Source organism: Ceratotherium simum, chromosome 2 (assembly GCF_057802395.1).
Source record: "Ceratotherium simum simum isolate JZ-2026a chromosome 2, ASM5780239v1, whole genome shotgun sequence".
NCBI lineage: Eukaryota > Metazoa > Chordata > Mammalia > Perissodactyla > Rhinocerotidae > Ceratotherium > Ceratotherium simum.
In genome coordinates this window covers 22,562,215-22,850,572 of record NC_141901.1, presented here as the reverse complement: position 1 = coordinate 22,850,572, position 288,358 = coordinate 22,562,215, and the positions used below count along the sequence as shown (strand labels likewise).

General features: G+C 41.7%; 2 protein-coding genes across 3 annotated transcripts; one reads left to right on the top strand and one right to left on the bottom strand.

The window, feature by feature from the left end:
* Positions 1 to 45,162: 45,162 nt before the first annotated feature.
* SMYD2 (SET and MYND domain containing 2) lies at positions 45,163 to 94,570 on the top strand. The gene is made up of 12 exons (XM_087439126.1): positions 45,163 to 45,489; positions 64,241 to 64,304; positions 73,304 to 73,414; positions 75,824 to 75,884; positions 76,559 to 76,683; positions 82,310 to 82,377; positions 84,974 to 85,076; positions 87,507 to 87,617; positions 88,322 to 88,442; positions 89,438 to 89,612; positions 91,538 to 91,646; positions 94,148 to 94,570. Exons 1-12 carry the CDS (start codon positions 45,317 to 45,319, stop codon positions 94,226 to 94,228), a joined length of 1,302 nt encoding a protein of 433 aa, XP_087295252.1. The 5' UTR covers positions 45,163 to 45,316; the 3' UTR covers positions 94,229 to 94,570.
* A 3,928-nt stretch (positions 94,571 to 98,498) lies between these two features.
* On the bottom strand, positions 98,499 to 274,852 carry PTPN14 (protein tyrosine phosphatase non-receptor type 14). 2 transcript variants are annotated; one of them, XM_004424908.3, is made up of 19 exons: positions 274,302 to 274,850; positions 209,630 to 209,954; positions 198,040 to 198,209; positions 156,098 to 156,195; positions 153,149 to 153,216; positions 147,159 to 147,229; positions 146,111 to 146,198; positions 142,480 to 142,568; positions 139,518 to 139,605; positions 138,448 to 138,530; positions 136,473 to 136,530; positions 132,854 to 132,932; positions 127,639 to 129,116; positions 122,992 to 123,135; positions 121,626 to 121,844; positions 118,407 to 118,535; positions 115,474 to 115,708; positions 111,609 to 111,772; positions 98,499 to 106,325 (listed from the first exon to the last, which is right to left on the bottom strand). In XM_004424908.3, the coding sequence occupies exons 2-19, from the start codon at positions 209,801 to 209,803 to the stop codon at positions 106,197 to 106,199; spliced, it is 3,564 nt and encodes a 1,187-aa protein (XP_004424965.1). In that variant the 5' UTR covers positions 209,804 to 209,954; positions 274,302 to 274,850; the 3' UTR covers positions 98,499 to 106,196. The 2 variants fall into 2 exon arrangements, with proteins under 2 accessions (XP_004424965.1, XP_087295242.1); XM_087439116.1 differs by lacking the exon at positions 98,499 to 106,325 and adding an exon at positions 110,460 to 110,756 and having other exon boundaries at positions 274,302 to 274,852.
* Positions 274,853 to 288,358: the final 13,506 nt, after the last annotated feature.

The following is a 288,358-nucleotide window of genomic DNA, read 5'->3' as shown; positions in this document are numbered from 1 at the left end:
TTTTAGTCCACAAATCACAGATTTTAGTTGGAAAGTCTTTTTTGAGCTATCCATGAATTCCCTTAAGTGATCTTATTTTCTTAATTAAAGTCAGCAAATATCTCCCAGGCTGCTCTACTGTATTCGCGTTGTTCTGTTTGATCTTTATCTATTTGGCTGAGGCGTGCCCTTGTATGTTATCATTTTTCTTTGTCTGCTCTTTGGGGCCTCTCCCAGTTGTTGGACTTCCCATGGAGCCTAAGGCCTTAATTGCTCTGAGCCGCCTGCCAGCCCTGGAAGCTGCTTGGGTCAGGACTGACAAGTAGGTTTAGCGTTGGGAATGGTGGGGAAGAGGGATGATGTCAGGTTGCCATCGGCCCCAAATCCCCTAGAAAGCTCTGGGAAGTCATTATTGAAATCACACTTCTCTGTATTTTCAAGAATCCCAAACTTAGAGTCAATGATGCAGATTCAAGTCCAGCGTTTGCTTCGCCATCTGAGTGATGTTGAGCACACCTTTAGAGCACAGAGTTCCCCTTCCTCGTGTATAAATTGAGGATTAGCCATCACACCCCACTTGCCTCCCAGGGTTTGTCATGAGGATCAAGTAAAACAGTAACTCTCCATTGTGAACAATGATATGTCTTTGTGATTGCTATTATTCCCACTCCCAGCTCTTTTTCTTTCTTTGACTAAAATAATAGGGAGGAAAGAGGCAAGAACTTGAAAAAATTATGAAATACGTACAGCTCCTAGAACCCTACAGAGAAATGCCTACAAACAGAACAAGCATAGCATGTTTTTCAGAAAACTACTAATTTATCTATTCAAAGTGTAGACAGGGAAAAGGCAGAATAAGAGTGACCGCCAAAACAGACCAATGCCTGCCCCCGCCCCCAACACACACATAAAACAGGAGCGGGGGAACGGGAGAGAGAAGGGGAGGTGGGGGAGAGGAGAGGACAGTGATTAGCATAGCAGCTTGGGGATCAGAGAGATGACCTCGCCCACCGGTTACCACCTATGTGACCTCGGGCAAGCTGTTTTATCTCTCTGAACCTATTCTCTCATCTGTAAAATGGGCAAATAATACACTAGCATTGCATGGGGGTTTTGTGAAGATAAAGTCGGATAACACATCATACACAAAATTCCTGACAAACAATAATTTCTTGATAAATGGGATTAAATTGCCCATGCATTTTCCTTTTCCGACTACTCAGACTACATTTCTTTGACTTTACAAACAGACTGACCTTTCTTTCAATTTCTAATTTATACCCCCAACCCATTACTTGCAGTTTAAGAAGGAAAAAAATCCCTTTCTTGAGTTATAAAATGATAGCCCGTCTGCAATGGGCTTAATGGGCTTGATTGATGAGTTTTTCCTCTGTCAAGAACAAAAATAAAGTGAAATTAACATTCCCATCAGCTGAACACAGGCCCAAAGAGAGACTGGCAACTGTCACTACGTCATCGTGGGAACACGTTGACAAGCAGGGACACAAAGTGCCTGATGCAACACTGTGTGTCTAATTATAGACCTTTAATTCACTGGCCTATTTTGGCAGGGGTGGCCCCCAACACAGATTTGTGCAGACAAATAAAGCTTCTGCATCTTAGCACTTGACTTGACAGCCAACAAGGCTTATTGAACACCTGCTCAGTGCTAAGCACCAAGCATTAGGGGGAATCAGAAGAAATTAAAAAGGTGGGCCCTGCCCTTGAAGAGCTTATGGTCTGCATGATCAAGTTGCTTCTACATTCTTGCCTTAAAATATGTACATAATTATTCACACAATTTGGATTTTGCAGACATTTATTTTAAAAACCTTAAATTTTATGTTATTCAACCCTCTTCATTTCATAGTTTAGGTAATTGTGAGGCCAGAAGAGTTTGTATGACTTGTTCACGGAAAAACGATATTATTTAAGGGAATAAAATAACTAAATGATAGTTTCCAAGTACAAATCTAATGGAGCTCTTAAAAATCATATTAACTTCCTTTGAGTGCTCAGGCATGCTGAACGGGGTGTATGACCCAGTTTTTATCACATCTTTTTCTTCCTTTGCACCCACACACAAATACAGAAGAAAACTGCTTCAAGGAAAACAAGGGAAGCCTCCAAGGAAAAAGGACGGAGGGACAGTGTGTGAGCTGGCAGCCAGCGCCCGTGGCGGGGGAAGTGTATGGACCACTGGGGTCTCAATTAGCAGCAGCCTGGTAGCCCCACCCTTCCCCTCTGGGGGAGGAGCCTCGTGGAGTTGCTGCATCTTCGACCCTTTGAAGGATCATCCCTAAAAGAGCAGGTGGAGGACAAGCCCCCTAAAGTGGGGTCTTATCTTAGGAACATTTTTGGCCTAAGAATTAGAAAAAGATAGTAACAATTTTCTTGCAGAAACTCATCCAAAGCCTTCAAAAGGCTTTATTTTATTTAATCCAAATGCCCATACCCACACTAACTCCCAGTCCTCAGATCTCTCCACACCGCCTCTCACTCAGGCTGTAATTAGGTATGCAAAGGAATGAACGATCCCTGCAGTCGGGCAGACGTGGGTTCCATCCCCGATTCCACACTAATTGGTCCTGTGCATTTAGACACGTTACGGAACCACCCTCAGCCAAAGTCAGGATCACGATTCCTCCTCGGGGGACATTGCCATGCAGGAGTAAAGGGCCTGGCAGGAGGAGACATTCAGGGAACGGCAGCTCTTATCTGTTCCCCCCCTGAGGCTGGTTTTTCCAGGTGATCTTCTCTGTTGTGACCTCTCTTGAGACAGATCAGTTCAGTTCTGGCTCCCTAATAGAAGCATGCAGAGAAGCTCCAGGAAACCTCTAGAGACAACGGCTGCAGAAGACACTTGAGTTCAACCTTCCACTCAGAATCATAGGCCTGGATGGGACTTAGCGATCACCTGGACTTTTCCAATTGTGAAACCTTGGGCGAGCGCTAGAGACTGAATGTTTGTGTCCCCCCAAATTCATATGTTGAAACATAACCCCCCAAAGTGATGGCATTTAGAGGTGGGGACTTTGGCAGGTGCTTAGGTCATGAGGGCAGAGCCCTCATAATGGGATTAGTGTCCTTATAAAAGAGACCCCAGAGAGCTCCTTCATCCCTTACACCAAGTGAGGACACAGCGAGAAGACGACTGTCTATGAACCAGGAAACAGGCCCTCACCACACATCGAACCTGCTGGCGACTTGATCTTGTACTTCTAGCCTCCAGAACTGTGCAAAGTAAATGTTTGTTGTGTAAGCCACTCAATTTATGATATTTTTGTTATAGCAGCCTGAAAAGACTAATTAGTTTTCAAATGAGGATAATACTAGTGAGCCTACGAACATGCTTGGAGCAGGGTACCTGCCAGGCAGGCGTTTGCTCTTGGTGCCGTGTCTCCAGGCTCACAAAGGGAGCTGGTGGCAGAGCTGCAGCCAGACACAGCTCTCCTGACGCCTCCCCAGTGCTCATCACCAGACCCACGACTCAACTGCACATTCCTAGCTCTTTTAACTTGGAGAGGAATTAGATCTATATTTACTGTTTCATGTAGCAGGGTAAAATTCCAGGTATAAATTTCCCATTGCTCACAAAACTATGGTGAGATATTAGCCTAGATTAATCTGAATTAGGATTTAATCCAATTATACATATAATTTTTTTCAAGACATAGTCTTGAAAATATTTGGATGATAACAAGAACTTAAGCAGTCTACTGTAGAAGAAAGAGTGTTGGAATAAACCTGGATTGTCTTTCAGTGTTTTTTAATTTAACATTAATTCCTAATTTTTGCTTCTTTTCTGCCATCTCAGCGGAAAAGGTGTTTTATCTCCCCTCAAAGACAATCCCATAATTCCTGCTTAAAATCTCTCAGCTGTTTCCCATTGCTTTCTGGTTAAAATCTAAACTCTTTAGCTGGGCACACCAGGTCCAGAAAGGCCTGGTCCGACGTCAGCCGGCATCTCCAGCTTTTCCCTTTCCACACTCCCATAACCACCCAGGGGTCCTGCCATCTTGAAATACTCATGGTTCCCCAGACACGCTGTGTCTAGTCAAGGCTCTGTAGTTTTGCACGTGCTGTTTCTTTGGCCAGACATGGTGTTTGCCCTTCTTCTAATTAATGTACTCAGGTAACAAAACTCAGATCAAGCACCACTTCCTCCAGGAAGCCTTCCCGTACCACTCCTGTCAATCATTCCCTCCAGCCTCCTATGTGCTCTCGTTGCATCTTGAGCCCATCTTCGTCTCATCTCACAGTAATGCATCCTCATGGTCTGTACTTGCCCAGCTCCTCTCCCACCCCAAGAGCAAGCTCAATACCCAGCAGAGTAGGAGTTCTGTAACTCAATGCCAGCACAGAGTAGGAGTTCTGTAACTATTTGACAAATAAACCAAGTTCCACAACTTACTATGTGACCTTGAGCAATCCCTTTGACCTTTCTAGGTCTCAGCTTCCTGATTTAAAACAAGAGGAGTCAGACTAGCGCATCTCTACAAATCTTGTTAGGGCTAACATTTTATGACAAGGTACAGTGGTTTTCTCATTTGTAAAAAGTGATAATAGTTTTTCCCACCTCAGTTATTGATAAAATGAGACCATGAATTTGAAAGTACTTTAAAATGAAATTTTTAAAGTGTCATATCAATTCACGTTATTTTTATGTAATTGTACAAATGAAAAATAAAAATTATTTTTTGGTAGTACCTAGCACATATTAATAGATAATATGCATTTATTAAGTGGTCTTTGAGAGTTAGATATATTCTGTCATTTAGTTAAAACTATTGCAAGAAGTAGAGATTGTCATTAATTTTTCAGCAAAGGTGGTTAAGCAAGTTGTCCACATAACTCAGTAAGTGACTAGCTGAGATATGATTCCGGCGTTCATGTTCCTTGCACTGCTTTCATTTTAAGTGAGCTTTAAAAAATTATTCTATATCACATTTTTTCCAATAACAAACTATGAGATAATAGAAAAAATATATATCATCCTCTGCCCCTAGTTCCTGGCACAGAGTTCCTAAAACCCTTGTAATTTCCTGTGATAAGAGCACTAGGGGCATCTTTTGTTCTAATATTTGGTCTTTGACCCAGATTCCTGGCATAGAGCTCCAAAATCCCTGGAATTTCCTGGGTGATAGCAGTGTCTTTTGTTCTAATAAGGTGACTCCTGGATGGCTCCTGGGTGGAGACTGGTCAGCAGAAAGACCAAGCCATGACGAGAAGTTTGGAATTTTCAGCCCCACCCCCCATTCTCTAGAGAGAAAGGAGAGACGGGCTGGAATTGGAGTGGATCAATCATACCTACATGATAAATCCTCCATAAAAATCCAAAAAGTACAGGGATCAGAGAGCTTCCAGGTTCGTGAACACGTGGAGATGCTGGGAGAGTAGTGCACCTGGAGAGGGCGTGGAAACTCTGTGCCCCTTCCCACATACCTTGCCCTATGTATCTCTTCCATCTGGATGTTCATCTGCATCCTTTATCATATCCTTTTATAATAAACTGGTAAACATTAAGTAAGTGTTTCTCTGAGTTCTGTGAGCCATTCTAGCAAATTATCAAACCCAAGGAGGGGTCACGGGAACCTCTGATTTATAGCCAGTGCGTTAGAAGTACAGATGACAACCTGGATTTGTGATTGGCATCTGAAGTGGGGGGTGAAGGGGGGACAATCTCGTAGGACTGAGCCCTTAACTTGTGGGATCTGACGCTATCTCCAGGTTGATAGTTTCAGAACTGAGTTAAATTGTAGGACACCCAGCTGGTGTCACAGAATTGCTTGGTGTGGGAAAACAAATCGCCACACACAACTGGTATCAAAAGTGTTGTGAGTGTGGTAGTGGTGTGAGAGTAAAGAAGTAACACACAGGAGGAAGACTGAGTCTTTCCCTACTCACATATATAAACTTCCTTTATTCTACCCCATCAAATTGATCACAAATTATGAAACAATGAATTTTTATTTAAAATAAATCTTTGACATAACTCAGGTTTTATGCAGGTAGCCAGAAAGGAATAATAACATCTAAAAAATATGATCATGGGGCTGGCCCCATGGTGTAGTGGTTGAGTTCAGCGTGCTCCACTTGGGCAGCCCAGGTTCACAGGACTGGATCCTGGGCACAGACCTAACACCACTCGTCAGCCATGCTGTGGCAGCAACCCACATACAAAATAGGGGAAGAATACACAGATGTTAGCTCAGGGCTAATCTTCCTCAAGGAAAAAAAAAGAAGAGGATTGGCAACAGATGTTAGCTCAGGGCGAATCTTCCTCAGCAAAAAAACAAACAAACAATCAAGTCAGTGCGCTGAAGCCTTAAGAGAGTGGTTAACCACCATGTGCACCAAACTCTCTAAGTCTCACAAAAGAGATCATTGGGTTCAGCCCAAGATCTCACACCTCAAGCGATGGGCATAACTGCCTTTGCCTCAGCTTTGGCTTGCAAGGACTTTACCTTGCTGCCTGGCCCTAGAGGCCCCCATTTCACTGCATGAAGGTACTGGTGCTCTGTGCCACTTGTCTGTTGCCAACCCCCTACCTCTGGCAACTACCAACCTGTTCACTGTATTTATGAGTTTGGTATTTTTAGATTCTACACATACTGAGATTGTACATTGTAGCTTTGAAAGTTGCAAAGAGAGAGTAAATCTTAAAAGTCCTCAGCCCAAGAAAAAAAAAATGTAACTATGTGAGGTGATGGATGTTAGCTAAACTTATTGTAATTATCTTGCAATATATACATATATCAAATCATTATACTGTACACCTTTAACTTATAAAATATTATATGTCAATTATATCTCAATAAAACTGGGAAAAAAAGATCTTGTTTTGCACTGAATTGTGTCTCCCAAAATCCATATGTTGAAGCCTTAACCCCCAATGTAACTGTATTTGGAGAGAGGGGCTTTAAAGAGGTAAAGAAGGTTAAATGAAGTTATAAATGTGGGGCCCTAATCCAATTGAACTGGTGTTCTTATAAGAAAAGGAAAAGACAGTGGGTATGCTTGTGCACAGAGGAAAGGCCATGAGGACACAGCGAGAAGGTGGACGCCTACAAGCCAAGGAGAGAGGCCTCAGGAGAGACTAACCCTGAGGGCACCTTGATCTTGGACTTTCAGCCTCCAGAACTGTGAGGAAATAGATTTCTGTTCTTTAAGCCCCCAGTCTGTGGTACTTTGTTACGGCAGTTTGAGTTGACCGATACGGACCCCAACAGTGCCCTGAACTCCCTCCCTTCTCTGATGACAGAGTAAAAACACTAACATACATACTTATGTAGCAGGGAGGGGCAAGCCATGAAAATATTCACTATTTCCAGCGACATAGTGTTTAAAATCGTTTACATTAGCAAAAAGGGGGGGGGGGAATGGTACTGCAAGGTCTTGCCATTTTTGTGTAAAGAAGAAAAAAGTACAACTGAGTTATCATCTATTTTTTAAATTAATTTAAATGACAAATAAAAAGTCCATTTTGACGTCCAGAGGTGAAAATAAATTGTTTTTTTGCACTATATTCCCTGTTTTATTTCCAGTTAGGATGTAAAATCTTGGGAATAACATTTTGGTTTTCCCAAGTGTTCGTTTCATTCAAAGCAAATTAGTCAGAGAATCACAACCTGTATAAATCCATCATCGTGGGAGCCCTGGATCTCAGAACACTACTGTGCTGAATCCTGAGATAAATCTTTATGCCAGAAATCCTATTCTTTAGAAGTACAACAAAAATAACAATCGGAGATGACATCAGGATGGTGAGAACATTGCACTCTCCTTCCTCGCATATCAGAAGAAACTAACATCCGCTCATCACTGGCTAAAGCGACAATACCGGAGCCTGTGAACTATCTCGTTGGCTCCAATATAAATAATCTTCTGTTCTCCGGAAAAATTCTTTTTTCACTCCATGGCTTCAGAAAGACCATTGGCATGGGTACACAAACGCCTTCTGGAGATGGCGTGGAAATATCATTCAGTGAGTTGAGAATAGATAAGGATGTGTTTTTACACTTGTAGATAAGTAGATATTGCTTGGAGTCTAGTGGACACTTTTGTCAACACATCCCTTCTCAATTCTTAGCCTCTGGCTGATTTAAAGACCTTACAGAGAATATTGGTCGGGGGTGGGGGTGGGGGTGGGAAGAGTGCAATTAGGTAGAAGAAATTGGCAAGAGTGCAATACAGATAAAATTGAAGAGAGGAGGCAAGGCGAGAGGAAACATCTGCGGCACCTGGCAGGGGTCGTTTTAGGCTCCTCGCCTGAAGTAGCTCACTAGTGACTCTTCTTCATTGTTGGCCTACAATCTGGTTTTTCCTGCCCTTGCAGATTTCTCTAAAAACAAGTAGGATAAGAGCAAACCACCATTTGCTTTTAAGGTTCAAGAGATCCTCTCAAATCTCACACGCAGATCCTACTTCAATAATTCACAGCTAGTTGCAGTTTTTACTTGAGCTGCTCCTCAAAACACCACTGAACTTGGAGAACACGTAGCAGGGAAACTAGTCAGGATCTTTCTGGGTCACTCAGACCTGATCCCAAATCTAAGAGAAAGCCCTGCTACTGTGTTCCTCAGGTCTGACTCGGTTGAGTACCTTTTATTTTCAAGTGACAGTACATTTATCTGGAATGTTCAGAGAAAGGAGTACTTAAAATTTTTTTTAATTTTATTTTATTACGATAAGAACACTTTACCCTCTTAACAAATTTTTTAAGTGCACCATACACTATTGTTAACTAGAGGTAGAATGTTGTAGAGCAGGTCTCTACAATTTATTCATCCTGCTTAACTGAAACTTTATGCCCATTGACTGGCAACACCCCAGTTTCCCCTCCAGCCCCTGGCAACCATCACTCCTCTCTCTGATGCTACTAATTTAACAATTTTAGATACTTCATACAAGTGAAATCATGTAGGATTTATCCATCTGTGTCTGGCTTATTTCACTTAGCATAATGTCCTCAAGGTCCGTCCGTGTGACTTGGAATATGGATGTTTAAATCAGTAGAATCAAGTAAGATCCATTCGATACTGAAGCCCTGTGAACACAGGCAGACTTCTCTTTGCTCATCTAGTAGATGTTCCTGTGTCTTGCAGAGCCTCAAGCTTTGATGCGAGCCCTCAGTTACCGGGGAGCAATTCTGTAAGAGCAGGAAGTTTAGTTGACACACCACAGACATTGCTTTGGGGAACAAGGTTCAGATGTCTTTTAACTCGTCTTTTTTTTGTTTTATTTTCTCAAAAATGAAAATTCTATATACTTTTGTCACCCTTATCTCTTCCCTCCAATTCAGTTACAGATTTCTGTGGACGTTTCTTTATTTTATTTTATTTATTTTTTTCCCCCAAAGCCCCAGTAGATAGTTGCGTGTCATACATGCACATCCCTCCAGTCGCTGTAGGTGGGACGCGGCCTCAGCACGGCCGGAGAAGCAGTGCATCGGTGCGCACCCGGGATCCGAACCCGGGCCGCCAGCAGCAGAACACGTGCACTTAACTGCTAAGCCACGGGGCCGGCCCTCTGTGGACATTTCAATCTTAGTATGTCCCAGATGTAGCTCTTTGGTGACTAAATTAATTAAGTGGACATCTTATTAATAGCAAGAAATAAGAAAAAGGAATTCACAGAGACCTCGATTTCAAAGGTAGAGCCAAGATGAAATTTATACCTACACATTTTTGTCCATTATGTTTTCAAAACATTTTCTTACAAAATATACCTTACCCCACAAACAATTTCGATTCATAAATTATCGAATCAAATCAGGTCTCAGCTAATTTCCAACTTTCTATTTCACTGGAATCTCAGTCAGATACACAACCCATACCAATAATGGCGACCAGTTATTGAGTGCTTACATGGAACTAAGGATGGTATTTATATACATTATTTCATTGAATACTAACACCAAACCTACAAGATAGATGCTATTCTATTATACACGTTTTAAGATGAGGAAACTGAATACTAGTGAGACTACATGACATGGCCGTTAGTAGTGACAGAGCCAGAATTTGAACAATTATAGCAGTGATTCTCATTAGGCAGTGAGCATATCCGAGGCCAAAACTATTTTCATAATACTGAAATTTATTATTTTTTTACCTTCATTCTCTCATGAGTATACAGTCCAGTTTTCCAGAAGCTACATGATGTGTGTTGACAGCAGCCCTCTGACAGCTGATAGAATGTGCACTTGTGTATTCTTGTACTTACAAATTTATGTTTTAATTTCTAACATGGTAAATATTCATAGAAATAACCTACATAAACAAAAGCTCTTTGGAGTCCTCAATAATTTTTAAGAGCGGGCAAAGCAGTTCTGAGACCAGGGAGTTTGAGAACCACAGCATTACATTATACCACCTTCCACAGATCAAAGATTCTCCAACCTCAGATTTCAAGCAGCCCAGTAAAAAGCAGTTTTCAAACAAAGGAAACCTTGTCAAAAAAGTATCACCAAACAGACAAAAAAACAGGATTTTTGTTGTATTTTATGGGGTGGGACGTCTTCATTTCAAGGTTGAAGAGAAATAGTGGGTTTGCTCCCAGACATAGTTTTAATGTAGATTTTCACTGAATCCTAGAGGTGTCTACATGAACTTTTTCATCATCGCTTCTACCTGGGACTTCCCCTTGATGCCAAACAGCAAATTTCCCTCCTTCATGGGACAGTATAAAACTTAAAAGCCTGGTTAAGGATCCATGGTTAGGCTGCCTGGTTTTCAACCCTGGCTTACCAGCTACGAAATCACAGGTAACTTACACTTACCCTGTCTGAATCCATTTCCTCATCTACAATATACAACATATTAATATAACAATAATTATTTTCTAAGGTTATTGGGAGGATTAAATGAGATAATGCTTCTCAAAAGTGAATGAAATAAAAATCATTTAAAATACTTAGCCTTAGCACATAGTAAACAGTCAATACGTCTTAGTTACCATCACTATTATTTTTGAGTCATTTGGTAGCTTAAAATAAGACCACCCTCGATGTGGTCTTATTTTTTTTCCCTCTAAATTCCGCTCAGGTTCCAATGAACAGTTGGTTCTTTCTACAGCAAGGAATTAATTCTTCCTCTTCTATCACACTTTTAGCAACAAAGTGACTTAAAATAATCAGGAAAATTTTCAAGAGGCATCCCAGTTGGTTGCTTCTCCCTTTTGAAGGACCATCTGTCAAAGATGGTGATTCTGGAGAAGATATAAATCATGGATCTTGCTCTTAGACTGTCTCTGCTGAGACTGTGGGTGTGACTTAGAGTAGATCTCATCCCCTCTGAGCCTCGCTTTCCCCTAATGAGAAGGGAAGGGGTTTCACTATGAAGGTTATAAAGATCCTTGCAACTGTGTCATTCCGTGATTATATATTTTCAGATGTAAGCTTTATTTCCCCCCTGAAAAAGCAACAGAATATCCAATGTGTTCATGGCATTATTCATAATATTATATTTACATAAAATTGAGTCAATTTTGCAAACAGTAATTACATATATTACAAAATATCAACATAAATGTGTTGTTCTTTATATTTTCCAGATAAAACACAGATTTTAATATGTGCATGGTGTTTTATCCATTTTCTTGAGAATTTCTGATTTGTCATAGGAACATAATCTAATCCCAGACTGATTTCCCTAAGGGATTAGTCAACATTTACTTTAATGCCTTTTAAATCTTTGGGTTCATAACATCTTACATCTCTCAATTTGAATCAAATCTTGATTTCCTGGAAATCCTGGTTAATGTCAACAATCCCTTGAGTCCTAAAAGAGTAGCTGATAACTTGTGGAAATATTTGAAGCAGATTAATTTTTACTGATCACGGCTTTCCAATATAGAGAACAATATTTTTTTAGTTTTGTTTATTCACACATTTTAATGAGGAAAATGAAAATAAACCTTTCAGTTAGTTGGTCATCAAATAGTTATTGAGCATTTTGTTATATGATGCTACAATATTAATAGGCTAATTTATTTAATTAAGCTAATCCCTTGAATGTAAATGGCATAAATCATTCCTTTATTTTTTCTTCCACACCATTGTTATTTACAGAGATGGCATTTATATGTTTTCACTCATAAATGTTCTTCAGTGCATTTCTATTCCAGTTTTCTATCAAGCTGTGTAAAAATGCAAAGGTGAATAAGATATTAATATATATAGTATTCATATATATAGTACATATATATTAAAAATATAGTAAATGTATTTTATATATTAGTATATATGTAAATATATAATATATATTCATATGTATACATTTGCCTACAAGTTGTATTATAAGCTTAAAATCAGCAAGGACTATATTGTCTTACATTTATTGTATCACTTCCTCCCTCCCGTCTCCAAGAAAATAATGTCCTGCACATTGGGAGAGGAATAATCAACACTGACTCCTTGCTGCCATTTTGAACAGTAGACTACCAGTGCTAGAGAACTGAACTCAAGCTATGACACTTAAAGAGAGGTCTTGTGGCATTAGTCAGGCACGAAGGGGTAATAAACGTTTACCATCATCACCATCATTATCATCATTATGATCCATCAAGCATAACGATCTGGGAACTCCCTAGGTGGACTAGTCTATGGTGACATGTGAGTCTGTTTCTCTCATTTGTGTTCCTCTATTTAGGGAGGAGGTAGAGAGAGAAGATCACGGAAAAGAAGACAGCTCCACAGTCGGGCCTCTTCTCCGTGGCTTTGAGAGATATTCTCTAAAGCTCCTCCTTTGAGAATCAGTAAAAGCATGGATGATGAGGAGAAAGTGAGAAAACATATAAAGACATAGGAAAGAAAAGATTTGCGAATTAGAATGCAGATCATCTGAACAAGAGGATCGTAAGAAAGGACAACAAGAGGGGGAAAGAGCAGAGGAGAGGTGCTGAGGGGACCCTGTAAAGGCTCCTGTCCTGGCTGCTGCGCAGTGGCTTCTTGGGAGTGGATGAATGGATGGCATCTGTCACAAAAGGCAAGCTTGCAGGCATTCCTCCCGTGTCTGAATGCCAGTGTTGATTGGCTTATTCAAAATGAGAATTCTGTGGAGGAATTATAACACCATACCTTTAGGAATGTTATTTTAGACCTGTAACGCTCTCTTATGTAGACCTTTAAATCATTTAAAATTGAAACTGGGTTTAAAATTATAGAAGAAAATGTTTGGAGATTTTGACTTGCTGCTCAAAAAAGAGAAAAGCCCATTTAGTTAGGAATTGTCTACATGGTCAACAAGCCCAATCAGGAAAATGACCCTCCCAGCCTCAGGCAGACAGCTCCACAGAGCAGGACAGAGAAACCACCAATGCAGACTTTCTCCAGGGTAACATTAGTCTAAGCTCTTAATCACTCTAAAATGTGTAGGATCCCTTTGACCTTGAGAAAGTACTAAGCCTTCCCACACCACCACCTCACAAACCAAGTTAACTAAGATTGTCCAATGAACAGCAGCTTTGATGTCAACGGCCAGCCTCAAAGGCAGCATCAGAAGACGCAATGGTTCTTGGCTGATTATAAACTATGCTTGGTCCTGCCTTTCAATTGGAAATAGAAGTATCAGAGCATTCTTGTTCTGTGCCCTAAAGCACTAGATCATAAAATGTAGTTCGCATCAGAATTTCCCAGGCTGCTTGTTGAAACTGAAGAATGCTTGGAACTCCCTGCCCTCTTCTAACCGACCCCCCAGCTATTGATTCCTCAGGTCTGGAGTGGGTCTGGGAATCTGCACCTTAATCAACACTTCCAAGTGATTTTGATGCAGATGGCTTAAACATTTGGAGAAATATTGCAGACATAGCTCCAGCACATTTTTTTAATGTCATGCTATGTCTTGGTGTTTGGCTTTCTAAAGCTATAAAACTTAACCCTAGGAAATCAAAATCTTTACTGTAGGCATTAAAGCCTCATGTCAATTTCAAGGAAAGTGTGTGTGTGTGTGTGTGTGTGTGTGTGTGTGTGTGTAGAGATTGATGCAGAAGATAAACTATTCCAAGTCCCTTCAACTTGGGTCCCTGTGACTTTGTGTTTGGATGGATCTCTGTCTGCCCCTAGCGTTATGGGAGGAGAAATACACTTCTCAAAGTGATCGCTCCATGTGAGGGAAATTCAAGCATTAATGCCCAGGCTCGGAACCATGTTAGTAATTCAAAGTGAATTGAATTGGAGGATTCAAATTGAAAGGGGAGGATGATGACTTTTTCTACTTCCTGAAGGTAAACAAGCAAATTTGCATTCGAAAGGACGAGTTTTTCTGAGGACAGCCTGAAAAAAAATAAATGTATCTATGAAGACAACTTGTTGGTATTCCTTAAATTCATTCAGACCCAACTCCTATACCCTGCGAGGCAGAGTGCAGGAAGTAGGCTGCGGGTGGTTATTTGGGCTTCAGTTCTGCAGCAGCAAGTGCCTCGAGGCTCTCTGTGGTCAAGGCTGAGGATCAACGGGAGAAGAAGCTGGTGTTACTGCCAAGATGGAGGAGTGCAAGGGACCTCTTCCACTGCTGTCTGCCCAGAGGCTAGAAAAACACCCGGTATATAACCGGTTCTCAATCACTATTTGTTGAATGAATTGACTCCCTGAGTCGTTGGTTGTTACTGTTCTTTTTGAAAGAATTTAAATTTTTTAAACCTTTGCACACCAAAAAAAAAAAGGAAATTTAAAATGTATTATATTGTTCTAAATTTCTCCCTTTTTTTGTTATTATAGGCATAGATATTTTCATAGGGTTGTAACGGAGTGTGTGCTAATTACAACTCAAAACTTGTTTCATGAATCTGAGTTTCTTCTCCAAAAATGTTCTGAATGGGCTCCAGGAGGCCTTTCATTTCTCTCACCCACCGGTGGCTGCCTCTCCGACCTCCAGGACCCAATGCTGCTCTCCTTCAGACATTCCAAGAGGCTCATGTCTACCTGCCCAAAGCCTGTGGCTTTGAGAAGGCTTCTCAATTCAAACCATGTCTACAGAGAATGAAGAGACAAGAGCTTATTTCAGTTGCCTTAAGGCAGCCTGATGGAGGATTTTCTTGGGTAAATTTAGCCAAAATGATTTTGTAGCCCTTTCCTCCCCCTTTGAAGCTATACGGGTTTTAAGAAAGGCTGATCACCCCCTCTCCTTATCTCATCTCCTGCCCCCCAAACACACACTCACACCATCATTGTCTAAGACAAGGTCCAATTAATTGCCTCTGGGAGTATCCCTCCAAATCTTCATCTCTTCCTCAGAAACATTCTCACCTGGCTCTGCCATCAGTGTCACGAAAACTAAGTTTCCAGTATTCTTGGGTGAGATTTCTTTCTCGTCTGTATTTTTTATTTAATATGGTCTTAAATTCAAAATGGTCCACACTATATTGATTAAAAAAGAAAACAAAAACTAGCAGAGAAAGCTTTCCATTTTAGATTGTATTTTTTTAATCCTCAATAATAGTTCTTTCCATCCCATGTGGCTTTATCAGGGCCTATCTTGAATCTTGCCCCATAGATGGCACAAGTGCCCAGAAGGCCCAGCAGTGTCCCTGTGGTGGAAACAATCTAACATGACTTCAAATTTGCCTATTTTAGAAGGACAGAGTCACCATCTAATTATCAGCCATGGCGAGAAAGCAGCTGGGCGAATGCAGCTCATCCAGGTGAGACAGACACCTCCAGCTCTCTAAATTGCAATTAGCTAGCTGACTAACAATGCAAAAATCCCATAATGACACAAAGGGTCAAATGTGCTATCTCCTATTGTTCTTTGCTCTCTGTGTTTTTTCTCCCTGGGTTCTGTCCTTTCTGACCTGTCAGTGTGGGTCTCAGAAGACAGATGTAATGGAGGTAGGGGGAATTATTGTGAAAAACCACACAAGAGAATGAGACGAAGGCATTGACAACACACTACACAAATACAAGGCATTATGACAATAGTCATAGCTGCTTCTGGAAAGTGTATGAAACAGTATTATGAATCAAGCATACTTTTTTTTCCTTTTTTTTCTTTTTGCCTTACATGATCATTTCAAAGATGCATTATCTTTGCTTCTAATAGGCAACATCTTGAAAAACCACCTGTCCGTGCTTAGGGATTTGTCAGAAAGTTAATGATGAATAAACACTTAGAAGTACTAAAGGAGCTTTTTTACTTCAGAGATTCTTAAAGATTGAAGGGTCTTCAGGGCTCATCTAGTTCATTCGTTGTCAAACTTGCTTTTTCTGGACCCACAACTAGAGATTCTGATTATGGTGACTGGGCAGGAGCCTGGGAACGTGGTCATTTAAAAAGCCCAAGAATGGTTCTGATATCCAGCCAACGTGGATAAATCTAGTCCAAACATCTTATTTCGTACACAAGACACAGAGAGACTAAATGAATTGTTAATGAGGCACTTAACTCTCCCTTGAAACAAAATAAATATTTTTCATTATTCAACCAACATTTATCACGTGCCTTCCACGTGTTCTGATCTATATTAGGCAATGATAGTCTGAAGCCAAACAGGATGTGACCCTTGTCCTCAATCATCTTACCCAGTCAAAGCAAATAACCATCCCCTAATTATTAAATGTGTCATTAAACACACAGTAAAAGCATAAGCAAACCATGAATGTCGGAGATATAATGCATGATTCTGGCTTCTCTACATTTGGACCCTGGAATTCTATGTGAAGCAAATACTCCTCCACTTGTTTTTCTTTTCAGGAAATTGTGGCAACTTTTTTAACAAGTGATGGAGCAACCTAAGGCTTCCATGTCACTGATTTGGAAAGATTATAAATAACCTCCGTATATCAGCTAACTAACCAGCCAGAAACCACCGTGGTTTTATCTCAGTTGACCTCTGTAAATATACTTGCTCACCATGTGAGAGGAGGGCAAATAAGGAGACTGTGGGCTTCAACTCTTCCAGAACTGTTCTGCTGCCCCCTCTGCAGAAGATATAAGGTAACAACAACCTTTGTGTGTATTGAGATTCTGAACACGCATTTCCTTTCCAATAAGTCAATGCTTCTGCTGAGTGCCGGCCTTGGCGCTGTCGTCTCAACTGCCCCATTGGTACGGACCCTTACATCTGCCGGCGAGCCAAGCTCCACGGTGGAAACTATGCTGCTTTAGGAATTGAGCTGGACGGCACCCGAGTTCCTTTTCCATTCCCATGGCCAGTGCGGGTGCATTTACTCCCTGAAATAGTGCTCGGAAGATTAGGAAGGGCATTCATTTTCCACTAACTGCACACAAACACCGTGAGCCGAATCAGGTGCTCATTGACACCTCACATAATTCTGTTTCCCAAGTTGCTTCTCGCTCTTCTACGTCTTTTCTTGTGCCGTTTGGCACAGTGTCTCAACTCCACAGGAAACTAACTTTTGGATTTTTTCATTTATATTTAGACTCTCCTGTTTCCCATTGGGAGAATTTTACTAATAATTGCTTAAACAGCAACTCCACAGTTATGAGTGATTTTTTTCTTTGCTGGAATAAACACTGACCAATTAGTTATATAAGTAGATCTTTGACTGGCTTAGGAAAAATTCATTTTATTGTTAAGAACTAAGGATAGAAGGAAAATTCCATGCTGACAGAGCCATAATGCTCAACAAAGGAACATTAGGGATATTATATTTTTGGATATACCACTAATATTTTGAGAACAGCATCTTAAAGGATGCTGATCATCCTCTTCTACAAATTATCCTTTTGTCCTATTTTCTGGGAAAAATCCTGAGATGGATGGACCATAAGTCTCCCTTAAAACTGAATCTGATGCGCTTCTTTTTATGAAAGAACATAGATACAAATAGATACTTGAGGCCCCCAAAGGAGAATTACTTATGAGTTTATAAGGTTCACTTATCCTACAGTTGACCTTGCTCACTCCTTTACTCTTCTCTGTATCCAGGATGAATTAAATAGAAATAAAATTACCCCAGACTAGGATGTGGCGGAAACTTTAGTCTCATGACAAGGAATCCTTTTTATAGCATTTTAATCATGCATTTCCTCCTAGAGTCTGATTGTGGAGAAAGATGATCCTCCTTGGTGACAATGCCTCCATTCCATCACTCTCTCAGAGCCAATGTCTTATCTCAGGTTTGCTCTCAAACACGATGCACCAAGCATCCGTGGCCATCTTTCAAGCTCTTTTCCTGTTTATTGCCTTAAAACTGGGAAATGGCTCACTGAACAAAGGCAGTTCCCCAAGGCCAAGCAGTGTGCAACACGCTAATAAATATTCAAGCCAATGTCTTTCAAATGTTATTGTGAATCATCTTTCCCTCCTTCCTTCCCATGGTTCAGTCATCTTGCTGGCTCTGAATTTTCACCTTTTGTGTCAGGCCTCAGCTGCCTTCGGTTTACTGCATATGACTGCAATTGTCTTTGTCTCCTTTATCCGCTTCACTGTGTCTCATTTTCCTAAAGTATCTGGCACCCACTTTTCCACAGCATTGTTCCTTTGTTCCAGGAAAAAAATAACTTTGGGAGGCAGCAGAAACACAGTTCCAAAGGCCACGGGGTGACATCCTCTCTCACCTGATCTTTATTCATATCTGGTTTTTAATTGCATTTTTTTTTTTCCATTTCTCAAGCACCATACACCTCCCTTCCTCCCTGACAGGAAGGAGCATTTTATTTCTCATTCAAAACGCTTTCCTACTGATCTCTATTCTTCAGAAGCGCCAGACGCCCTTGTTACCTGTTGGTTTTTCTCCTGTTGGTTGATCTGTTGGCCTTGCTGTAGTTTATTACCTTTTCAATCTTTTTTTTCCCTCTTTCCAAACTTAGGCCAGAACTTACAACCTGCTGGCTTTTCTCATCTTCACTATCATTATCTTCAGGCCGAGTCTTCCAAAAATGGATTTTTTTACCAACCCCGTGCTCTTTAAAGAAACAAAGAGGAGAATTATGTGATGGTTTCCACCGTCGGAGCGTCTGTGGCTTTGTTTGAGCGAGAGCTTCAAATCCGAAGCTAAACCTTGACTTAACACACGAACTCAATTGACAAGAGGGGTACCCGTGTTCAAGCCCACCAATTGGCCGAGGACACAATCAGAGGGTTATTGGCAGGTATCTTCTTATCTCCCTGGTGCACTGAAAAAACTCAATTCATTAAAATAATAAAAAAAGATCTTGGTCCCTCATGTGAGCGGCATGTGATTTTCCACGAACGTTCGGCTCAGAAGGCATCGTGCCTATTATACATTCCATTTATAAATCAAACACCCCTCGGCCTGCGGCCGCACGCTGACATGTCAGCGAGGTTTGGGTCAGCCGCACACACCTCCACGTGAACAGCAGATTAAGGCAAAGAGACAGGGAAGCGGCTCTTTTTTGCCCCCCTTTTCCACCAGTAATAGGCAGCTTGAACGTTAAAATTGGGCTGAGACTCCAAAACCAAAGTCCCATGAACCAAAGAAGCAAAGAGACTTGAGATGAAAGACAGGATCTGTCTGTTCTCTTCGATCCTTCACCTTTCTTTCTCTCCCCTTCATCATGTTCATCGGAAAGCAAAGGATGTGCATGTGTGTGTGAATTAAAGACTATATCTAGGAAAAGATGGGATAAAATCTAGCCCAAGAAAGACTTTGGTTTCTAAAGCCTGTGAAGGTGGTCTGGGGCCTGGGAGCCCGGGGCTCTGTCCATGCCCAGAAGTGAAAACAGAAAGAGGACTTTTGGGTTGCCAATCAGAAGGCCGTGGAGGGCCCTGCTGAGTAGCTCCACCATGAAGGCAGCATGTTCCAAGTCAGCCCAGCCATGTTTTAAAGTCGCTCTGCTGTCCCTCGCTGCATGTAGAATTAGTTTTTTCTTGTAGCCTCCTAGCCATGTCAAAAACATGCAATTCACCAAGACTCGCTGGGGAGAAGGTTTTGTTAAGAAAATTTCCTACGGAACGAGGTATGTCAAAACTTTCCAATCTTTGCTCCCTTGCCCCCACTCCCATCACTCATACTCCTACTATCTTTTGTCATGAATAACAGAAAACAGAATTAGAGGGGAGGCAAAGGAGAAGAAATCTACTTGTAACTTGCATTTCCTTTGGACTTTTTTTACCCACTGGACTAGATAAGAACCAGGGAGGAAATGAGTTGAGGGGATCTAGAAAGATAAAAATCTACAGAAATGTGAGATTCTGAAATTGTACTTATCTTTGGAAAATGGTCACATATCATGGGTATTGATCCTATGTACAAATGAGGGAAAGTCAAAAGGGGAAATGAGATATTGAAAAGTGGTGGTAACATAATTTAATACCTATTTTTTTCATATGTCACGTCCTAAGACTTACAGATCTCCCTGCTCCCCACACTTTGAGGAATATAGAATAAATAATTCAGTAAAACTTCCTAAAAAAGAATAAGAATGAAGATGATTAAAGTAGACCATAACTAGTTATTTTCCTGGAAACAATGAAGTATTGTCAGAACGTAGGGCATGCTTGGCGTGGTAAGCTAACAGGGCAAATCACTAACCTCTCCCTCCGAAAGACCAGAAAGGAATGGTCCAGAATTCAGGTAGATGTTAAGATACACTAGTCTGTCAGAAATGTTTCATTAAAGGGTTTAATTGTCATATTAACAGCCTTTTACAATCTTTGGTTGATAGTAGAATCAGCATTTAGTGTAGTTTTCAAAAAACATAGATTGTAGACAGATTGAGGAAAGTATCAAGGGGTGGGGTCCAGCTAAGTGAATTTGAAAAAAAATCCCAGATATTTCTAATGTATATCAAAAGTTGAAAACCGTTGATGTAGTGACTTGGCCCATGTACAATTTAAGGGCTTTCAATAATAAATAATGTGCGATTGCTTGAACACAGAGTTGACATCCCATGTTACTTTTCCCAGTAACAGGAATGAATCTGTGTTGTTCACTTGCTTCCCCCTGACGGCACGGCATTTGCTAGAGGTGGTAGAATTGAAAAAGGAAAAGCTAGCTGTCCTCTAGCCGTAGGTTGACTCCCCCTAGTAGCACAAAGATCAGATCGCCTGGACTTACCAAATAGAACGAGCACAGTGTAGCCTGCCTTGTCTTTTAAGGCCTCCTGGATCTGGCATAACTCTTACTATTAGAGGCAATGTTTATGACTGTTTTCATTAAACACAGCAACTGAACTGAGGATATTTTTCTTAGATGGTATATAATGTATATCCACTGAGCATTTTTATACTATAGTCTGATATTGCTTTTAGGATAATTTCTAATTCTTTAATTAACTGAGTATAAATGACATGTTTTCAAGGTAGTTATTCATCTGATTTTGCAAAGTCAGCTTCTGCTTTGGGTGGCGACATCACAGGGTGCATAAAACAAGCAGTGATAGTTGTAGTAGGATAAAATCCAATGGATTAATAGTTAAAGTGGTTAATTTGCTTAGAAGCAATAATTAGAAATATAGACTATATATGCCCTATTCACTCACAAATGTGCTGCAACTAGCTAAGAAGCATTTATTCCTGGAACATCATCTATACACACATTACCAGTATAGAATGCAACGTTAATATGGTTTCTTACTTTAGAGAATTGTGTGTGCTCTTTACCCAGATATTTTCTTTGCCCATTAGCTTAAGTCTATCTAGCTCTTTCAAGTTCTTATTCGTCAACCTACTGCACACACTGGTATTCAGAGCTTTACCAAAAAGTCACAATTAGTTCATACTATGATTTAATCTGGTAATAAAGCATTTATAGATAAATGCATATGTCCAGAATCATACAATATTATAACTGTAAGATGCCTTAGAAATATTCTGTTCTAAACCTTTCCATTAACAAGTGTAAAAACTAAGGTACAAGAAGTAAGACACTTAGATTGCCCAGCTTGGATAAAGATCAAATCTCCTGACTCCTGGTCCAGTGCTTGTCCCATTAAATCATGCTGCCCTGATAGTTACTAGTGAACAGATTCATATTAATGAAGAAATGGGAGATACTAACTCTTGACTAAGAAATCTGATCCACCAGCATACAACCAACCTAAGATGTGCACAGAGGAAAGAGAACCCACAAAGAGGTAATAAGTCCCAAGGGACAAAGGGCGATGTGCAAACTGTATGAAGCAGGAAACTTTGAGGATGGCTAAAAGCCCAGCCAGTCATGATTACTAACATGCAGAGAGATGGAAATCATGTCTACAAGACATTTATATGTCTTCATTAATAAAATATTTAGAGAGACAAAGTTCTTCATCGCTACATATTTTGGATAAGATTATATCTGAACCAAAATACAAAAATTCACTTTCAGTAACAACACAGATCTCTTTCTTAGTTCACTATGACTCCATAAGAGTAAGGCCTACAGTGTACTTTACATCACATCTGGTGTACTGTGTCTGCCACTAGAAAATTATTGCTGAGATTTTTTTAAAATGTCAAATAAGATTTGTAAACTTCAATATAGTTTACTAAGAATGGAAAATTATGTTAGCAATCCTTGTGTTGTCACTGATTTATTTCAAATTTAAATTTTCTATTTATCAAAGTTGTATTCAAATAATTCAAAGCCCTATGTAAAAAAAAAAAAGAAGAAGAATCCCCTAACCCCAGAACTGCTGTCCAGAGGCAACCTCTCTCAATTCTTTTAGCCATTTAATATACGTTAATATTATCTTTCAATACATGTTTACTTGTACACCATGAATTTTTAAGATTAGGCATTAACAGTTACCTCTCACCATAAAAGTTAAGGATTTAGCTTTTGTTCAACACTGCTGCACCCATCACCATCATACATAGATAGATAGATAGATAGATAGATAGATAGATAGATAGATAGATAGACTTTCCCTCCCCCTGTTCCTCCAATATGATTACATCTTAACTTTTGATTTATTCATATTCAGTGTTTATAATATCATTAGTATGTTTATCTTATCATAAATGAGCTACTTTTTTAAATGATTCTTTTCTTTCTCACATGTTAATATCTCTGAAATCTGGATGTGTCTTTCAATTGTGGTTAGCCAGACAGCTGGTGCAATAGAGTTGTCATTGCATATGCACAAGTTTGGTCAAAGCCATTAGTAACACATCACTTCAGTTGAGTTTGTGTATTAAAGGCACTACTCATGTTGAAATTAACTGCCATACAAAATGTTTTGAAAATGATTACACTATGAATTGGCATTAAAAAAAAAAAGAGCAGTGGAGCATAAGTTTATTATTAGTAAAGCAAATATTTGTCATTAGAGGAAGGACAGCAATTCAATATTTTCTTGCAAAGCATAACCAAGTGCTTTGTGAGATCTAAGAAAAAAGATACCCATGAGTGGATGAAACTGTGTTATGTTGGTTAATGAGAATATGGAAAGGATTCACTATCACAGCAATGCACCTGAAGACAGGAAAATATACCAAATCCCTCAGTATAGAAGAAAGAAATTTCAAAGCAGCAAGAGACTGCTGTGACTGATTCATGCATCACACAGAACTAACATTAAGTCATTATGTCATCATTGATTGCAGAGATTTTTCTTTCTTAGTGGTACATAAAATATTGGTGCATCTTATAGTTGATAGCATTTTAGAGTTAAGAAAATATAGAATGTAATATAGTATGATTATGTTTACTTTTTTGAACAGCATTTTGTTTTCCTAGAGTTATTTTTTTCATTTGTGTTGTTTTCTAAATGCTTATCATAAATTCATCCACAAATTTGTTCTCTGAAAGTGTAAATCTCTGAAAGAAGGCAAGATCAGGAATATTCCCTGTTTCATCTGATTAGTTCCAATCTGAGCTGAGTGTTCTGTAGGTCTATTGCACGGCTGGTGTCCTATGACCTTCCTTCACTAGCATCCTAGGAAATTTCTTTCACTCTGGGTATGTGTCCTAGATACAATGTCATTCCCCTTCATTTATTTCCTTGTTTTGGTATATCACGTCCCCTAGTTATTTCAGGGAAAAGGATTCATAGAGGTCATCTTTTTTGAGACCTTGCATGTGAGAAAATGATCTTTACTCTGAATGATAGTTTGGCAGGATATAAAATCCCAGGTTGGAAATCATTTACTCTCAGAATTTTTACCACATTATTCCATTCTCTTCTAACTTCCAGTGTTGTTATTGTTAACTCAAATGCCATTCTGACATAGTCTATGTCTGTAACTTGGTCCCCACCCTCCACTCCTTCTGGAAGCTTTATGATTTTCTCTTCATCTCCGGTATACTAAAATTTTATGGTGATCTCTCATAATGTAGATCTATTTTCATTCACTATGCTAGGCTCTTGATGGGTTCATTCAATTAGTAACTGGAAATTTTCATGAATTGTTCCTGTGGTGATTTCTATCCCTTCTGTTCATTTATTTTCCCTTTCCAGGAAAAAATACGGGAATTCTTAGACTGACCTTCTAAATTTTTTACATCTTTTCTATGTCCTGTCTTTGTCAAATTCTTCCGCTTTTTTAGAAATTTCCACTATTTTATCTTTCTCTTTTATTTTTTAATTTCTGCAATCATATTTTTAATTTCAAGAAGTCTTTTGTAGTCTCTGAATGTTCTTTTTTTATAGCATCATGTTCTTTTTTCATAGATGTAATGACTTCTTTTTCTGAGGCTAGTTTTTTTCCTCACATCTTTCTTTTCTACACGTGGTCTCTATTTCCTCCATATTTCTTTTTCAGTTATTTGGTCTATCTTTCCTGTTAGAGGTCTTCCTCAAATGTATGGTAATCTGCTCATATTTTTAAATAGAGAATTAAAAATCTGATTGGGAGTTATGAGGGGGTGAGGCTTCACGAGTGATGGACTTCACTGTAAGGTGATTTTGCCTCACCTTTTCATTACTGGATCCTTGGTTGTCAATACTTTTAGTCTATGTTCTTGAGCAAGTCAGATTCCTCAGAGAAGGGGCTTCCACTCTCTTGCCTAGCTTCTGGCACTTTGGAAGTCTGGTGAGGGAATAACATTGAGGTTCTCTCCTTTTAATATGATCATCTTGATCATCCTGTTTTTAGGAAGTCACTCCTACCCTCAGCTGTGTTGGTGTCCTCTAGTCCAGAGATCCTCTGGTTCATCTCCCCAGAAAATAAATAGCCTCTCTTTATGTTAGGGTGTGGAGAAATGGAGAAAGGGGGCCATTGCCCACCCACACAGCATGAGAATTCTAATCTGGGGTATAACTGACTCTCTAACAGCCTTGCAAACAATTCTCTTTTCAGCCCCATCCATGTTTTCACTTTCAAAGACACTTTGTACTGCCAGTTCTTGAGCCTTCTGTGGTTTAGAGGTTCAAATCAGGTTGCCTCTGTGCTTTTTCAACTGCAGGCTTTCAGTTTTCATGGTCTGGTACTTGTCCATTGCCTTTCCAACTGCCAACCTTTTGTTGTTGTTATCTCCTCTCATGTCTCTTTGTCCTTGAGAATTTATGCCTTTAAAAACACCCTTACTGGGGCCGGCCCCATGGCTTAGCGGTTAGGTGCACACACTCCGCTACTGGTGGCCCGGGTTCGGATCCTGGGCATGCACCGATGCACCACTTCTCCGGCCATGCTGAGGCCACGTCCCACATACAGGAACTAGAAGGATGTGCAACTATGAAATACAACTATCTACTGGGGCTTTGGGGAAAAAAAGGAGGAGGATTGGCAATAGATGTTAGCTCAGAGCTGGTCTTCCTCAGCAAAAAGAGGAGGATTAGCATGGATGTTAGCTCAGGGCTGATCTTCCTCACAAAAAAAACACCCTTACTTTCATTTTAGTATGATTTTAGGAGGAAGATGTGGTAATCACATAGGTTCTACACATCAACTAGTTGAAACTCTCCCCCATTAAACTACAACATTAATGTCTTTCTTGGAATCACCCATATAATGGAATTTGAAAGCATTAGAAATAAGCCTCTATCATAAAAATTTGTTCAAACAACATCAGTGACAGAGAAGTGCCCATATAAAAATGATGTTTATGTATAGGTTGTTCTATATTTGCTCTGGTGAAAAAAGACATTCTCTATAGATGCAACAAGGCATTAACTGTTTACATTGGCTAGTAGCTGAGGAAAAAGTAAAAGTTTTCCTCCTGTCCATATCTCCTGAGTTTGAGTTAAAATTTTTTCATTACTAGATATAGTTGGTTTTCTGTCACTACCAAATGGAGAAAGGCCCTACAAGAGAAAAATATAGTCAAAGTTAGGAAGCTGAGTCTCAACAATAAATCAAAGTGGAGTGTCAATTGAGTTTGGATCATGTGGATGATTCAGGCCCATGGATTCCCCGTGATGACCATCCGTCCAACAACCACGCCACTCTACCCCAGCTGTGTCGCAGCCATGTGCTTCAAATGGCATTGACCCCACGGACATCTCCAAAGATGTAAGCAAGTCAAGGGAATCTCATCCCCTGTGTCACAGAGATCAAGTGACTGAGGCCTTAAGACTATTAGCACATGGCATTCCACAGGCCACAAGGATTGGCACTAAGCTCAGATCACTTGCCCGATAATTGAAGAAGGCATTCCTTCTCTTTGGTCATTTTCAAGAAAGCAAATAGCCCAGCTACTTTTGGCAGCCTCTCTAGGCCTGCCAAGAAAGCCAGCTTTGGGTTGAAGACAACACATTGGATGGCAGAGCAGAGAGGCAGAAATAAGACAACACTAGATTCTTGATCAACAAACCCAGAAGCCTGGTCTACCTCTACATTTTCCAGTATATGAGTCAATAAACTCCCTTAGTTTTGTAGTTGGGTTAAATTGGGTTTTTCTTTACTGACAAAACTCTTCACATGCCTATGTTGTCTAGATTGTCTACCACCACTATACAGTTCATTATGAAAAAACAAATGCTTCTCAGCTTGCCCACATTTACCCAGTTAACTATAAATGAGTGACAAAATGGTTCTAACATTAAAATTCAAATCTTATTGATAAAATGCATTTATTATATGGGTTTATTTGCAGTTACGTGAACTCATCTTCACCAATTGTCTTCACTAGCTAAAACAATAAATATATTAATATATCTTTGCCTAGAAATAGCATTTACTCCTCTCTCTGTCCTTGATTAGTAGTAGTTCTGCTTGGGCATAACTTTTAAAAGCCATTTACTGTATCACCAAAATGAGAACTGTCAAGTCATAAGCATTAGAAAAAGAGGAAAGAATAATCATATTCCAACAGCACATTTTATTTAAACTCAGAAAATAAATACAGATGAGGGTTACTCCACCTAGAAAATCACTTGAAAGCACTTTTGAACTTTACTTACTGTCCTAAAGATTAATATATTATTGATTAAATAACACTAGGATAAAGCAGCTAAAATTGTAGCTATCCTAGTGTCTGAATAATGCAGGCATTTGTAGAAAATCAAACCAGATAATTGAGTAAAATTAATATACTTCGAAAATTTAATTATTTGATAGACTATCTTCCATAATTTAGGTAATTGTCAATATTCCCTTTTATTTTGTGAGGTGCAATAATTTTCTAAACAAAATGAGAAACATAACAAGCATAATAAACATATAAAACAGAATAATTCCAAAGGCACAGTCCTTAATATTCTTTTCTTCTCTCTCCACACTCACTGTCTTGGTGATCCAATCCAGACTCATGGCTTTAAATACCACCTGTACATCAATTATGACCAGCTTTAAATCTCCTGCCCTGACCTCTCTCCAATCTCAACTTCTATATCCAACTACCTTTATGACATCTCCATCTGGATGTCTAATAGGCAGTTCAAACTCAGCATGTCCAAAACTCAACTCTTGGTCATCCCCCTCAAAGTCTGCTCTATCTAATCTTCCCTATCTCAGTGGAAGACAACTTCAGTTTTCCACTTGCTCAGGACAAAAAAAATCGAATCACCATTGACTCATCTCTTTCTCTGAAGCACCGCATCTAATCTAGCGGTAAATCTTTCCTGTTGACTCTACCATCAATCATATCCAGAATCTAATCACATCTCTCCACCACCAATTCTACTAGCCTGTGCTGAGTCACTGTCATCTCTTGCTTGGATTATTGCAGTAGCCTTCTAACTGGGGACTCTGCACCCTCCTTTATCTACCTAAAAGATTGATCCTTTTAAATATTGCCAGATCGTGTCACTCCTCTACTCGAAATTATCCAATGGTTTCCTAGTTTTACTCAACAGGAAAACCAACGCCTTGATAACGACCTCCATGAACCGGTTCTCTATTTCCCCTCTGACTTCATATCCTTCTACTCTTTCCCCCTTGATCTCTCCGCTCCAGCCACACTGGGCATGCCCTCACCTTAGGGCCATTCTTCACTGTCCTCTTCCTCTTTCCTTCCAGATCATCATGAGGTCATATTTGAATGAAACCTATCCTGGGGATCCTATTTAAAATCACAAACCCTCTTCTCTGCCACCACCTGTCCCACTTTCCTGCCATGCTGCTCTATTTTTCTACTTTTCCTTGGCAATGATCACTTTCTAACATTCTCTGCGCTTTACTTAGTTATCATGCTTATTGTCTCTCTCTCTCACTGGAAGATAAGCATCATGTGTTCAGGGATCTTGTTCACTTGTGTATCTCAAACACCTTGATCAGTGCCTGGAACAGAGTGAACATAATACATATCTCCTGAATAAATAAATAGGAAAGGTAGACTACTGTGTATGCCATATTTGTTGGTGACAAAAAATGGAATAATTCTAAGACTGAAATTAGACCATTTTTAGTTGTATAAAGGCCTTTATAATTTGCTTCATTTATTTTCCACTGGATGGAAACATGAATATTTTTTGAAAAAACATACTGATGTATGTAGTACCTAGTACTAACAAAAATATTAATAAATAAGCTTTAACATCTCATACAACCACACATAACACGTCTACAGGTTTCAAAGTTTGCCAATGGATTCCAACCCCAACACATTTCTCTCATTTGTCCTTACTTGGGGCAGTCTGGGCAGATACATTGGCTATATCCTTGGCTGGCTCTTATTTTGAAATGAAGTTTATTTCTCCTTTAATTTTTACTCTAAAAATTCCAAACCTACAAAAAAAGTTTAAAAAATTGTACATATACCTTTACATAGTGTTGCCAATTTTTGACATTTTGCCCCATTTGCTTTCTCTTTCTTGTTTTCTCATATATATTTTAAATTTTTTCTTGCACTGTTTGATAGTAATTTGCTGATATCATGACATTTTACCCCTGAATACTTCATCAAGTATCACTTAAGAACAAGGACATTCTCCTTTGTCACCACAATAAAAGGATCATAGTCAAGAAACTTAACATTAATATAGTATTATTATCCAATTAGTCCATACCGAAATTTACTCAATTTCCCAGTAATGTTGTTTATAGTTCTGTTTTTCGTATTTAGGACATAACCATGGACCATGCATTATATTTAGTTGCCATATCTCTAGAATTGTTTCTCTTCCCTCTCTCCTTCCCCCTCCTACTCCTCCTCTTCCTCCTTCTTTTTCTCCTCTTCCTCCCCTTCTGTCCATCATGTCATTGACATTTTTAAAGTGTCCAGGCCAATCATTTCCTCATTGCTAGATTCAGGTTAAAGATTTTTAGCAAAACCTCCACTTTAAAATTGGACTTTGGATGCATGCTTGAACAGCTGTAAAGAGGCAGTACAGTGAAGGGGTTACACGCCCCGTCCATGCAGCAAGACATACCTGGGTTCAAAACCAGCTCTACCACTCAGGTACTGTGAGAAATGTTTTGGCCTCAGCTCCACTGCTTATAAGATGGAGACGATCGTACTACCCCATCTTACAGGACTATTATGTGGATTAAATAGGTTAGTCTATGGGAAGCACTCAGAATAGTACTTGGCATGTGGCAAACTCTTTGTGTTTGCTCTACTTATAGTTTTAAAACAACCCTGATTAATTTCTATCTCGTGGCTGAGACAGGGGTGTGGGCACACAAAACGGAAGCTTTATTTCTTCGCTGAGTACAGAGTAACTATCAAAGGCCTAACTTGGAATTTTAATTAAGTCCCATAACTGTTTTAGTAAGTTCAGAGTGTTTTCACCTCATCCTCTTTTGACAAATGGTGTTTATCAGAGATTCAAAAGGGAGAGTCAGGGCTGCGTCTCGGTGCAATCCGCAGGCAAGCTTCAGAGAGGAGCTGTCTTGATCTGACACGCCTCTAGAGGGCAGCAGAGGCACTAGCGGCTCCCGGCTCCTTTGCAGTGAACCCCCTGAGTTCGTCCTGTCCGTAAACCATAAACCGGGTAGGAGGTCGGCTTTACTCAATACAATAAATAGGTGTGCGATTGTTTACTTGGGGAGATGAAGCAAATAACCACAAGTATGCCGGCATAAATTATCTTTCTGGTAAGAAAGCTAATCTTAAATTCAACTATTTCTGAAGACTAAATATATCACACTAATGTGCACGCCTGATCCAAACCACGGTAACATGAAGCTCTCTAGATCTGGTTCCAGCAATTTAATTCTTAGCAAGCAGCTGAGTGTTGAGAGTGACTTTGTGATATAATTGCTGCCAGTGCCAGCTCCCCATGGGCGGGGAATAATACCATCTTCTCCATGCAGAACGGAGAGTTCATCTGCCTGCGGGCCACTTCTTTAAAGTTTCCAAACACGTATAGGGGTTTTCTACTTCATATCAACTTTAAGACCTTTTGGTAAATATTTCTCACTATCAGAACTCAAGTTTTCTCCTATAGCTTAGCTATTACCAAGTGTCAAAAGAAAGATCTCTTAAAATCGCAGAGCATTCAGAAATAGATTAAACTACAAATAAATAATTATTGGCAACGTTACTAGCACATTCTCTACATTTCAGATGAGCAGTACAGGGTAGTGGGAAGGAGCAAAGAATCTGAAAGCAGATAACCTGGGCTCGAATCCCAGCTCCACAACTAACTAGCCTCCACAGGTATCGGCAAAAGAGGAGCATTTCCTCCTTCAGTCAAAACACACAGGAAGAAAACTATGCCACTTCTGCATCCCCTAAGCTCTCCCCTTCAAGAGCCCTCGCTCTGTCTAGTCTCCTTCTCTACCTTTGAATCATCCTCTCTAAACCAGCAGGGCTCTAGCTGATTTTCTTGATTCAGGTTGGGTTACCTCTTGTTTCTCTCTTGGTCACCTGCTCTAGCATAGCCGTTCTCCAACTCTTGAGATTACGTAGTTGGTAATCTACCGCTATACACAAACTTTTCCTCTTTTTACCAAGTGGAAAGAGATAGACAAGTATTATACATACTGTCCATTTTAAAACAGAAAAATAAAGAGAATTTCTTTGGTAAAAATAAAGTGTCCTTCTTTAACGTTTAAAAAAAAGAATTAATAAATGTTTTAGAAAACAGTGTTACACCAAAACCAAAGAAAAAATCACATTAGTGACTTGGAGAGGAAAATAAATTCTGTTCAAAAAATAGGAGATTAAGAGATGATGAGTATACACGGAAAATCAGCTCAGCATTTTAAACGGACATCACCTTAATGTAAAAGCAGGACCCGTGTGAATACATCTTGTTAAGAAAGACTTGTCAAATCATTTTTTACATAATTCTGTGAGGACTGGCGGGTTCCTGGTTAGAGTGCTTTGGGAGCAGTATACCAGCTGTCTAATTTTTAGTCTGTTCTCTGAGCTTACCTTAGGCTTTGGGGCTTGGGTACCTGAAACTTAGTTCAAATAAGTATTAATGGATTGTTCCTCAGACTACTTTCAGCATTTTTAGAAACTCAATCAAATCAAAATAGTTTCTCCTACATGATCCATTGTGAAAACTGTAGTAAATTTAATGATAATACCATAGCACACTATAAAGATATGATATTTCCAATATAGCATAGCGGTTAAGCACTTGGCTTTTGGACAGACTGCAGGGTTTCAAATCCCAGCTGTTCCACCTATAAGCTCTGAGATCTTGGGCAAGACTCAGTGGCTTCCACCGTCACATGGAGATAATCGTACAGACAATGTAGCAGACAATGTAGGTGTTTCTGTGCCACCCCCTTCGGTAAGCACCTGACGCTCTTCCTTCATAGATTCCCCCCACCCCCGATCCCTACACATACCTTGCCGCCCTGTTGGATGTTAACAATGACTGTGCAGCAGGATGGAAGCCAAGCTCCCTTTCCTAGCCTGCACCCCAGAGCTGCCCTGCAGGACCGACCGAAGGACTTTGGCCTAAGATAGCACCCTTGCCTGGCTCAACTCCCTTTCCCTGGCCTGCCCCCTCACAACTCCATATTGGTCTCTCCTGGGACCACCTCAGGGATAAACCCCTTGTATTTGAACCTCATCTCCGTATCTTCTTCTAGGCACCTAGGACTTCACATTTAACCCCCACAGTTCTAAAAGGATGGACGAAGATAATATATCTAAAGTACCTAAAACAGTGTCTGGCATGTAGTAGTGCTGTCTAAGTATTAGCTATTTTTCTTTTCTGAGTTTGGACCTACAGTACCAAGGAGAACCGAGGGAGCTATACAGGGGCTTCAAACCAACATAAAGCCATAAACATACAAACTCTTGAGAAATGTTGAGGGAACTGAATAATCCACATAATTGCTTCCATTCGCATCACAGGCTACAACCTTGGCCTTAATTACAAGGGAATAAATGCTTCTGGCTGAGTTGTAATATAAAGAGCCTGCTACTGTGTGCTCCCATGAGACCCACCACAGGCATTCAATTTAGTTAATAAGTAGGAGACTGGAAGACTGGAACCTTCGCTCTCCCATGTGCTATTTTTTTTAATAAGTGAAAACTCTTTGGTTCGTCCTTTAACCGGGTTTCATGGAGTAGTTTCAAGGTTGCTTGTTTGAAGGTAAGCAGCAGGAGTCTTAAGAACTTAATTTTAAGAAATTCAAAGAGCAAAGAATGCACTTTGTTCTTTGACTTTCTTAAACCTATATTTCATATCCTTTCATAATAATTTGTCTTTTATGAATAAAATATACACAAATCACTTAGGAAAAAAGGCATCTGAAATGACCTTGGGCGACCAAGTTCTTCTGTTTTTAAATGGCATGCACAGAGTATATTATTAAGATTTCTATATGGTAACATTCCTAGCACAGCTCAGAAAGAGAATTTACCATTTCTTTATTATTCAGTTCAAATATAAGGGCAAAAGAAACTTACTCATAGGATTTCTTTTTTTAAGGTTTTCATTTATCACCTCCTGGAAAAAAACTGATATAGGCAAATCTCAACATGATAAAACCAGAACTAAAGTCGCAGTGGCCAGGGGGTACCTCTAAGTGAATTATTATGATCCTAGGTCCTAAAAAAAATTATTCTTCTCTGGTTCTCTCATCTGACCCCACTACAGACTGGCTTTTGTCCACTTCACAGCACTTGAGCCATTAATGATCTCCTCCAGGACAAATGGAATGTTCTCTCTCCCACCCTTACTCACTTTAATCTATTTGTTGCCTTTGTTCGACTCAACCACTATCTTCCTCCTCCTCCATAAGCCTCTCGTCTCCTAATTTTGTCTGATCCTTTAGTATTTCTTTTCTTTTCAATTTTCGTATATATTTTAAAAATAAAAATGAAAATGGCAGTTAGAGATAAAGGCGAAAAGCACCAGAACCCAGACACTACTATTTTATTGTTTTCCCTCACCCCAGTTTTTTTCTTATTGGTTTTTACATATTACATATTATGGTCTTTACATATTATTTTGTATTCTTCTTTTTCTACCAAATATTTTAATTATTTCACATGTTGCTATATAACCTTCACAATCTCCATCCTTAATTCCTTTTAATAATCTCATTTCTGGGCCGGCCCTGTGGCTTGGCGGTTAAGTGTGCGCGCTCCACTGCTGGCGGCCCGGGTTCGGACCCCGGGCCCGCACCGACGCACCGCTTCTCTGGCCATGCTGGGGCCGCGTCCCACATACAGCAACTAGAAGGGTGTGCAACTATGACATACAACTATCTACTGGGGTTTTGGGGGGAAAATAAATAAATAAATAAATAAAATTAAAAAAAAAAATCTCATTTCTCTCTTTGATTCTCTCCACCTCCGTCCGTTCTATCTCCCCATGCAAATTCACTCCTCTCCCCCAACACATCCACTGATGAGCCAAAAAATACTCTATAGCCCACATTCTCCTTTTACGTTCAAGTATCCCTTTTTTTATAATGATATGAACACTATTTAAAAAAATAAAATAAAACTCCAGTGTCCCACCAAAATATTCATACCAAAATATTACTTACTCTGGAAGTTAATTCGGCACTTTAGATCAAAGATGCATTCTTTTGAAATGCCTAAAACATATCTTTCCTCTAAATAACTTCCCAAGATTTTTTCCGAGTTCCTAGAAAAGTAGCAGGTAGGAACAGGCACTTAATTAGTAGTTTTCAACAATACTGATACTAGGCTAGCATTTTCCAAATTTTGCTCCAGATAAGACTAGTGAAATACTAGTATATGTTCTATTTAAAAAAGAGGGATGGGGGGGTCCAAAAAAAAGGCTGGGGAACCTTAAATTAAAAAAATTTAAAAGATTTATTTCCTGTAAGAATTTTCAGAGGCTTTAATATGTTAATCTCAGCACATAGCACAGTTGGTAGGTGTTCAAGCATCAATGTCTAGGACCAAGAACTAAAGGAAATCAAGGGGTCATGATTCTGAACATTTAGCGTAAGGTTATTTGAAGACTCAACAATCTGCAGTGAGGAATAACTCCATGTAGTCTCTGTAATGACACCATAATGCCATTTTTAACATTCATGTCTCTAAATTTCAGAAAATACTACCATTTATTTAAAAGATGGTGAGATCCACAGAGGATAGACAATTTTTATTTTGCCTAGAACATTAAAAAGAATACCATCTACGCCTGCATCATTTAAAAAGAAAAGATATTCTAACCTTGAAAAGGTCCTAATCTCAGATTTTTACAAAATTCCCTTTAAGATGAGTCAGTTTAGCTTTATAAATATAAGTATTCTATTGTTCGTGTTTGTCTCATTTTGCTGCAGACTGGTGAAATCCGTAGCAGGCACTAGCACGACTAGAGTCACAGTTACCTAGTAAAGAGGTCCCTGTAGGAAGACGCCCCAAGACAAACAGACACTATGTATATTTAGTCAACTATTCAGAAGGTTGTTGAGAAACGATTCAGAGGATTTAAGAACGTGAGCTAGGGGGCCGGCCGGTGGCACAAGCGGTTAAGTGCGTGAGCTCCGCTGGCGGCCCAGGGTTCGCTGGTTCGTATCCTGGGCGCGCACTGACTCACCACTTGTCAAGCCATGCTGTGGCGGCGTCCCATATAAAGTAGAGGAATGGATGTCAGCCCAGGGGTGGTCTTCCTCAGCAAAAAGAGGAGGATTGGCAGATGTTAGCTCAGGGCTGATCTTCCTCACAAAAAAAAAAACGTGAGCTAGGTTTAGCATTATTTAGGTTGGGCAAAGGCAATGTTTTCGGTTGAAGTTAATTTAAATAATAAAACAGTAAAACTAAAATGACCTTGATGATCTTTCTTCCCGTTTCCCAAACCTCAGTCATTAATGTCTTAACAAGTTTTATCATATTTGCACAACACCTCTACTATTATTTATTTAATATCTTTCCCTTAGGTCTCCCTCCTAGGCAATATTCTCTATGAAATCAGAGATTTGATAGGCTATCAGTGGTTTGATGATTTAATCACACATTTAATCATTCTGCCATCTAGAAGGATCTTGCATATTTGTCCCCACAAACACTCATTTAGTCTAACTTCCTCATTTCACCGAGGCCCAGCGTGTGAAGTTATGTGTTCGTTACTTAATGTGTTCATGATCTTACTTGAAGAGGACAGCAGAGCGGTTGATGGATTTGAAAGCCAATAGCCATGCACAGGAGATTCTGTTCATGGCATGATTGTCAGCTTAATCATCTGTAAATTACATCTATAATTTCAAAGATGCTGGAAGTTACTTGTCCCTCCTATTACCGATTTCCCTTTTTTTACAATTCTTATATGGCTCTGAGACAGGAACCAGCCTAACCAGACAGAGCCATCTGCAAGGCCCCTGGCCTAACAAGATAAGGCCCCTAACCAATCTGCAAGCTAAGAGAATCAGAGAGAGACCAACAAGAGCCACATTCCACAGTTTCGGGACTTTCTCGGGCTTACACATGCACCCTAGCACCCAGGAGTCCACTGAAGGTGACCCTAGCCTCATTACCATAGTAAAAATCACACCCAGGGGTGGAGAGCTAGCATGCTAATGATGCATGTGTTGCACGTAGTAGCATGCTACACAACAGCGCAGGCGCAAGCACAACCCCTCCTCTACATGCCATGACAAGGCTCTCCTCCCCAGCCTTTGCCTAATAAAAGCCCCACAATCCCGCTCCCTAACGAGCCAGTCACCTACCCCTTTCCTTTCTGCACCCGCTGCCTTGTGCCTCTCCTGTGCACAAGCTCATAAACTTTTACTTTTCTACTCCCATTTGTTGTCTTGCTTGATTTCCATCCTGGGAGACAACAAGAACCCAAGGCGCCCGTAACAGCTCAACACTCTCTGCCTTGTGTTACCCATTCATTCCACAAATATTTACCCAGCATGCAGCCTGTGTCAGGCGTTGCCTGGAGCAAAACAGACCAATCTCCTTGCCTTCACGGGGCTTACATTCTAGTAGATTTTTATAGCTTTCTAAGTGTAAATCATGTCTCCTCTTCTAGATTCTAAATTCCTGGAGGACAAGAGCTGGCTCTAACTGAACTGTGACTGTACCACAGCTTTGACCCGGCTGTACTTTCCAGAGCAGTTCAAACAATTGTTTGGGTCTTAAATTAGCTGTATTTAAAGACAAAATTGTATAAATTCATTTGTTATCAAGCACGGTAACAAATTCTTTTTCCCAGTTAAGAAAATACATGGTATCTACCTTAAATTTTAATGATTTCCCAAATAACCCTTAACGTTACTAATTTTTAACCCTTACTAGGAAAGAAAACTAAACCAAAGATTTTTGGTTCACGTGTTGTGACAGCTCGCAGTTAGGATGATGGCAGTGGGCCATTCTCAATTTTTGCCTGGATTCTTCTTCAGTTCACAGCTATTGAGCTTTTTCCTCCTCTATTTTTCTTCCCTTATAAAAGAAATAAACTATAGTGATATATTCAAATTTTATGTAAAGACTAAATCTATAAAACAGGTAGACTAAAGCTTTACAGCTTTAAGTATCATGCATCACCCCTTCTTTTTGTGGAACTCTTCTGCCATCACTTGAAATCGGTGGGGTTTTAGAGGGGGCACAAAGCACTGAAAATCTGGCTCCAGGTGACTGGCTTAAGGTCACGAGCTTTTGGTAACAAAATCAAATTCTGTACCCGGCCCCCCTCCTCCAACCACTAGATGACACTGCCTCCCCCCAAATAAGAAAGTTGTTAACAGTTCTCAACAAAATAGAAATATGCAAGACTTCTAAACTTTGTTATATTTAGTACTCTTTTTTTTAATAGGGAAAAAAGTAGAGAGACTTTCCAGAGATAAAGAAAAAAGCTTATAAGTCTAGATAAGAACCAAATATATCAGTGATAGGGTCTTTTCTTGGGTCTTTGTTACCTTTTTATTCAATTTTTAGTTACCTAGTTAGAATTACATTTCCTGAATCATGAGGACAAACTGGGTTAAGCTTTTGTTTTTTTCCTTTTTTCTTTCTTTTTTCCTCCAAATAAAGGAAAATATGGCTGGTAGTTTATGAACTGATCAATCTGACCCTCAAATAGTTATTTCTGTACTTTTCTCTGGCTTTCTTACTCCTCCCACTGATATAAATAGTTTCTTCTTCTGTGGTAACTCGGCCTCCAGTTAAAACGCTGCAATGCAGCTGAGATGCTCGTGTTAGGACTGCAAATTATGCCTTAGGGATGCTTTTGCTGCACTTCAGCTGGAAAGCAGAGGTTTATTTCTGTGTGAGTCCACACCTTTGCTTGCCAGCGAGACAACAGAACATGACATATGTGTCTTTGCCCATCCGGATTCGTAAGCATTCCAAGCCAACATGTGTGATTCCATGACCAGGAAAATAACAACAAGATACCCCCCTCTCAACAACAACAAAAACACTCACCCCTTTTATAATTGTTTTTAACTATTTCAGAATAAAGATTTTAAACTCTTCAGAGATTCACTACCTAGCATTGCTTATTCAATCCTTGGGATATGGTGTAATAAAGACTTAGGAGCTGGGTCAAAAACATTACCAGTATAACATACCCTTAAAATCAAAGTATCATCACCCATCAAAACTTGATCAGTCCTTTCAGCACTTAAGTCACTCAGAATATACTGAGAATCCAACACATATCAAGTATTGATCTATCCAGAGAGAAGAGTACCAAATAAATATAATATACAGTGTCTTCCTTTAAAGATCTTTTAACTTACATGGGGATATACATATGTAAAGCTGATGATTATATGCCATGAAGGTACAGATAGATAAGACTTACAGTAGGAAACAGACATCATTACGGGCAGAAACATTTGTAGAAGGCTTCTCAGAATAGATAGAACTCAAGCTGAGTCAGACAGGTAGAGGTAGAGTTTTTCAAGCCAGAAAGAAGAGTTTATCCTTGATGAGATATATATTAAAGAGCAACAGAAAGTTCTTCACCATAAAATCTCATTATTAAAGCAGTTATTTTAAGACAATGAGTTTGACAGCAGTAACTAAGGCACACAGAATAGGGAGAGACCAGACAGATGCAGCTATAAATGCAGGTGTTTATGAAGCTCTAACAATTTTCATCATGGCCTTCATTTTCCCCTGGGTGGTAGAAATGTCATGTCAGCGAGTTTCCTGGGGTTGCCTCTCATGTGTGGGTGGCACCGTGATGCTAAGGCGCTGAGTGTTTGGCAGGGCAGAACATTTGGTCCTTGGTCATCAGTCCACACCTGTCCCTGCTGGGCTGTCCCTTGTTCTCATCCACAGTGGCTCTCTGGATGGCTCCCTTGTCTACTTGAGGGTCGCTCTTGGGTAGATGGGAACTCACTCTCCTGCCTCCCATGGGAGACCTCTGAGAGGTCTCAGTCGTTTCTCACACACACCCATTTCTAGTACGCAGGGAATTCTGGGGTCTACATGAGACTAGGACACAGGTTATTTCTGTTCTGAATCCCCTCAAACCTATGGGGTTTTGTGTTATGTTACCCCACTCCTCCAGGGTTCAGCCTGGAAGGAAACTAAGGCACATGCCCCTTTCTCAGATAAGTACCTCTACTTCCCTCTGCCTTTCCTTCCAATTCTCCCTCTTACCCTGGTCCTGGAGAATCTTTCCTGGGCAGAGAGAGTCCTTGCTCCTACATCATCCTGAATTTGCTATGATTGGAGCCCTGCGTCTCCTGAGACCTGAGGCTCCTGAAGCCCAAGAGCCTTTCACTTCTATTCTGCAATATCAATTCTTCTCTGAGTCAATGCCCCTGACTGAATGGGAGGTGATGGTTAGGGGTATAAAAGGAAATGCAGAGCTGGATGTATGATCTTTAGCTACCTCAATACATTACTGCTATCGCAGTAATCCAGAAGTGAAGCCATAAGGGCCGAGTGGCATAAGAAAGGAAATGAAGAGAGAGGAAGTATAGAGAAGGAAGAAATAACAAGATCCTGTTTGGGAAAAACTCACAGGACATAAGGTGGGAGGAAATGAACTTCAGGGATTGGATGGAGGTGATATCAGCTGTCATTGGACGTATTTTCTGCGGCTCATAGTCCCCTTTCTCCTTTCCCTTCACATACTCTAATCACCAGGGCTTGTTAATTAAAAGTTCTTCAAATCCATATCCCTCCCCCCTCACCACGGCCACTGCCCTTGCTCATGCCAGCAACATCTCTCCTCTGAACTACGTACTGCATTAGACTCCTTACTTCTCTCTCTCTGCCCTCACCCTCCTGTAATTTATTCCACATTCAGCCACAAAGATGATCTTTCTAAAGCAATAACTGCATCACATCAGCCAAATTTCTCCTCTGGCTCCGCAGGGCCCATACAGTGCATCTAACTCCTATGCACACGGCCTTACAGAACGCTTCATCACTGGGCCACTGGGCCAGAGCGTGGACTCCTTGCCACAGCCTGCGCTGGGTCCTCACCCCACTGTTCACTTGGACAAGTTAATTAACTATAGTGATTCAGGGTCTTCATCTATAAAATGTGGTTGGGAGGATTAAGTGAGAATATATTTAAAAAGTGTATCTGGTACATAGTAAGAGCTATGGAAGTATTTGTCAAATAAAACAAAAATACTTCCCTGGACTGTCAAGTTCTCTCCCACCCCAGTGAATTTGCACTTTCAGGTTCTTAAACCCATTTTGAGGGCCCCTCTTTCCCTTGGTCAATCTCGAGTCTTCCTTCTAGAAGAAGCTGAAATGTCAGGCCCACTGTGAAGCCTTTCTACTACACTTTGTTCATCCGCCTATTAAAACCTTATTGTATTACAATTTGTATTAGTTCCCTATGGCTGCTGTGACAAATTACCACAAACTGGGTGACTTAAAACAACAGAAATTTCTCCTCTCATGGTTCTGGAGGGTAGAAGGCTGAAATCAGTATCACTGGGCTGAAATCAAGGTGTTAGCACGGCCACCCTCCTTCCTGAGGCTCTGGGGGAAAATCTGCTCCTTGCCTCTTCCCGCTGCCGGTGGCTGTCCCCACTCCTGGGTTTGTGGCCACACCACTCCAATCTCTGCCTCTGAGATAACACTGCCTCTGTCTGTGTCAAATCTTCTCCCTCTCTCTTTTAAGGTCACTTGTGACTGCACTGAGGTCCACCCAGATAATCCAGGATAATCGGGCCATCTCAAGATCCTAAATTAACACATCTTCGAGACCTTTTTAAACCATAGAGGGTAACATTTACGGGTTCCAGGGATTACGGATAACAAACCCCGGGACTGTATCTTTGGATAACTTTATTCAGCTACTGCATAACTGTTTGCATGTATGTTGGTCTTTTCACCTTTGTGTGACAAGGATGGCTCACAGAATAAGCACACAGCGTGTAAGCAATAGATGAAGTACAGGTAGAGGTCCAGTGGCATGGGGTATAGGGCCACTGTCCCTGCTCATTGGTATTCCTCCTTGGGTAAGGCTTGATTTCCCTAGGCCAGAGCTATTTCTTTCATGTGCTAATCTCTGGTTGGAAGGATATTTTACTCATAAATCAGATTGATTTCCAGGTTAGAGAAATTAGGCAAAGGGGGCCTTCGTCCTTGTATCGCTTCTTCTGAGCTACAGTGAGGTGAAGTAATCAAAAATCTCCATTCAAACTCCATCCCTTCCAAGCCATGGGGCGGAAGGGAGGGGAAAAGGTGGAGGGGCCCAGACAGCTGGAAGGCGACTTTCACGGAATGTGAGAATGTGGAGTGGCAGAGTGACAAGCATGAGCTGCATTAAGAGTGCTGTCATCGGTCTGCTCGGGCTGGTTTGTTGCCATTCCTTGGCCGTTTATTTTAAACACAGTTTTCTCCGTAATTTAAGCTTCTAAATTCATGGCTGTTGCTTAACTGACCATTTCCCCATCTTGAGTCACTTGAGTTCACACAGGCATTTTTCTGAAATGAGGCTGTTTCTTTTCCAGTGTTCTTAAATCACAGTCACCTTTACCCACAAGAATAAGTCTGTTTTAGCCACCGTTCACCTGGAAAGACAACTCAGCAGTTAGGCGATTATTTTTCTCAGCTGTTGGAAATCTTTCTCAAGGAAAGAGGAAAAATTGCAATAAAAAAAGTAAATGAGTAGATTATTTTGCACAATTAATCCTTGAAACAGTAAATTGTTTACTGTATTATAATTGTTTGTTTACTTCTATGTCAGTCTTTTCATCTTTGTGCTGGTTAGGTCCCCCAGAAATCAGAACATTAAAACAACTATAGAGCCCCCAAATTTATCCAAGATCTGCCTAGGTAGGTACGTATTCAGAAACTTCTAAGGTTTGAGAAAATTCTTTCACTAACATATCATATCCATCTATAACAGAACATAATTGTCAGAATCTATTTAGGTAGCATGACTGGCATAAAGCTCATCTAACATAGTAGTCTGGCACTGGTCAGAGGCTTTTTTGAACAGAGGAGACCCTGAAGCCTGTCCAACAAGATCTACTTACCTCCTAAAATCATCTCGAACAACACTCTCCCTCTAGGTCTGCTCCAGTCACTGTATCTTGCATACATGTCATACTTCTTCCTACCAATGGAACTTTGCACATGCTGTTCCCTCTGCTTAGAATGCTTGTCCCTCCTTCTCTTCTCTTCGTTAAATTCTGTTCATCCTTTAGATCTTAGTTCAGGCATTACTCTCTCTGAAAAGCTTTCCCAGACTAGGTCAAACCCCCAAGCACTGCCTCAGTGCTTGAGACCACTGATGGTTTGTATTTGTTTGTGTGATTATCTGAGTAACGTCCACTTCCTCCACCAGACTGTACAGAGCTCTGTCAGGGCAGGGAATAAGTCAGTTTTTGTTACCATTGTATCAGCAGCCCTTATCACTGTTGCTGGAACACAGTCAGCATGTAACAAATATTTAAATGTTGAATATGTCGTGGAATCTCCTGCTAGCTCTGCCACTGGGTTATTAGGCAGGTTACTCAACTTCACAGGGCCTCGGTCTCTGCATTAATAAGAAAATGCCTCTTTCATTCCCAAATTCTAGGATATTTATGCTTCCTGTCTTGAGCCTACAAAATTGATCAGGCTAAAGCTAGAAAGCCAACTCTATCTGTTATCTACCTGCTGTGTATCTCTCCACGTGGAGAAACCATATGTCAAGCAAGAAATTGGAGATACCTTCCATACCTTTGCCTCCTTCCCTCATGCCACTGCCTTGATTCCAGCTTTCTTCACCTCTCATTGAAAATATTGCAAATGCTCCCTTAACTGGTGGTCCTGTGTTCAGTCCTCTCCCCTTCCAGTCCATCTGCAAAGATGCCAGGAGAACTCAGTCTGAAACACTGGACTGGGGGCCAGCCCCATGGTTTAGCGGTTAAGTTCGCGCGCTCCGCTGCTGGCGGCCCGGGTTCGGATCCCAGGCGTGCACAGACGCACCGCTTGGCCGCACTGCTTCTCCGGCCATGCTGAGGCCCCGTCCCACATACAGCAACTAGAAGGATGTGCAGCTATGATATACAACCATCTACTGGGGCTTTGGGGAAAAAGGAGGAGGAGGATTGGCAATAGATGTTAGCTCAGAGCGGGTCTTCCTCAGCAAAAAGAGGAGGATTAGCATGGATGTTAGCTCAGGGCTGATCTTCCTCACAAAAAATAAATAAATAAATAAATAAATAAATAAAACACTGGACCAATCGATCGTGACCTGCCTCTGCTCAAACACTGTCAGTGACTCCCACACCACCTCTGGAACAAAACTCACCTCCTGAGAAGATGCCCTTCCACTGTTCCTGCCTCACCTCCTGCCCTCTCCTTGAGAACTCACCCTCCAATCAGAACGGCTCAGGGGGCCCCAACTACACTTGGTTCTTTCAAGTCCCTCTGTCTTTGCATGCAGTTCTCTCTGCTGGAAAACTGTTCCCTCTCCTGCACTTGCAAAGTCCCGTCCATCCTTAGCCTCAGCTCAAACATTAGTTAAATGTGCCATCTGCCTTGAGCAACCCACATTCCCCAGGCTGAGTCTGTCACACACTGCCTGTATTCCCACAGAACACTTTGTACAAGCCACCATAATAACACTTATCTCAGGGAGCCGTATTCCTATGCAGAGGGACATGTGGGTTAAGAACATGGGCCTCACATTCAGATTGAGTTGAGGCTGAAACCAAATTCTGCAACTCACTGTGTGGCCTTGGAAACTATTCTTTCTGAGTCTTAGTTTCCTGATTTTGGAAATGAGAGACAAACACTTGACTCATCGGGCTGTCATAATCACAGATTAAATGAGATAATGTATTTAATGCACTTAGCACAATGCCTGGCCCGTAATACTCTATACCTAACGGTAATGACTACTGGATTGTGAATGTGTCAAATGCAAAGACCCAGGCTCACATTTTGTCCATCTTTCTATCCCAGTGACTGGCACACAGTGGGTGCTCAGTGAATGATTCTTAAAATGCAGAAATGAAATAGTATCCATAAGGTATTTTTCTTTACAGGAAGGCTGGAGGCTTATTCATTTCAGGAACTTTATTCAAGTGTCAAAAAATCTGCTCTTACGGCATATTCCAAATCATATTCATCTTCCCCTTTGCTAAACTAGTCCTGAACTTACACATGGAACAGCTTGAGATCAAACTTAGTTTTAAGTATTAGTGTTTTTTGCTAAAGTCTCTCTTCACACTTTGAATCTTTACTGCATGCACATCAGTTTCAGCCTTTACACCATCCTCTGTGGAACACAGATTACACCCTTCTTTCTCATATGAATAACACCCACAGCATGCATGTCTGGAGGACTTGCGTGCCAAGCACTGTTCTATAAGCTTTACGTGCTTCAAATCCTCTATATGACTCATCATAACCTAATTGACTTTTCCAAGATGACAGTGAGTAGTCAAACTGATTAAAACCACGGCAAATTCTAGCCTAGTGTGCTGGCCACAACATGGCACTGCCCCCAAGAAGAATCTAAGTTCCTTGAAGGCAGTTATCTCCAGTTTCCTCTGCATGGTTCAGAGCACGCAGACTCTCGGGGAGCTCGGCTGACCAGTGCACTTCCTCTTCCGTCCACGTAATTAACTCCTTCTAGAGGGCAGAGGGAAGACTGTCCACGCTGAATACTCGAGAGCCTCCCTAGAAGGCTTAACGCCTCAGAAAGTTTAAAAACCTTTAACCTCGGGAAAGCACCCTCTAACCGTCAGCACGTCCAACTTTTGCACCGTGGTTTCTCTTCCGTGTTCCCGGGAGCCTCCTTCTAGGGTCTCTGACAAGGACGTAAGAACAGAAGGTTGAGAAACATCTCTGCTCCCTTCCATTTACCACGGGCGGGTCTACCTACGGGCCACGCCGACGGTCCAGGGGAGACCTCGGATACCTGCCCCCCCCCCCCCAGGCGACCCCATCCCGCCCACCGGAGAGGGGACAGCGGCCGGCTCTCCGTGGAGACGCCGCGGAGGCGCAGCCGCCTCCGCCCTCCTTGCAGGAGCCGCAAGGGCCGCAGCTCTTTGTCGCGGCCACGCGGGACACGGCCCCGAGCGCGTGCGGGGCGGCCGCCGAGGGTCCCGCGCGCCGGGCGGCGCGGCCGGGGCGTCCCCTCCCCGCGGGGGCGCGCGAGGGCCGGGCGGGGCCGCCGTCCCTTCCGGGGAGCGCTGGCGGCCGCCGCGTCTGCCGGGCGGCTCCCACCCCGCCCCCCGCAGCTCCGGGTGACGCTGCTCCAATAACAGCTCGCGGGGAGCCGCCGCTCGGGCACAGCCGGCGCCCCTCCGTGCCAGCCCAGCCCGCGCGCCCGCCCGCCTCGCCGCCACCATGAGGGCCGAGGGCGACGGCGCCCTGGAGCGCTTCTGCAGCCCGGGCAAGGGCCGGGGGCTGCGGGCCCTGCAGCCCTTCCAGGTGGGGGACTTGCTCTTCTCGTGCCCGGCCTACGCCTGCGTGCTCACGGTCAGCGAGCGCGGCAACCACTGCGAGCACTGCTTCGCCAGGTAGGGCGGCGGCGCGGGCGGCGGGCCGGGGGCGCGCGCCGGGGCGCGGACCGCGGACCGCGGCGGGGGGAAGTGCGCGCGGCGCGCCGGGTCCTAGCGCCCGCGTCCGGGGCAGTGGCCGCGGGGGCGGGCGTGGGTGGGCGGCGCTTTTGAACCCCACGCGGGGCTGTGCCACGTGCGTTAGGAAAGAGGAGCCAAGTTCCCGCTGCACGCCTTGCACGGCACGGTTTCAGAATTGCTCACGCGGGATGTGCAAACCTGGGAGTGCGGGGTCCTGCCCTCCAGCGTGGGCTCGGAGCCAGGCTCGGTCCAAGCGTGGGCACGGGCTGCCCTCTCGATGCAATGCCAGTGGGCCCCAGGTTCGGGCAGCCATAGTCTGTCACCTTTAACTTGTGCTTCCTGCGGTGTGTTGTGTTCCCCACAGCTCAGCCCTGCCGCAGACTTGCCGTTTCCCAGGGAACTTAATGACAGTTAATATTTCATGTCAAGTACGTGGCCTCTCTTCCTTCTTCTCTGCACTTGGCGTCTGGAGAGAAGCCAGAGGGATACTGACCACACACCCGGGATTCTGGGGGATTGCGCTGATGGGACGTATCTAGCGCTGGCGTGGGACTGGGAAAACATGGTCCCTGGGGAAATTAGGCAAAATGTGTGGCGGGAAATGGTATTTAATTGTAGCATATCATATACATATATGTCTGTGTTCGTATATATGCGTATATATTCACATACACCAACACATAATTACATGCTCAAGCCTTACGACAGTTTCAGACCCGAAAGGTGCATTAGAAATCACCGGTGCAACACTTTGTCCATTTTACAGGCAAGAAAACTAATGCCCTCATAGGAAGTGTGACTCAGTTCTGCCCATTTCCCCCCTGGTTAGGTGCTCACGAAAATGACCAAGACAGGAAGCATGGCGTTGGAGTTAAGTTTGTACCTGGCCTTCCACTCCTCTCTGAGGAACCAACCCTGCTTTACTTTCTTTGAACCTCAGTTTCTTCATCTTTGAAATGGAGATTCCTGGGCTAGATTAAGCCAACCTGAGGTCCTGCAGGTACCTTTTGAGTACAGGTCTGAAGTCCAATATACACTAAAGTACTCAGTCTCCGAGATCTGTGCACCTTATTGCGCCAGAAGACTTAGCAAAGGAAGGGACAAAAGCTAAATACTCTAGTAATCTTGCGCAGACTCCCTGCCAGAGCTGTCTTCCGCTCGGGGGGGACCTGGAAAGGAACTAGACACAGAATCATGCCGTGGGCAGCTTAAGGGCTGTATGTGATGTGGCTCTTTGAATTGGTGAGCCAAGAGCTAAAGGGTCATGGCACCACTTTGCGACGTTTGAGTGAAGTGAGCACTGGGTTTTCCCAAAGTTAAAAAGGCTGCTGTGACTGGTCCCTTGATCTTCTGAGCCTCGCTGTGGCTTGGAGTCTGAAGCAGTGTGGGTGTCTGGAGTGGCGGGAGCAAAGCAGGGTCACCCAGCACAGAAGGTGCCTCCCTCCCTCAGGGATCCTGGTGATTCCTGGAGTCCATCATGTGAGAGAAGACTGCGGGACCAGGCACATAGTAGGTCTCCGATGGTTGTCACCAGTCCTCCCCTCCAGTGAAGTCAAGATCAAATCCCTCTGGGTTCAGAGGGGAGAAGCAGAGCTAAGGGATGCTTCCCTTTAGCTGTGAGTCTCCCCACTGTGTCTACTGCACACCCCCCAACTTTAAAACATCAGTGTACAGTCAGATGCAACTTTGCAGATCGCCCTGCCATATATGACAGAGTTTGCTTTTTTCCCCCCTTTTTCCGAATGACTTTTATTAGTGTCACTAACTGTTGCCTTAAACCTCTTACCAGGCTGCCACGTGCGTTGGGTGGTACTACTGCACCTGCCCCCACTTTTCTCTGTTGGGCTTAGGTGAACTTCTGTCAACACCCACAGTTGGTTTCCTCTCTCTCCCCGAGGAGTCATTTGAAATCAACTAAAATAATGTACAAGAAAGAATGATACCACGTTGCCTGTGGAATTAGGAATCTTTGACTCTACGATTTCTATTAAATCCAGTTAATTTAGAAATAGTGGTTAGATCATTCTCATAGATTGGGCACCATTTCCTCTGTCAACTGTTTGTTTATGACTGAGGACAAATCAGTCTGTCCCTCTGTACTAGAGGAACGCATATATGTCCCATGGTGTCTCAAGGGAGTAGGAGCAGAATTCTCAAATATTGAAGCATACTGGGCAAAATCCACCACTTCCCCTGCACAAAAAGAAAACTACTCCTCATCCTTTTGCCACAAGTTTAATGTAAACAATATTGCATGAGATAAATAAGACACTGGACTATGACATTTTCTGTGTCATTCTAATAGTGTCAGGGTTTAGCTTATTTTGAAGGAAAAAAAGTCATTTCTTCAGGAATTAGTATGTTCTATAAGTTGAAAAATAGAAGTTTCTTAGGTCACAGTGCAATGGGATTCTTACTGGCAGGGCAATTCAGACAAAGGTTTGTTTCTGGGAGTTTTAAATTTATATCACATTTTCTCAGTTCAGGGGGTGACACTGGGGAAAATGTGTATCTTGCCTCAGCTGCTAGAAGGCAGCTGCTAAGAATATAAATGTCTTTCAGTTGGGTGCTGTCCTTATCAGACCTCTTAGATACATTTTATGTGTACACACACACACACCCCCCACACACACACACAGACTTTTTTGGCCATTGGCCAACTTTTTATGGCCGATTTTTTATGTTGTATTTCAAATTGGGTATTTGACATATTGTAACACTTGATGTAATTTGTCTCAGAAAGGGAAAAATCCGCGGTAACCCTGTGTTCCATGTGAATATTCATTCTGTGTGCAGCTCCTTAGGTGAGCAGATATCCCCCTTGGTCATTTAAGGTCATTTAAGGCCAAGAATGTTGTCTTTCTCGTTAGTTTGTTCAGAGTATGGGGGGAAAGTAGGAAGGCCCACTTAGTCTCCTTATTCGAGCTGTTGGAACCCAGTGTCAGGGAATTTATATTATGTCTGGCTCACTCAGAGCGGTTGTTTTAACAATTAAAATGTTTGCATGAGCACAGCACTATGATCGAGATGTCCTATTTCAGCAGCTATAAAGACGTGATGTCCCCAGATTTATTCGGTAGCAGTATTCATCTCCTCTTTTCCATTATTTTACCAAACTGTGGAAGTAATCTTCACTTGATCTTAACCAGTATTAAGAGCCATGAACTCTTGATGCTGTTTTCCTTTTTTTAAATTTTATTTATTTATTTATTTTTCCCCCAAAGCCCCAGTAGATAGTTGTATGTCATAGTTGCACATCCTTCTAGTTGCTGTATGTGGGACGCGGCCTCAGCATGGCCGGAGAAGCGGTGCATCTGTGCGCGCCCGGGATCCGAACCCGGGCCGCCAGCAGCGGAGCGCGCTCACTTAACCACTAAGCCACGGGGCTGGCCCTTGATGCTGTTTTCTTAAGGTTCTCTGAAATTGTCCTGGTCCTGGCCACCTGAAGCTGCACATGAGAAGGTGATATTGTCCCTAGGGCCGCTGTGACTCTGCTGATTCCGAGAGCATTCTCTGAGAATTGGAGTCGCTAAGAGAATTGGCTTCAAATGTTCTCAAATTATCTTGCTTTCTGAATGAAAAATTGGGCCCATGCTCTCATAGACAATTCCCTCCTTTTTATGTGTATTTTTAAAAAATGGGTAGTAAGATTAAAACATACAACAGATTTCCTCTAAAAAGTTACAATAAAGATTACAAAATCCAGCCATCTGTATATTAGATAATGACATATTGTGTTGTCACTTTCAACATTTCAGTATTTCAGGTTTTATATTTGTTTAGAGACTACAAAGGAGGGACTTGGGTGCTGGATTGACTTAGTTTGAATTCTGGCTTCACCCTTTCCTGATGGTTTGTCTTTCAGCAAATTATTTAACCTATCTGAACTCCCAGGTTCCTTTATCTGTAAAATGTGCACGTTAATACCCACCTAAGGAGCTAGTCCTGTGACAGGGGAGTCAAGTGGTCAGGGCAGCCCTAACTTGTAGTAAGCTGTCAAGATCAGCCTGGTGTCTCGTTTGTACTTGTTTGATGAGCTCTCCTGGCTTATTGTTAAATAGTGTGATAAAATATTATCATTTCAGGGACATTTTTATGGAGTTGGGGTTGGAGTGGGGGATACTGGGAAGGAGTACTGGAAATTGTTGATCAGTGGAGTCATCATTCAGATGGCACTTTGACCCAGAGCTAAAAGCAGCAGTTCTCAGCCTCAGGTCCCCCAGAATAATAAGGAGTGTCTGGGATCAGTTTTCAGTATTTTTCAAAACCTAAGGAGATGATATAATGAACCTACACAGCTAAAGCTTTTTTTTTAAAAAAGAGCCTTTTCTAGCTCCAAACTACTTAGATATTTTAATACTCTTTTACCATGAGATTAAACAAATATTTGAAAAGAGAAATGGAGGAAAACAGAAGTTTCCACATAGCGATGATATTATGGCTCCTCTGCTCTTTACCTTCAGCATGATTCTTTCAGCCGTGGCAGGGAGCGGTCCATAAGACTTCAGATGTGTCGAGTGCCGTAACATGCTTATTTTTCATATGTGGGGGACATAATTTCTGTTACAGCTTATAGGGGCTCAGTGACTAAGCTGCACATTTGGAAATGATTTGAGATGAAAGAGACAGAGGAACAGCAGGGTATCCTGAAGTGAAATCCAAACCCTGGTGAGTTAAAACCACCACCTAACACCTTTCCCCCCCAAAGCAATTGCATAAAATCTCTCAATCAAAAAACTCTGAAGATCCCACATAAAATGACATTCCTTTAAATCATGTTGCTCTTTGCAGGTCATAAAGCATTTCCAGATACAGTCTTATTTTGATCCTCCCAAGGATGGCTGGTGTAGAGAGGGCCTTATCCCATTTATGCAGGAAGAAACTGAGTGTTGGGCAGGTTCACTTGTTTCCTTGAATGTCACGTATTTTTGGTCAAATGTTTATTGAGTGCCTCGTAAGGGCCAGGCTCTGTGTCCTTAACGGAAGGAGCCACGACTTCTTATTCTGAGTGTGAACTGTGTGGTTCACACCTGGACACGGGGACTTAATTCATCTGTGATTTCTCCTCTAGCGAATGTGATTTCTATCACCTCTTTTCTCTTGCTTTGCCCTCCCCCAGTGGTAATTCCACCAACTAACACGCTGTTTCCAAAAGTTTAACAAATAAATGGATTCAGCTGCCTTGGATCTGTATCTTATGCTACTATGAGTTCAGAGATGTTTTTATTACAATGCTTTGGAATTTGCATAAGGGCAATATATATGCTTTTTTATGTATCAATTATTATACAATAAAACATAAAAAGAACACTAGGCTTTGGTCCTTTTTTGAGTTTGAAATATTTTTAAATATGCTAGAACTAAGATGAGTTTGTCATCTTAGTCTTTATACCTACATATAGAGTTTGTTTCTGTGCCCTCTGAGAGGGCAGAATCAGAGTATCACCACTTTTCTTTTTCTTAAACATATCCATTTTTCAGAACCTTGCTCTGTGCAAAGTTAAAATGATGAGGTTTGGAAATAGAACTTATAGTGCAGCTCTTCTAGGAAGCCCCTGGATGATGTTGCTGCAGGACAAGCAGATTGCACACTAGCTGTCAGAAGTTTCTTTAAAAAATGCTAAGAAATGTCTTAAATTTCTTTGGAAAGATCCATGGCTTAGTGCTGTAGTTTGGCAGCAACTGGTCTTCAGGAGAACTCAGAATTGGTGAGAACCTGGGACAGCAAAGTTGTCTGCTTTAGAACTTGAAATAGAGAATTACAAAGAAAGTTTCTACTTTATTTTGATGCTTTACACTTACCTCTTTGGCCTTAGGTTAATAGCTCCTTTCTTTTTTTTGTCAATATAAAGAAAATATGAAATAACTACAATTTTATGCCACTTTATTTCTGCCTCCCAAGGAGGCAATCAATAATTAGAAATATCCTTTATATTCCTGGAGTCATTATTAACTAACTTCACTCCCCACCACCACACACACCCCTTTTTTTTGGACCTCAGATGTAGAGTGAGGTAATCATATTTCTCAGTTAAGGCATGCTTTCCTCTGATCTGTGCGAGGCCTATTTGATTTAAAAGAGTGTCCCCTCTGTTATTGATTCCCCGTTCCCATTTCCTTCTCCTCTCAGACAGCCCCTCTCTGGGTTTGCCTGCATGTCTTTGAATATGTGTGTGTGTACGTCCTGATCATCACCAGGGAACTAGACAGGCCTAGAACAGGGCACCCGGATTGTACTTGGCCAGATTCATACGTTGAGCCCTCCTCTAGTCAGCCTGCCGGCTCGGGGGTTTTCTGTAGCAGTTCCGAGGGGGGAGGCCACCCTGCACTGGCCCCTTGTCCCTGGAGAGCGGCCACTTCTGGACTAGAGGTCTCTGTCCCCTCTCAAGCGACTTGCATTATCAGCCTCTATACATCACCATCACCTTTCCCACCCACATCCCCAACCCTCACGTCTTTGGATTTCTAGCAAATCTGTGGTAGTTGAGGGGTGCAGTCCTCCGGCAGGGAATTGACTGAAGTAACTGCCTTTTCAGGGGTTGAACCCGTGACCTTGGCCTCATTAGCACGGGCGCTCTAACCAGTCACAAAGCCGCACACCTCACTTTGTGTAACTTCTGCTGACTCTGTTCCTACCACCCTCGGAGGCCTCCCTTTCAATCGAAAAGGCGTTCACATCGACACAATAGAACAGACGGAAATCAGATCTCTTCAAGACTTCTCTGAAGGACAGAAATATGCAATTTAGCAGGAAAATAATACCATAAAGTCTTGAGGGTTCAGGAAACAACCTATCTTTCTAGTCTATGCATTTGCTGAGAATCCAGCTGTGTCTCACAGATTCTTCTTCAATCAAAAATTTAAAAATAGTATGGAACTCTTTGTGCCAATTTATTAACATAAAATCTGATGACTCTTGTACACGAAGTGGAAGGTTTCAGATGACTCAGTGGAAATATTGCATGTATATTATTCAAATGCATTGGGTTAGATTTTATAGGAAGGAGTGGATCTGAGAATTCATAAATGCTTCTCTTTGGCAAGTTGATAGTCCCTAGAAACCAAAATGAATGCTTGCTATGATCGCTAAGACACTGGTGTGTATCAGCGAGTGTGCCGTGATGTACAAGGCATGTCGGTGCCCAGGGGATCCAGAGTCACCATGGAGGAGGGGAGAAATAAGGACGACTCGCCGGACAAGTGCAGTTCACACCAGGGCTTGAAGTCAGGCGTATCCCCGGGGGAGGGAGGTGCAAAGACAATCTGGCTAACCAACAAGATAGATACTATTTTTCATTTGAGCCAAATAAAAATCTTAAGGATTTTATATCCTGGCACTTGAAAGGAGTTATGTTGCAATCTGTGACAAAATGAAAAGATCTTGGACAGGAGGAGCTCTTTCTCTTCAATCTGTGAGTACCAGGAAAGACTCTTCAGGAATGTGGGTCGTGGGCTCCTATTGTGTTGATTTTCCTCACGGTGATGATATTTGCATAGGAGATACTCGCCCACGTGACCCCAGAAAAATCTCTTATCTCTTGTCAGTTGCACAAATCTGTAATAGAGTGACGATTGCTGTTCACAGTGACAGCCTCACGTGTTCTTAAAACCTCCACAGTAAGAGCCATTTAATTATGAGCGGATGGTAAACTCCCTGAGAGGAGGGATTCTGTTTTTAATGTATTCAACAGATATTTATATTTATGGAGCACTTGCTGGGTTCTAAATCTCTGGGAAACAGCTGTGAAGAAAAGGAACAAAAATCCCTACCACCATCGAGCCTATATTCTAGTAGGTTTTATTCATCTTGATTTTACCCACAGTGTCTTGAACATTTTAAGGTTTCAGCAGATTTTTTGTTGAAGGCAGTAAGGTTTTGGGGTTGAGTGTTTTCTTTTTCTTTTATTTAGTTGAAAACTGGTAATCCATGTATGTCCTAAAGAAAATTCTGGTAACCACAATGTTTAAACACACACCCTAGTTCATGACTTATGCAAACTAAGAGATTGCTTTATGCGATAAGACAGGTTTAATGAAATTGTCACATCCCTACATTGTGTTAAAATAGCAGCAGCTTTGGGTAGACATTTTTTGGAAGTGAATGACGTTTAGTCTACTCGTACACCTGAGTAAATATTTCTAAATATCACTTAAAAAAAGCCTTTAGGGTTTTTTCACCTTAAAAACTTTCGAGCTCACAAAGTAGTAGGGATTTAGAGACAATCTACTAGGTATTTCACTCAATATGTAATTGATTTCGGCACATATTCAGGCCTTCCAAGACGCCCAGCTACTAAATACTTTCTAGGTACAGAGAGAGGGGAAAGAAGGGCACCTCCATCTTCTGTTTCTATGATTCTTCAGAGAAGGGTCATCCTAGAACTCCACTGTGGAGTCGAGGCTGCCTGATGGGGAACCTCTAAGGCCAGGCATCAGGAGTGATGTTTGAGTCCAGCTTACTCTACAGTGTGAGTTTCATTCCAGCTGTCCCAAACTGCTTGCAGTGATACGCATGCGTCTCACTGATGCCCCCTGCCCGCCACCCCCCCCCAGTCCCCCCCCCCCCCCCCACACCCCGGGCTAACTCTTTGCCTGGCTAACTCTGCAGTTCTGAGAAGTCTGTCCTGATTTCTGTGGACTGGATGAGCTCCCTTCGTCTTTGCTCCCAGTGCACCTTGTACATACTTCCTTCGTCATGCTTGCTCCTGGAGTGCTGGAACTCGGTCTTACTCATCTTTGTAGCCCCAGCACTTAGCCCAAGGCCTGGCACTCTGATACCTCATTAAATATTATTAAGTGAATAGTCTCATTTCTGCAACTTGTTTTCCTAGTGGCTCTTTGGACAGGCCTGTCACCTATCTCAATATACAACTCTGATCATTCTTGGAAGTGAATCCTTATAAACACTCGCAGAACCCTTCATTTATCCCTATTTTCTTCAGGACAAAATCTTGACTCCGTGTTAAGTGTCCTTCTCACTTGGTCCAGCATTACCCCTCGCTACTTTTTTACCTAAACCCTAAACACCATCTGGGTGATCTTTCCAGCATCCCACCAAGGTGCTATGTCATTATGCTCCTTTTTGTCCATTTGTAACCTAGAATGCTTTGCTGTGGATTTTTCCTTTCCTTCCTCAGCCTCCTTCCCACGTAAGGCCTAGTACCCTAAATCTGTGTGTCCTCAAGGAAGATCCAGCTCAAATTCCATCTCTTTTATGAAACTTCCTCTTAAATACTTCAGCCCACAGATCTCTTCATGTTATTTAGTTACTACTTTATTTTGCAATAGTTTACTATTTACATTTTTTGAATACCCTACTATTCCAGGTGTTATGCTCTAACCCTGGGGATTCAAAGATGAATAAGACCACATCCTCTGTGAGTGCCCTAACTTCAGTGTCTGTAAAGAGCTCAGTCCTAAGAGTAACTTCCTGCTCTCGACTCAGCCTCATCTGGGCCATTTGGGTGCTGAATCATTTTGCATTTATATTTACCACTCTCACGAAGGTAGGGCTTATTTCCCCAAATATCTCAATTTTTACAAAAATATCATTCCTCCGGAGCCTGGCATGGTACTTTACACAGAAAATACTACTTTTGGAATAGAAATTCTTTGGCTCAGGTAAATTAACATATTTCTTTCCTGCCTCACGTACAAGGTTTTATAGTATAAAAAATGTTCTTTATTCAGAAATAAAAGTGGAATCAATATGAATTGAAAGAAAAATGTCTGTTATATCTGTTCAAACAATATCTGATAAATTTGAGTTCCCAAGGTAAAGTCTACAATTGGGGTATTCAGCTAAACAAATTGGCAGTTCAATTTTTTATTGTTTGTCTACAGGAAAATAAAACCAAAGGGGTGAAAGAGTGTCACCTTTTAAAATTCTTCTGTAATCAATTAAAAAGGTGTGTTTTCATGTAAGTAAGACTCAGAAGAGGTCACCTGTTTCTTGGGCAAGGAGTTAATACTTATGTTTGGCTGCAGAGGGCCTGACCGTGTTCTGGAATTCACATTTAGCATTAGGTTGTAAAGGTATTTTTACATGTTTTTTTCCTACTCTGTGGCCAGAATGTTGAAGTGAGGAATATTGTGTGGAGCATTTTAAGTTTTTAACTAGCTAAATTTATATGACCTTGGTTTTGTCTTTTTCCTTGATATTTCATCACCCGGGTGTTGTGAATGTTAAGGCAACCTATGTCATACGGGAATCTAATGTTATTGGTATTCATTACAAAGTACTAACGATAACATTTATTATTGATTGTACCATTGGAGGAAATGGTAGATGTTACTTATTGTCGGTTCTTTTATGAGAGAACTGTGTTAAAAAGTAAGGCACTAGTTGCTTCTTTTGTTTTGACTTTCCAATCAGTAGGCATCAGAGAAGTAAAAGATCAAGTAGCAAGCAGTGTCATTCTGATCTCGCGGAGAAGTTAAGATATAAAGCGTTTCCAGAGGAAGACGTTAAAATTTAAAAGTGCATACCTTCGTTCTTTGGACAGGCTTTAATTGTTAGGGATTTTACAGGGCCTGCAAGATGAGGTTTGGATGTAGGTGTCGTCCAGTGGCTGAAAAGAGTCGTTTAATGTTCACTGAATATTTCTCTCCTCTGTCCATGAGCTTGGTGAATGTTTTTCTTTCGAAGGCACGGGTAAATTTCATCTCAGCCAGAGCCTGCATTAAAACAAATCCTAAATCAGAGTCATCATTTTTTCTTTTTATTGCTGACCTTGACTTGTAGTGAATCAGTGACATGTAGTCATGTTTACAATATTTTTTAGCTTTATTGAGGAATAGTTAACAAATATAATTGTATATATTTAAATTGCACAATGTGATGATTTGATATACCTCTGCATTGTAGAATGATTATTAAGATCAAGATAATTGACACATCCATCACTTTGCTTAGTTAACTTTTTTGTGTATGGTGAGAATGCTTAACACCTGCTCTCAGCACCTTTCAAGTATACAATACTGTATTATTAACTACAGTCACCATGCTGTATGTTACATCTTCAGAACCTGTAACCGAAACTCTTTACCCTTTGACCTACATCACCCCATTTCCCCCAGTGTCATAATTTTATAACAAGGTCAGCCATTCATTGCCCTGGCCACCAAGCCCAGCGTTCGCCTTGTAAATCACGGCTCCTATTTTGATAGTTGGGAAAACCTATTAGTTGCTACCTTCGTGCCCTAAATATTTCCCGCCTCCCCTAGATCTAGGCCCTGGGCTCTAACTTTTAACAAGCCTCAGAACAAAGCCCAGCGCGAAGGGGAAGGTTCAGGAAGAAGCTCCCCGCTGCACGTGGGTCCCGTTTCCCCGTTACATTGTGGATTAAAGTGCTATGTGGAGCATCTTTCACGATTACACAAAAACCTATAGCCTTGGTATTCTCCTTGCCCGCTGACCAGGGTTATAATAGGGTTCCGCCACAATTCCTCCAATTTTTATTTCTCTCAAATAAAAATTTGCTAGTGTAACCACTCTCTCTGGGTGGGAGGCTAACTTTGTTTCTGATTGTCTTATTTCAACCCATGGTGAAGTTACATTGCGCCACTGCGCTTTTTTCCTTTTCTCTTTTTCATTTGGCTGGGGCTGCCTCTGTTCAACAGAGCCTACTTGTCACTTCTTCTGTCACCGTTAGTTAAAAGTAATTGTTATTGCAAACCCCCTCCATGGCAGTATCCTTTTCTTTCATGGTGAAACCCACTAAGCATTCATTTCAGTAGCAGAAAGTAGGGAGCTTACAGGATCAAATCCTTTTTATCTAGACCAACAGCACCTGCGGCCACGCATTAACTAGCAGGAGTTGTTAATTACATCTCTAACTTGTTGATCTTCATGGCTTCAGAATTTTAAAAGCAAGAAAATTAATCACTGCGTGTCTCCTCCAGTAGAAAATGACAGGAGCGTGTCTTCTAAGTTCTGTTCCAGTCACTAATAATCAAATACTTGTATTTTCCTATAACATTTCTTTCCTCATTTTGTGGACGGAACCATTTCTTAACTTCAAAGAGCCCTTCCATGCACAGTAGGGTAGATATTTGCCCATAAAACAAAGGCTTTGGAAACATCAGTCCTCTAAATACGAGTCTGAGTGAGATTGTACTGAAGATATTTCAGTAGTTGACATCACTTTAAAAAAAAACCAGAAGAGTGAAGGCTAATTAAAAGTGTAGTAGTACACTCCTCTTGTATTTTCTCATTTAATTTTCATAACCTATGATGTAGAAACTATATTTTACAGTGGAGGAAACAGGCTCAGAAAGGATTAATAACTTTCCTAAGACCACATAGCATCTCAAGCACCAGAAAGAGAAAAGCATTTGAGGTAGGGATGTGGGAAACGCACTCATCAGATTCATCCTAAATTGTGAAGCAGGAATCCAAGCAGGAGGAAAGAAAGCTGAGGCTTTCTTTTTTAAATCTCACACCGGCTCCCAGAATACAGACGGTCCCTGACTTAGGATGGTTTGACTTACAAAAGATTTTTCTACTTTATGATGGTGCAAAAGCGATACCATTCGGTAGAAACCATACTTCAAATGTTGATCTTTTACCGGGCTAGCGATAGGCGTATGATCCTCTCGGGATGCTGGGCAGCAGCAGCGAGCCGCAGTTCCCGGTCAGCCTGAGGATCACGAAGGTAAACAACCGATACACTGACAACCATGCTGTACCCATACCACCATTCTGTTTTTCACTTTCAGTACAGTATTCAATAAATTACATGAGATATTCAACACTTTATTATAAAATAAGCTTTGTATTAGGTGATTTTGCCCAATTGTAGGCTAATGTAAGTGTTCTGAGCACGTTCGAGGTAGGCTAGGCTAAGCTACAAGGGTCGGTAGGTTAGGTCTATTGAATGCCTTTTCAACTTATGATGGGTTTATCAGGATACAACCCCTTCGTAAGTTGAGGAAAATCTGTACTTCCCCCCCCCGCCCCCAAAGCCCCAGTAGACAGTTGTATGTCATAGCTGCACATCCTTCCAGTTGCTGCATGTGGGACACGACCTCAGCATGGTGGGAGAAGCAGTGCGTCGGTGTACGCTCGGGATCCGAACCCGGGCCGCCAGCAGTGGAGCACGCGCACTTAACCGCTAAGCCACGGGGCTGGCCCAAGATCTGTACTTTCTTGTCACAGTTAGAAAATACTGTGTCAGCCACTTTATTCTTACGTAAACATTCATCATCAAAGTAGCTAGCTAAACAACCCGATCCATAAGAAGAGTTACACTGTAAACAACCTGCATTGCAGAGAAGAAGGTTTCAACATTATTCAGCAAATTCTGCAGTCGAAAAAACACTCAACCGGGATGGATGACACAGGCCTAGGCCGGTGGTTGTGCATTCTAGAAGCACATTGGAATCTCCTGGGGAGCTTTCAAAAAATCGCAGCACAGACCAAGCAAAGGAGAATTGCTGGGCTCTGCCCCAGGCCCAGACGGGCGGTGCAGCTGTGGGTGAGAACCACTGTGACAGGTTGTTAGGGATTCCCCTTTCACTTTCTTTTAGTTCTGTTCCTTGGGGTTCAGTTCATTCCTCCAAGTAACCCTTATTAATCTGTCTTTGAGGGGAATTTTGTTTTCTTTGTTTTGCTGTCTTTTTCCCCCAACCTCCTGGACAATTCAGATCAGGTTCAGTGGCAATGAAAGATTTACGGCTGTGTCTTTTGTAGGAACAGAGTTTATTCCAAATGCCTTGTATATTCCTGCAGTGAAAATGGATCTCCCCTATGAAGTTTCTCTCTGGCTGAACTTCTCAGTCAGCAAGAGTCAAACACTCATACTCATAGGGTATCTCCTCTCTTTCTCTCTCATTCTTTCTCTCTCAAGCACACACAAAGTGCAGGTACCAGGTCAGCAAATTTTGGTTTGAGTTTCAAACATTAGGCTTATAAAAGTTTACATCTCTCCCTAGTATGGGAAGAACTAGAGCATGAAGCACGTATCTGGATAATATAAACAGAGCTCCCTCTCCTGTCCCCACTCCACCTCGTCTAGAATTGCTCATACCAAAGGAGATTCTTTTTTTTTTTTTTTTTTTTGTGAGGAGATCAGCCCTGTGCTAACATCCGCCAATCCTCCTCTTTTTTTTTTGCTGAGGAAGACAGCCCTGGGCTAACATCTGTGCCCATCTTCCTCCACTTTATATGGGACGCCGCCACAGCATGGCTTGCCAAGCAGTGCCTCGGTGCGCGCCCGGGATCCGAACCAGCAAACCGCCGGCCGCCGCAGCGGAGCGCGCGCACTTAACTGCTTGCGCCACCGGGCCGGCCCCCCAAAGGAGATTCTTAAGTGATTCGCTCTCAGTGACGGGCTTAGCTTTTCTCCTTCTCTACTCTGAAGGCAGTCGGGCTCAGGATGATCTATGTTAAGAAAATTCACATATAACCAGGTGGTTGATTTAATGAGCGTATATACAGTAAAATCTGCCCCCAGCCAGGCAGAGCTTCTCAGCTGTTTGTGAGAGCTGCAGTGTTCTGTCACCCGGTTCCCAGCGGACACCATCCAGCTTGGACTCGCCCAGTGTGTGTCTGAGGAACACTTAGATTTGACATACTGAATGAGAGGGATGCACCTTCTTTGCACAAACTAAATAGAAAATCAACCTTTGTTTTGTTTCAATGCATTTCAAGTGAAATCGATTCCTGTGTTGCAGTTGGTTGGAAGGCCCTCTTTGTGGGGATGCTCTGTCCCCAAATTTCATTTTGAAGCAAAGTGACATTGACGGGATGCCATGGGAGCTGGGACATGATGCAGACCAAAGAATGCCTTTACTTATGCTTTGTTATTACTATTAGCTTATCCAAACATATAGATTATTTTTGCTTCAAGTAGTATATCCTCCTGGATAATTGTCACAGTACTCAAGGAAAGATACTCTTGTATGATGAAGACAAAATGTACACCTTGGTATGTGAATTTGGATTCTGCTACCTACTTGCTGAATGACCATGTTGGGTTAGATGTTTCACCTCTAGGATCCTCATTGTCTTCATTTGAAAAACAGGAGTAATAACTTCTTCATAGAGCTGATATAATTATTAAGATAGATCAGCAGGTTTCAAACTTTTTGGTCTTAGGACCCCTCCACGTTCTGAAAAATTGAGAACTCCATGGAGCCTTTGTTCATATGGGTTATATTTATCAATATTTACCATATTTGAAATTAAAACAGAAAATTATAAAGCATTCACTTTAAAATGGCAATAACCATTACTGTTTTTTTTCCATTACTGTTAACATTTTTTGTGAGAAGTTTCCCAAAACAAAAGCATTATAATAGTGATGTTGTTTTATAGTTTTGCAAATCTCTTTAATGTCTGCATTTCCAGCAGGCAACTGGAATCTCAGATATGCTTCTGAATTCAGTCTGTGGTATTATGTAGTTTTGGTAGAAGTTATGTGGAGAAAATCCAGCCTCGTGTAGATATGTACATAATTGGAAAGGGAGGTCCGTTTTAATAGCCTTTTCAGTTAATTGTGGATATTCTTTGATTCAACACTAAAACTCGGAAAGTGATATTGTCTTAAAGGTTAGTTGTAATGTGCAATCTGAAGCCATGTCAGTGAACTTTATGTACTCTGTTACATTAAAATCCCTTGGTCTATCTTGTACTTTGAATGACTCTTTTAGCCATGCATAATTTTTAAAACATCAAACACTGGTCATTTGGAAAATATTGGTGCACTAAATTACATACACCTTCTAAAAGTTGAGTCATTTCATTAAACTATATCAAAAAAATCACAATTGTTAGTATCACCACCAATCTCATCATATGAGAGACTGTCAAGCTCAGGGTGGCAGATATATGTTTTTCAAAATTCTAATATTTGCTCGAAAGCCCAAATTTTATCATTGGCAACAAATATTGCCAATTGTTTTCCCTGATGTAACAGGCTCACTTAATTCATTTCCATCATATGTCTGCCAAATACTCAAGTCATAGTAACCAGTTTGTCCAAAGTTGTTCTTTCAAGTAAAATGGTATTCCAAGAAACAAGTGGCTAGTTCACTTGATAATCCAGTGATCACCAAGTGCCTTTCCTTGAGACAGCCATCATACTGCAGTAGGCAGCAGAAATACTTTATGCTTTCTTCCTATTTCATCACAGAATATCAAAAAGATGCATACTGAAGAGTTGAGATTTAATGAAATTAATATTTGTCACTGCTTCCTTAGGGACATTCTTAAGTGAAACTGGCTTTGGCCCCGTACTATGAGTGTGTGGAGGTGAAGAATACTGGGACAATTTGGCGCCACTGCTTTGGTTTGTACGAAGGCACCAGAAGTTTTGCACTCCAGGCACCTTTACATCTTACACCTTCTGCAACACAAATGTCAAGACAGTAGTAATATTTTGAAAGTAGTTTTGACCACATTGACTCCCTGAAAGGGTCTCTGGGACCTCAGAAGTCTGCAGACCACACCTTGAGAACCACTGGGGTCGATAGCAGAAATTATGTAGCATGTTGCTAACACTTAACGTTAGCTTTTTCTTCCTGTTCTTCATTGTTTGTGGTTTGTGGACTTGGTGACTGGCTGGGTTGAATGAAGCCTGGCCTTTGGGAGATTTGTTATTTTGCTGAAATCCCGCTAGAGTCCTCCCTAGCTCACCAGAGTCCAATTGCATTCTCTCTCCCTGGGATGTTACCTTAAAGCTGAAAACAAACCTTGGTTTCCTGTTTACTTTACTGCTGCCATCTGTGCAGGAAGACCTATATAATCCTTTCTTTTTTGTATGGTGTAGAGCTATATAAATATAAAATATAAAATATAAAGATATTTTTGTGATAATTTCCTATTCTTTTATATCAAGGGGTCTTAACTCTGGTTTCAGAGGCTCTTCAGCAGTCTGTGTATGGGCTTTAGGTGGCTCATGAGCCCTTGAAATTTCACAAAATTTTCTGTTGTTTTTTGGGGCTCGGGGAGAAGGTGGGTTGTTGAGGGGAGTTAATAGCTTCAATCAAATTCTCAAAGAGCTTCTGTGACCTCTCCTCCTACAGAAACAAACATTAACAATGACTGTTTCAGAAGGACATTTTTATGGGGTGGCATCTACCCATCCATTATTCATTTGCAAATGCACCTCTTTTTGGAAAGAATTTTCAAAATTCCCCCCTGGTTTTAACCATCTTTAGTTTCCATCCCCTTGGCGATTCTTCCTGGTCCACATCACTTAGCAGTTGCTTACAAGTCACTTCACAGTTGTTTTTGAGCGCACCTTTGTCCTTTTTCCCTTGGTATGAAATGAAAGAGAGCAGGGACCATGCATCTTGTTCAGATGCACCCGTGGGGGGTATTTCAGGCCAGAGAATACACTCTGCTAAAGTAGTGGGTTCCTTTTTGAACTACTGAGATGTGCAAACTTGGAATATTTATTTATGCCTCCCCCACAAGACGTGTTTTTCTCCCACACATTCTTCAGTCTGCTTCTTGGAATCCAAGCGCTGTCATGAAAACTGCAAGGCAGTCTGTTTAGTTCCAACAGTAGCGTTTTCGGAATGCTTTCTTGATTCCGTGGGAGTAGTGTGGTGACTACCACTCGCTGACAAGGAGCAGAGGAGGACTCTGCAGCGGGATTATGTCTATTATAAAATGTCAGCGCCTCCAGGCACGCTGCAGAAGGGCTGGGGATGGGGCGGCTCCGCTGCAGTGCAGCACCCCTGGCAGCAGCGAGAATGCCCGGCCTGGTTGTGGCATTTCCACAAGTCAGAGAGCTGGCTTTGGGGGGGTGGGTGAGAATCAGACAGCGGGTTTTACAGATAGCGCTCTGATTTAACGCCATAGTTGTTCCTCACCTCAAAAAATTTTTTAAAAATTCTGTTGCGTGTGGCTTGATTCAGTGGCTTCACAATTTTTGAAAAAGCTGTGGCTTGTCTAACACAACAAACACACCAGCACCTAACAGCTAAGAAACAACATCTTTGTCCTTTATGGGAAGCAGGACGATAATATGGCAACAAATGGGGAGTATTGACCTAATTATGAAGGAGGCAGAAGAGTCGCTCAATAGTACACTGACAAGGTGGGGGGGTATACCAATCAGATCCAATAATATTTTCTTCAAGAATACGTCCCCGCTTGCTCAGTTGCATTATTTTTAAACTTTTCTGGACAACATTTAAATTGCTGACATACTCAATTCTATCTTCTGCATTTCTTCCGTCTCTAAATAATAAAGGTTGTCACTCACATCGCGTTTTCACCAGGGTAGGTGTACCCCAACCCTCTGTCATTGTGACATCAGACCTCCAAGACGGTTCTGTTTATTTCTGTCCCTCTTGAGCAGGTGAGAAAATGAGGACATAAGAGCCTTTGACTTGCCCCAAACTACTGAGTAATAGTGCAGGTGATGTTAACAGCTGTGGCGTCCCAAGCCAGGCTCATGAGTCAAAAAGCATGGTATTCATCTCTTTGGAAAATGCCCTTCACACTGTCAGGGTCGGTAACTGTTGGAGCGTGTGCGATTTGACTAACTCGCTCCTACTCAAAGACTGGATCTGGTCAAAATCTCCTTTGGGAAAATGCCACTTCTCGGTGGGAGAGTAAGGTAAGGTGCATCTTGGCTCTGCTTTCCGACCAGATGGCTTTTATGATTGCATGATAAAATGTGCAGCTTCACGTTTCTCTGCCTCTCGCCACTACAGTGCCCTTTCTGTTTTTAAGGAAAGAAGGATTGTCCAAATGTGGAAGATGCAAGCAGGCATTTTACTGCAATGTGGAGTGTCAGGTAGGTGCTGGGCCACCTGGCAGGGAGGGCCTTATTTCCTCTGAAGATCGGGACCCCAATGTCCTCCTCTTCCTTGTCATGGCGTCCCCCAGCACCCTCCTGCAGCCAGAGCTGGAAAGCTTAGTTGTGGCGGAGGATGTGGCTGGACACCCCTCGGTGCTGGCCCAGGGCTAACAGGCAGCCGGTGATAGGCAGTAACGTTTTGGGGCCACATGCAGGACCAAAAATGAAGTGCAGGAGAAGTGGGAGGAGAGCCATGTTGGATACAGGCAGGTGTATTACCAAGCTTGACAGTTTGCCCCCAAGGCTGCCAGCAACAGATGGAACATGCAGGGATGACAAATGAAAAATGTTAAAATGCCATCTTTAAAATTTTAAAATTTTTACTGACACAGGTCTGTATGTTTATAAATCCCTGTAGCAGGCCACACATCCCTCTTGGGCTGTTTGGACCCAGCCTGACCCCAGCTAGACTTAGGATAGCCCCTGGCAAAGCCTTTGTACAGCCAGACAGCGGCTGCTCTGAACTTGTACTTGGAACTAGAGCCTCGGAAGCGGCCAGGGCTGAGCGGGTTCAGGAGGCTGGTTGCTTGTAGACCGTGGGTCATCTGGTCTGATGGATAAGTCTCGAGGAAATCCTGTAACACGGGAATGGCAAGCTTAAGGAGGAGTTCGGAGGAGCTCTTGGTACGCTCTTTGAGGAACTAAGAATAGTGTTTTCCAAAATTCTCTACTAGATACTAGTTCCACAAAACGTTCATGGGTATTCCACAGAAAATGCATTCTGTGTTCTAACAATTTGAATTTGGGGAGAATATGATCTTCAACTTCTGTAAACCCTCCTCAGTCTATTTTTTAAGGGAAACCTATTAATACACTTCGGGAAAAGCTGATGCTATTAAATGGTGGCTTTAAGTGACAGGAATGATTTTCTCCATATCTGCACTTCATTTTGTTGTTGTTCTTCCCATACTTGGTGTCATTCACCTCCCCTACCACCCCAACCCCTAGGCTACCTCTGATTACCCACTATTTCATTGTTCTCTTTCTCTTCTCCCTATGAGGTTGGCCTCTGAAAGTCCCCAAAGAGCATTATGTAGCAGTGGGAGAGGTTGCTAAGCCTGATTTCTCATCTGACCGTAGAGCTCTGGTCACAACAGCTCCCTGCCAGAATAAGCACAGGCCGAGCCCTTGGCTTGGGAATGTCTTCCTTGGCTCCGAAGGCCACATGCACAGTCTACTTCCCTGTGTCTCCCACGCAGGCTTCCAGAGGTTGTCAGCCTGCGTGACGGCGAGAATGTAAATGGGCTGGTAGCTGAGTTTCCAGGGAATGTGCCTTCATTTGAAGAGGAGAGATCATACTTTGCACCTACCCATTGTGGAGAGAACATTCTGGGGTTAGATTGCCGCGGCATTGGAGAGATCAGCAAGCCCTGGGAATTACGTGATTTGATTCCAGGCCTGAAAAGTTAGCTGTTTCTATATTTAAGTTAAACGCTTCTAGAAAAATTAACTCATTATGTTCTGGTTCTTGAGAGAAACAAGATAGCAAATCACATACAGTTGAGACAATACAACATGAACTAGGAGGAGGAGGTGATCCCAGCGCTGCAGCTTACTAGCTCTATGAACTTGGCAAGTCACAGGACGTCTCTGAGTCTCAATTTCTTCAAATGTAAGTGAAGACAATAGTGCACATCCCGATGAATTGTAAGGGCCTAGTGATACAATAGATATAAAAGTTCTGTATAAACTGTGATGTTATACAGGTGTAAGGGCATATGAAAAATAATATTACAGTCATTCAGACTGGGCTGAAGCTTAGCTTTATGCAAAGAATAGAGTATACAGCATACTTTAGATTTAAGGGACTTGTTTTTTTAACCTAAGAGAATGGATGGATTCTAAGAACTTGAGAACACTAGTGGTGTGCGTTATAGTGTGAGTAATGCTTATTACAAAATGAGTCTTAACTTCTCTAGTTAACTGTGACGTCTGCATTAATATAAAACCTCAGAATGTGAGAGATGCCAGGTTATCTCTGGGTGTCCTGAGTGTGCTGCTAAGCTCTCTTCCATGAGGCCTCACTAGGTGGCATTATTTTGATGAATCATCATGGTCCAAGTTGGAGTTTTTGAGGTGGCCATTTTGGTTCCCCTGCCTTCAGGACCTAGTCTGCCAGACTTGCAGACTCACAAACCTCATTTATGAACACACAGTGAGGGGTGCCTTCCCTTGGGAGGTTCACATTAACCAAATACACCAACCTGTAAGTACCATGAGTGCCTGTTTATTACTTTACAACAGCAGTGTGACAGTCTGTGCATTCTCCCCCTGTAGACAAATTGTACAGGTGGTCAAATCATAATGAGATCACTTGGGTAGCAAGGAACCCCAGGATGGAGGATACAGTCATGTGATTCTAAGTCATGTTCAAAGGCCTTAGGCCAAGACAGCTTGCTGTGTCAGCCTCATGATGTGGACTCTTCCCTGCTACTCGTCCAGTTCCTGGGCCAGGGCACCCTCAGCCCTGGAGAGTACCTCTGCAATTCAATTTTTCAATGCTTCTGTTAAGTCTTTAGTGACCAGAGTACCCTCCTAGATGACGAGTGATAACACAGCTCCTGCAGCCCCTTGTTTCTCGAGGTGACAGGCTGGATATGACCCATAAGTTTCATTTTCATTTCATCTGTCTCCTATTGTTGAAGGAAGAGGCTAATGGCCATTAAGGTGTTCCATCCTTCAGTACTGAAGAACTGCATAAGTGCAGGGCAGTGTATTATAATGAGATAGAGTGGTCATAAGGGTTTAATAAAAGTAAGTGCCTAGAAATAAATGGCTGTACAAGGGCTTCCTACATAAAATCATTAGGGAGGAATCTGGGGCATTTGCTCCAGATAAAAATGTATTCAGGGTTCCGCCTAAAGGAATACTTGGATGGGATCAAAGTGGAGGCTCTGCTACAAGATAAAACGTGGCGCAAAATAAGCAGCGAAGAGGAAGGTAACTGAGTGATTCTCCACCTAGGAAAGCATGGCCTTCAGCTGCTAGTCATTAACTGGGCCTTCTTCAAAGGTAGACCCCACCCACCTGGAGTCACAGGTGGTCGGTATCACACAGCAGATGGTGGGGTTGGAATGGAGCTTATCAGCTCCAACCCGTCAGTAGGTAAGAAAACAATGTCTGCAGTGGTTGGGTGACCTGCCCAAGGTCAGAACTGGGACTCGACTGTACCGACTGCTAGGGAAGGGCTTTTTCCACTTCCCATCACTCTGCTTGAGAGTCCTGAGGACTCTCCAGAAGAGGTACTGTGGGAATGTGTCAAAGAAAGAGAAGTGGCCTTTGATGAGTGTGAAAGGGAAGAGCCCCTTTCGGTGTTGTTGTCTTTGCCAGAAACTTGTCCAAGAGGGCTAAAGCACGCATTCCTCGTGGAGGGTTTCCTCTTTCCACAGAATACAGCATCTTAGGAGATCCCAGTCACTATGTTTATTCTGCTCTCTATCTGCAGTGCATTAGGACTTTGCTTTATTTTATACAATCTGGCTATACGTATCTTGTCCTGTTTACTTCCCTCCTCATTCACTTGACTCACTGTGATCCTGCCAGAGGAAAGATTTTAATTGACGACGCATGAAAGGGTAATAGGAGGAAATATAAAAGAAATAGAAATTCCTTTTTAGTTAGGCTTGTTTTGTAACCTGTGTGTTTTAATGAACTATATTTATTTTTATAAATATGCCTGGAAAGCTAAGTGTGTTGTTCACTCACTGAGACGTCTTCATTAAATTGCACCATGACATGTTCAAGAGAATAGTTTTAGAAAGTTGTTGTGTAGAGGAATCACTGTGGAGGAGAACATTCTTGGGCTGCATGTAGGGTATTATTTTTTAACATTAACAAATAGAAAAAAACTATTTGTGTTTTGCAAATGGAGGTCATGGGGTTATGAGCGTGCTCTTGGAAGTAGGAAGGGGCATGCCCTGATGGGGATAAAAAAGCATGTGTGAGGAGCATGCGACTAAAGATGTGAGAAAATTCTTGGCTTTTATCAACTAGAAAATAACCGAAATGTGGAAAATGTTTAAGAAATGCTTATATGACCTGGTCGTTGTTGAGGGGGATTAGTGAGTGGGGCCAGAGTCGTAGGTCCAATCCTGGTTAAATTCAATTTGGTCTCTTAACCCAGACATAGGAAGCATGTAAACCGAGCCATTCCTTTTTCTAAATGTTTAACGTCATCAGTTGGAGAAAATGTGTATGAATGAACAAATCCCATCACTCTTTTATGGGAATATAAAACCAAGCATCTGTCCTCGCGATGGGAGTTCAGCAGTGTCAGTCGTCTTCGTATGAGATGGTCAGTGTGCACCTTATTCCTTTTGCACTTTTCCTCTTGAAGATAATGTAATGGAGAGCAGAAATCCTATGACATTTTCTTACTATTCCACATTTTAAGAGATCACATATGCACACTATTCCACATTTCAGGAAATTACATATGCACGTGTACAGGTAGACTGTGTCTGTTTTGAAAGCTCCATTACAAGAGAAACACCAAATCAAGAGTTGGAAAGGGGACTTCACAATAAAAATCCAATCTCCTTATCCAGGAAGACAATGTATCATTGGCTCAGCAGAAAACTGGATGACATAACAATCACTCTTTTCTTCCAGTGTTGGGACTGCTGGTACAGCATGAGACAATTTTGCAGCTCTTTCTGCATCTTGAAACATTTTTGTCCACGCACGAAAAGCAAAGTCATGCAAAGCAGTTACTACAGTGGCTGAAAGTGAATCAGAAGTTTAAAAAGGGTACGAAAAAATTCCATGTGTTACTTTTACATAGATTTGATTGTTTTAAGTTTATTGCACAAATAATCTGTGCTCATTATAGAAAAATCAGCAAGTACGGACTGGAAGAAGAACAGAAAGAGTATCCGTAATCTTATCCTTCCAGAGAACATCACTAGTAGCACTTTGGGATCTGTCCTTCTGAATCCTTCCTATGCATTTATTTGGATACAATCATGCCTCACTTTACTACAGGGATACGTTCCGAGAAATGTGTTAGGCAAGTGGCTTGTCGTGTGAATATCACAGAGTGTACTCACACAAACCTAGATAGTATAGCCTATTATACACCTAGGCTATGTGGTACTAGTCTTCTGGGACCACCGTCATATATGCTCTCTGTACTTGACCAAAACATTGTTATGCAGTGCATGACTGTATTATTTTTCTGGAAAATAGGACCTGAGTTTACATAAAATTTTATAAAGATTGCAATCAGGGCAAGAGTAATAGCTTGACTTTTGAAGAAAAGGAGTAGAATAAGTTTTAGAAAAACTGACAAAAATGTTTTAAAAAGCACGAAGTGTCGCAAAACCATTCTCTATGCAAAGAAACTGCCAATACTAAAAAAACAAAAACAAACTAGTAATTGATAACATTCATTCTTATTCATCAGGCTAGCCTAAATTTTTTTTTCCATTTTGTCCAATCTGATTGTTTAGAATTTCTTATGGGAAAATTGCCTTTGTCAGGTTCTCTAAGATATGTGGACCATCTCTATGAATGGCGAAGGTGTGTCCAGATGTGCTCAGAACCTTTCCAACATTTCTACCGGATCCCATCCTCCCCCACCTTTTTTTTTTTTTTTTAAGAATTAAAGCCGAGCAGTGCCACTATGGTACATCTGTGTCGTTGCTCCCTTGATCCCCGTCTCTCATCACCTTCCAATAGAAAGTGAAAACTTATTATTATTCTGGTAAATTTCCTTTAAAGAAACTTATGTCATTCTGCACTTCCTTGAATTTGTCCAGCTTTCTGATTTAACTGCTGCGTGTGGGACTGTATCACATTATGGGTGGTCTTACTTTTACCTCGTGTTCTGATATGGTCAGAAACTACTTAAAGTCAAAGACTTCATCTCTGGTCCCTGCCTCTGGGGTCAGTTGCAGGGCCCACGGAATGAATGAATGAACCGGTAAATGTACAGTTACTGGGTGCCAGGCACTGTTCTAAGAGCTTCTTGTGGATGAGCTTATGCGATCCTCACAACAACCCTTTATGGTTGCATGAATGCCTGATTCTCCCTCTTTGAAGGTCCTGCATTTCTTGGTAGTCTTCAAGCTTTGTATCTGATTATCACTCTTGGAAGGTGTAAAATTATAGACTCAGGATTCTGGACCTGCTAAGTAACTTAGGGATCATGTTGTTTACAGCCAAGGATACAGATGCAAAGGGATTAGGAGGCCTACCTAGTGTCACATAGCTTCTTTGCTGAGGAGCAGGGATAAGAATGCAGGTTTCCTGAGCCCCAGAACAGTGTCCTCCTACTTGACAGCACTCTCCTCTCCTCTCAGAGCATTCCTTGTAGTTAGGTTCCCTTCCCTTTGAGGACATTTACATCAGTAAATGTCAACATTGTATTATTTATATTAACATTAATTTTATATGATTTATATTAATAAATTAATTCTATTAATAAATAATAACTGAGTCATATTTAGAAATGTTAATATTAAACTTCGTTCTCCCAGGAGCTCATGGTTGTTACACACCAAAGACAACACCTACCATTCAGAGAACCAGCACCTTAAAGGCCCTGCAAAGACTTTTTCTTAGAGTTTCTGGGGTCATAGTGGACACTTGTTCATAGTTAGTTATCCATCTGTCCCCAGCTGGTGGTCGCCATTTCCCTCTGATATCCCAAGGCCTGAAGCCCTCTTTGTCTTTCCCTTTTTGCTTTGCATCTGGAGAGGGAGCTGGTTTGTCTGCAGGGAGCTGGACCCACCTGTTCCTACCTCTTTGCCTCATCACTGTGCTGTCGTTTTAGCCTTTGGCTAAAAACAGATCCTCTTTTCCCTTGTGGATGTCTTGTCATTTCTTTCTCTCCCTGGTCTTAGTTATATTCGGCACAGTGTTATTTAACTCTGCGGAACATCTTCGCACAGAACTTCAGCCAAGGGCCTGTACCATGTACGTACTTCATTAAGTCATTAAGTGACATTGTATCCTTCCTCCTTAGAATGGGCGTGGAGGGAAGGACATAGGGAGATATCCTCATTCATTCAACAACTTTACTGAGTGCCTAGTAAATGTCAGGTACTGTTCTAGGTTCTGGGTTTATAGGTGTGAACAAAACAGACTAAGTCCCTTTATTTTAATGGGGGGAGACAGATACTAAACCAAAATAATGAATACATAATATATCAGGTGGTGAGAAGTACTAAGAAGAAACATAAAGCCAAGGGAGAGTGATGGGGAAAGTGCTGTTTTTGCTAGAGTGTTCATGGCAGGTATCTTGAAAAGGTGACGTTGGGGCAGCGACCTGGAGGAGGGAGGGAGGGAGCGATATGGATATCTAGGGGATGAGGGCTCTAGCCGGGAAATACAGCAAGTGGAAAAGGTCTTGAGGCAGGACCTTGCTTGTTCTGTTCAGAGAACAACAGGGAGACTGTGTGGCTGACATGGAGTGAGGCAAAGGAGAGCTGGTAGGAGATGAGGAGGTCAGAGGAGCAGACGGGGGCTCCTATCTTGTGTGGCCTCATAAGTCAGCTTTAAGACTTTGCCTTTTGCTCTGAGATGAGAAGCTATTAGAAAGTTCTGAGCCGAGAGTGGGCATGATCTGAGTTTTGTTTAACAGGATTGACTACTCTGGCTGCTCTACTGAGCATAGTCGGTGGCAGGCAGGGGCAGAAGCAGGCATCAGGTAGAAGGGAAGGGCAGCGTTCGCGTGAGAGGTGTTAGGGCTGCAGCAGGGTAGGAGGGTGGGGGTGATCAGAAGTGATCAGACTCTAGGTGTGTTCTGAAGGCAGAGACAGTGGATTTTCCATAGAGTTGGATGTGGAGTGTGAGGTACAGAGAGGTGGCAAAGATGACCGTAGGTTTCTGGCCTGAGCATCTGAAAGAATGGACTGGCTGTTTTCTGAGATGGGAAAGGCTAAGGGAAGAACAAGACAGTACCCCATTCCACTGTGAGAAAGAGAGTGTCTGAAGATTCCCATTAGTACCAAAATGTGCTCTGATAGCTCCCATCTAAAAAATAATTCCCCCTGCACCCTTTATCCCCTAAGCCTGCACCCCATTTCTCCCAGTTTCCGTGTCTCCTTCCTCTCTCTCTTGAATCCACTCCCAGCACCTCTCGTCCTCGTCTTTTGCCACAACTGGTTTTTCTCAGAGTCAGCGATGACCTCCATGATGTCCAGTCGCTTCTCAGTCACCCCACACTGACCTCGTCACCAGTGCTGGCATTATCAGTTACTCCCCACTCCTCAAAGTGCTTTCTTCCTTAGCCACCACAACACCGTGCTGTCCTTCTCCTTCCTCAGCCTTCCCCATGTCAACTGATGGCATCTCCACCCTTCTAGTACTGAGTGCATATCCTTCGTCTTCAACCTGGGGCATGAAAGCTTCAAGACAGGTGATGGAAAGAAATACAGTTTTCCTATTTTATCAAATGAATCTTTAGAAAGTCGGTATTCCTAAATATTCCCAGTAGGTGCCCTTAACAGACTCTTTGAGGGCCCTTGACAAAGCCCTCATTTGTGTTCTATTTTTATCACCTGCGAAAGGGGACTAGTTGCTGGGCCCATCCACTGTCAGAGCCAGAACACAACTGTAAGGGAGCAGAGCCAAATCAGCGGCTAATACCCAAATCACTCACCCCTGCGATTTGACAGCTTCCACAGATAGTGGAAATGTGTATGTGTTGTTCGGAATAATGAGGGGCCGCAGAAAGACACGAGGTACTTGATGAGAAAACACAAAGCACGTTTTCTCATCCCAACAACCTTGGCTGGGCCCAAGCAAGGTTAAACAACCGCATCTATCTTAAAGGATGTTTTTATCTCTAGCTTTTGTGAGCATCGTCGTGTTTTCCAAAAGGAAACATATTTCACTTGACCTTAACTAGGAGGACTTATTGCATCCTCTCTTCTTGTACTTTATTCCAGTGTGTGTGTGTGTTTTTAATAATTGTTTTTTAACCTTTCCAGAAAGAAGATTGGCCCATGCACAAGCTGGAATGTTCTCCCATGGTTGTTTTTGGGGAAAACTGGAATCCATCAGAGACTGTAAGGCTAACTGCAAGGATTCTGGCCAAACAGGTGAGGAAATGGGATCATGTTCAAGTGCGTTTTATTTTGTTTTTTTCTTAAAGGTCAGAAAGATGAGTAACTGACCTATGGTGATCATCCCTTGTGAAACATTCTTTTAAACACTCTTGACCTCTATTTCCTGTCACATCCACATGGACGAGGGTGGAACAGCACTCCAGACGTAAGCTGGTTTGTGTTTGCCTTGTGCAACTGGGATGTCGCTAACCCCAGGCCAGGAACGTAGCTGCAGCCATTAAATACTGAGCTTTGTATGAGACAGGTTTACGTAGAAAAATATGGCCTTTCATGGCGCGGAAACCTGAATGAAAATAGTTAAGAGTGTCCTAGGGAACCAGACCGGCCTGCAAAGCTTCAAGATTTTCCCCTGTTCTTTCTGACAAAGAGTGCGCCCTGCCCCGCTCCCTGTCCTATGCAATGTCCTGCTCTTCCTTGTCTCCGTGCTTGCCTGAGCCTAGGCCGGCGAGGAGTGGGATGGAACAACCAGCGTGGCATATGCAAAGGAGAAGAAAGAGAAGGAGTGGAAGAGTAGAAATCGAGGCAAGGGGGGAGAGGAAGAGGGTAAAAGGAAGAAGAAGGAAAGAAAGAAATGCTCCCAGTGGGAACAGATGATGGCCACAACAGGTCCTCCAAAGGTGGTGCTGGCACTGGCTGCTCTCCTGGGTTTGGTCAGTCTTCACTGATGGCGTGGTAATGAGACGCCTGATCTCCAGACCCTGTAGGACTTGTCCCTGTGACACAATGAAATAGGCCGTGTGGAGCTTAGGAGGCGTCTATCCGCAGAGGCACTTGCTAATAATCAGTTGGTAGCAGGGAGGGCCTCTGTTCTGTCAATCTTTTAAAGCTGAAATTTCATCCACATCTTCTTTATACCTGCCACCACCCCCACCTTTATAATTTTCTATTTTTTATCGAAGCCAAATGTGATCGTAGTGAGTAGCACATAGCTGTCCCCAGACCAAGTTAGGATCCTGGACCGCATAAACAGAAGTCAAGCATTTCCGACCTCTGAGGTCATTGTTCCCTTATGTTCAGCTTGGGTCAGGCGCCTGCTGAGATGCCACTTTACCAGCTCAGGGTAACCGAAGGCATTCAAGGGTTGCCTGTAAAGTGAGACCGAAAAATCAGAATTGTTTTCCCTGGAGGAGGTTAACTTTTTGGATCTGCACTAACAATTATCTGTAAATGTATGTGGAGTACTTGGTCAGAAGGAAGGGGTAGGAGGAAATGGTGTGACTGGGTGAGGCGTCAAGGTAAAAAAGCCATCAAATTAGATCTGTGAGCATCTGGGGAGGAGGGGTGACCAATCTGCTGGTTCCCCTGCCCCCAACTCATTGATGTTGTCTGTAGTGTTGTGGTTAAGAATTCAGAAGAAGCTGTTGTACTTTCCTGAATGAAGAGCCTTCCCAGGCAAGAGGACTTACGAATCTTATAGAAATGTATCCCGTGAATGGAAGATTTCGACTCCAAAAAAGAACTGTTGAAATGTTTTGGCACCAGGAGGGAGGTCTGAATGCTATGATGAGTTTATACCAGTTTCATTCAACTTTTATTATAATTACTGCCCCTACTAATAGTCTATTAAATGGAAAGTTACCTGCCCATCTTTTCATCTCTATAGGACTTGATGATTAAAAACACAGACCATTTGTATTCTAGTAGCTTGCAAAGGATTAGGGGAGACAGGCTACCCCATCTACCAAGGGGAAGCTTAACATGTTAACTAGGGAGGTGAGAGCACCCTGCGGGACCACCTGTATCCCCAAATTGAATAGCCAGATTACAAAGACGCAGCCTGCTCTGCTTTTGAACTCTTGTCAACACCAAGTTTATTCATGTCCTCAAAGCCTAGCGGGTTTACTATTGTTAGCTCCTCTTGGGGTGTCTAGAACAAAGCCAGCAACACGTTTAAAGTGAATCCGGGCTCACAGATACAACCAAAAGTGTTCTTTTTGAAACACGGAATTTGACATCATTTTAGCCTGTGCTTAAAGAAAGTGTAAAATGGCTGGGGAGTTTGATTTTGTTCCTTTTTTAGAAGGAGAAATAATAAATAGGATGGTTCATCTGCCAACTTAGTCCTTTTAAGTCGGGGCCCTAAAAAGTTGTTTTCCAGCCAGCGTTCTTTCCCGTAACAAGCATTTTTGAGCCTACTGTGTGCATGGCATTATCAGAGTGTTGGGAACGCGGCAGACACATTAAAAAGCTTTTCAAAAGAGTCTTTTGGGTTTGGATGTTGGGCAAACGCTCTCAGAGCCCAAGTGGCAGACTCCTTGGATGGCTTTCTTTGCTTCGTTGAGAATTGTTGCTTTTTCTTCAGGTCAATGTAAAAGAGAAAGTGCAGCTTTCTGCACTGGTTGTTAAAATCTGTATCTGTATGATTTCTTCCCCAATTACTAGAAAATCCACCCAGAGAGAACACCTTCAGAGAGATTGTTAGCTGTGAAGGAGTTTGAATCACGTAAGTCTTCCTGCGACCGGCTGAGGAGTTCTTTTAGCCACACATTTAATGTGGATTAGGCAGGACTGAAGAAGGGAAGGGGTCGCTTGTATTCTTGGTGGTGGTGGTGATTTCTTAATTGTTAGTTTTTATTTTGATTTGTATGCTGTTTTGAAAAATGACTATAGCTTTTTTTTTTTTTTTTTTGAGTTGACAGGATTACTGGGAAATAATTCAGGGAAAGAAAGAACTCGCAGGATGAATTATTGCATCCCCAGCTATCTCCTGCTGGCTCTCCTGGCATGCTGAATATTTTTGGGTCTTTGCTGAATTGCAGTCCTGTAAACAGCTGACATCCTTACTGAAAGGCGTTAAATCAGGGGCTGTCCACTTTCTTGACCGTGACACTGATGCCAGGGCAACTGGGGGGGCCCTTGACTAGGCTGAGGCTGTTTATCAGTCATTGCCACTCATTCCTGCTAATGGTCAGGTGAAATTTCATCTGCCGAGTGCTATCCACTTGTCAGAGGAAGAGAAAGAAGAAATGGCATGCCTTTCTTTCCCCAGGGTTTATCAGTTAGACCGAGTGATGGGGAAGAACATTTCCTAGGGGCTCTACATATTACAGTAAGAGAAGGAGGTAGCTAGAAATTCAGAATTTTCTACCTGGTGAATAATGGACTGTTTATCCCCAGATCTGGAGAAATTAGACAATGAGAAGAAGGATTTGATTCAGAGTGACATTGCTGCTCTCCATCACTTTTACTCCAAGCACCTTGAATTCCCCGACAACGATCGCCTGGTAGTGCTGTTTGCTCAGGTAAGATGCCAGCATCAGGTGGCACTCAGTCTAGCCTTTCCCTGCCCGCGCCCCTCTCCCCAGCTCTCGCTCACTGAAGGTGAACGGACCTAGAATAACGGCACCGACTGGACGACAAGGCTCTTGACCTGTGGGACCTGTTTTGCTTAGCCTACTGGGTGACCTTGAGCAATCGGGGTCCTCTCTGTGCTGGCCCTTGCTGATGGGTGGAGCACAGGAAGTTCGCCTCTGCCTGTGCCTCTGCTGCTGCAACAGTTTATAAAAACAAAGGAGTCGCCAGTGCCCCAGGACTATGGCATGCTGTAAGATCTTTGAAAAGAGAAGACCACGTGAGGGTCCTACATTACATTTTACTTTCCTTCTCGTAAACCTTCCATTCTGACAATCGTGGTTTTTTTACTCCCACCAACACTGGGTTGGTAAAGCAGAGGCATCTACAGATGTCCCGAAGTGGGAGGCTCTCTCTCATGGCCCTAGGAAGGACAGTCACCACAGAGGGGAGCCCGAGTGGGTCTGGTACAGAGAGTTTTTCCTGATGGTTGCTGAGAAATCTCCTTTAGAAAAGCCTAAGTTTACCAATGTCAGATGTAGTAAAAAGTTAGAGAGGCTTCTAGACAGGAGCAACTTCAAAGCGATTAAAAAACTGGAAACCAGCCGTGTGGAAAGGCTAAGGCTGGGGCATTGTTAGCACAAGGGAAAAAGGTACGGCCGTCACCCTTCTGCTGAATGTGCGGTCTGGCTGTTTCAGTCTCCCCGTTATCGCGAGGGTGGCTCTTCCTAGCACGACTTGCTAGAGTGGATTTCTCTCCCTCATATATCCTCACGTTTGCCCCTACAAGCTGGGCATCTAGTTGAAGATGACCTTCCCAGACAGAAGTACTGAAATACTGCTCGGTGGGTGAAGTAGCTACATTCTGCTACCAGAACCTTCAGTCTTTAGATATATAAAACAGCTCAGGTGGATACTTACACATTTCTGTCTTAGAACAGAAAAAGTATCACCTATGTACACCCTGACCCAGTAATTCCATTCCCAGGAATCTCTGCTAAGGAAATAATCAGAGATTATGGACAGAGATTGACATGCAAATTGTGTATTGTGGGGTTCTTTTTAAAAAAAAAAAAGAAGAAGAGGAAGGAAAAGGAAATATTATAAATGGCCAGCAATAGGAGTGTGGTAAATAAATTATGGCATAGCCTTGTGATGGAAGGTGATATAGCCTTTATCACTTACATTTCAGGGAATGTCTAAAGACGTGGGGAAACACTGATGATATAACATTAAGTGTAAACGTAGGATAAAAAATGTGTATAATATGAAAATACACATATATACTTAGACAAAGATTAAATGGAAGTTCACAATTGGTTATCTTCTGAGTTGTGGAAAATTTTTGCTTTTTCGTTGGATGATTTTCTGGATTTTCTACAATGAACATGTATAACTTAAGAAAATACTAAAAGGAAGAAAGAGGTAAAAAGCATCCATAATTCTTCCCCTTTAAAAATTACACATATGGAGAAAGAAGTGAGTCTTCTTCCTTTCTCCCACTTCACCCCCAAGGGAACCACTGTTAACTTTTTGATGAATTCCTTGATAGACTTTATGTTTATATTGATATAGTTCTATTGTGTGATTGTCATAATCAGAAAAAAATTCTGTTGTTTGTAAAAGGAAAAATAGGTTCAAGTTAGGAGTGTTAAAATAGAAGTAAGGAAAAACTTTCCTGATTTTCACATTATCATCCTGGATTTACACCATACTTTGCTAAGCATCCTCAGCCACTGGATTTGGGTGACAGTGGAAGGTTGAGGAATTGACTTCTCTTACATAATTTTAAAAACTAGATACCTGACTTTTTTTTCTGGACTAGATGAGGCATGGTTATGTGAGAAAGCAGGAGAGATGAAATAAATATAAGGTATCTTCTTTTCTCTTCTAGCTGTGAGAAAAAGGTAACTTTTCCTCCGCCACGGTAATGCCTGCTGGTAGGACTTCTCAGTGTTGACGGAGTAGATATGGGACCAAATTTTTACAACCAAAAATCGAGGCATTTGTCTCACAAGCAGAAGTATATTTGTGGTGAAAATGACTCAGAGTCTTTGAAATTTGGACTGACTCAGGAAATCCAAGAAAGAGACACACACACGCACCTGCACACATATGTAACTGTAGATAATTAATTGCTTTATAGACTTTATATTTACCAAATCATAATATCTATTCTGAGATTGTGTATACACACAAATACACATACACACACACATATCTTTTTTCACTTATAAATTTGAAAGGGGGGGCCGGTCCAGCGGCGCAAGCCGTTAAGTGCGCGCGTTCCACTGCGGGGGCCCGGGGTTCGCTGGTTCGGATCCTGGGCGCGCACCGACGCACTACTTGTCAAGTCATGCTGTGGCAGCATCCCATATGAAGTAGAGGAAGATGGGCATGGATGTTAGCCCAGGGCCAGTCTTTCTCAGCAAAATAAAAAAAAAAAAAAAAAGAGGAGGATTGGCAGATGTTAGCTCAGGGCTGATCTGCCTCACATAAATAAATAAATAAATAAATAAATAAATAAATAAATAAATAAATAAATAAAAATTTGAAAGGGGCTTTCAGTATCCCCAAAGAAAACTGAAAATGAAAGCAATATGAAAATAAAGGAAAAATGAAAAGTGCTGTTCCAGCCCCATGCCACCCTCTGGTCCTGCCCCTCAGCCCCGGGCTGCGTGTCCGCTGTTCCAGCCTCTGAGCCCTTTCCTCTCTCTGGTTCATGAGAGGGTATTGTGGGTTAACTTGTGTACCAGCAACATCTGGCAACAGAAGGTGACTGTACTCCTTCAACAGCGCTATGGTGTGTTTTAATCACTGGGAACATATGCATGGTTGGGAAATGTATTTTTGGTGCGCAGCCTACATCTAGTCTAAATGCTAATTATGAGAATAGCTTTAGCAAGGCACTTATGCCTGATTTGACTTGAAAAAAAGGTCTATGGCCCATGCATCTTTCTTAACACGCAAGTTCACTTTTCTTCTCTAGGGCTATTTCAGAAGGGAGGGAAAGCTGGCAGGCAAATTGCTATGCAATTTGGGTTAAACATCATCACCACCTCCCAGAAGGGAACAGTGATGACACCTGTGCTTACAGGAGACTTTGCTTATGAAGAAACACACTCACTCTTCCACAGTAAGAGGAGGGCAGAGGGAATAAAGCGACCAGTGGTTACAGAACATTCGAGTCTGGAGGAATCTGGAGTCACAGGCCGGTGCAGGTGGGCTCCATGCAGAGGAAGAGACTAAGAGGCAAAGAGGCAAAGTCTCCCACCCCTCAGAGTTAGTCAGGAGCTGTCTGTCACTTGATCAGTTTTGAAAATTGTTGCTAAATTCTCTCATTCATTGTTTCATTCTGCAAACATGTGTTGTCATCTTGTGGGTACCAAACACTGTTGAGGCCTGTTGGTGTCCAGTCTGAGACTGTATATAGATCATTCAGTACCTAGTAAGGTGCATGACACCCAGTTCTTGCTCCAGTAAATTTTGTTGAATAAAGAAATATCCTAATTTACTCTTACCTAATGTTAATTGATGACCATAGGTTAATGGTAATTGGTTAATGTCCTGATGACATAATAGGTTAGGGTACTTGAAGTTGGCACAAAAAATAGTTTGCTAAGTCTTCTACTTAGAAATGCCCGATACCCCAGGATTACAAAGGCTGTGTATTGTTCTAATAACCTGCAGTAATCTCCTCTTTTTATATTGAAAATTGTAAACACTTATTGTAAATATGTTGAATTGTGAAAACTACAACTCAACCCCCTCATAGCCTTTACTTCTCTGTGTACCAAGATTTCCAAGCCTTTGCCATTGGCCCTTTAATTTTAAATAAAATTGCCATGTGAGCATTCATAGATCAGAACAATTTTAGAAGAAACATGGTGTAGTGTAAAGAAACACCTGTGTATTTCTGTCAGCTTTGCTGTCAGAATATCTAGTTTGAATTCTGACTCCTGTTCTGCCACTCACTATTTATATGGCCTTGAACAAATTACTTAATCATTGACCTCCCTGAGCCTTAGTAGTCATATCTGTAAAATGGGTTATGCCAGAGTAGGATTGCAGATTTATGAGAAGGTAAATATGCAGCACCTAGCCCAGTGCCTGGCTCAGAGTAAGCGGTCAGTGGATGCTGGTGTTATAAAGCCCATCCATTGGCCTGAAATTTACCAGCGCGATGTCTCTGGTGTGGAAGAGGATGGTTCCAGCCCACAGGGTGAAATCATTCAGCATGCATGCCTTACAGATGGCCTTCACAGCAGCTTGGAGCTGGGGTCTCAGCCTGTGCCCTTGGCTTTGGGCAAGTCACTGCTCCTCTCTGACCTCAGTTCCATCATCTGAAAAGTAAAGAGACTGAGTCTCCGTCCAGCTCTGAAATTTTAGATACAAATGAAAAACACTCACTGAATTATCTCCCAATAGACTGGGTGTTCCTTGAGGGCACAGATTTTGGCCTGTTCATCCTTCTCTTCACAGCGCCCAGCACATAAGGGCTCTCGAATGTCTGCGGAAAGAATGAATTTATGAAACAACATAAAATTGGGGTTGTATGTTCCTCATTTTCAGCCTGCTCGCTCTAAGTTAGACTTCCAGAATGGTGTGAGTTACCTTCGGTATTTTTCAATGCAGCATCTCTTTTCAAGGATGAGAAAGTGGCCAGTGGTTGATTTGGCTGAGACATGAAAGGAAGGTCTCAGTTCCTTAAGTTCAGGCCTTGGCCCCTCTGCCTCTCAAGGGGATGGGCAGCAGTTAGATTAGCTGTATAAGACCTCTTACATTTACCACCTCAGCTGATGAGATGGGCACTGGATTAAGTGACTTGTTTTTTTAATGGGAGAAAATTGAGGACAGGGGGACTCAGTGATGGGCTCAAGATCACACAGCAGATCTGTGGCTTAATTGGCATTAGACTGCAGGTATTCTAACTCCCTGCAGATAGGCAGACTTCAGTCCTTGGAGCCTTAGGGGGCTGTGGCATTCCTGGGCCACTGTGTGTAGGTGAGTGGGTAGGCTGGACTAAGGAGTGACGCAACTCTGACACTTCTTCTTTTACTTGTTTACACATGGGACTGATGGGTAAATTTTCTTTGAACAAAGGATACGGTGGCCAGGGCCGGCCCGGTGGCTTAGCAGTTAAGTGCGCGCGCTCCGCGACTGGCGGCCCAGGTTCGAATCCCGGGCGTGCACCGACGCACCACTTCTCCCGCCATGCTGAGGCCACGTCCCACCTACAGCAACTAGAAGGATGTGCAGCTATGACATGCAACTATCTACTGGGGCTTTGGGGAAGAAAAAAAAAAGGAGGAGGGTTGGCAATAGATGTTAGCTCAGAGCCGGTCTTCCTCAGCAAAAAGAGGAGGATTAGCATGGATGTTAGCTCAGGGCTGATCTCCCTCACAAAAAAAAAAAAAAAAAAAAGGATACGGTGGCCAAAAGAAAAGTTTTAAAATCACTAAACCAGGACATCTTCCTAGTTAATTTGTTAAAGGTCAAAATAAAAGAAATGATTTCTAGCCAGAGAGATGCTTTAGCTCATTTTTTTTCTTTCTTTCTCCCCCTTTCTCACTGCAGGTTAACTGTAATGGCTTCACAATTGAAGATGAAGAACTTTCTCATTTGGGATCAGCCATATTTCCCGAGTAAGCTGAGTTTGACTTCATTTCTTGTCTTTTTACTTACTTAACACTAATTTGATTTTTTTTTTTTTGATTTTTAAATAACCTACCTAACTGCGTGTGGTAGACATGAAACTCCAAGTGAATTAAGACACCCTTTCAATTCTGCCAGATTTCAAAATGTTTCCCCTACATTTAAGGATCCGAAAGCAGTAGTTAAGAGAACAGTGGCTTGTTAAGTCCTGCTAGGCAGAGAGCTGTTATTAAAGAATACTTTACAGTGTGCACAGAAGGAACAGCCCATGTCCTGCTGAGAAATTTGCTTTTTGCATATCTGTGGTTCTGGAAATCTTTGGATTTCTTTTACTCAAAGTAAAACATTGATTGTCAACCAAGAATTGGCCATAGGCCTGTGTAGAGAATATATGAGCTTCTTCTCCATCTCTCCTTTTTGAAAAATACCAGTATAGAAACAGCACAGTTTGGAGGGAGAATATGCTAAAGTAGTGAACTAGGGGAAAATTTCAAAGAACTATAAGATTTTTCTCTACTTTAGGAATACTTAAGTAATTCAAGATAGACTAGCCAGCTGACAAATGGAGATCTTTACAGCTCTGATTTTAAGAGACTGCCAAGAATGGCTTTTCCATTGTCTCTTTGATGGAAAGGGTATTTTCAAAATGCTTAGGCCCCGGAAATCAAGCCCTCACTTTACAGAAGGAGCAAAGGAGCGCTTCTTGCATCCCTTGTCTGAATTAATCCACATTGTGGATTAGTTCCGTCTAAAGTGGCATTGCTTAACATGCACTACAGGAGCCCTTGGCTTTAGGTTGAAGCAAATGCAGGAAACCCTTAACAGCTGTGCGTTCGCCGTGGATGACGTGCGTGCTCCTGGTGTGTGTGTGTCTGTTGCTGCCCAGCTCTGTGCATTGTACAGGTCTCAAAGATATGGAAGAATCTGTGCAGGTTTGTGCCTCATGAGCAGCGGTCATAGGCTTTCTTGAATCAGAGAAACAAAAAAGTATATTCACGTAATATTACTATCCTGTGGCCAAAGTGTGTCATCTGCAGTTTGAATTCCAATAGTGAGGAAAGAAGTATTTTTGAGAAAGCCTCTTTTGGACTTTTTCCCTGGGAAAGGGAAAAAGAAAAAGAGAAAAGCTGTGAGACCCTCTTTAGAAGGCTTGTGTTGACAACACTAAATGAACTCTGGAATGTCTCTGCTCTCAGTGTCTTAAAGACTAAAAGAGAGGTTAAGAGTGGTATTGTTTCACCCTTTTCTGTGATTGCCAAGAGAATGATGATACCAAGAGCCTGAGTTGTTTTAGGTTCTTTGCCTTATGGTGCATTTCCCCCAGCTTCATTAAAAAGATATCCGGGAGCTGTCTTGAACTGAATTACTTAATACTTCTTCTGCAAGCTGGTTCTGGAAATGCTTTTCCATTAACAACTTGCAATGCATATGTCTATCAGATTTCCTAGGGTCTAGGAAATCTGTGCACCACTGGCCAGGGAGCCAGGTGGGCTGTGATGCAGGGTGGAGGCGACCCTCCCCAAAGACAAAACAGGGAAGCTGCTACATGCTGTCCCAGGCTCATGGCCAGCCACACGCTTCCCTAAGACCTTTACAACCGGGACGTGGAGGAGGGCCGCTCCCTGTCATACACGGCCAACCTGGGGCGGTTCATTGTCCTCCCTCAGGCTTCACAGCCCCTTGGCGTTTCTGTATTCTCAGGGCAAACAGGAGAGGGGTTTTGGTTGCCGAGGGTTCGGGCAGGTGACACCGGCCACCAGAGCAATGATACATATGGATGTGAGTGCCCATATGAGCCCCAGTTTCCAGGCAGTTTTAATTGGGGGAAAAAATCCCTTTGGGCTGAAATCGTATCGGCCTTGTGATTTCAAAGGCAGCATTTGCAGAGATCAAGCACTTTTCCCCTGTAGTTTAGAAATTTCTGTTCTCAGAACTTTGACCTTGATATAATCAGAAAGCTCAAAGCCTCGCACAGGCGAGTCTCTCTATCTTCGCCGGCCCTGAAAAGCAGACAGTGAGCAGCGGGAGCAGAAATGTCCCAATTTTCCAGATGAGGAAATTGAGGTGCAGAGAGACCCAGATGGGCTTCTCCAGGTCTCTCGGGGGATCACAAGCCCTCACTTAGGAAGCTGGCATCTCCCATGGTGGCGATTTCTCAACATCTGAAGAAAACGTGGTAGAAATAATCCACAGATATAAAAAGCTGATTGGAAATGATTTGTCTTGTACAATGGAGGAGCAGTTCGCTGCAGGTGTGGGGTGTTGAGTCCTGCATCTAACAGGAAGGAATTTTTGTGGGATTTGTTGTTGCTGCTGTTTTATTGTTGTGTGTTTTTTGTTTTTGGCTTAAATATCACCATTTGGAATTGCGGATTTCACTTTTCAATATTGTTAAAGTTTAAGATGTTAGATATGATAAATGCATGCAGAACCACCTCCCAGAATACGATGGCCAAATATTAGGTTTTTTTTTTAATGTCCTGCAAAGATCCATTTCCTGTAACTTAGCAAGTCAGTAGCCGAGGAGTCACCTGAACAGTCTGTCTGCCTCATTGAGAATATTGGGTTTTCTCTTCTGATTGACAGCGTTGCATTGATGAATCATAGTTGTTGCCCCAATGTCATTGTGACCTACAAGGGGACCCTGGCAGAAGTGAGAGCTGTGCAGGAGATCAACCCAGGAGAGGAGGTGAGTGCATGGCCACAGGTGTCTGTGGAGTGTGCTTCAGACAGCTGTTGTAAAGGGCAGTGCAGAAGAATCAGTGCAGCATCACGAGACGAGACCGGCTGCGAGAGATTCCAGGAGTCACACTGTCCTCGTCCTCAGGCCCTCCAGGGTTAATGATCAGATTTGTGACCTGTGGCCCAGAGTCCCACACTTTTGGCTTCCACTTGGTGCTCGCCATTTCCGTCTTGGGCCAAGAAAAAACAGGAAAGAGTAAATTTGAATTAAACTCCTCACAAAGATTTATAGAGCAAGAAGCCTGCCAAAATGATCAAAATGAAATTTTTGATTCTCTTTAGAGCCTGTGTATTCGTATTGCCAAAAGATTGAGTTTGAGCTTTTTTTGTTTGATTAGTGAATTTTGGCCTGTTTTTCTCCCCAAGAAAGGTCAAAAGCGTTGTTATCTAAAAGAGAAGGAGCAACCCAGCAGTGGTTGAAGAGCTCTCACTCCAATGACACATCAGTGTTTCACATCATGAACTCCGGAGAGTTTGGTTTTTAGGAGTGGAATTCGATGGCCGGTTGTACCCACTGACAGGGCTAGTAGAGGCCGTCTGTGGCCAAGAGGCACCCTTAGCTTCCCTCCTTACCTTAGGGACGTGGAGAGGCCCAGGTGTTCTGTCCCCTGCTGGGTGATTCCCTTTTCCTTTCCCGTGCTGTGATTCCATGACTACCTGGTAAGACATCTCACTTTGAAAGGGCTAGCCTGGCAAATTGCTATATGCATGCTCTATGTTCTTAAGTAAGTACAATCCCTAGCAAGACACATGAATGTTTATGGAGTGTAATCATACACTTTGAATTTCAGTTTAATAATCTTTAATGCTATTTTAAGGCACATGTGTGGATGTTTTACATTCTAAACATAATGATCAGTGGGCTAAATGATAAAGGCCTTGGTTTCTCTGGAACTTGTTAACTAACTTGCAGCAGAACTGGGACCTGAAGCCCAGTGTCCAGATTAGACTTTCTGCCCTTTGCTAAATCATCACGATGGGGGCATCCTGATTTGGGTCAGGATGTCTCAGTTTCCGAATGTATAGTGGAGATGACCCTGATGCCTCTTTTGTTAAAACAGACAATTGCAGTCCGAATGTCAGTCACCAGGCCCGAGTACGCCTGTGGGCTGACAGCAGACATGAGCAGTCAGTCACCTAGCCCAGCTGTCTGGGCCATGAGCAGTGACTCTGAGCGGCCTTTGTCGCCATCTTCTGGGCCCTTCTGTTTGTTGCATTATGTGGCCATCAGTCATTTCAGAAAACTGAGGCAGGCCCCTGCCACGTGAGGCAGGGCAGAGCCTGCCCCTGTTGGTTTGCCCTCGTGCTCTCACAGATCTGAAATGCAGTAATCTCGTTTGGCAGAAGTCACTGCTTTGGGGGTGACTGGCCCTTCAAAGAGGAAGAAGCCCATTCCCCAGGGTGTCAGATGAGCCACGAGGTCTCCCCAACTGCTCTTTGGGTGGGGAGAGCTTGGTGGTGCCTGCAAGCACCTAGCCCCTTGAGAGTCCCCCCACTGCCTGCCAGTGCCTGAGGTTACTGGCACGCTGATGGCTTTGTGACATCCATCTGTTCAGTCAGACATTTGCCTGATGGTGTGGGATGAGCAGCAAGGCCGTCCCTGTGAGAAGATAATGGACAGTTTAATGCCGGCCTCCTCCATCCGCTCCAAGTCTCAGTTACAGACCCCGTTAGGGAAAAAAAGCAAGGATGGGAGGACCCGGGGAGCCGAAAGGTAAGACTTTTTCAAACTCTTTGGCCCAGCTGGGAAATGCAGCAGCACGCTGGTGTCCTAGAAGCTGCGTCCTCCCTACACTGGCTTGTCCTGGCCTGCTGAGCCATACTCCGTTGCCAGCTATGGAAGGAGAAAGGGAAGCATATCAGTATGTGTGTGTTCATGCTCCCCTCCCACCCACCCAGCAGTGCATCTGAGCTGTCCCTGGTTGTGACTAAAGGAGGCTAAATAAAAGCCAGGCAGATCCAGCCCAGGGCCAACCCCAAGGATGAGTAGGGTCTTTGCCCAGGGTCGGGGGAGCCTTTGCTTCCATACATGAGATAAAGGCATCTCCTGCTGGGACAGATCCACAGCTTGCTCTCTTTGGGGAGGAAAGAGGTAGGGATGCTTTCAACCCTCCGGTTGACTATTCTGGGGACTCCTTGATTCTATAGAATGTGGGAAGGGAAGCCCTGTCTGTTCACCACAAGGAGGTGGACCACACTAGGAGGTTGCTGAGTTTAAGGAATTCAGCGTGTTAACGTAAGGAGCATGTCCTGAGCTGTGGTCCTCGGGGCCTGTCCCCGAAAGCAGACCACCACAGGTGTTGGCAGAGCCAAAGGAAGCATAAGGAGTGAGTTTACCTGTAGCAGACTGAGGCATCAACTTTTTGGACCCCCTTAGGTTTTTACTAGCTACATTGATCTCCTGTACCCGACAGAAGATAGGAATGACCGGTTACGAGACTCTTACTTCTTCACCTGCGAGTGCCAGGAGTGCACCACCAAGGATAAGGTGAGCTCCCCGAGCCGGCGAGGGCGCCTACCACGCTTTGTGTCTCAGGACCTTCTGCCAAGCGAGCACCCCTGTCTGACGTGGGGTGTCTCCTCCCATGGTATTTTTTGACCCTTTAAGTCCGCCTTACTAAGACAGCCAGAGGGATCCAGTTAGACCAGGTGTCTGTTCCAACCTGCTCGTCATAGCTGACAGAAACATTTCTATTACACCGTACAAATAAGAAAAGGATCTGCCCAATTGCTATTTCTTGAAAAGAAATGACTGCTCAGAAGAGAGGGACGGGAAAATCACATGAGAGTAATTTTCAGGCTTTCCAGCCTATTCACTAGAATATGCAGAATTTTCTTTGGCATTGCCCAAATTATTTGGCATTGCCCAAATTATCCATGCCACCCCTCCTTATTCTCTCTTCTCTTGATTCATAGATATGTTAACACAAATCTGCTCACAACAAACATGGTCTAGGTGTCCTGCCTAGATAAGGATTGTCTAGAAAATTAATGTTTTTGTTGGTTTTTGTAAAAAGGTAATGGAGTATTGAATTTCTCTTAGATTCATTGCCTGATTTCCTTTCATTCTCTCGTAACTTTAGAATGGGCAAGCCTCTACGTCTGCTTGGGAAAATGTACTATTGGAGAGGTTTCCCCATCAGTATGGTTTCATGGGAGGTAGCACCTTACACTTGTGGACATTTCTCTCAGGATAAGGCCAAGGTGGAAATCCGGAAGCTCAACGATCCCCCAAAGGCAGAAGCCATCCGTGACATGGTCAGATATGCACGCAATGTCATCGAGGAGTTCCGGAGGGCCAAGCACTACAAATATATCCTTTCAACTGTCCAGACAGTTTCTTGTCCCTCACCTGTAGGAGGTGCCGGAGAGTTGGGAAGAGGGAACAGAATAAGGATGGGTTTAAGATTCTGCGTATTGAAGGAAGAATGTCTCCTGGTAAATGTGTAAAGACTACCCGTGACTTGGAGTCAACCACATCAAAGTTTTATCATGTTGATCTTACCTTATTTCTCCCTGTTTGACTAGTTTGATCAGGAGCTCAATGTGCTAGAAGAGTTTTATTGTCTAAAACTGTGGAGAACAGTTCCTTGAAGGCCCTCATTTATAGGGTATATTTTATTTGGGGGCAAGGCCCAGTGCCGAGGGCTTTGTGTATTATCTCATCTGACCTCACAAGGACACTCACAAGGGACTGTGCCGTCCCCATGTAGCAGATGAAAACACTCTTAGCAACTAATTTGCCCAAGGGACAGAGTTCACCATGGCAGATCCAGGATTTTGCCCCAGGTCTACTGACTACCACGATCCATATTCTTATTCCACTACATTATGGTATTTTCTTGGGTGTCGAAAAGGCGTTCGATTTGTACTGAGAGAGGAAGTAAAACCAGTGAAAGGAAATTGGAGAAAGGCATATTGTTTCTCAGCGTAAGAAAAAACTTTCCCATGGTGGGGACTGTTTCCTTAAAAATACTTCAGCTAGAGTGCTCATCTTGGGTGAGGGTTTAGATTTAATTGGAAGATTGAAGATTTGTGATTCTAATCAACATTGTTTACAGCTGAACTAAAGAGTCTGTTCCCTGTGGCTAAAATTCTTGAGTTGTGTTGAACAGTTGAGGTCTTCAGTTTTTCTGAGTTTGTTTCTCCAAGAAAATTGTGATTCCTTTCACTTTTGCTTGGCTTTCTGAATTTACTTTTTCAGAGGGTGAGGGTAGGGGCGGAGTGGATGAAATAAATCCTTGAGCCCAGCCTTGAGAAGTCTCCATCAGGTGGGCCCGGCCTGTCATTTCCTTGACGCCAGAGCACCCCCTAGTGAGCTGCTGGAGATCTGCGAGCTCAGCCAGGAGAAGATGAGCTCCGTGTTTGAGGACAGTAACGTGTACATGCTGCACATGATGTACCAGGCCATGGGCGTCTGCTTGTACATGCAAGACTGGGAAGGGGCCCTGCGATACGGACAGAAAATCATTAAGCCCTACAGGTGATTGCAATGGCTGGTCCGATCATCTTAGCACGGAATGGAATTTGGTGATTTGGAATGCGTACCCTGGCTTTGTCTTTTGACTGTCCCGTGTTGGAACATGCCTAGGACAGCTTTCTCTTCTCTGCACCCACACCTGGAGGTTCAGGTGCAGGGTGCTTCTCTACTGGGCCCAGCTGTTCCCTCCATCATCCGGAAGAGACCCCTATGGAGGCAGTTGAGGTTATGCAGGGGTGCTGGGGCAAGATCCCTCCCAGGACCTATCTGGGGTGCTAGATCCATAGTGCTTAGTTCAGACCAGTGTTAAGAAGCCACCAGTTTGTTTCTTTTCCCTCTCGTGCCTTCCAGGTTAAATGGTACTTATTAATTGGTGAACAGCAGTGTCAAAAGCCCTGCTTTTCCATCATTACTCACATTATCCCCTTCTTGTGCTTTTTTAAATTGCAGCCCGGTTTGCAAATGGAGAAACTCTGGGACCACTGGGTTGGCTGTGGTTATTTAACATCTCCCCTAGGTTTGAATAAAACAGATTGGGTTTTGACGTATAGTAATAATGAATATCAGCCATGGGGAAGTTTCTTGTTGAGGGGGTTATTAAATCTTAAAGTGGGTGACAGATGGAGGTCGTGGCATTGTCCTCTGGCTCTGACTAGCTACTTCAGGGCTGGGATGGCCTAGATCAGGTCGCTGGGGTGCTTGTCAAACACATTTATTTACATTATGAATTTACAGGGTCTCCCCAAGACCAAGTGGATCAGAGTCTCTGGGCATTAGATCTGAAATCCCTGTGTGCCAGTAGCACCCAGGTGTTTCTCATGATTTGAGAAGCCGTCAGTACTCCCTTGCGTTCTAAGATGGGGGACTGTCAAGTTTGTGCCTAGTCTGAATTTCCACTGCCAAGTGGGCCCTCTGCTTACCTCACGCTGCCCTGAGTAGCCAGCAGGGGGAGCCCAAGGAGAATGGAGCTCTTAAAATCTGCTCTTAGAAACAATTTGCTACATTGGGGATCCTCCTCCTTGGGGTGGGTGAAAGTCCTCTGGTCTCATGCACACTTCCCTCTGTGAGATCTGTAGGGACGGAGGGAGGGAGAGAGAGAGAGAGAATGAGATCATCTTAGCCTTGTGGTTCCTTTCCCAGCAGGGCTCTGCAGTGGGTGCTGGACCCTTCCTTAGCTAAGTGAGCCCCTTCTGGAGGCCCAGCTCTGGCCTTCTGTGGGGCCACACACACACACACACACACACAGACACACACACTCGCCCGTGAGCTGCCTTCTGGTCTCTGTTCCTAGGGAATGGCCCTTTCCTAGGCAGACGCCATTAGTCAGCCTTCACTTCACAAACCAGAGAGAGAATGCCTCTCGTATGTAAAGCCCTCTACTGGACAAGAGAGAGAGTATCTAGAAGAAACAGGAGTTCTGATGTCAGAGAGCTTATAGTTTTGCTAAACCAACTGACATCATAGAGTGACAGGAAGCTGGTGTCTTGAGACATATTGGGGTGTATATTTAAAGTATACTGCCTTGCTAATGAGGGGCTAGGCCTAATGTCCTCTTAAATAGGGAATTTACTTTAAAAGATGTTTTCCGAATGCCCTGCTTTGGGTGCACCTAACACAAAAATCTGGGACAGGGATTGAATGTTGTGTTTATAAGTGTTTTTGTATAGAATTTCTCTTGCAGTGTTTATGTAGCTTTTCAGAAACACACAAACTGCATAAAATGAAGTGCATCTACTTCATTGGTTAGAAGTGGTTATGCAGGGTTGAGCCATCCATACTCTCCACCCAGCACCTGTCAGGGTTTGGAGAAGCCTGGCTGCCATGGAGAGTGTGGCCATGTGCTCAGCAGCCACAGGCTTGCTGCGCTGGCCTCTGGGCTGCTCGGCAGGCTTTGACAAGGTAGCCCGTTGTCTTTCCTCTTCTTCCAGTAAGCATTATCCTTTGTACTCCCTCAACGTGGCCTCCATGTGGTTGAAGCTAGGAAGACTGTACATGGGCCTGGAAAACAAAGCTGCTGGAGAGAAAGCCCTGAAGAAAGTAAGTCTGTGCCGTGAGGGTAGGATTCCCAGGGACCCCACGGCCTCCCTAGCACGCATCCTTCATGCCTGATAAGGCAGAGTGACTGAAGTCCTGGAGAATGACCAGCTCTCCACCCATCCTCGGGCCATAGAAGTGGGAGGGGATGGGCTGGGTAGGGGAGGGTGGAGTAAGTCCTGGAGCCTTTGCCAGGTTTGTGTCCAGGCCCTCCTGTAAGGAAAGGGTGTACACATTGAGAGGGCTGGCCGTGATTGCACGCTCAGCCCATGACTGGGGAGAAGTGGGTACTGCCCCTGTCCCATGTGAAGCCGTGCAAGTGGACAGAGGCCACTAGATGGGTCGGGAGACTGTGGTGAGGGAATTTTCCATTTGTCTGCCTTTAGGATTTACAGATTTATGAGGCCCAATTGTGGTGAAATCAAGGCAGTTGGATATGGAGAATTCCTCACTATTAGGATTATGCCTTTGCAGTTCCTAAAGTGTATTTGATAATCATTTCACTGTTCATTGAGTACCAGTTACATGCCAGGACCCTCATGTGTGTTTTTTCTTTTAATTCTCACAAAAAATGAGATAGATTTTCCTGATGAAGAAATTGAGATTCAAACAGGTTAAGTAGATGAAGAAATTGAGATTCAAACAGGTTAAGTAACTAGAGTATGTGGAGAGGCCTTCATTCAACTGGGGTCTTTCTGAGTTGAAAGCTTCAGCTCCACCCACTCCCACTGTGACTGACACACAGGGCAAACCTGGACCCTGGGCAACATCTGCCCCCTCGGTGATTGACAGCCACCCTGCTGCCAGTGGGCGAGCGGGCGGGACTCTGACCTTCGCACCTTACAGCTGCTCAGAGTCACCATCCTGAGCACTGATTCTCATTGTTCTTCATGTAGAAGTTAACAGTTGATACAATGTAATCTTTGGCACAGTCTATTTACTCCTGTCAGAAAATGTTTGTGAAAGTGGGGGACACTGACTAGGCCCAGATACCTAATTCTCCAGATTCCCCAAGTCTTCCCAATAGACTATGCAGGAAGATGGAATAAGGTTCCACATCCCAAATGGAAGGGTCAGGGCCCAGCCAGGCTAGAAGTGTGAGTTAAGCATAACATCTTTTGTTTTTAAACCATGGAATTTGTCTTCTAAGATAACATATTTATTGCCTTAGTGAGTTGGTGGAAAATTAACCAGTTAGGTCACAATTGCCAAGTGCTGGTGGGTAATTAAATACAAGATCAATGAAGGATAGAGTAGGTCTGAGCAAGGAATGTGAGTCGTGAAATGAAGGCAGAGCGCAAGGGGAGGCATTTAAAGCAGATGATTCCTGAAGGCTTGCACTGTTACTTGGCCTGCCGCCTTTTGGTGTGGGATCCAGAAAGAGAGTGGTATAATGGAAAGGAATGCCCGTCAGAATCATAGGCCATCAAAAATTCCCTGTTTGGGGCAGTGGGAGTAATTTAAGTTTTTATATCTGTGAGTAATAGAGTTGAATACAAAAGAGCAAAATAAATTCTTATAGATTACATTCGATATATACTTCCTATATGCCAGGCCCTATTCTAAACACCATTCTAAACTCTGAGAGGTAGGTATCATTCCTACTTTACAGATGAGGAAAATGAGGCACAGAGTAGTTAAGTAAATTGCCCAAGATCACACAGCTGGGAAATGATGGAGCCACTGGTACCTCGTCCACTTCGTTTGCCTCGCTATAAAGAAACCTTATTAAATACATTCTCTCTAGCTTCCTCAGATGAAACCTGCACCTATTTTTAAGTTTTTTAAGAATATATATTAAGAGGAAAGCATGCACTTTTTGAAAGGGAAAAACGGTTTGATCTCGTCTTAAAAATGAGTGATGAAAACTAAAATCAGTCGTTTTGATTCAAGTTCACTGTGGACTTTTCTCTTTTAGCATTACCTGTTTACTTGGTTTAGCACAGCCAAATAATTCTGTCCCTAAAGCATCTTTTACTGAAATATCTAGAATATTGAATCAAAACAGTGTCAGAAAGGGCCGGCTCCGTGGCTTAGCGGTTAAGTGCGCGCGCTCTGATGCTGGCGGCCCGGGTTCGGATCCCGGGAGCGCCCCGAGGCACCACTTCTCCGTCCAACGTGAGGCCGAGTCCCACGTACAGCAACTAGAAGGATGTGAACCTATGACATACAACTATCTACTGGGGCTTTGGGGGGAAAAAACTGAATAAATAAAATCTTAAAAAAAAAAAAAAACAGTGTCAGAAAATCAGTTTCTCTGTATCATTTCTTCAGCTATTGCAGAATGTTTTACTTGGAGCTAGAGACTGGGTGACCAGTTCGTTACCAGATAATCTTGTCTATTTTTTTTTTTAAGCCAGACTCTGGATGAGAACACAGGCTTTAAGAGCCAGTTTGCATCCTGTGCCTCATAGTGGAGAAGTCCAACTTGTAAAGTTAGCCAGGGGTGGAGATGTGAGGGGACTGGCTTCGGGCTCTCATCTCTTTGTCTCTCTCTTTCCCAGGCCATTGCAATCATGGAAGTAGCTCACGGCAAAGATCATCCTTACATTTCTGAGATCAAACAGGAAATTGAGAGCCACTGAAACTATGCCAACATGTTAGTTCTTATTTAAATACTAGTGCAGAAACCTCCAAGGATTTGAATATTTCATATCGTACACCTCACTCCAGCATCTCTGTAAAATCATTGGAATGAAAACACTACTTGCACTTAAACCCTTCACGTGTCTTACTTGGAAGTTGGTCTTAATCTTTAACCTTAATTTTTGAATGCCTTTTTTTCCTAAGAGATAATGTCATGGTTTCATAGATTATAATATACTTTGGACAGATTGAGTTTAAAAGATGCAATTATTTTTCCCTTCATGCCTATTGTAATGTGCTCAATACAGCTAAAGGATGAAAGAATAAAAAAGATAATACTACTTGAAGTTTTTTTCTTCTGTCTGTGGGAGGATTTCAAAGTGGTGCTGGGAGCCGAGTCTTGGGGTGGACATCGCACCTGGTCTGCATCAGGTGGTGGGCCCAGGCCTCCCCCGGGCGGGGCCTCTGTAGCCTGCAGTTGCTTTCACAGTCCAGTGGAGGAAGAAAGCAGGAAGGTGCAAGAAGGGAAAAAATGGTATCTGTGGTGGAGAACAATTCATTGACTGGGTGCCCCTCCCTGGCAAGAGAATGTGTTTGTTTTACTTCTTCTGTCTAGTGTCTGGTTTCCCTCTGATGCATATAGGTGCTTAATGCATGCTTCTCTTCCTTGGCTTTTTTTTCTCATCTGTCTGAAAGCAGACTTTTCCATCTCTCACTCTGTTGATTGTTCTGTGGAGTACTCTCCTTGTTTGGAAACACTTCAGGGTAAGCTTAAGAAGGAAAAAATTTTCCTTACCAACTCTGTGTTATTGAGCAAACACGGATGGCTCCCGGCGTGGCCAGCAGGAATCCAGCTTCCCCACAGCCTGGACAGCAGCAACCTGGGGATTGTTTGTTAGCAACCGCGGCAGAGAGGGGCAAGGCCCAGAGCGGTGCGCTATCCGGAGCTCAGGGATGTTTCTCTTAGGAGTTTCTTGTAGTCCAAAGAGAGGAACTTCCCCATTAGGTAAGAAAGCCCGATGGAGTTGATACTTCATTTTTGTTTCATAGTGGTAATCTGCAGACAGCTTGAACAGCTGTAAATCTGGTATGTTACCCCTCCTTCCTCATCTACACATGCAGGTCTCACACACGCAGTTAACTGCACACAGTGGGATTCAGCAGGTAGAATGCTTCTCTTGTCCAGTGAAGTGCAACAGGACATTCATTGAACACCTACACAACGCTCTGTGTAGCTCTGAGTGCGTAGATGCGTAAGGCACGGTCTCGGCTCTGGGGAGCGTAGTGTTTTCAGAATGCGAATGTAGCCGAGCCTAAAATAAGCTCTATAGGTTTTATAAAATTTATAAAATACTGTCTCAATTTAAATAATACAAACATATCTGAAAGACATGAGCTGTTCCTTCTTCCTCGCTAGTACCACTCCCAGAGGTAACCACTGTAAACAGTTGGCTTATGTGGTCCCAATTTTTCCCCTGCCTGTATAATGTACCTATATAAATAGATTTAGAAAAACACAGGCAGAATGGTACTGACATAGTTTGTAATCTGCTTCTCTGACTTAACAACATGGACCTCTTTTCATTTTGGCATTCACCGATTTGCGTCCTTCTGTTTAGAGGCGACTGTGTATGTCATAAGTTACTCAGCCATTCTCCTATTTATGGATGTGTGGTTTTCCCACTTTGCTGCTGTTATAAACAATGCCACAATGAACAATCATCTTAGACATAGAACTTTGCTGACGTATGGTAGCATTTTTGGAGACAGAGTCCTAGAAGTGGAATTTCAGGCTCAAATAGTGGAAACATTTTTTTTGCTGAGGAAGAAAACATTTTTTTTTGCTGAGGAAGATTGTCCCTGGGCTAACATCCGTGCCCATCTAACTAACTCTGCTTTATAGCAGATGCTGCCACAGCACAGCTTGACAAACAGTGCGTCAGTCTGTGCCTGGGATCTGAACCTGCGAACCCCGGGCCGCCGAAGTGGAGCGCGCGAACTTAACCGCTATGCCACTGGGCTGGCCCTGGAAATATTTTTTTATTTGAATAAATATGGCCACATTTCCTTTTATAAAAAACTGCATCAGGTACCAGTAGGAAATAAAACTTGTAGTATTTGTTTTCCTCTACCCTCGTAACACTGTATCATTAAAAAAATTTTTGCCAATCTAATGTGTGAAATATTTTGTTTTATATGCATTTATTAATGAGGCTGGGCACTTTTTCATATATTTAGGAATTATTATGTTCCTTCTGTTGATATTCATGGCCATTGCCTATTGCTATTGATGTCTTTCATAATAATTTCTAAGAGCTCCATGTATATTGGGATATTTGCTCCTTGTCCTGTATCGAAAATATTTTTCCCGATTGTCCATTAACTTTATTTTTCATGACACTTGCTGTACAAAGGCAGATTGTTCTCATCTTTAAAGGAAGAAATAAAACTTTTTTGTTTGATCTATCTGGAATTGTTTTATTCAATAGTAAGAGATCCAATTGTACTCTTTAAAATTTTTAATTTTCAAAATTGCTAGCCATTTAGGCCAGCATCATTTATTGAACGATGTATTCCCCTGCTGATTTGAATTGGTACCATTATCATTGCCCTAAGACCTAAGTTTATTTCTGCACTATTTCACTCTATTGATCTATTCGGATACCAATAAACTAGTCTTAATTATTGTGGCACTGCAAAACTTTTAGTACCTACTAGGGCTAATCTTCTGTGTTCTCTTGAGTTTTTCTGACCATTCTCCCATGTTTAACTCTCCAGAGTACTTGAGAATCATTTGGCCAATTCCTCTCTGGGCCTTTTCCCGTCTCCCCACAAAAGTGGTGCTGTGATTTTATTACAATTGCATGGAGTCAGTGACACACAGAGACCTGAGCTCTTTCTCACATGAGTCTTTCTATCCACGAATGTGGTGAGTTTATCAGCTTGTCTATGTTTCGCCTTAGAGGGGTTTAGTTATGTTTATACCAGTCCTACACATTGTTCTTAATGCCCAGATTTTATGTTTTCTATAGTTATTATGAAGGAGCTCTTTTCTTCTATTAAGTCTGACAAGTTTTCCCCATTTGTTATTAAATAAAATGTAAAATCACATAACATAGACATGTTTGATCCTGGTTTGGTCATTTTATTACATATTTTTATGTTTTTCTTATATTTATCTTTGCTCTTTTGGGTTTTCTTCTCTTTTTTTTTTTTTTAAATTTCCTTTCTCAGCTCTGCTAATAGTTTATTTGGAGATAAACAGGTCTACTAGTGGTTAGTTTTCTCTCTAAATTATATGATAAGACTACTTTTTCTGTTTATCAACCAAAGAAAATAAACTGACTCTATTCACTCAGTCCATGAAAGAGAAAACAAATTAACATATGCACCTTTTCTCTGGCCATTCCACTTGACTTCGTGCCATTTTCATTGGCATTTTGTCTGTTATCATCTTTTTTAACACTATGTGGCTTTTCTTTCAAGAACTATAATTGTTTTGTTGCCACATCACTGTATACACAGAATTATTTATATGTTGAATGAGATTTGCTTGCCATCTCCTTCCACCCCAGAGTGGCTCACAGGATTCTCATTTTCATAATGGGGAACAAGCTGGGACTCTGGTAGGTCAATGACTCCTTGAACAGTGACAGGGTTGTACGTGGGTTTCTCACAGAAGTGGTTATATTGCCCTGTGACTTATCAGAGATACATAAAGCAAGCATCCACCCTCATCACCAGGGGTTCATGTGTATGTCTGTAGCAGTTGATTGGCTGAAAATATGGAGCAGGACAGCCACCTTTAAAGCTAGAAATGAGTTGGGCTGTTAATAAAGTTGAAAGACAAAAATAAGACTTTGGGTTCTGTATCCGCCTGGTGCTTATCTTTTCCAGGTCAACAGTCTGGGATCTGAGTAAATGTCAGTTGGAGGAAGGGACATGCAGCTTAATAAGGGGTATCACTGCATTTGTGAAGAAGACCCATTTCTATGTATTCTTCATTGGCCTAGCCACCACATTTCAAAAGGTTTCTTCTAACAATGACAACTTTGGAAATTTCAAACTAAAATTTCAGTATGATCAAGTTATACAGGAATGAAAAAGGGGTGGCAATAATAGGCTTTAAAAAACTGAGAAAGGAGATTTTCTCAGAATAGCAGATTTTTGCCTATCCTAAAATAATCCTAGATGTTAAGAGATGTAGGTACTTTCAACTAATGCAAACATACATAGTACGGAAGAGAGAAGATGCAACTGTTCTCTCTGGGAAAAAAAAAAAAGGTTTATTGCATATGGAAATCAATAGATATCTTTTACAAAAAAAGGTTAGAATAAAGATCTCACATTTGTAAAGGCACATATGAAACATTTAAAATCAATGACAAGGGCAGTGAGAATATAATATGCAACTACAACCAATATCTAAATAAGACTTTATAAAAACAGATAGGAAACAGTGCAAAAAATACTGTCAAAAGTCAGTTTTACACACCTCATAATTGTGTATAAAACTGGCAAGCATAAGCTTATTTACTGATATAAAAAAGCACATAGAATGGCATGCATAGTTTTATTTAAGGCTCTTAATATTACCAAATTGAGAGGGACTCTATATCCAAGTGAAGTTGACATGAATATTTAGATAAATCACTCCCCAACTTAGGGAATGTCCTATAAACTTCTCACTCCCTCTCTCCCCTTACAAGTGTAGTTTGTTGTAAAGAGACTGGACTTCCATCTTGCAAGGTAGCAAGTGGCCACCACGGGGAGAAGAATGTGTTCTCAAGATCCCAAGTCCCAACCTGGAATGCATTTCTCATAGCAACAACATAGCGGGTAGTTCCATTTCCAGGTCAGCCCACAACAGCCAACCAGATCTGGCTGACATTTCAGCCGTGTTGGAAGTCAGAAGGCTTCTGTGGGCTGACTCAAGAACCTTAAGAACAAACTGGTTTCTAAGTTGGGGACTTGTCTGTACATCGTTTCAAAATGAAACCTATTAAATGTCAGTTGTTTTGAAGGATACCACAATAGTCCAGTGAAACAAACTAGATTAGCCTGTTATTTGACGTAACACGAGTTACATAAAGTTATAAGTTTAATAGTCATCTGCATATGTAAACCTTTCTTTTTTCCATGTAAGTAACCTTAAGCAGGTTAGTTTGCTGAAGGAACAAAGGATATACACAGGAAATCATCTCTGATGAAGAGGAAGCTTACTTCTGAAAGCACACAGTGAATAAATTTTTAAGATTCCAAACAGTGGCAAGAAAGTTCTGTCAAAGGAAACTGCAGTAACATTTCACAACATTCAAGGTGAAAAAGAAATGGCTCTGAATTACAGTTTTCAGTTCTCTGCTGAAGGTATTTATTAGCTGACCCTGCAGGTGAGGGACGGGGGAGGCCCCTGAGAATGCTGAGAATGCCGGGCACCCCTGCTCTGCGTGCGAGCCACCCTAGTTCAGCTCAAAGCAGGATTCCTGAGATTTTAGCAACATAGTTCCACCCCAAGGCACAAAAAGACTCTGATCCAATCTTTTCAGCTTTCTCCTCAAAACCTTTTGTCAGGTGAGAAGGCATTTGTGTTTGCCTGAAGGAGGAGGTTGGGGATAAAGCATAGGGTAAGTCACAGGTTGGATGAACAGCTTACCCTGTGCCCCCCTACAATAACTGAGAACTGATCACAACTTGTAACTGTTCCTGGAGAGCTCAGAGCTTTACCTGTCTCACCACAAGGGCCAGTCTGTGTAGAGGGTGTGATGAAGAGAACATGGTTCAACAAGAAGAAGCTAGAACAAATCGATCTGACTACACACGTCACCATGCCAAATGCAGCCACTGTGAATCTATGTAAGTCCACCTTGGAATAAACTACCTAGTACGGCTGCAATCATCCTTCTAAACAGGACTGAGAATCGAACCCATCTTTTCTTTCATCTCTTCCAGTACTGAGTGATAACATCCATCACCAGGGGGAAGCAAGAGTGGGTAAGGGCAGCTTCCTGGTTGCCGACAGCTTCCTAGCTCTTTTCATGCTGCTTATTTCCATTTGCCAGATCTTATTCCTTGAAACTATATAAGCTTTTAAAAATTAAAATTAGATTTCCTAATTACATAATTTGGAGAGGTTTAAGAGATGGATTCTCTATGACTAGATTTAACTATTTTGTAGAGGTTGCACTAAAAGAGTAGGGAAAGAAAAGAAAAAGGGTACTGTTGAGAGCTGATCCACAAGGCAAACGAAAAATAAAGAAAGGTCGGCACAGCCCTAAAGGAATGAGGTGCTCTTGGTATCAAGAGGGTGACATCATAAAATAGCCCCGCCCATGCCCCCCAATGGGGCAAGGAACAACGGCAGTCACTGTACTGATGTCCTCCCAGTTTCTGTGCCCTGATTATAAACATGACGTGCTATAAAGGGGAGTACACTCTGCAGCCCCCCTGGGGTCGCAGGAGAGAGGAATCAAGATGCACAGGAGCGGTGCTTGCTAACTCCAGAACACCCTGCTAATAAGGCTGCCAGGAAAGGAAGGGCCGCCAGCAAGCGAGGGGAGACAGTATTCTTGAGCTGCAAATCCAGGCACCCATCAGAACCCATGACATTCATCAGGCTCCCAGCCGCAACAGTAAGGATGGTTTAAAACCAGGAGGAAGGGTGAAACAGATTCCAGCACTGCAGCCCAGTCTTTCCTAGGGGTGCCACCTCATTGTTTCTGTCCCTCTGGCCTTACAGAAAGGGAGGTAGGGAGTAGGAGAGACATTCCGGAGCTCCAAAAATTATTTGTGAATCAATAAACTTTTTGATAGCAACTTCAGGGCTGATCTAAAAGCCCTTCCTCCTCCCATTTATAGCTCTTCTCTGGGCAAGCTTATGGCATTTTTTGGAAAGAATGACCCTGGTGGCCCAAAGTATGGCCGAAGGAACAGTGACTTTCTATGCAGATGCTCGTCATACTAGGCTGCACATCAGCTCTAGCCCTCCTGCCTTATAACTAAATATCTTTGAATGTATTTTTAAAATGGAAAGGCTGACTAAAGCTCTGAACAGTAGGAACTGATGCACACCCTTCCCTTTCCTGCACAACAATCAATTATCCAGTCTTCTGAAATCGATTGATGCCAGATACTCAATGCCAGGCTCATGGACATTTTAATAGAGAATTTTTTAGTTTGACCTTGTGAAAGAAGATGCAGCTATATTAAGCTGAAGATAAGAAAGGTAGTCAGCTGGATAAACATGCACACCCACCTGAGCTTAAAACGCAAATGCAAAATGTGAGAGCAGGCAGGATGAAGGTTGAGTATTAGGCAAGCTGGCTGTTGAGTTTCACAGGACCCCATGAATAACCGTGAATTTTGGGGCAACACATTTGGGCTGGCAGAATGTGATTGGATACACCCTCACATTTCTCCCAGGCACGTTGCTGTTACTTTCAACAGATGTGTTAATAAAATCTTTTACCCTAGAATATCTTAAGAGGCTGAGGCAAAGACAAGAACCATTCTGCTTTCTTGCTCAGAGTCCAAGGGAAGTGTCAAACAAAATTTAACATCCTAGAGATCCACCCTCTAGGGCCAACTAGTTTTTTACCCATAAAGTTGTAGCCCACTGGAAAATGTGTGTGGTATCCATGGAAAACCTAAATGTCTCCATTTGGAAGCAGTGCTGGATTAGTAATTCCTTAGCTCATGAAAAGAAATCACTAAATTAAGAGGATGATGAGGGTCTGAAAAAAATCCACAGGCAATAAAATAAAAGACAGCAGCAGAAGAATCTTTGGTAAAACGTGAGGAAGCTGAATTCCCACAAAGGGCCACTTTAAAAGCCCAACAGAGTGGTTGGAATGGGTGGTTACTTGGTGCTTCTGGAAATTTCTTACTCTAGGACCTCAACAGTTATTCCTGACACAGAGGAGGAATGAAGGAGTCTAAACTCCCTGGCCACACATCTTAGAATGCCCTTGTACCTGCCTCCCCCCATCCACATCAAGTGATTGACATATCTCTCCAAAAAGAAAATCAATAACTATACCCACTTTCACCATCAAACACACCACTCGCAGTGGAGGAGAGAGATTAGAAAGCACATTCTGCTTTCTGATCGAGGACACCTTCAGGCCCACACATCATGTTCCATAACCACTGGGCTGAGGTCAGCTAATACAGATTGTACATCAAGAAATGATAGGAGTTGAAAACCTCATAGTGATGTGCCTGATGGCCAACCCTGCCTATGAGAATCGACAGTGTACTAGCATCTCTGCAAAGAGTGACTTCCAAGCCCCAGGAGACGGCCCACTCACCGAGTGAGGTAAGGGTCACTACACAAGACAGCAGGTTCACAAAAAGAGCCAAGAGCCCACTGCACACACTTTCCTGTTCATTAGCACTTGTGTGGAGAAATGACATATGGCACGCTGGGATCCATACTATCCCAGGGGGAAGAAACAAATGGTACATATTAGGTTGATTCATGTGAAGTTCCTGTCATTGTAAATAAAATATGATCCAACTATTAGAAATGTCATATGGGTCAACCTATATTAAGCTGGAAAAGATAAGAAAAGTAGGCAGCTGGATAAAAATGCTGACCTACTGTACCCACTGGAGTTTATAACTGAACCGCAAAAGCTGAGAGCAGGCAGGATAAAGGCTAAGTGAGCACTGGCAAGCCAGTGGTCAAGTCCCACAGAACCCCTCCCAGCAGAGCCCACAAAGATCTTCTCCAGGCTGATGGAAGAAGGGGCCAGAGAAGGCCAAGTGACTCTTAGGCAAACAACGACAGATTAATTACAGTCAAAAAATTAGTTCTTCTCAATCTAGGACCACAAAGCTTGTAAAAGTAAAATCCTCTCTGTTTAGGCTCCTTGAAAGCTTATTACTCAAAATATTCCAGGTGGAGATGTTTTCACTTTCCCTAATCTTGCTGTTCACCTCCAACTGAGGGGAGGAGCTCATTCCTCTTTAGTCTCTACAAAGAAATCAGCGTTTGACATCCGTCTCTAATGCAGCTAAATCCTCCTTTACTTCCTATCCAGGGAAAGAGGTGTATATAAATGTAAATGCTACCCAACGGTGGTGTCTCCTTAGGGCCCAAGGAAACCAATAAGGCTCAGCAGGACCTGACTCGGCTTTGCCAATAGGCTCAGCTCAAGGATGAAGACATCAAACTCAGCCCCCGTGATCCAGGGACCACAGCAAACAAGGATGAGCACTGGGTCAACGTATCCAAATGAGCGTGGATGAAAGAAACAAAACATTTCAACTGGAAAACTTCAAAACTAAAGGCCTGAAAGTGTTGGATGGCTTTGTTGTGAGACGGTGTCTTTTTTTTTTCCCCTCCATTTTTAATTTTCTCCCTTCAAATACAAACTACAGCAACAAACCCTGACAGCTCCGGCTTCAGACTTGATACATCATCAGGAACTCATTCCAAAAGCTCTAACTAGATAACTAATTTAATACACTTTGCTTCAAGGTTTATTCCTTGGCTTGCTTCCCAGATAGAAAGCATCTCTGGGCAATTATTATGCAGATGCCACTGAAAGGACTTTAAATGGCTGCTGCTAATTTAACGGGAGATATGTTGGCATTTACTGGAGATGTGAAAAGGAATGCAAAATGTGCTAAAGGACCAAAAGCTTTTGTTTTTAAAAATGAAATATGTGGAATAACTTTTAAATGTTTTCCTTTGGGTTTCAATATAAACTTTGGCTAGGAAATTGGATATTAAACCTACTTCTTCCCTGCATTTTGTGCATTAATGAATATTCCCGTAGCACAAAGTGGCAACAGTGGATGGCTTGAAAGAAGGACCATGAGTGATGAGCTCAGAGAGACAGCAGATCTACAGGCTGCCCACGTGTGACTTCATTTTAACAGTACCCATGTTGGGGCCTAAGAGACGAAAGAGAAATACTGATGATGTTCATCAAACAATAAACCAGTTAACTGCAGACCAACTGTTAAAACATCCCTAACAGCAGACTATCCCAAGGATGGAAAGTCTCTAAGGAAAGGAAACAAATACCTCTCTGGCTGTTGACTATCAAGTTCTGGGCGTCTCACAGTGAGGGTCAGGAGCTCTGTTCCACTGAAAATGCAAGTCATACTAATGGTTTTTTTTTTTTAGAACATACACCGAAATCCCAGAATCTACAGAGTTCAGTTGAAGTTATACTCTTTGACTGATTCTGCAGACCTTGAGAAGGAGTAAAAGAGAGGAGGCCCTCCATCTCCAGACAGTCTGAGTCTAAATACAGAGAATCACCACAACCCCTGGCCAGATGTGAAACTGAGTTGATTCATAGGCTCAAGTCGTTCATCGGGAATCGGCCTCCACACCCATCTGCTGGTACGTGGTGACTGAAAGTCACAAAGGCACATTCTTTCTGGTTGGTTTGATGCTGTTCTTTCTTTGCATTTTCAGTTCAGGAAAAGAAAAGCAGCAGTGGAGGAAGGGAAAATGGAACACCACAATGGTCAATCCCAAGACCAAAACCACAATTTAAAAGTTGCATTCAAGAAAAACTAGACAGTAGAGACGAAAATTCCCCAAAATTCAGCAGGAGGGAAAATGCATGGAAGATGATTTATTGTGGACGAACCTCAGAAATTCAGAAGGACAGTGAGCAGTGAAGGCACAGGAAGAGACCAACTAAGAACTGAGCTTCAAACTGAGGGCAGCATTAACGCCCCAACTGACCAGAGAGGGGGTCATGTGGAGAAAAGGAAAGCAGCAGAGGACTTTGTGCGAGACAAATTCCACCATCTTCCATCAAGTGGGCCCAGATTTGGACTATAGGGTCCTGAGTGGGCTTAGTTCTGCTCTTGTAGGTCAAAGCCTGGAGATGACAACAACATAGTGGGGGTCCCACTTGGTGTGGCTCCTGGCCAGGCCCCTGCTCCCTGAGTGCCAAACAGCCCCCATAAATCAGCCTTCCCAACTGTTTCCTTTAGAACCTTTCCAATGACTTCGTGACTGATGGAGAGACAGAATGCACCCAGCACCTCGACCTCAGGCCCTCAGCCAGCACACACATCAGATGTGAATAAGAAACAGGATCAAGGGCCCGCCTGTCTCCTTTCTCTGGTCCATTATCTTCTCTCTATCAGGCAAGAGGCCTAGCTGCACAGATGGCCTGGCCCGGGGCCTCAAAGGCCACCAGACTGGGGCCACTAAGCAAACAAGGAGGAGCAGCATATACCGAGGTGCAGTCCCCGGCAGGGAGACCAGGCTCCAGAGCCCAGAACAAGGAGGGGTTGAGAAAGATACAACACGGAGCTCCTCACTCAGCCTGGGCAACGGCAATTACTACACCGTAAAGGGAGGATTTCCTCTAGCTGTTCCCATCTTTCACTCAAGCTTGGGGGCAAAAAAGAGACAACTGAGGGTGAGGGCAGAAAGGAAGAAGAGAGGAAACTGTCCATCAAGCCTCACCAGTCCCAAAACTCTATTCACTCTAGAGGACAGTGTTTTCTCCTTCAGGAAAGGGTCTTGCCCCTTACCTTTACATTTCAGGATAAATTCATTTTCTTGCCATCTTTGATTTGGACATAAGCAGTTAAGCTCATGAATTTCAGTTGGTTGTAAATCGGGCTACAACTTCACTAGAGATGCATTCCTTTATGCCTCTGTCCCCAAAATGTCCCACCAAGCAACCTTCCCTACTGACGTATTACAATGCAGATCAGTCATAACGTGATTCAAATGAAAAGTACTATATTATTGTGAAACCTGTATTACAATGATTCACAAAAGTTATTGCAAAGGGGAAAAAAATAAATTATCTCATATAAAATAATACATGATGTTTTGAATAATCTTGGCTCCCATCTTCAAGGAGCCCGTGGCCTGCCTGCTCCGGCCATCTGCAGCCTGCTGGAGGAGCAGATGTTGTCTGGAGGTGCCTCTCCATCTGCAAGATGGAGCTGGGTTCCTCTTCCAGGAGGCGGATCGGGAGGTTAAATGAGTCTGGAGTTCTGGAGGAATTGGATGAGGACTTGGTAGACAAACTTGTACTGAGCGATGGTCTGGATCATGAACATCCTTTGCTCCCTGAGGAGCCTCAGCATCATGGGCACCTCCACCTTCTGCAAGAAAACAGAAAAAGCACGGGATCCTGAGATGCAGAACTCGCCTTGGGTCATTCCTCATTCCCTCATCCAAGAAGCATTCGCTCACTCCCCACGTGCAGGTACAAGAGAAAGTGAAGGACTTGGCCCCCTCTGGGTTTTCCCAAACAAAGACTTTACACCAGCGACTGGAGAACTGGGTCATCGTTTACCTCTGGTGTGATATTTTAAATACAGAAGCAGTGGACTGTAATTAGTATTTGGGTGGTGAACATGATGTAATCTCTGCAGAAACAGAAGTATAATGATGTACACCTGAAATTTATACGTTATAAACCAATGTTACAATAAAAAAAATTAACAAAGATAATTTAAAACAAGTAAATAGATAGATAGATGGATAAATAAATAAATGCAGACGAATCTGTTAGAGAAAACACAGAGGCTGGAGTTAAACCCAACTGGTACTCAACTCTACCATGACCCAGTGGTAGGATTTCAGACATCTCTGGGTCTTAGCTTCTTCACCACTAAAATAAGGATAATGATGCTTTCATCTAATGGCAGTGTGGCCTCACCTAAGTCTGCAACATTTCCTCAGCAATAACATGGGGTGATAAATAGTACCCACCTCACAAGATCAAATGATGAAATGCATGTAAAGCATTTAGCACAGTGCCTGGCACACAATGAATTCTTAATAGACTACTCATTATTAGTTTATTAATATTAAGGAAATAAGAACAATCATGCCCATCCTACTATGTCACAGGATCATAATCATGATCAAGCAAGATAATTCACATGCAAACCTTTAAAACGTCAAAGCACAGTCTATGAATGCCAGTCACGTTTGGAGCAAAAGCCTTTAATTAAAAACGTCTTGAGTAATAAATGAGACTGCGTTATGTGTTAGTTTGTTGAGAATACAGAATTATCTTCAACGGAAGGGAATTAACAGGGTGGGTTGTGGTGTCCGAGCAGACCAGAGGCTGTCCCAGTGTCCCCTCACTTGCATCACTTCCATCCTCCTGGACCAGCCAGGACAGAAGCACCTCCGAGCCAAGCATACCATCATGGCCTCGCACACTCCCCCTACTCAGGCAAACGACCACACCCACGAAGTTATCAAGGACAGAGCAAGCACCGAAGTAAAATAACAAAAACTCAGCTGGATGCCTTTTCTTACTTGACTTTCAAACTTTGCTTTCGAAAGTAATTTCAGCTATTTCCAAACTTTGTGTAGCTACCACTCATCCCACGCCATCCTTATGAGTTGCTCTTCTCCAAAACCAGTTAAGTAATGCATGCCACAGATTTAAAAGGGACCAAGTCAAGTCCCTGGTAATAAGGAAAGAGAAAAAGGCATCTGAATCCTCAAATGATTAGTCAAAATATAGAGTCTAGACCATAAGCTTCTGATGGTAACTAGTGGGTCTTTGCCTAAACTATACTCCAAAGTGACCGATACCATGATATACAACGTAGAGCCACCTAATAATGAACTTAATGAACATAACATTTGATGAGCATTACTCTGTGTTGGACACTGAAGATACAAGGATAGAATAAGGCTGCTCTCCCCATGACCATCGAAGGCTTTGACAGAGAGGCAGGGTCCCACAGGAGTTAGGAGCACAGGCTCCAAGTCAGGCTTCATCTGCTGAATCCAGCTTGGAATGTGGGCACATTCCCGTATCTACCATTGCCTCAGTTTCTCTTCTGTTATGCAAGGGTGCTAAGAGGACCACTCTTACAGGGTTATTGTGAAGGCTACTTGGGTTAATACTGTAAGGCTCTCAGAATAGTACTGCCATAAGGTAAACACGAGATACACAGGTTTTGCTGTTGTTAGTGCCACAGCAACGCTGTGTACAGCAGAGCAGAGCCCTGCCAGGTCTTTCTGCGTCATCCTCTCACCTTCCAGCTCTACATCAGACAATGCTCCACTGCTATTCACAGGGTTTTCATAGCCAATTTTTTCAGAAGTAGGTGGCTAGGTCCTTCTTCCTAGTCTGTCTTAGTCTGGAAGCTCGGCTGAAATCTGTCTGCCATAGGTGACCCTGCTGGTATGTGAAATACCGGTGGCACAGCTTCCAGCATCACAGCAGCACGCAGCTGCCACAGTATGACAACCGACAGACAGGTGGTTGGTTCCCTGACTGGGGAACGAACCTAGGCAGCGGGGTGAGAGTTCCATATCTTAAACACTAGACCGCCAGGGCTACCCACCAGTCACCTCCACCACCTTCACCACCATCTCCTCCACCTCCTCCTCCCCCTCCACCACCACCTCCCCCACCATCACCATCATGGTCATTACCATCTCAACAGCCGGTAAGACTCAGCCGCAAGGACAGTATATTATCTGATATGGGGCAGTTTGGAGACAAGACAAAGAAGGCTCCCCTGGTCTCAATGAAAGAGACCCAGTTGCCTTGAAGATTCATTTCCACAGGCTCTGCTGTCATTGCCCCTAAACCCAGAAAACATGAGGCAGCTGATTCCTGCTCAGAAGGCATTCTCTCCTCCCCACTCTAGGAAGGAGGGATAATGTATTCAGAAAAGCAGCAAGATCAAGACGTCTTGCTTTTTGGCTAGTGAGAACCTGACCTTTTGTAATGAGCTAACCTGGGGCAGACAGCTAAATCCAGGGGGCCAAGAGAGAGTCCTGCAAATCGTAAAACCATTGTTGTCCAAAAAAATGTATGGGCATTAACATGTCATGGCTAACATTCAGTGACCAAAAGCAACGGGCCACAAAGATGCTTCTCTGAGCAGCCTGGAAGAGTCCCCTCCTGTCCCCACCTCACAGCTACCCGACCTCACTGTCAGCATCTTCGTTCCAGGAAAAAGTAAAGGCATTTCACTGACAAAATCAAAACTACGAATTACAGCCTAAAACATAAAGTACGCTAAATCCAGAAGCCATGGAAAGAAGGCAGGAAAATTTGGACAGGAGAAAAATAGGACACACAATTTCATATTTTTTTGTCAAAACCTTTGTTTAAAAACAAATTAATAAACTAAAATGTCCCACTCTTCTCCCAAAATAAGGGTTTGAATCTTACTAGCAAGGGCTGAACGTGCGTCGGAACAAAGTAGAGATCTTTTTTCTCCCCGACCATCTACCAATAGCAATTATGGGAAATGGGACAGAGAAGGCTGGCTATATATATGCTAGGGGAAGGAAAGTGAAAAACATGAGTCATCTTGCTATCTTTGAATATCAATGGGAACAGAAGTCCTTTCTGGACTGACCACGTTCCAGCAAAGAATGTTCTGGCATGCAACTGGGCATTGAGGAAATCCGCTATGTTCGGACACACCATAAAGAATTTAATCACCCTGAGCCCTCACCAAGTCCATGCAAGGCCCTAATGGCCAAATCCCTCCATCCACCCATGCTGGCCCTGACATGTGTTGTTCAGGTTCTCCGAGGCCAACCACATCTGGGGATCAGTGAGCCTTCACGTCATCACATCACTGAGGCTCAGACTTTGATGGGTCTCCAAAGAGCTCAGAACAAAAGGATCATTCATGTCAGACAAGCCATCTCAAGTCAAAAAGGAAGAAGAGGGAGCAGAGGAAGAGCGCACAGGGAATGGAAAAAGGAAGGGGAATTTGGATAAGAAAGCTGTGTAAGTGGGGAGGGGACGATGAGGCCCCCCGCCTCCCTGGAACCCATGGGTGCCACCAGCGGAGCTCGGCTATGCTCAAGCCATATGCACACTGATTCCACTTTATCTTACTCCATCCTCCCAGAACTGAGTGGCTTTGGGACTTAGTGGCAAGTTATTCACTCTACTGGAGACTTCTACCAGTGACAGGGTATAGGAAGCAAATAATCAAGAAATATAATGTGAGACAAAAAGGTAAAAATGAAACATTTGTTATGTAGATTCTATGATGGGCCTTTTGCTCATCAACAAGATGTTTGTTTTTTTTAACAATAGGCCACATTTAGTAAAACCCCTCTTCTCCTAATTTTTAGCAGCACAAACACTCCTATGTACAGACTGAAAGTTTCCAAAATTATCTTTTTATAGGCAGGGAGTTTAAAAATCCTTTGAACATGTTTAAACTTAGCATTTATTGTTTTCTTGGAAGTTTAAAAAAACAAACTTTGTAGGGCAGTATTTAATCTGATTTTCAAACCATTGGTGCTATTGAGTAGATACATATATTCTTATATAAATTCCTTTGCAGAATGTGCATTACCGTAATTTTAAAACTACTGAACCATTTCAGAAGTTTCCTTTGATTCTTTAAGCTATAATTTGGTTGAACAAGAACCAGATGATACTGGCGTTTGCAGGCAGAGTGAAGACAGGAAATAACTCTGGGCCAGGAGGTAGAAGCCCTCACTTCTCACCTTGGCACCACTGCTTAAGAGCCACATGGCACTGGACAAGCCACTACATTGTTTCTGGGCCTCAGTTTCCAAATCTGTAAAACAGGAGGAGGGACACGTGCCTGGCTTCTCTACCTGGCTGCCCAACTAAGAAGTAAAAGCCCTTTGAAAGCCCTAAAGCCCCATGAAAATAGAAAGCAGAAGAACCATTCTTTAGCCTTGGATTGCTGTCTGTCTCAGCTCCACGAAATTGAAAGGCCCTCTTTGTAACTCGCTGACCCACAGGAAGCGGTAAGGGATTGCCACGCACCGTGTGGGTGCGAGCTCAGCTGCAGCCCACTCCTACGGGGAGCAGAGCTGGGTGTCCCGCCTTGCAAAGGCAGGCCCTGTCTGTGCACTCAGATTATCCACCCTGCCAGTCTGCTAAACCACACCATTGCCAGTCTAGACAAGAAGAAAGTCAGGACAAAAATAAAAAACCTCCTTTAAATAAAACCTCCCTCTGAAGAATGAAAAACAATTTTAAAGCATACACATCTTTACATAGGATTTAGGCTAAAACACATCCCAGAAATGCAAGATGCATCTAAACTACGTGCGATCAAATAACCCGCCATGGAAAATTACCCACCATAAGACCAGACCATCTACAAAACACTGCAGCCTTTCCAAGTCGATGCCGACTAAGTTCAGATTTCCTAAATGTTTCCTATCTCACACTTTCATCTCTTCTCCTGTATTATCTGGGTATCTACACAGAGCAGTGAAAGACAAAAGATAAGGAAGTCTGAAAATGTCAGAGTCCAACTAGGAATCATGAGTTTGGAAAACTCTCGTCAGGAGAGAGGAAATTAGGCACTGGAAACGAAAGGGCACAGGCGAAGGTCTGGCCGTAGTGTAGATTTATCCCCAAGGTGGAGTATTCAGAGAAACGCAGAATGACTCACTTCATTATGCTCCAGGCAGTAGATCATCAGCTCAGAGAGAATGACCACGCCGGTCCTTCCCACCCCAGCACTGCAGTGGACGACAATCGGAGGGTGCCAGCTCTTGGTGCCTTCCAGCATGCTGTTGGTATGCCGACGGACCGACTGGATCTCCTCCAAGTAGGCTGCCAGACAAAATGCAAATCTTGTCACCCAAGTCCTACATGGCTTTGCATACAAGTGAGGGGGGGAGAAACCTGATGGTGAATCTTTTTTTTTTAAGTGACAATAATTTACAGTTCTTACAAGACACTAATTATTTGGCTGGTACCCACTGTACAGTCCTGGATCCAGAAAGGACCAGCTGGGAGTCAATTAGTCCATGGGAGGATTTGTTCTTTAAATTAAATAGTTCTTTTTTAAAAATTAAATTCTGTTTTCCCCTCTGCAAATCCCAAAGTCCCCCAAGCAGATGATTCTCGACATTACTTACAGCAATTCGTACTATTAACAGACTGGGATCAGAACACCAGCTAGGTCCCCTTGAAACGACCGCCTGTCAGAGCCAATTTCTGGTGGGAAGAGCATCCATCTGCCCCTTCTTTCTTCCCCTCACTGAATGAGTGAATGTCAACTGAGGCTTGACTTCAGTTTTAGATTTAAAAATAGACTTGGGGGGCCTGCTTTTCAGCTTGGATTCCATGTAGTTATGTGAGTAGCTCAAGATGAGCCCTCCCAGCCCCCTACCCCGCTTTCTGGAGGCAATGTGTGTGGGGTGGAGGGGTCATGCGACCTCCCCCATCCCTTCCAACATCTGCCTAGCTCAGCAGGGCCGCGCGGGGTCTGTGCAGTACTCCAATCGGGCACAAATGAAAAATTACAGCAATACAAGCCTTAATGACTTCTTTTTTCATGATCATGAAAAAAGGAAAAGTATATAAATGTAATCCTCAAACAGACCAAGAACCAGAAAAAGTCAACTAGTAATTGACATTCAGTAGTAGCTAGCTCAGGGGAGAAACAGATTTGAAGGTTGCTGATACTCAGAAAACCTCATCCTAATGCAGCACCGTAAAAACAAGACTAGGGGAAACGCTCAAATTCCTGAAGGGGGAAAAAAGTGAGTTCAAACCATTTTAGTAATTTAAAGGTATATCTGTTTACATACAATTAATAAGAACTCCTATTTTCCTTTATAACCTTATTAATTACAAAGTCATCTAAAGTAGTTTACAAAAAAACTCTACTTTATTACCACTACCACCACCACCACCACCAGTAATGGAAAATGAGACAGACCAAAACGAAGAAGAGGGAAGACAATCTGAGGCGACTAGAGAGAGTAGCAGCCATTGGGTACCAACAAGAGCTAAATACTGTGCATGGAATTCTCTTCACAATTTGTCTACAAGGAGGAAAAGACAGAAGGCGACTGAGCATTCTCTGCCTGACAAAAGGCAATGTTCACATACAAGAGATAAGGTTTTTCTTGTGCTAAACTTAAGAAGAGTAGTAAATGGAATATTGATCAATAAAGCAGATGCCACCATCAAATGGAGTTTCATAAAACACAGAGAGAGTGGATTTAAATGGATGCCTTCTTTAGCCATCATATTAATACAGTTCCTTAAGCTGTAACTCAGGGAAGACACCTGGAGGCTGGAAGACAACTTGGCGTAGGTCCTCTGCATCTGGGTAATCTAATATAAACATGGGCAAAAACCGTTTTAAATTCTTAAAAATCTAGAGAGCCAACATAGCTAAGACCCTGTCAGCACACTTGTCCTGAGTTTCACAGAAACATAAATTAATAAATTTATACTGCTTAAAAACATTCTCTATATTTTTCAGTAATTTAGATTCCTTAAATCGGTTCTGATTTAAAAGATGTGACTATAATTTTAACCACCTTATAAACTCAATCTTTTATCAGAGCTGCTAGGCAGTCATCAAACTGATCTACCTTTATTGTTTCCATTTTCTGCATCTTGGAGAAAATTCTAATAAATCAATTACATAGCAAAAGATTACCAGAAAGGAATAAAAAGAACACTGTTATGAGGAAAGAAAGTTCTGCAAAGATCACTGCTCTCCTTATTAATATTTTGAGCTACAGACAACTGTTTGACCTCAGCACATCACTAACCCTCTCTAAATCTTGCTCTAGATCCTCTGATTCCAATCATCTTTCTATTTCTTATTTTCAGTGTTCAACTCCTCAAGTACCATCATCACTCTAATGGGAAATTGGAACTTGTGAAATGGTACTTTTAGGTACTTGAAAACCTAGCCTCTCTCTATTCTCCTCCCTGCCCCCACCTCCCCCAAATGCATATCAAAATTAAATCAAGGTTTTGACATTATCCAACATCCAGATGATGGTCCCTTTGTGGTGGTCACAGGTCTTTTGCCAGCTGGAGAGTAACAACACAGCAGGTATAACAAATCTGCAGAGAGCCCTAGGGCCTCCTTCCAAGCTGGGTAAGGACAGAATGAGCCTTCTCCACAAGTGCAGGACATTTATGCAAACACGTGGAGAGGAAGGGAGAGTGCTGCAGCCACCACTGAAGAGCAGACAACACTGTCAGATCTCACCCCTGGACTGCAGTGACGGGCCTGCCCTTCTCCTGAGACCGCGAGTGCCTCTAAAACAAAGACTGTTTCCGGGCCAGCCCGGTGGCGCAAGCGGTTAAGTGCGCGCGCTCTGCTGCGGTGGCACAAAGCTCGCCGGTCTGGATCCTGGGCGCACACCGACGCACCGCTTGTTAAGCCATGCTGTGGCAGCGTCCCATATAAAGTAGAGGAAGATGGGCACGGATGTTAGCCCAGGGCCAGTCTTCCTCAGCAAAAAGAGGAGGATTGGCATTGGATATTAGCTCAGGGCTGGTCTTCCTCATTAAAAAAAATCAATAAAATAAAACAAACACTGTTTCATCTCTGCATTCTAACAGCCCGATCCAGTGCCTGGCACAAAGTGGGCACACACCCAGTTTTTGACTTTTCAAATAAAATACTGCATATAATCTAGGTGAATTAGTTTCTAAGATAACCACATCCTGAAAAAATATACATAAATTAATGAATCCAAAAATGACAGTTTCAAAAACTACAAGCTCACTTCAATAATTCTCAGCATCTTAATCATAGGTCTGAGAAAGTACTGATTGAGATTTACTGCTGTAGGGAAATACAGGGCTTGGGAGATGCAAACTTCCACGAGATGTAAAAAATCAGTGTTTTTTTTACTTTATTGCTCTGTGGTTTTTTGACTGTGGTAAAAATATACATAACAAAATTTACCATTTTAATCATTTTTAAGTGTAGAATTATGTGGCATTAAGTATACTCACAATGCTGTGCAGCCATCACCACTATTCATTTCTAGAACTTCTTCACCATCCCAAACAGAAACTTTGTACCCATCAAACAATAACTTCTTATTCCCCTTCCTCCCAGTCCCTGATAACCTCTATTCTACTTTCTATCTCTATGAAGTTGCCTATTCTGGGTACCTCATATAAGTGGAATCACACAATAGTGGCCCTTTTGTGTCTGATTTATTTTACTTAGCATAATGTTTTCAAGGTTCAGACATGTAGCATGTATCAGAATAGTTATTTATTAACGAGTAGATAAAGGTCTAAATCAAGGTAGAACCAATTAGTTTACCACAGTTTTAGCTTATTTGCATAAAAGGTAAAGAGAATATGATAAATGACATGTATTAGTTTTCTCTGTTCTACATATACTATATGAAGGGACATATACTTCAATGTTATAAAACTTTTGCCACTTAAGAAAAAGCATCCTTTCTTTCCATTTCACCTCCAACTGATAAGACCATTGATGCAGGTGGTAAAACCTCAACTGGGAAGAAAAAACTTACACAAAAATCCTTGGACATCCTCTGGGCAGCCATGATCTGGCCAGTCAGTATACTGCAAATGCCACACCGTCCTTTCCTGCCCAGACAAAAGGTGCTTGACCTTCAAGCCTGTGGTTGCATAGCAACCAGAATCTGTTCGGAACTTCGTGGTGACCTTGAACTTGCCATAGGTGGCTGAGCTGTGCTTGGAACCCAGTTTGGGCCAGTATCGGTGGCTCTTGGTTCGTCCGCCTTCCTGAATCACATACAAAAGGAAAATTGGAAATAAGTCAGGGGGAGCTCTTATCCTCTTAATCTTGAAATCTGGAGACAGAGGAAGATGCTAATAGTTTCTAAGTCACTAACTCAGTAGCACTGTGCAGTGTCTATCACAGAGTAGATCATATAAATTTCAGCTAAGACTGATAATAAGATTTACAACAGTAGTTACATCAATGGAAAATTTAAAAGATTTCATAACTGAGCTGCAGTTGAACATTAGAGAAAAGAGCCAGTGCAAATTCCAGAGGCAGGAACCAGCTGGGTGTGCTCAAGAAACAGAAAGGTCTTCAGTGTGGCTGCAGTCTGGAGGGTGTTGGGGAGGGTGGTAGAGAGGGGGTCAGAAAGGCCTCGCCATCCACGGTAGGGAGTTTGGGTTTCACTCTGTGGACAGTGGAGAGCCATCCAAAGGTGATGGCGTGACCTTAAGCAGGGGAGTGACAGATTCTAGTAACCATTCTAGGCCATGCTTCTCATTTCTGATGTTCAGCCCAAGGCTCTTTCTGTTAGACCACACTGACTACTGACACGGTCTCTATCATCTAGTGTCAATCACATATTTTTTCAGCCTGAGCCACAGCTGAAACAGAGAACGGGTTACACCACCTTTCTTTCTCCCTTGGTTTTATAATCTTTCATGAGGATATGCATTCTCAACCATTTACAAAATGGAGTCTATTTTTTTTTTTTGTGAGGAAGATCAGCCTGAGCTAACATCTGATGTGAATCCTCCTGTTTTGTTTTTTTTTTTTGCTGAGGAAGATTGGCCCTGAGCTAACATCCATGCCCATCTTCCTCTACTTTATATGGGACGCCGCCACAGCATGGCTTGACAAGCAGTGCGTCGGTGTACACCTGGGATCCGAATCGGTGAACCCTAGGCCGCCGCAGCAGAATGCGCGCACTTAACCACTTGCACCACCGGGCCGGCCCCTGGGGTCTATTTTTAAGTTTTGCACAGTTTTGACATCACTGGAGTGGGGGTGGATGAGGTGGTGACTTAGAAGGGGACCCAGGGCAGGAAGTGGGTGGACACAGAAGAGAAATCCTGAGCACACAGCTGTGGGAGTGAACAGCGAGCACTGGGGGGATGTGGTCTTTAGTGAGGGGCCCTGACGGCTAGCCCACTTACAAAGCAACACACCTTTGGGTGATACAAACAGTCTTGCTCTGACTCATTGGGTTGAACTGAGTCTTCCTACGTGTGAAGCACACCTGCCTCTTTTATTTACCAATCCTGTGAAAGTAGGTTCATCCGAGGCCTTTAACTTATATTACTGCTGAGAGTCTAAATCAATTACAAATTTCAAGTGACCTAAGCCTCTGGCTGCCTCACAGATCACTCGACTTGGTGTTCACAAGGCTGGCCCCTTCTTGTAAGTCAGGTTTCAGCTCAAATGCAACCTCCTCAGAGGGCCCTTGACCGCCCATCTAATCTAAAGTAGCCCCCCTCAGTCACCCTTGACCCCATTACCTGGTCCCATTTTCTCCAGGGCACTTAGCACTATCTGAGCGTATTTTATTTCTTTCCTTTTTACTGTCCCTCCCACTAGGATGTGAGCTCCCTGGGGACAGGGACCATGCCTGTCTTGTTTACCACCATGCCCCTGAGGGTAGCACAGCTAGTACACTGTATTAAGTTGAATGAATCCCTTACAGTGATGCGATTTGAAAAGGTGATAAAACTATTCTAGAGATTTTAAGGAGAATTTACTCTTTGTGGGAAGGTCAAACAGTAGGTCAGCCTAGAGCAGTACAACTGGCTTTAAAGAGCTTGAAGTCCTTCCACCACCATCTTCTAATGGGCTATTCTGGAAAGCAACTGCTAGAGTGACAATGAAAGGAATAGGACTTTTTTTTTCCAGTTCTCTCTGTTCCCTATCCTTTTGAAACTGTTAGGAAAGAGATATGCAATATCATGGATATTAGTAAAAAACAGATGAAGCTAGTCCCTTCAATGACTTCAAAACATAAGTTAAAATTTAATGAAAGGAACAAAAGGAAGTAGTTAAAATAAAAAATTGAAAATGTGACAAGAGAAGAAACACAAAACTTCTTGCCCCAAGACGGCAAGCTCTAAGAGAACTGCTAGATTGAGCGGTGGTGTGTGCCAGTTTTTATAACTCCACGTAGAGTTCTCTTGTTACAAAAGAAAAACTATGTTTGACTTGGCAAAGGAAGAAAAAGATTTTTTTTCTCTCCCTAAAGAATAGAGACCTCTACAGGAACAACAGCTTCTGGTCTCTCTTCAGCTGATAAGCATGATGGCATTTGGAGCTGGCCATGCCCAGGGTTGGGAATACATGCTGATTTACCCAGGGCAGCCCGAGGTTCTCAGACTCCAGTGGAAAGATTATTGCTTTGTTTGGCACACGCAAGTGAGCTGGCTGAACTGAAGTTTGGTTCGTTTGTTTGTTTGATTTTAGTTCATGTCAATTCAAGGAAAAGAGTTAAAAGCTGGATGACAATGGGATGCAACAAGAAATTGTCTTTGGAAAACAAAACGAATCTATGTGGAAGTAAGAAGAGAAAACAGATGCATGCCAAAGAGAAAAGGATTTGCAGAGAAACGGAGCTGTAGGAAGGAGGATGGGGCGGGGAAGTCACTAACGTGAAGCCCGTCTTCTGGTCACCCCTCTCCCGGGAGCAGATGGCTGCACTGCCATTCTCCTTACCTCTTCTGCGGTGACCATGGCGATCACATTCGCTCCCTGCTCCCACACCATCTGCCAGAAGTCATGGCAAGTGTGTGGCAGGGGCCCCTGAGTGGCTATGTAGTGCCATTCTGCCCCACCAACCACGACCTGGAAACCAAGGAAAACATCGGTGAATGAACCTCAAATCCAGGACAGAATTACCTGCTGACCATGGGTCCATTAGTATCCACCTGAAAACCTTGGATATTTTTTGGGGGGGCCAAATGGGTTAGTGCCATTATCAAAAACCCTGAGATCAAGATGGCTCGTGACACATTCTTACATGAAAACACTTTTTGCCACTGAAGCCTATTAAAATACACCTAATCTTTTTTGTCTGCAATCCATAGTAATTATGTGCAAACCAGCGCATATTAAAAACATATGCATATATACATAAAACAATAAAACCTTTTAAACAATAAAAAAAAGTCTACTTTGGAATAACATCCCTTTGGCAGCAATGTCTTTCTATCGCTGACCTGATGTGAAGTGTGTCATAAACCTCCGTCGTACCCGCTATTCTGTGGTGCCACGTATGGGAGAGGTGTTATGAATGCACTTAAGTCAACAAGACGTGCTATTTTATCATTATCTTTCCTTTGTGCAGCACCACAGTGTCCAACCGAACTTTGGAGTCATGAGATGATTTTGGATGATAAAATGATTACCCCATGCAGCTCAGGGTAATCTTGGGAGGATAATCCTGCAGCTATAAACATCAGTGGCAGAGACTCAGAAATAAGAAGTTGTGCTCAAAGTATTAAAGATCATGCTACCAGGGTGAAATGGTAGCCTTTGGAGGGATTCTTTCTGTGTTCCCTTCCATTCCTGTGCTTGATATTGCAAAGTCAGGTCCCCTTCCACATCCACCAGCGCAGACCTCTAGATAGTTCTAGGAGCAATGAAGTGATCATTGTTTGAAACTTTTTCCCCTCATTTATTTTATGAAACGATATACTGACTTGATTCAAACGAAAACAATGTCAGTTATTGTTTCATTACACAAGACATGTTTAGGTCAAAGCTGGCAAGCAAAATCCATTTTCCAAGTACTGGTGGGAGATAACATTCATACATTTGCTGGCTGGCTAGGAGTTTGGTTTATCTGCGGAATCGTGATTTTAAACATTAGCCTCTCTGGCACCCAACATATAGGAACCATAAATACTTCCAGAGTTTGCTGTTGCCTGAGGCCTTTCAGCATATTCCAAGTATTGACAGGAGGGTATTAAAAACTGCATTAAAAACATGACAACCAATGCTACTGAGGTAGATTTCACAGATGTGATTCCACCTCTGGAGCAAATAAATCTCTGTTCTGTGTTAATGGCTGCTTGGAACCCAGGGAGAAAACGCTGGAAAATATACAACTCTATTCCAAAAACACAAGGACAAGTTCTTGCAAGCTCTATGGGTCTATTAAATGCACCCATGTCTAACCCGGATCCACAAGATGACATGTGGGCCTCGGAGAATACTGAGGAAGTAATTCTTCTGTTAACAATACCCCAGGGGCACAGTTGATGCAGAGTGACAGCTTTTTCCAGGGAGCAGATGGAAAATGGTGGAAAATATTTGGCCAAAAGAAGAAGACAGTGTAATACAGCCGTGTAAGATTTTCATAGACATTCTACCAAGAAGCAGCTGAGTGATCTGCATCTTTGCTTGAGTTCATTATTTTGGTCATTGTTTCACAATCTAAAACTAAGCCCACGAAACTCACCACTGTCAGTTTACTTAAGAGTTTCCTGAGGTTCGTTTATTCTTTTTTTAGTTCTCACTCTCAAAAATAAGAGTCAAATACACAATAGCATCTGTCATAGTTGCTCTTTCATATTTCTTTTGACAGTACTTTCTGATACTTAACGATATATGTTTATCTATGCTCTGTGTACCAAAACACTATACCCAACCAAGGTGTACTTTTTTTTTTGTGAGGAATATCAGCCCTGAGCTAACATCCATGCTAATCCTCCTCTTTTTTTCGCTGAGGAAGACCGGCTCTGAGCCAACATCTATTGCCAATCTTCCTCCTTTTTTTCTTTTCCCCCCCAAAGCCCCAGTAGACAGTTGCATGTCATAGTTGCACATCCTTCTAGTTGCTGTATGTGGGACGCCACCTCAGCATGGCTGGAGAAGCGGTGTGTCGGTGCGTGCCCGGGATCCGAACCTGGGCTGCCAGCACTGGAGCGCGCCCACTTCACCGCTAAGCCACGGGGCCGGCCCCCAAGGTATACTTTTCACATTCTGTATCGAAACTGTTTTAACTGATACATGCACCAGACATCTAGCTATATTTTAGAGGCTCAAAGGAACCTACCAATAATTCTTCTAGAGTTAAAAAGTCCAATGAAGAAAGAAAATAACTCTGGACAAAGCCAGAAACAGGTTTCTAAGGCTATTGATCACTTACTTCAGAGTTCAGAGCAAACGGTGACATTCTAAACAAGTATGCTCTGTTATTAGGGACACTGAGGAAGGTAAGCTATTTAGGAAACATTTAACTGTATGTACACATAACTCTAAATTCTAGCTAGTGTCAAGCAAAGCTGACTAATTCTAAAGACTATGAAATACTGAGATATGAAAGTTGGAAGTATTTGAAATATAAACAAAAATTTAATGACACTAATACATCGAATTATGTAGCAAATCTTGCAAGGTTCAGTATCAACCACACCTTTGTGTGGTTTACGTTTAAAGCAGTCCAACTCCTCTAAATATCATGCAAATTTGGGACTGCAGCTGTAAAATGTATAACCTGTAGTACTACAAGGGAGAATTGATAAGTTTCTTTGCTCTTGATCATCATAAAAACTTCAGTGGCAGAAATCCAATGCCTGTGATTTCCAGTCTCCATCATCTGCTAATTACAAACCGAAAAGGACAATCCTCAGCTTTTCCTGTGAGTTTCAGGGAGCGTTATGACCCACAGAGAAAAGAAAAAGTTAAAGCCTCTGTAATGAGCCAGCTTCAGAAATAGCTGACCTGAACTGAGGCTTTCCCAGAAGCCGCCAGGCTTCCTTCTCTCTGCAGTGGTAGGCATGCCCTTCCAGTTGACTAACAAAAACACTCCCTCAGGGTCTGGGAACAGGCCAAGAGGCACAGTTGCAGCCTGGACATTTTTTTCTCCCTGCATTTTTACCTTTAACCCAGCAATCTTCACAAACCTTCCCAAGACGCTCCCCTTCTTACCTTGATATGGGAGGCATTAATGTAACCTGTGTTATTTTCTTTGGTCGGTATCAGCTCTACTCGATTCTCCTCATAGGGGACAACTTCCCGGATTCGGCTGCGTTCAGCATTTTCTGGCAGAGCCGCTGTGCTGAAGATGCCATTTGCCTTTTTCTTTGGAATTTGCTCATATTCTGTGAACACCATTCCCTCTTCTAGCTTCTTCTTCAGGGTTCTGAACTGCAACAGAAACTAATCTTCAGTTCTCTGAATTACCTTATCCGAAAACTCCAACAAAACAACCAGATTTCTTTAAATATTTACAGTGATGGTGTTAATAAACAGTTTCAAGATGTACAACTAAAGTTTGAGTATGTGGTCTCATTGTTAACCACACTGCTAATTTCTCTTGTCCAATAACCAATTTCCTTCCCACTCATACCTTAAACAGAACAAATCTATAAGACCAGGCAAGAGTTGAAATTCAAAATCAGTATTTTTGTTATTAATACCTCTGTTTAAAGTCCTAGTGACAGGAGATTGTTAATCTTACTTGTCCAAACATCCTTTTCTCCACTTAGCTCTTTTTACTGAGCTAAATGTTAAGATGAAACTGGTCCACAGGTCTCTCGTTCTGAGGATTAGGACCCCTCCCCCTTTTATTTTTCCCATGGCCAAACTACTAATTACAATTACATGGTATTAATTAGATTAAATGATCCCTCTAAAGCCCCTTCTGACTCTAAACCCATTCTAATACTTCATATATACTGGCAGAAATCTGAAACCCTAATATTATTAGCACCCTATTAAATTTACACGACCTGTTCCTTAACCTGGCAGCAATTTCAGGAACTAAAGGAGCACCTTTCTTCACCTCTAAAACACTACCAAGTGACTTCTCTTTGCTTTTCAAAACCAAAGTTCTTGCAATGCATTATCCCAACAATTATAAATCAGCCACATTTTATGTTCAAATAAGAGAACAGCATTTTAAAAGAATTCTATAAATGCTTGGGTAAAATAATCACTCCCTGATAAAGAATAATTGTTCACAAAAGTCATAGAAATGGAGAGCTACAGCAATTGCTTAACATCCTCATTTGCCAAAGAAAGAAACAGGCCCAAAGGAATTGAGTGACTTGACCAAGGCCACACAGCATGTTAGGGGCTGGTCTCTTTCAGGCATCACTGCACCAACTTGACAAAGAAACACAAGATGTTGGAAAGGACAGATTTAATACAACACAGACCAGGTCTTGCTAATTTCAAATTGAAAAATTAATTCATCACAAAGCTTAGTGCTGGCATGTTTAGGCAAGGAGAGAGCTTTGGAATCCTAAGACCACGGGGAATGAATCACATGTTTGACAAGCCCAGTGCTTACCCTCTCGTCCATGGGAACTCGGGTGGCATCAACTTGACTCTCTTCCCGCCCTGAGACCCGAGCAACTGAGAGTCCATTCAGTGCTGCCAACATCAGTGGCCTCTTCTGCGCCTCCAGGCCTGCCATCTTCTGCTTCTCTAGATTCTTGTGGCAAGAAAAGGCATGTTCTCATTGTTTATAATACCAGTAGAATGCTGGAATGTGTTTTAATCTCCCCAAATCTGTAACTCCCCAGCAAAGGAATGCCGACAACCACCATTCGTAGAGCAAATTCAAACAGAGCCTTTCCATTTCTCTCATGTGCCTGAGGAAGCCGGACCCTACAGGAGTCTCCAGCTTTTATTTAAAAATGGATGAATGAATGAAGAAACAAATTAGAGCAGACTCCATACAAATACACCCTGCTATGGGACTCACAAAAAACAGTGTACAAGAAAGACACGTTAGGAAAAAAAGGGCTGAAATAAGACAGGACAAGGAAAAGAGAAACAGTTTCATGAACAATCTAATCCAATCACAATGATGGACCTTTTATACAGATTAAACAGTAAACAACATATAAAAACTGTTTGTTGCATTGTTAAGAGATCCACATACATAAATTGTGGAGAAAAACCTTCCCAAGTTTCCATTCTGAGGGGCTGAGACCACGGATATCAATCTTATATTGACTCTCTGGTCCCTGGGATACCATCCCCACAATGAGGGCTTAGGTGGTTTAGCAAACTTACTAACACTCAAGTCTGGGGCCATCTGCAATGACCCACTAGGCGTCCCCTTTCATGCTTCATCCGGAGGGCCCAAAGGAATGGACATCATGGCTCCCAACGATTATGGTGGGACATCATGAGATGTGACTAAGCTATGGGAAAATATGGATTTGGGGGCTGAGCAGACCACTCAGGGAAAGGCTTGAGGCTAACCTGGCCCTTTTCTGTGGCTTTTTGATTTCCTCTCTAGCCTCACCTGCACCGACACTGAAATTGGATCCGTCAGGGCCCTGGCTGTTAGGTCTACCGCTGCACTTCCTCACGTCCTCCAAACTCACTGAGGTATGAAAAACATCTCCTTTTACTCACTACGGCAAGCCAATAAGAGCATTTCCTAAAAATAATTTTGTCTTAGAAGACAGAAGAACAGAGGGACTTCACAAAGCACACAAACAGATGAGTTTTTAGAGAGTTTAAGATTTTGATCCAAACTGAAGTGAAACCAATTTGCGGATTCCTTTGGCTGCCACAGATGAAGGGGTCATCTTATCTCTGGTTTCTTTTCCAGCTGTTAGGGATTTTTTTCTTAGTCTATCATTTATAAATTTACTCCCTAGGGAGGTGTTTTGATGGAGCCATGGTGCTGAGAGATGACAAGGGGTTAGCAGACTACTCTAATTGTGGGTGGAGGGGGTGGTGTCACACTCCTATATGAGTCCCCTCGTGATTTCAATGCCAGCTACAGTCAGAACGGAGCCCTGGCCTTTGTGAGTGATGCTGCTAAGAGGAAGCTTCACCCACTGATAGAGCCGACCCATCAGACAAACGAAAGGAGCATCTCAGAGGAGAATTAACTGTGGGAAAATGAGAAAAGTATTGAATTTTCAGCCAAAAGGTATAATAGTCTGAAGAATGACCCTGGTTTCTCAATCTCAGGCAGATTTTGAAGATTTTGGATTTAAATTTTTGGGCTTTTGTTTGCTTATTAGTTTGTTTTTGTGAGGGAGAATTTTTTTTTCCCTTCACCTCTTTGAGTTGAGAATCTGTTTCACTCCTCCACAAAGTTTTGAGAAAGCAATAATTATGGGAAAATGGTCCTGAGGTCCTCCTGCCAGTCTCTCTGCTTCCTTCCCACCTGCACCATCTGGCGACCCTAACTAGGCCTAAGGCAAAAAGTAGCTAACTTGTCTTTCTCAGGAAAGGATTACTACTTACCTAGTGAAAACTGAAACCCTAGTGGTAAACTATTTCTCTTAGCTCCTTCGCACTTACCTTACCAACTTATTATCAGGGATAAAAAATAAATAACTCGAAGATCTGATTTGTCCTTTTCTCTTCCCTGCACCTGACTTGGAGTTAGGGGGCTACAAGCAGGGAAATGTCTTCAATCAGCAGTAGGAACCAGAAGGAGGAGCCATCGAGACAGCCAGCCTGATTCATCCATCAAATAGACAAGCAGCCCCAGAATTATGGAGAGTTGCCCACGGGGCAAATTCTCACCATACTTGCCCCCCTCCAGTTCCCACTGGGTTAAAGCTTCTCATTGTTTTTTTCTCCTAGAAAGGCCAGACTGCCTTCTCTCCCCATCCATTCCTAGCAAGCCAGGCAAAAGCCGCCCAAGGTGGGGAGGGCAGAGAAGCGTCTGAGATGTGGGGTAAGTTTCCTCATTAAAAAAGAGATGGAGGGGCCGGCCCGGTGGTGCAAGTGGTTAAGCGGTGTGCTCTGCTGCGGCGGCCCGGGATTCGCCGGTTCGGATCCCGGGCGCGCACCAATGCACTGCTTGGCAAGCCATGCTGTGGCGGCGTCCCACGTAAAGTGGAGGAAGATGGGCATGGATGTTAGCCCAGGGCCAGTCTTTCTCAGCAAAAAAAAGAGGATTGGCAGATGTTAGCTCAGGGCCGATCTTCCTCACAAAAAAAAAAGAGAGAGAGATGGAGAACCATCCCAAGCTTCAGTGCCCCTGGCACTGTCACCATCTTGCCTGGCTCACTGAAGAACCTCCTCATCCTACCCTAAGGTCGGGACCCAGCAAAGGGTGGCAGTCCTTGAGCTCCAGAGTATGTAGGATTTGGAAAGAAATCAACAAGGAAAATGCAGTAGGGATGGGGTAATGATGTTTCTGAACTGCATTTAAGGAGTAAAATCGGCTACTCACTATTATCTGTGTGGATGGGATGGGAGAGCAGATGGGAGAAACAGCAGAAAACCCCTTGCTCGTTTATGATATCGCAAGAAGCTCTATGCAGGAAACCAGTGCCATGAGTTTGGCTACAGGGTTTTGTATAACACAGATTAACAAGAGAAGAGGATGAATATGACCAAAATAAGGCCACGGGACCATGCAGGCAGCAATAAATATCAAGTCGGCAGGGGAAATAGCAAAGCTGAACGCTGAGACTGATGGGTTCTTGATGCCGAGTTATGTTAAAGGCGCCTGGGGCCAAGAAGTGGTGAAAATCTCTTTCTACCAATGAATTACTTTTTCCAAGCTGGGAAAGCTCTCCCCCAAGGCACCCACCCCCGCCTTTCATTCCATCCCCCAGCCAAAAGGTTTTATTTGCCAGAGGCACAGGCACATCTTTCACAATTTCCCTCTAGGTTTGCAAAAAGTGGAAAAAGTTATGCCTGTACCAAATTCTTAGCACGACTGTACTGATGGCCAGAATGGTGGGGCTGTTCTTAGGGTTTGTCTAAAGCAGTAAAGTTGCTAAGGATTCGATTCCTGAACCCAGCAACTCGGCTTCCTCAAAACTTTGGCCCTTCACTGTTCTTTTCAGGTGGATTCCCACTGGAGAATCAGGGAGACTCATACATGCAGGGAGTCGAATGAACTCCATGAAAGCTAACTGTAAGTTACCACTGTTCTAGAGTTCCTAAAATAAGCCCTGGTTCCCTTAAGGTACAGATGAGGTACATGCAGAAGAGAAGTCAATCTGGGTTTGATTAGTTAAAATGAAATGGTTTTTTATTTTTTAAGGGAGTGAAAATTTCCAGGAGAAACAGCATTGGTGTTCTGAAATATTTTTTAAGGTAGCAATTACAACCTCGCAATTTTCTCCTTAGTTTAAGGAGATAATTCACTTTGTTGTTCTACGTGTGCTCCTATTACCTGCACAGTCTTGCTCTGACAACACAGCCAGACCTCCAGATGGTACCTGTTCTGAAGAAGGGTTACTTATGTCTAATCCTAGGCATCTTCAAATGTTATAAGTGTGTGCATGTGTATGTACGTGTATGAGTGTATTCACATCCATGTGTGTGAATTCTTGACAGAATAAGCTTAATGGGGAGTTGAAGCTCAATGGTAAACTTCCGAGTTTACTGTAATTTTCTTGGATTTGTGTTAAGCATCTATTGAAAGAAAATTTGAGAATAAATCTGACACATCATGCTCCAGTCTATATCGGTGAGCCATCCTGACATCAAGATCCACACAGAGAGCTGTGCTCTGATGGGATGTTGCTCTTTTAGTATCTAATTGGGAAAAAAATGCTTTCCCCTGAAAATAAAATACCACGAGGTGGAGGAAGGCGAGCTCCTAGCAGCTCACACAATAGCTAGTTTGACTCTGAATAAACAGCAAAATGCTGGCCAAGACACGGATCTCAACACCCACCAACCCGTCATATCCTGACCCCATGACAGCACTTTGTACCAAGTACCCCTATTGGAAACCATGAATGAGAATGGACGATTTATGTGAAGGGGCAAAAAACAGAAGTTTTGTGAAATAAACTACTACCTGCTTAAATGGCAAGGGATTCTTTAAATCCCCAACACACTCCCTGACTGAGCCTCGCGCATTCGTCAGTGCCTAAAGCACGTGTGCTTTCACACTCTGAATATGATCACGGAAAAGGAGCAGAGGAGGCTGCAGGGGAGGACCAGCGTGGTTGACTCTCCCCCAAACACTGCCCCAGGAGAGGAAGACACTTACCCTGATCATCATCTCTCTCTCTATAATGCTGTCCTCCAGGGAAAACATTTCAGACACAGGTCTCTCCTTCACAGGCTCTTTTTTGACTCGCTCCTTCACGCTTGTCAGGTCGGGTTCTGAGATGGATGGACCGAGAGAGGACCCGTTGACAGCCAGCTGGTCAGCTCGGGAGACACTGACAGCCTTGGCCGGCCCGTGCCGCAGCACCCTGGCTCTGGCGATGGCAGGAGGAAGGCTAACCTGGTCTTGCCTCAGTGCCCCGTTGCTAACGCTTTTCCTCGGTCCCGGGTACTCGGGCGGGGGCTTGTTTGGAATTCGGGCTAAGGCTGCTTGCAGCTGAGCGCTGTACTCCATCTTCTCACGGAGCACAGGGATCTGGGGCACCGATTCTGGAGCCTCCTCCTCCTCCTCCTCGCTCTCGCTGCTGTGGATCAGCATCGTGGCATCAGAGAAAGTCTTATTGTGGTGATACTGGGGAAGCTGGTGAACCTCGTGGCTCCCTGGCACCTCTTCAGGTGGCCCCTGCTCCCGGAGGGTGTTTCGGCGAGCCATGGGGATGTTGAGTGACTTCAGTGTCATGGCTTCCATGCCCCGCACCATGCTGTTCATCACCTCCAGGCTGTGGCGCTTGTTCACTGTGCCATGGTGCTTGGTGGCCGTGAGGGGCTCGCTCACCTCCTGGAGAGACTGATGCACCACCGGGGAGCTGTCTTCTTGGAAGGTCTTCACTGAGAGCTGCACTTTGCGGGTCACCAGGTCGGGGCTACTGCCACTCACGTACTTGTGGCGGTGGCTGGCGAGGTCTGGGGTGCTGGTGGCAGGGCGGGGTCGTGGATAGGGGGGCGGCGGCCTGAAGAGATAGTTTTTGAGCATATGGGCCGTGTTGTAGTTATGGGTGCCTTGGAGTTGCATGTTGGCCAACTCTGGGGTGCTCACCGTGTGTGAGATGGCACTTGCCCCCGGCTTGCTGGGTACTGTGTTATTCTTTGGGTTTATCTGGTCAGATGGAGCAACAAGCTTGTTACTGTAGCCCCCCTGTGGTCCATAAGGGACAGTGTAGGGGTGCCTCTCCCGCATCTCGGGCTGGCTGTACACCAGGTCCTCCGGCTGGTTGTAGGCGTGGGTGTTGATGATGTTGAGGTTTCGTAGAGACTGGCTCTGGCTGTCTGTGTGCATGACCCCCCTCTTCATCTGCCGCATGACTGTCTCATAATCGGGGGTCGGCCGGTAAGACGGCACGATGATCGCGCTGTGTCGGTGGCTAGGGATGTAGTCAGCCCGCATGATGTCACTCCCAGGGATGCTGAGGTTGGAGGATACGGGAGAAGCCTGGATGAAACTCTGGGAGCAGTTGAGGGAGTTGACACTGTGAACGCTACACACACTGCCATTGGTGACGGTGCCATTTAAATAATTTAAGTCCAGGCTGTTGTGAGAGTTGCAATACAAGGCTTCTTCATTCCCATGGAAAATGCTGTCTGCAAGAAGGCAAACAAAGGCACGTGAACCTCCATGCCATCCTGCTTCAATTAAGTTCATCCTCACACTCATGGGGGTGATTTTTAACTTACAGAAGTCATAAAAAGTGAAATCCCATGGCTCCATCCACATATTCCATAGAAAAACTGGTAATTTCTTGGACGAGACGCCAACATACAGAAGGAACACTTTAAAGTATACTAAAAAGAAAAAGTGAACCTAAACAGAGAAAGCTACATATATTTGGAGTAATTATCACCAGGGTAAGTTCTCGATTTTGCCATGAGCTTTGAAATCAGGAACCAACAATGGTCCTCATGTTGGGTAGAGCTGCCCTCTCGTTCAGGGCTCAGCAACAGGACTGGATATTTGGGCCAGGAAGTCAAGAACTTTAATGGGGCCATAGATTTGAAGTTATGGAGTACTTGGAGCTGATCTTCCTGACTGCAATGGAAAAGGTCCCTTTCCCCGAGGGACCAGTGAGCATTCATAAAAACACAAGACAAATAATATAGTCAGGTTGTCAGCATGCACAGCTAGTTCGTTCCAGTCAGCAACCCATGGAAGGCAAAATAAGAATCAGGAATTCTTTTAGCCACTGCCTAAAACTCTCCTCTAGAATTAGTTTCATCATTGAGGTCAATCCACATAAAAATTTACAACAGTTTAAAGAGGTACCTAACGAGAGAGAGAGCGGATTTCTAAAGTCAGGGCCATTCTAGTTGTCTGGTGTTCCTTTAACATACACAGGCACACACATCCCATAACACAGACACACACACACACCCCCCCCAGGAAGGCAACCTCTTGCCAAAACACCTTTCTGTGGGCAAAGTACATTTATTTCCACACTACAGATTTAATCATGAGCAAAGTAGAGAAAAACAAAGGCAGAAAAAGTGAAAAACAGAAAAGGTGGCTGAAAATACACTGCTGCCTAAAGAGGAGGAGTGTGGACACAGCCAGATGGGATGACAGAGGAGAACACAGACAGGGTTGTTACATTTATCCACCTCTAACGGGGTTTGGTGCCTTCCCATAGAGCAGGGTAACTGTGCTGCGTCTGCCTATTAAAAGTAGTGTTTTTTTAAATTAAATCATCTTGATTATCTTAGTTTTCATGCTCACACTTTGACAGTGTAGAGAGATTCAAAATAGCCAAGCATATAACAGAAATTAATTATCCATTTAACATATTGTCAACATCCAACGTTTAGTACCATTCCTTTGAGATGCAGTTAGTGTAATGATTAAGAGCACTGGAACTTATCAAGACACTAATTCTCATATCCAAGCCCCCCCAATACCCTTTCTGTATCTCAATTTCTATATCTGTAAAATGGAAATAATAATAGTACCCATCTCGTAGGTTTATTTTGAGGATTAAATGAGACAATACATTGCAAGTGCTTAACCAGAAAAATTGCTCTATAAATGTTAATTATTATTATTATTATTGGAATGAGTTTTTTCACACATTTTGCATGGAAGTGTTTAGGGAGAAAAAGAGGAAGAAAGCAGATTTCCTTTACTCTGAGGAGTAAAGGAAGGGGCTGGTGGGAGAGATGGGAAGCAATAGTAAAATGAGGGGTCGAGATTATTTGTGTATTTTCATTCAGTTATTCTGGATGCCTGTGTTCTACGTCACCATGAAAAACTGACTGACTGTTACAAGCTTTGACACTGACAATGAGGGTGAAGAGTATTCCACTGGGCTTAGCTGTTACTCTCTCTTCTCTAAGCCCACTTATGAGAGGGAGGAGAAAAGGAACTTGCTGACTGCCTTCTCCCAACTCCCTCTGCAGCCAGTGCTGGGGAAATTTTTCTCTCAGGGGAAATGATATTTGATGCCTTTCACAAATCAAAGCTGCTGTCTGCTGCGATTCAGACAATGACAAAGTTAAAATAAAAGTATTCATTAAAAAGTGTCTTTCTGGATAATACCATTTACAATTGCATTAAAAAGAATAAAATATCTAGGAATAAATCTTACCAAGGAGGTGAAAGACCTATACAATGAAAACTACAAGACATTATTGAAAGAAATCGATGATGACATAAAGAAATGGAAAGACATCCCATGCACGTGGATTGGAAGAATAAACATACTTAAAATGTCCATTTTACCTAAAGCAATCTATAGATTCAATGCAATCCCAATCAGAATTCCAATGACATTCTTCACAGAAATAGAAAAAAGAATACTAAAATTCATATGGGGCAACAAAAGACCCCGAATAGCTAAAGCAATCCTAAGAAAAAAGAACACAGCTGGAGGCATCACAATCCCTGACTTCAAAGCATACTACAAAGCAATAGTAATCAAAACAGCATGGTACTGGTACAAAAACAGACACACAGATCAATGGAACAGAATTGAAAGCCCAGAAATAAAACCACACATATACAGACAGCTAATTTTCGACAAAGGAGCTAAGAACATACAATGGAGAAAGGAAAGTCTCTTCAATAAATGGTGCTGGGAAAACTGGACAGCCACATGCAAAAGAATGAAAGTGGACCATCTGCTATCACCATTCACAAAAATTAACTCAAAATAGATCAAAGACCTGAAGGTGAGACCTGAAACTATAAAACTCATAGAAGAAAATATAGGCAAGACACTATTTGACATTGGTCATAAAGGAATCTTTTCAGATGACATGCCTACCCAGACTAGGGAAACTAAAGAAAAAATAAACAAGTGGGACTTTATCAGATTAAAGAGCTTCTACAAGACAAATGAAACCAGAATCAAGATGAACAGACAACCCACCAGCTGGGAGAGAATATTTGCAAAACATATATCTGACATGGGGTTGATCTCCATAATATATAAAGAACTCACACAACTGAACAACAAAAAAACAAACAACACAATCAAAAAATGGGCAGAGGAAATGAACAGACATTTCTCCAAAAGAAGATATACAGATGGCCAAGAGGCACATGAAAAGATGTTCAACGTCACTAATCATCAGGGAAATGCAAATCAAAACAACACTAAGATATCACCTCACGCCCGTTAGAATGGCTATAATCACCAAGACAAAAAACAACACATGTTGGAGAAGATGTGGAGAAACAGGAACCCTCATACACAGCTGGTGGGAATGCAAACTGGTGCAGCCTCTATGGAAAATGGTATGGAGATTCCTCAAAGAATTAAAAATAGAGATGCCCTATGATCCAGCTATCCCACTACTGGGAATCTATCCAACGAACCTGAAATCAACAATCCAAAGAGGCTTATGCACTCCTATGTTCATTGCAGCATTATTCACTATAGCCAAGAAGTGGAAGCAACCTAAGTGTCCCTCGACTGATGATTGGATCAAGAAGATGTGGTATATATATACAATGGAATACTACTCAGCCATAAAAAAGACAAAATCGTCCCATTTGCAACAACATGGATGGGCCTGGAGGGTATTATGTTAAGTGAAATAAGCCAGAAAGAGAAAGACAAACACTGTATGATCTCACTCATACGTGGAAAATAAACCAACACATGGACAGAGAAAACTGTATTGTGGTTACCAGGGGCAATGGGGGAGGGGGATGGGCACAAGGGGTGAAGGGAGACATGTATATGGTGATGGACAAACAAAAATGTACAACCCAAAATTTCACAATGTTATAAACTATTAAAACATTAATTAAAAAAAAAGTGTCTTTCTGCTTACTGGTACTCAACTTTTCATCTTAAGAAGGGAAAATGGCAAGCCAGAGTTACCTTGTGAAGTGTGTGTTTCCGAGTAGTGTTCGCCACACTGCACGTGCATGGGAGGCAAGATGTACGGCTGCTGCCGGGGCTGAAACAGAGAACACAGCATAGGTGGCGGAGGCCTTGGCACAAGTGGCTGTCAACTCTCACAGAGAACCAGCCCAAGCACACGACAGTCCCTGTCACTCACCCATATCCGCAGGGAAGCACGCTGGCTGCTCTGCCTGCCCACCCTCGACCCACCCCTCGTCTACTCATCTGTACCCCCGTCTCATCACTAAGGTTAGGATTGGAGAAACAAGAAGGGAGAAGGCAGGAGGCTGGTCAAGGTGAGAAAGAGAAAAAGGCTACAATTAACATGAATGTACCTATTTACAATCTATTTTCTAATACATTTGCAAAGCCCCCAATGCCTTTTTTAAAGAATAACTCAGAACACGTATATTATTATAGTCCACCTACGAAATAATGAGAATGAGGGGGAACCCTGTTTAATTCTATTCAAAATTGGCTCCTTCCTGGAGCCACAAGCTCGTACACATCAGCACAGCTGTACCTATGACTCTAGTTCACAGCGCCACGTCAACCTCGAACAGGGACCGAGGGAGTGTTAAGCTAGGTCCACTTGCAAATTTATATAAAAGTCTAAAATGTGATCCACAACAATGACCATTTGTTGACCCTCCCATTGCAGAACCAAATGTGGAAAGGCCTTGCTGACAATCCAGCTCAACCATTATCCCTTCACTGAACAATCTTTTCTGTAAGACTCTTCAAGATGGCCATTTAGACTCAACCTGAATAACTTCCTGCTGCAGATGAGGGTAAAACATTTTAGAGAAAAAAAAATGCTTAGATAGGTTCAATATGTGGTGAGCCAACCAAGGAAATACGGTTAGTCCCTAATGTGATCTAGAGCAAGTCATTTAACTTCGGTAGGTCTCAGCTTCCTGTCAATCAAATCAAGCCTCTTCCCGCCCCCTACCTCAAACATTTATATATTGGGGTTCCAGGTTAGAGTTTATTTGAAGAAAGAGTTTTGAGGTTAAAAATTAAAAAAAAAACTTTAAATTTGTAAACCACCAAACAGGATGCTCTCTTATATTTCTATTTGATTATTTTTAAATTAGCCTTATAGATATTAGTTTAAATGTTACTGCTTTAGGAGAGAAGCTGAGATCAAGCCCAAAAAACCCAAAGCCAGCAGGGGTCACAGTTTCTCAGTACCCCCCAACAGAAGAACACTCGCCAGAGTTTGAAGCTGGGTAAATAACTCATCTACCATTTCCCCTGCCACAAATAATGCTTAAGCATCAAAAGGGCAAATAAAGAACGTAATGAAGACAAGGGACCCAAAAATTAAAAAGAATCGGGGAGAAGAAATAAAGAATTGAAATTAACCTAAGAAAGCAGTTCAAGGTACCCAAGAAAAGGTGTCATATATCAGCTCTCCTAAGGATTCCCAAATCCCCCTCTGGCTGGTTTTTGAGTTGCAATTTAAAAATATTTTTCCTCTTCTTGGTAATACATATTTCAACTCAATTTTTCCAGAGTAGGACAGCCAGTTTTGAGGCTTTTAAAAAAAAAAACAGTGGGAAGGGATTCATACAAGGGAATAGAAAGACATGACGAGGCCACGTTGGCTCACTCCCTCTCTTACTCTTATTTTAAAAAAAAAAAAATCCAGTAAGTGACTGTTCATGAGCTGGCACATGTGTACAGGCAAAGGACAGTAAGAGCTAATCCTACAAGCACCATTTCAGGATTATATCATTTATTCCATCTCTTCATATATTCCAATATATTATTCTATTTCTTTCCAGACTGGCTAATACAGAAACAAATTAGATGCCATAAACTAGGCAGCAGACGGGCAGGAGAACAGCAGCAATCAGCAGTCACAGTTATCAGCAGGAAGCCAAAAGGAGACAATGTTATCTGGTTTTACTCTCACTCATCCCAAGGAACTTTTGGTGAAATGGTTTAATCTTAAAAGCGGCAGAGGAAGGGGAGAAGCCATGAATCTGGCTTCCTGTAGATTGTCTTCATCCAAATAAAATAGGAAAGCCTCTGTGTCTTCTCTAGATAATTAGGATGAGATCAAATCACAAGATAGTCTTAAAACACTTTGCCTCCCATGGCCGTTTCATGGACATAAGGGAATAATTAGCTCACTAATGAAGACATGGGGACTCTAAAGAAGGGAAAAGGAAAATAATATTAACAATCCGAAGAATAAAGAAACCAGTGCCATGAACAAATCTATTGGCGCTTAGAGGGAAAAGCCCAATGTGACCTCTAGATCTCCCAGGCAAAGGCTACTTGTGAGAGATTGAGCATAATATCGAGATTACTACTATTAACATAGGTACTCAGGAGTTATTCTTTGATGATATAATGGCCCAACTCTAAGAGTTCATGTCTATGCATTTTCCAGAAAAAAAAATTCCCAAAACTTCCCTTTTAAAGATGTGCTATAGTTTATATACTGTGTATGAAAAAAATTTAATTTTAGTCTCCTATTAACTTGAAGGAACTATTTACCCAGAAAAATGTAAAGGCTACATGTTTGATCCTGTTTAAAAAATCATAACCTAAAATAAAATAATTATGATTTAAAATGAGTAGATACTTTAAAGGAAGCCAACTCTCCCACATCTTTTTTTTTTTTTTTTGTGAGGAAGATCAGCCCTGAGGTAACATCCATGCCAATCCTCCTCTTTTTGCTGAGGAAGACCAGCCCTGAGCTAACACCTATTGCCAATCCTCCTCCTTTTTTATTTCCCTTTTTCTCCCCAAAGCCCCAGTAGACAGTTGTATGTCATAGCTGCACATCTTTCTAGTTGCTGTATGTGGGATGCGGCCTCAGCATGGCTGGACAAGTGGTGCGTCAGTGCGCGCCCGGGATCCGAACCCAGGCCACCAATAGTGGAGTGCGCGCGCTTAACTGCTAAGCCACAGGGCTGGCCCCCCTTTCTTTGATATTATCCTTGAGTAATCCTCAATATAAAACACAGCCCAAGACAGAACATATGTATTGAAATTAGAGTTGCCATTTCCTTATTCAGATGATGAGGAAAGCAATTAAAAAAAAGAAAAGGCTAACGTTAGATAGAAAAGTGGATCAATTCAAATTTTATTGGCCTTAAAATTAGAAAATGTGCAATTAATCTTCCCACCAAATACTCTACCTGAGATCATCAACTAGACTCATTCAATTCTTGCTCATTTAAAACACATTTTCTGACTAGTTTATTCAGCTCTAGCTATGGCAGTGAAGACAAAAGAATCTGTGGAGCTTATAACTGAAGACATGTCCATACGCAACAACCACAAAGAATGATAAAGCAAGTAGATAAAAACACACAATAGGTTGCATGCTGAAGAAAGATGGTTTCCTCAGCCTGGAATAAGACTCGTTGGGGTGACCCTTGAGCTGCACTTACAGAAGTGATGGGCATGGGTGGGCATAAGAGGGACCAAATGCATGTGCATCACCCCTGCTTGGCAGACTGATGCCCTTCTGTGTTCTCACCAGATCTTGCCTAGTTATGATGCTCTGGTCACCTCTCCCCTCAAATTATCCCTAACCGTCAGACTACTCGATAAGGGAAGATTTTATACATACCAGGGAGGATCGGCTCCAGGTGGGCTGGCGTCTGATAGGGGGTGGAGAATTTGACTGTCTACATGAAAAGTTGAAAAAATGAGAAAAGTTAGTATTATTTACCAGATGCAAGAAGACCAGACAGGCGAGAGAAAGAGAAGAGGAGAAAATAGACAAGATAAGTAAGACTTATAGCAAAACATAATTTCTGGGTGGTGAAGCTAAGAAAAATTTCGATTTCCTTTTTTATTCTTTTCTTTATTTTCAAAAGGTTTGGAACATATGATACTTTTAAAATAAGTTGTACAAAGTAATGTTAAAAGAATGAGGCTTATTTCTAAAGAAAGATTATAAGGGAAATTAAAATCGATGCCTGTCTTTTAGAGGTCCGAGAGTGGAGCCCTCTGGAGAAGGATGCTGTTATGATGATGCTAGTTTCATAAAACTCCAGAGTGATATCCCAGGCCTTCAGGTAGCCTGTGCTGAGACTCTGAAACTGTATACAGAACGTACCGTGTATGTGTGTGGGGTGTGTGTGTGTACTTTTTAGAGAGTCCCAGTTTTTATCAGATAAGAGGCTAGGAACCTCCCATACCTGGCTAGGAAGAAGAAAGGAATGGTTATTACAAAAGCAGAAAGGAAAAATATAATTTCCTTAGTTTGTCTGATATGTGATGTTCGCTAATATTCAAAGAAATGACCACAAAAGAAATACAAATAATGAGTATATTTTAGAATAAGGCCACTTGCTGAGAAATGGTCAAACCAGAAGACTACAGTGAAATTCACTTCTCAAAATAGTTTTTTTTAATTCCCCCTACAGAAGTCGACTATAGAATTCTTGTTAGTGTCACAGACACCCCCACAAACCAAAGGCAACAGCAGAACAGAACTGCAAAATGACCTATAGGTAACCTGTTCAAAGGAATGGCATGTGAGTGTGCGTACGTGCGTGCATGTGCGAGTCCATAAGATAGATATGGCTGCTTAATTTGCCACTCCTTGATCAGTGCTCTTCTGACCACATTTGCAAACTTTGCAGGCAGACCTAATAGGATCAAATATACTTTCAGACTCTGCCAGTGACCAATGGCAGCAACTGGTTTGAAAGAGCCTCCATTATGTAGAGAAAAAAGTCTGCCAGGACCCGATGCTCCAGTTCTAAAGCAGGACCTACTCTGGGACAATACTTTCACACTCTTGGATGTGTCCACTAGGGGAGTGGAAAAGCAGTTCTTCTCTTGCATTTACATCCCCGAAGCTCTTTGAAACAAAATTAAACACCTTGGGCACCCCAACTGCTGATGTACTCTGCTGAGGAACGTCTTTTGAAGGCAACCAGGTAAAGGCAATGACAGTGTAAGCCCCAGCACGCTATATCCAAGGTCAGACGACATTTAAGTTCCCTCATCAGACGCCCATTATCATCTTTATTTCCAAATTAAATTAAAAAACACACATGGATTTGTGACATCCATTAGTGTCTTCCAAGTCTTCCTCTAATTACCCTGGCCTCTCATTTACAGGCAGATGACATGACCCAGAAGCACACGCAGGGTTAGCCAACTGTGTAAGCGAAACGGGGCTGAGGATGACAGGAGCTTCTTCTCTTTCAAGTTGGCTCGTCACTCTGTTACACACTTCTGAACCTACTCCACATCTGACACGAAGGGGCACCCTGGCAAATTGGGAACTGCTCAGCAACTCCAAACTCATAGCAGAGGTTGGAAAGGCACTAATGTGGGCCAACCCATCCAGGTAGTCAAGCACTCACAGTCAATTTGTGAATTATCTTCTCTCTAGGCACACGTACTACACTAGACAGTCTTTATCATTAAAGTTCTTTCACTCCTGCCCGGCTGTAGCTTACTCCTTTAGCTTCTACAAGGAACGAGGGAAAAAAGTGAATGGAAAAAGCAATCTACACATCCCTAAAGCACGTGAATTTAATCTGACCAAGCCATCTAGTGAGAGGGTGGACTACATGTTTACTCACTCAGTGCAGATTTTGTTTTGTTTGTAAAACTTGTGCCTTGTAGCAAACAACCGAGAAATATACTTGGCATTTTCGATATCATCCTGGGAAGAGACAGAAAAAATAAACATCTGTTCCATGATACATACATTTCACTAAGATTTCTCTGAGCAAGGGCACATCCCTTCCTCCCTTCACATCAAGCAGAAAATAATAGGCTGAACCACAAACTAATGTGCTGAAATTCAGCGGCAGCCATGCCTACAAAGCCCACTACAGGATGGCAGACAATACTGTCTGCTAAAGAATCCTTTATGCCTGGGGCCGGCCCTGTGGCCTAGTGGTTAAGTTCCGTGAGCTCCGCTTCAGCAGCCCAGGTTCACAGGTTCAGATCCCAGGCACAGACCTACACCACTTGTCAGCCATGCTGTGGTGGCGACCCACATATAAAATAGAGGAAGACTGGTACAGATGTTAGCTCAGGATAAATCTTTCTCACCAAGAAAAAAAAAAAAAGAATCCTTTATGCCCAAGGTGCTGGGGTTACGCTGATGAATGGGCATGTCTGCACATAATTCCAAACCAAGTGTTTTAAAAATAAATGAATCAAGGCAGAGCATGGAATGAACACCAAGCATCATTAAATGAGAGCCAGTGAGGTGCATGAACTGCCTTGGCTCTCGAGGAGCCACTCAACAGAAGGGCCATCACTCAGTTTACTTCAGATTAGGCTTGGGCTATAATGGCAAAAAAAATCCAGGTCCGCCAGCAAAAGAAAATGCCATGCAATATCATCAAGGGTTCCTTGATGCGACATGCCAGGCAACATGATCCATCATAAACAAGGCAGGTGGGGAAACCCAAATCCCAGAGTCAAAACTCAGCCTGGAATCCGGGCATTTTGAACATGAAAGCGCTGCCACTATCCTGAAATGAGTAATGGCAGCACTGGGCAAGTATTGGAAAGTTATCGGCTCAATAGAACATTTATTCTCTCAAGATACGGAGAGCAAGGAAAGGATACTATGAATTGAGAAGTCAAACAGTAAGCTGCTTGTCAGAGCCTGCCTTTGTCTGTCTGTTTTGCTTACCGTGTGGAAGAGGGCAGTCTCTTCCTTGTTGATGAGCTCCACTAGGATCGTCGACTTGTTATGAGTGATATTCCCGATGTCATTCCACCTGGTTCAAAGAAATGAAACTGTTTGCCCAAAGGCGTTCCATGCATTGATGAATCAGCGCAGCAGGGTCATCTGCTACTGTTGAGTCTCATTTTACAAATTATGATTTAACTGTATTTTTAAAGGCTAAATGTTCCTTCTCTCAAAGCAGAAAAGTAAAGAAAACCCAGCATGTATTTATTGAAATAGCTAAAAATCCTATGTAAACTATATCTAGATACCACTGTTCATGAAGTACAGCTTCCTTTATGATTAGCTATGAGGGAAATTTGCAAGGCATTTCTGCCACTTTGTTTTTCACATTTCCAAACTGACAAAGCCTTTCCTGTGATCCCTGCTCGTTAATGATGGAGGAGCATATTAATTAAAAATCGTGTGTTTCCAGGAATCTAGGCGGAAGAATCCACATGGATTCTGTGTCACAATGTACATTACAGGTTGGTTATGCCACTGAGGAAAAATGCCTGGGGAGTGTTTAATGTGCCTACATTTTTGTGATCTAGACACAGATACACACAGAATTTCCTTCCCTTTGCTCATGGAGACCTTATCTAAAATGAGATACACAGAAATCACCACTAGGCAAGGGAAGGGACGCTATTGCTTCCCATTCTACTTGGAGCCAATTTGTAACTTAACTACAATCTACTCTTCATTCTGTGCCCCAACGTATAAAAGAGGGCCCACTGCCTTTTTATTCCATTAGGCTTTCACTTATTATACTTCCATCATCTTCTGCCCAGATGATTCTGTTAAGACTCAGCTCAGGAGTCACTTTCTCCAGGAAGCCCTTCCTCATCCCCAATCACCCACATGCTAGGAAAGAACCTGGTGTAGTCCTCTATCAGTCACCACAACGTATTACAATTGTTTACTTCTGTGACTAGATTGCTAACTAAACCAAACCAGACCACAGACCCCAAACCCCGGGTAGAGATCTGCTTTCTTCACCTCTGTATTCCAAGCCCTGAGCCAAGTACCTGGCACACAGCATGCAATAAATGTTTGCTGAAAGAGTTAAAAGTAATAATATTGCTTCCCATCTGTATAGAGTTCAGTTCTTTTATCAACTCTCGAAGGTAGACAAAGCAGCTATTTTTGTTCCTTCTTTAGAGATGAGGCAATTTAGGCACAAGTGAGTACATGACTTAGCCACATTCACTATGTTCATCAGGGATGGATGAGTTCTATACCTGGGGCTTCCAGATTTTCCTCCAGTCACCTGTCCATTACAGCAGTACCAAGTGTACTTACGTATACCTCCTGGGGCCATGCCCTCTACAGGTGCACAGCACAGCTGCTGCTGATTTACAATCCCATCAGATTACATCTACACAGACTCATAGCTACACGCTCCTTGGTGAAGGTCCCTAGAGATAAGAGATATTTGGTTTCCTCTGGCTCTATTCCTTCAAATCAACTCCAAAACTCTGGAGCCACTCCTCACTCCACCCTATGACTTCACCTAGTGGCATAATTAACATGACACTACAGTAAAAATAAATTCCCATCCTGTAGGGGTTTCAAGAGAAGTGCTAAAGGAAGAGGTCTGGAAACTGAACAAAACCTGTGAGTGGCTTATGATGAGCAAACTTTCAAATTGCTGTTTTCTATTTAACCTCGATAGTTGGAATGCAAGACATGTCTACTTCTCTTCTCCAGGCTCAAGGAGAAAATGAACCATTGACTTAGCTCTGGAGAACTGTGTGGGACAAAATGCCTGCTTTAAATGGGCATAAAAATGTATATGACAACTCTGCACATATTTTACTCAATTAATTTATAATTTGTTGTAGGTATATGGAGTTGATTGAATATGTCCAAAAGTCAAAGAGTTTATTCTGTAGCCCCAAAGATCTTTCTTTTGATTCCTGCTTCAATAATGTCTCTATTCAAAGAGTAAGAAAAAATAAATGGACAAAAATAATGGTAGGGTGGGGACCTACGGAAATAAAAGCCAATTAGGAAGCTTTTGGTGGGAAAACTTTCTCAAAATGACCTGCAGCAACTGCTGATCCAGAGAGCACACGGCCGGCCAAGATTCACTTCCAGAAGGTGGAGCGTGTTTTGCCTCTAAGAGCTGTCTTTATGATCTGCCCTAGATGCACAGCTCTGTCAATCAGATGCATACACAGGAAAGCTGTTCTTCCAATAAATAATAGGCCATATTGCCCATGTAAATGAAAGCAAGCATGCAGTTTTTTAAGTCACTGACATTACGCTGGAATCTCTAGGCACCAACACAAAGCAAGCTCATTGACATGCAATGGGGGGGACACTCTGCCACATCCCTACACTAGTTCTATTCATGTGAAATGGAAAAGAGGAAAAAGTGTAAAATAACAAAAAGTACCAAAGACCTTTAATTTATAACAAATTGATTGCTTTTTCACAAGACACTTTCACAAACAATCCTCTTTCGTTAACATAAAAACTAGTTTGCACTCTTCTAGCACATGTGGGTAGGCAGAGGGTGCAGGACAATGGAAAGAAGCCAGCCTGGGTTTACTGACTGCTCATGGACGATCCCAGCAAAGGTAACCAGCAGGAGACTGACTGGAAAGCCCGTTTCCAACTAGACTCATAGAGTTCAGTTCCACTCTTCCGGCTCAGGGAGGTTCAACAATGCATCTCCTGGAAGCAGGTGGAAAGAAAGCTTTCCCCCAATCCCCACCCCCAAACAGCCCTCCAGGAAAAGTGAGAAGAATTTCTCCATAACGCTTAAATCTCCACAGAGGGCTGATCTTATCTGAGTTGAGAGAAGCTCAACTCTGATGATAGTCTCGCTCTTAACTCACTTGTATAACTTTCATATTCAGTGGGGTTTTCTAGAGTCCCTCGAGGGGAAAAAGGAAAAAAAGACAAATAAGACTACCTGTATATTACTCCTTGTCTTCCAATCCTGTTGCTCACAAAAATCCCCATGAAGAAGATGCCCAGGTGCACGCTATTTCCATGATTGTCCTGCATAAGATCAACAAAAGACAGCTGTGATGAAACAGATCACCAACGGCCTGGCAGAACCAAGTTCCTGGGCAGCAGCCCACTCATGGGGACCACACCCCACGTCTCGCCCATATGTGGAATGAATCACAGACAGCATGAGGGCAATAAGGCAAGCAGGTCCCGAAGGGATGCACCCTACTACACATCCTATGGACTGTGTCTTTTTTTCTTTTTTCTCACTTTGTTGCAACACATTTCCTGCTTAAGAGAGAACTTGAGGATTTTCTCAGGTTTGTTGGCAGTTGAGATTTTCTCTTTCATGAACATCTATTAATATCTTTACCTTCATTTTTGTTTTTTAAATCAAAATTATACATGCACATAGTTGGATTATATATACACATTATATATGTGCAATCATATATGCACATAGTTTGAAGACCTGAATATTTTCTAAAGCTTGTTTAAAACCTGGCACCACCATTTCCTCTCCCTTGAGGCATCAACTTCCCCCACTTAAAGCCCTAGTGTGTCTATCTGCATCCACTATGCTTGGCCTTTCAATTCAGAACCTCATGTTCCTTAGTTCTGGGATATTTTCTCGAATTACTACCTTCTGTTTCCTCTCTTCGCTCTTTTGAGAACTCCCATTATTCAGATGTTGGACATTCTGGGCTGGCCTTCTAATTTTTTTAGAGATCTGTTTTTTGGTGAGATCTTAATTTTATCTCTAACCTATGTATTTAGTTTTACATTTCTGTTTTCATATTTTTAATTTCTTAAAGTTAATTTTTATTTTCTGAATGTTCCTTTTAAAAGTACTCTATTCCTTCTACTCTATATATACACATATATTTTTAATCTCTGAGACTCAAAGGATGGTAACTTGGGTATCTTCACCCTGCCAAGTCTCCGTGTCTTCCAGGCTGTTTCATTCTCATTGCACTGGCCTCTCTAATTAGGGCATTGTGTAGGGGGATGCTTGGCTGTCTATTCATGTAACAGAGTGGGATACTAAACAATGGTTGGGAGCTTCCTGAGCACAGGAAGGGTGTGTGGACTGCAGGCTTCACTGTCAGGCAATCTGCTGGGCCCTGTGTTGGGGATACTCAGATGTTTTATCTTCAGTCTGGTCTCTTGGTCCAGTCGGGTGCTTCCAACCTCCTCCCTGGCAGAGCATAACCCAGCTGCCAGTGTTCTTGAGAGCGGAGGGGTAAGGCTCAACAACCAGGGAGTAAACTGTCACTTGGCCCCCTGCTTTCACTGAGGGGATGTCCTCTCTGTGGAGTAAGAAGAGGGCCACACACAACTAGGCCTAAGATGGCAAAGAACGACCTCTACATTCCTCAGAATATCTGATCCCCTTTAAGACACAAAGACGACAGTGTTCCTTCTCAGCGACCGCTCCTCGACCCACCTACCTAAGCTGACATTAGAACAGGAGTCTTTTAACAGGGTAAGGCTAAGACAACTGCTGGTGGCAAAAGCAGAAAGTGTTAGGAGAGAAAGAACTGGGAAGGAGGAGAAAAAAAAATACGCCCTGGTAATTCTGAGAAGTTAAAAGGTAAGGTGCACTACAGAAAAATATATGTGGACAAGAAGACAGGAGAAATGGAGAGGGGAAGAGAACGGAAAATTCTGCAGTAAGCCTTCCCTGGGCACATTGCCAGCAGATGGGTGTGGCGGTCTGGGGGTGATGGGGACACGGGAAGAGCAGTTCACCAGGGCGGGGCAACGGAAAACACACAGAACGGATGCCCCAGGCACTGCACCGGTCAATACTTAAGAGCTCCAAGGATCGAGGCTCCAGACTCTGACCCATTCCAGAAGCACCCTCCTCGTGTCCATGTGCTCTGACAATACAAGAGTGACTGAGGCAGGGGCCACACCTGTGTTTGTGGTCAGGAAATGGACTAGGACTCCTCCAGCCTTCAAAAGTTTTGAGGAACCACTCATGGAAAACCCCACACTAAATGGAAATTGTCTTCCCTAGGACACATCTGTAACATGCTTTTTTACTTTATTTGGTCAGGAAGGACCTGCCCTAACCAAAAGGGCTCCATCGCCACTTGGAGCTGGTCCCCGCGTACTTTCCTGTCTGCATTTTCACTTATCTCAGAGCTGACCATGTCACTGCCCCCACTGGTGCTGCAGTCTCACCCATCATCCTTGGGTCACCAGGAATCAGGTCACCTTAGTCATGAACAAATATGTGGGGAAAAAGAAAAAAGAAGCCGCCCAGCTAAGTTACTCAGCAGTGAGTCAGCAGTGCCTGTCTGCCCACTCAGAGTAAGGTATAGTATCCCCCTGGTACTTTTCCCACTAAAGAACATACTAGAAAGTGCATCAGAACCAAGCACAGTGGATTTCCGACACTACCTCACTTGCCCCTATTTCCCATAGTTCAGAATTACTAAAAACAACACAAGCAAAGAACCACCACCACAAAACCCCCAACTTGCAGGGACTGAGAAGTCAGTTTTCTAGAAGTGGAGAAAAGTTTACTCTGATTTTTCAATGACTCAAAATATCATGACTATATATGGCTGCTGAAATGTAAGTGGGATGCAGATGGCTTCATAAGGCATTATTGCAAGGAAAATGGCTTACAACCCTATGAAGGGCAGCCACTAGAGAAGCAAACGAAAATTAAACAAATCTAAAAAAAGAGCCATTTAGCCCTTTTCGCAAGCTGCGGCCACCCTGCTCGATTCTGCTTGATGCACATGGGCAGTTCTCATTAAGGCAAATTGCAAACGTGCAACAGAGGGGGAACAGGACACATATAAAACAGCCAGCGGAGCCAGTATGGAGTGAAATGTTTGTGCTGAAATTGCAGGCATCTCCCAAATCGCTGAAATGTGCCAGTTGCTTTAGGTTTCTGACAAAACTCCGTCTTTTGTAAAGTTGGTCAGCAGAGAGAGGAAAATGAGTCTGGATCATGGGCTGAGCTCTATAAATGACCAGACACCGTGACCCCCCCCAACCACACCCACTTCAGGAGGTGGATTTGTTGCAAAGGACGTGATGTGCTGTAACGGTTTCCTAGGCATAGTTTCCAGAAAACACGGAAGGGGTTGGAAACCCACAATGCAGACTCTATAGAGCTGGAGAAATAAAGTATGATTGCATACAGGAAATGTTTCATTCTACCTCACAATTATCCCTGTATCAGCTCAAAGAAGAAAAGAGAGAATAAGCATGGGGAAGAAAATTACTGGGTAGGGCCTTTATTAAGGCACACATGACATTAGCTACTTGTCCCTTTGTAAGACTGGACGTGTGCCTTGATGCCTTCACAGCGCCAGATGGGCTGGTGTTTGGTTCTCACTCAGACGGTTGTCTTACAAATGAGATATTCTACTGAAGACCATGGAAAACTTCAAAATCTCTTAGTTAAGAAACAGTGTTTGCTTTACCTCAAGTAAATTGGACTTGCCAACTATGCTACGCAGGAAGAAGAAAGCCACACTGTTCTGGCCCGCTGCCATCAACACTGGTTTTCCAAATGCCTGCGCCATTCTGAGAAGGCTGAAGCAAGGATAGGCCAGGTACGTTACCTTCACAGGAAAGACTTCCTGTCCAAATCCATCCAAACGTTCCACTTCGTTGATGTACATAAGCTCAGCTTCGGCTGGCAGGATTCCACTACGACCAAAAGAGCATCAGAGGAGGAAATTTAAGAGCAACAAAGTCAGTGGAAGCTCCTCTCCTCACACTGACAAACTGTAGGACTGTGGTTTAGCTCTTGTTTCTGGGAAGAGCAATCATCACCCAACTGTGAGGACATCGTGCATTACTAAGTAATTCATTAACATATTCCCCAGTAGCCTTTTACTTAACAGGGAATAATGAGAGGAAGGTGAAGTATTTAATTAAGAGCCACGGCCCTACAAACACTAAACAATTATTCCAGACACCCCTGTGAATAATGCTGCCTGCTTTAAAAAATGTTATTTTTCTCCTACCTGGGAAAAATCTCCACTGTCTTAAAAAAAAAAAAGAAAAATGAAAGAAAGAAAAAGTTCACGAGGATGATGTTTTGGGAGCTAAGTGGCCAAGACAAGAGAGCCTAGGACCACTGCATAGGTCCTCTGAGGTCGGAAGGGAAGGATGTTTGTTTTCCGTCGGTCCCAAAGAGCTCCAGGTGGCCCTGATATCAAGTTCGCAGAGCTTCCTCAAGTTAGTCTCCCTCCTTTTCCCTTTGGATCTTGACCCTCTCACCCAGAGCAGCTCTCTAGGTCTTCACTCCTAGCACAAGCAGCCCCTGGCTTCCCAGGTCTGGCAACAGATTTTTAGGAAGCTCACAGAGAGGAATTCTCCTGGCCAACAGCTCCACATATGTGCGGGCTGGTTGGCGTTAACGAAGAAAAGGGAGAGAGAAAGAAAAAAGAGAGAGCAAGAGAGAAGAAGAAAGGAGGGGGAAGGCAAGCAGCACAATTTCCAAATCCACACACCTCTCAGAACAGAGCTGAATCACACGCTGGAAGAAAGAGAACTGTGTTGACTCAAGCCCGGGGTTGGGGGGAGGGAGCCGAATGCCTCCCGCCACGGACAGGACACAGCCTGGTGCTGGGCCGGGCAGCCCCCTGCCCCTGCCTGCCTTACCTGTGGGCTTTGTGTTCTTGGGCTACTTTCTGCGTCAGCTCCTCCAGAACAGCCTCTTCCAGGGCCAAATCCTACCAAAGGAGAAAGCAGTTAAGGCCATTTATCAATTTCCTTGCAAACCTTAAAAGCTCTCTTCTGCAGAAGACGTTCCTAATCAGCCTGACTTCCTCCATCTCCCCTTCACTCCTTAGAATTAAAAGTTGTAGTTTTTAGGACTGAGGGTTCATTTTTACTTTTATAACATGGCTCTCTGCTATAACTTAGACTATTTCAAGGCATATTTTGGGTTGCCACCTAAATTCTCTAGGGCCCATGCACAGATCTTTTTTCATTTTCCTTCTTCCCTATCTGCCTGCCTCTCAGACTTACTTGTATTAACAATGCTTTGTAAGTACTTAACACGTTTTTAACTATCAGGGTATAGGCACATGAGTCTCTAGGCCACCTCCCTTCAAAAGCTGAGCCTAGGAAGGGACTGTGTCTGGCCTTTTTGTCCGCCCCCACAATACCAGCAAACTAATTCAGAGCCACCTGAAGGCAGAGCAGGCTCACTGGGATGTTACTTGACGGAGCCTTGGGAGCAGAAGAGGCCAGGCCGGCTAAAACACCTCAGGGGAGCTCTGTAAATTAACAGCTGTGTAGCTGACCAGCTGGTCTCGACCAACTGCATCCCAGGCCAATAGCAGGACCAAGGGTGTGCCGGCTCCCATGGGACTAGAGCCAATCGCAGACATCTCTTCTCAACTCCCCTTCAATAATGGTGGGAGTATTTACAGGGCTTGTTAAACAATGACCAGCAAAGCACTATCTGGGATGGAGAGAGGGAGTCTGGAGGAATAAATCCAAGACAGGAAGGCCAGAGCAATCAGTTCCCGAGACACTGACAGACATGGTGATTCTAGAGCTGGTCCCTTGTGTTGGCCCGGAAGGCTCAAGCCGTGGGGCCAGCTGCCTCCGACCTTCCCCGGTAGCAGCTTCCGGTAGCAGCTTCCACAGCCCGAGGCTAGCAAGCACCGAGGAGAACACAGACGTGCACCATTTTCCTCTGAGCTCCACAGCAGGTGTCAGAAGGGGCTCTGAGCTGTGTGCCCTGGTGAGGCCCCCTGAGGCTCACCATAGACACCGAGGGTGCGGGGACAGGGCTAATGTTTTGGAAGAAAACATTCAAAATGCCTCATTCCCTTGATTCTAAAAGACCATTTATATAAAAATTACCTCCAATTTAGCAACTTTTCAAGGATGAAACATTACCCCTAAAAAGGTACACCTCAAACCTGCAAGAAACATCCCATCTCAAATCACGAAAACGTGAAAAATCAGTATTGTTCAAAGCTGGAAAACCAGCCTTTAACTGTAAAGTAGAAATTCTATAGCTCTGCAGATGGTCCTGAGAAACCTCAAAGAAGATGGAGGGAATTACTGGCAGCCTTTATTTTTCATGTGTTAACCGATTAATTTGCTGTTTCCTTTTTAGCCATCCACTGAAATGACTCAAGTCTGTGATAGGAAATAAGCTCGACATTTTCAGTTTTATATTGTGGAGTAACAAAGATCCCACATGGCTTAGAAATTTAGCTGTGAGTGTGCATCTAGATATTGAGTACTCGTAATAACCCGACACTAATTTTGAAAAGCTAATGAAAGGCAGGTAGCAATGAATAAAATAAAGAAAGATAAGTGGAGATCAAAAAGTGCTCCATTAAACCTCTGCTTCCTACTTTCAAAGAAGAAAAAGCCCCAAGGTACCCCTCTGCTATTGTACTCAACCGCCTCCATCTGGGCCCGGGGCCTCCCTGAGGTATGTGCCCCTGCCACAGAGACGTGCGAGAGTGGCCCCACACGAATGAAAAATGGCAGAGTGCTTGCCTGTACACAGCTGCACACCTGTGGAGCGCCTGTGTACTTAACTTTGTTCTTGTCTCTGCTGCAGAAATGCCATTTGACAAATTCGGTTGCTTTATAAGATCAAACATAGCCATTCATTCCATCTTCCCTCCCCCACCAAAGGAATGCATTCTTCTCTTTGAGAGCTCTAGTGGAACCAAGCAGAAAGTTTACAACCTTCCATGGCTCCCTACTGCCTACTCAATTAGGTCAGCAGCTGGGCCTGGCATTCAGACCGTTCTCCAATGCGACCCAGTCTTCCCTTCCAGATCTCCTCTCTCAAGGGTTCAAGGCTTCAGGCAAACTTCTCTTCCTAATGCAGACTGCTTTTACATCTCCACTCACGCTCATGCTGACCCTTCCAGAAGAACCAGCCAGGCCCATCACATCATGTGAAACGTCACCCCATCCTTCAGGTCCCATGTCAGCTACCATTCCCTGGACAGGGCTTCTACTTCCCCCCCGAGCAGGATGTAAGCCTTTCCTCCTCTGGACCTGCCTCCTCTGCTCTGTGTGTGTCTCTTTTACAGCCTTTATCATAGTCTGCCTACTGTGTTTCTACATAGTTATTTGTATACTCATCCTTTACCCTTGTCTCCCTCCCTCCACTAGATTACAGGCACCTAAGTTCAGCAGTTCTTCCCCATAGCACTTCCAGGGCTATCACAGGGCTTTTATGAATGCCAGCCTATAAGCTCTCAACATACAGTAAATGACCAATAAATGTTTACTGAACTGAACTCAATGTGCAATGTGTAAGTTTCATATTGTCAAACAAGAGTTTTTAATTATGCAAAGCTGGTTAATGATAGTACCTATCACCTGTCCTCTGCTTATATTTCAAAACGCATACAGTATTGTTACCTAGAAAGCACTCTTCAGCAGATTTGTGCTTGCATAACAGAGGCAGAATAATAATGCTGATGATAATAACAATAACATGATGACGACAACTAAACAAACACTTATTTGAGAATTTACCCTGTGCCAAGTTAAGTACTTCAAATGCATTCTCTTATTTCATCCTCATAATCGGATTAGGCTTGTTATCCTCATTTTTAGATGAGAAAACGGAGGCTTTGGATAAATAACTTGTCCAAGATCGTACAGGCAGTTAGTGGCACAGCCAGGATGTGGGCACAACAGCTTGACTCCATTACTCTGAACCTCCTGACCAGAGGCCACAGGGCATACAACTGTGCACGGGTGTGTATCCCCCAGGATACAACATGGGGGAGCAGGGGAGGGGGATAAAAATACACAACTGATGGCAGAAGCCTAGGAATATTCACGATTCAGATACGAACACTGACACCAGCATCTACCACATCATCGTCAACGCTGCCCCGACAGGACTTTCTGCGATGATGGCAATGTTCTATACCTGAGCTTTCCAGTACAGCAGCCACTAGCCACGGGTGGCTACTGAGCATTTTTTAAATGTAGCTAACGTAACTGAGGAATTGAATTAATTTTATTTAGCTTTAATTCATTTAAATTGGAATGTAAATAGCTACCTGTCACTAGTAGCAACTATCCTGAAGAGGGAAGTTTTAGATCCCAGAATAACAACATCAATATTTGTCTGTCCATGGTAAGATTTAACAAAGTCTATGCTATTTAAATATCTGATTTGCCTAAAGCCCAGTGGAGACACAGTCTTATATTCTGAAAAAGGTATGATACACAAAATCACCCCTTTACTGCTATATAGCACTTTAACCTGTCAAAGCATTTTATCATCTACAAACTCATAAACATCATGCTGGTAATCACCTTTGAAAATTCTAAATAGCACCCAAGCCTGGTCTCTGCCTAAAGGTGATGTGATGAAGACCTTTAATGAGAGAAAGGTGAAAAAAAATTGTGGAAAATTATCAACCCAACTCCTTGTCCCATTTGACACAAAAATGCACACTCTCTGAAATTCTAAGGTATGAGCTTCACTTTCCCCCAGCAAGCGCACCGGAAAACATCCTGACTTTCGAGGTGAGCTGCTGAGATATTAGAGATGTTGATTCAAGCATGCTGACACCAAGTCCTATGAAGAACGTCTCTGATAAGTAACATGCTAATCTCTTTGAATGGAGGTTGGTTTAATGGATAAAATTAATAAGGCATAAAAAACAGCAGGCCCAGTTGATAATACTGCTGTTTTCTTGGAGGGAAGAAGAAGGATAGAGTTATTCACGAAAAGTTAGAGATCTGGTACTATTTTCCTAACCTATAAAAATAAGGTAAGTTTTGGACCAATTTAAATTCATCACATGCACTGATATGGATAATAATGCAGCTCTACTTATCCTACTTATCCTAGTTCAAAACTTAAAACTCAAAACCTTTGTCACCACTCTACTCTCTCCCATATGCCACAGCTGATTAGATGCCAAGGCTGCCCATTTTATTTCCAAAATATCTCTTGCTTTGCTTTCTTGTTTGTATTCACTGCTAACACCTAATTCATACCTCTTGCCAAGAACACCACAACAGATTCTCATCTGACCTCCTCCCAGAAATGGTCTCATTGCTCTAACCCAGTGGTTCTCAAAGTGTGGGGTCTGCAAACCCCTGGACGGAGCCCAGGCCTTCTAACTCCTCAGGTGTCTCAGTATCATCTGCCACCACTCCCCTCGAGCACCCTCAGCGACAGTCAGACTGGCCAGCTGACTGTTACCCCATCACTCATGCCACTTTGCCTCTGCTCCTTCTCTCTCGGTCTAGATCATTCCTTGCTCCCTACCTCTCTGCCTGCTACAATCCTGCCCATCCTTTAAGATGCAGCTCACACACCATTAGTCTTTAAACCTTCCCTAATCCCCCAAGCACAGGTAGCCTCTCCCAACATAAAATCCTGCCTGTATTTTATTACACTTGGCTTTGCATTCTGATTTTGCAAACTTTGTATTTACTCAACCACTCCGTCATCTCCCTGAGAACAAGCACTGCGTTTCTTATATAACTTCACCCCCCCGGGGGTTAGTTACCTAGGTCAGTGCTTTGGGCAAAACAGTTGATTAAAAAAATAAGTGGTGGGGCCGGCCCGGTGGCGCAAGCAGTTGGGTGCGCGCGCTCTGCTGCGGCGGCCCGGGGTTCACTGGTTCGGGTCCCGGGCGCGCACTGACGCACTGCTTTGGCAAGCCATGCTGTGGCGGCGTCCCATATAAAGTGGAGGAGGATGGGCACGGATGTTAGCCCAGGGCCGTCTTCCTCGGCAAAAAAAAGAGGAGGATTGGCGGATGTTAGCACAGGGCTGATCTCCTCACAAAAAAAATAAAAAATAAAAAAATAAGTGGTGAATAATCATGAATTCTAAAATCAGAGTCAGAATGTTGGACCAGGTATATAGCCCTTCCCTAAAATGGCTTTTCAAATGTTTTAATCCTTCCTCATTAAAACTCTTCTGATTTACCCTGAAGCTACCAAAAACCAAATAAACAAAAATTCCCCAGGGATTAAAACCTAGCCTCATCACTAATTTAACCCAGGAATGGATATTTTACTTCACTAACTCATTCAACGAACTTTCATGAGCACAGACCACGTGTCTGACAACAGTGAACAAGACAGAGAGGGTCCCTGCTTAGGGACACAGAGCTGACATTCCGGCTGACAAAAAAATAAAAAAATAAATAAAAACAAAATGAACAATTTCAGGTACTAAAAGAACTCTGAAGTACACACATCAAAAGTGATTTAGTGGGAAGTAGTTGATGGTTAGAGTGTATCATAAGGCCCCTCTGAGGAGGTGATATTTGAATCAGTGACGTGAATGACAGGTCCTAGGAAGATCTGGGGCAGCGCATGCCAGGCGGAGGAAGCCCAAGTACAAAGGCTCTGGGATGGGAACAAGCTCAGTGTGTTCAGAAAGGAAGAGAGCCACGGCCAAGGCACCGGGGGTGGGGGCGGGGGACAGGAAGTGTCTTGAGGTGGGAGGAGGCATCTCTCCCTTTTCAGTGTTTTATAGCACTCGTCTCCACTTTATAAATCAATGAACTTTCCTCCCCGGGGAAAATGTGTCTGTAAAATCCTCTGAGATTTTTCAAAGCAAAGAATTAAATGTCCAAAGAAGGTAGAAAATTAATTAAGAAAAAGGAAATTACACTTACCATAGGAAATAGCACATATTCTCTGAGGAAATCTTGAGAATCAAACTGATTATAGTCTCCAAAATCAGCTGAGAGGAAAAGAAGAGGGAGGGGTGGTATCTATTATATGACATTAAAGACAGAATAAGATAGGGTACCCTTATCACCACATTTATTCCTCCCACTTCACCCTATTTCTGCACTATTATTAAATAAAAACTGTGCCAAGATGTATTTGATAGCACTACCACTTTTACTTAGCAATACTGTAAATATCAGCATGTGAGCACTACTACACAATTTTCTAGAAAGAATGGGGAAACTAGAAAGTGATTCCTAAAGGCTATCTTAAATTTTTAAAACAAACCTGTATTTATCTGTTTGTTAAATATGCATCAACACGTATCTTAAGAATATCTGCCAAGGGGACTTTTTAACTCAAGGTTAATTTAGAACCGAAGAGCCAAACCATCTGCATCTTTTCATATATTTGCAGCTGGAAATTCCCACTGTAAATCACCCTTGGCAAGCAACCTTGCAAATCTTTCCACCTCCTAAACAACTTCACATGTTGCAAGATGCCAAGAATTCTGTTTTGTCTTGTTTTCATCTCACAATGGTATGTTTGTGCACATGCAAAATGAACACAGCAAACCTATATCATGAATATCTTGCTTCTAATAATCTACTCACTCTCAAAAAAAACACAAAACCGGTATGAAATTTTAATTTCATGTAAAAGATTTAGCATCAGGTAGAAACAGATTCAGGTAACCTGAAGGTAACAAGAGATGCAGAATGCAAGGATCCACACAGAAGGCCAGTGTAAAGATGCTGCTGTGAAGGCAAAGATCCACCTACCAACTCAGCACACACCTAATTATCAATTAGGTGAGGCATTCAGGAAGAGCCAAGATCATGCACACTCTGCCTATTTTCAAGTTTAGTCATCAGTTATCATATTTCATCACAACTTATACCTCTGTTGATGTAACTTTCTAACTGCCCAATAAGGGCTCTCAAGGAAAATTATTTTACAAATATTATAACTAGAGGTGGTTTCATCAGACTGAACAGCCAGCTTCAAGGACCCAATGGAAAAGGAATCCAGAGTTAAGTTTGCCATTCAGCCTGAAAGCTATCACCAGGGTCCTCCAATATCCAGGATGCCTGTAACAAGCCTCATGATTGAAGAGTGAGAGGGGAAAAAACAGTAAATAAAGTGAACAGAAAAAAAGCTTTTTAAAAGGAGAAAGACCCAATTTGAAGACGAGGGACATACTGGATCTTTTCTTTCTCCTCCCTGTTAGGGGTGTCTTCCCCATTATTTCAATGGTTTTTCTGTTATAACCACTGATTGTTCTATCTAATTGGGCATTGTTTCTTCCCCTTCAGTCTTTAACTGGACAGACAGGATACAACATATTTAGCGCACTTGCATCCATAGGGTAGCAATAGAAGCTAACTACACAGGAATCATACGGCCAGCAAAAACTGCCAACCTGCTGGGGCCGGCCCGGTGGTGTAGTGGTTAAGTTCAAGACCTCCGCTTCAGTGGCCCGGGGGTCGCAGGTTCAGATCCCAGGCTCGGACATATACGCTGCTCTCAAGCCATGCTGTGGTGGCGTCCCACATACAAAATAGAGGAAGACTGGCACAGATGTTAGCTCAGGGACAATCTTCCTCAAGGAAAAAGAGGAAGACTGGCAAAGATGTTAGCTCAGGGACAATCTTCCTCACCAAAAAAAAAAAAAAAAAAAAAAATTGCTAAACTGCTAATAGCCTAGAAGAAAAGAGGTCATGGGAAGGCTGCCTCTTAGACAGTTTAGAACTGAAAAGGTTCAATTTCAGTTCAGAGTCTGGGATGGGAAGTTCAGTTCACAGCTTCTAGAACAACAGTCCACACAGCAAGGACTCAGCGTCAGGCAGGCTTACATTTGAACATTAACTGATTTTAAAGAAAATAATGACTGAAAGGCAAAAATGTTTCTCTTAAAAAATTATATTATCTCTTGTTTTCAATATGACTAAAGACAATTAAACCACCATTCAATAAAAAATAATGTAGAAATATGTAAAAATTTATGTAACATATTACATAAATATATGTTTTATATATATATATATATATATATATATATACCACAATTTAGAGAAGATAAAAATAGCTGTCTAATAAATCTAAGTAGGACAGGTTAAAAGAAAAATTCACTCCAATACACATTTGTTATTTCACATGACGATTGTACATTTTAAATTTATCTCTTTAACTGTATAAGAATAAATTACACTATAACATTTAAAGCTATCACACCAGAAACTGATGTGAAAGTCACACAATGATAACATCAAGCCACAAAATATGACCACATTGGGCAGTGGAATAAGTCTGAGAAAATGTTCCACAAACCCTGAAATGTCGCTTTAATTAAAGACAGGATGAAAGCTGCTATTTCTTCCAATAAAACCGATATTATATAAGCATGAGCAATTTTGCAAACAGCTTTGTGAAATCTACCATCCTGCCACCAAAAATCACTCACTGCATTTTTTTTTTATTATTTTTTTATTTTTATTTTTTTTTGTGAGGAAGATCAGCCCTGAACTAACATCTGCCAATCCTCCTCTTTTTGCTGAGGAAGACTGGCCCTGGGCTAACATCCATACCCATCTTCCTCTACTTTATATGGGACACCGCCACAGCATGGCTTGCCAAGCGGTGTGTTGGTGCGCGCCCGGGATCCGAACCGGCGAACCTCGGGCCGCCGCAGCGGAGCACGCACACTTAACTGCTTGCGCCAACAGGCCGGCCCCCACTCACTGCATTTTTAACATAAGATATCTTGAAATGAAAAGTGAGCATTACTAAGGGATCATTCAAGTAAATCTAACTTTTCCCTCTGAGAAGTCAGCAACACCATAACCAAACAGGAAGTAGAATTTCACACGCCGGTCATCACTCTCTCTTACCTTGCACAGCTAAGCCGGCTAGCCGAATCACCTGTTCCAACGTACACCGCAACCGCCCTTCAAGCACGTCTTTTTTGACTTGCAGGTAATACTGATATCTGTTCAGGAGAAAAGGGAAACAAACAACCTTAAAAGCACATACTTGGAATATATTCCCACAACGCTGATGCCTCTAGATGTAAAACCCTGTGTACACAGCAGGATACACAGGTGATTTTGATAAAGGTCAGCTCTATAAAAGATGGAAAGTGACCTCTGCCTGTGTTTATCTTTGTTTGATGTGGCAGGTGCCACATCCCATTCATTCTGAGTTTGAGAGCATTTTCATCAAACCATTTCACTGTGGGCCAGCAGGATGAACCACTGATAAGGACCAGTTCTTCTTAACAGAGACCAAGAACGAAAATGCTCCTCCACACCTGGAGACCCACAACAACACAGCTGCCAAAGCTACATTCAACAGTGTGCATTCCTGAAAAAATTCTGGAAACACATCATTTTTTAAACTCAGATGTTTGGTAGGGTAGATGACAAAAGGGCCACAGAATCGGGAATCCTGCTAATGGATAGGATAAAGCTTTTCAGAGCAAGGTTCACCCTACATGTCTGTGACTCATAAAATTCTAATTGAACGCAATACTGAGCCTTCCAACCCCCAGTACACTCCCAAACCAGCAAAGTGCAGACGGACAGAATGTGCCCACATACAGCATCGAACCTCAGACTAGACCACTGTTCTCAGAAGCTAATACAGTGTACTGTTTCCTTGCCAATCAAACTGCACTCCTAGAATTACCTAAACATTTAGAAATCTCCTCACACCAAACCTTCACTTCCCAGGACTCCACTTCTTTGACCATAGTCTTAAAACACCATCACCTCTACAACAGTCAGACCTTCGCAGCATTAATTCCTGGCAAACACTAACAACCTTTTCTCTCCTAGTAACCATAACTCTCTACTTTTTCTAAACTCTGACATGTCAATCAAGGAACTCAGGAGTGAGCCAAAGCCCAACTCTTTGGAGAGAGGCAATCAGCGTTCAGAGCTAATTATCACTGGCTCTAGCTTGACATCACAGATATCATTACACAGCGATCCAATGCCTGTTTGAGGGAAGGAATCAGGCTCTCCACCCACTACGGTATAGTCTCTACTTCTTTCCTCCTGTTGGGTCTACTGGACAGAGTAAAGACAACCATTTTCTCTTTTGTGGGAAAAACCTATACTCAAATCAGAAGGACCAACACTTGCAGTTACTTAAAAATTCTTTTGAGTCAAACTTAAATACGATAGAAAAAGAACCTATTTTTCCTACTCCCATCCTATCTGTCACCTAAAATATTCATAATCCTTTTATAGGGTCCACTACTGAATCAGTAATTTTACTTCCTGTTCATATCATTTGACTAAATCAATTAATGTATATAACAAGTGTCTTTACTGATTTTCAGAGACAAGTCCCTGATATGTTAGAAAACCTTCGTGTCCATTTACCACTCTGAGATCAGTGGACACTACTCTGCCTTCACCTAGTCATTAGGTCCTTAGCTGGTCAGAGGTATCATGGATTCTAAATCCCAACAAATAGGTAAGAGGTTACATGTAAGAACTTGTGGTTAAAAGTCTTTTGCTGGTAATGAAGTGGCAGTTCTGCTGTTTCTGAATGTGCACAAACAAGGAAGAAATACTAGGTAGGATACTTTTAAAAACCCTGTGAAATTGAAGGCACCACATATGTGTGTGTGTGCGCACGCATGCGCGTGTGTGTGTGTGCGTGTGTGCATGTTTGAAGAGTTTCTGGCAACAATATACCATGGAAGGAAAAGGGGAAGTCATGACCTGGCTCTTCATTCTTCATAGGAGAGAATCAGAGTAAATGAAAATACTTTGAAGCTATAATTGTATATGAATTTAAAGTAACATCACAAGACTAAATCAAAATATCGAAGACTAAAGAAATTTGAGTTGCTACAGTTAAATATGCCATGTTGTCTTCTGGGTTCGTTTTTTCCCCTGTTCACTAAAGTTAAGCCCCTGAGCTCCGGCGTGCTTTTGAATGTTTCACTCAAGCTCGGGCGTGCTTTCAAATGTTTCACTCAAGTAAGTGAACATTACAAAAGGGTAGTCCCATGCACTCCACCATCCAAGTCCCTGCTGTTTGCCTGCCTGTCTCCCATTCAAAGGAGGAAAAGAGAGCCAGTCTACATATGGCATGTGTCAAGGATCTCAGGTTCCACAGTTTCACTCTGCAAACCAAGAGCTCCAACAAAAATGCTTTACCTTCACACCTTCGCTTCAAGGAGCGTGCTCCCTGTCAATCATAAGCAAATCTCAGGGTTTTATAGCCTTACTTAACAGATTTATGTCTAAAAACATAATCTAATGATGCACACTATTTGTTCATCTCCTGGGAGGAAGCTCAGTAAAACTTGAACCAGGAGAAAAATATGGGCTTCAGATGCTTTCTTCTCATACCATGCAGCACAACAGGTTTCCTGTCTGTGTTCTTCACCCTTCCTTCAAGATTGTTCCTGCCATGCTTTTCATTGTTCCCCAGCTGGTTCTTGGTTTTCCTCTCGCACCTGTTTTGTACTTCTGGGCCAGTTCTCTAGTAAACAGTAAAACATCCACTCAACTATATGAGGTAACCTTCCCTTCAAGAGACCTCAGGAATTGCCTGTGAGCCTTTTATGAAAGATCTTTTATGTTTACACCCTCGCCGGTTCTTAGATAGGAGAACACCTTTCTGTGCAAACCTATGCAAGGAAGGGGTCCTAGGTCATCAAAAGATCTTGTAAGCACCAAGGTTCATCATGAAAGCAGACAGGTCTTTGAAGAGGAGGAGCCACTTAGAATCTGAAGACCAGACTTTCAAAACTGGGGAAATAAGAATAAAAGAGCGATGAGGAAAAGTGTTAACTTGATGTTATTGCCAGAAAATCCCACTGCGCCCTTCTTCAGAAAAGTTAAAGGATATCAAAAACAAATAAACAAAACTACCAAAGAACTTAAAACAGACTCTCAGGATAGAAAGGAATCTTAGAGTTTACTGAAGAAAGGTACAACGGGATTCTCAAAACAATCAAACAAAAAACCAGAATACACAATTTCAAGGTAGGAAAGAGGATGGTGAAGTTCACCTACTCCTCCTAATCATGCAATGTTTGAATCTCTTCTACATGCCATTCACTCCTTCCCATCTTGAGCAGTTTTGATTCATTTGCTGCTCTACAAGCCCAGGAGGCACATGGATATTAACACATACTCATTAAGCACTTCCTCCATGTATGAGTCAGCTGGATGCCACGGGACACTCTAGAGAGGTCTGAGACGATCTCTGCCTTACAGGATGCTCATCATCTCTTAGACCACTGCTGTCACGTTCCTCTCGCTAGCACACTATTGAGGATTCAATTTTTAAGAACTGACAAGTAAAACATTTTATAAGGTGTTATCCCGGTATTATCTGCCATAGCTAGTCTTTTTATATGTCATGTTGGAGGTGAAAATGATCGGCTGATATCTTTAGGAAGAGACCACCACCTAATTAATCCACAGGATCCAGGAAATGATAGTTCTAGTTTTCTTACCCTGCTGATCCCAACTTCCATCTACAACTATCACTTCTATAATGTACAAGCAAGTTCTACTACAGATCCATCCCATCCTAAGCAACAATGAATCCCCAATCCACTAGCAAGGAACACCAGGATTGTTCCTAGTCATTTAGGTTGGATACCGGCTTGTACTGGGATATAAAACCAAGAACTGAAGAATGCAGTGCTCTTTCCTGGAAGCCATACAGACTACGAGAGACTCTGGGGAGCGTTAATACATGAGATTGTGGATATTACTACACGAGACAGCAGAAACGAGAATGAAATGTGGACCACTTTGGAAATTGTTTGCTTGCTACTTTTTTTTTTTTTTTGAGGAAGATTGGCCCTGAGCTAACATCTGTTGCCAATCTTCTTCTTTTTCTTTTTTTCTCCCCAAAGCCCCAGTACATAGTTGCATATCCTAGTTGTAGGTTCTTCTAGTTCCTCTATGAGGGATGCTGCCTCAGCATGGCTTAATAAGCAGTGAGTAGGTCCGTGCCCAGGATCCAAACCGGCGAACCCCGGGCCACCAAAGCAGCATGCGCAAACTTAACCACTACGGCACTGGGTTGGCCTCTGCTTGCTACATTTTTGCTCAAAAGGCACCTTTATAAAATATAATAATTCTATCTTATATAAAACTAAATTAGAGAACATGAGCTGAAATTCTATTTCTAGAATGTTTGGTTTTTACTTATTTTTGATTAGAGATTTGATTCTAACAGCAGTAAAATACAACAGTGAATTCTATTTTGGAAACATGCAATTTCATGGAAGTATACTCCACCCTGTCATAGCTTTGGGTGGAGGGGAAAAGAAAAAAACCAATCCTGGTGCCAGGAAAGTAAGTATTTGCCAACTTTCCAAAGGGATCCTCTTTGAAAACCCAAGCTCACAAGGAGAACTTTTTAATATTTTTCATATTCAAAGACCTGGAAATAGTCCATCTGACTGCTGAGGTCCGATGAATGGTTTTAGGTTAGGATTCTGCTTTCTCTCTAAGAACTGGTGAACATAATTATGCTTGTTGAATAAAGGTAAAATTTTTGTTTTCAAAGTTTTTTGTTTTTAAGCTACAGAGAAGATTAATTTGTGGATTAAATGCAGGTTTCGCTGGGTGAAACAGAAAAGGCTTCCTGATAATCAGAGATATTAAACGTGACAACTAGAAACTGACAGATGCTATGAACCAGTCTCTGGAGGTCTCATCTATCTGGAATATTTCTACCTAATCTCAAGAAAATAAGTGACATTTCCATGTTCCTTCCTCCCCCTAGGATTTTGAAAAGAAAAGTTTTAAAAAATGCCATATCGCGTCAAATCAATAGAGCATTCAGTACTCCGACAGTGGTATCAAAGAACTCTTTCAAAATTACACCCCATAACATTATCCTCAACGTTTACAGATGTACAGCTAAGATCTATAATCTCTCTTTTTAATTCATATTTGAGGAATTTATCTAAGCACTTAGGCAACTATGTTTTACTCGCAGGTCTGCTAATACTTCTCAAATTGAGAGATTCCATGTGGTGTTCTGAAAAGTATAGACTGTACTACCACAGAACCACAAATAAGACGAGAGAAACTCAGAGGCCGAGTTCGCATTGCTTTTAAAATATTTCTCCCACCCATCCCACAAGTGCAATATTCATTCCAAGTCCAGTTCAGCGGAAGCGCCTCAAACAGGGAACAGCCATGAAGATAAGAAAGCCTGAAGATCTGATTTTGGTCATGCTTCTACCCAAGGACTCAACACCCTCACCATAAATCACAGAATGATGAAGACAGAAGGGTGGGAGGCCACTGTTACTGTTCCAAATGTTTGCTGCTGTTCTCCAGGGAGCTTCCCCTGCAAGAGGGTTATACCCGCCTACCTCATTAACTGTGCTGACTAGCTATGGGGTGAAGTGACACGCGTCACTCCCAAGCAGAAGCCTTCCGAGCCAGTGTCTGGTTCCCACCTCCATTTCCCTGTGCCCAGAGACCTGCAGCGTCCAGGTAGGCACGGCGCTCGGTTAGCCTGAGCTCAGGGAAAGAAGGCAGTGGAGACAGCAGACACACGTGTAAGGTGGGCAAGAAACAAGCCCTTGTTTTGGAAGGCCACAGAGATCTGGGGGTCATATATGGTTGCAGCAGGATTTAGCCTAAGCTATTTAATGAGGGAAGGATTTCAATAATCCAAGTCCAACCCTTTTGTTTTTAGGAAAGGAAACTGTGTTGAGGGAGGAGAATGATTTGCCCAAGGTAACACTGCTCCTTGAAGGCAGGGCCAGACAAACCAGGGCGTGGAGCTCCTTTCCCACATGACAACCAGACCATGATGAGAGTGGCATCTGATTCCCAGCCACGGCAAGCAAGTCATCGGTTTCAGTGAAGTCTGAAAATAAAAACACTGCTACCTGGTCATATTTATGATCCCAATGCTTCTAAGGAAGGGCTTTGATAACCACGCTGCCCTCCCGCCCCCTATTAGATAGTCTGTGCCACAGCATCTGAGGCAAACACTGACATGAGAAGCTTTTTTGTAAAAATATATGACAGCACATTTTATACCTTGGCCCACGGATTATTCAGATGTTTTTTTGTCCCAGCAGCTGCCTCTGGGATATTTCACTTTCCTCCTCCAGAGGAGAAGGAAGGGAAAGAAGACAGAGCTATGCATCCTAACTACTGGTTAACAATTTTATAAGAGGCACAGAGGGACAAAAGTAAAATCTAGAGATGGGGTCTCCGATTATAGGCTCCTACCTAGAAAAAGGGACTATATCCAGCGGCAGGGCTACAAATGGGGCCCAAGTGCAGATTTTTTTTAAAAAAGTAAATTGCAGGTCATTATCATTGTCATACACAGTCCACACTCTTGCATTACTCATTCTGTTGCTACCCTAATAATCCTTGATGATCTGTATGATCAGCACGTATCACCCGTGCATTACTCTTCTTATCCGCATTGCCCAAGGGGATCTGGGACAGAAAGAAAAGGTTTCCTCACAGTTAAAAATGGGTTAGTGAAAGCATTCTGGAAGCTGTAACTACCGACCTGCAGTATCACTGTTAGTATCATTCGGCTCCTGTCTGCCTTCCCCTCCTCCAGTTCAAGATGAAACCAACTTCTCTCTTCCCACGTACATGGGCAGTAGGGATGTGACAATTTAGAGAGGGGGGCATATCAACAACATCCTTAAATTCCTCAGTCTGTGCAGCCTTTCCACAAAACTACTGGGGTGTTAGAACTAGAGAGAAACAGACAGATCGTGTTGTCATTGTTATCGTTAATAAAAGGGTGAGACTTAAAATGCCCTTTCCTCACTAGAAAACTCCATTTACAATTAACAATCTCAGAAGAATCTTGCTCGAAGGTACTGGAACCCAGTTCTCCCAGGACAGTGCAGTATGTACCAAAGCACTAGCACTGCTCTCTGGCTGACATTTTATCAGGCAAATAAGAAATAAATGGACAAGTTTCTCTACTATAAAAGACAAAAAAGAGGGAACTTACGACAAGCTATCCTAGAATTCTGGGGTACAGGACAGCAAAGGAGCATAATTTTCACGCCTAGACTGACAGAGATACCAACAGGAGAGAAACAGCACATTCCATCCATTCCAAAGGGTATTCACAGCTGTAAATCCAGATAATGGAGAGGATGGCCCACCCTGTTCTCCGTCTGCAGGACCAGATAAACAGTATGTACTCAGGCATGCAACTAGATAAACCTGAATGCCCCCCTCCCTCTGTCCCTCTAGCCTCAAAACCCCTGGGAAGATTTCAGTTTATGATTATTCAGGTACAATAATGTGTTTGTACCAGACCCATGCACTATCTAAAAGCTTTTATATTTAATGACTGTTCAAGTTGACAATCAATTAAAACCCTGCAAATGCCAAGCAAACTGCAAAGGCAACACTCCAGCAACTACACAAAACTGAAATAACCCAACAAGCGGGAGAAAAAAGGAAAAGACTAAAACTATAACTCGACAAAGATACCCTTAAAAGGGAAAGTTTTTCTTCTAGTCTTTTTCACATCACAAGCCAATACATGTGCATGCACGGAAATACAAACATGTGTATACTCAAACACATCCAGACAAGAGTGCCTCGGCAAAAGTTCAATTCCAGAGGTTTCCAACATTCACCGATCAATACCCTCTTTTGCCAGAGACACCTAACTTCTTACCGAGACTCCTTAAGTTTCAGTGAGTCAAAGGATTGCAATTCTTTCCTAAAAAGGATAATGTTTGTTTAAATGCACACAAACACACACAAGCCTTAACTACTAGTGAAAAAAGGCCAATGATAGCAAGGTATTGCCAAACAGAAAAGCATGCCACAACCTGATCCTTGCTTTCTGCTCTTGAACTCTTGCATTAATTATAACAAATTACAGGGAATCCAAGTACAGTTTATAAGCACAATAAACTCCCTAATAATAGCCTATCATTTAATGAGGGGTTCTCTTTAAAAAAGAAAAAGTCATTCTCTACAATACAGCATAGAGGGAGAGAGAATACCCTGACACCACTTCTTTCCTTCCCATTCTATGCTATCAGATTCCTTTACAGCAATCACACGGGTGGGATTTAAAAGAGCCAAATAGGTTTCACTGCTGTGGGCTGTGATGCCCTGAAGTAGGAAAACATGACAACATGAGCAGAAATACCTAGCCTCCAAAGAAAATACTGTCCTAAAGCGTGTGACGTTAAAATAGAATCTGAGTCTGTTTTGCTCTCTCTTAAAAATCTCCAATGACTTGGAAAACAGTTTGCCACTTCCTCAAAAAGTTAAATATGGAGTTACTGTATGACCCAGAAATTCCACTCCTAGGTATATACCCAAGAGAACTGAGAACACATGTTCATACAGAAACTTGTACATGAATAGCAACAGTATTCATAATAGCCAAAAAAGAGGAAACAATTCACGTGTCCATCAACTTATGAATGGATAAACAAAATGTGGTCTATCCATACAATGGAATATTATTTAGCCATAAGAAGAAATGAAATATTAATCCATGCTACAACATGGATGAACTCTGAAAAGATTACGCTAAGTAAAAGAAGACAGACACAAAAAGCCACATATTATACGATTCCACTTATATGAAATGTCCAGAAGAGGCAAATTCATAGAGACAGAAAGATTAGCAGTTGCCAGAGGCTGGGGGAAGAGGGGAGGGGGAATGACTGCTAATGTTTTGAAATTAGATAGTAGCAATGGTTGCACAACTTTGTAAATATAAAAATACACTCAATTTTACGTTTCAAAATGGTTAACATGGTGAACGTTGTTATGTGAATTTTATCTTAACAAAATAAAACATCCACTAACCCTAATCAGGAAAAGTTCAAACTCCTGATACAGCACACCAGGATCTTCATGACCCACTCAAAACTACGTTCTTTCTAACTCCACGTCTCACCACGCACCATATACTTGAGCTGTAGTAAGTTTACTGTGCGTCCCAATACCTACCATATTCTTTCCTGCCTCCTTACTCTTTCCACTGTCTGAATGCCCTTGCCCATCCTCCTCCATTTGGACAATTACCTACTCATCTTCAAAGCTCAGTTGAAATTTATCTCCTTTCATAAAGCTTCCCAAACCTTCTCAACCTGTTAATGGATCCCCCTCCCAGCCCCACAGCACTTCACCCAGGCCTCTCCTGCACTGTCATCAGCATCGCCCCCCACATCTCCCGCTCCCGACTCCACCATAACCTCCTCAAACGTTGGGGACTGTCTTATCATTTAACGTCAGTACCTGCTACTAAGTAGACACTAAATAAATGTTTCTGAGTAGATGAAACACTGACAGAGCAACAAAGACAAACGGAGGGTGGGAGACTTATCATCTCATAGTAAGACTATTAGATGTTATGTCTATGGAATGAGAGAGGCACCTAAAAGTTTCAGAAATGTAACCCATTACACATCAAGCAGGAAGCCTTAAGAAACTTTTATTTTTAGGCAAAGGGGAAAAATATTCCCCTTTAGAATATTCCCCTAAAATAGCCAACACAATACTGAAAGAGAAGAACAAAGTTGGAGGAATGACACTACCTAACTTCAAGACTTATTATAAAGCTACAGTAATCAAGACAGTGTGGTATTAGAGAAAGAACAGACAAACAGATCAACGGAACAGAATAGAGAGCCCAGACACAGATCCTCATAAATACAGCCAGCTGATCTCTGACAAAGGAACAAAGGCAAGACAACGGAGCAAAGATAGTCTCTTCATCAAACAGTGCTGGAACAACTGTGAATCCACATGCAAAAAAATGAATCTGGACACAGATCTTACACCTTTCACAAAAATTAACTTGAAATGGATGACAGACCTAAACGCAAAATGCAAAACCATAAAAATCCTAGAAGATAACATAGGAGAAAGTCTAGATGACTTTGAGTATGGCAATACTCAAACGTCAAAGGCAATATCAAGAGAGTTAGAAGGTGAACCACAGACTGGGAGAAAATACAAACGACACATCTGACAGGGCCAGTCTTCCTGGGCAAAAAGAGGAGGACTGACACGGATGTTAGCTCAGGGCTGATCTTCCTCACAGAAAAAAAAAAAAAAAAAAAGACACATCTGATAAAAGACTGATTCAAAACATACAAAGAACTCTTAAAACTCAACAATGAGAAAACAACCAAATTGAAAAATGAGCCCAAGACCTTAACAGACACTTCATCAAAGAAAATATACAGATGGCAAATAAACACATGAAAAAACGCTCTTCATATGTCATCAGGGAAATGCAAATTAAAACAACGAGACAGTACTACACAGCTATTAGAATGGCCAAATCCAGAACAATGACAACACCAAATGCTGGTGAGGATGTGGGGCAACAGGAACTCTCCTTCATTGCTGGCAGGAATGCAAAACGGCACAGCCACTTTGGAAGACAGTTTGGTGCTTTCTGGCAAAATTAAACATACTGTTACCGTACAATCCAGCAAACGTGCTCCTTGGTATTCACTCAAAGGAGCTGAAAACTTACCTCCACACAAAAACCTGCACACAGATGTTTCCAGCAGCTTTATTCCTAATTTCCAAAACTTGGAAGCAACCAAGATGTCCTGCAGCAGGTGAATGGATAAATAAACTTGTGGTACATCCAGACAATAGAATATTAGTCAGCACTAAAAAGAAATGAGCTATCAAGCCATGAAAAAACATAGAGGAAACTTAAATGCATATTACTAAGTGAAAGATGCCAATCTGAAAAGGCTACATACTGTATGATTCCAACTATATGACATGCTGGAAAAGGCAAAACTATGCAGACAGTAAAAAGATCAGTGGATGCAGGAGGGAGGATGAATAGGCAGAGTATACAGATTCTTAGGTCAGTGAAAATACTCTGTATGACATTATAATGATGAATATATAATCATGCACCGCATAACAACGTTTTTGTCCAAGACAGACCTCATATATAACAGTGGTCCCATAAGATTAGTATCATATAGCCTAGGTGTGTAGTAGGCTATACCATCTAGTTTTGTGTACGTACACTCTATGATGTTCACACAACAATGAAATCACCTAAGCACGCATTTCTCAGAACGTATCCCCATCATTAAGCGATGCACAACTGTATATCATCACACATTTGTCCAAACCCATAGAATGTACAACATCAAGAGTGAAACCTAAGGTAAACTATGGATTTGGGGTGATTATGATGTGTCAATGTAGGTCATCCTTGGTAAAAATTCCGGTGAGTGATGTTGATAATGAGGGAGGCTATGCATGGGTGGGAGCGGGGGATACAAGGGAAATCTCTGCACCTCTCCCTCAATTTTGTTGTAAACCTAAAACTGCTCTAAAAAAAACTCACCAAAAAAACCTCTTCCAGTGTGGACCATTTCTTTTACTTGTACTTTACTTAAACACTTTCTGAGCTACCAAGCAGCAAAGTAGGAACTTGGGGATGAATCACAGTCAAGGACCAACAACAGCATGAAATGAACCCTCGTGGTGGGCGAAAGGAGCACAAGGAGGAATGAGGCTCCATGCGGATTAGCAAGGCCAAATCCACTCCTCTACACGGTCACTGTAACATACGGTGCCTTATCCCTCTTACACTAGGGATAAATATGTTGACTCATCAGCTCAAACTACACACCCGTCTGCCCTGAAAACCATGTGCTCATAACATTACCTACAACTCCACTGTGGGAAAAAGGACTTTAAAATTACATCTGGAAGCTGGGTGAGTCACCTGCCCAAAGATCTATCTTCCTGGTAAGGAGCCAGGTTCATGGCTAAGAAGTCTGCATAATATCCTTAAACATTTGGTGAGGTAGCAGATGACGGAAGAGCAGTACTGTTGTTAGCAATATGCCTGGTCTGAAGGAGAAAATAAACAAAACTCAATGAATGTGAGGCGTGAAGGTCATCTCTGTGGACAGGCATGAGTTCTTCCCCACAATCCCTAATTAAAGGTAGACCCTACATTCTCACAAGTGAGCAACTGTCAAAAGCAGCCAATTCTTCTCTCAATGAAGTAATGACCCAGAAATGAGTAGAAATACTGACAATGGGATTAATAAAAGTTTAATGAAGGAATGATGGAATGCAAGTAATTACATAATTATATATTCCTCAAGACTATGATAGAAATAGAAGTTCCTATCTATGTTAAGTCATATGACTAGACACACAAGGTATCTGATCATTACTAGTGACCAGGAAACTCAGCATGGATGGAGGTGAACGGGGAGACCAGTGGGTACCAGGATTCTATCTTTTTCAACCCAGTTTCCTACCATCAGAGCAGGACAGCATGAAGAGGAGGCCTTCCTTAGCTCTTATAAACGAAATGTGCTAGTCTACCCAACTCTCACAAACCTGCTGGACTCAAGAAACAACCTATGATTCTATGTTGGCCAAAAGGCAGCTGACAAGCCAGGCCAAGGCCTTCCAGCTGTGGGGACCTCCAGTCTAAGGTAAGTGTTAGAAGGGAATGATCTGTCATTGATTGTGATTTTTTTTTGTTCATGGTCATGGGCTGAGAATCCTTCCTGCCTCTAGCCGTCTTCAGTTGATTGTGACACCTCAGTACTCTGCGTGAACAACACCATCCACATTCCTCCCTCCAGCATCTCTGTCATCAAAACCATGACCCCACTCAAGTTTTGTCCCTAACTAAGAGCCAGCCAAGTCTAATTTTACACTCCAGCTGCTGTCCGTACTTATTGACCAATCTAAGTTTTAAATATTTTTAATCACTGGGATTTAGGCTTTAGTGCTTAAACACTGCAGATGCACACTTATGCCATGCTCTCTTAGCCACTTCATGCACATTTTCTTATATTCACAGCTTAAAAATGTCTGAGCACTTACAAGAGCGACCCATATTAAAAGAATATTTTAAAACACTGACAGAAAAAAAAAAAACTACATAAGCTGGATGGGATGTTTCTTAGAAAGAGCAAAATAGCTGCTATTTCTGAACAGAGGTCAGAAGTATGGGAGATACTTCGAGATCCTGCTGGATGACCTTAATTTCCATAGCATAGACCTGTCGTGAGACAACTGCACATCCCACCCCACTTTCAATTTGGCCAGTAAGATCCATGTTCAACCTCTCCCCAATCACGGCACTTCAATATCACAGATTTTATGTATTTTTAATGATGAAAGGCTCCTCCATCTCTATTGAGTCCATAAGAACCTCGAGGGCAGGGACCATCCCTCTTTGTTCAATAATTCACAGACCCAGCAGATGATCCTAGACTTGGTAACGTGCAAAAAGCAGTATGATCATTTACTGACTCAGAGAAAGCCAGTGGGTAAAAAGAATGCTTTTTTGGAAGTTAGCCACCCAAATAGCCGGCATAAAACAACACTGGACTCAGCAGCAAAACAAAAACCCAAAATCACCTCAACTCCAGATATTGCATAAGATAAAGCCTTTCCAGAGCCACCGAATTGGAATAACTCGTTCCATCTCCTGTGTTCCCACTGCATTTTGTAACTGTAACATGGTATTGATCAGGCAATTTGTTTAACTATGTGGATCTGTTCTTGCCTCCTTGGCTATTTTATAAGCCTGTTCATCTTTGCATTCCCCTTCAACATCTGGCATACAGTAGGTCTTCACTGTACATGTACATGAGAGCAGGACATCATGACAGCTTACATGATGTGGCCTTACATAAAAGCCAATTAATGACAGACTGGCTGAAAGAACCTTTACATTGTTCTTAGGGTTCTCTGAAAGAAATAATAAAAACACACCACATGTCTATCAAAAGCTTTAGAAGACTTAAATTCTCTACAATTGAAATTTTAATCAATTTCTCTAGATGTTAAGAAATCAGAAGATTCAAACGATCCTTAATAATAACAGTGCTTTAAATTCGTAGAGTTGTTTTCCAAGTGTTCTCATGTGTAATATTTCATACCATTTCTTTAATATAGTCACTTTTTCCCACTTACCCATGAGGAAATGGAGACTCAGAGAGCAAGGTGACTTGCCAAGTCTTCTGATTTTATAGTCAAGTGCTCTTTCATTACAACACTGTGCCTGTGTACTAAACTGGCAGTCCCTGTAGTTTCTATAAGTCTGGCGCATAAATCTCAAAGGAAAAATTGGAAGGAAGAAAAAAACTACGGAAGACTATAAACACATTACAAGATGAATCCCTGACCATTTACTGAATTTTTCCTGCTGGAAATGAATACTTTTCTTCTGCAGAATCTTCAAAAGCAGCTGAGGATATCGAGTGTGGCAACAACTGCCAAAGATAAAATACCAAACCAGCGAACATCTCACTGCCCAAGAATCTAGCATCTTCCTATGCTGAGAGTTCTGCCAAAATTGTGCTCGATATTTTCAGGCATGAAAATGTCTCTCTACAATTCTTCCTTTCAAAGTCCTTCTGGGGCTCTAGGATTAAAGGACTAGATACGTCCTTTGTTGAATATAATTTAAAAATAATTTTAGGCGTCCTTTCTTCTTTTAGAGTTGTAATTTTCTAACGGCCTCAGTCTCTACAAGGCAATCTTTTACAACCCCCAACACAGAGTAAACTTTAAGGTAGAAAGTGCGATTTCCTAGAGAAAAAAATGACGACCCAAAGTGACAATGGACTACACACAGGTGGAAAGAAGTTCTTTGTTTAGGCATGGGGACAAGGAAGTGGGATTGTCAAGCAGAGAACTATAATTCCCCCATCAGAGAAAATTCCTCATTTCTTCCATTTCATGGAGAAGGTTGCCATAAACACATTCCTCCTTTTCATTTTATGTTTAAGAATTTAAAACTATCTCATTAGAAACCAGAATAGGAACATCAAAAGCCTTTTAGGAACCAAGAACTCAAGGGCATAAAACCAAGAAAGGGTGCCGGCTCTGGATGTTCAGTGGCTGCAGTAAGCATGCACCGTGGGCATAAGGCCACGTTCAAAGGACAGGATTCCTACGGAAAAGAAATACTAAGTAGGTACTCAAATTCCCCCTTAAGCCAGAAGCTCAGCAGGCCTCTCCTAAAAATTATGACCGCAGAAAACAGATGGCCTTCTGTATCTTAATAAGTTCATGAAACCAGCACAAAATCTGTTAGAAATCACTATAAAATCATTATAAAAATCATTATAGAAATCAATATAAAAATCATTATAAAATCAATATTACTATAAGGATTTCTTAACCTCTGATAGCCCATTTATTTAAAAATTAAATCAACTCAGATCCAATTTACTGGTAAAATGTTAGGAATGTACTAGTAAATATATTCAATTATTTATTCACCCATTCAACAAAATGTAATGAGCACCTACCACATGTCAGGAGTTGTTCTCAGCACCAGGGACATAGCAGTGAACTAAAAAATCCCAGTCCCGCTCTCCTTCAAGAAACTTACATTCCAGTGGGGACAGCAAGCAATAATGAAGTAAATAAGTTCACTGAGATCAAGTGGGATAAGAGATAAGAGGTATAGAGAGTAACAAAGTGGAAAGGGGTCAAGAAAGGTCTCCAATAAGGTGGACTCTGAGCAGAGATCTGAAAGAAATGAAGAGTTAGCCACGAGGATATTTGGGGGAAGGATGTTCTAGCTCAGCAGATACAAGGGCTTGCAGGAAAGCACATGGTGATGTGTTCAAGAATGGCAAGGAAGCCAGTGTAGCCAAGAGTGAACAAGAGGACAAATGGTAGGGAAAGATGGGGGAAAGGGAAGGAGTGTGTAGATCACAGAGGCACTCTAGGGCAATATGTAAGGATTTTGACTATTCTCAGTAAGACAGCACATCAGTGGAAGATGCTGAGTAACTGATGCTACAGAAACTGACATATGCCTAAAAAGGATGGTACTGGGCCGGCCCGTGGCTTAGCGGTTAAGTGCACGCGCTCCGCTACTGGCGGCCCGGGTTCGGATCCCGGGCACACACTGACGCACCACTTCTCCGGCCATGCTGAGGCCGTGTCCCACGTACGGCAGCTAGAAGGATGTGCAACTATGACATACAACTACGTCTGGGGCTTTGGTACAGGGGGAAAGGAGGAGGATTGGCAATAGATGTTAGCTCAGAGCTGGTCTTCCTCAGCAAAAAGAGGAAGATTAGCATGGATGTTAGCTCAGGGCTGATCTTCCTCAAAAAAAAAAAAAATGATGGTACTGACTGCTGTGTAGACACTGGACTATAAGGGGCAAGGTGGAAGTAGGGACACAAGTCAGGAGAAATGATAGTGGACTAAGCTAGAGCAGTAGCAGTGGACATGGAAGGAAGTGGTCAGACTCTGGACACATTTTGAAGGTTGGATACGGGCTGTAGGAGAACAAGAGAATTCAAGGATGACTGTAAGATTTTTGGCCTGAGCAGCTAAAATACAATTTTCAGATAGACTTCTCCTTTTTGGAAAATTGACTGACTATTCTTTAACAACTAGATTTTGGGGAAATGGATTTAATTATTGGTTAAAAAATTATAACCAGATTATCTTTCACTAAAACTTACAAGTTCACCAAACTACTTCAGTCAAACATTTGATCTAATCTTTTTTTAAAACTTGGGGTGGGGGTCTCTTTGATACAGTATTGGATTCACTTTTTTTCATCATTCTTCTTCTTCCTCTTCCTTGACCCCCAAATGCTCTGCTTCACACTTCCATAAAAGAAATACACTTACAGAGTGAAGTTCATAGATATTTCTACGACCTGAATTTTGAGTTCAGATCAAGAATGGCAAGGTGACCCATGTAGGAAATGTGGAGTGAGTAAAAGGACAAGTGGTAAGACACAGAAAATGAAACACCAGTCTCACTCAGTCTTTGGCAAAAACTCTAGACAGTCCAAATCTCGGCCACTTCCCACCCCTCTTGACCCTCGTTATAAAACTGCCATACTTTAAAAAACAACCTCATCAGCAAGAAATTAAAGAATAATAACCCTAAAAATGGTCTTTGCAGTGTAACTTGACTAAAAAAACACATAAAAGATTAGAGAAGAAAAACAAGTTTATGTAATTAATAGCGAACAGTCCATGCGTTTTCCGTTATTTAAATTTTGTTGTTTTTATAAAAAGTTATCTAGAACCACTATCATCTTTACACTGGCAACTAAGTCCTACACACGGTCCACACAGAACTAAATCCCAAGTATTTCTCCACTTTCTCAAGTTAGTACATTCTGTATAACTTCCACCAATTCTTACACAAAGGACTGACTGTGCTTTCCAGACAGGCTGATTTCCTCACAAAAGTCATGATCATAGATTTAAGTCAAGTCTAAAGGAGAATTTGATCAAAAACTTATTTAAATAATAACAAACATATTACAGTGGACTCTTCCACAGTTTATCATCTAGATGTTTATATAAACATCTTCTATATGTTTATCATCTTCTCTATACAGGGGACCTGTAACAATTATTACATGAAAATATATCATTATTTGGGAATTGAACAATATTGTTTCACAATTTTTTTTTAGAGAATACAATTTGATATCTGATTTTAATCATTTAGATAACTAGGTATCATATGCTCTTACAATTCCCAACCTGAATTTTATAAAATGGAAGGAGACATTCATAAGCTACCATAAATATTTTTAAAATGTGACCTTCATGAGGGCAGACTTTGTTTTGTTCACTGCTGTATCTCCAGTAACTAGATGATTCCTAGCATACAACAGATGCTCAGTAAGTACTTACTGAATGTACATACATACATGAATGAATAAATGAATGAATGAAGAATGCAATTGATTGGTATATTGCCCAAAACAGCTGTCCAAGCTAACTAAAATATAAACTATGTAAAACTGTGTTGTTATACTAGTTATTCCATGCTAAGGATAAATATGCAGTATTTACTAAAATATTTTTGGCAAGTAATAAAGGTGGATAAATTTTTTCAAAACAGAGAAGAAAAGTAGAAGTGGTCTCTTTATAATGAAAATATTGGGTACTCCAGATTTAGAAGATAATACTTTTCCTTAATGATCACCAAATTAAAACTCTAGAGAAGAAATTGCATAACTTAGTTCCAGGATCAGAAAAAGACTTCATACCAGGAACCTGTGACTCAACAGTAAAAGAACTTCAAAAAATTCTTTCTTCCAAGAAATCCAATGCTTATGCAAAAATACTGAACTATTTCTATAAGATAGAAATTTTCAAATTCTGCTGTGGTAAAGGAGATATTAGTTAACAGATTAAGAAAATAACAGACAAGCTAATTGGTTTCTCCAAGGTCACACAGCAAATACAGGGGTACCAAAAGCAATGCAGAACTACTGGTTCCTGGTCTTCTCTATTTCTGGCTAAAACCACATAGATTCAATATAATTCAACAAGTGGGTATGTCTGCGTTGGCAAAAGAGAAGAAAAAACTTCATCATCTATATTTTATAGACGTGGAAACACAAGAAGTGAAGGGGTGAAGCCAAAACATAAATCCAAGGCTCTTTCTGCTACAATTTAGCTGCTTCCTACCACATTCTAGAACACGTTGCAGGAGATTACAGCGCAATTTTCTTCTCTTCTCATATAATTTCCTCTGCTAGGAATGTTCTCCCTTCAGACCTTCCACCTTTACCCACCAGTGAGCCCCTGCTACCGATGGGAGTTTCCTTATGCTTTCGGTATGTTCAGAAGAGAGCACGTTTATAGCCCCCGGCCTAGCTTGTCTTCCCTTCCAAGAGTCTTGATTCATTTATCAAAATCCAATGCCTTCTTCAAAGACCAATTCAACTGACACTTCTGTCATGGTTAATCTTGTATGTCAACTTGCCTAGGCCATGGTACCAAGATGCTTGGTCAAACATTATTCTAGAAGTTTCTGTGAAGGTAATTTTTAGATAAGATTAACATTTAAATCACTACACTATGAGTAAAGCAAATTAGCCTACATAATCTAGGTGGGGCTACATTCAATCAGTGGAAAACCTTAAGAAAAAGACTAACCTCCCCCAAAGAAGAGGGAATTCTATCAGCAGTCCACCTTTTGACTCAAACTGCAACTCCTCCCTGGGTCACCAGTCTGCAGGCCTATCTTGCAGTTTTGACTTACCAGCCTCCATAATCATGAGAGTCAATTCCTTAAAATAAATCTCTCTCAAAATTTATCATAGGATAAATTTTATACATATATATACACATATATATACAAACATATACACATACACACATATATATGAAATATACATATATAATATATATCCTATTAGTTCTGTTTCTCTGGAGAACCCTAAAACACCTTCCCAGTTTCCCCTTATCATTCCACCCATGAAGGGTACCTCCAGTTGGCATCTATCATATACTACATTGTAGTTCAGATATTCTTACGTGACCATCTAATCTTCCCTAACAGATTGAAAAACCCATTCAGGACAAGATTGACATCTTGTGCCACTCTGCATTTCAGAGTGCCTTATAGTTAGAAAACAATAAATGTGTTGAATGAATGTCCAGAGATGAGTCTAGAAGGTAAAGGAGGCTTCCAAGGCAGCAAGGAAAAAAGAAGAAAAAGATACTTCAAATACTGGCAACAAACAGAGGAAGGAGTGAGAAACCCAGGGTGTCAAGAAACACTGACTAGACCTGTCAGACAAGTGAGAAGGGTTTGTGGAAAAAAGTAAAAGGCAATATGGAAGATACAGCCTTGTGATGTTTCAAATGCCTTTGTATGTTTGTTTTTATCTTCTAGGCAATGGTAAGTCATTAAACATTTTTGATAAAAGAAGGAAAATAATGAAAACAACCACCCTTAAGAAAAATGCTTAGATATGAACCTCATGGTAACCACAAACCAAAAGCCTACATTAGATACACAAAAAATAAAAATAAAAGAATCCAAACATAACACTAAAGAAAAGCATCAAACCACAAGGGAAGAGATCAAGAGAATAAGAAAGGAACAGAGAAAAACTACGGAAACAACTAACAAAATGGCAATAAGTACATACCTATCAATAATTACTTTAAATGTAAATGGACTAAATGGTCCAATCAAAAGATACAGGGTGGCTGAAAAGATTAAAAAACAAAACCCATCTATATTCTGTCCACAAGAGACTCACTTCAAATTTAAAGACACACACAGACTGAAAGGGAAGGGACTGAAAAAGATATTGCATGCAAATGGAAACTAAAGGAAAGCTGGGGTAGCAATACTCATATCAGAAAAAACAGACATTAAAACAAAGATTGTAACAGAAGACAAAGAAGGGCATTGCATAATAATAAAGGGGTCAATCCAAGAAGAGGCTATAACATTCATAAATATTTATGCACCTAACATAGGAGCACCTAAATATACAAAGCAAATATTAACAGACATAAAGGGAGAATTTGACAGTAATACAATAACAGTAGGAGACTTTAATGCCCCACTTATATCAATGGATAGATCTCCCACACACATCGATAAGGAAACATTGGCCTTAAACAACATATTAGACCAGATGGACTTAATAGTTATATACAGAACATTCCAACCAAAAACTGCAAAATACACATTCTTTCCAAGTGTACATGGAACATTCTCCAGGAGGGATCCCATGTTAGGTCACAAAACAAGTCTCAATAAATTTAAGAAGACTGAAATCACATCAAGATGCTTGCATCTTTTCCAACCACAATAGTATGAAGATAGAAATCAATGACAGAAGAAAACTGGAAAAAACACAAATATGTGGAGACTAAACAACACGCCACTAAACAACCAATAGGTCAATGAAGACATCAAAGAAAAAAATCAAAAAATACCTTGAGACAAATGCAAATGGAAACAAAACTTTCCAAAATCTACAGGAAGCTGCAAAAGCAGTTCTAAGAGGAAAGTTCAAAACAATACAGGCCTACCTCAAGAAATAAGAAAAATCTCAAATAAACAATCTAACTTTACACCTAAAGGAACCAGAAAAAGAAGAACAAAGCAAGCCCAAAGTTGGAAGAAGGAAAGAAATAACAAATGTCAGAGCAGAAATGAATGAAATAGAGACTAAAGAAACAATAGAAAAGATCAATGAAACTAAAAGCTGGTTCTCTGAAAACATAGACAAAATCAATAAACTGTTAGCCAGACACAAGAAAGAAAGAGAGAGGGTCCAAATAAACAAAATCAGAAATAAAAGAGGAGAAGTTACAACTGACATCACAGAAACACAAAGGACCATAGAGACTATGAACAATTATACACCAACAAATTGGAAAACCTAGAACTGGATAAAGTCCTAGAAACACACAACCTTCCAAGACTGAATCAGAATGAAACAGAAAATCTGAATAGACATATTACAAGTAATGAAATTGAATCAGCAATTTAAAAACTCCGCAAAAAAACAAAAGCCCAGGACCACACAGTTCACAGGTGAATTCTACAAAACATTTAAAGAAGAGTTAATACCTATCCTTATCAATTTATTCCAAACAACTGAAGAGGAAGAAATGCTTCCAAACTCATTTTATGAGGCCAGCATTACCCTGACACCAAAACCAGACAAAGACACCACAAAAAAAGAAAAAAGCCAATATCCCTCATAAATATAGATGCAAAATTCCTCAACAAAATATTAGCAAACCAAATTCAACAATACATTAAAAGGATTATAAACCACAATCAAATGGGATTTATTCCAGGGATGCAAGGATAGTTCAACATCTGCAAATCAATCAAAGTGATATAACACATTAACAAAAAACAAAGGATAAAAATCATATGATCATCTCAAGAGATGCAAAAACAGCCTTTGACAAAATTCAGCATCCATTTATGTAAATACTCTCAACAAAGTGGGTATTGAAACAACATATCTCAACATAGCAAAGGCTATATATGACAAATCCACAGCTAACATCATACGCAATGGTGTGGAGCAAAGAGGAAATCTTTCAGATTTTCTAAAATCAGGAACAAGACAGGGATGCCCACTCTCACCACCTTTACTCAACACAGTATTGGAAGTCCTAGCCACAGCAATTAGGCAAGAAAAAGAAATAAGATGCATCCAAATTGCAAAGGAAGAAGTAAAACTGTCACTATTTGCAGATGACATGATACCGTGTATTAAAAAAAAACCTAAAGACTCCACCAAAAAACTATTATAAATAATAAATAAATTCAGTAAAGTTGCAGGATACAAAATTAATATACAGAAATCAAGTGCGTTCTATACACGAATAACAAGCTACCAGAAAGACAAATTAAGAAAACAATCCCATTTACAATTGCATCAAAAAGAATAAAATACCTAGGAATAAATTTAACCAAGGAGGTGAAAGACCTGTACTCTGAAAACTATAAGACACTGATGAAGGAAACTGAAGCTGACACAAAGAAATGGAAAGATATACCATGACCAGGACTGGCAGAATTGTTAAAACTGCCCATACTTCCCAAAGTAATTTACAGGTTCAATGCAATCCCCATCAAAATACCAATGGCATTTTTCATATAACCTGAACAAAGTATTCTAAAATTTGTACGGAACCACAAAAGACCCTGAATAGGCAAAGCAACCTTGAGAAATAAGAAAAAAGCTAGAGGTATCATGCTCCCTGATTTCAAACTATACTCCAAAACTAGAGTAATCAAAACAGTATGGTACTGGCACAAAAACAGGCATATAGATCAATGGAATAGAACAGAGAGCTCAGAAATAAACCCACACATATATGGTCAACTAATCCATGAAAAAAGAGGCAAGAATATACAATGAGGAAAAGACAGTCTCTTCAATAAATGGTGTTGGGAAAACTGGGCATCTACACGCAAAAGAATGAAACTGGACCACTATCTTACACCACGTCCAAAAATAAATTCAAAATGGATTAAATACTTGAATGTAAGACCTGAAACCATAAAAGTCCTAGAAGAAAACATAGGCAGTCAGCTCTCTGCTGTCGGTCTTAGTGATATTTTTTGGACCAGCCTCCTGAGGCAAGGGCAACAAAGCAAAAACAAACAAATAAGGTTACATCAAACTAAAAAGCTTTTTCACAGTGAAGGAAATCATCAACAAAACAAAAAGGCAACCTACAGAATGGGAGAATATATTTGCAAATCATACATCTGATAAGGGGTTAATATCCAAATATATAAAGAACTTAGACAATTTAATATCAAAGAAACAAACAACCCAATTAAAAAATGGGCAAAGGACCTAAATACACATTTTTCCAAAGAAGACATACAGATGGCCAACAGGTACATGAAAAAGTGCTCAACATCACTAATCATCAGGGAAATGCAAATCAAAACCACAATGAGATACCACTTCATACTTGTCAAAATGGCTATTACCAAAGACAAAAAAATAACAAGAGTTGGCAACGATGTGGAGAAAAGGGAACCCTCATATACTGTTGGTGGGAATGTAAATTGCTGCAGCCACTATAGAAAACAGTATGGAGGGTCCTCAAAAAATTAAAAATAGCACTACCACACGGTCCAGCAATTCCACTTCTGCGCATTTATCTGAAGAACACGAAAACACTGATTTGAAGAGATTATATGCACCCTTATGTTCAATGAAGCATTATTTATGATAGCCAAGATATGGAAGTGACCTAAGTGTCCACAGACAGATGAATGGATAAAGAAAATGTGGTATATATATAATACACACAATGGAATATTAGTCAGCCATAAAAAATAAAATCTTACCACTTGCAACAAGACGGATGGCCCTAGAGGGTATTATGCTAAGTGAAATAAGTCAGAGAAAGACAAATACCATATGATTTCACTTATATATGGAATCTAAAAAGCAAATAAACAAACCAAAACAGAAACAGACTCAGGAAACAAACTGGCCACTACCAGAGCAGGGACGGGTTGGGAAGAGGGTGAAATAGGTGAAGGGGATTAAGAGGTACAAAATTCTAGTTATAAAATAAATAAGTCATGGGCATGTAATGTACAGCACAGGAAATACAGTCAATAATATTGTAATAACTTTGTATGATGAAAGACGGTAACTAGACATTATGGTGATCACTTTGTAATGTATATAAATTTCAAATCACTGTGATATACACCTGAAACTAATAGGATAAGTAAATTATACTTTAATAAAAATGTAAATAAACAACAAAGTCAGAGAGTGGGATGGCAATCCAACAAAAAAGAAAGAAAGAAAGAAAGATGCTTAGAGTTGGTACGTATGCCATATTACACAGGTGGATGGTAGAGATGTTAAGTTGGGAGGCCAAATAATAATGATAATAGTGTCAGGGACTATAAAGCACACTTTACCATTTACTACCAAGTTTAATCCTCACAAGATCCTTCTGTTCATGAAGAAACAGAGTCTTAGGAAGAGTAAATAACTCACCTGAGGCCACAGAGAGCAAGTAGCAGAGCTAGAATTCAAATCCAAATCTGTGCAACTTGAAAGCCTGTGCTTTTCACCACTTCACTGTATTTCAGGCAGTAACAATAAAAAATTTTTTTACTAGAAGTAATAAAAATTTTGGAGAACTCTTGGGTAAAACTAGTATATGCATACTCAGCAGAAATACGTACATTCATCAAAGCCATGTGTAAGAATGTCCATAGGACACGCACTAGAAGGTCATGATACATGGATTAGAAATGTAAACAGCAAAACAGTTCATAATAGCTCAAAAATGGAAACAATTCAAATGTCTTTCCACAGTAGAATGGGTAAATGGTAGTATATTCATGTACAGGCATACCTCAGAGATATTGCGGGTTTGGCTCCAGAACACCACAATAAAGCAAATATTGCAATAAAGTGAGTCACCAATTTTTTGGTTTCCCAGTGCATATAAAAGTTATGTTTACCTATACTGCAGTCTATCTAGTGTGCAATAGCCTTCTGACTAAAAAAACAATGGACATACCTTAACTGAAAAATATTTTATTGCTAAAAAATGCTAACCATCCTCTGGGCCTTCAACTAGTCATAATCTTTCTGCTGGTGGAGGGTCTTGCCTCAATGTTGATGGCTGCTGACTGATCAGGGTGGTGGTTGCTGAAGGCTGGGGTGGCTGTGGCAATTTCTTAAAATAAGACAACAACGAAGTTTGCCTCATCAACTGACTCTTCCCTTCACGAATGATTTCTCTGTAGCATGCGACGCTGTTTGATAGCATTTTACCCACAGCAGAACTTTCAAAATGGGAGTCAATCCTCTCAAACCCTGACAGTGCTTTATCAACTAAGTCTATGTCACATTCTAAATCCTGTTGTCATTTCAACAATCTTCACAGCATCTTCACCAGGAGTAGATTCCATCTCAAGAAACCACTTTGCTCATCCATAAGAAGCAACTCCTCATCTGTTAAAGTTCTATCATGAGATTGCAGCAATTCAGTCACATCTTCAGGCTCCACTTCTAATTCTAGTTCTCTTGCTATTTCCACCACATCTGCAGTTACTTCCTCCACTGAAGTCTTGAACCCCACAAAGGCATCCATGAGAACTGGAATCAACTTCTTCCAAACTCCTGTTAATGTTACTATTTTGACCTCTTCCCATGAATCATAAATGTTCTTAATGGCATCTAGTATGGTGAACCCTTTCCAGAAGGTTTTCAATTTACTTTGCCCAGATCCATCAGAAGAATCACTATCTATGGCAGCCTTACGAAATGTATTTCTCCAATTATACTTGAAAGTCACAATTACTCCTTGATCCATGGGCTGCAGAAAATGGATGTTGATTTGGCAGACACGAAAACATTAATCTTGATGTACATCTCCATCAGAGCTCTTATGTGACCAGATGCATTGCCAATAAGCAGTAATATTTAGAAAGGAATCTTTTCAGAGCAGTAGTTCTCAACAGCGGGCTTAAAATATTCAGTAAACCATGCTGTAAACAGATGTGCTGTCATCCAGGCTTTGTTGTTCCATTTCTAGAGCACAGGCAGGGTAGATTTAGCATAATTCTTAAGGACCACAGGATTTTCAAAATAGTAAATGAGCATTGGCTTCAAGTTAAAGTCACCAGCTGCATCAGCCCCTAACAAGACAGTCAGCCTGTCCTTTGAAACTTTGAAGCCAGGCATTGACTTCTCCTCTCTGGCTATGAAAGTCCTAGATGGCATCTTCTTCCAACAGAAGGCTGTTTCATGTCCATTGAAAATGTGTTAAGTGTAGCCACCTTCATTAATCATCTTAGCTAGACCTTCTGGATAACTTGCTGCAGCTTCTACATCAGCACTTGCTGCTTCACCCTGCACTTTTATGTTATGGAGACGGCTTCTTTCCTTAAACCCCATGAACCAACCTCTGCTAGCTGCAAACTTTTCTTCTGCAACTTCCTCACCTCTGAGAGCCGTCAGTGAATTAAAAAGAGTTAGGGCCTTGCTCTGGATTAGGCTTTGGCTTAAGGGAATATTGTGGCTGGTGTGATCTTCTGTCCAGACCACTACAACTTTCTTCCTATCAGCAACAAGGCTGTTGCACTTTTTTATCACTTATATGTTCACTGGAGTAGTAATTTTAGTTTCCTTCAAGAACTTTTCCTTCACATTCACACTTGGCTAACTGTTTGGAGCAAGAGGCTTAGCTTTTGGTCTGTCTTGGCTTTTGACATGCCTTCCTCACTAAGCTTAATCATTTCTAGGTTTTGATTTAAAGCGAGAGACGTGTGACTCTTCCTTTCATGTGCACACTTAGAGGCCATTGTAGGGTTGTAAATTGGCCTAATTTCAATATCGTTGTGTCTCAGCGAATAGGGAGGCCCGAGGAGGGGGAGAGAAATGGGGGAACAGCTGGTCAGTGGAGCAGTCAGAACACACACAACATTAATCAATGAAGTTGGCTATCTTATATGGGCACGGTTTATGGTACTCCAAAATAATCACAATAGTAATATCAAAGATCACAGACCACCCTAACAAATATAATAATAATGAAAAAGTTTGAAATATTGTGACAATTACCAAAATGTGACACAGGGACATGAAGTGAGCAAATGCTGTTGGAAAAATGGTGCTGATTAAGACTCGGTACAGGGTTGCCACAAACCTCCAATTTGTAAAAAAATGCAATATCTGTGAAGTGCAAAAAAACAAGGTATGCCTGTATTAGAATATTACACAGCGATGAAAAGGAACAATCTCTAACTATATGCAATAATATGAATGATTCTCACAAAATGTCGTCCAAAGAAGACACCAAGAGCACATACCATATTATTCCATGTAAAAAGTTAAAAAAAAAAAAAAAAGGCAAAACTAATCTACGTCAGAAGTCAGGATAGTGGTTACTCTGGGGGAATAGAGACTGAGAGGGAGCATGAAGGATTCTGAGGAGCTGGTGATGTTCTGATTCTTGATCTAGGGACTGGTTACACGGGCATGTTCACTCTGCAATGATTCACTGAGGTGTACACTTTGATTTCTGCACTTGTCTGTATGTGTTATACTTCAACAAAAAGTTTATCTAAAAAATAACTATTGGTGTAGAAGGCGACAATGTGACTCCAAGTGGAAATGTCTACCTGGAAGCAGACACCTGGGCTTATTTGCTCTGGCTCTGATTGGGATGGTTTCTTTAAGGAAGAGTCAGGTTTGATGATTTGTAGTATCCTTTAGCATTACAAAACTCTGTGTTTCTTAAATGAAAATCCTAAGAGAATGTGTACAGTGGCCAAATGAGCCTCCTTCACAATATCAGCAAATATTACTCTAGAGAATTAAATATATATATATTTCATTCCTATGATCAAAAGCTATATTGATTCTCTCTCATTTATTTTAATGCTCTCTAATCCAATTACTTGTATATTGGGTCAAGGGTAAAGAGGGTAAACTGTTTTAGTCCTGGTATGTGTTTGTATGTGTATGTTTTCAGGTAAAATGCAAGTATCACAGAGCAGTGGATAAGAATCTCTGTAACTCAGTTCAACATTCTTCTCCTACAGATGTCCAAAGCTCAAAATGGATTTCCAGTCGTATTGTAGTTATAATTATACAATATTATAAATTAGCAAATAATCACAGTAAATCAGAAAGGAAAAATGCCTACTTGAGAGGCTGACGATTATATAATTCATGACACCCTTTTGAAAAAGAACCAGGTGTAAAGAATACAGCTTTCCTTTATCTGGTATTTTCCAACTTCCTGTGGAGAAAACATTTCCAAGCCATTTTTTTTTTTTTTAAATAAGAGTGGAATTTTCTTGTGACAGATTCTCAGAATATCGTCAGAATACTCTCAGGACAACACTTTCAGTACTCATAACAAGACGGAGCAAATCATAAAATCATGGAGGGGTGTGTGGGCATATGCAATACACCATCTCTCAACAGATATATATAGCAAGGAGGTGGTCACAGAAGTTTGTTCAGAAAATTAAGATAACTGCTACCTAGAACTGAGCCTTTCTTTCTTTAAATTTTTTTACTTAAATATATTATGCTTCTGGTTGGTAGTTGGAATGAAGAATTTCATGAACCAGTCTAGAAAATAATATCTTTTTAAAAAAACTGAACATGAAAAGAAACTTTAATGTTTTCACAACTTTGGAATTTTATTTGGCTGAAATTATTTTATTAGTGTTTCTCAATTTACCTGTTGTTTCATCTTACATTTATCTAAATTCAGTAGAAATTGACAAGTCAGAGAATGGCAAGAGAATTACTGAAATCCGTATACAGAATTCTCAGTTTTGGAAAATCCTCATTTTTCAAAAATTAAGATTAAATTGGCAATTTCAAAGCCTGGGGAAATAGTGGAAAAAGTCTCATTCAGGGTTTTTGGGTCTAACAGTAGTATAATTCAGTAGTATAATCCAGTTGTTACTACTACTTTCATTAAGGATGCACATAATGCTAAATTCTTGTACAACAAATATATGTCCTAAGCTTATATATTTATGGAAACACACAATATATTATGCATAACCTATTATGCATTATCGAAGTCTAACTAACTAAAAAGCTAAAATGTTATATTCTGAAATAGAAGAAACACAAATTGACCAAAATTCTTGCAGAAACTTGGGTTTCCATTTTGTTCATTCAAGGACCTCCATGAAGATGCCCAGAGTTATCCTACTTAATAAGACCACGTCATCTATCCTCTAAGTTCCTCAGCCTAAACTAGATGTTCCAACCTTTCCAACTCTTTCCTTCCTTCCCAGTTCCTCAAAATCTAGCCTGAGAGTCTCTAACATCGATTTACTAACAAAAAACACCGGCTATAGCTGAAAGAACATCAGGATATGGTTATGTTCCATTTAGCCAAACTTAAATAATTCTAAGAAACACCTGTGGCACTAAGTGAAAACATTTTGATTCAAGAATTCAGGAGTGGAGAACAAGAAACTGCATGTTTAAGGAATGCCACAGGGAATTCTGATGCATGGACCACATTTAAAGAGGCAACAGGCCCCCAATTTCTTACTTTAGTTTTTTTTTTTAATAATCATAACTTACCAAGAGTCCATCATCTCTTTAAGTAATCTTTAATTGGAATCTGTTTATCTTCTCCAGATTACACCCTCTTCAAGTTACAAGTACTGCAAGATTAGCATCAGGTCAGCCTGGCTCCTCCTGCTGCAGCCAACCTGGCTTCAAGACCCTGAACAGCTGCTCTGACCATCTGGGAAGCTGCAGGGTCAGGCCTGCCTTGGGGTTTCCTCGCACTCGCCTGATAACCTCAGCGCAGCAAGCAGGACCGGCCTGGGCCCTCTGGACTGGATCTGCTCCCTTGTAGGGGACTGGGGCAAGCACGGGGAACCTCCTTGGGAAATATATGTTTATGATAACAATACAGTTTTCGCTTAAATTAGTTTTTGCAACTCCACCTTTGGGAAGCGGCTGAGAAAAAAAGGGACAAATTTGACGTTATCTTCAACGATATCAAATCCTTTGTCTTTTGAGGGTCATTTTGATTTATGGAACGCATGAGTCAGTACCAAATTTGTACTTAATAGAGTTTCTACTAAAACAGGGTTTACAGTGATTTGGGCTGGGCTAATCATCAATTTTGTACTAAGCCTTTGGTGGCAATGTAATGTCTCAGCATGGCTAGATTGAACTACATTTCCCAGAATGCTCTTCCCTGTATGCTTCTGGTTAGTGTAAGGCCAGGACTGTTTCTTCTACTAGGTGACTGAGACCTACCTGCACAGCTCCCTGACCAATGCAGCAATTTCTTGCTACCTTCTAGTATAGTTTTTCATTTAAAAAACAAACATTATTTGAATACCTACTATGTGCTGAAAACACTGATAGGTGCTTTCTGAATTAATCTTCACAATAGCTATGCTAGTATCATCTCTTGATCGACTGTAAACACAGAAGCTGAATTTTGGGGAGTTTACAGAGCTTGCCTACAAAACAAATACCTGAGAGCTAGGTCTTCTGACTTCAAGTCTGTGCTCCTACTATAGCAAAGTTTTGTTTTTGAACTACATCTGATTCCCAGCTATTATTTTCCTTGAAGATTAGACAACACCAGTTCTTTGCTGATTCCATCAATCATTCAAAATACACAACACAGTGTGGCTGGCAAATAACTTGCATTCAAATTTTTCCATCAGTATCCATCTTCTCACAGTTGGTCATTTATTTCAAGGATCCAAAACACTGACCTTTTAGAGTTTTCCTCAGATCTAAGGGTTTTGCTCTTTAGTTGTCATCATAAACATCTTCTGATTACCTTCTTCAAAACATTTGTTTCTAACATAGCTTCATCTCCATGATTTTCCATTAAAGCATCACATATCTGACTTGCATTTTAGTTAAACTCACATAAAATTTGCTGGGCTTTGCTCTCAATAACAGTGACACATTTCTATGCTGGCAGGAAACATTTTTACGCTGGCGAAATGTTTCCTCACTCTCCCCAGCTGCAGGCACAAGATTGACGGGCTGACCTTGAAAGCGAGTTCGGCTGTTGTAAACTGAAACATGTTGCAACATGTCCCCGCTGGGATCACTCCTTCTCTCCTTTCACAAACTACACCAGAAAGCAGTATCACTATTTCACAGTCACACCTGGTAACTGGACACTTGCTGACACCTTTCTACTGTTTATTTCCCATGTCTCAATTTTCCACTCTTCTAAAGGGCTTAGTGTCATCTGAAATCCTGGCACTTGCACTCTGTGCCCAGGGCTGCAGATCACTGATAAAAAAGTTAAATAAAACCCATCTTAGTTCCAATCTCTACATAATGCTCACTTTTTAAACGACTCCATTCAAAGAAGCGCTTTTTTCTTTGTTTCTTCTGTTTAAACTACTTTCTTCTCTTTGACAAACTCATCTCTTCCAGTTCCAGAGTGTGTCTTAGGTGCTGCAGGGCAAGAGAGGGGAGGATGGGCAAGGCATTTGGAACTTTGAATAAATCCTATCCTGGGCTCTCCCAGGTCTGCATGCTTGGTTCACCTAAAACCATTCCAGTACTGGCTGAAGAGCCAGGCTTCTGTCACTAAGTAGCTGTGTGACAAGGGCAAATTCCCTTTATTTCCCTGGTTCTCAGTTTCTTCATCTGTAAAATAAAGCAACTGGCCTCTGTAATCTGTGGTGTTTCACGTTTAGATATAAAACTATGATTCTGGTAAAGCTTAATCGGTCTTAATAGATGGCAAACTGTTACTTTCTCAAATAGGCTATGTTTGTTTAAGATGTGGATGATGTTTATTTGGCCTACAGGACATTTGGTACCTTTCTTATGGATGGAAGCTCGTATCGCTAATCAGAGATGAGGCAGATATTGAAAGCAATAAAGAGACGCAACCTGAAAAACTTAAGCCACATCTCTAAAAGAGAAAGTACACAGACATGTAATCTAGCACCCTGGAGGGATTTTACATAGAAACAAAGTTTTTAAACGAGAACATAAGGGAAATGGCACTCCCACATCCCATTGGACCATCTAGTCTCCTGCAGGTGGCTGAAGTGTTAAGACAGCTAGATGCTGAGTGGCATAAATCCAACTGGGCCAATGAGGAGGTATGGGTTGACCCAAGTACTGAGAAGCATTTGAAGTTATACGAAAGTGCCAGTATCAGCATTCACAACTTCAATGCCTACAGGGCCAGGCAGGTCACATGAAGGAGTAAACGTTGCTGATGGTAACACTGTAGGGAGTCGAGGAACTGGGGCAAACTAGACAGCATATGCCTATCTGTAAGGCCTCTAAATTCAATTCTTTAAAAAATGGTCCAAGTGAAACAAAACCCACCTGTAGACCAGAATCAGTCCTCATGGTACCAGTATGTAATCTCTGACTTTACAGGCACTTCAGCCCCCTGGATTTCTTTGCTGACACTTCAGTAGAAACTAAACCCCGTTACTCTGGTAAAGCTGAGGAGTAGGGGGACATGTGGACAGATGTATTCCTCTGGAAAAGTAATGTAAAAGATGCAATTTATTTGACAGATGAAATTTCCACTTGTTGATAATAAAACTTCTATTAGAAAAAAACACACAATCCTTCTTCAGAGAATAATAATTGTGCCCACTTCACAGGGTTCTAGTGAGGGCTGAAAAAGATAATCACTTAAGATACTTAATGCAGCACCTCGCACATAAATGCTCCCACCATCATTACTGCTTTATTAGGTGACAGAATGCAAACCACATTCTTCCACAGAACCTCAAAGAATTATAACAGTCATGTGCTGCATAACAACGTTTTGGTCAACAACGGACTGCATATACAACGATGGTCCCATAAGACTGGTACCACATAGCGTAGGTGTGTAGGAGGGCATACTATCTAGGTTTGCGTAAGTACACTCTGTGATGTGTGCACAATGACGAGAGTGCCCAACGACGCATTTCTCAGAATGTATCCCGTCACTATGCCGCACGTGAGTGTATCCTCAGGCTGGGGAGGTTTAGAGGTCTTGTATTAGGTCTGTGCTTTCTAGATCCTGCAGCTGCTCAGGCACTGTGGGCCTCTTTAAGGTGTGAATACAGCACATCGGTCACGTCTCTCCTCCCCCCTCCCGTGCCCTAACTCAAGATCCCAGCCCTGAGATTCTGGGGAAAAGTTAGAGTGAAGGATTCTAGAACATCTACTCCTTGTGCCTCCCCCCTCCCTCCAAGATGTTTTAAATTCATTATTGAAATTAACACACCATCCCCAATCCCACCCATTATAATAATACTCCTACAAATCCTAGGAATCCTTTATAAGGAAGTGGATGTCTTTAAAAAATTCATAAAGCATAGTTGGCATGCTTTGACATGACAAAACACCTCTACCCATAGCTTCTGTTTGTTTTTCCCCTCTCCACCCCTCAGCTGAAGGTAAACACTGCTGTGTGGAAATATCATGTTCTACCCAACTTTTGAAAAAAAGAGAATATTCTAAAATTTTAATCCATGCTCTATTACAAATCTTTATTATTTCATGGGTCAAATACTGAATCTTTCTCAGTCTTCTGCAATGTAACTCGGATAAAGAACCATTTGGAATCAATGAATGAGTGAATGAACAAACGAATGAATGTATCTTTGAAAATCAAGGAACACACAAAGAATAAAATTATTACTCTTGCTTAAAAAATTTAGTTATTTTCAAAACAGCTCAACAGAAACATGATTTTTGTCTGCTTTTCAGAAGTTCAGAATAGATCATCAAATACTAGTAAACACATTAACCATATGATTACAAATGAGCTAATTTTAACACTTTAAATGCAAAGGTTTTTCTGAAGTATACTACTTTACCTATTTTTTGGAAACTTTTCCTTCCTAATGGTTAAAACATGTATAAGTATGTCTTACTTTATAAAGGGTGAAAATCAAATATCAGATGCATTCAAGAACCCTAATATTATATGAAAGCTCCTTTTGAAATATCATTATGCTTCTGATTTATTTCCTTTTGAAATTTAGATTTTTCCATTCATTATAGGACAACTACAATGAATAATAATGTCAAATGATATTACTAAAGAATACTGATTTATTTTACTATTTGTTTTCTGTCCCCTAAAGGAAAAGAATATCAAAGAAACACCCAGATTACGTTTAACTTCAGGGGCCGGCCCCGTGGCTTACCAGTTAAGTGCGTGTGCTCCGCTACCGGCGGCCCGGGTTCGGATCCCGGGCACGCACCGACACACCGCTTCTCCGGCCATGCTGAGGCCGCGTCCCACATACAGCAACTAGAAGGATGTGCAACTACGACATACAACTATCTACTGGGGCTTTGGGGGAAAAAAAAGGAGGAGGATTGGCAATAGATGTTAGCTCAGAGCCGGTCTTCCGCAGCAAAAAGAGGAGGATTAGCATGGATGTGAGCTCAGGGCTGATCTTCCTCACACAATCAACCAATCAATCAATCAATAAAAAGGTTAACTTCATTTTATTTGTCTCTACTTCACTGTTCTAGTGGCAATGGGTTGCCTAAATCGCTAACTACCTCCCTGCACATCTTACAAAGTATATATCTTTTTCGGGGGACGGGGTGGTAGAGAAGCAGCAGCTCCACGAATATGGAAGACTTGGACAATGAAGGAGACACTGAGGTGTACTCTTGATTTAATTAAGAAAATATAATCTTTGCAGAGTCATCTTCTTCCCAGTAAAACACAAGAAAATCCTAGTTAAGGATTGAGATAAACTAATCAATCAGCTTCCCGAAAGGACATTAAAATGGTTTTATAACAGCTCCCCCGACTCCACAGGATTTTCCAGTGATTCAGGTCCACGACCAGAAATGGTCACTAGATCCACCTTTCTATTTTCACGTTTGCATAGATAGTGAAAATTTTATTTTTGTTCCCCCGCAGGTTTTTTTTAATTCGCTTTTTCTCTTTGATCACACCCACAACAGCAGACTCAGATCCACCCATAGCTAAGAGCAAATCATAAGGTAACAACAAAACAAGCAGAGGTGAATGAACACAGATGGAAGTAGGAGGCTGTTCTGGGCAGGACTGGCTACATCATTTGCAGAGTCTAGTGAAAATGAAAATGCAGGGTCTGTTGTTCAAAAAGTATTAAGAATTTCAAGACGGCAACAGCAGAGCATTAAACCAAGCACAGGGCACGAGCACGGAGCCCTGTGCAACTAACAGCAGAGGTCGCAGGCCCGTGAAGCTGGCCTGGGTCCTGCAAGACACTTGCCAGGCTCTCTGGGTTTCACCAAAACAGTGAGAAAGCCTTCTCCAGGAAATAAATAGGGTCAGCAATGCAAGCCTTAAGAACAAACTCAAATCTCCAATAAAACAAATACATGGAAATGAAATAAAGGCTGCTTGGAGATACAGCTCTTTGCGGGAGGGACGAGAGTGTTGGGATCTGTTCATTCTTATACTCCCACTGACTAGCAAAATGCCTAACATGGAATAGATGCTTATCAATGTTGAAATGAAAAACAATGCAAATGACAACGAACATTTTCATCAACTAATCTCCTTTTTTTTTTTAAAGATTTTATTTTCCCCCCAAAGCCCCAGTGGATAGTTGTGTGTCGTAGCTGCACATTCTTCTAGTTGCTGTATGTGGGACTCGGCCTCAGGATGAACGGAGAAGTGGTGCCTCGATGCGCACCTGGGATCCGAACCCGGGCCACCAGCATCGCAGCGCGCGCACTTAACCACCAAGCCACAGGGCCGGCCCTCAACTAATCTCCTTTTAGGAAAGCAGTTCTTCTTCCCTTTAAGATTGCTGTGTGTTCTAGACAGCCATCTTCTTCTCTCATCTCATACAATACATTAACCACACAGAATAATGTTTGAGATTAAATCTCAGTACCAACAGCATCCTAAAATATCTAAAATATCTGGCAGAAACAACGCGGTTCACAGTCAGCAACAGAGAGAGAACAAGTTCCCATTCACTAGCTGGAGCTGGCCAGGAGGAGGATTTGCCATTCTCAGCAAATTATATTATCCACAGGGAATTCATGCTGAATCTTAAGTCTGACTTGAAGGGAGTCCCTATTTCCCAGCCCACAGGGAAACTTGAAATAGCCATTAAAATGACATTTCAAAATAATAAAAGAACTCAAAGAACCGGAGGAACAAAATAAATGGTGTTGTAAAAGGAAATGGAAACATTACCATAATTAGAGCTTTTAAAAGAGACACTTTAAACACTGGTTGAACACTGACTTGTTTACAATAGCACTCAAGGCAGACTGCGAGAGTCTAAGAGGGGAGAAGGGGAAAGTGTCAGTATTTACAAGAAAGGAAAGGTGAAGAAAGCTTTCCTAAGGTCATTGGAACTACTTCCTGAAACCCAGTTTAAAAAAAAAATCAAAACACCATTTTGGCCTTTATGAGGATATACGGCTCCACCTAATCTGGCTTTGCCATGGATATGCCATAGGCCCAAATATGTAAGTGGAAGAAAAGCGCCCCCACACAGTCTAAAAATGTAATAACCTAACTCCCTTGTCACTCATCATCACACAAAAGATGCACTTATCCACTTTATGTACATAAACAGTGCAGTTTTCAATGTGGGCATTTATTCCCAGTTAAATGACACCTTGTCCAGTAAGTTCTTCCCAGACAGGAACTGCATTTAACAATTGAAGAATGCCCCATACAAGCTCATACAGAGATTAAGTATCTTTTAAATCCTTCTGGTAATAGCTGCTAGGCAGTTTTACCTAGCAGACTAGAATACAGCGACGCGTAGTCCAGTACTTTAGAGAAGTTGGGAGACGTACAGAGAGACCCACAGAGGCTGAGAAGCACAGAAAACACAGACACAGCCCCCACTAGACGGAGGGAGCTTGGAACAGGTCCCACAGACCTGGAGTTTCCACCAGATGTGCCACAGTGTGCTAAGACTGTCCTTGGCGAGTAGACTGACTGTGCTGGCTACAGCAGTGGGTCCACTGCTTTGCTTCCATACTACACAGTGCTCCCCGCTAGGAGGGCGAACAGCCCCATCTGAACAGCAGGCTACACACATGTCCTGGAAAAAAAGGAAAGGTTATCTGACCTCATTAGGGCAATTAGAAGCTCCTTTGCACTGTGCAAACATACCATTCAACAGTGAGTAATGCAAAGACAAACATGTTTTGGTAAGAAGAAAAATGTCCCAGAATTAAAAATTTTAGAAACCGTGCATGCAGTCAGCAACTTAAAGTTTGAAGCCTAAATTCACTCTTCAAAAATTATTTTTGCTTTTAAAAGTTTTCTCCTTAGTATTGAAAAAACTAAAGAGGGACTTCCTCACTGGAGAAAGACTTGGAAAAACCCCAGACCTAAAGTAAAAGCAGTGATCCCAGCCAGCAGTTTTCTGGCTTCCCCTTGCTATTATTAAGTATCCTTCTGTTTGACTAAGAATTTCTCCGCCTCTCACAAACCATCTTTTTTCTTTCTATGTCCAGAAAAATCTGAAAACCATGTGTTGATAATGAGCCTGTTGCTATGCAAATCATTAAAACACATTACAAAAATCTTTCCTTTGAGTCAGGAGGAGAACATAATGGGAGGAGATGAACTTCAAGCAAAGACTCCCTTTGCTGAACACAAAAGCTGGCAAAAAGGAATATGAGAAGCAAAGCAAAACGGAAAAAATTATGGTGGTCCCATCCCTTGAGTCATTTTAACCAAAGGGAGAAAACTAACATTTTTAAAGCCCCAAGGTAATATATCTTACAGTTTGGAGTGGGGTTAACAAACTCTCTTCTTAATCTCTTTAATTCCTACGGTTTCATGACTCATCCTCCATCTGTCTACTAGGGTGTCCTTTTCACCAGTTTTTTCACACTTCTGTTAAGAGTGTCAAGAGATTTTTTTTTCTTTTTATGTATACTCCTGTGCGTATTCTTTTGATAGCTTTTGTCTTCTCATTCAGTTATCACCAAAATGTAGGGCCTGAATTGTCCATTTCTTCTCCAACTCCAACATAGTATCTTGGCAGATTTCTCTTACTTATCAAGAGATTTGTTCTTTAAAAGTCACATCCAGGAGACAAGATAAGACAGAGTATGTTATGACACAGTATATAAGACAGAGTATATTAAAATTAATGTCAAAAAAGCAGAGCTTCTCAATTTTCTAATTTAAAAAATCTAGACTTGATAATTTTAATAAAGTCAATCACCATGTTAGTTTGCAATCGACATCACTCTCAAATTTTTGTTGTGTTGTTCTGAACGCTCTATTAACCTGCAAGTTTTCAAGGGTGGGATTGTCTGGGGACAAGAAATGAAAAACATGCCTTTTAAATATATCTTCCTTTCACCCCTTTGTGTCTTGATATATGTAGATTCACACACATGCCAAAAAAAAACACGGAGTATTAATTCTAAACTCTTTGTCCTTATTCAGAGAGAAGAAATGGCTAGTCCCAACTAATGCTATAGAACCTGTTTTACTCTCAGAAGTATCCAAACCATCGCAAACATGTGTTGGGTGAAAACAAGTTTGGTTGGCTCCAGACAAAGGCTTATTTTTTCAGCACAGATGGTTGCATGGTTGCCTCCTCCAAGGGGTTGCCCACAATGAAAGACAGATTTCTATTTCTAATCTATGCAAATATCTTACTCTTCGGGGCATCACAAAGACTAACTGTTCTGTGTCAGACACTGCAAATCCCAGGTGCTCTCAGAGATGCCACAGCCCATCTCCACCTGAGAGGCTTGTTAACTCTGATAACAGCAGATGACTGGAGAGTTAGTCACTAACCCACTCCTAATGACTGTTGTTGGGGCCTTCTGTGAAACATTCCTCGGAATCCTGCCCCACCACCACTGCTTCTCCTTGGCTGTTCTGCCTGGAAGACAGTTTCAATATTCAGTTTGAACCCCAGATGCTTCTAAAACCTCCCAAGAAGGCTCAGATTCCCAAAGGCTCCTAATGGCTATTAGGAGCATTCTTCACCTTGAGTTTGGCTCATCCATTCGTCTCTAACACCAAACCCAGAGACCTTGAGCATTTACAAATGTTATTCTGTCCAAACCAGGTCTCCTTTATACTCTAGTCCATATGCCTACAACCCGCTGTCGGTCTCATGAAGCATACCTGGGTTGCTGGTGGCAGCCCTCAATCTTCTCAAGCATGTTATTCCCTTTTCCTTATCTTTCTCCCTCTATCAATTTTCCTTTCTTTATTTACAACACTTTTTTCTTTATTTCAATATCTCCTCAGCTTAAGTCTCTGACCTGCTCTGACACCCCTTGGCACACTCCAGTTTTAGGGCCCCTTGGAGCAACAAAAATCCCTGCAATGCTGAAAAAAAATTTTTTAAAAACCCACACACAACTCCTCATGCGAACCCAGCTCCTAACCTTAAACATGTTTTGCTACATAGAGAAGGTTATACCTGAAATCTACATAGTTTAGTTCCAATGTTTAGATCTAAAAATGTCTTTCAAAGTTTTCAATTATTTTCTTCGTTAGTTTTTCTGATCAAATGACAGTAACAGAGTTTGCTTCAAAATCCTGTGTTTGAAAACACTTCTTTCCCTCCTTATCAAACTTCATCTTAAATGAACCAAGCTAAGTGAGCAAAAAGAAATTCTAAAGAAAAAGGAAAAAAGTCCTTCCTAATCTCCAGCCTCAATAACCACCACTGCCAAAAATTCTCACTCTAAACCTCAATTTTTGAGATTTAAACACTTCTTGCTTCAGCTTATGAATGCAAATATTGACAAATAATGTAGCATTAAGTTTACTTACATGGAAAATCTAAAACTGTAAAGAGCTTTAGAGGTTAACGAATTTATTGATTCTCAAGTCGGGATGAACATCAGAACCACCTGAGGAATATTGTTTATTTTACACAATACATCCTCCTGATCCCCAGCCCTAGACATTCCAATTCAGACTTCTGGTACAGCCCTAGAATCCATATTTATAATAAACGCTCCAGGTAGTTATGATATAGCAAGGCCTGGTCTGTTGGAGAACCACTGATCTATTGCAACATCCTACCCAATATGGCGGTCTCCTCTACAAGACACCACACCAGCTATCCACTCTGTGCTACAGTACTTTCAGAGACAGGGGCTCTTGTCTTTTTATAAGAGTGCTTGTTCCACATTTTTATGGGTTTAATTATTAGAAACTATGTTCTTATGTTGAGCCAAACAACCAAAGTCTTTCAACTCTTTGAGCTTCACTGACTATTGGCCCTAATTTTGTGCTCCAGAGCTGACAGAGAATTCCCTCCCCACAAGAGTCCTCAAATATCCAAAGGCAGCTACTGCACCCTTGCAAGACTTCATTTTTCTAAGCTTAAACAACCTTTTCTCCTTAACTTCATAAAGCACATTTTCTGAGTCCCTCACCATTTCAACTGCTCCTCCTCAACAACAGACCTTACAGAACAAGTCTGTCTAGAGCAACAACACTCCACTTGTCCTTACAGCCTGAACTTTTTCCAGTATGCATTAATTTATAGTCCATGTTTCATTCTTGTTACTCACTGCCTTGCATTTAATGGTCCAAGAGCCGCAAATCAGCAAGTACTTATTAACCTAGTGCTGTATTCCTAACACTGTGTCAAGTACTCAACGAAGATTCAAAAGCCAGTGGAAATTGTCCCATTTTGAGGAGTTAATTTCTTGTACAGAAATAACTTAGATAAGTGAAATAACTTAAAAACAATACACGATGGTATGTAACCAAGTGCTTCGAATGAACAACACCTGAGAGACTGAACAAAGGTTTCCTGGGTCAGACTGTGGCCTATTTCATGGACTCTCTTTAGAGAAATATCACCTATTTAACAACAGTTTTTGATTTAAAAAAAAGAAAAAAGAAGGAAACTATCATCTTAAAATGTATATAAAAATTTCAAATGCATCCTTATTTCAGAAATTTAAAATCTAAGAAACTACACATGGCAATAATCAAGTAGAATACATTCCTTCTTCTCTCTCTCAGTGCATCACTGGCATTGCTTCCCAAGCACTCTGAATGCCATGATCCGAGGAAAAGGCAAAAAGTAGAGGGTTTACATAATTCCCTTTATTACTGGAAATAACCATTTGATGAGGAGACATTCCTCTGCATTTTTTTTTTTTTTTTGGTGAGGAAGATTGGTCCTGAGCTAACACCTGTGCCAATCTTCCTCTATTTTGTATGTAGGACACTGCCACAGCAAGGCTTGATGAGCGATGTGTAGGTCCACGCGCGGGATCTGAATCCGCGATCCCCGGGCCGCCAAAGCAGAGCAAGCGAACTTAACCACTACACCACCAGGCCGGCCCTCCCTCCCTGCATATTTTAATGGAAAACTCTTACCAATAAGTGAACTTTACTAATAGCAGCAAAAATGCACTTGTTTTATTCACAGAATCACAGACTATCAGAACTTTAGGAACCTTATGCAAATCCCTCACTTGACAGATGAGGGGGAAATATCATTTCAAAGATGCAGGTGTTTACGCCAGGTAAAGCAGCCACTGAGCAGAAGGATGGGACCAATCCCCAGGTCTTCTCTCTCCTGTTGGCTTCCTGTCTCTTCTTACTTAACCTAGGACAATCAAAACTCATGCCCTTCCAACATTTTCATCAACCCTACTCCCTTCTTCAGTTACCTTCTCAAGCCTCAAATCCAAAGTCTGATGTTACATTTTGTTTTGGGGACATTGAGGGAAGGAGTGGACCAAACAGTATCAAGTGGTTAAGTTTTTATTAAATTCTAGTATATCTATTTGACTCACAGTCTCCCACTAATACTTCTATGCTACTAGCCACAAAATTCTGCCTGACTCAGGATCACTGCTACCTTACCAGCATTATAGGGAACCACTAGGGTTAGCTATATGGATTCAAACAAAAATTCTTAAGTTGCAAAGCAACTGGTAAACACAATCCCCCACCACCCCACCCTCTCCCCGACTCCACACACTCACACACATACACATCCCTCAATCAACCAGCTCATCTACTTCATCTGAAGCCTCACAGTTAATCCACACCCTCCTTTGGAACACGGGGAAAAAATGCACCTACCTCGTGGCCTCTTGCTGAAGCCATGACACATTTGGCACATAGAACATGACTCCAAAGAAGAGCAGCGGCTCATTAGCGAATTTGTCCAGATGTTTCTTCAGAGGTTTCTCCAGCTCCACCCATCGTGCTTGCTGGCTCTTGCTGAGAAACCAAAGGCCAAAGTAGTGCGTCTAGATCAAAAGGTAAAACAGCATCAGTTCATGCTTACAAGGGACATCCTGAGACCACATAGGCAACAAGACTCCAGCACCTTATGTCACCTTTGGTTCCCCAGCCCAAAAAGGATCCAGCTTTTACTTTCTAACTTTGGGAAAAATTGAAGGAAACCACATGTACACAATACTGTAATCTACACTGAGTATCCAGGTGCAATATTCACACCCATTGCTGCCATTGGTACACGTGGGCACTGATGCACCTATGTCAGGTAAGGAGGACGGTGCAGGGTGGGCACAGCACTGACTTCTAAGATCTCAAGGCTGACTTTCCTGTGCCTCCTGAATGCCCCGTGATCTCACATGGCGCATGTTGGCACAGGCAAACACAGTTCTTACACCTGCTGCAAAGCAACTTATTACTCAACTCCTAAGACAAAACCTTCTGCCAACTGAAAGCTTCCACACTGTAGAATATTTTCATATAGTACCAGATTTTAACAGAACATCGATTCACTCTTTTTGAGCTTTAATGAAGTACTTTAAAAAAACATTGGCCTCGCCCACTTCATTATACATGAATTGCAGCAAATCTCTCCCCCATATCAAGCTTTGAGAGTGGAAGGATGTCCCCTCCACAGCTGCCAGAGGAGCCTCTGGTGGCTGTTCCTGGCAGATTACGGTGGGATTTGATAGATGAAAGTGAGATGTTCACTCTCAGACTCGAAGCTTCTACCAGTTTAGTTTTGAACAACATGCTAAATGATTAAAACAGGTACTTTTATGCATCCAATCCTGTCTTTATATTAATTCATGCTAGGATTTCAGGATTAACACAACAATCACCAAAAAACAGATCACTGCTTTTGAAGCATTCTTTCATATTTCAATTATAGCCTAGAACAGTTTACAGCACACCTGGAAATCTGCCTTCAAGAGAATGTTTTCATTACAATGTTTAATTTCCAGAGGCATTTTCATGCTGATGTTCCCACTCTAGCTGGCTGCCCACTCACGGATACCATAGATCAATCCCTACCAAAATCTGTAATCAAGTTTTGACTCTGACTTTACTAGAAAACCAGAAATGTCCTTGCCTACACAAAGCTACAGACCCAAACACTCTAACGGATATTCTTAAACGGGTGTACTTTCAGATGGGAGCAACCATTTGATCAGCTCTCCTCCAGGATGTTCCAAAGGGCAAGTTCACACCAGAAACCTACGCATTTCTCCAGCAACAAAATGCCAACAAACAGAGCCAAGGTTACATTTTGACCAACTTAGACAAACTTGCTGGAGTGAATTCTGACCCTATTGTGCATTTCCCAGCTTCACTGAGTCCACTGGTTGTTCCAATGTGACTGATGATGTAGAGGAAATGAAATGCAGCTGAATAGAAAGAAAACAGGCTTTGAAGTCAGTTCATCTCCCAGCTTTTGCACTCACTGTCTCAGTAACTTCGAACAAGTTACTGAGGCTCCCAGGGTCTCAGAGTTTTCTCATCTGTAAAATGGGGATGACGATCACAGCTATCACCCACAGGCTGTTAGGGGTGTAAAGGAGGTAATGCCTGTCGACCGTGTATGTGGCACATGTGAAGTAACTACTTCATAAATGGTGCTTTCTGTTGATGCTGCTGCTACTATTATCATCGTCGTCATCATCTGTAAATGGAAGCAGGCAAGCCTCAAGAATCTTTCTCATCCACACGACTGACATCCCTATAAACCACAGAATCAGAAAACCGAGGTTATCTGGAAATAAATGAGAAAAAGTGGGCAAGAGTAAAAGCTGGAAGACCTATAAATAACAAAAAATCTAAAAGATATAAGAAAAAAGAAAAATCACAAAGCAGTGCCTCGCCCAAGATTGTCTTTAGTCTCATTATAGGTGTTTATGGGACACGGGACCATCACTCTGATGCTGCCTGAGGGCATCAATGATGTAGGTTCAGGCTAACCTTAAAATGAGGTAATCTGGGTACTTAATAAACTGTCTGAAAAGGGTCCAAGGCACTTCTGCATTATACTGAGCTCCCTTACGGAGCACAGTGCCGTATAAGGGTATTCCACTGTATTTTGGATGGCTAGGAGTGAGTTTGCATATAATAAATGAGGTAATATATGTAAACAGTAACCTGCTATGTAATAATTATTTTAGTTGGAAAAGAGTCCTTCTATAAGCATGGGTGGAGAAAGGGAGGGCAAACTTTGCAATTGCTTAATAGGCCAAGTATGATTTATTATTTTTTACTAAAAGTAGTCTTGACATTTGGGGGTATAATTTTGTGGTCCATACTTCATCCAAATTATAACAGTCACTCAAATTACTAACATTCAAATTATGAAGGGTCCAGAGTAACTGCATAAACATTCTACAATTGATTTGGCAAAAAATAATTTTAATTTTTACTGCTCCTATGCTTTGAAGGCTAGTATTTTAAATTTCCTTTTCTCATTCTCGCCCACTCAATCATTAAACCAGACCTGATCTTCCCCCTAAAAACCACCCTGAGAAAGAATATTCCACGGAGTACACCTACATATGCATGCACATAGATACAGGCACACACATGCATACAACGAAAAGGAGGATGATGAGGTACAAGAGAAATCATGGTAAGGTTAACAGTCTTGAGCCATAATTACTAGTACAGAGCTCTAAATAACAAGGTAAACCACTTCTAATGCTAAAACCTAATTCACGGTATAAGACTGTTTTGTTGCTGCGATATAGCCTTTTCCAGAGGACAGAGGGTATTCCAGGGTGACTCGCTATGCATTTAGCCAATGAAATAATTACATAACTACTCAAGAAGTGGGGTTTCCAGTGCAGGGTAGAACTGGGGGAGGCAGGTAACCTGGAGGACAGTTTCTGCCTACTCAGGGCCAGAAGAACCTAATTTCAGAAGTGCTGAATTCAGTTATCTAGTAAGAAGGAAAGTCCATTTACGAGATGCCCATCCCCACAGTGTTTTGTGAAGTATGCCCAAAGGAACCCTCTCCCTTCCCACCCTACCTCCCTCATTCTTCCTCTAGTATATCCCTACTCTGGAGTGTTCAGGAGAGGAGAAGGGCCCAGTCTCAAAGTTCATACCCTGCTCTATTCAAGTCTGCAATGCAGCACAAGTTTATTCTGCCATGTCTACACAGTGCTTCACAGGAAACGGAATCAGAACCTAACCTCTCACTTAAACTAACATGTGCACCAATCAACTTCCTGTGTATTGGCCAAGGGAGCATTAACCCCATCAGGCCCAGGTGAGATCACACCAGGCCTATTCATAACTGACTCGCCAATTTAAATTCCAGCTGAATTCTGGACTCTGAGCTTCACTGCTAAACACTGCCACATGGTTGAGGAGAATGTGGTGGATGATTCCAAACAGAAACCACCTCCTCCATGACCAAAAGGATCCTACCACATTGCCTGAGTAAATGTCTGAGGTCTTGTTTTGTTTATCTCTGAAGCACCAAACATAAGTCAGGTCCATGTAATCCTCACAATACCTCTGGGTGAGCTATAAATCCCATTTTATTTCTCTAGTTTTCTTTAGAAAATAGCTCTGGTGGCGTGAATTCTGCAATGAGTTCACTACAATGAAGAGAAAAGAAGACAGAGACCCAGTTCCCAGGGAGAGGAACCACATTTCTGAATCAATGACTAAAAATGCACTACTAAGAAACAATGTGAGGAGAGCCATGCTAACATGTCCTTTTCCTATGAGTAGCTTCCTGGTTTATTTGGTTTGGAGTTTTGTATTTTAACAGAGGAAATAAATGTATGCATGCACTCAAAAATATGCTATTTTCTTCAGTGGCAGACTGGTATGTGAATACATTACTGTCAAAGTAAGATCCCTTTTTTGATATCATGAAAAGATTCTAGTGAATAAAGGCCTTTAAAAATAGCTTCCGGTGTTTTTAACTTTTTTGTTCATTTATTTGTAGAGATGGTGGTATCCCCCACATTAGCTATTAATAGGTAAAGATTTTTTTGAGGGTTTTGTTTTTCCACTTTTGTAACCAACGGCACAGCTTTAATGCTATTTGTAAGGGTTACAGACGCAGTCTTGGCAATTACTAGGGATTAAATCCATGATCTTATCTCAAGTATTCTGAAGAGCTAATCATCCAGAAGCAAGAGTTTAAAATATCTTGCATTAAGTTGTAATAGGTTGCCCGTAATACCCAGTATTTCAGTTGTAAATTAAGAAACAGAGAGTTGGTATGCCTCCACGTAAAATACACAGGAATTGCACACAAGCATTAAAACTTTCATCGAAGCATGGAAAATACTTCAAAAGATGACTGTAAGCAGACTCTGAAACAGCACTTCATGCAATTCCATTCCAATGGCTTTGGAAAATAAACCACTGTACATCAGTTGGATAACTGTAAAAAAACAACTTGTGTGCAATCAACCTCTACTCTGGGTGGGTCTGGGATTTCTATAACTGACACATCTATAATTAACAACTGCACCATCTTCATGTTCCTGGCCAATCTCTTCATAAAAGTACAGGAAAAGAAATTGCAGAGTAACATAGACCCAAGAAGCAAATCTCATAGCCGAGAAAAATCACTCTTCTGAGGCTGCACAACTCACTCAGAATATACAAAAAAATGAAGACTTACCAGTTAAGACGGGAAATTATTTCACCTACAATCTCTATATCTAGCAAATAGACACTGGTGCCATTTTACCTGACAGAATTGACATTAAGCTAATAAGATTTCACATTATAGTCTTTACAAAGACAAAAAGAAATAGAAAATTCAAAGACCAGAAATATCCCCAGCAGTCTACTCTGCAATGGATTCTTAATCAGTGCTGATTATTTTAGTGCTCTGCAAACACAAACATATATGGCTATGGTTAAGCAGACTATAAAATACAAACAGCAAATTTCACTATTATCTGAGAGGGCCAGGGAATGAGGAGTTCCATTTAATCAAGTCCTCCCATAATCACACATACGTTACCAATTTCCAAAAGACTAGCATAAAATCAAACCATAGAAATATCCTTAATGTAAGTCAGCTTTTCTTTGATGATAGGAAATGCATATTAAGATTCTGTATCTTTATAAACTCTAGTCATTATGACAATAGCAAAATGTGGGACATTTCTACTGTAGCTGATAGCTTTGGATAAATCAGCTTTTAGTAAAGATGAAAATATGACTTTGCAAAAGAAAACAGGATAAATTAGAGGATAATCACTCACTCTGTGAAATGATTACGGTTTTTAGCCTCCTTTAAAAACCAGGGCTCTAAGTCTAGACTTCGGAGAGGCCCAAGAGTTATTGAACTCACCATTCTCAAGAATGCTGGATTTCCTAATAAAACAAGTTCTCTATCTGGAATAGGGTTTAGCCATGAAGAGTGTCTCGAGTACCTTTGTTAAACTATTTCTCCTTCCTCCATTTATTATTTTTTAATTAAAAGTAGAGTCAAGATTATTCCTAAAGTAAATAATTCTAGTACATTTTTACATTTCATTGGAATTGTTTATATTCCTTGTTACTATTAACATGGCCTCTTTGCCTTTCTTAGAACAGCACTGTCTAGTAGAAATACAATGTAAGCCACATATGAATTTTAAATTTTCTAGTAGCTACACTTAAAAAGTATAAAGAAGTGGGGGCCGGCCCAGTGGCGTAGCAATTAAGTGCGCACACTCCACTTTGGCAGCCCAGGGTTCGCAGGTTCGGATCCGGGCGCGTACCGACACACTGCTTATCAAGCCACACTGTGGAGGCCCCCCATATAAACTAGAGGAAGATGGGCACAGATGTTAGCCCAGGGCCAATCTTCCTCAGCAAAAAAGAGGAGGATTGGCATTGGATGTTAGCTCAGGGCTAATCTTCCTCACACAAACAAAAAAAAAGTACAAAGAAGTGAAATTAATTTTAGTAAATTTTATTTAAAACGATACATTCAAAATATTATGTTTTCAACATGTAACTAATATAAAATGATTAATGAAATATTTTAACTTTATTTCATAGTAGGTCTTCAAAATTTGATGTTTATTTTACACTAACTGCACATCTCAGTTCAGACTAGCTACACTTCAATTGCTCAATAACCACATGTGGCCAGTGGCTATCATATTGGACAGCATAATCTTAATAATGACTGTTCAAGGAATTGAAAGATTTTGGCACAAAGTAAGATCACTGTTTCTAATAATTAAAGCCATCTAAAAATGGAACAAGCAGACTTAGAAAGGGTGAGAGCGTGGTCTCTGGAAGCGCTGTAGCAGAGTCTAGATAGTCTGTGTGGTGTCTTGGAGAGGAGACTGCCATACTGAATGCTTCCTATGCGCCAGGCACTGTGATACTGTGGCAATTTTGCAAAAACTAACTCTTTTAATCCTCCCAACAACTCAGGGAGGTTGCTACTATTACCATCTCCATTTACAGATGAGAAAACCAAGGTACAGCACAGTTAAGTAACTACCCAAGATTACATAGCTAATAAGTGGCAGAACCAGGATTCAAACTCAGGCAGTTTGGTCCAAGCTCACATTTCTGGCCACTAAACTCTGCTTCTTCTCCATGTATTTATTTTTAAAATAGGAGAATTAGTCATAAGGCACATTGTTTGAACTATTTCTCTTTTAATCTAGGTCAGTGATTTCCAAACTCTTTTGGAGGGTAGAAAGGGCACAAGGAGATGAGGCTCTAGATATCCATCCCCTCCACAAACAGAACAGCTCCATTTTATACCTTGAAGTTCCACCTACGATTTCATTTGGGGAAAAGGAAAAGGATGAAATCCAATGCTCCAAATATGCTATATTATCAGAATTTTAATTTTCTGAGACTCCTATATCTCTTGAATCTCTTCCTTAACAGAGTTCTCAGCCAGAAACTCATACCTAATTTTTTTTTCCTGAACTTACAATTAAAAAAATTTTTTTCCTAAAGAGTTCATTTTCTTTCCTCTTGCCGGGATTACTGGTACGTCAACCTAACTAGCATCTCTGTTCCCCCTGTCACCCCAGTCCCCAGTCTTTCTGCTATTGGGTTCTTTTCCTAAAACACAAGGTGATCATGTCATGCTCCGCCTTGAAATCCTTTGATGGCTTTCCATCTCCCGGCAGTGTTTTATTCCCCAAACAATTCAAAGAGTATTTAATAGAAGGCTAAAATAACTGTGAAACACTGAATTCAACACCTTTTTTTTTTAAAACTATAGACCTTATGAGAGTTTTTCCCAAAGCATTTTGCCACAGCCCCTCTTCTCTCATTACACACCCCTGGGAATTAGAACTGTGCAGTCAGCCTACCTGGGTTTGAGCCAGCCCAGTGACTGCAGGCTGGTCACCCTGCACCGTGACCTCCCCATTTGTAAAATGAGGACAGCAAGAGTAGCTATCTTACAGACTTGTTATGAGAATTAAATTAGTTGACATATGGAAGGAGCTCAGCATAATATGTGGTACTTTAAAAGGTGGCGATCATTTTAATTATTTTTTGTGACATTTTAGAAACAACGTTCTAGAGGATCTAGTTAAAACTCCCTCGCCAGATACATCAAATCCCCCAAAAGCAGACTCCCGCCTGCCTTTCCATGCTCCTCCTTCCCCGCCATGACCCCTACACACACACAAACACATCAGCGCAAACTGAACTCTGCCCTTCCCTGAAAATTTCATGTTCTTTCCTGTTTCTGTACCGCAGCACGGGCTGTTCCCTTTGCTTTGTTTCTTGTTTGTCCTATTCTCTAAACTCTAGAGTTTCTGGGAGCAGGGACCCTATCATATTCAGCATTCCAGGGCTTGTGTTTACCGACCACATGAACCAGGCCTGGGCCCTCTGGATGCCATTTGAAATGGCAGCACATCAGTGCATTCAAAACCAGATTTGACCCACAAAAAGTCCCCATATAGATATGTGTCATTACATATTTGTCAAAACCTACACAGTGTACAACAGCAAGAGTGAACCCTAATGTAAACTATGGACTTTGGGTCATAATGATGTGTCAACGGTAGGTTCATGGATAACAAAAATTCCACTCTAGTGCGGGATGTTGATGTGGGGTGGGGGGTAGGGGTTATATGGGAACTCTCTGTACTTTCCACTCAATTTTGCCCTAAACCTAAAACTGCCCTAAAAAAAATAAAATCTATTTTTAAGTTATAAAATTAAGTGGCAAAACACAAATTATAATTAATGTAGATCAAAAATTAAATCAAAAATCTTTTTCTTCAGTCTACCATACATTTTTTTCTAATATAAAGCCATTATAAAGTGTGAGATACAACAAAACTTCAGAACACTTCTAATGGCACAGCCGAATATCCACCATAATCTTCTGGGTTTTCAAGCCTCCATAAGACTGAACATTTTGTTATATTTTAGATGGATTTTCACTTTTTTCTCTAAAGCACCATCAGGTCTATTTGGAAAATGACTCAAATACAAAGTCAAGAGAGTAGAGCAGACCCCGTGTTCACCCCTCCTACTTCTGCTTCTGGGTGGAGAAGGCATTCCTCCTGGAGGTGTGATTGTGCAAATGAAGAACAAGGTAGATAATTGCTCTATCTCATCCTTTGGTTCAAAAGTTGTTGCAGGATTGTTTCACAGAAGGCCATACCTTCCATGTCATCTGTCACAGAACAAAAGAATAAAATTTAAAAAGAAAGTGGGGCCGGCCCTGTGGCTTGGTGGTTAAGTGCGCGCGCTGCAATGCTGGTGGCCCGGGTTCGGATCCCGGGTGCGCATCGAGGCACCACTTCTCCCTCCATCCTGAGGCCGAGTCCCACATATAGCAACTAGAAGGATGTGCAGCTATGACATACAGCTATCTACTGGGGCTTTGGGGGGAAAAAATAAAATAAATAAAATCTTTAAAAAGAAAGTGAATTGCTCTAATGTGGCAATACCCATTTAGGGTATGTCAAAATGAAGCCAGCATTAAACGCAAACCCCGCCTCAGCATTAGAAGATCAGCCACCCTGCAACACACACTTGACAGTAGAATCTGGACGTCAACACTTTATCCTTTGCAACCACACAGTGGTGGGATAATCCGGGGTTGACCTTTGCCCTCTCACTGAGAAAAACAATAGTTTGCTGAGAGTAATTATTACCATACACATCCCCTGACACGCCTCACCTTGCACCTTCCACTCTTAGCTCTACCTGGTGATTCACAGAGAAGCCTTCTCAGCCCCTAAGAACGGGGTCTGCTCTTTCCCATCCTAGGATCTTCAAAAATCCACTTCCCCAGGCCCAGGATGACCTTCCCTTCTTTTGTATCTGCTGAACTCCTGCGTATCTTTCAAGTCCTCGTTCATAGGGCCCTGTTCATCTTTCATTGAGGCTTCCTCTCCCCATGCCAGGGCTGCGGTGTTCAGCAGGGCAGACTGTGCTCCAAGGAGAGCCACTGCCTGTCAGGCCTGCCCTGCATTGCATTTTAGCATGGACCACATTCAATCTGAACTGCTTATCTAACGCTGGATTCCCCCCCCTTCTGTGCATATCTTGAAAACATACATCTTGAAAATATCTTGAAATAGATAGATCATAGATCTTGAAAATATCTTGAAAACTGCATCTTATTTATCTTAGTTTCATCAAGTCCTAAAACAATGCCCGGTGCACTGCAGTTGCTCAAGATTTTCTTTAATGAAAAAGTGTTTTTAAGACTCTCAAACTGGAACAATTATAAACTATCAGACACAGCACTATGCATTTTCCATACTGTATCTCTTTTAATGTTTACAACAGCCCTATAAGGCAAGTAAGGCGACTATCATTATTCCCATTTTATAGGTGACAAAACTGATGCCCAGAGAAATGCAGTAACTTTTCCAAGGACACCTAACTAAGAAGTGACAGGACTATAATTTTCAAGTCTTCAAGTCCAAGACTCCAAAGACTGTGTTTGTACCTACTAACCAGATGCTATACTGCCTCCCAAGACATGCGAAGAATACTTAGTTACTTTAATTTGAGTTACTGGGAATACTCAAAAATAAAACCACTGTGTATCTTTTTAAATGATCTATAACTAAAATGTTTACAAGAATTTTGAACAGTCTCCTGCCCAACCCGTCACAGTATTAAGGTTTTTCCTTTATGCCCACCCACATGCATGTGTTTAAATATGTATACCCAAATGTGCTATTAATAAGCAAAAAAGAGCCAGCTATCCACCAGCAAAGTCAGAACATTTCACATATTTGTTCCTTTGTGTCAGCTACCAAGCTACATACATCTGTTGGGCAGGACAGTCTCCTACACAGGAAAATAAACTTCAAAAGAAGACCAGATCACTGAAAGCAAAGAATAAACACGAAGACCAGCAGGAGACAGAAGCATTCAGGTGAAACAGTCCCCCAGAGGATGAGTCGGCCTGTGCAGGACGCCAAGGGAAGAGGAAGAGTTTCTCTGACCCCAGTTCCTTTGTGCGCATGGAAAGAGAGTGGATGATGAGGGGCGAGGAAAGAAATCAAACACCATCACTTCCAACAGGCACCACTCCCTCTTCTCTATCACCTGAGGTATTGGACAACGCTGTCACTTGGTCCCTGTGAGACCACAGGGCCTAGGGCAACTACAGAGCTTTTCCCGATCCTCAGGAAGGCTTGAATCTCAGGGGGCTGGGCGTCATTTCGGCACTGGCAACCATTCAGCCGTACCACCTCACCCACTAGCCAATATGCTATGTGGCTCTCAAGACACAAACGCTTGTATGGGTTTCTTCCAAAAGTCTCCTTTCCTGAAAGTAAGACTAAAAAAGCATAAACTATTATAACTATAAAGCTTGTTATAAAGGATATTCTGCACTAAGAATCTCTACTAAAGAGTGGTCACAGGACTGTCTTAATGGTCAAGGCTGGGTTTGCTTACAGCCCGAAGAAGTCCCCCGGACAGTACAAAGAAAACAAGGGTCATGAGAACTCTTAAAAGGAACAAACCCCCATTTCACAAGCTCCCACAAAAAGCCTCACTGGTCACGCTTACTTTAAATACTTTTTCTCTTTGAAGGGAAAAATATAGAATAAAACAAAAAAATTGAAGCAGCTGCAGCCATCCCATATGTGGGAGTTTTCTCCTTGATATGCAGCCGGAATGCCAAAACACCAGCTTCCCACTCAATTGTTTTAAAGAGACACAACGACTTTGGCAAGGAGCGTCTCTCGTTTGAAACTCCCCCAAAACCTCCTCTTCAGCTGAAACCAAAGGGAAGCCGCCATCCTGTACAAGCTCTAGATGGTGTCCTTGCTTCTCACAACATCAGAGCAGGTCTCCTATCCACTGAAGGTTATAAGACCCAGCCCACGCTAAGAATAACAGGATTCTTCTAAACACAAGGATGAGGCTGAAAAGCATGGCAGGTGCCCACAGACAGGTGGCTGGTCCCGTTGGCCAGTTCTCACTCACACACCCACCATGCACACACTCTTACCTCCCGCAACTCCAGCCTCTGGGCCACAGCCTCCAGGCACTCCTGCCCTGTGCTTTCCACCGACAGTGTGCATTCGATGACATTGCTGTCCAACAGGCGGATCCGGGTGACAAAGCAGTTCTTGCTCAGCACGTTGTAGCGCCGCGTCCGGCGGAGCTTCAGGCCGAAAGGCATGGCTATATGGCCTTTGGACGCTGCCCTATCCTGGCGCCCACGCCCCGGAGCTGGCCTTAGCAGTTTCGTGACCGGGTGATGACACTACTACCCGTGCTCCTCCAGATACGGAAAAAGGTGTCCATGCCCGGCGTGGCGCTCTGGAGGATCACTGCAAACAGAAAAGCAGCAGCAAGGTCATGAGCTGGAAGGGAAGCTATGGAGGGTATGGCACAGACTCCACACACACAAACACACCACCCCCGACAGATGAACATCCAGACTGGAGAACCAGCCAGCTCTGTGACTCCCAAGCATCTTGGTGGAGCCCATGCACTTTACTTCATCTGACAAGGCTGATATGATAAAGTCCACTGGACAGCTGAGGAGCTGAGGTTCAGAGAGACTAAAAGAACTCATCCAAGGATTCAAAGAGTAAACAGTAAAGCCAGAATTCAAATCAATGTCTATGCAACCACAATTCACGTGCTTTTTCCACTGCACAATCCCATCTGCTCAAGAAAACAGTAGGAGTGGAATTTGAACAGCTTTTTTTTTAAACTTCTAAATATATTAATTGTCTCATTTCAACCTCATTAACACTATAGTGCAGATTTTATGATTCCTATTTTACAGATGAAAAAAGTGGGGTTCGATGATTTAAGTGACTCACTGATCCTGAACTCAAAATCTTATCTTGTTCCTCCCCACTCTTGGCAACACTGCCTCTTTACTTTCATTAACATTATTTGCTTTTATTTTTATTTTACTTTAATATTTATATTATTATTTGCTTTATTTTCTTATTTACTTTATTTACTTAGAATGGATGACAGAAAATGGAGGGAATACACATTTAATACAGTCAGCAACTTTCTCCTTTAAAAAAAATTTAAATATATAAATTCTTCAATGCACTTAAAATCACAACTGTCTGTACTTCTTTTTCAGCAAATAATTAGACAAATATGAGGAACCACCCTACCATCATTTGGTTCCTTTACAAAACACTTGATGCAAAAGCCCTGTCAACCAAGTTACAGATAATTTAACTTACTAATAACAAGATTTACTAACACCCTGATGTCCCACCAAATGCCAGCGATGACATTATTGCCATGGAGAGCACAAGAATAAAATAACAACAAAAGGGGCTTTACCATTCCACCCTGAGCCAGCAATGCTCTCACTGGGAGGCTCGTTAAACATATCTTCCAAAGAAGCCAGAAATGCCCAGACAGCTCCTCTGTTCGACTTTCTGTCCTCCATTAACTACAAAGGACCATCTCTTGCTCATATGATTGTTCTGTTAACTTGATTCCCTAAGTCAGGCGGATTCAGCCAGTCTTCACGCCCCTCATCCACAGAATTAACCCTGAGCCCCCAACACTTGGATGGACAAATATGAATAACTACTTGTAGGAATTCTTGAGTCAATAAATAAAATAGTTTGCATATTTAGAAACCAGTCCCTGCCAGTAACCCAGGCCTCATGGAGGTTGTCAGGGCACAGCCCACAACACAGCAAAACACACTCCCCAGACTCCTTCGGCCACTCTTTGATGTCTGCCCCCGGCACATTCCTTAGCATGACAGGTATATGTTTTATGATGGCTTAAAATACACAGGCTAGAAACTTTGGCTTGGTAGAATATATTAACATTTCTAAATCACTTTATGTTGGCAGAGTATCATGTTTACCTCCAAGGTAGACCAACCTGATCATCTCTTGATATCTGCAAAAAAAAATATGGAGGGCCCCCCAAAAAAGGAAAAAAAAAAAAAAAAAAGATTCAGAATTCAAATAGAGTCCTTAAGAGTTCACTACTCACACATTCCCTCAACTTGTTGAAGCACAGGGCAGAAAACACCAAGATTCACTTCCTGTATTAGCCAGGGACCCTCCAACAGAGATAAATATTTGCTCTGTGGGCAAAAGCCACATTCCTAATCCTGGGCCAGACACTCTACATTTGGGTGTGTCTCACCTTAAACACATACGAAAGAATGTGGCTGGCCTGGTGCACATTCATCCCAGCCACTATTAAAAACAATCCCTGCTACCTATTCTATGGGACGCCATCCATAACGCAGTTAGTGAAATAAACAGTAAACTGCACAACAACATGTAGAGATGATCACAGTTTTTATAATAAATAAACAAAAACACACCAAATGGGAAAAAATGTATAAGTTCATCAAAACGATTAACTGTTATCTCGGCTACACAGTGGTGATATGAAATAGAACAATTTAGAAATACATAAAATACAAAGTGAGAGTTCCAACATTTTACAACTGCTTTATATTATTTTTGTAAATAAGGATTAGTTCACATTATATTAGCTACTGAAAATGGTCTATTGGGAGCAACATCTGACAATCTGGCAATATTATCTCCTAGAAAAGATCTGACTACTTTAAGTTTTTAAAAAACTTTTTAAATCTTCTCTTTGCAAGCAACTTGCCAGGTAAGGTATCAACAAAAAAGTGATAAGAAAACTGGTCTGGTTGTGAGTCGATGTCATGAAACAAAAATGAAAGAGGGGGGATCGGAGGGGGGCCCCTCTAGAGTAAAAGAGATTTAGGAGTGATAAAAACAAAATGCAACGTGTGAACCTTAATCAAATCCAGGTTTGAAAAAAAATAGCTATAAAAGACACGAGACAACTGGGGAAATTTGAAATAGAGACTAGATATTAGATAATATTGTATATTATTGTTAATGCTCTTCCTTTTATGTTTTGTTTTTTTTGCTGAGGAAGACTGGCCCTGAGCTAATATCTGTTGCCAATCTTCCTCTTTTTGCTGAGCAAGAGTTGCCCTGAGCTAACACCTGTTGCCAACCTTACAACCTATTTTGTAAGTGAGCTGCCGCCACAGCACGGCCACCGACAGATGAGTGGTGTAGGTCTGCGCCCAGGAACTGAACCCAGGCCGCCGAAGCAGACCACACTGAACTTAACCACTAGGAAACTGGGGCTGGCCCCAATGTTCTTCCATTTTTGCTAATAGAATTGTGGTTATGTAGGAGAATGGCTTGAGGAGATGCCCATGGATATATTTAGGGGCAAAAAATGCCAAGATGCCTATAACTTACTGACGAATGGCTAAAAAACAACACATAAGCGCATACACAAATTCAGAATTGAAACAAATATGACAAAACGTTACCAGTTGCTGAATCCAGGTGGTGGGTGTACAGATATTCACTGCACTATTCTTTTAGCTTTTCTCTATATCTAAAAGTCTTCATAATCAAAAGGTGAAAAAAAAAAGGCAACCCTCGACGCAGGTACTCAACAGGCTCGCATCTTACCTACTCTTTATGGCTCGGTTTCAATGCTGCTGTGTCTCTCAATGGACTTCGTGGATCCTTCCCATCAGTCATTTTCTCTTTGTCTGAACTCCCACAGCCATTTGTGCTTATTTTAATACATTAATCTAACTTATGTTAAAAGTATTAACACAGTTTGACTCTAAACTTCTCCAGAGCTATAAACGTTTTCCCCATCTTTAACATACACATCGTTTACCGAAACTAAAAGTTGACAGCATTTACACCCAGAACTTGTGTGATCATAGAGCTGTGCTTCTGGAAGGAACTTCCAGACAGTCATTTAAGACATACCTTACCTTTAGGAAGAGCTATACCTAAATTATCGCAGGTAAACAATCTGTTTGACACTAACCTGTAACAATGGGGCTAGAGAAGATGATCTCTTAGTCCCTTTCAGTTTCAACATCTTAATAGTTGATGAATTACCCACCATGTTTAAGCTCTCAAAGAATCCATCGCATATGTCACTAATCCGCCTTTCAACTACCCACACAGGCATACAGTTCTACCTTAAACATAACGCAGCTTCCTGCTGTATTTTAAGCCCAGTTCCTCTGCTTTGTCCTTGATTCCTTGATAGACAGAGAGCGAGGACTAAGATATCCCACCACATAGCAGTCTAGACGTGAAGGCTACTCGAAGCAAGCCCTCTCTTTAAAATAGTCTGGCTCCTGGCACCTTTCTGACTTTCCCCACGTGGTTGTCTCCCGCCTCGTCATGTTTACATTATCTCATGAACATTACAAAACCTAGAACTAAATGCCATATTCCCATAGCAACGTCACATGTTAATGACACTTTTGATTTTCCTGAAGAAACCAGCTTTTCAAAAAAGATCAAATTAGGGAGTCATCATTCTGTTTACTATAAAGTTTCATTTTTAAATGGAAAGCTCCTTTAAAAATAAAAAGTCACGGGGCCGGCCAGGGGGCGCAAGCAGTTAAGTGAGCGCGCTCCGCTGCGGCGGCCCAGGGTTCGCCGGTTCGGATCCCGGGCGCGCACCGACGCACCGCTTCTTGGGCCATGCTGTGGCAGCATCCCATATAGAGGAGGATGGGCACGGACATTAGCCCAGGGCCAGTCTTCCTCAGCAAAAAAGAGGAGGATTGGCATGGATGTTAGTCAGGGCTGGTCTGCCTCACCATAAATAAATAAATAAATAAATAAATACTCACTTAAAATACGTATAGAATTTTATTTATCTACTTTTCAAGAACATATCTGGTAAATAATATCAAGCTGCAATTGTTGCTGAGACCCATTCACGGAAGTTAAGGTGACTCCTTTTTTGTTAATACAGATGGTAAAACTAACAGTGCTGACTCACAATATTTTTAAGACAAACAGCAACTTATTCTAATTTCAAAACATAATCTGCTAATCCTCTTTTTCTTAGGTGCATCTTAGAAACAAAAGTAGCATCGGTTAAGAGAGTTAGACCCTGGCCCTTCAGTGACTAGAGTTATTGAGAATAAGAAGCCAAGGCCAAAAAATGACAGGGAAAGTACCACAAATTCTCTGAACTCTCTAGTTCCCAGGTCTCTGTCTCAGCAAAGCAAATGGAAAGTGAATGTCAAGGGCTGCACCGAGGAAAGACATTCACTTGATAGGAGGAGAGAGAACTGTAGGCGAGCTGAGCGGTTCTCTCTAAGAACCCAAGTCTACTCTTAGGGAACCGAATGTGCACAAACCTTGGTGCAAGAACTGCCTTTAACCCAGAGAGGCCTGGGGTGAAGGCCAAGCGACTTATCCTCCCTCAGCCTCAGTTTACTGATCTATAAAGATAATATCGACCCCACCTGTATGTGAGAAGTAAACGAGAAAACGCTTCTGTGGGGCACTCAGTAGGTGTGGCCACATTCCCTTCTACTCCCCCTCAGAGGAAGCTAGGTGTGCTCAAAGGACAGCACAGCAGGTGTGACAAGAAAGACCTGAGCACCTTCCCACCTCCTGTGGAGAAAGTCTGTAAAATAGAAAAAAGGCAAAGCAAAGAAGACAGAGTTTAACATGAAATGACGACAATTTCACAGGGAAACTGACCAAGGGTAAAACCGAACCCCGCATTCTCCCAGCACTGCTACCTCGTCATCCCCCAGACTCCCACACCTGGAGCAGAAAGGAGCCAATCATTAGACGACATCTCCCATGACAGGCCCATCCTGAGTGGGTAACAAGACTAGCCTTCTTATGTCAGTCAAGAACATGTGCATGGTGTCCGGTGTTAGCACCTGTTCTTTTCTTGGTAGAAAACTGATTTCAAATTGACTTTGGTCTTATAATCCACATGGCTGTGTCTCTGCAGTGGATGACATAACACAGTCTCCCTCACCAGCGAAACGCCTGTTCTTAGCTCCCCCATGAAAATCCTGAAGGAAAAGATTTCTGTGAGATTCAGCTTTGTGGTCTCCTATAATCCTGAAGTGGAGCTGTGTACACTGCAGGAAGCTAAATAAATATTTGTCGTTATAATGAAAGAACGAACGAATCCTGAAATAGTTGAGTTTTTGATGCCAAGGTAGGGCAGGGACCTCCACATGACCTCAGTGACACTTAAGGAATTTGGAGCGTTAGTTAAGTCTGACTTTGAGGGGCTTAAGAGAGGCTTAAACTGTGGAGAACAGGGATGAAAAGTTATTCAGCTCACTGGTGCTCTCTGGGGAAAAAAAAAATTGAACCCAGATTTCTAAAAGAACATTCTCACCACCCAGGTGTCCCTTTGCCAGCCCTTAACTCGTCTTACACTGGGGGTGGTCTCAAAGACCAGAGAGATGCCACATCCCACGGAAGTTCTTTGCGAAAACTACAATGGAACTACTGATGTGATAAATAGTGTTCTAGCATGCTCATGACCAGTGAAAGCAATCTGTTGGGATATTTGCTCTGTAAACACCACACTTTGAAGACCTTTTATAGAATAAGCTACAGTGACAGAAGACATACAGAAAAGCTTCAAAGTCACTTCTAAAAGTCAATCAGGGCTGGCCCCATGGCTTAGCGGTTAAGTGCTCGCGCTCTGCTACTGGCGGCCCGAGGTTCAGATCCCAGGCGCGCCGACTCACTGCTTGTCCGGCCATGCTGAGGCCGCGTCCCACATACAGCAACTAGAAGGATGTGCAACTGTGACATACAACTATCTACTGGGGCTTTGGGGAAAAAAAAAGGAGGAGGATTGGCAATAGATGTTAGCTCAGGGCCAGTCTTCCTCAGCAAAAAGAGGAGGATTAGCACGGATGTTAGCTCGGGGCTGATCTTCCTCAATCAATCAATCAATCAATCAATCAATAAATAAATAAAAATAAAAGTCAATCAGCTTCCTCAAAGTTCTAATACCTAAGTTTCCATCTTTAACTATCAGCTGTGGATTTCCAGTATCTTGTACTTTCACTTTTTTTTCCCTAGACGTATCAGTGAAAAGCCCGCAGAGTTGAAAACACAAAGCAGAGACAGCTTTCTCATAATATAGAAAAGCCATTTGGCTGATCTAATTGATCTTTAACTACGATGGGTAAGAAGTAGAGAGATTTTTCATAATATCAACCTAATACAGCTTAATCCTCTTCACCGAATCACTTGTACAGTCTTTAGAGAAATGAAAGACAGAAACTAAAAGCCAAATCTTAAACATGGCCATGACACCTTCTTTTTATTTCCCACGCTATGTTATATAGACTTGCCTTCTTTTTTTTCTAAAGGTAAGTTCTGAAATCACTAACATAAGCTAGCTGCTGTTCAACTGCATTCTATATTTACCAACAGTCTCTGGAATTTTCCCAGCATTCCACATTATTACAACTCCCAAGCACACCTCACAGAACTATGCAACCCTGTCTGGGTGTGAGAAAGGAAAAGTTGATGCAACTGGTCCGCCCTGTATACAAAACTGCATAAGGCACAGCTCAGTTTTGAAAAGTACTATGTCATTTTCCTAAGGAGAGTTTAAAAAAGGGATGGGATAAGAGGGGATGGGAAAAAAAGGGGGGACAGTCATACGTCGCTTAACAACAGGGATACAACAGGGACACATTCTGAGAAATGCGTTGTTACACCGTTTCATTGTTGCGAGACCATCAAGTGTACTCACACAAATCTAGATGTATAGCCTACTTACACACCTAGGCTACATGGTACTAATCTTATGGGACCACCGTTGTATATATGGTCTATGGTTAACTGAACATCCTTATGTGGTGCACAACTGTATCGAAAACGTCTTCTCTGATTTCCCCCTTAAAGCATAACAGAGAGGAAGTTAGTTTCGTTTGGTGAAAATTAGACTATTATTTTCTTCTATAAATTTTATTGCTATGGAATACCCAAATTATATCCATACATCAAATTATTTTTAGCCAAGTAAAATTTTTTGTGCAAGGTTTAAAACACAAGCCCCTGACTTGTAGCTGCTAAATACCCATAACAACAAAAGCAGAATGGTCACATCTTTAAATTCCTTCATTTCCCTCCTCCTAACTCACTTTCAAACATTCAATGGTGAGATGGAGAGAAATTTTTCCAAAAGCACATTTTCCAACTTTCCTGTGCACTAACCATGTAAACGACCTTTCAAGCCTTTCTTAAGCTGTATTTGAAATTAGAAGAGATTCCTGCTATATTGTGCCCATTACAGTGATACTTCACCTACACGAAAGGTGGCTACACAGCAACCACATCCATGCAGAATATCGCTGAAAACCAGGAAATGGAGCCAGAACATCCTTTGAGCAATCAAAGGCACTCAGAAGCAAACCAGTTCTACTAAGTATCAACGGCTGTGATTTTCATGGCGGGGGAGAAGGGGACTGCAGAAGGCAGCTCTGGGAGGACATGTAGTTTGAAAAAGCCTCCCAAGTAACTGATAAAAAATAATCATTTCCCCAACTCCTTGCTTTGAGGATTACTGCCCTGAGGTTTCTAGAGACGTGATCTTCCCGCAAGAAGGATCTTAAAACGCGAAATTTTTCATTTTTGACTTTACTGAAACTTTTAAGGCATTCAAAGCGCATCTTGAATATTTATGGATAAATTAATATGTTGTCTGGGGTTTTCTTAAAAATAATGGGGTGGGGGAATGTGTAGGGGTCAGGTGAAGCAATATTGGCCATGAGCTGACAACTGTGGCAGGTGGGAGACAGGCACGTCAGGGCTCACACTGTTCTCTACAGTTTTGTATGTGCTTGAAATTTTTCATATTAAAAAGTTGGGTTTTTTAATAAAGAAGTATTTCTTAAATGGTACTTTGTAAAGTAACCTGTAAAACAGGGAACAGTGCCCACTTTGCAGAAGTACGTTACAGAGAAAAGGGGTCAGAATTTTCCCTCCACCCAAACCCCTCCTGCCCTTCCAAAATAAAACTTGCATTTAACTAGATCAAATGGACAATAAGAGTTTTGCATTTCATTTTTAAAAGATGGCAGGAAAAAGTCTTTGTGTAAGTAAAGTGACAAGTTGGATAAAATGCAAACAACAATCAATAAGCCCTAAGATAGGGAAGTTTTCCCCGTCCAACTTGCATGATCAACTGTATCAGCATACCTGACTCGGGCTTCCTTCTCAAATGAGCTTTCTCTGCCTATTCATGCCAGGAATGTTTTGTCTAAAAGACTCCACCCTTCTTTGAGAAACAGTAGAATCTGCAACTCTCCAATTCCAGTTCTTTTTGCTGTCAGTGTCTACACCCAAGGTGATGTGTGTCTTGGAATATCAGAGTTAATCACAGCCAGGAACTAGGATGGGAGATTCCCACAAGTGTCAGAACAGAGACACTTAGTGATAATGAGCACCTCCACTTTTAAAGCAAACACAATGACAGGGGCACTCTGCTGAGCATTACCTCCAACAGCCCTATGAGATGGCTATTCTTACTGCCCCCATTTTACAGACTAGGGCACTGAGGCTGGAGAGGTTAAGAACTTGCCCAAGATCACACAGTTACTAACGACATTATCTGACCTCATGTTCTTACTCAAGGAACCATGCTAATAATACGCAGAAAGGGGGTTGGAAACTACAGTCCACTGATATAAAAATAACAATGACAATAGCAAGCAGCCACATTCTATAAGGAAGACTGTGACATGCCATCTGCAGTCTATCTTTGCTCACCCACAGTGGACTTTATTCAGATATGGCAGAGATGGACCCTGAAGCTGGTGATCCATTTTCAGCCCTAGGATGTTCTATCCAGAGGGCATGGCAGCAGAATCAAGGTCCTGCCCCTGCCAGAGCACCCCACCACCCCCAAGTGCCTCTTACCTAGATGACTTCTTTTTACAGAACGGGGCTGGGCTGCACGGTGGGATAATCCTAGCACATCGCATACACCCTCTTCAAAAAACTATTTCAAAAACACATTCACAAGAGCAACCAAAGAGGTTTTCCAGCCTGGTCATATGACTCACTCAAAACAAAAGAAACTTGAGGAAGGTCAACACACCTTTAACTTGCTTCACCCTCTTCTGGGATGTGTGCCCTAAAGGGACAAAACTGATGAAGAGAGGGGCTCTTTGTGAGAGGCTGTCCCAAGTGACCCCCCCTTAGCAAAGTTTTCCACACCTCCCTTTCCCATTTCCTTCCTGCCCCTGCCTAAGCTCCCTCCACCTCCCTCACAGGTCCAGGGCTTTCGGATGGGAGGACTCATCTGTGTCACTTCCTATCCATAAGCAGCAGCCAAGCAACTCTGCCAATTCTATCCGACTGGGTCTGCACATCCAGCGCCCAGCTTCCCTGAGTCCATTGCTTTGTTCCTTGGTTGCTCGAGCCCCACCAGCGAACCTCACCCAGATGTGAAGTAATATCCGTGCATAAGCCACTTACAGGCTGTGTAACCGTGGCTCAAAAGCTGCCTCACTTTCTGCATTTATAACATGGGGGTGATAACAGCACCCACCACACAGAGTTGTTGGGCAGATTATATGAGTTAGTAATACATCAAGTGCTGGCACAGACCTGGGGCACGGTAAGCACTATTTATGTGTTTGCTCTCCCTGCTCTTATTATCGTTGCTATTTCCCTGAATACTGCAGGGAGCCCAAGGAAACACAGACTGCCTGCTAAGTACCATGAGAGTAAAAACTGCTTTCCAACAAGCCAAGAGTGATAGAATTTTTAAAGTTAAGGCTATTCATCATAAGGACACACAACAAGAATACAAAACAAGCCACGACACGTCCCACTGACTGGGAACCGTGACCGGGTGCCCAGTGTGTTTCAGATATGTGACCACTCCAGTTGAGTCAGGAATACAACGACGCGGTTCTAAAGTGCTACAATGCAATCACTTCTCCAGGGCCAAGAAGCTGAATCAGAGGGGAGAAAGAATGAAAGCAGGTATGAACTAGCGTCAGCTGTTAAAGAGTTGCATAATCCCAACTGATGTAACCAAATGCTAATTACTAAAAGGGGAAAACAAAGCTTCTAAACAGAGATGGCCATGCTCCACATAGGTACCTACAGGGAGGTAGGCTACATATACACATGCACACACAACAAACCCAACATAATTGTCCTTTCTCTCTGTTTCCTGTCTAACAGAGAGAGAAAGACACAAACACACCTTAAGTGGACTTGAAAAAACTTATGTTGTACTAAGTAGCTTTCAGTGACATTACAAAGAAAAAGAACCTGTCTCCCTCTCGCGCAGGAACCTGACTGGTGTGAACACCATTTGTTAGCACACTACCATGCCTGTACCCATCAGTGACCTCAAACTGAAGATGTGCTCAGCTGCCTGCATCAGTGCTGAGCAAGCCTGGGCCTCCGGAGACGAGACGCTACATGTAGGGCATGTCTGCAACCCTGCGGGCCGTGAGCACAGTAAGCGACAGGAGAGCCAAGTACTTCAGTTCTCAAGTTGGACTCTTAGCTCCTAAAACCTGAAAAACTTAAACATGTACAATTTCTAACGAATTCATATCTAATAAATACAGCAAATACTACACAGAGTAAACCCAATTCAAGAGGCTCCCTTTGCTCTCCTGATTTATACCTGTGTTTCAGAATGTAAAGGATTTCAAACGTCCCTGGAAATAAACACCTTTCACTCCTCTGGCAGCAGAATCAGGGTCCTGAAATCTCTGTACCTAAGCAAAAAAAAAAAAAACCCTGGGAAAATAAATGCATATCTGTTCTTCAACTAGATTGTAAGAGGGCAGGAACCAACAATGCTTTATACAGCTTTTGTAACCCCAAATCCCTTTGCACTATAATTAACACTTATTCTGACTCAGTAATGCTACTTTTGAGAAACTGATTGGAAATAAAAGCAACCAATCTTAAGGATTATGTATAAGGATGCTGCAGTAAACATCATCTGTAGTAGAGGGTGGGGGACTAAAAACAGCCTGAATATCCATAGTAGAGTTATGTCCAAATAAATTCTGGCATAGCAATATTATGTAGGGTATTATGCAGTTATTAAAAATTAGTTAAATCTGAACCTATGGACTCAGTGCGACACTCTAAAAATTCTGTAACTACTGGCTTGTTGGGAAAGTTGCAGAGTAATACGTAAGGCAAAAACAAAGCAAAACCAGTCATCTTGTATGTGTTTATGCTCACAGATCTTGGAGAAAGGAGTGGAACATTTCCGTCCTCAGAGGTGTCAAAGGGGAAGCAGAACATCTACTTTGTCTTTATACAATCTTTGAGTATTAACATTATACTAGACAAAAAGAGTATTTTAAGCCACTTAACCTTTGCTTCTCCTAAATACTATATATAAGAAAATTTGGAAGAAGTCTTCCTTCAGGAGCAGTATTATATCAGCTATCATTTATCATTTCAGCTATAATGTCATCTGAGTGATCACTATGCGCCAGAATTGTACTAAAGACTTTTTACATGCATTATATCATTTAATCCAAATAATCCCAATTTACAGATAAGGAAACTGAGACTACATAACCTGGCCAAAGTCCCAAAATTAGCAGGTGGCAGAGGCTCGCTCCAAAGCCCAGTCTTTCACCATTAGATTATACTATAAGATGCACAATTACCATATCCGTCCCCTTCATAAATGACAATATTTAGAACACTATCTCACTAACCACATGGCTTTCAGCACCATATACAATCACACCCTGATTAAAAGCAAAAGCAAAACAAAAAACAAAAGAAACACTTGGGATCAAGCATTCCTTTTCAAAATCAGAACTGATTAAAACCACTTAAGGCCTGGAACTTGCATGAGTTTTCATTCTTTTGAATTATTAGGGTTATAAATGTCATTCTTTTTCTACTTTAACTGAAAATTTTAATAATCTTTAATACTTTCTGATTATAAATTCACTATAAGAAAATTGGAAATTATAGAAGACTAAAAGGAAAAAATTTAAATCACCCATAATGTCACCATCCAGAGAAGATCAAGTGCATATTTTGCAATTTTATCCCATTCTTTTAATTATTTTAAATTTGTTTACATAGTTGGGATTGTACTACATTGTTTGATATCTTTCATTCTGATTATTACTTATTATTTTCCCATATTACTGAAAATTTTTCAAAAACAAGTTTAAATTGTTACATAATATTCTACGGTACAGATTAACATTTATTTAACCACTCTCCATTGTTAAAATGTTAGATTGATTCTGATTTTTTTGCTGTTGTTCAAAAAGATCTGTCTATACCTCTGATTCTTTCTTCAGGGTAGTTTTTTTTTTTTTTTTGTGAGGAAGATTAGCCCTGAGCTAATGCCCCTTGCCAATCCTCCTCTTTCTGCTGAGGAAGACTGGCCCTGGGCTAACATCCATGCCCATCTTCCTCTACTTTATATGGGACACCGCCACAGCATGGCTTGACAGGCAGTGCATCGGTGCATGCCCAGGATCCAAACCTGCAAAGCCTGGGCCACCGAGGCAGAGTGCACACTGAACCGCTATGCCACCAGGCCGGCCCCTAGGGTAGATTCTTAAGAAAGAGTGTGATCAAGTTAAAAGCTATACATTTTTAGAAGTCTCTATTGCATACTCCTAAATAGAATCCCAAAGGACTGCCAAATGCAAAAGTTATGACAAATTGCTATGACTTCCATTTCTTTACTTGTAAAATGATTGAAATAATACGTTCTCTTAGTATTTCAATAAAAAGCTGCATAATATAAAACAAAAAGAAATCAAACCTTGGAGTCACGAGAACCAAGATCAGGTTATAGGTTTTCCTATAAGGAACATTTCCATGTTACCTTGAGCCCGACTCCCCAAGAAGACAGAAAAGCTTTAGTAAAGGAAAATTTCAACCCAAAAAGGATACATCAAAGTCCCAATGTCCCATGTGACAGGAGGCCTGGGCAACAGAATGCCTCCCAATATCCAGTCTGCAATAAACAGGATCCCTTCTCTCAATAGCTCCACTGCTATGTCACGGTGCCACAACCTCAGAAGCAGCAGTGCTAAAGAGAGCTTTAGAAAAATACAGCACGTTGCCCTCCATCAAGTAGTAACTATGGAAATTACTCGGCCTGAACATCAAATGATGGTACTTTATATTTATATATCATTCCCTCGAAAACTATTATTCACTCAGCACAGACTACTGATTGTGGGAAATCCCAAAGAACAACTAAAGACACCCCCTCTGCCTACCAAGTCGTAGGAAATGCTCGGTAAGGATAAAAACAAGGAGCGGCAGATAGGCCGGGCAGCTGGAAGAGATCAGCCCAGAGAGCATCCAGAGCAAGGAAGAAACAAGGAGTGGGCGAAAATGCACACCAACCATCTGGAGGTCGTTCTAGGGCTCAGGATAATCAACAAAAGGTAGAGAGGGAGATAGCAAAGGTACACGGCTCAAGAAGAAAAGAGCTTCCAGTGTGGAGAGGTTTTGGCTGAAGATTATGTCCAACCTCATTTTATTTCACATAAATGCAATATTTGAAACAGAAGCAATGGGAGATCCAAATAAATACAGTATGACAGAAGAATAAAAAGTAAAATGTTCTAGTTATCTTACCGTTACGTATGATTTTCTAAACTGTTCATTTAAGCAAACACTGGAGCCGTAGTCATGAGTTCTCAAGAATACTGCTGCACTTGAGTCCGACTGAGAAATGAGGACTCTAATATAGCAACTAAAACAGGCAAGCAGTGAAGAATGAAGATTTCACTCTGTTACCTGTGCCTGGATGCTCTCAAGGGAGAGGGAAGTGATTTGGAAAAAATGTAATGGCCCTGAATCACTTATATACTAAGTTAGAACTTTCTGATGGTGGCTAAAAACATCAAAGAAAAATTACGCAAGGTGACCATAAATCAATAGCTCATTCCAGTAACAATCTTCACTGTGTTGAAATTTCTTGTTTGTAAAATCGACTTAAATCTCTGCAGCTAATTTCATCTATTTCCTCTTAAAGTCTTTCATCTTGAAAAGGGCAACTGGGAACCATCATTTCTATACTACACCTTCATATATTTAGCAACGTTATGGGACTCACTGCCTCAGACTCTCCAACATAAACAATCCTACCTTTCTTACCTTCTCTTTTTAGGTACCAGTTCATCGCCCTTTATCTCTGTGGTTCTCTATTAACTCTAAATTCTCCTTGTTTTCTTTCAGGTGCAGAACTAAAATGAGACAAGTTATCTTTACAACCTAACTCACTGCAATGGGCTTATTATTCAACAGAAAACACGGAGCACACAAGTTGGATTTCCCCCTAAAATCTTCACTTGAAGGAAAAATATCTCACTAGAGGAAGATACCAAAAGAAAATGTAACCCTGCTCTCATTTGTATCAGATAATGAAGAACAGGTCAAAGGAAAAAAAGTACAAAGTGGGTCTGGAATATCTATGTTTAATTCCTTGCTCTGTCTGGTTACTTTAATCCAGTCAATAATTAGAAATTTGAAGCTAGAAGCTAGGAGATTGCTGAGTTTAAGTGGCAAAATAAAGATGTTTTCATCCTTTTCCCAATTGAAAAATCACTTCAAATGGAAGAGGCAACAAGACACAAATGCTAAAAGCTCCAGGTTTGATGAAACAAGGAAACGGATTTCAGAAACCGCACACCAAAAAACACAAACACAGGACAGAAAAACTTGGGAAGCAAGCTCAACTGGCCCTCTGTAAGCTTAACTCTGAGAGGCACAAGGTGCCAAGTGCTGCTTTGTGAGGTGGGTAGGTTGTTTCGTTTTGTGAAGTGTGTAGGTCGTGAGAAGGGAAGGATTTGAAAGGCGAGGAAATTGTCTGAATGTCTTCATAAGGAAGTGTTCCTCCTCCCAGCCAAGATGGAACAGGAAGTCAGAGGGCTCCCAGAGGGATGTCTCCAGGAGGCAAGAAAGAAGGGAGAGGGGGGTGCAATTATCTGACAAGATTGAATCCTGTGGAAAGTTGTACAAGAGGAATGTCATAAAGCAGTTGGAGGTGTGTGGGAAGACTGAGTCAGATGTTTAAAGAACACCAAGCAAAGGAAAAGGTGAAGCATTTCCCAACTCAAGGAAAGACAAAAATGTGTTGAAAAAGGAAAACATAATCTAAATACCACATTTGGCTAAGTTATAAACATTACTTACATATTTATATTGAATAGAAAGCACTGAACTGAGTCTAACCAGAGTATTAGTGCTGCTAATTACACCAGAAGGGTGGTGGCAACGAAGAGGGAGTACAAATGAGCTTAAGTCCTTACCTCCCACCAACACCACCATCCTCCTAGCTAACATTATGGAGCACTTACTATGTTTTATTTATATTTTTTACTCTGAGCACTTATAAGTGGGCCTCGTGTCTCTCCCAGGAGTCAGGAAGTTGCCACAAGACAAAGGCACCATAAAGCCTCCTAGACTGAGAAAAGAGGGATATTTCTCTTGGAAGGAAAGCTCCCCTTGACTGGCCTAAAGTCGGCCTGTGGAATTCCTTTAGCAAGGAGAAGAGGAGCATCCCACTCAATCTCAGGAAGTCTGTGATAACCACCAGGGTCAAAGCCTCATAGACAAGAATAGATGAATAAAGAAGGGCCAATGGACACTGGGCTAGGAGAAGAGGGCCTGAAGAGAAATCTAAAATACAACTGACCTAGACCTCCAACTCCCCACCTCCACCACTCAAATAATACAGCGGGTTAATCTAAATGCAAATGTGGACAGCTTTTGTACTGAGGCTAAATCCATAAAGAGGGATGACCATGGGGCTGAACACATCCAGCCTCTCATATATACGTGGTGATTCCCTGAGCAAGACATCTACAGATGCTGGTACTATTGTGGGCAGTATTACTGTGAGGGCCAATGAGTTATGGTCACTAAATCTTCATGGCCAAAAGCCATACCCTAATTTTATCAGAGATTATAGTTACCATTTATGGAGCATTTCCTCCATACTAAACTCTGTACACGTATTATTTCTAGTATTCACATCACCAACCCTGTAGTAGGCATTGTACCCATTTCACAGATGAGTAATCTGAAGCTTACAGAGTTTAAGTAATTTACCTAAGACAACACACTAGCTAGCGAGGGAATTCACATGGTCTGCGTTAGACTACATGGTCTCCTGTCTTCCATAACATCTTTTGTGTGTGTGTGTGTGTGTGTGTGTGTGAGGAAGATCAGCCCTGAGCTAACATCCATGCTAATCCTCCTCTTTTTGCTGAGGAAGACTGGCCCTGAGCTAACATCTATTGCCAATCCTCCTCCTTTTTTTCCCCAAAGCCCCAGTAGATAGTCGTATGTCATAGTTGCACATCCTTCTAGTTGCTGTGCGTGGGACGCCACCTCAGCATGGCCCGACAAGCGGTGCGTCGGTGCGCGCCCGGGATCCGAGCCCGGGCCGCCAGCAGCGGAGCGTGCGCAGTTAACCACTAAGCCACGGGGCCGGCCCCTTCCATGATATCTTAAAGTATGAGCCTTTATCATGACTTTTCTACAGAGTCTGGAGGGACAGAGGGAAGTCAATCTCTACCAATGGGAATATTATCTCAGAGCTCATGACCTACTGAGAGTCTTGTACAAATCTAGGTACCATGTGAGAGAAATATACTCTGTGAGTACCTAGGGTTAGGACAATAGAAACAAAGTCGCTAGACCACCCAAGGCCAGGAAGAAAAAGAAGGAACTGAGGTTAGACGGGAGTGGAGGACAAGAAGCCAACGTCTTCACTCAATGTGTGCATGGCGTCTGCTCTAGACACACGCCTGGCGTTTACCAGTATTGTTCCTCTCCTGTTTCAAAAACAAAAACAACCTCCCTGGATCCTCACACTCCTCCCAGTAGTGAAAGAGGCCAATCTTCATACTGTGGTGCTGAAAAATACACCCAAAATGTGGGAAAGTTCTCAGTTGTTTCCATGACAAACTGGCATATCCCAAATTTTAACTTTGGCACTTCTCAGGAAATCTGGAAAAGCTGACCCACTGTCCCACAGATACACTAACCTTCTACCTATTCATATTAATTTGTGCACTTTGGTTAAACTCTCCAAAGCATCTTTTCATTCTACCAACAGAATAATAAATACCAGACAGATATGTGAGGTGATGGATGTGTTAATCAACTAGGTCAGGGAAATCCTTTCACAATGTATATGTATATCAAATCACCACGAGGTACGCTTTAAATATCTTACAATTTTATGTCAGTTATATCTCAATAAAGCTGAAATTAAGAAAAATTCTTTTAAAGAATACCAGAAAAAAACTATATGCTTTTATGTTTTCATGGGTAAGTCAGAAGTGAACACTAATTGCACTGCATCTGCTCCCCTCAAGCCAATTCAAGTATTAAAACAAATTCAAGTAAATTATGCCTATTTTCCAAGGCATATCCTGAAGTCACTGATTCATGGGTAGTTCACATATGACTAGGGAAAGTAGAAATACAGAAAGGAAAGTGAAGGCAGGGGGAAGCAGGGACCAACTTACTGAGAGGTCTCAAATAGCCAGAATTAAGGAAGGTGAATCAAAGGCTGTTAAATCCAATTATAAGAGCAATAGGCAAAAAGTTTCATCATCCTATACTTTGCAAATAACATATGAAACAGGTTTGAAAGCATTTTGTTGGGAGATAATATGTTAAACAGTGACTTAAAGATAAGTGGGCTGGGGGCAGAGGGCCCCTCTCACATGCAGGCTAAGAGAAGGGAGATGCTGTCGGTGTGATCTTTAGGCCACCCAGAGGACTGCATCTGAGAGAGTGTGAGGGGGAAGCATTACAGGATGGCCTTCCTAGTCTGCCACAACATACCTCCAATATTCAGTCATATTAACCAGAGCAAACAAGCAGAGCTGGGACATAAAGTCCATGCCCTAAAACAGCGTACCCATTCAGTCCAAAGACCTTACTCTTAAAACATGACACTAATGAACGACACAGGGGAGAAAGCAAAGGTTTTGTATACACCATATGGCACATAAGCCAACCTTTTAAACCTTAGAGCATCTCCATCCAAACTTGATGTGGCAAGAAGGCAATCTTTCTCCTACTTATGTGCCAAGGAAAGTAAGTCATATCTGTTGTCCCTGTTAAATTAAGACTGTAAGTAAGATAAGTCAGACAGAGAAGGACAAATACTGTATGATATCACTTATACGTGGAATCTAAAAAGCGAGACTCGTGAAAACAGAGTAAAATGGGGATTCTCTGCTGGTGGGGGAATTGCGGAGATGTTGTTTAAGAGTACAAACTTGTAACTAGAAAATAAACAAGGCCTGGAGATCAAATGCACAGTGTAGTGACAAGAGACAACAATATTGTATTACAATCATCAAACTTGTTAAGAGACTAGATCTTAATTATTCCCACCACAAAAAAGAAATGATAATTATGTGACGAGACAGAGGCGTTAGCTAACGCTATAATGGCAATCATACTGCAACATATAAATGTATCAAATTAACATGTTGTACACTTAAACTTACACAACGTTACATGTCAAAATATATTTGAATTTAAAAACAATTGCATTTCAGAACAACGGCGTAACCCGCATTTTTAACAGAAATTCATTATTGCGAAAATTTACGTGCCAGGCACCACGCTAGACAGCAAGGATAAAACTACTTAAGACAGACACAGCTGTGCTGTCCTCACAAAGCTCACCCACCATAAAACACTTTAATGTCTCTAAAACAACTCTCTATACAGTACACAAAAGGATTAAAATCATAAAGCGTCTAAGGAGGGCAATATCATAGCTGAGCACATAAAAATCACTGAATAATGCACTGCCATAAGTCTTACCTTTTTTCTTAATAATATCTTAAATGTCAAATACCAAACAGTAAGGAACACTATTAATTTTCACTCATTCAACTAATTTCTACTGAGCAACTACCAGGTGTCACTTTGTGTAGACACAAAGATGAATACAATATGGTGCTTGTCTTCAAGAAGCTCATAACCTAGTAAGGATGAATTCTTAAGATCAGAGATGGCAAATGGCCTTCTCTGGAAAGAGGTTTGACAGCTGTTTAAGAAGACTTTTGCAAAAGTGACACAAAGTAATATTATTGCCTTTTCCTCCTTACAAATTTCCCCACGACAAGCACTAACATCAGAACAGGCTCTTGACCTCTCTGCTATGTTGGAAGGCATTTCAACAAAATGAGCTTTCTGCCACTTCTCAAAATACGAAGTTCACTTTTACCCTCCCACGATGGCAGTCAAAGACATAAGAATTTTCCTTCGTCTATGGTGTGGCTAAGGCTGCTCCTAAGGTATGAGAAGGCCTTTTAGGATCTGGTCCTTGCCTACCTAAACAACAAGGAGGAGGAAGAGGATGGTGATAACAATCATGGTGATTAATGATTGCAGCTTCACTGTACTGAATATTACTATATGTCAAGCACTGTGCTAAGCAGTTTCAGTGCATTATGTCATTTAACCCTTATAAGAGCCCTATGAGAGAGGTACATTATTTATTCCCGTTTTACAGAAGAGGAAACTGAGGCTTGAAGAGGTTGAGACTTTGCTCAAGAATACAAAGCTAGGGAGTGGCAGAACCAAAGTCCAAATGCCCTCCTGCAGCTGCCCTCTTCCCAAAGACAGCAATAACCCGCGATGGGCTGGAACCCACCATGCCATTTCTAATCTCCAAGCCTTTAAGTGCTGTTGCCTCAGAGAGGCCCTACTTTATCATCTTTATCCAGTCTAGTCCTACTTGTCTTTCAGAACTCATTTGGAGTCACTTTTCCAGGAAACTTTTCTAGACTGCCCCTCTCTAAGGTCTGATGCCTCTTTTCTGGATTTGCTCAGCCCTGGGCATGGACCCCCTCTCTCCCAGCACTTATCCCACTGCACCATTCAGTCATGAGCTGCTCAAGGTCCTGGACGATGTCGTAGTCCACTTTGGAGCTCCAGAGCCTAGTAGAGTGCTTATGCATAACAGGCATCAAATCAACTGTGTTGGTTAGTTGACTAAATGAATAAGAAAAGAGAACTGAAGTTAAGGGCTTATTCCAGGACAGTCTCCAGAGCCAGAGATACCTGAGTTCCAGTTCTGGCTCCATTTCTTACCAACTTGACCAATTTACTTAACTTTTCTAAGCCTCAGTGTCTCATCTATAAAATGAAGGCGGATAAGTAGCATCTAGCTCAAAAGGCTGTTTTGAGGGTTTAAATTTAGCAGCTTAGCTCAGTAACAGGCACATAGTATGTGCTCAATAAATATTAGCTATTAGTAGTGAAGCACAGGTCAAAAACCAACCCTCTAATAATACAGGACTTTGCCACTGGTACCCAGCTGCTCTCTCCCCTCCAATCTCAAGGCTTTAAGCAAATACAGTTACTCCTCCGGTAATGTGGCCAGAGGGCAGAAGGATCACTTCCACAACCAGCCCAGTCCCTCCCAGAGCTAAACATTTAAAGATCATTTAGGTTTTTCTATAAAGCTTTGAGGGGAAAAAAATGTTTCATACATAACCTTGAATTTAACCTTTTTTTCCCCAAACAAGCATCTCCCTGGGACCTGATGACCTAGCTCAGAATAAGGCAGTTGCTACTGTAACATTTACCTTTGACAGAGCACTATTAGTAACTGTATCATGTTGATCACTAGATCATAGTTAAAAATATTAGACATTTCATGCCATATTCAAACATCCTTGGCTATAAATTAGACAACAGAAGTGTTTCCCATTTTGTATATATAAATGATAATACCATGAAAAGATGTCAGAATTCAGTTATATTTATGCTACTTTCAGAAACATAATTTGCTAAATATGGTATAACCCCATATTCAGTGGCATAGGAATGATTTGTTTTTAAAATTACATTTTCTTTAATAAGTTTTAAAAATCCATAGATTTCATTATAATAATTATGTAGGACTAGGAATGGCCTGGAAAAATTCTAAAATCAAGCCTCATTTTATATATTCTCATGATGCCTCAAGGTAATACTAGTTCTTGGATAAAACTGCGATAGAGCTCTACAGAGCTGCAGACTGCCGATGCTGCTGGAGGATTCCAACTTTTATTCACCGATCTTGATAAAGCACAACTGTGGCCCCCTCTAGGTTTACAATGAAAACTTCGGAACTTATAAAGTTGGTTTCAGAAAGAGACTATAGGATGAGATGGAGACATGAGGATTTCCCCCAAAAGTTTAGTTCATCTGAGTAGCCTGCTTCTCAGGCTACTTCCTGAGAAGGGGGAACAGCAAACTTCCCCCTTTTTCCTTCCATGCTTTGTTTTTCTTTTATATCTCTCCCTCCAAAAATGACTCATTTACTACACTAGATCTGAGTCTAAAAACCCAGTATATTAAACAAGAAATTTACCTTTTATACAGAATTTTAATCTACTCAGAGGTACGTACAGTGGATCAGGATCAGTGAAGATGATATAAGCTGACATGCTGGTCCATGTCAGACCCACCTAATTTACACACACAAGGTCACCTATACACGATCAAGAGCTGCTCAAATCTAAAATACTGGCAGAATGATTATACAAGGAGGACCTCTTACAGAATATATTCTTGTTGGCATCTATTGGAGAAAATAACAACTTCTCAAATTGTGGCATTCAACTTATAGGAAGCCAACCAAATAAATTGTTGGGACAATCCACCAGTGTCCTCTCTCCCATCTTTAGTGCCTTCCTTTTCCTCTCTTTTCCCCCTTCTCTCTTCCTTACCTTACACATTACATCAGTGGTCTTGTCAGCCCTATTGCATGGGCTAGCATCTCTCAAGGTTACAGAGGTTGAAGATTCCTGCCATATAAACACATGCTTTAATGTTTCCTGGTCAAAATATGAGCAAGCCCTGGACAGACTTCTCTTTACCTATCAAGTTAACTAACTTAAACTCTATGCTCTGTCGTGTTCCATTTTGTTATCTAACGTTAAGAAGCTAGAGCTGCTCTTTTTCCTGCAAGAGTGGAAAGAGAAGATGCTAGGAAACTGGTCATACAGAAGCAGCTCTTACAAGAACAAGGCAGAGAGAACCAAAGCTAACAAAGTACTTGGGACTCTAAAGGAAGAGTGGCCTCTCACGACATTTCTAAGGCCAAGGGTCACTACTACGCATTTGGATGGAAGAGAGGGCATGAAGGAGGGTGATTCTGTTCTTTGACGAGATTCAAGGAAAAGAAGGAGTGAAGTATAATTAGCAACACTGACCATGTGTCATCTTTACCACAAGGGAACTTCAGGGAAACAGATGCCTGCAAGACCTGGAATTCCTCTTGACCAACTCATGAAACTAAACAGGTCTTAGAGATTACTTCACGCCTCGCTTTGGATCAAGCAGCAACTGTCTGAGAACTGGGACCAGCATTTGTGGTGAGATGTTATTTTCTCTTCTTAGCCTCATCCCGGAAAGAGATAGAGACACATCCAGTTACTCATTAAGGGGAAAAAATCTAAAGACATTATAATAGTTAAGGCTTGAGCTTTGAAGTAAGAGAGTCCTGAATTGGAACACTAAGTTTGAGTTTTAACCAACTGCAAAATCTTGGGCAAACTATTTAACCTCTCTGATCCCCAGTTTCCCCATCTGTAAGCTGAAAATAATAGTAACTACACTTCACAGGGTTACTGGAAGGATTAAATGAGATAATGCATGTAAAGCAGTTATCAGAATCCGGTCCACAAATAAATGCCTAATGAGTTATCTATTATTATAGCTATTACAATTGGAGGAAAGGTGGTAAAAAATCAACACTCAAGAAATAAAAAAATTTGCAATGTGATACTAAGAACTAAAATTTATTTGATACCTTCTGAAAAACAAGTAAACAATGTTAAGATGAGGAACAAGAATTAAATGGTCAAAAAATCTATAGTAACTCAAAGGTGTCCAAATAAGACACAATGTGCCATGAATCCACTCCAGGAGAAAATGTATCTGGACAAGACTAAAGTTATAAAATTAAGATGGGGCAGGAAAAACGCTTTTTGAAATAGTTAACATATGCTAGTCTAACATATTTTTCACATCCACAGATAAGCAACACTTCGTGTTTCTTTTCTAAACATAAAAATAAAACTCTCCCAGCATTCTTAGTGCTGAGCTTATAATGTACTCGGTAATTTTCCATTTCACTTTTGTGCTCACAGATTTAGAAATGTACTTCAGTTCTTAACAAAAATATTTATGCTCTGAAGTATTTATTGCTTCTGCATAACTAGATCCCAGCGTACAGATGAGAAAGGTATCCAAGAGGAAATGTGGAATAATAGTGTGCAAAGTGTTCTAGAGCAGAAGGTCAAACTACAGAACATACTTTATAACTGTAACAGGATAGGGCTGGAAGCAGAGTGGGGCTCAGCCCAGCCCAGCCCAGGGAGCTCAGCCCAGGTCCTTAAGGCAAAAAACTCTAGCTCTAGTGCACACTGACCACATGCACGACCAACACCAATGCCCTGGAACCCCTCGGGGAAAATGGGTTACTATTACCTACTAAACTTCAAATAGATTAGCAAATCATTGGTTTTCTGTTTCTTTTTTTAAGCAACACTTTTATTTTCATAGGAAACATTACAGATAAAAGCAGAATTGACTGACTGACACCTGTATATCCCCTACGACACTCCCTCCATCCCCACCTAGTCCTAAGTCTTAGGGCCCCTAAAGTGACCAGGGAACACTATTTGAAAAGACAAACTAAATGAGAGCTGGAGAAAGATTTGAAAATCCTCAAGAAAAGCATATCTGTGACATGTAAATTTCCATCATTCAGTTTTAACTTGATCTATTATTATGTGAAATTGCTTTAGTAAATCATAAAAAATCCTATCAAAAATATACCAATTTTCATGATTAATCTACAGAGAAAAAGGAATAGTAGAATGCAAACATTTATTCACTCTACTCAGTCTAAGTATAAGAAAACAAAATTATAAAAGTGCCAGAAGAAAATACATTATAAATGTGAAAGTATGAAAGTCTTTTCCTACATAAGATCCCAAGCTCAGAAGCCATGTCAGATTTCATCACATAATTTAAAACTCTTGTATAGCTAAAGACAACACAAAGCAGGTTAGAAGACAACCACCTAGGAGAAAATACTTACAATATATGTAACAAACAAAAAGTCAATATCAAAGAAATCCTAATAATCAATAAGAAACTAGAAAAACAATTTATAATTGAAAGACACAGGGCTAAAAAGCATATGAAGATATTCAACCTCACTAATTATCAGGAAAATGTAAATTAAACATGCGTCAGAGTCCATTTTTTATCTCTCAAATTGAAAAAAAACAATTAAAGAGATTGACCATTTCTGATGATGAGGATGCAGATGCTCATCAGTGCTGATGAGGATATGGTGTTATTTACTGAAATATACACAGGAAGACATTTTTAAGGGGAAATTTGGCATTATCTGTAAAAACTTAAGTGTGCATGACCTTTACCCCAGTAATTCCAATTCTAGGAATCTATCCTACAAGATCCTACACGTAGCTATGTAAAAAGATGTTCACCTCTGCCTTGTTTATAACAGAGAAAACTGGATACAACTGGAATGTTGTATGGAACATGGTGCAAACGTTGAAAAGAACTAGGATTTGTACATACTCACACGACAGGGAACTGACCACCTGTCTCTGAGTGGCAAAAGCAAGTGCACGGTTATGCATAGCATGCTTTTGTTTCTAATTTATTTTTTAAAACTCTGTTTACATTTCATATTACATATGTATGTGCACAGGGAAAGTTCTGGGAGGACATGCCTGCCCCAAACTGTCAGCTGCTGGCAGGGTGAAAAAAGGAGAATATAAAACTGCATTGGCACATTGTTCCCGATTTAAATAAACACACACACACACACACACACACACACACACACACACACACAAAGAAAAAGACAAAAGAATTGATGGAGTGATTATCCATGGGTAGTAGGATTCTGGGAGATTTTTATCTGCCGCCTTACAAAATTTTCTGTATTTCTTACATTTCCTACAATGATCATTATTACTTTTATACTCAGAAAAATATTAAGAGTTATGCTTAAAATGTTATAATGAAATGCTTGAGGGGGCTTTAAAAAACTTGAGAAAATTATATTCATTGAATGTTACCGTTTCTGTCCCAAGAACAAGGCAGAAATCACAGGGCAAGGCCAAGCGTGAAACCCTTCCTTGCTCTTTCCACTCTAACACTCTGCTTCTCCCAACATGGCTCACAAACATGATACAGATTAATTTTAATAAAAGGATATAATTGAGTACAGGCATTAAATGTTGTCCCAGATCAGTAAGAGCTAGAATAATTATAGAAAGTTCCAGGGAAGCAGGCAATACTAGGTGGATCTTAAAGAATTCAGAGGGGCATAAGAGAGAAAGAGAGGACATGAATCCAAAAGTTCCTCAAATTACCTTATTATTCATCTTCTCTCAATCTGATAGCTCTCAAAGTTTGAAAACTGCCACTTAAACACCTAGCTTCCAAAGAGACTCAGATATAACTACACAATAATGAAATATATATTGAAATATATTTAAATACACATATATATATAAACATGCCTATCTTCAAATTCCCATCCCAAAAGATTTCAAAGCCAACAGTCTACAAGGTACCTCAATACATTGCTGGTGGTACAACTTCTGTGGCAAGCAATTTGGCAATATCTATTAAAATTACAAATGCAGAAAACTTTGACCCAGCAATTCCACTTCCAGAAATTTATTCTAAGACTCATACATGGGTGAAAAAATTCTTTGCAATTGCAAAATCTGGAAACAACCTAAAAACTCCAAAACAGAGGACAGGGGAAATAATGGTGTGTCCATATAAGGGGAAAAATGAATGAGGAGGCCCTTTATACACTGAAATGAATGGCTTCTAGGGTAGGAGACAACACTGATAAGGAACAGGAGTGGTGTGGTGTACTAGACATGTGGAAAAAGGAGGGGAGAGATACATATGTGTTTGTATGTATACAAAATATCTCCGGAAGACTATATTAAAAACTATTAACAGTTGACCTCAAAGAGAACAAGGGTGGAATGAAGACTTTTTACTGCATAATCTTTGGTACTTTTAAAATTTTGCTTTATGTTCCTCTTTCACCCATTCAAACAAAAATAAATATAACACAAAGTTTACATTTAATACATTTTATCTCTGTCCTCAAAAGAAAACTTCAAAGCCAACACTTTACACAGTAAAATGATCCATTTCTGTGAACTCAGTCTGCCCAAGTTCAAGTCACTGTAACTTCTTAAATGGTTAATCTGTCAAACTCTCTGTAAAGCTGTTATATTTTTTCTAATTTAAGTATAAATTTTCTAAAAATGTCTATGAGACAACTCCTAAAAAGCAAATAATACTCAGTTTTGTTTAATGTCTCCAAATACAGAAACACTCTTCACATTACAGGAACCTCAACTTCAAAAGCCATTACATTTCCTACAGGAGCTCTTGCACACACACATCAGTACCAGCCCCTTGAGGAGGAGAAAAGGCCAAATGTTCTCCCTGCGAGTGACTCTGCCAGCAACTCGTGTGAGACATTTTCTCATTCCAGACAAAGAGTCACAACTCCAGTTTACGGCATTTTGGCTTTATACTTCATTCTAAGACGTCAATGAGGATGTGCTTAAGAATACAAGTTCTCTGCAGAATATTCTCCCGAATAAGTAACACATACCCACACGTGTCCATTTTGTTGATATATTTGTGGCAATTATCCAAGACACCTGAAAAATAATCTCAGGAGCCAGGGACAAAAGATGGACTCAGGTCCCAGATTCCCAGTTAGAAGGGGCCACAGACCCACTCCCTTCCCCTCCTAGCCAAATCTGCAGCTTCCTCTACCACATTCCCAAGTCAATTCAAATTCTGTTTCAACACTCCGACTTCCAGGTTCTTCCACAAAACATGGCTTCACCTCTCCTGAGCACTCTTTACTCAAGAGGCTTCTAAGAATCAGTGCCACCCTTTCACCAACAGAAGAAAGCCACCAATACTCTCCTTCTTGAACTCAGTAAGTAATAACTCTTTTTTGGTTCCTAAGACAAGCGGCTAGAAGACAACCAGCTTATTGAATAAAGTGCTGTAATCTCTCCTGAGAAGAACACTCTAAGGTGTCAGAACCATCGAGGGGCAGACAGAAATAAATGTCCAGTGATCAATTCACCACAGGTCTCACCAGATTTCAAATACAAGGAATCTTAAGCTATCACAGAAGGGGAGAAGGGGATAATTTGTTACAGCCCTTTTAAGGTCTTTGTATGAGAGTTTGAAAGGAATCTGAAGCCAGCAGAAGACGGCCCTGTAACAACATCTGCGGGGCACGTGCTGCCTCAGGTCCCTGCATCGTCAACATGAGGACAACACAGATTCATTCGAGAGGATGGCTGCGAGCATTAGAGGGAAGATTTAAAACCATCTAGTAGTTGGTAGTTACTCATTATTGTTAGAAACTATGTAAAACACTAATAACGAAGGATTCACCATGCTCAACAGTAGTTCGAGAAAACTAAATAAAGATAAAAATGTATTCTAATGTATATGCTCTGCAGTTTTAAATCAACACCAAAATTCAAGGAATAATGTAGCAAATAGTGAAATTCATCTGGCAGAAATGGGCAAAAATGCCAAATTCGCCTTTTCATATTTTAATATTATTACAGTGTGACTATAATAATATTACAGTCTCATAAGCCCTATGAGAGCTGGTTAAACACAGAAAATCTAATCAATGAAAACATAATAAGAATTCTATGAACAAGTAGCTATAAACTCTTTAAGAAGTAACACTATGTCTGTCTTATTCCTATTGAACATCTACCTAACACTGTGCCTGGAACATATTAGAAGCTCAATACACACTTGTTAGGGAAATGAATTGGGATCACCAAGTGTAGTATAGGGAAAAATTAACTTAAACCCATTTTTCATGCCATATACTCAATTAATTCCAAGAGTCATTATTTTGAAAATTTTGTATTGTGGTAGTTAAGAGTTTGGGCTTTAGAGACAGAGACTCGAGTTCAATCCAGTTCTGTTCCTCACTAGCCAGGCAAACGATGTGTACTTTACAAGCCTGTTTTCCCAGGTGCAAAATATGCCTCACCTTCCTAAAATACAGCTCAGAGTGGCAAGGATTAAACAAGAAAAATATATGCAAATAGTCCCAATACATCATAGGCCCTGAAAAAATGTGTAATATTTATTAAGCACTTTTGTAACTTAAAAGCTAAGAAAAAATGATAGCATTTTAATTTAAGCTTTGGAGAAAATATAGCATCTATCGAGAAATCAGAAGAAATTATCAAAAACACAGTAGAGTTGATTATGTGAAAGTGTTTCATAATAAAACATAGCACAATAATGTTATCATTCTTATATCAATTATTTGTATAGGATATAACCAGATTTCCCTCAAAGTTTTTTAACAAGAAAGTAGAGAAATTGAATGAGAAGTTATTGAAATCTGTAATTTAAGAAATCTATTAGTATAGATTATTGATAATATAGATCAGCAGCCTAACACTACAAAAGTAGACAAAGTATTTCAAAAGAAAATTCCATCCAGGGGCCGGCCCGGTGGTGTAGTGGTTAAATTCGTGCGCTCCGCTTCGGCGGCACGAGGTTCGCAGGTTCGGATCCCGGGCGCAGACCGATGCACGGCTTATCAAGCCATGCTGTGGCAGCGTCCCATAAAATGGGCACAGATGTTAGCCCAGGGCCAACCTTCCTCGGCAACAAGAGGAGGATTGGCAATAGATGTTTGCTCAGGGCTAATCTTCCTCACACAACTAAAGGAAATTCCAACCAAAAAGACAAAATCCAATTAATGGAGGGATTCTGAATTTCAAACTGAAAATCATAGTATTAGTTTATATTTGGAGAAACATACCATTCAAAGTAAAATTTAAATATAATTTTGTGAAAAATAATAACGTTAACAATAAAATGGCAAGCACTGTTTAGTGTTTACTACGACAGACACTATTCTAAGTACTTTATAAAGAATTCATTAAATCTTCAAAATAATCTCCAGCGACATACAAGAGGTAATTTGGCCTAAACACATAGTGAGTACTGGGGTCAGGGCGGGGAAAGACATTGAAAGACATTTTAGAGACAGCATCTCTGACACTGCTCAGTAATCAGAAGGATTGAACCTTATTTAAACATAGCCATAAATGTATCGTCAGCCTCCCCTCTTTCATTCTTATCTCCAATATGCAGTTGTATATTTGCAAGACGAGATAAACTTTACAAATAGAGTTTAAGAAACAGAAAAATAAAAGCTAGCATTCCACGTTCACTTCAAATCTCAGTTGAGGATTGTTACATTTCCGCCGATTCTCCAGTACTCATTCTTTCCTCTCTCAAAGCAAAGTGCAGCCCTTTAATAAGAGGTCTTGTGATCCGACTATTGTGATGTTGGTCTATGAACAGCCAGTCAAGGCAATTAGGGAAAATCATATGACATATTTAGCTGCAGGAAGAGCCTAGACTAACGTCCACAATAATTACGAGTCGTTTTGTTTTATCTGCATATAAAATGTTTTTATCTGTTCAGCAGCAAACATACCTGACTTCACCAACTACAATAAGGTTTGCCTTATATCTTTTTACTTGTTTTTTTAGCTCACAGGTGAGTCTCTGAGCTTCCACAGTCAGGACAAGCCTAGAGCAAGTGATGGTTCCTGGGACTCTGACCGTTTTGTTCACAGAGCTGTCATTATTGGGAAGTGGGAGGAATAATCGGGAAACTCTGGTACCTTCTCCAAACTGCAGACCTAGGAAAGGGTCATTAGAATGCTGCCAATGATGCCACCACTTCCCAGTTCCTCTCCATTAGTTACAGAAATGCGGAACAGTTAACTTCAGACTAAAGAAGAGTCTTCCAACTTACATGATGGAACATAAAGCAACTGTCACTGCCTCCCCGAGCCCCTCTCTGAGAAGCCCTTCATACTGCACTCGAGGAGTCAGAAAATACGTGAGGACGGTGGCTTCAGTCAACGGCCACTCAGCCAGACAGGGAACCTGCCTGTGACTGCTGCATGCAAGCACCTAGCCCAGCCCCTGGCAACGGGCAGCTGCCCAAATGTACCATTATTGAGAACCAGCTCCTCCTCTGGTGCTTCTGATGCATTTTTCTTCCCTGATTCTTCCAGCAAAGTTCTGGAAGACTGTGTTCTTCCTACTACACCAAAACTGCCTCCTGCCCTCTATCACCTTCCCAAAGCTGTCACACCCAACCTGAGCAACCAAACAAAAGACAGGCACCACAGAAACAGGGCTTTCAGGACCAGGAAGTCCACAGGCTGATGTCCCAGCCCCATCTCCTCATGTCAAGGGTAGCACATCCATCAGCCATGGAATAGTACTAGGACACTTCCACTAAATTATATATTTCCAAGGTACCACTCTGCTAGGCCCTAGGAAACCATGGTGAATGAGGCACGGCCCCAACCAAAACTCAATCAAGGGGAGACCAACAGGTAAACAGGACTTAGTATACCCCAGGATAAGAGGCTAGGTCCAGAATTCTGGGGAATCTTTCTGCAGGAGGTAAGATACATAATGAACCTGAAGGACAGTGGGAGTGGCTTGGATGAGGACAGAAGCAGCTACCTTAGAGTAAGGAAAAGGGCTTGGTGTTTGTGGCAAACAAAGGGTGACAGAGAACGAGGAGTTTAGGTTGACTCGAGTCCCCAGTTTGTTTAACTCGATAGGAGGTGACACGGTCACCAAGGCAGGGAATACAGGAAAAGGGACAGGTTTCAGGAGAAAGCCAACAAATTCTGTTTGTGACATTCTGGGTTTAAGATACTGGCAGTCAGTCACATGGAAAATCCAGTAGGCAGTTGGAATGTGGGGGCCCTGAAGACAGAAGGGTCTGAGTTACAGACGAGCTCAAAGTAGCAGTCATGGACACAGCTGTGAACACCCCTGAGAAAACAGTGTCAGGAAGGCAGAAGTTCAGGTGCAAGACCACATCTACATTCAACAAGTGACTGGGGAGGACCCTCACGGGACAGTGAAAAGGAACGCCCGGGGCAGGAGGGGGAACATCAGGGGACCCAGGAAGGAGGGGGCCGTGGTCAAGGCCAAATTCCAAAGGAAGGTCAAATAAGATAAGGACGGAGAAATATGCACTGTGGCATTTAGGAGATGTCTGGCCCCTTGGCAAAGGCAGTGACGAGGAGAGGTGGGACTGCCAGCCACATGCATGGAGCCAAAGCTCCATGGGAACAGGAGATACAGCCAGCTCTCAGAACTTTCCAGAAAACCTTAGCTACAAAGAAAAGAGCCTAGTCTTTTTTTTTTTCTTCTTTTAACTTATGAGTTTGTAATAAGCAAGAAATATTCCAACCTGGACCCAACTGTCAGTTCAGAACAGATTTATAATGAACTCTAAGGGTAAATCCAAGCCAGAGAGACATTGGCCAAGTCAGCCATGCATCCTCGGCTTAGACAGCAGACAGACGACTACGAAGAAAGGAAACTAAGAACAACTGCTTAGACAGATGACTAAGAAAGGAAACTAGGACCCTGATAACGAGTGTGGAATCATTAACACCATTAAGAACAAACTTCTCAGAACTGGCAAAAACTAATTTTCAGCCAAGCTTTTTTTTAAATATAAAGGCTAAAGTTTATAGAATGTTCTTAAGTCGGCAAGAGCACCAAAAGCTTCAGTTGGACCTACCAAATGGTGAACCCGAAACTGCCTCTTCGTGGTGGCGGCGTTCTACCAGGCGACCACCGCTCCTTAACCAGGAATGAGGTGGCTGACTCCTCAGAGACAGCCACCGCGTCAGTGACACCGCACCCAGCCCGAAGCAGCCCCTGCGAGAGGAGGGAGACCTCAAATTTTTCTTTGTTCCCTTTGTTTGTTTTCATTTTTTATCTTTTTCCAGTCCAGATGATTGTTCCCCATAAGAAAATCTCACTGTGATGTGCGGCACAGCGCACTAAAAACACACGTCTGCTAACAAGAGCACTATTTTTCATCATGTTTTGCACTGAGGAAAGGACCACTTTACATGGGTCTCTAACTACGTAGCTGTGATGGAGTTAAATGAAAACTGGGTAGCAATCATTCTACTCGTCCCTAAAAGGCAGGAAACTATTCATGGATACCACCTGCTTTCTTTGCAAGGAATGAGTCATAAAACTTCTGTGCTATGTAAATTGTATTTGCAAAAGAAAAAAAAAAATCTTCACAGTTTCACATATTTAAGAGAACAAACTATGGAAGGTATATGGTCTTAGTCAAAGATGAGGAATGGTTAACCACTATTCATTCTGAGCAGTAGGTCTCATCAAAGATCAGGTGTTATGTCTGGCATGTCACAGGAGTTAACCATTAACCTACTGGCTAACAATAGCCCCGACAATCCTTCCCAGCCCTCCAGGTTTGTAAACCAGACAGTGAAAAGGCAGGAATGCCTCCTGTCTCTGGTTAATCCTACATCAATGCTCTATCAGTCAAGAACATCTCAGAAGTCAAGACCTCAACATATGTACCTTTTTTCAATTAATCCCGAGTCAGCAGGCGTTCACCCTAGATATTAAATTGTAGAATGAAATTTTCAAGAGGTGTACATAACACCTTTTAACGCTGAAGCTACAAATTAGCTGTCATAGTTAAATTTACTCTTCTCCAGGATCTGAGGGTTTTAGAAATTACCATTATTTTTCACCAGATTGATTCAACCAACTTTCTTTTGTTCTAGCCAGTACCAACTAACAATGTAGGCGGAAGCAATATCATTTATTTACTTTTCTTATACGGCTACTTTAGTTTATCAATCCTTTCTAAGTACGCTAAGCTCTGCCACTATGAGATGGTTTAGCTTTCTGAAACAAAGCTCACAGTCACTTGAACTCTCCCTTCTCCATCTCCCTTGCTCTCTGCCACCTCACCTCAAAAAGCTTAATCAGATTCCACAGAATAGTGCTCTCAGAATGAAAAGTGACCCCTCTGTGAGGGACAAATAGCTAGAGATCCTCTCAATCTGTTGGTACTGGGTAGGTCTAAACTTAGGCGAGGACACGGTAGGTCCTCCACAAATGAATGGCATGCTCTCGAAGCAGTTAAAGGCAGAGGCCAGGGTTCCTAGCTTGAGTTTCTGATTCTTAAATGGCCCCCAGAGTCAGGCTGGTTGGATAAGCTTTTGTGTCTGTGCAGAACACAATCACATTGAGAAGATTCCCCCTTGCTACACCAAGGCAATAATAGGAAATACATTTTTACAACTTTTGGAAGCTCACAGATTTACAGCTACTAAATAGTAAAATACAAAACAATGGCCAACAAGCACATGAAAAGAAGCTCAACATCACCAGTCATTGGAGAAATGAAAACCAAAACCACAATGAGATACCACCTCACACCCATTAGGATAGCCATTATCAAAAAAAAAAAAACAGAAAATAACAAGGGTTGGCAAGGATATGGAGAAACTGGAACTCTTGTGCACTGCTGACGGGAATGTAAAATGGTAGAGCCGCTATAGAACACAGTATGGAGGTTCCCCCAAAATTAAAAATAGAACTACCATATGATTTGGCCATCCCACTTCTGAGTATATACCCAAAAGAACTGAAAGCAGGATCTCAGAGAGATATTTGCACACCCATGTTCATAGCACCACTATTCACAAGAGCCAAGAGGTGGAAGCAACCAAAGTATCCACTGACAGATGAACAGATAAACAAAATGTCGTCTACACATATGACGGAATATGATTCAGCCTTAAAAAGGAAGGAAATTCTGATAATGCTACAACATGGATGAACTTTGAGGACATTATCCCAAGTGAAATAAGCCAGTCGCAAAAAGACACATACTGTATGATTCCACTTATATGAGGTATCTAAAATAGTCAAATTCATGGAAACAGAAAGGTGGTTACCAGGGGGTGTGGCGGGGGAGAGCTGTTTAGTGGGTATAGAGTTTGTTTTGCAAGATGAAAAAGTTCTGGAGATCTGTTGCACAACAATGTGAGTGTACTTGTCACTACTGAACTATATACTGAAACATGGTTAAAATAGTAAATTTGGGGTTTTACCACCAATTTTTTAAAAGGATTTAAAAACAAACAAAAAAACTAAACAAACACCAGGAATGCTGGTCCACACACCAACTCAAACTAAAGAGATTTTAACCTCTGAAGTACATCTGATCTATGTATTTAGCTAAAAAATGATCTGGGCTGGGATAGAAAGCAGCAGAAAAACCTAAAAGGTAGCAGAGGAAAGCAGTAGAGCGGAGGTTGAAAACTGGCAGCCTGAGAGTGTAATGCAGTCCACACATATTCATCCATTCTTCTGGTCAACAAGCACTTACTAAGCACCTACTATATGCCAGGCATCATTCTAGACACTGTGCATATAGCAGTAAACAAAATACACTAAAAACCCTGCTTATATTCTGATATTTTGTTTGGCCCAGATAGTTTTATTTTAAAATTTGGATTTGTTGCCACTATTCAAAAATCAAGATGTTTCACACCAAAATATAGATTTCCATTAGCTCTTGAAAAAAAGATATGATAGCATTGGCCTGAATTTCAGCCTAGCAACAATGAGCCGAGATTGAAGTGACTACCCATTCACGGGGGAAGCACTCTGGTTTGGCCACAGACTCCACCACTCCCTATGTGAAGACAGGCAGGCTTCATTCATTTATTCTTCCTGCCAAGTCCTATAGGCATTTGAATCTTTAATCTGTACTGTATTTTGTGCCCAGACTTCCAAGTCAGACTTTACAGAGTTTGAATTCCACATCTGCCATTACTATTTGAGTTGAGCTAAACTCCCTGTTTCCTCATCTATAAAATGGGGGTGATAATGATGGTACTTATTTCATAGGGTTTTCACAAAAATTAAACGAGATGATGTATGCAAAGGGTTTAACAGTCTTGGCAGAGTAAGTCCTCATTAAATATTTGCTATTCTTATTATTTTTTGTTATGTTTATTACTCCCATCATCATCATCATTATTATTGCAAAAACAATTAAAATATGGAGGAAATTCCAGGACCACCCAATTGTGAAAGACTTTCCTTGTACCACCCCCATCTTCAACAATTTTTCTTTTCTGTCCTTTTCTTTTTTTAATCCAGGATAATTTTGAGAGTTGACTTAGAAACCCCAGGTGGTCTTTAACCATCTGCATGTTCCCAGGCTACAAATTCCAGAGCAGCAAGCATATTCAACATATAGCCCCAGGGAGCAAAATTAATAGTCTGAGGTCCTCCTCAAACAAGATAAAACACCCCATTTTAAAAGGCAATAGACCTCGTGCTTGAAACAGACTCCCAAGCTCTCTGCAAAGCTATTATGAAGGGATCAGGATTTTAAGATGTGCTGCATATAGAAGCCTTGTTGGTGCATAAGAACCCTTCTGGACCACTCACCCACCATCCTATAGCTGGATCATCTGAGGAAAGATTTTGCAAAATTGCAGAACGGGCTTAGAGCAGTCATCTGTGGATAGGAAAGTAGGAACTAGCAGTTTCCCAAGTGAAAAGCTACCCAGAGAATTTGTTAAAATGCAGATTCCAAGGCTCCACTACTAGAGAGTGTGATTCCCCACATCTGGGGTCCCTTGCAGGAACCTAGTTTTAATGAGCTCCTAGGTGGGCAGAGCTGGGATGACTCTGAGATACCAAAGTGTGCCAACATCTCCATCCTCAGATCCAGCCTTCACCCCATGACCCCAGTTCAAACCAACTGCTGCACTGTGCACACCACCACACATTTAGGACTCCAAAAGTGACGTGCTGTGTGCCCTCAGGATCCTCAGACAACAGAGCATCTGAGTGCCTCTATACTCAGTGTGAGGACCAGAGCACGTACTTGAGGCATTAGTGTAAGTCATATACTAAGCAGAAACCCTCTTAGCCTGCATAGTCTAGTCTCCCAGCAGTGCCCTCCCTTCAGTCAGCAATAAACAAGCACCCATCTCCCTCCACCATCCATGGCAATGACCAAGCAGAACTAACTGCAAGAAAAGAAATTTTTCCTCCCATACATCTTCTAACTTAATAAAATGGCAACCTGGCCCAGGGAATGGCATCTCTTCAATGCCTACTGACCAGTCAACAATCCAAAATTCCACAGAAAGATCCCTCCATTAGCAGAAAAAGCCTTACCTTAGGGATTAAAAGACAGTGAAAACTTTACACACTATTTGAGTTTTTAAAAACTGAGTTCAGCATATTCATTGCATTTTTAATCCCATAAAATGGATTTTACTTCCTTCTCTCAAAAATGTCTTGCTATATCACTGCCCTTGGAAAAGTGACATTTGGCAAAATACAACTTTCCCAGCCAAACTGCCACTGGGCTAATATTCTCACCAGGCCTTGTCCTGTATCTGATACAGAGGGTCATATCTAACTTTTCAAAGAAGCTCCTAATATCTGGGTATAATCCTCACGAACCCCTCTCGCCAAACCATAAAAGCAGGAAATACACTTTCATCTTACTCCACACGAGCGAGATTCACCCCACCCACTCCACCTCCACCCCTGGGTTGTCAAGAAAAATCTCTGTCTTGGCACAGGCATAGCTGACAAGCCTAGTCAAAAAATATGAACAAAGCATTTGCCTCTCCAGTCTCTTCACCCTTCCCCATCCATTTCTACCAGTTGAAGCCACAGTACTGAAGCAGCAGAAATAATTTCTGTATGATGTTTTTTGTTTTGTTTTTCATGCTGACAGTGTAAGAGGCCGAGGTATGTATACAGACTGAAAAGTATTCACAGCACTTCAGACTATCCTTTGCAAGGACGATAGTGACCAATGAAATATGCTGCTGTCCCCACTGGAACAAGTTTAAGAGAGTCATCACTGTGAAATATATGCGAGGCATATATCACATTCGCCAGAAACCTAGTATTCCTGTAAAACAGATGGTTTATTAAGATATGTTGACTTTCCTGCTGGACATCATTCTTGCCAGATTAGCAGCAGAGCAAAACAAACACAAAATGTGGTTTGGTAAAGTGTGTTTGAAGTTACCAAATGCTTACCCAGGCAATCCACATTGCTACCAAGACTGTAAATATTTATTTTCTTTGGGGATGGAATCAAATGGAAATAGAAAGGAAGTTTATGTTTGAAAACACTGGATTAAGTTTGATACAAGGAAAAAACTCAGTGAGACAGGCAGGTACTAAGCATCCCACCTAGGAAAATTGTAATCTTTCCATATAGAAAAGACACACACATTCCTTTGTTACCATTATATCCTGGCTTGAAAGCAATTCCCATTCCCACCCCCACCTCCTAAGTACCAGGCATACTGGACTCCTAGCTTCCTGAATATGCCCTACACTTTAAGGCATCCACTCTCACAGCTCCCATTCCCTTCTCTCCTCCTGGAGACATTCTTTCTCCTCTTCCTCCTTCCTGGAGGTCCTATTCACCCTTCCAGACCCAGCTATTTCTTCCTCTGCTAAGGTGGTCTCATGCTATCCAGGCAAATGCAATCAGTCCCATCTCTAAGCCTTCACAATATTTTATTCATATCATTTATAGAGCAATCATCAACCCTGCATATCTACTTCCTTCTGCTTCAAGGGCATTGCTGCCTCTGTTTCTGTGAAAGCATGGTAGTTGCACTACAAAAGTTTTCCCAAAAAGCAAACTTTATGTATGCATTATAAAATGCATGATAGTTCTTTCTTTCTGAAATCATTATTGCACCAAAACTTAAGGAACCTAAGTGGAAAAAGGAGAATCCTTCCTCAAGTACATCTCATCAGAACACCAACCATCAAAATTAAGACTCAAGACAAAGTCAGTCCATACGCTGAATCTAAAGAAGACAGAGATGATGTTGCCAGGTCAACTCGCCAAATTTAATGAGGGCAACATAGGTAAAATAGCTAAAGGAAGAAATATCAGTTAACTACCCACATCCAAAAATTTTATCACAGCACTAACCAGTAGCCATAAATTAAAAGATGCAAGAACATACCAGCAAAGCGAAACTTACCTTTCTTCTGAGATGAAATGGAAAGAAAAAAACAAATGGAGGTGGGGGAGCAGGGAAGGAAAGAGAAAAGTCTTAAAATATATAAAGCTTATAATAAAGTTCTCTAAAAAAGGGACTTAAAATACAAAGAACTTATAATAAAATCCTCTACAGAAGGAACCATGCTTTGGCATCTTTTCATAACGACTAAACCACCACTTCCACTCCACCTACCACATAGTGAACAATAAATTAGTTTGTCGAAAGATTGAACTGGGTCCTATAACTGAAAATCCAGCATTGATGGACTTCTTCTTCCAAGGATGAAGTTACTGTCTCAGGGAGGAAATGGATAAGTACCACGTCATGTAAAAATGTTAAAGATATTTCTAGCCAACGAAAATCTGACCTCAGCATATCAAAGCCACTAATCTCTATTCACTGGTACTAATAAGAGAGACCTCCTAGGTAGATTCAAAGACAAGCTTCTTTAAAATTTGATAAATTATTTTCCAGAACGACAACATTTTGTTTCACTACTTTGTTCATTAAGGTCATTAAGTGGATTAAACATCTTATATTATACTAACTGTTCAAAATATAGGCTCTTTTGTCTAGAACACCGTTATTCTCCATCATCCATTGTGGCAGAAGGTGCACTCACAAAAAAACAAAAAACTGTAGATAATGATCAAGTAATTTATTCACACAGAGAAGATGAATATTCAAAAACGAACTTCCTGTGGGTTCTCTTGAGCCTAAGGACTCAAGAGAAACCATCCAAACCCCCACTGGACAGATGGGTCAGCTAGGTCCAAGTGGGAAAGAATAAGGAAGGGATCCAGTTATTCTGTTATTTCCTCTACCTCTACATACGACAGCTACTCATTCTAACTAAAGTTAGATTCAGCTACACAGAGGCAAAATTAAAAAGCTAAACTACAGGGCCGGCCCTGTGGCTTAGTGGTTAAGTGCGCGCGCTCCACTGCTGGTGGCCCTGGTTCGCTCCCGGGCGCACACTGACGCGTGGCCGCTTCTCCAGCCATGCTGAGGCCGCGTCCCACATACAGCAACTAGAAGGATGTGCAACTACGACATACAACTATCTACTGGGGCTTTGGGGGGAAAATAAATAAATAAATAAAATCTTAAATAAAAAAAAAAAAGCTAAACTACAAAATTCATAGGCTTTACATTCCAACAGCAAGATAAAATAAATGGTAACCTGACAAGAACGTCCTAAGAATGTCTGCCCTACGTCCTGTTTTATATTCCAGAAATGTTGGTTTTAAACTACTTCCCTAGATAATTTGATCAGTGCCTTTAACTAAAAAAAAAAAAAAAAAATCCCTCAAGAAGCAAGAGGGAAGCATGTTCCTCAACTGCAGCATCAACTGCACTCCAGTAGCAAAGCTCTCACCATTCTATTAAAATTATCTGATTCTGAGTCTGTTCCCCAACCTCATCCCCAACTGGGAGTACTTGATTCATTTTCACAGTCCCTGTTGCATACCTGCACCACAGGAAATTCTCAATAATGCTTCTTGGTCCATAATAAACTGAAGTAACTTTCTAATATACATTAATATTTTCCAGAAACAGTTTGAAAAAAGAAATGTCCAAGTAATAACAAAACTTTATTTCAAATACTAAAGCACTCTTATTTGTATAATAGGCTAACATTAAATTATTCTTATTTACTCATTAAATCTATCCTGCCTAGATTTCTGCTAGGTGACAGAGATAATTGCTCATATAAACTATTTTTCTAGTAGCATATAAAATCAAAGTGCTTTCAAATTAATCCGGATTATTAATATTCACAAAGAGTTTAACCCTCCTATGTCATGAAATCTTTTATTTGAGATATAAAAAAGCAGAGCGGTCAGGTGAATTAAAGCTCTGCCCATCACTTGGTGGCGATGCAATGAGATGAACAGCCAGGCTGCAGGGAAGAAGAGGAGGGCGTGTCTAGGGACCCCAGAGCTTACCATGTGGTGGCAGAAAATGTTACGGACTTCTGGGTAGAAAACGTTATGAACCTCTTATCCAGAGGCACTGTTCAATTCCCTTTTTTTTAACTCTCTATAAACTACACCTAAATAAACTTTTTAAAATACAGTAACAATAAAAATGACAAAACTTAGGTTTTAGAATGCTTTTGCTTTACATCAGACTGTAGTAGGCAATGAAATCAAGTCATCAACTTCAGCACAAGGGAAAATACAGAATACACTAAGAATGGTGAAAGAGAAGTTTCGGGTGGAGAAGGTTAAAGAAAAAGAATCGAGAAATTTCAGTGAAACAGAATTCTAATACTTTAGGATGCCTGGAATCGAAAAGCAAAATGTCCAGTTTTGCAGCCGGTGGGAACAGAATGGGTACAATTACATTCCTCAACATATCCACCCATGAGCACTGCACCGCAGATTCTGACGGCCATCTTTCCACAGTGGGAACAGAAGAGCAGGCTAAACGCAATCTAAAGGCCTGTTCCAGTCCCCACTTTTACTGTCCTGCATGCCTCATATACTTTCCTCCATCACTTTGACTTGTTGAGTTTATTGGGATCAGTCTTGTGATTAAGAGCCTTGTAAATAAATACAAAACATTTCACCAGTTCACTCAAATGTTTTACTGCCTGACCTCCTGCTTGGAGGTTACACACAGAGCTGATGAAAAGAATGTCATAAGCATTCTTTTCTACCCACCTGGACTAAATTGTTATTTACCCCAGGCCAGTGTCTCTTTCAAGGGGCTAAAATGCCTTCCTTGCTTTTGGTAACACAAGGGGAAAATAAAACAGATTCACAATGACTGCCAGGTCTGCATGTCATTTCACAGAAGGAATTTTAGGAAAAAAGAGTCATCTGTTTTCTTAACTAGAGAACGAAATTTATCTTTGGAAGTGGCAGTTAAAAAAAAAAACAAAACAAGCTAGATGCAATTAAAAAAAAGTTTTGTTGAAAAGGCATGAATCAGTGCAAGGTCCACGGAACACACGGCACGTTAATAGCGTGAATAAAAAGACCTCTCTATAAATGTGTACACAAGTAAGTTGTTTTCATAAAGTGCTTCACAATCCCTTAGTTAGTGGCAAAAAGGATTTCTTAGCCACCTACTCTAGCTCAGGTACAGAAAAGAGCTTTCTGAAAAAACAAGTAATATAATTAAAACAGCAGATCCTTGCCTTGTGAGAAAACATGTATAAATACTAAGCTGATGACAGTATAAATAAATAGAAACAAGAAAGAACAAGAGGAGTTCAATAGGAAGACCTATTAACGGTGGCAAAAGAATCAGTCAGGAAAGTACGGGCAACGTTGATCCAGCATGTGGTCCCCCAACTGTTCGTCAGAGGCACCTAACACCATGTTTCATGAGATTTTTGTTTGTTTTGTTTATATTTAATTTGCAAGAAAATATAAATCAGAAACATTTTTTTCACAAGTTTGAGAGATTTCAAATCAGTAATGTAACAACCTAAAGATTCAAAAGTAGCTTTAATTGAGTATGGAATGGCTAATTTGGGAGCTGGAACAGTCACTAAGGCAAACTTTAGATTAAATGAGTATCTCCTTTTCAAAAAGGATAACTTGCAAAATGACTGATCAACAGTTAGCTAATTCAATATAACCAAATAATTACCTATGTTCAGAATACAAACATCCAGACCAGCAGAATGTAACCAAAGAATGTATATGCAAGGCATGTTTTATATCAGGTTCTGAATCAAACTCGCTTTCCTAATTACACTGGCTTACACCAGCATTAAAAAATAGCTAATGGGGCCAGCCCGGTGGTGTAGTGGTTAAGTTCACACACTCCGTTTCAGCGGCCCGAGCTTTGCGGGTTCGGATCCCGGGTACAGACCTACACACCGCTCATCAAGCCATGCTGTGGTGGAGTCCCACATACAAAACAACAGAGGCAGACTGGCACAGATGCTAGCTTAGGGACAATCCTCCTCAAGCAAAAAGAGGAAGATTGGCAATGGGCCAATCCTCCTCACCCCCCCAAAAAAAAAAGCTGATATTCCTTGAGTCTAAACGAAATGGTGCGAAGTGGAGGAGGTTGAGGACTGAAAGGACTGAAAATATAATAGGATCAAAGGAAAGAAAACATATATACTGTGAAATCTATTTTTTCAGACTACGCTCCTATCCAGTAACCCTCACCTACCAGCTCTGGCTCCCTGTTTGGAAACCACTGACCCACCTCCCAATCTTCCCTTTTCTCTCTTGTGTATCACACACTACTTTCTAGACTGGAGATCTCCAGCCTAGAATTCAAAAAACCCCTGAGTGTCTCTAATTATTTCAAAATACGTTATGAAACTCTCAAAACAAATCAATGTAATAAGCATATGCTATAAAGAAATCTGCTGTGGAGGGTGTCAGGAAACCTAAAACCTTGGAGATGATGTTGCAATTCCCAAAAGGATAGAAATCACAGTTCAGGAGAAACTGAAGAGGCACATACGTAACATACAACAATCCACAAACACTTACAAGACCCACACAGTAACAGCAACATGGAGCACCACATCCCTGTGGAGAGATACGGAAGTCACGCCTGCACTGTCACGAAACGCAATGTTTTGCAGAGGGCAATAGACGTACAACAAGGTATGTATCCTTTTCCACAGCACAGAGAAACTTCTGCTAAATTTTACCAATCCTCTCACCCCAACAATTTCCAACCTCTAACAAGACATACCTAATACTACCTAAAATGCCTCCTTGACCAGGGTGAAGCTCTGAACGTATATCCCAACAAAATTAATATTAATTTAAATGAATGCAATAACAAGTATACTGCATACGTTACAGCCCTATTTTTCATGGGAAGGATGAGAGGTAAATGCCACAGAATTCATTTAAATAAAATCACAGAATTCATTTAAATAAAATGAGCAATCACTGCCAAAAAAAAAATTAATTTGATATTTAAATATGCTACTTGAATATTTTCCTGGACAAAAATAAATCAGACAACTAGTAGTTTCTTCTGAGAAGAGTAACAGCACAGAGGTTTCCTTCTTTGCTCTGACCACAAATCTTACCACAGGGTTGAAACAAAAAAAGTTTTCTAGAACTGCTGAATTTTCAAAGCAGTGTAGAGCTAGGAACCTGAGGAATCGTACTCTACTAGACCAACTAACTCATGATGAAGACAAGGAAACTGAGTCACGAGTGGCTAAGTAACTCGCCTAAAACCAAAATAGCTAATTAGTGGCAGAACCCGGACTCAGGTTTCTGAAATTCCACAGGAGTGCACTTTCCACTACACCACATGGGTGATGATGGGGGATGGTTGGAGAGTTTGCAAAAATTCAAAATGGACTTGGCCCATTACACATCTGCCCAGAATGGTTTCATCTTACACGGCCTAAGGGACTCTCATGTAACAAGCCAGAGTCACTTCATAATGCTGCTGCCTTTTTCATGGGTAGTGGCTTTTTCAGACATATGTGTGATCAAAGTGATTAAAATCAAGCTGGAGTTAAAGTGTACACATACCAGTGTACACAGACCAACAGAAATTCAAATACCATTCAAGGAAGTCACTATTTGGTTTTCCAGGTCAAATAGTAATTTATGGAAAAAATATCATTTAATGTATTTAATTACCAGTAAAATATGCACAATAAAGAGACTACCTTTAGAATCTGTTTATTAAGGACTCGAGGTCCGCAGACACTAAAAGAAAAAAATATATATAAATAGAGCTAGCTTTCATAGAGAAGCAGTTCTTTGAGTACCATTCTCAAAAAAAGAAAAATATATAGCAGTAAAGGAACTCAAGCTTATACCCCCATATTGACTGGGGACGCAGCAGAGAAGAAGGGGCATTTTGATTGGCAAAACATTTGAAAATCAAGGGAGTTTTTGTTTTTTTTTCTTTTAAGCCTGAGATGTGTGGAGGAGATGATAGGTGACAAAAAGGGAAGAAAAAGGAGAGGAACAGAAGAAAACAAAGAAAGTGAGGAAGTGGGCAAGACAGCAGGTGATGCAAGCAGAGAGAGGCCAAAAAGGTGTCCGTTATCCAAGAGGGCAGCAGGAGAGCCCCTGCTTGTAGGAGAAGGGAGCTCTGGTCAACACATAAGAATCAGACCAGACATTTCAGGATATCTGGAGATTGCCATCTAGGTGCAAACAGAGGCTTCTGTCTACATATCGGGTCTGGTCTTTGGCTTTGCCTGTTAAGGAACTTGATTTTATGAGTTCAACCAGGAGTGACCAACGCCAACTGAGAAATTATGCCGAGAAGCCTAACTGTCAAGGGGACTCCGCTCATTCTCAACCAAAAGGACAAATGTCTGGGCAAACCAGTTTAGTACTCCAAAGTTCTGAGTAAAGGGAATTAAATCACCCTATCTATGTAATAAAACAAGGATAGCTTGTTGCATGCATCCATCCCTCTATTGCCTGTTCACGGTGTGCTTGGAACATTAATTTTATTTTTAACTCTTCTTTTTTAGTATTCCTTTTCATTGACCAAAAACTCCTATCAGCATAACAATATCATGCATGCTGAAATACACCTCAAGAAATACAATGAATCAAGTAGAAAAATCGAAAAGGTCACTGGGGAAAGGAGATAAGCAGAGCTTACAGCCTTTGGGCCAAATGCTGGCTGGCGGTTTTTAAAATTTTTTCTCTTCATAGCTTTTTTTGTCAAAAAAAAATCTGTAAACTGGGCCGGCCCTGTGGCTTGGTGGTTAAGTGCGCGCGCTGCAATGCTGGCGGCCCGGGTTCGGATCCCGGGTGCGCATCGAGGCGCCACTTCTCCGTCCATCCTGAGGCCGAGTCCCACATGCCGCAACTAGAAGGATGTGCAGCTATGACATACAACTATCTGCTGGGGCTTTGGGGGGAAAAAATAAAATAAATAAAATCTTTAAAAAAAAAAAAAAAAAAAAAATCTGTAAACAACATTTAAAAATCAATAAGGTTCACAGAAAGATGAGGTTACAATATTGGAAATGCTAACACTTATCTGATAAGCACTTCTCCCTAAAGCCCAACTAATCAAAATGTACTGAGCACCTACTAAGTGCCAGTAATGCAATAAAAGACCTTGACATCAAGTCAACAATATCCTAACAAGAAATATTTATTCTTAATCTACAAAACAAAACAATGACTAAATATGAGCCTAAAATCTGGCAGCATGTAAACTGGGCAACACTTGGAAGAGTGGTTTTGCCAACAAAGAACATAAAAATGCGTACGTTATTTTCTGTGATGTATTAATCCTTCTCCTGGGAATTCAACCCAAAGGAATAATCCAAAAGAAGAAGACACTATGTGTTCAAAGATGTTAATGGCACTTTATTTACAATAGCCAAAAACCCTGGAAATAACTCAAATAATCAACAAATGGAAATTGCTAATTATAACATTAATCCAGTGAATTAATTATACAGACATTAAGACTATGTAGAAACAGGGAAAACTATGCCTAAAAAGATAAGTGGGGAAAAAACAGAATAAAAAGTATTCTCTCAATATATTATTCTATTTGAATATTATTCTATATATAGGACATGATTGAAAACAGTATGGAGATTTCTCAAAAAACTAAAAATAGAAATAGCATATGATCCAGCTATTCCACCACTGGGTATTTATCCAAAGAATAGGAAATCAACAATTCAAAAAGATATATGCAGCCCTATGTCCATCGCAGCATTATTCACAATAACCAAGACATGGAAGCAACCCAAGTGTCCATCAACGGATGAATGGATAAAGAAGATGTGGTATATATATACACAGTAGAATACTACTCAGCCATAAAAAAGACAAAATCGTGCCATTTGCAACAACATGGATGGACCTTGAGGGTATTATGCTAAGTGAAATAAGTCAGACCATATGATTTCACTCATATGTGGAAGAAAAACAAACACACATATAGATAAGGAGAACAGATTAGTGGTTACCAGAGGAAAAGCGGTGCGAGGAGGGCAAAGGGGGTAAAGGGACACATATGTATGGTGACAGATAAAAACTAGACTATTGGTGGTGAACACAATGCAGTCTATACAGAAACTGAAACATAAGAATGTACACCTGAAAAATACACGATGTTAAAAGCCAATATGACCTCAATAAAACTTTAAAAAATTAAAATTAAAATAAAAAATGGGCTTTGGTGTGATATCCACAGGCACAAAAGTCAAGAATCATGGCCTAATCCATACGTCATGGATACCTGATCACAAGCAAAGTATGTGTTTGTGAGACCAAGTCCTCAAAGCAGCAAAGATGGAGAGAGGATGGCAGATCACTCACAAGACGGCTACCCAAAACATGTACTTGTATTTGACAACCTAGCACACCAGCAAAATACAGTGTGCTGCCTATGCTTTCCTTAGGGATCTGCAGCAAGGAGACGCCAGGGAAATTAACACGGTTTTTGCCACTGCCCTCCATAAACAACCCCGAACAACTCATAGACATCAACAAACATGACTAATTACTACATGACAAACAACGGGTTATAAGAACCACACATCTGTCACATGTCTAAAAAGCTAACGGCTGCACTGAACGCTCATTGTTGGTGAAAGAGTAGATGGACGCAGGTATGTTAAAATAGTCTAGTAGTCCCAGGCCTTCTTAAGTAAACAACCACAACTTTTGGCCTGACAATCACCTGTCAAGTTAAGCCAAGAATCTTAGTTCGTTCAGGCTGCTATAACAAAATACCACAGATTGGGTAGTTGATAAACAACAGAAATTTACTGTTCACAGTTCTGGTGGCTGGAAGTCTCAGATTAGGGTGCCAACATGGTCTGATGAGGGCCCTCTTCCAGGTCACAAACTTCTCGTCATATCCTCACATTGGGGAAGGGGATAGGGAGCTCTGTGGGGTCTTTGATAAGAGCACTTACTCATTCATGAGGGCTCCACCCTTGGGACCTAATCACCTCCCAAAGGCCTCACCTCCTTAACACCATCTCCCTTGGGGGTTAGGATTTCAACTTAGGAATTTTGGGGGGACACATTCAGACCATGGCACCACATAAGAGGATTCCACTGGTAGGCCAACATACAGGCTAGGAGGGAAGGAAAATGGAAGAGAAAGGAGAAAGCACTGGGGAGTGGAGAGGGTCACACCAACTGACTTGGGACAACACTATACAGGGTCCCGTGGGTGGGACCATCAACCCAGACCTAAAAGCTATATACACATTTAATACATTTTACACCCTTAGCCTCAACTCTCCCGAAATACAGAATTCAGTGAAGCAGAACACACTGCGACGATAAGACTTTTGTCTTTAAAACTATTAGCTTAAGAAAACATTTACAATGAGCACAACAACCTTTGAGAAGAGTTCAGTAGTTCTTTTTATAAGTTCAACCTAGACCTGTAACAATTCAATATAAACAAGCATCCTATTTTACTGCACTGATTTTTAAAAGCTTCTGTTCTGTAATTACTTGGTTTCTTCTCTATTAACATAAAGCATCCTCATTCTCACTTACTTTGAGCCTCAGAATCCAGTTTTCCCAAAAGATTTACCTATTACAAAATCAAAATTTCATAAACCAATTGGTCCTCATCTTGCAAAGAAATCTGCAACAAATTCTACAAAGACTTACACATAATGAACTTAAACTGAAATAAGAAACCATTTCAGGGACAAAAATCCAAAGACTTTCATGGCAAATCTATTCAAATTCATTTGTCTTCAAAACTAATCTGAGTTTAATATTCACACTACTAATACTCTAAATACTCACACTGTTAACACTCTGCAGTCAGCAACGACCACTGTTCAAATAAACTCGAGTTCACACACTGACGTCTGGTTCACACATCACTTGCTTCTTCCACACTGGACTCCCCACTGAGCTGTAATATTTCTTACAAGCTTTACCAGGCTGTCTCTCGAAACACAGAAAAGGGGTTTCTCAGTTCTGAGGATTTTTGACATTCCTCCACTAAATGAAGTGGGAGGCATTCGCACTACAATGGTAGCTGCAAAATCCAACCATCATTCCCAAACCCCAGCACCACTTCCCAACACACACACACACACACACACACACACAATCTGCCTATTCTCCCCATAGACTCTGGATCCAGCAGCCTGAAGATTTCTCTTATTTGCCCTGCAAGTCTTCTTGCCTTTGCTGTGAGGTCTCGGGGCTTACTTGAGAAAATATAACCAAGGATATTTATGGGTATGTCTAGATACCACTATTTCTAAGCATAAGTCAAAGACACACGTAGCAGCAGGCAACATGACACTTGTAAAGGAAACAAAGTGAGAGGATAGTCAGTAATAAAAAGTTTTAGTTTACAGTTGAAGGGGAAAACTGTAGGAAAGACTGGTTCTTAAGTTTCAGTTGATATTTTCTGCTATATAAACCATACAGCAATAGGGGAATCTGAAAACCATGGAATTAAAGCCATCCAGTGTTAGGCAACAGGACCATAAATAAATCCCCTTTCCCAAGACTTTAAAAGAGGCAACAAAATTCAGCAATTTGAGTAGGTTCACCTGTTTATCCAGTTCCATAGTAATAATTACTATGATTTGATTCAGATAAAAGTTATAAAACCTCAAATCAAACATATGTTTTCTTTTTACTTTTTTCAACTTTTGTTTTAAGGTGAAGATAAAAATCTATTTAATAAACAGTATACTGAGAAAATATGGGGCCAAGAAAACAAAAAGAGCATGAAAATGAGTATTGTTTACAATGACTTTCAGAAACCAGGAAAAAAATTATAAGTGGCCTTTGTTTTATTCAACTTAATAGATGCATAACAATACAATGTGTTCTAAAACTTTTTGTTTTAAAATACTGAAAGTTTTGTTTTAAAGTACTAATTTTAAAGCACTAATGTAAAATTAGTTAACTACAAAAATTAAACTCTAAGCAACGATGAAACTAACAAAATGAACATTGCAAAACCCAGCACTAGTAGAATATGAGTAAAGTTGTATACTTAAATATTGATGATGGCACTATAAAGTGACAGTCTTTCTAGAGAGCAATCTGGCTATATGTAACAAGATCTACAAGCAAGTCATGCCCTCTGACCTAGACAGCCTACTCTGGAAACCAAATTCCAAGAAAATACTCTCCAACTAAATAAACGTAATTTGTTCAACAGTGTTTATAGCAATGCTATTTATAATTGTTAAAACTGGAAACAATCCAAATACCAAACCACCAGGGAATAGTTAAGTCAATGATAGTTTAAAAGATGGCATTACTGATCCTAATCTTTTGCTCCCTTCCTGTAATATTTCCCATCCATGTCCTTGTGACTTGCCTGGGAATCCTGTGAGGTAAGTGTAGGTCCCGACTCATTGATTTTTGGCTTGGCCATGTGATACACTTTGGCCAATGGGATGTGAACAGACAGCATATTTACCACCTCTGTGCAGCAGGTTTAAATGAGACTGCATGCTTCTCGATGTATCCCTGCCCTCGGCCATGAGAACAGCATGTCCCAGAGAGGGGCTCTCCTGTAGCCTGGGTTCCCAAATAGGAAGACATGCGGAACGCCAGCAGCCCAGTCAAGCCTCCAGGGGCTACAGCACATCCATAGCACTCACGTAACATGGACAAGGAATAAATGTCGGTTGTTATAAGCCACTAAGATGTTGGAAGCTTTTTTGTTACTATAGCAAACACTAAATCAATAATCATCAAAATATGGCAAGCTATAGAGTAGCTGATATATGTTGAAAAAAGTCTGTGAAAAAGTAGAAGACAAGAATAATAGGCAGATACCAACGACATCTATATAAAATAAGACAAGCCGACAAGCACCAGAAATTAACTTAGAATGATGCAATAGTTTATAATTATTTCTTTTTATCAATAAAGTATGTACTCATGTATATCTTTGATTCCCTTTTAAATGCTATCTTTATATAACTGTATTTTTCAATAATTCTATACATATATCCATAACAGAAATAATTCTATCCAACACACTTTATTCTTCATTAAATGATATAAGGATTTGTGAACACTTAGGCCAAAAGCGAATCTAGTGCAAGGGTTATTACTCAGTCTTTGAAGGTATGAATTTAGGACTCATCAAATTCTTTTGTCAGACTACAAAGAATGGAACTGTAAAAAAACAGACAAAAGCAAGAGTTATTTTCTGGGATAATCTACTTCCTAGTCATCAAACATGTGCAAAGCAAGATCTGAAAGAATATCAGCTATCCGAAAATAAAATTGTGTTACTTTTGAATTTATCTTTATGACCTATGTTCAAAATTGCAGTACATTTGTATGAATCAAGAATCATAAAAATGTTCATCATAACAAGCAATCTCACTCATAGAAATTTATCCTAAAATAAATTCAACAACAATAAAAAACAATGTGAAGATCCTCGCTATCATCTTCTATGGGCTAGCAAGAAATGTATGTATTTTCAATAATAAAAAATAATAATAATTTACAGTATATCAATTATATAAATATACTGAAATATTAAAACAATAAGACGTATGAAAAGCACGCATATACATCAAGGAGTATATAAAACTACAACTAGAAAAATATGTTTACATATGAACAAAGACTAGAAAAATACGAAAAAATCTTTTTGAATAGCTGGAAAGATTTGTGGGTAGATTTTTACCAATTTTTTAAAGAGTATTGTAGTTATATTGAGGAGAAAGATCTAATGCTTGTATCTACAAAATCTGTACTTGCTATGCAATACATCAATGTCCCTACGTTACAAAGCAATCTGAAATGTACTTAAAATTTCTGAAATAAATTTCTGATATTTTCCTAAGTAAGGCAACCTTAGATTAATAAATGGAGTATATTAAGCATAATTTCATCATTTCTTGATAACTAGAGGTCATTCTTAGGAAATCTATTGTTGTACTATATTTCCTAACTCAAAGATGATATCTGCCAGCGCTGGGGAGAAAAATGCCCGCCCTTCATAGACACTGAAAGAATAAATGGGCTGATCAGTTCTAGGTAATGTTTTCTCTTTCGCCTTTGAGAGGCAGTGATGCAGAGTGGTTACAAGTACATGCTCTGGATTCATGCCCAGATCTGACAGTCAGCTCCACCATTTACTAGTATTTGCATGCCAATGATGTTGCAAATGGTAAACTAGTATTTACTAGTTGCAAAAATCTTGTGCCTTAGCCTTTCTAAGCCCTAGTTTTCTCATCTACAAAATAAGCCAACAAGAGGGCTTACTTCACAGAGTTGTCGCAAGGATCAAAAAGATAATCCACTTCAAGTGTTTGACAAAGTACTCGAACATGGTAAGTACCAAATAAATGCCACCTAATATTAGTCTCTCTCTGCTGGTCATCTAAGGTGCCATCAAGCTTGCTTCTTATCACCAATAACTATTTCTAATTTCTGTCTCTATCCACTGTTCCCTAGTCCTCTGAGGCATGACTCAGGAACTAGGGCTCCCAGGAAGAGTCTGATAACCATCTATAACAGTGTTGTCCAAAAGAAATATATTATGGACTACAAATGCAAGCCACATGGGTAATTTTAAACTTTCCAGTAGTCACATTTAAAAAGCAAAACAGAAGAAATTAATTTTAATAACATTTTATTTAACTCGATATATCCAAAATACTATTTCAAACTGTAATCAACTAAAAAAATTACGATGAGATATTTTACATTCTTTTTTTGCACTGTTTCCAAAGTCTGGGGTGTGTTTTGATACATACAGCATACCTCAACTCAAACTATTAGTCACATTTCAAGTGCTGAATGGTCACATGTGGCCGGTGGCTACATTATTAGTTGCTTATTCTTTTAAAGATTATGACCACAGAAAAACATCCTCACGGGCCGGCTCCGTGGCTTGGCGGTTGAGTGCGCGCGCTCTGATGCTGGCGACCCGGGTTCGGATCCCGGGCGCACCCTGAGGCACCACATCTCCGTCCAACCCGAGGCCGAGTCCCGCGTACAGCAACTAGAAAGATGTGAACCTACGACATACAACTGTCTACTGGGGCTTTGGGGGGAAAAAATGAATAAAAAAAAAAAAAAAATCTTTAAAAAAAAAAAAAGAAAAACATCCTCACTTTCAACAACATCAATATGCATTTATTAAACAAACTGATGGAAGGAAGGGAAGGAAGGAAGGAGAGGGAGGAGAGGGGAGGGGGGAGGGGAGGGGAGGGAGGGAGTGGGGCAGAGAGAGAGAGAAAGAAAAAGAAAGGAAGAACAGATGTTCCTGACCTATATAGACTTCTGGGCCTAAGAATTTGAGCTGTGGGGTCAGAGAGAATGGGTTCAAATCCCACTTCTCCACTACTAGCTGCGAGACTTTAGCAAATAACCTAACTCATATTTCTCAAGGATAAACTATAGATAAAAATAACATCTCTTTCATAAGATTGCTACAAGTTTAAAGGTTGTAGAGGAAAAAGGGTTTCCATACATAAAGCTCTATAAAAGGTCAGAAACGGGAGTGGGAAACACTGATGAAGGGAATACTGAGCAAATCAGCTTGACATAATAAGAGGCCATGGTGGGAAAAAGCTGTTCAGGTTACAGTCACAATGCCTTTGTTAAAGGCTCAGTTACACATAACAACTTAAATGGGGGCAGCTGTTAATAAAATAATTGCAGTGACATTTCTAAAGCCCTCAGTGGTTTATACCTCCTCAGCCTGCCTGCTTTCCTCTCGGCAGTGTTATCAGTAACGGGGGAGGAGGAGGGCTGACTGCCAGAATTTGGAGAACCAAGACTTTTCGGTAGTGTATACATTAACCACCACTTCTGGCCTCAGTAAGATGGACGACTGAATATATCTGGATCTTTCTCTGAAGGATGAGGTTCCTGTAGTGCCTCAAATTTAATCTGAACATTCTTCTTTACTGTATTTTAAACACATAAAATTAGACTAAATGTTTACTGTCGCTAAAACTTTCCCCTACAGTTGGTTTTGTGAATTTGTTTTGTGAATACATTCTTGATATTTTATTTTAAACTTGCTCTTCTTCTGTCCTCCCCCTCCCCCCAAAAATTCAATTAATAAAAAAAATTAAGGTAGTCTGGTTTGCTAATGAAGACTTAAAATGTTTAATCAATAATTCAAGTCACTATACTCTCTAATTTAGATGCTGGGTTTCTTAAAGACAACAAATATGTCTTCTCTATTCCAGGAACCTTCTAAACCAAGCTTCTTCTAGAAAGTATTCTATATAATATTAGTGCCCCTTGAGATTACATGTGTTCCATGAAATCAAATTAAAAAAAAATAAGTCCTTACTAAAATGACTTCAGCTTTGACACACTTTCATTGACTGCAAGACTTCTTGGAGTCTCTAATATGCTCACGTACACAGATTTCAAACCACTATGCTTAGTCATTATTACTGTCTTATCAGTCTACAAATGAGAAACGGAATAATGCAAATCGAGAATCAAACAACAGGGAGATGGTCCAATTATCCTATGGAAACAGACATCCATTACAGACCTTTGCACTGAGTATCTGGCCTGAAGGGCTGTCACTGTACTTGTCTCCTTTTATCATCCCTGATAAATATCAACTTTAAATACATATACAGAATCAGAAGCTACCAGAATCCTCCAAATGAAGACACTTTATTATCAAGGAAGGAAGGGAGGGAAGGAGAAAGGGAGAAAGAAAGGAGGAGAAGGTACTGGAATAGGGAAGAAGGAAAGAGGAATAAAATTTCTTTGAATAACTTAGTAAGTGTAAACATCATTTCATATTTACAGGCAAAGCTAAAATGCCAAACACATTCACAAGGATGCAGGGACATGAAATTACACACTTGCACCTAACCTAGCATTGGAAAATAAGCCTCATTTTGAAAACAACCAAACAGCTGCTCAGCAGAAGCACAGCACAAATCATCCTTTCCAGCCTTTATTTTTAGATGCCTCTGAAGTAAAACAATAATTTTCTAAAGAATATAATTAAGATCAGTAAGTGTCATTTCATTATTTTGGAGTTTTAAATCGTTCCACGTCGGTCACACTTTTTCCCCCTCATAAGTCACATAATTATATAACATTCCATAACAAATTCCTTACCTTTGAATAAAAGCATTTATATGATCTTTTTAAAATGTACCGATTTTAAAACAGCACAATCCACCCAGAAAGTTAGTATAACCCAGGGATTTAAACGCAGGGAATCTGAAAGTCAGCCCCCCATTTTTCAAATGATAATTTGGAAACTTGTGTATGTCTAAAAAAAATGTGTACCTTCATCATCTAAACACATTTTACAAAATGTATAATGAAAAAGAATATGCTTAATAGATCACAGGATTTCATCGGCAGAAGCAAATGCTAATTGCCTGCAGGAGTCTTTAATGCAACCTAATTGCTGGCTTGAGCTGTCACCACTGACCCTGGTAACAGACTAGTACACCCTTCATAAACGTAATACAGCATAATCCTCCTTCATTACGGTTATTATAGCTCTGCAGTGGGACACGTCTGCCACAAAAATAAACTGTGCTGCCTCGCCTCTAAATGGATGTGTCGCTTCTCCATCCCAGATCAAGTAGTGTCGATGGCAGAAGTCACCCTAACAACAAGTGGTACCACTTCACAGCACAGATCTACTTCCAGACCCAGACTCACACACACCCTCGGACACTACTACAGACAGAAATCATCAACACACTCCATGGTGATGGGTGGAGGGGGAAAAAAAACAAACCAAAAAAATCAAACCATCACCCATCACCATACACCATAAGGTAAATGGAAAAAGCAGCAGAAGAATTTCTAAACAAATCATAAGTTTGAATTAGAAAATCTACATGTAAATCCATTAGATTTGCAGTCTAAATTTCAGATATTGAACCCAAGAGATAGTCCTTTCAATTTGCTTTAAAGTTTTTTTGGACATACTTTAAAAAAAAGGCTTCAATTAAAAACGTTAATCTTACACCTACTACTCAACAATTCCCCAAACATTTATTGAACATCTACTCTGCAGCAGGTGCCAAGAACCCAAAGATAAATAAACCACAGAACATGTCCTCGAAGAGCTCACAACTTTGGGGAGACAGATGAAGAAGCAAGGATAATACAATGTGATGCATATGATAGTGAAGGATAGGGTCAGGTGACAATGAATTCTCCCTAATGATAAAAAGGGGATGTCAGACAATACACCTAAGAAGACATAAAAACCACATTAGACATTAAAGAACACAGGAGAAGATTATTATGTGACCAGATGTGAAAAGAAATTCAAAGCCACAAGCTTTCAACCATGAGAAATGTTTGGGCAACGGTGACGAGGAGCCAAGAGAGGCCAGCCGAGGCTGATTAGGTGGGAATAAGAGCTATGTATGCAGAGCCTTGAACGCTCTGCTAGGGAGTCTGCATTTAATTGTGGGCAATTTGTTGGGTTTTTAAAATTAAATATTTTAGACTACGGGAGAATACAGTAAACATACATGCTCCCACCACCCAGCTCAGGAAATAAAACAATACCACATCTCGGTCCTCACCTCCACCACCACCCCACCCCCCATATTTGATGTTTATCCTTCTGGCATTTCCTTATACTTTTACTACAGACATATATATCTCTTAATAATATAAAGCGGCAAGAAAAAATATTTCAAGCAGGAGAGTGAAAATATCAGATGAGTTTAAAACAAGACTCTATAGCATAGGAGTGGCCTGGTCTCTGCACTAGCAGCCACCGGACAGGTGACAGCAGTGGGACAGGTGACCGAGAGATGTTGAGATAGCAGTGACTGTCAGAATGAAGGGAGAAGGGGCAGCCTCAGCCTCTGGGGGCACACCCGGGACAAGGAGGAGGCAGACCTGAATGAACCAGCAGCAGAAGAGAAGCGACGGTCTGCTGAGCACTGGAGGGATGTCGAGAGGCAGGTGGCAGCTCCCAGGCGGCGGACAGGCTAATGAGGGGGATGAGGAAGGTTAACTAGGACACAAAGCACCAAGAGGTAAATGCTAAGAGCAAAGTGGCAGAAGGGCCTGACCAGGGAGGGAGATCGGCGAAGGCTGCCCAGAGAAGCAGTATTTAAGGTGGCCTCAAGGGACGCTTTCGAATGCTGAGCGTTAGGATTCCCGGGCGAAGAAACGGCATAACATAGGTGGAAAATTATTCAGGAACAGCTGCAGCTTGGCAGAACCCTGGGGAAGAGTGGGACATAAATCTGAAGAAATCAGAGGACCACTGGCATTATTTGTGGAGAACCTTAAATATCAAGCTTAAGTGCGGATAGTGTGTAGACGTAATTCATAACAAATTCACTTTCATGACCATGAAATCTGCCTTAATCCCTTGTACTTGAGAACCAAAATAATGGCGAGGGCCAATCTTGTGATTTAGGGATAACATCAACGATATCGTTCTATACGTAGAACAGGCCATCTTGATTAAGGGCGGGTTGGCAAATCTGCCGTGACATGGTGTTCATGGAGGGTCTCTCTCTCTCTCTCTCTCTCTCTCTCTCTCTCGTTTTAAAAACTAGTAACTCAGAGGTTGAATGATGAGTGATTCTGCCTTTTCATCTTTAATATAAGGTATAAAAGAAAACAATGCATAAAAAGGAAATTAAGCATATTCTAATCAATGTCTAAACCTGCAAAAACAACTTTGTTTTATGCCTTCATGCCCAGATGTTTCCACTTATGAACACTTTTGCGATATTTATACTCACTTGATCTGCAAGCTTTCCTAGGTTTGAAAAATGAGGGGAAAAATTATCACATTTTTGAAAGTATCCAAGTAAAGCAAAACAACATGAAGCACGAGAGTATCAGTAACTTCAGAAAACAGTGTAGGGATCTGATTCATCTCCTCAAATGAACAAATAAGATGTATCTAATAAATAGCACTGATATCTGTTTAATTTTTTAAATCACATATATTATGAATATGGTATAATATTAATGAATATGACATCATTTTCCCAGAGCACCACACCTCCTATTAGAGAATAAACAGTAAATTCCAAACCAGGCTGGGCTCTAGACCCTCAGGTCAGCATTTCAGAAATCCATTCATTCATTGATTCCATAAACACTTTGTGTGTGTGTGTGTGTGTGTGAGGAAGATTGGCCCTGAGCTAACATATGTTGCCAATCTCCCTCTTTTTGCTTGAGGAAGATTGTCCCCGAGCTAACATCTATGCCAATCTCCCTCTATTTTTGTATGTGGGACACCGCCACAGCATGGCTTGATGAGCAGTGTGCAGGTCTGCGCCAGGGATCTGAACCTGCGAATCTGGGGCCACCGAATGGAAGCATGCAAACTTAACCACTATGCCACCAGGCTAGCCCTATAAACAGTTTTCAAAGAAATCAACTCCATGTCACTCTCTGCAAAACAGCGATAATAACAGTACCTACTTCATCGGGTTGCTGAAAGATTTAATAAAATCATCTAAAGCGCTGAGAACACTGGGACAGAGTCAGCACCAAAAAATGTAAGACACGGCTACTGCTACACAACCTCCATATGGGGTGGAGATTCTGGACCAAGTAAAATGTGAATCCTGCTAGGAGAAGCTTATAACTTAGTAGAGGAGACAGGGAGGTAAACACATGCCATATGATGAGACAAAACTTACCAGTCTAGGTAAGTGCAAAGCGCTCGGGGACTATGAAGAAAGGAATGCCTAACTGGAGTGGGAAGGAGGGGCAGGAAGGTGAAGCTTTAGCTGAATGCGTAGGGCTAAGCAGGCAGCAAGGGGAGAGGTCAGGCCAGGTCTGAATGTAACAAAGGGAGGAGAATCCACCACCACCAAGTGTTAGGGCTCTAGCTTAGAGAGAGAGGATGAGCAGCAGATGGGAAACGGGAAGGGAGTCAGGGGTAAAGAAGGCTTACCATACAGGTAATAAGAAGCAAAAGAAGAATTTAAATAGCATAACACCAGATTTGTGTTTTTAAAAACTCTTTGAAAGAGTAGATGAAGAATATATGAAAGACAGCCTTTGAAACTCTTGAACAATCCCAAGGGAAGTGGGGAGGGAGGGATGGGAGCAAACTGAAGATATTTTAGAGAGACAAACTCAAAGGATCTAAGGACTGACTGGGCTTGTTATTGGGGCTGGTGGGTATGAGGTGGGGGGTGCTAAGAAAGAGTGACATGTTAAAGAGAACTCCAAGAGCCTGGCTTCAGCAGCTAACTCAATAGAGGGCAGTGTCACTGGCTAAGACAGGAAATACAGAAGCAGCAGATTTTGTGGCAAGAAATTAGTGGGTTCAATTTGAGACAGGTAGAACTTGCCACGTATATCAGATACCCAGACAGACAGAAGTACCAGATAAACCAAACTGTTTGGAACCAAGGGGAGGGGTCTGGATTGGATATGAGAGCCAAGCAGATCCACTAAATGGAAACATCTGGTGCACGCTCTCCGTGGGCCTGGCTAGGGATAAGTGGCCAGTGAGTGACTCACCCTCTCCAGAGCTCTAACACAACCAGGGACAGAATCATTCAAACTAACACAGAGAAAAACTCAAGTGACTACCACACTAAGCCTGAGGACAAGGGTGGATGGACCAAAACGAGACTCCTTACTCTGTGATTCTCAACATGCAGTTGGTCAAGGGCCAGGAGCATTAGCATCACTTGGGAGTTCCTTACAGCAAATTCTCGGGCCCCACCCCAGACCTGAATCAAGCTGAGGTGAGCGTGGAGAACAGCAAGCTGTGTTTTCACAAGCCTTCCAGGTGATCTGATGCTCTCGAGAGTTTGCGATCTACTGCCTTAGCTAGTGCCCCAATTACTTGAGCAGAACGGAGTGTGAAAGAAAGAACTCCCAGCAGATAGATTTCCAAAGAGATTAAGTGTTGGTAAAGGACAGACTTTGCACAAAGATAAGCATCAGGAACTTTTGCTAATTTTCAACAATGGGTGATTTTTCCCTGTGAGCTAAAAACTTGTAAGGCAAAGCAGATCCAGTCAGTGGCCCACACAGTAAAGCTTCCTAATTTAGGAATCTAGTTCAATACTAAAATGGCAAACAACACAAATGTGAAGATGCTATTCTGCTTCTCAGAGGATGCCACACCACCAGCCGATCCCTTTCGCATTTTCTCACCGGGCACCTCCCTGTTGACCAGCATTAAGCATTTATGGGATGGCCACCCAGGGCTACAGGACCTCTGGATACACAACAGACCTCTGGGTCAACTAACTGACTAGGCTCAGGATGAAACCCTTGAGCTGGGCCTAATGTGGTCCCCTAAGGAACTGAGCTAAATCACCCACATATCAAATTTTACACACGATTAATCTAAGAACGGCCACAATATGTTTTTTCCAATAGGAAGGCCCATGAAGCAAGTCAAACAAAAGCTTGATAGGAGAGTACAATAAAACCAAGCCAAGGCACATAGAACCAGCAGGAAAAAGGGAAAGGAAATTAAAACAATGTTAATACGCCATTTATAATCCAACTTAGACACATAACCACCCCTGTCCCACAAAAAGGTACTTAGTCACTAATACCTTTTATCCTCAGCTACTCTAAGTGCTCATGCACAAGCATTGCATCATATCCTTTCATTCAGAATTATAAATAAGTCAGAGATTATTTATTTTCATAATCAGCGTGCATGCAATGTACAGCAAAGGCATGGCTGGTCTGGGCAATGTGGATTTCCTCTCACTGCAAAAATCCCAGCCAGATCTGCATTTTTCCTAAGCTTTCTCCCTCGACCCCTTAAAGGGGTCCTCTCACGACCTCCTGGCTTGCATGCAATCTGGCATGCAGGATTTAACCAATTCTTGGCTATAACAATCCATTCTGCTTCCAGAACACATACTACACCTGCCCTACTGACATTTTAGGAGATTCTTTCTTCTAACATTCCCTCCTGCTGGGAGGTTGATATGAAGATCAATGAGTTAATGTTTGTCAAATACTTGAGGTTTCTCAGATGCAAGGCAACATTAACGGTTTCAAGCCACCTGAGGCTGGCATTACACCAGAGGTGTCCCAGTTGACTCTATAGTTGAACTTCAAAGAAGGAAATGAAGGCTGCAAAGACACTCATTTGTGAAGATCGGCTAGCTTCTGGACTCTTGCTAAAGGCAGGCAGATTTACTGCAACATCATTTCATTCACTGGATTTCAACATTAGCAATACAAGGATCCTTATATTAGCACTGGATCCTTGTTACAGCAAGTAGTATACAGGGAGAAAGACCCTTTGCTCTGCTCTTCTCTAAGTGGCTTTCCCTCCCCAAAACTACCCTACTGCCTGGTCCTGCAACTCTCAACCTCCTCCTACATGGGGGCCACATGCCAGCCGCCAGCCAACACGTTTGCTTTGAGCCAACAGACACACACAAAAAAAGTCCAAGACAAAGCTTTATGTGTATGTTGGCACGCATGTGAATTCAGGCTGCTGGAAGAAAAATGACACACACAAAGAGCACATTCACGGCCACATATAACTCCTGGAACACATAAATAGCCATCTTTGACCCAGCATCTACTCTGCGAGGCACTATGTTAGCAGGCGGACATATGGCATTACACTGAATTCTCCACAAATAACATCCTGGCAAGTTACCTACTACTGGCCCCATCTTGTAGATGAAGAAATTGAGACTCCGAAGGGCTGTGAAGTTCCTCTAACATCACACAGCTAAAAGATGCAGAACTGGAATTCAAACCTAGCTATATTTCAAACTCCCAACCCTGGATCCCCTGCTCTAGCACACCAATCGCCAGGAAAAGTGGCAGAACTTGCCACATACACCACTTGAACCACTCAGTAAGTCCTCCAAGGGGCTCAGACAGGGGAAGGGTAATTAAATCAGTAAGGGGAGATCACAAAGTCTTTTTTTTTTTTTTTTTTTTGCTGTGGAAGAGTCGCCCTAGGCTAACATCTGTTGCCAACCTTCCTCTTTTTGCTTGAGGAAGATTAGCCCTGAGCTAACATCTGTGCCAGTCTTCCTTTATTTTGCATGTGGGTCACCACCACAGCATGGCTGGTGAGTGGAGTAGGTCTGCGCCTGGGATCCAAACCCGCGAACCCAGGCCACCGAAGTGGAGTGTGCCAAACTTAACCACTATGCCACTGGGCCAGCCCCCACAAAGTCTTATTTTAGACATCAATTTTAACCTCGTCTCCACCAAAACTTGTTTACCCTCCTTCTCTTCTAATCAGCACAAGCAACACTAACTGGCTGATTATTTCATCTTCTCTCTCTCCCCTGCCTTCTCTCTCACAAAGTGCGTAGCACTGTTCTGAGGTTTTGAATGAGTTCAAAAAATACACAGCACTTGATGACCAAGGAAAGAAGTTCAAATGCAGCACAGTAGGTGAAAAAAGACAAGATTATGGAAGCCAGGTAGGACAATGTGCAATCAAAGGGTTACATTTGCTTCCCCAGGAAAAAAAAAAATCCTCATAGTTCTTGACTCCTGGCCCACCCATTCAGGACAAGAATTCTCCTAAAAATTCTGATTTTTCTCTGAATTCTTTAGATTCTTCCATATGAAAATAGTCTAACTGTGCTTTCCATGATAGCTGTCCATGCCACACAGTATGCACAAACCTGAATCACTAAAGTGTTACTAATAACTATGTGTTTAAGCCAATGACGGAAGCTGGGTAGGTACCTGGATTAGCAAGAAAGAGCTTCTCTTCAGCCATTTCTCTCATGCAGGTCCTATGCCTTCAGGAAAACTCCTGTCAAGGGGCTATTCTTGAGATAAGCGAAGGTGTTTGCAGAGGGGCTTGGATAAACACCCAAAAGTGTAGGAAGTCAGTGTGTTCTTCCCACTCTGAAGTACTGAGGTCACCGAAAGCTGGACCTCTGCCATCTCAGCCGGGACTCATCCACTATGAATAATACTACAACGCCACTTCAGCCCCGTGAAGAGGCGCCCTTGAAAGACTAACCATGTACAGAATACTACTGCTCTATAAAGAACTTTTAAAGAACTTTTTAGGCAGAATTGCTAAATCCTGGACCATTAAGCTACAACAACCTGCTTGAAGATATTCAGATTTTATAAATTTTCAGAGGAAGGAAAAGTAGCCCTTACCATCGTACTGAAGCAAGAATGACTTTTAAAAGTAGAGGATACTATAAGGAACATAGTGACACATACATGAACCCTTTCTGCACGTCACGGCCACCCATTCAGATTAGGCAAAAGAGCAACATGCTGTTCAGCTCACACTCATCAAGGCTATCATTTCCATGGCACAAGCTTTTAACCCCATCACCAAAAGATACGGTAACTTTAATACAAGGTTCTGTCATGCTGTAGTATGACCACCTATTGCTGTCACGTGGCTCTTTAAAAGGGAATCAATACCATTCTAATGAAACCAGGCATGGACCAATTAGTGCCAATTAAAGTTTAGATGGTCGCACAACTGCTGCCTGTTGTAGAAACAGCATCAGGCATGGAGGTGTGTCCAAAAAGAGAGACTTGTACTCCTCTGGAAGCTACCTGGTTCCCATAAGTGGGTAACATGCTTTCAGTTTAATTTCCGATATTAAAGAAGATTTTAACAACAATGCTATCCCTGCACCAACCTGGCCGTAAACCCCCCTCCGGCCCCCAGAGAGTTAGGTATGATCTTTTTATACTCATTTTTGGATGACTTGCACTTTGCACAAGCTGTTTCCTCCACCTGGAATACACTCTCCTAGTCACTCCTCCAGGTGAGTACCACCTCAACCCTCTAAGCTCAGTGCACCCCTCACCCGCTCACCTCCAGGACCAAGCCTTCCCTGGCTCTCACAGAACCCCTCTCTCACTACACTGTAATTCTTGATCAGCCTTTGAGTTTCTTCCAGGAGGCTGCAGTTAGATCTTGTTTCAGCATCTTTGTATCCCCTGTTCCCAACACAGAGTAGAAGCTCAATACTAGGTTTGTTGAATGAATGAGTGAACTAATCCATTTTAAGAAACCCTGTAACAGCATAAGCAGCCTGCAATCTAGAGATTCCTCACTTTCACAAAGAGCCTCCAACAGTCAGTCCCTCGACAGCCGGAAGCCGAAACCCCACAACCTCCTTAAATTGTAGGTGGGGTTGGGGACCGGGGTGGGGAACTGAAGGAAGTGGAAGGGAATGGGAGGCAGCTGCAGCACTAGCTCACTGCTCCCTCAAAAAGGTGCAAAACCCACTTACAATTAGGCAAAACCCAGATGCAGGGGTCATGCCAGGGAGAAAGGGGAGAGAGTATTAACAACACCCTCAGAACTTGTTAATACTCAGAACTTTGGAAGTTGGAGGTGGAGACCTGTTCTGAAATCGTGTGGCCACAGGTTTTCCCTATGAGCCAGCCCGACCACCCAAGTAGGAGGCAAGACGCCCACGAGTTTGGTGACCCAGCTGGGGCCTAGTGGCACGGCATGAAAACTCCTCTCCCTCCAGAGATCCTGTCCCTTTGGGGGGCAGAAGAGGGTCGGGGAGAGAGTCCCTCTCCCGCTGGAGAGACGGCAACGTCGTTCCTTTCATCCTCCAGCCCCAACCGCCTGGGTATTTCCAGCTGCCCCTTCCAGGCCCTCTCTCGTTCCCAAAAAGCCGAAGGGAAATGGGGAGGAGGGGGCGAGGGTGTCGGTTTAACCGCAAACTTTCCAGACAACGCTCACCTTCCACCTTCACTTCCCAGACAAGCTGCGCGCCTCACAGCGGGCGGCTCCCACCGCGACTTAAAACTCCTGCGGCCCGGCCACCTCGCGCCCCCGCTGCCCTGCCCGGCGTCCCGGGCCGCCGATTGCAAGTTGGCGTTGGCAGCGTTTGCCCAAGTCATCGGCAAGGCGCCCGGAGCGCGAGGCGGCCCCCAACCTCGGGCCAGACTCCCCCGCCGCACACGGCGCTTACCTGCTTACATGGCCCCGGCGGTGCCCTGGGGTCCCGCGCGGAAAGGCTGTCCTCCGCGGCGGCAGCGGAGCCCCAATTCCCCAAGGAATTGACTCCAGTGGCTGGCGGAGGAGGGGCAGAGGGAAGGAGCCGGCCGAGGCGAAAGGGGAGGGAGGTTTCCTCCGCGATCCCGGCGCGAGAGTCGGCGCAGGGGCGCACGGAGAAGGAGAAAAGCAGAACCACCTAGGCGCGGGGTGTCCCGCCGGAGGGGGCCGGGGAGAGGAGGATGGGTGAGGTGGGAGAGGAAGGACCGCCAGCGGCCACTTTGTGTCTGCTGCTCCCCGAGGACCTAAGCCGGGAGGGCAGGCAGCTGAGCGAGGAGGAGCGCAGCAACCTGCCCCCGACTGCGCCCGCTCGGGGGAGAGAAAGTTGGGAAGAACTTTTAGGGGCCGGGAGAGCCAGGGCGGCAGGAAATGCGAGCAGCCGTGAGAGGAGGGAGGAAGGGGCCGTGCGAGTGGGAGGGGACGGAGCAGGCGCCGGCGGCCGCGGCTCCCCCACCCCCGGGCCGGGCTCGGCGGCGCTGGGGGGCCGGGAGGCGGAGGGAGCGCCGGGAACGCGGGGCGCGCGGCCGGGGAGGAATGCGGCCCGGGAGGGCGCGCGGCGGGGGCGCGGCGGGCGGGCGCGGGCGGGGGGAGCGTCTGCGCGGGGAGCGCGGAAACGTGGAGCCGGAGCTGCAGAGCGGGAGGCGCGCCGTCCTTGGGGACGTCACAGCGCTGGAATCCGAGGAATGCCGGGCTGCAGGAGCTCCTTCTGCAGGCCCCGGAGAAGCCGCGCACTTTTAACGTGGACGCTTTGGAAACTGTTTTCAAAGGTGAGGGCTGAGGAGGAAGAACGGGCTGAAACTCCCTAGAGTAAGAGACGTGGGAGTGGAGAAGGACGAGTGACCACAGCCGACCCAACCTAGCGGCGCTCCGGCGGGGGCAGAAAGCAGGAAAAATCCCACCTAGACCTCCGAAAACCGCAGAGGCTGGGCAGCGGTAGGAACTTGCCCCCTCCGACCTAGAGCAAGGACAGCCCATCTTACTTTGGGGAACCCTCCAAGCAGGACGTCCCCCATGCAGCCAGTGCACAGGGAAAGAGACCAGGAAAAAGTAAGGTGGCTTCACGGAGCAGCCTGTCTCAGAGTTCTCTCTCCGGGACACCCGGAACCTCAGGGTATCGGACCTGGTGTCTTAATCCCCCCACCACCCCCGCCCCGCCACCCCTCCTGGAGTCGCAAAAGCAGTTTATGCTGGGAGTTGGAATATGTGATTTTCCAGGTTCGTTCCATGCCACAGAATCGCCCCACCCTGCCTCGGTAGGCACTGGGAGGGAACTTTCTTAGTACTTTCAGAGGTGGGGTTAATGAGACGCAGCTGGTATGATGGAAAAAGCACGGAGCCAGGAGTGGGAACCTATGTTTTATGCCCTGCCCTGCTGGTGACCGATTGGATGGCTGAGGAGTATCCCAGCCCCCGAAAGCCTTGGCTTTTGTACCTGTAAAATTAAAGGGTTTGCTTACATTTCTGTCGTCCTTTGCATTGCTAAAAACATGTTTTAGGAGTCTGTTATCTTACCAGGACTCAAGCCCAGCCCTTTCAACCTTTGTTAGGTTGAAAAGGGTCCTTGAAGTCATTGTCACAGAAAATATTGTTCCATATTACTTCAGTGTCCCATAGCTTATACAAAAATTCTGGGCCTCTTGGGGAAGAGAATGGGAATCCAAAGAGCAAACGCTGTTGTACCCATTAGGTACAGATTTGTGGGGACTGACTTCTCTGAGCATTTGCCAATCTCTGGAACTATAAAGAAATAGAAAAGACCCCACAGGGATGGAGGGAAAAGGCTGAAGGAATTAAGATCAGTTTCTCAAACTTTCAAAGAACTAGCCGTTTAGCTTCAATATGGACTTGCTGGACTTCCAAAGAAAATTAGGGAGTGCCTTACTGGTCCTGGAAGCCTGGTAAAGCACTCTATGTGCTCCTGAATTATCCCCATTTCCTAGATGAGGAAAGTGAGGCATGAAGAAATTAGCTATCTCACTAAGGGTCACACAGCTAGGAAAATATGATAATGGACCCTAGTCTATCTAGCCCCAAAATGCAAGCTCTTAGTCTCTGAATTTTGACCAAAACAGGATTAAGATTCAAGATACAGAAGTACCTGCAGGCTCTTGAGACAAAACCCAGGCTCCTGCTCTTTTCTGTGAGATGGGAGGCCTCTTGGAGTCTTCAAGGAAAGGAAGTGGCATTTGTGTATTGTGCTCTAAAATCACATATCACCAAACTCTGAGGACAACATGCTAAGGCCCTTGCGGGGCAGAAGAAGGAGCAAAGGACTTGCATGCAGACACAGGGTTCTGGTTCTGTCTCTGACCAGCCCTGTGACCCTGAGCAAGCCACTTCACCTCTACGCCTGAGTTGATTTTTTAAGTGGAGTGTGACATGGAGGTCAGAGCTTGGTTGAAGTTGTTCATCTCTGAGGACTTTCCCAGCTCTGATTTTGGTTGAAGATACACACCTCCAGGCAGATGGCATATCTCTGTAGGAAGCTAAGTGATAAAGCCAGGATGTCACAACTTCTTTCAAAAAAGAAAAAAGCAGCCCATTTCCTAAGTCTGCGTCACACTCAAGGCGCCTTAATATGCATCAGAGTGAACAGGAGTTTGGTTAATAAGATAAGCCCCAAATACATCCCTACACGTTTACTTTAAAGCTTTGTAGTTTTAGGAACTTGTCAGTATTAAATGTCCCCCCAAAAGATTGCAACTTGTTCAAAGCCTGATTCAAACTATAAATACAGGATGCCAAGCAGAATCTCATGGGCCTCTATGACTCCTCCCACCCCCAATATGTTCCTCACGTTAATTTCTTTTTATACCTTCAAAACCTTTTTATACCTTCAGAACTCCCTGACGGCAAACAAAACAAGTTCCCCCATCAAAGCAAACTGAAAAGTAAGCAGACTGTCTTAGGGAAACTCTTATGATCTCCAGGGGCCTTCTACAAATTTAAAAGTCATATATATATTTTTTTGTTTTTATCCCCAGCCTAATTCCAATTCCAAAAAGGATATTTGGCAGTTAATGGTAATGGAAGGAAGGAGAAATGGGGATCTTTTTCAAAATACACACCCTTTCTTCATCCCTGCTCACCATTTCTTATTCATCTTATTCTCTGGGTCTAGGGTAGAAACGAGTTGGTGTATATGTGTGTGTGTGTGTGTGTATAATATTTTTCGACAGTATTTTTTTGAGATATAATTTACTTTCAATAAAAAGCACAAATATTAAGTTTACATATGGATACATCCATGTGACCACCATCCAGATCAAGACATAGAAAATGTCCATCACCACAGGAATTTCCCTTGTGTGACTTCAGTCAATATCACCCCTCCAGGCAGACTTCTATCACCATAGGTTACTTTTGCTAGTTCTCAAATGTCATATAAATGGAATTACGTAGTGTGGGTGTGTGTACGTGGGTGTGTGTCCCAATTTGCTTATCCATTCTCTTGTTGATATATTGGGCAAGTATACTTTGAAAACATTTCCCAAGCAATTCTGTTATGCCTGGCCCTCTCCGATCAGAACCACTTACAGCAAAAATATAAAAAAATAGGCCTAGATTATTAACACCTGCAAAGAATATTAAGTAACAAAGAAAGGAAGAGAACATTTTGGAACAGCGCATCTAAGAGTGCTTTAATGGTAGTCTTAAGAGCTTCTTATCAACAAAAACAAGACAGGAAGTTGCATGGAATATGAGCTTGTTATCTACTGATTTTTTAAAGCTATGTGATTATGCAGAGCTACTGCGTAAAGCCACACACACAGTTCACAACACAGCTCCAGGAGCTAAAGTAGTTCACAGTGTGAATGGCATCCCCAGAGCTGTGCAGGGGGTGGCCATGATGTTATGAGTGCTCCCCTTAGAGATAGCCTCATGGTATCTGCTTTGGAGGAATCATTTCTGACACAGAAGACTGAGCCCTTCTTCTCTCCTGGTTACATCTTAGAGGTTTTTCAGTTTGGGAGGGGAAGGGGCCGTCCAAAGCTCAGCCTTTCCCCGGGTTGGCTAAGCCAAGAAGTCACTGTTCTCAAACATTGGTCAAATGGAATAATAGGAGACTTTTGTAGAGGCATCGATAAAGTGAAGGTGCGCGATGTTTATTTGGATTTGCTCTCCAGTCTCCTTTGGAGGCCTTCCATACCTGCACCCTTTTATGTCACATACTGTCGCCATTGCATCATCTTTCCTGATGTCTCAACTGTCATTCCTGATGCACCCCCATCCCTGGCCACCAAGCCTCTGGTCACCACATTACCTCTCCATTTCATTTCTCTTTCCTTTATCCATCTCTCAGGAAAAGGATCCCTGCCTTCCAAAGGGACTACCCTCTGACCTGAGTCAAAGGAGAGAGGGCCCCCAGATCCGTGCTTGTCAACTGAGGCCACAAGTGAATTATTTCCTTGTTACTTCCTTCTGGAAAGAATGCCAAAGATTTTTAGGTTGTATTTTTTCAAGCAGGGAGGAGAAAGATGAATCTGTCCTCCTGGAACGCTGTGCCAGCTCCTCTGGCAACTGTGGTTGACCACGTGGGCAATGATATCAATCAGAGCCATGTACATCAGGCAGACTCACTCTAGGCAGATGACTAGTTTTTCCAGTGAAACTGCAATATTCAGCCAACTGTTTACTCTTTAAAAATTCCATTTGACAGCAATATATATTAATATATATTTATCGAGAAAGGATAATTCGCATACATTATTGGTACTTTCAGCAAGATTTAAAAGAAATAAAACCCAGGCACAATTAAGTATCCTGCCAATTTCAATGTATTTTTTTTATCATTCTCTACTAATTTCACCTTAGGTTGCAAATTCCCTTTGGATCATATCTTAAAGATATAAGCTTCCTCATCATATTCACCTGGCTCAGCTTCCTGACTTTTCCCATCTCTCTTAGCCCCAACCTTGCCTTCCAGCTTTTCCAGGCTTGATAGGAACACACAACTTATCCCCCTCACACTGACGTGTGCACACACACATCCAATCATCACCAGATCCTGTGTGGAGCACACTGCCAATGAAGAGTTTACCCACCCCTTACTGCTGAAAACCATCTATTATCCAGAAAAGGAGGCTTTTACTACCCCTGAAGTCTCTTCTGGAGGGCTTCTTCATTTTGATTTAAACCATTTTAAACTTTGTAATGAAATAAAGTCATTAAAAAAAAACACTATAGTCATTTACATATGGTTGTTAAGCTCAAAAATATACTCTTAATATTGGGTGCGACAGATCTGGTAGGATCAATTGTCTTAGTACAGGTTCCTTCAGCTTACAAAGAACAAAACCCCACTTCAAATTGTTCAAGCAAAAATGGGATATATTGGCAGTATACTGGAACATGTCATGGAGTCTACGAGGGAGAGAAGGATGGGGCCAGAGAAGCAGGAGGGGATTATACTTTTCTCCCTCTGGCTGGAGCCATCCCCTGTGTTTACCCATATCCACACTTAATAACTATATGAGCCTGTGCAAAGTACTAAAGCTCTCGCACCTGAATTTCTTCACTTGTAAAATGGGGAATGATGAACATATCTACATCCTGGGGTTGTAGTAATGATTAAATGAGTGAATATGTGAAAAACCCTTAGAACAGTACCTGGTACACACCGAGCTCTCAATATGTTACCTATTAATATTATCATCAAGTTCATTCTGTCTCTGCAAACTGGATTTCTCGCCTTTGGCAGGGACTGAATCTCAAATCCAATTCCCAAGAGAAGGCATATGGTTTGAGTTGTCAATCTAGGGTCTTGGAGAAGAAACAGGCTACTTTGGCTGGGTCTAGCCCTTTGGGTGGGAAGGAGAGTTCTCAGAAAGGAGACAGTGGCCCAGGGGGCATCTGAAACCACACCAATAAGGAAAGGAGAAATTTTTTACCAAAATGAAGTCTTGAGAATCCCTCCATTCACTCTCTGTAACTGTCTACACCATCTATGCAAAGGGCCAAATCTGGCTTCTCATATGCAGAGAAGAAAGTGACCCACTAAGGAGGTGAGAAGAAGGTGAGGGGCCAATATCCATCGAGCACTTGCTGTGCTCTAGGACCAAGGCTAGGTCCTGTATATACATAATCTGAAGTAATCTAGAGGGTTCTGGACTGAATGTTCTGAGTATTCTGCACTGAATTGTGTCCCTCAAAAATCCATAAGTTGAAATCCTAACCCACAATATGGCTATATTTAGAGATAAGGACTTTATGGAGATAATTAAGGTCAAAATGAGGTCCTAAGGGTGAGACTCTAATCCAATAGGACTGGTGTCTTCACAAGAAGAGGAGTAGACACCAGAGCTCTTTCTCTCTGTATGAATGTACACAAAGAAAAGGCCGTGTGAGGACACAGGGAGAAGGAGGCCATCTGCAAGCCAAGGAGAGAGGTCTTACCAGAAACCAAACCTGACAGTACCTTAATTTGGACTTCCAGCCTCCAGAACTGTGTGGAAAATAAACTTCTGTTGTTTAAGCCACACAGTCTGTAGTATTTTGATATGGAAGCCAGAGCAGACAAATACATTGAGATTAGTGTTTGTTGTTGTTTAACAGAGAAATAAACTGAGACCTCAAGACATTAAGTACCTTGTGCTTAGACATGTACTAGACATTAAGTACCTAAGTAAAGGGTAGAACCAAGATTCAAACTTGGATCTTTCTAATTCGCAAGTTCATGTCCTTTCTAATCCATCATGTTGCTGCCAAGTTTATTGAGCACCACTGTATGTCAGGAATATGGTTAGGTGGTGGCCAAAATTGTATGGTAAAAACAGGGGAAATGAAAACATCAGCAGGAGAGAGAGGGTGGTCAAAATTCCCCATTACAGTAGTTTACCAGGGGACAGCTCTACCTGGCTAATGTTAAATTGTGCTAATGAGAAGACATATCTAGAGTATGTATATCCAATTATTTTAAATCCATTTCCCATGTTTTTCTGAGTACACTCAGTGAAAAGGGGAATGGAAGCTGCTGCTATAGGATCAGAGAGCAAATCCTTTCCAAGAAATTTAATACCTTACTACTATTTATTTCGTTAGCTCCCAAGATTCCTTTGAGTTACTGTCCTCACCTATTAGCTGTGTGAAGTCCAAGAAATGGCAAGTTGAGTCCATGGTCCTTCTAGCACATGGGAGGTTGCCTTTGACTGGCATGAAGTCACACTTCCTGGGAGTGTGGAGTCATTTCTGTTCATGACATCAATCTCAAAAGGTCAGAAATACCCTACTTTCTAAGAATAGTTAGTTAGGAATCTCTCATCCATGGACTGAGCTAAACTCTTCTTCATCCTATTTGTATCCCTTCCTAGACCAGCTCTTAGGAAGGTACACAGTTATAGAATGTACCATGACTGGCCAAGGAGCCATCAATACCCTCATGGAGTTGCATGAGTGCAGGTCAAGGATAACTGTAATTATCCTCATCTAATCTCCAAAATATCTGCCTGTGGCCATTTTGTGGCGTGATAGTGAGAATAGGAGCCAGGTTGCTAAGAATAGCTGAAATAGAGAAATTCTGAGTGGAATCTTAAAATCATTTTCATAGGAGATCAAGAAAGTGATGGCTAAGCACACTATTATAAGAAGTCAAGTCAGCCAGGACATTTCTGAGTAAAAAGTCAACAGATCCCCCTCTTCATTGTGTACATTTTTCAGTCCTTTCCCACCAACCTCAGAAGAAAAATATTTGGAGCCGGGGGTGGTCTGTCTTTACCTTCTCATAAGGATGGTGTTCAGAATGAAGGAGGCAGTCCAGATATAGCCCTCTGTCTGACACTGTCTGTGTTTGCTAATATTTGCAGCTGCACTGAACCTCTGACACTATATCCAGCCTGAGAAAGCTGGATTCCAATCTTATGGACCCCTGACTCTTCTTCTAGTAGTCTTAGATGCCACAATTTAATAAAGCCCCAACAGGTGGCAATTCATTAGTTTGTTTTTCCCTCATCTCCTTGGTTCTGGGCTTATTTTTTTAATGTAATTTAAACACCTAGATGAAGTTGTCGACAAATAATAATGCAAAAGGTGCTACCAGATTTATGGAGGTAAAAACTGGATAGACTTCCAGACGCATTACAAATTCAGAGATGACTGGAAAGTAAAACAAGAACGGGGTGCATTTGTTTCTGACATGGGCAGCTGTAGCCAGAACACCTCTCTGAGAGGGATGGACATGAAAGGAATCTTCGGCTCTGATTAATGACAAGGAACAACCTTCGCTGGGGGAGGGAAGGATCAGGTGGTGTTTGGAATGCCTTTCTAAAGAACACGGACACCCCAGCCTGCAGGGGTGAGATAGGGTTACCCGCAGGCATGAGTAGGGCTGTGGAAGAGAATCCAGCAGCACTAAATCAAAACCTCCCCTAAGACCCGGCTGCCTCGCCTAGAATGAGGGGTGACTCAGACTGTGACTGGGTCTGTGACTTCAAACATTTCTGAGTAATTCCCATGGACCTGGACAAGGACAATTACAGGACTGGTTTGGAATGACCACTGAGGATCGAAAGATACTTCCTGTGGCCAGAAAGGAAAAGGCAAATTGCCCAGGAAGCTCCATTTTGAGGTGTCTTCTGCTACAACCAGGAGGCAGAGATATCTTCTGACATACTAAATCTTAGAGGCTAGCAAGAATTCACTAACGTAAGAAAGCACATGCTGGGCTTCCCTCCATGATCGGCAACTCTGATGTCGTGGGCTGTACAAAGACAAAATTTTCAAGTGGTGAAAGAGAAATTGGATTTTTAGTGACAGATGATGACCCAAATGATCTGGCCACTGGCTACCTCTCTGATCTAATTTCCAACTACTCTTCCCTGGTTGACCTTGCCCCCATGATACCGGCATTCTGCCATTCCTTGAACATACGTACCAAGTATACTCCCACCTCAGGATCTACGCACTTGCTATTCCCTCCACCGAGAACTCCACTTCTCTAGATGTTTCCTGGCTTGTTCACTCACTTCATTCCTCGGACAGACCTTTCCCAACCATCCTGTCAAAATAGCACCTCCTCATACTCTATTCCCTATTCCTTTACCCTGTCTGATTTCCTTGGTGGTACTCACATGACCTCACATTATATTACCTTTTTATGTTTATTTGTTCATTGCCTCTCTCCCCTCCATCCACTCCAGAAGCTCCATCACAGTAGAGATTTTTGTCTGTTCCTTTTTTTTTTTTTTTTGAGGAAGATCAGCCCTGAGCTAACATCCATGCTAATCCTCCTCTTTTTGCTGAGGAAGACTGGCTCTGAGCTAACATCTATTGCCAATCCTTCTCCTTTTTTTTTTTCCCCCAAAGCCCCAGTAGATAGTTGTATGTCATAGTTGCACATCCTTCTAGTTGCTGTATGTGGGACGTGGCCTCAGCATGGCCAGAGAAGCGGTGCGTCGGTGCGCGCCAGGGATCCGAACCCGGGCCGCCAGTAGCGGAGAGCGTGCACTTAACCTCTAAGTGACAGGGCCAGCCGGTGTCTGTTCTGTTCACCATTGTATTCCACTGCCTGGTTCATAGACGATCCACAACAAATATTTATCGAACTTTTGAATAAATAAAAACTTCATTATTTTTATGTGAGTATATGTAGTTATTTTCCTGTGCTCAGAATTCTACATGTATCGTGTTAGTTAATCTTTACAACAACCCTCTGAGATAGGAGTTACACTCTCCCATTTATAGATGAAGAAATTGAGGATTAGAGATGAAGTAAATTGTCTGTTTTTGTTGTTATTTTTAGATTGTAGTTTCTGTGTTTTGGGCGTTTTGATGTTTGTTTTTAAGGACCTCGTCTAACTGAAACATCTAGACTTATCCCCACTCCTAATACACTGTCTTCCTCAGTTCATACACTGCCTCACTTCTGCTTATTTTATAATTTCCCCCCATTTATGTCCTATTTTTAACTTAATTCTCCTCCTCAGGACTGGCATCTGATATAGTAGATCTAAGCCAGTAAATAATAGCTAAGATGGCCTGGGCTGATCACCTGGCTTTGCCATTTACCAGCAGTGTGACATTGGGAAATTCTTTGTCACTATTATTGAACTATTGGCCTCCTACCATTTCCTTTTTTTTTCTTTTGGTGTCCCTAATAAACAGACTTTGACACTTACCTGATTCTCCAAGTTTCTTTTCTCTCTTTTTTCCATTCTTTTTCCTTATCCTTCCCTGATGCCTCCTGGGGGAACTCCTCAACCTAATCTTACAGCTCATATATTTACTAGACACTTAGATTATTTAAGCAATCCATTGGATTCTTTATTCAATAACTAGAGGATTTTTTCTTAATTTTTAAAATTTAACTTTACTTTTTGCAGCTTTATTGAGGTATAATTGACAAATAAAGTTGTAAGATATTTAACGAGTACCATGTGATGATTTGATATACATATACATTGTGAAAGGATTCCCCCATCGAGTTAACACACCCATCATCTCATATATTTACTTTTTTTTTAATTTGGTGAGAACATTTAAGTTCTACCATCTTAGCAAATTTCAATTGTACAATACATTGTTATCAACTGTAGTCACCATGTTATATATCAGATCTCAGACCTTATTCATCTTGTAACTGGAAGTTTGTATCCTTCTACCAACCTCTCCCCACTTCTCCCACCCCCTAGCTGCTGGCAACCACTTTTCTGCTCTCTGTTTCTATGACTTCTACTTTTTTTTTTCCATTCCCCACGTAAGTGATACCATGCAGTCTTTCTCTGTCTGGCAGGATTCATTCTTAACATTTCTAATTCTATTACTGAACTGCTTATTCTCACTTCCTGTTTCCAGTATCTTCTCTGTCTTCAAGCATATTTATTATTCTGGTTTTAAATTCTTTTTCCATTTGCCATGAGTTCTGCGTTCTCTGGTATAGGTTGTTCAGTTTGTTGTTCCTCAAACTTACGGTTCTCAGCATTTGCCCTCTGAGTTCATCCTTGTTCCTTTGGGACCATTAGCTGCCTTGCTTAGTAAAATGCATCTGTGGGGAGGGGTAGAAGTCTAGCAAGCTTGTGTTTCTCCAGGTGAGTTGGTGTATGTGGGTTGTGTGCATTTGTGGGAGAGGCACAGTATTGTGCTTAACTGGTCTCCAAAGCACTTCTGAATAATCTTTTATTGGAGGCAGCCACTCTGTATTATAAGTGGATGCCCACAGCCGGATGAGAGCAGGGATGTCTGTGTGTGGAGGGGTGATTCTCAGGGACTGGTCAGACCAGCTACATCATTGCCATCTGCTCATGAGCATACCAGGCCAGAGCTCTGCCTTGAAGTTACCCCACTGCTTTTAGCTGTACTCTGATATCGTGCCTCCAAAGTCCCAAAAGGAAGGAGGAAATCTGCCTAGGGCAATATGGGGACAAGGAAAGGGCAGAACTAAAACACTTCCCCCAAATCTGGACCCTATTTGTGACCCCAGGCCCTCCCCACCCCTGGCCAGTTTCCCTGCCAGTGGACCAAATCAATTCTATCCACCCCAGGGTTTCTGCTGCTGGTTGCTGAGCACAGCGCTGATGTCCATCATCTCCTGTGGCATCTCTCCAGGAGAGAACACTCAGTCTGTGCTGCTTTGCTGTCTTGCCCCAAACCAGATGTTTGTAAGTTTTCCAAGATCACCAGCCTGGTAAGTGATGGAGCTAGGATTCAAACCCTGGTCTTTTTGACTCTAAATCTTGTGCTTTTAATGCCTATACTACACTCAGGGTTTGCTGAAAGCCAATCAGGTCAAATTATCCATGCAACTAGAAAATTTATTTCCTTCCAAATGTTTCCCACTAAGCAGAACCGGGGCTTCTTAGAGAAATAACGGACTCCAGGTCTGAGGAAAGAAACGTGCAAGAAAGCTATCAAAGAACACTAGGGTCATAACCAAAGGACTCAGGGACCACCTTGAAGAGACTCTTGGTGGCTAAAGATGGCCAATTTTAGCATCAATAAGGATAATAACAGCAATTAGTTATAACATTTCAACTGTGTTGAAATCCATAAGTTCATAATCATACAATTAAAAGAACTAATTAGTCACCTTTGGAACCAACTCCTTATTTTTAAAAATGATAAATGATGGGATAGAAATAAATCATTCACCTTGTCTTCTCTAAGAAATTATACCACTGGTAACCAAGTAGTAGATGAGGATGGGTCTTTCATTATGGAAATATCGTAGATAATAAATAAAAGGGATGACAAAATTAGAATATCATCATTTTGAAACCTCTGATAAAGTAATGGATTTAGGCATGAGCTTCAGTGGTTGCTAACCTCACAAAAAGAGAGATAATCAGATATTAGACTATCACTATTTTGCTTTGAGAAAGAAAACCTGAATTTGATCAAGCCTCTAGAATAGATTCAGCTACCAATTTACAAAAAAAAACAAGAACAGAGGAACATGTTGAGACAGATCTCAGAGATGCAAAAAGCAAAATCTAGGCTATGGAAAACTCTAGAGGAAAACTTTTTTTTTTTTTTAACAAATACATTTCAACAATGAGGGGAAGAACAGGGGTAATCTGTAGATTAAAAAAGACTTAAAAGATATAGCTATCACAACATGCAACCTTATTTGTATCCTAATTCAAGCAAACAAACTCTAAAACAAAAAACCATTTATAGGGACATTTGAACACTGATTAGATATTAAGGAATTATTATAAAATATTTTAGATATAATAACTGGTATTGTGTGGCATTATGTTAAAAATCAAGAGTCCTCCTCTTTGAGAAATATGTATTGAAATATTTAGTGTTGAAATATTATATCTGGGTTTTGCTTCCAAATAAGACAGAGGTGGGAAATGGGTGGGAATATAGATAAAACAAGATTGGCAATGCGTTGATGATTATTGAAGCTGGGTGATTGGGTATATGGGAGTTCATTATACTCTTCTGGTTAATTTTGTATAAGTATGAAATGATAAAGTTAAAAATCTAATAATAATAAAAAGTTTTAAAAAGAAAAATATATTACAAAAATAACATGTTCTCATTTCAAACAATATTGAAGTATATAATTAAAAGGTGGATTGTCTGTTTTCACATCCCATTTTCATCTTAACATTCCCCAGAGATAATCACTTTAATTATATATATATGTATTTTTTTTTTAAAGTGCAAGAAAAAGCCGTAGTTAAGCATTACCTACTACAAAATGCTGACTGTGAATCATCCTATATTTTGGGTAGGATATCCACAAGATTTTTTTTTTTAAGTCTGAAATTATATATACCAAACTGTTAACAATATAGGGGAGAAATCACATTTTTATTTGTACTAAATTTGGGATTTGAATCTATCAGAGTATGTTCAAAGGTACCTCACATTAGAGAAAACACAGTATAAAGATTCCAAACTTAGGAAACAAATTAGTTTTGGATTGGGCAGAAGGAATCTTCACTAAAAACAAGTAACCGTAAGTATAACTAAGGGCTGCTTTAAATTGTGAACACCGCCACTGATTTTGATTTTTAAGTTTTATTAAATTTACATATAACTTTTCAAACGCACACAAATGCACACGTCCCATGGTCTGTGATCTGAATTTGAAGTCAGGAGACCTGAGTCTTTAGGTAAGCTTTGTATATGGCACCAAAATAACTGGTCAATCCTATCAATTCAGTTTTTTATTTATTTTGATTTTTGATTTTTGCTGAGGAAGATTTGCCCTAAGCTAACCTCTGTTGCCAGTCTTCCTCATTTTCTATATGGGTCGCCACCACAGCATGGTTGATGAGTGGTGTGGGTCCATGCCTGGAACTGAACCTGGGCCACCAAAGCAGAGTGCACCAAACTTAACCACTAGGTCATGGGGCCGGCCCTCAATTCAGTTTTTTAAACCATTCCTTTCAGCTAGAATTATTCCATTAAAATAGCGGAAAAGTTAATCACAGTAGACTTGTCCAGAAAAGAGAAGCAAAGAAAGCTCAACAAGCATAAAAATATAAATGGAGACCAAGTATCATAACTACGTGAACCTTATTT

Bases quoted from the DNA above. Each gene is read 5' to 3' on its own strand.
- SMYD2 (XM_087439126.1), top strand. From the start codon at position 45,317: ATGAGGGCCGAGGGCGACGGCGCCCTGGAGCGCTTCTGCAGCCCGGGC. The intron at 76,684-82,309 runs GTAAGATGCCAG...TTCTCACTGCAG, and splicing joins TGGTAGTGCTGTTTGCTCAG to GTTAACTGTAATGGCTTCAC. The intron at 85,077-87,506 runs GTGAGTGCATGG...GGACCCCCTTAG, and splicing joins AGATCAACCCAGGAGAGGAG to GTTTTTACTAGCTACATTGA.
- PTPN14 (XM_004424908.3), bottom strand. From the start codon at position 209,803: ATGCCTTTCGGCCTGAAGCTCCGCCGGACGCGGCGCTACAACGTGCTG. The intron at 147,230-153,148 runs GTAAGTGTAATT...CTCCTTTGGTAG, and splicing joins AATATGTGCTATTTCCTATG to GATTTGGCCCTGGAAGAGGC. The intron at 111,773-115,473 runs GTAAGTTTTTTC...TTTGTCTGGCAG, and splicing joins GGATGTCCAAGGATTTTTGT to CCTACTTGGAGGAGATCCAG.